The 232,739-nt window shown below is 39.2% G+C and overlaps 4 protein-coding genes across 5 annotated transcripts; 2 read left to right on the top strand and 2 right to left on the bottom strand.

Moving 5' to 3' along the window:
* Nucleotides 1-30,589: 30,589 nt before the first annotated feature.
* On the bottom strand, nt 30,590-56,882 carry OTC (ornithine transcarbamylase). The gene is made up of 10 exons (XM_005144558.3): nt 56,674-56,882; nt 53,983-54,121; nt 53,420-53,501; nt 47,325-47,412; nt 42,100-42,253; nt 35,007-35,129; nt 34,300-34,353; nt 34,048-34,197; nt 32,824-32,961; nt 30,590-30,843 (listed from the first exon to the last, which is right to left on the bottom strand). The coding sequence occupies exons 1-10, from the start codon at nt 56,748-56,750 to the stop codon at nt 30,784-30,786; spliced, it is 1,065 nt and encodes a 354-aa protein (XP_005144615.3). The 5' UTR covers nt 56,751-56,882; the 3' UTR covers nt 30,590-30,783.
* A 2,538-nt stretch (nt 56,883-59,420) lies between these two features.
* On the top strand, nt 59,421-108,638 carry RPGR (retinitis pigmentosa GTPase regulator; the record flags this gene model as incomplete). Its single annotated transcript, XM_034074650.1, has 14 exons — nt 59,421-59,496; nt 62,031-62,156; nt 67,756-67,848; nt 70,796-70,858; nt 71,605-71,763; nt 73,012-73,161; nt 80,777-80,935; nt 85,808-85,963; nt 86,466-86,590; nt 87,717-87,899; nt 88,941-89,106; nt 90,436-90,548; nt 92,317-92,382; nt 108,462-108,638. Coding segments are annotated over exons 1-14 (1,776 nt in total), but the record flags the coding sequence as incomplete, so codon positions are not given.
* Nucleotides 108,639-121,020: 12,382 nt separating this feature from the next.
* SRPX (sushi repeat containing protein X-linked) lies at nt 121,021-162,245 on the top strand. Of its 2 annotated transcripts, XM_034059935.1 has the most exons (10): nt 121,021-121,214; nt 142,276-142,335; nt 148,559-148,750; nt 149,342-149,518; nt 154,647-154,773; nt 156,213-156,334; nt 156,991-157,170; nt 157,614-157,747; nt 158,643-158,764; nt 161,695-162,245. In XM_034059935.1, exons 1-10 carry the CDS (start codon nt 121,091-121,093, stop codon nt 161,873-161,875), a joined length of 1,419 nt encoding a protein of 472 aa, XP_033915826.1. In that variant the 5' UTR covers nt 121,021-121,090; the 3' UTR covers nt 161,876-162,245. The 2 variants fall into 2 exon arrangements, with proteins under 2 accessions (XP_033915826.1, XP_033915827.1); XM_034059936.1 differs by lacking the exon at nt 142,276-142,335.
* A 9,059-nt stretch (nt 162,246-171,304) lies between these two features.
* On the bottom strand, nt 171,305-224,841 carry SYTL5 (synaptotagmin like 5). Its single transcript, XM_034074512.1, has 16 exons — nt 224,699-224,841; nt 213,727-213,942; nt 205,321-205,433; nt 203,396-203,528; nt 202,460-202,585; nt 197,884-198,040; nt 196,186-196,315; nt 194,413-194,519; nt 189,267-189,359; nt 183,949-184,127; nt 183,020-183,122; nt 180,678-180,839; nt 177,376-177,484; nt 175,360-175,495; nt 172,752-172,960; nt 171,305-172,151 (listed from the first exon to the last, which is right to left on the bottom strand). The coding sequence occupies exons 1-16, from the start codon at nt 224,815-224,817 to the stop codon at nt 171,994-171,996; spliced, it is 2,250 nt and encodes a 749-aa protein (XP_033930403.1). The 5' UTR covers nt 224,818-224,841; the 3' UTR covers nt 171,305-171,993.
* Nucleotides 224,842-232,739: the final 7,898 nt, after the last annotated feature.

Genomic DNA, 232,739 nt, shown 5'->3' with positions numbered 1-232,739 from the left:
TATTCTATGATTCTATGCACCAAAAAGATGCCAGTCTGCAGACTTCCTTACCAGCAAGCACATAAAAGCTTGAAAAACATCACTGTTCTCTGCTACAGACTCAGTCAAAAGGAAATGTATTAGGGTTGGATGTGGTTTCAGACACAGAAATCCTGGGGCTATGCTGGCACACAAATGAAATTTCCCACATATTGCCCCTATTTCTTGGGAGGCTTTAGCAGCTGATATATTATTAACATTTGCATTTCTCAATTCAGTTTACACATCACAAAGGCCTTTGCCAGATGGTAAACCTTGCTGTAGTGGTTTAAGATGTTAGTCCCTCCAGCTGCCCACTTTGTCCCTCTGTTCAAAGTTACGACCCAACTGTATCTGCTCCCATTCGCAATCCCGCGCATTAAGGCCTTCAACTAATCTGGTGGACCACAATTTGGAGTGACCAAGGAACAGCTGACATTTCCTTCTTCTCACATTGCTGGGGGGAGGGGGGGGAGGGAGTGGGGGTTGCAATAAACTTTGCAACTGGGAGTGAGTGACAGCTGGAGTTGGTCACATATTAAAGCAATAGCTCGGGTTTCTCAAAGCTTGTGTGTGGCAATTGCAAACTGTGCTGGTCCTATAAGGACTACTTTTTACAGAAATACAGGTACACTGATTAGAACAAAACAGTTCACACCTGGGTGTGTAGTTGTGTTTCTGCTCTTTGCTCTCTTAAAGAAAGCAAAGCTGTGTTTTACGAGCAAGCTAGGCTATCCCAGCAAACACGAACTCTTGCCAGGATAGCTGGATCTGCATTAGAGGCTTCTGCTGACACAGCTAAGACAGTCAAGGATTATTCTTTCTCTCCCTCCTATCATCACACCAGGCTGGAAAATATCTGTTGTTGAGACTGGAATAAAAGCAATCACAATAGTTTGTCTTTTCTGCAGTGCTCCAATTTAAACAGGGTCATACAGGCAGCATCCATGGGTGCAGTTTTACTGCTGAGATCAATTTCAGTGTCCTGCAGATTTTCACTAGGGGTAATGTAGTGCTGCTGCAAAATTAGAAAGCCTGATTACAGCCAGGCTCTGCCTGCACAGCTTTCAGCTTTGGTGTTTGGAGCCACCAGCATGTTCACATGAAAGCAGAAATCTGCCAGAGATGCCCCTCAGCCAGCCTCTGAAGATAAAATATTGAGAGTGCACATGAAAAACGGGAGCTCACAGTCACATCTGGCTGCTGTGCTGTCTTGCCTGTGTCACCATTTTTTACTTACTGAGAAGTGATTCTGGCAGAGTATAAATATTGCCATAACAGCTCTAAGAATGGTGTTTGAAGGGGAAAGGTGGATTAGCAGGGATGGCTAGTGAAGCACTCTTGTCACCTCTTTGCAGGATGGTGGAAACATTCCATTATTACTAACCTGTCCTGGGAAACAGAATTCCTCTATTATTTTCCTTGTCCCTGTTTAATAATGAGAGTGGTGAACTATATGGTGTCCTCTACACTCTTCAGACCAAGAACCCATGAGCAAATTACTGAATTCATTAAAACCTACTAATTGCAGTGGACCATGGATTTCACTTTACGTGCACAAACTTGCCCATTTGTGTAAAGTCGTTTCGTACTGTGCTCTGCTGTTGTGTAATAGTTAAATTATTTCCCAGTTTTAATGTTTAGCACAGATTTCTTCCCAGTTTTAAAGTAGAGTTAATTGATTTCAGTTCTACCCTGAATTTCTGGTAGCTGAACCATACTGCTTTTGCAGAAGGGTAATATATGGGGATGTTATTATCTGAACCTAGGATCAGGAGACAACGAACCTGATGTGGCATTGTTTACCACTCCTGCAGCCATTTAAAGCAGCCAGCAGTATGCGTAGTGCTCCCTTGTTCTCCACCACTGATAGTCTGTACCCACCTTTCAGTTCTGAGAAGAACAACTCATTTTACTGACTACTGGAGGATGAAGTCCACAGACACCCACTTTCTCATCTTCCCTCTCCTAATAACTTCCCAGTAGCCTTCAGTATTTCACTTATTGTCCCTCCCCTTTTTCTCATATTTATAAACCAAGAATAATATTTATACATCCTTTTGGCTCCTATGATAACTATTAATTACTGTTCATGCACTGCTCTGAAAATTAATGTATTGTGCAAGCGCTAAGTGTAATTTAATTATTGAATATTCAGAATTATTAGACTCTACAGGCTATTTTTGTCTCTTATTTCTTAGTCAGTATAGAAAACATACCTATTTCTTTCAATCTGCAGAAGAGTGTGTTAATTGCAAAGATGTATATGCCTTAAAGCTGACTGCCACAGAAATATGAGACTTTCTAGATAGCTAGAAAGCAAAGAAATATTTGCACCATCTTCTATATCCACTAGTGCACCTTATTTCTTTCCTGTCACCTCCCTTCCTTTCTTAGCATTGCATGGTGCAGTTTTCCCACCAGTTGCTATGTTAGAGCCTACCTGGAGGTTCTGCCCATCTGGAAACATTTTGGTTCTAAGATTAAGCTGTACCAAATTTTATTTCCAAGATTCTTTTAATTTCTGATCTCATGCTAATTTGTTCACATCTTTTCAATTTTTAAACTAAGGAAAATTAAGTCTGTTTTCTTAATGATTTATGGCTGAAAATCATTGAGGGTTTGGCTGAACTCTACATGCTAAGCTCAGATAAAGCGTTTCTGTATCATTAGAGATAAGTCAGTCATGGTTCGGCTGAATGGATGTTGCTTGGTCTCTGGCTGTCCTCACTAACTGATGATGTGGACTGTGTATGTGTGCATATGTGCTGGTGGAAACAGGCAGTGAGCTGCACTTCACCCACTTTATACTGACCTGCCCTCTCAGGAACATTGAGGAAAAGCAGCGCCTGTGCTATAGGGACTGTGGGAACCACCACTAAGGAAACTATTTGCTCATTGAGTAGATTCTGGTCATTACTATGCCTCTTCTCTCTGATGTATGCTGGGTTGTTTCCATGGTCTAGAGAAGAGTGACTCTTCATCTATGGACAATTCAGGAGGAAGGGAAAACAGGGTGCTAATATTTGTAGCCAGCTTAGAAAAACAAACAAACACAAAATCATACACCAAAAGCCATTGTGAGGATTTAAGGAAATGGGTGAGATTTGCATGCTCAGCCGCTCACCTTCATGACCAGATAGGATACTTGTTCAGACAACAAAAGGTTATACTAAATTTCTCTACTGGATATTTCTCTTCCACATGCAGTTTTAGTAAGTCTAGCTCTTTTAATCAAGAAATGCCCGTGATTTCTCAAATTGTCAAATCTGTGCACTGCCAGTAACAGTTCAGGGAGTAAATTTAGAAGACTAGTGGTACATCCGCTGCTACATAAATAGAAGAGCTCCTGCAAATGAACCTAGAGAAAAGGAGACCATGTTTATTCTGGAGTGAATAGAGGACCATGAGACTTTTCAGACTGTCTCCTAACCTGACTGTTGCCCTTGAGATCACCCTGCCTCGTGACAAATGACTCAGGATGCTATAAAACCTTCATTGCCTCAGGCAGCATCTTTTTCCAGAGCAGAAGGAAGGAAACACAAATGTAGTAAGTTATGAGGCAATACCAAGCCATCAACTAGTTCTTCTGGCCTAGTCCCTGAAAAGGAGGCCAGAGAGGCAAACCAAGATAAATAGCCATTACTCCGACCTTGTCTTGATTCATGCACAAAGCCAGAAGTCAGTTATTTTTCTTGAAAAATGAATGGGAGCTGTACAATGTCCCAGAAAACCTAAAATACCTGGAAAGAGTTTTCTTCTCTCCATTGAGGGGTGGCTCTGAGCAGGCTGAGAATGTTGAGGCTGGGGAGAGGAAAAGCCTGTAACAGAAGGGTGATACTGGTTTGAAATACTCTGTACACAGCTTCATTCTGGACAAGGTTAGTTGATTCACTGAGACCATCCTGGATATAAAGAGACATTGAAATGGAGTTTCTGCAGAGAGATGTGAGCTTTTTCTTGTGATAAAGGAGATTAAGATTCAATAGACAGTTGACTGAATGGAAGGTAATTTCTCGTGTAGTAACAACAGTGTATGGGTGTGCATGTGCAGGGTCGTGCTGGAGCAGATTGGACTCAGCAGGATGGACAGCACTGAGTGTACTGACAGTGGAGCTGAATGTGGGCTTGTTTGTGCATGTATAAGCATAGTCGTGTGTTCCCTAAAACTTCAGTGACTGTGCTGAGGATGAACATGTCTGAGGAAAATCACTGCATACTAAGGGTGAGAAATGGAGGTCAGCAAGCAAGGCTACTACAAAGGGAGCAGCAAAATGAAAGAGGAGTCAGTTGCAGAAAGGGGCAACCCTACACATGAGGAAAGATGGTGTTTAGAATCTCATTGAGACAGCTGTGAAGGGGACCCCCAAAATGGGAAACCCTGCTGTATAATAATGCCTGTCTGCATATATTGCCATGGGATGGGAGACATGAGACCCTCATATTGAATGAATAGGGACAGCTTAGGAGTAAAAACATGGAGAACTGATGGCAGCATGGCTCTCTGCTTGTAAGGAGAAGTTTAAAGGACAGAAACTAAATACAGAAATAGCTGTATGCTGTACCCAGTAGCTACAGAAAAGAAACAATACTTTGAAAAAGCAAAGCTCATGTCTTGCTGGGAGTATGAAAATTAGTAAAAGGGGTTTCCTCTGGACAAGGAAGAGATAACCTGTTCAGAAAAAGGTGTCTTCAGTGACATCTTGTTTTGTTCTTGGTATGACAGTTAATGCGTTGAGTCTTGGGGGTACGAATTGTGCTACAATAACACTAATAATTAAATATGTCTGAATAAGTAAGCTCATCTGAGCAGAGAGGAAGGAGTACTGGAGACTGAAAAATGGTAAATTGTCATTCCACAGAGGAAAAGGATTGAGTAACAGTCAGAACCATAGAACCGACTCTGTATATCTTTGTATATTCCCAGCATATCCATGCATCAGCTACAGCAGTAATTTAGTAATCAGCTAGAGTCAGGGTGCATTTGAGCTGTTACAAAATATATGGTTTGATTTAGTTCCATACCACAGCTCTTCTGCTATTGCTGTTATGGCTTTCCATTAGTATATAATATTCTGCCTTACTGTATTTTAACAGCACACTATGGGCAGCTTTGTGCTCTGCCCAAAACACTATATTTGAACAAAGAACTGTGGATTTTTAATCCACTCATATTTTATGACTAAGATTATTGAATTTCTTATAGCACTCCAATAATTTTCTTCAGGGGTCACAGTGATCTTTAGCTAATAGGCAGTATAACAAGTTGCTCCATTATAATAAGGCCTTATCTTCCAACGTCTGAAACGTGGCAGCTGAGAAGATGGAGACAACATCAGGGACTTTCCCAGAAACTTTCTGAGGAGTCAGACATGAATTATTTACAACAATGGGCAGGAATGTGTAGTGGCTATTGCTTCAGGATATAAAACAGAAACAGGTCCATCAAGAAAGCTGATATTATCTCAGATGAGACTACGTAAAAATCTGAGCATTTGTATATTGGCTTAGCCTGGAGAAACAACTCACAGGAGTAGTTAATGCAAGCACGGATATTGATCCCCATCCCAGTGCCTGAGTGGGCTCATTCATTATTTGGCCTCATTACTACCTTGAATTCAGCATCATGCAGACAGATTCATGGGTCATTCCAGCCAGGGCATTCCACCTCTCAGACACCTCTGAATTCTTTACCAGCCCTCAGTGTGTAAAGGCTGCACATGCAGAAAAATAAAGCTATTTGTACCTGGTGTGCTGAGGGAGCTTGGAGGATGTGCTCTCTGGCTTGGTCTGCTTTGCCACCACTGCAGCAGAGCCATGAGTCTGTTCCAGATCCCATACTGCCTGCCAACACAAGTGCCCAGCAGCAAGGGTACAAAAAGCTATCATTAGTAGCTCTTAAACACAGTGGTTTGGAAGCAGTGTAGGGAAAAACAAACCCTCTGATTGTAGGAGGCTAGGATAAAGTCCTAGCACCCCAGGAGAAGTCGAAACCTGTGTACTAACCTGAATAAGTCACAGAGGCTTTCAGCCACTGTGGTGACGTGTGGCTGAGTATGTCGTTAATAAAGAGGCCATGACATCTCCCTTAAGTCATATCTCCAGATTGAACATAAGTAGGTGAGGGTGTCACCTACAGTAAAACAGGATACAAGCATCAATGTATATCAGGATACTTTTCTGAACAATACAGTCATCCACAGACACATTGAAAATGGCCACCTGTGAGCTGTGCACATTTCTAGAACACAACTTCATCAGCTGGGAAAACACATGACAGAACATCAAACTATGCAGTGCTATTGACAGCCTGCCTGTGCCATGACTGAGAAGGCCTGTCCATACAAAACACTGGTACACTTCTGACTCAGTATGGGACCAGATTTGTATGAACTCAGGTGGTGCCCTATTTAAATGATTTTTTAAATTATTTTTTAGTTCTTGGTAAACCTGAACTTCTGTTTTATATAAATGTAGTAATATTTTTGCTAGAGAGCATTTGTCCCTTGGACTTTCCATTTTGTACTGATGATCCCAAAGCAAAATCTCATCAGTGTCTTCTGAATATAGCTCACAGAGTTGTGGTTTCTGTCAGAGCAGCTGATTTTGCATTCCAGACTCAGTGAGCATCATACATGCCAACACAGGGGCTGGCACAGCAGTACTCACAAGTTCCAAAATGATTTGCCTCTCAGGCACCCATTAAAATGGCATAGTGTCTGTGATGAGCAACTCTATCCTCATTATCCTCTCTTAAAAGCCTATACCACTTACTGATTACTTCAAGAGGAGCTGATAAGCACCATGTCATTTTACATTGCTTAATGCTCTCCATCACAAAAGACCATTGTGATGTTTCATGAGAAACATGCCTATATTCTCTCTTTTAGGGAGGAGATGAAGGATGGATTTTCAGCAGCAACAAAGTCTTTTTGGATGGAAAAGTGGAATTCTTGTTAGATTTTTCCTGATTTATTGTGAAAAATATATTGTCCCCCAGAAAGTCACTATTACTTTTCATCTTTAGTAAAAGCTTGCTTCCTTGTCAGCATCAGCTTTCTGAGGATGGGCTGTGGCTGTAGCAAAGCTGCTCACCTCAGTCCTCTTGGGATACCCCAGAAGCTCTGCTGACGCAATCAGTGATGAGAAGAGAAACAAGCCTTCCCTCTCCCTGTACAATCATACATTTTTCTGAGCCCTGTAGATAGCAGAAGAGCTCATTCTTTTCTGGAGCACCATGTTAAACACCAGGGTTTCCACTCCTTCCTTCAGTTCCTCATGCCCCATGCATGCCATAGAGACTCCATATCAAGAAAGGAGCAAGCTGAGCAGTCCTGACTATGTCCATTCTCCAGCCTGGAGGGACCCTCAGGGCTGAATTCAGTTGTACAAATATAACTGTCTTGTGCTATTTCAGATTTCCTCTTCTCTTTGCAAATTTTGTAGGGCCAAAGGAAAAGCTGCAGACCCACAACCTTCTGGAGAGGTGTCTGCACCAGATGTCTGCAGTACGGGTGTCTGCAGGTGGAGTACGTGTCTTGGTGAATAAAGGACGTTTTCTAAAATGTCCAAAATGGAAAAGAATTTCATAAAATCATAGAATGGCTTTGTTTGGAATGGACCTTTAAAACTCATCCAGTCCAGCCTCACTGCAGTGAACAGGGATGTCTTCAACTAGTTCAGGTTGCCCAGAGCCCTGTCCAACATGACCTTCATTGTTTCCAGGGATGGAGCATATACCATCTCCTGGGCAACCTGTGCCAGTGTTGCACCACCCGCATTGTAAAAAAATTTATTCCTTATATCTAGTCTGAACCTACCCTTTTTAACTTAGAATCATTCCCTCTTGTCCTATTGCTACAGGCCCTGCTAAAAAGCTGACCCCATCTTTCTTGCAAGCCCCCTTTGAGTACAGAAAGGCCACAAAAAGGTGTCCCTGGAGACTTCTCTTCTCCAGGCTGAACAACCCAAATTCTCTCAGCCTTAAGAATGATCTTGTATATAATGTTCTTCACATTACTGTGAACTCAACTTGTCTTCCTTAGTTCCCCCAAAGATACAGTGTGGGTCTTGACTTTTGAAAGCCCAAGCTCCCTGCAAAGCCCAGGGGATCCCTCCCCATCAGTCACTTGGTTCAAAGGCATAAATGCTGTGCCAATAGATGGTGGACAATTTATCTAAAGCCTGGATGGAGCTCTAGGCATCAACAGCGTCCAACTTCCTGATGCTGGAATCTACAAGTGTGTTGCTAGTAGTGTAGCTATCAGTGATGCATCAGGCACAACAGTACAAGTTCAAGGTATTTATAATTAGGACTGTAATCTTGCCTCCTGCTCTGATTAGGTAATATTTCATGTCAGTGCTGTCTGGTTTGTGTTTTGGAAGACAATTCTCTTTGCTGTTGAATGTTACGTGCTGAAAATCTAAATCTGTTTTAGATGTTATGTTCTGATGTTAATTAAAGAAAATTAGAATTGGCAAATGATCTTCGGGGAGTGCAGAAGCAAGAAAAAGAAACAAAATATATTAATTTTCTAATAAAAACCAAAATATCTTCAAGCTACTAATTATTTGGGTTTGCAATAGGCAATTAAAATAAAATTCCAGCATTGGAATATTTCTTTCAAATATTACCTCTGTGTGTTCAGATGTCTCACATTTTCAGTCTGTCTCTGAACCTCAGAGACTGGTGTCACAGTTTTAAATAGAATTGGAATTTTTCATGAGCTGAAAAAAAGAGCCTGTCTCAGCTCCTATTACTGGCACTGCAGAGCCAGTTGGTGCCATTCAGTAGAACCTGGAATGCTGTGAATGCACCACATGTGCCCGTTTTAGGGAAGCCCTGTAGACCCCATTGACTACAGTGGCAGGGTAGGTAAGTGGCTCGGATGTAGACAGCTATTCTAGCAACACCTAAACTTAAGTGTCTGAGTCTGAATCTGAGTCCCATGCTCTGTGTCTGTGACTGAGGTTCAAGTCGTTCTCACAATGGCAGCAAGTTATTATAGGTACATATAATTTGTTGTTTATAATTTTCTGCTATATGAAAAAAAACCCTGGGGAATTACATTTAAAAAAAGAAAAACTCAATTAAACCAAACCCATGAAATTAAATAAATTATGTTAAGAAACAAGATTCAGATTGTGAAGTCATGCACTTGAAAATTAAAAGTGCTGTACGTAGTTACCCCTGCCACACCTCATTCAGTCATCTTGTGAATATATTGCAATTTTCTAAATTTTGTAGCATTATAATTTTTTCATATCCACCTCTCCATTTTGCATCTCAAATTACTTTCATCCAATGTTTAATGATAAATTATTAATATAAATATAGCAATTCAAATATATTTCAAATTTCACTATACAAAAGCTATACTTATTTAAGTTCCATAGTCAAGCACTTGAAATTTAGGAAATACCAGATGTACATGCTGCAAGCACAGTGAGATATATTCTCTACCCCAGAAAACTTATGAATCAAACTAGCACAAGAGGAACCATCTGCTATGGGGATAGGATAGGAAGACAAAAATAACAGTGACCAGGACAAGTTGCATAAACTAGGTATGAGCACAAATAGAAAATGAGTGATTGCCTTTATTTTCTTCTAAGTGGTTTCAGGAGACCTTTTGGCCCTGGTGCAGTTGACATTCCTGGCATAATATTAGGTACATTGTCCATATCCCTGGATCTTCTGAAATAGCATCATCAGAAACTGTGCCTGTCAGGACTTAAACATGCCTTTCTTAAATATGTGTTTACAGATATATTTCTGGTGTGAGAAATTTGCAGTATTAAATGAGAGTTCTTCTAGCAAAAGTGCCACAAGTTAAAAAAGGACATTTCATGGTACAGCACATGACTCCAGTGTAAGGGTAGCCTGCCCTGAGCCTACTGATCTGAAAAGCCAGTGACTTGCAGCACAGATCCTGCAGTGAGTAGACTCACATCACTGTGAGCTGGCACATGCTTAGGTTATTCTTCTTTGCAATGACTTAATTTTGAGTGTTATTTTCAGAGGCAGATCTCTGAGCATGGGTGTATGCACATGATAATGAATATTGTATGCAGAGCTGTGATCCCAGTCTTTGGGTCTTTGTGTGCAAGTACCTCCTGCTGTCTCTGGTGACAGGGTGACATTGACACTGCTAGAACTATAAAAGGGTTATTTTAGACATTGAGGACAGAGAAAAGAGAATATGAAATAAGATTAGGTTCTCAATTTTTTCTCCTTACTAGTTGTTCCACCAGAACCTCTAATGCAACTCCTCATCCTTTTGTGATGTCTGTATTTCTATGCTCATGCACAAACATCTTGACAATGGGAATGTAAAACCAGATAGTAATGTGATTTCATCTCCCTCTGGCTCCACTGGATGACAGCCACTCTTTTGTCCCAAAAGCATCTTTCTCCAGCAGGCTCAACAGAGTGTCCGAAGATATTTGTGCTACTGGTTTCTGATGAAGCACTGGTGAAAAAGTAGACTACTGTCAGAATTACGGGTTCATCTATCCATCTTAGTTTCAGACTTGTGTTTTTACTGTAGGACCTACGGATATTTCCCAGTTTCCAGATCTGTGTGTACATTCTTCCTGCTTTCCAGACCTCAGTTCAGTGAAGATTTAGACATGCACTAGCCTCCTGCCCCAGCACTCCAAATTCCAAAAGTCTGAATGAGCTGGCCAAAGGGGAGCAGTAACATGCTTTGCTTGCTTTTCTAACTGAAAGGAGAACAGATCTGCAGGGCTCACCAAAGTGCCAGCTTTCATGGCCTGTGCTGTTAGCAGCATGCAGTCATGAGCACTTCATACTCCAGTGAATTTTTTTCTGTTTCTGGTGCATCAGATGATTCATAACACAGGGGAGAAGAATAGCTAGATATAAACAGCCACTCTCACCATGCTTCTATTAATCATCTCAGAGTATTATTGTCCCACCACATTCCTCCCACTAGCTTATACCCCTCCAGAGTGCTCATGTCCCACATGCTAGTGCAGCAAAGGTTGGCTAAACACACACAGAGCCATGCCCCTGCATGTTTGCAGTCCTCCCAATAACCAGTGATTCTCTCTTTGTTCCCCCTGGAATCTCAGCAATCCACTCCCCACCCACATGCCTGCCATCTGCTTCAGGCTTTTTGGTGCTGTCACTTGCCCGCGTGTGAGAACAACTGCACACAGCTCATCCTCAGAAGCAATGTCATACGTTGCTTTCTTTCCAGTCTACAGGCAGGAACCGCGGAAGGATATGGGGATCTCTTCTGGTTTCTGAGTGTTTTCAAAAAATACCTTTTCTGCCATGACAGAACACAGAAATTATCTGTCTTGAAAAACTCTCTTGTTCTTCCTTCCTACGCATGCTTCAAAACACACCCCTTGCCCTGATCTTTATTTGGAGAATGCCATCTATTGTTAGTACTCTTTGCTATTGTTAGTAGGAATTATTATAGTGTTTTCTAAGTTTTCTTATTCCAGTAGGTGGAAAAAAAACAGTGCTTCTCTTTTTGAACTGTTTGCTTTTCTAAGCTATTGGCATAAGTCAAATGTGAAATACATAAAAAAGGTGGAAAACTATACACATGTGTGGTTTATGAAAGTGGAGTCCAGTGGGTGAAAGAAATTATGTAAATAGAGATGTATGGATTTACCTTCTTTAGGCTGTTTCGTGTATGCAAATGCATGTTCCTTGGCCTCCACAAGAGCAGGCAGGTCCATATTGTGCCATTGGCACTAGGAGGTTCTCTGCAAACTCTCAATTATGCTCGTGATTCAACCCAAGATAACAAATGGATAGCTTGCTTCTGTACATGGGTGATTTTTCTCAATCTTAAACCACAATAGCTTTAAAATCATCCCTAATGTAAATCTTGACTGGTCTAGGCAGTACTATTTGTTTTCAAAATGTCATTATTTTAATGAGGGAATTTTCTATGTTTGGCATAAAAGTGGAGAAAGACAAGCTCTCACTGCAGGTGTGTTGGAGCTCACCTGTGGTACTTTCCATTACACCAGTCACTGGGAAACTGCACATAGCAAAAGGCTACATAGTTGTCACTGCTGAAACAAAATGTGGGTGAGGGAAAGGAAGAAATAGCCTCAGGAGGATGGGAATTATTATGAATATTTTTCAAAAGCCATTTTAGCCAGTCAAACTATTATGCATGTTTAATAAGAAAGCTAAGTTAGAGGAATTGCTAAGAAAATTGGTCTGAAAATTCAGAATTGAAATTATAAATTGAATAGGGTATCTCCTGGAGACTTCACAATTAGTGTTAATAATATATTTGCCATTGTTTTCTATCCATGTCAAAGAAAAGGAAAAAATAGAAGGCTAAAGACTTTTGTATGTAGCAGTGTTGTGATTTCTCTCCTAGCTGCCAACAAAAGCTATGTTTTGAATTTTGGCTGATAACTCAACTGGGAGAATACCAAAGCAGCTTATAGATTAGCAGAACAGTAACATGAATAGTAACAGGGACTAAACAAAACAACAGAAGGAGAATATGCAAGATGTCCTTCGGAAAACATGGTGCATCTCACTGGGGATCAGTGAAGTCCCCCAGGTACAACCAGTCCTCCTCTTACCTTTGCTGCCACTACACCAAATAACCACAAGCTTTTGGAAAGTGAAACAAGATGTGAACTGGGCAGATCATTTCTAGTGATGCTTGGAAATGGAGCTTTCCGTGAGCTCTGAACTTACATTACAAAGTAGCAAAGCATTTTGTTATCCTTTTGTGGTGCCTCTTCAGTATACATTTGTGATGCTTTATGCATATTTTGAAATGTATTTATTTCTGTATTTATTAATTTATGCCTGAAATTTTGCTTACCTTATCCTCATCCTTGATCATCTCTACCTCCAGCACCCAAAATAAGTTCACTATTGGATTATATAGATCATGTCCTCATGGATCCCTTGCCAAAAGTCTTCAGCTGCAACTGTTTTTGTGAATTTTCCTTGTGGAGATGCTCTATCCTGCACGGGAGGGGAAGAGGGTGGAAAGATAATGCAATAAATTTCTTCTTTTGCTGCTTTTGAACCCATTGATCATCTTTAAAACAAGTGATATTTTTTTTTCCCTTTAGATAAGTTGGCAATGTCCAGAAAAGATGCATTTATGGTAAACTCGGAGATGCTAGAGACATGAGATACTTACCAGTCCCTGAGACTATCTCTTAAGGCAGCATTCCTAAAAACAAATAAAAACAAACAAACAAATTGGTGATATTTCCTCTCCTTTCTAGAGGTAAAAAGAGTCAACAGGAGACCTGGGCTATTTTCAGCTCATGCCTAATATGGGAAAAAAATCAGAAGGCTCCAGAGGTTTCAGCAGAGCAGTTTTCTCTCAGCTCTAATCAGTAAGAATGAGGAAAGAAGATATGCCTTTACCATAGTCTGCTGGGTCCATCATTTTTCTTTGTTAGCAAACTACAATATCTGTGTTCATAGTAAAAGAATGCAGCCAACAAATCCTAGACATACCATATATTTCATGGGTTTAGCAACCCGTAAAAGTTGAGAGTAGCATCTGATTTATCTTGGCAAAGGGCTCCAGCTGTTCTCAGGAACATATTTTTTTAATCAAAGGAGGTGTTCTCTCAATTAGGTCTTGATTTGAATCACTTTACTCAGGGATATATTTACAGATCTATTTGTAAAATAGTATATACTTTGTAAAAGCATTTTGCATGCTCTGCTAATGCAGTGTGGTGTGACTTCCCTGTAATCACTGCTTCTGTCCCAAGGAAACTAACCTGATGGTAAGTAATTGCTGGATTGTCAAACAGTGCACAAGCTCATTTTCCGACCTAGCAAGTATTAGAGTTTCACAAACGTTCGGCCACATACATTATTCTACCACACTAACCTGTTACTAAAGAAACCACTGAGGAATGGACATGACCCACAGACAGACAGAGGAATATTTACTTTCCTGTATGATCTAGGATTTGACTTGCTTGTTGCCTACAGTGTCGCTACTTTCAGCAGTGAATGCAATGAATGTCTGGCCCCTATCTCCCACAATATTTTGATAAAGGGATGACAAGTGATGATGTTACACAAATACTTGATACTCAGCTCAGGTTAGTTTTAATTAGTGGGGTCAATCTTTATTCATCTGCAATCATCCAGCACAGCTCTTTTATGGCACCTCTTTGTGAATTCTCCTACAACTTTCCTTTCTGTCTCTGAAGCCTAAATCCTGATATGACACAGAGATGAAAAATCTTCAGACTAGTCTCCATTGGAAAAAAAAAACCTATTGGTCTTCGTGGGCCTTCATAAATCCCTAGATGTCCTTCTTTCTTCCAGAAAAGAAATCAAAAGAGGAGCATGACAGATACATATGTTTGATTGGTTAATACCTAATTTTAACTAGTAGGTGAATGTATTGGAAAGACACAACAGTTCTTTAGAGGGATTTTTTTTTTCCCAGTGGTTTGACAAAACTGAGGTTTTTTACTGGTACATATGGCTTTCATTAAAATATTTGTAGAAGATGTTGAAACATTTTGCTCTTACCTTTTTGCAACAGCTTTTATGTCACACTGCTATTTTATATAAATGCAAAATGAAGTAGAATTAAGTCCAAAGGAAACAATTTTCCCTTAGTGTTTGAACATTTCCACAAAAAAAAAAATCTGTGATAGTCACTTTTATTTGTGGTTTAGAATGAAATCAGATTTTGAAGCCCTGCAGCTTTCCTGGGGACGGGATGTCTGGTTTCTGACTGCCCCTACTTTTGGTGGAGCCATGAGACAGACAGCAATGACTATTATGGCACAGAAACGGGACCAAAGGGATGCAGCACATGACATGGCCTGAGGTCTCTGCTCAGTATACAGCATCCAAATGCAACAAAAGCTCCATTCGGAATCTTTCATAGGAAACTCCCTTTTAACCCATTCTAGTTGCTTTTTCTTTTCCAATTTATAGTTTTGTTCCTCTTTTTCTGTTCCAGGGATTTGTTTTCACAATCTTGGCTTGCTTTTTGTTTCCTCTCTCTTAAATGCTCCGGTGAGTGTAATGCTCTCTGTAGGCGGTCCATATGTAGGTTAGAGAACAAGGAGGAATGCTTTGCCCTTGCTTAGAGGTGGGTAAACTGCCTGAAATTTCTTCACAGGAGACATATTCAAATCCCTGCAGGAAGGTGGAAACACACATGGTACAAGACTAGCCTATTTCATGGTTTATGACTTTTATCAGTATGTAAATGAAAGACAGCAAGTGGCTCTTTTGAACATTCACAGTAAACATGTCATTTGGTCACATTATCAAAAACAAGCAGCGAAAGATGGAAACATGGTGGAGAGTCATAGTCAGGGATGTTGCTAGCATATGAACTGACTCATCTTAACCTTTACTCAGGGCTGTGTTGCAGACTTACTTTTTGACCTAAGGGAAGTCATTCACACATGTTTTCAAAGCAGCAATTGATTTCAGCAGCCTGGTTTAAAACACTGTGAGAGGGGCTCTGCCCACTGGAGATGTCCAGATGTGGGGTGGTCATATATACACTATTTACAGCTAGGAGAAAGTAACAGTAGAGGCTACCTGTACATGTTACCTCTGGACTGCATTGGATATCCACCTCAGGATGAAATGTGTCTCTCTCAGAAATGCCTGTTTCTGTCCCCAGCCTACATCTGTCCTGTGGCGTCTTATTTGATGCAGCTGCTGAATGCTTTCAAATCCCTTAACCTCAGATGACACCTGAATAAGAGGTATTTTGGAAGAATAACAATTTTCTTATGATCTAGTGCATGGATCTTGCAAAAAAATTGAATGGGACAGCCTGGCACTTTTTTCCAGAGGAAAAAATATTCTCTTAGGATCGTGTGTTTCTGCTTCATGATTCTTAAGGCTCAGGGCCAAAGTTAAAAAAAAAAAACAAAACCAACAAAAAAAAAACCCAAACCAAAATTATAAAGATGCTATTAGGAAATAGATAATGTTAAGGGCCTGAATTATTTTGCTGTTCATTTCAGAACATGATTGGCTAGGGAAAATTCACCTTGGTTTTAGAACTAGAGCAGAGGTCAGGTAAGACCAGCATCTTGTGCTTCTTACTAATGGAGATGTTCAGCCTGGCAGTTTCAGTGCCTCCCCAGTTGCTATTTCTTGTATTTATGCACAGCTGTAAAACTGGTACAGATCTGAAATAAAGAACCAGAATCCCTAAAAACTGTAAGGTGTCAGAACAGAGAAAGAGAGAATACAAAACCTCAGACAACACTCCCTACCCCTTCTAGCTTTCCTATGAATTACTAGAGAAGGATAAAAATCTTGAAAAGATTGAACAGAAACTTCTTAGCTTTCAAATAGCAACCCAGTGTACTAATGTGCATCCCAGGCCAAATTCAGATGCATGTGAGTGACAGGAACACTCATGAAGTCAGGAAATTCATGGAGTCAGGTTTGTGCCTTAATTTGGCTTCATATATTATATGGGGGAGCTCATATGGTTTCCTTGGAGTGAAAATACAGTTTTCAACCAAGATGTGATACATCTCTTAAAAATAATATATGAGTTCCCTGTGATAGAATCCCAGCTACACCAAATGGAGCTTTACACAGCACTCAAAAGCAAGAGAATAAAGAATTGCTATAGCTCTAACACAAGCTGCCATGAACACGATACGTATATGACTTCTGGTTTGAATTCAGCAGGCTTCTCTATTCTAAAAGAACAAATGGATCTTGCTTCCCCAAGCATATGGCAGCAACACATGCAATTTACATCCCATATGGGGTTTCTTTCAGGCAACTGTCAGACTATAAAATGTCACAAGAAATTGCTTTAGATCCCCATTATATAGTGCAGACACTTAGTGCTCCCCTTTGTAGCACTGTCCATAGCTCCAAGAGAGGTGCTTTTAATATAACTACTGTTTGTACTGCATTAGGACCTGAAAGTTAGGGAGCACTGCAATGCCTCTGCCATCATACTGTGAAAAATTCAGGACTACTTCAGATGTCCACGGTCTAATTTAGCAGCAGATGAAACCAGTTGGCGTGACACATAATGAGGAAGAATAGGACAGGAAAAAAAAACACTGTATGGTTATTACATATCACATTTTATCACTTGGTCTCAAATCACTTGGTAAACAGGGTAAGCAAAATCCTTCCTGTTTCAAAGATGAGGAAACAGAGGCACAAACAGGTGACTTTTCAAAGCATGCCAAAGCTGTGGCATCAAAACTTAAATCACAAACCAGCTATTTATATACTTATTCACAGTGCCTCCTCATCAATTACTTTGATCCTGTTTAAACAAATCACACAATATCTATGAATAGTTCAGTCACACACAGGTAAATGTGTGAGCAAAAAAAATACACAGAATAGGCCTTTTTATTTCTTTGGTTGCCTGCATAATTGTGCTTACTGGCACTGTTGAGTAGGCAGCACAGTAAAAATGCCTAGCAAAATGATCAGATGCAAATTTTAAAGGCTAGTATCAGAAAGGCCTTCCTTCCACAATGAAGAAATCATGCTTTTACTCATTGGGAAACTAAATATCCAGGCAAGTGAGGCTAGAATTTCTGGCATAGAGGAGGATGCAAATCAACAAGGCATTAAAATGAATGAACAGATAGAAACCTGGAAAGAAAACAGAGAATATTTGTGCCCGATGTAATTATACAGAAAACAGAAGCAGTAAAGGATAAATCAGGGAAGGAAATCACTTTATCAGTGCACATGCATTGGGTTGAAGTGGCCTAGAGGAAGGAAGGCCAAGAGAAGGAAGGATTCATAAATTGCCATCACAGTTGATGTGCCAACATCATGTTGGGTGCAACAAGTAACTCAAGCTGTAAGAGTTCACCTTAGAGTGAACCTGAAAGACAGAGAGAGCAGTCAATGGGAGACCACTGAGGTCAAGGAGAATGGTGACAACTAAGGAAAGGGGAGTAAGATGCAAAAGATACTGAAATTTTATCTCAATAATGTGACTTTCAAGTGAATGAGTCACTCTTATAAGCACATAAGAGCATGCAGTTGGGATGACCAATGTACTATGGCTTGCTCTTCTCAAAGGAAGAAAGAAGAACAGAAGAAGTGATGACAAGAAACATTAAAGGAATAAGCAGAGAAAGAGATCTTGAGAAGGGCAGAACTGCCAAAGCTAGAGAAAGAAAATATTTCAGTAATGATGTAATACTGCTTACACCATAGCCAGTTAGGATACTTAAGATACAGACTGGCAGCTGGGAAGGAGGAGATGGCACATAGCATATGTGCCACCTACCAAGAAATGCATGAGCACTGGGCCACTTTGTCCCATTTCACTTAACCTTGCACAGGAGCATATAGGAGAATTTTAGTCATGTGGTAAAACCCTTGTCTTGAGGGATATTACTTCTTTTCACAAGCCAAGCTCATATCTCATCTTTTCACCATCCCAACAGTGCTACCATTGTTAATACAGCTGACTTGACACCATAGTGCCAAAACACCCAAGTAATTGTAATATGGAAATCCAAGTATTTCACTGCACACCACATAGCTGGTCTCCAGTCAGTAATTTGCCTGCAATACTGGCCCCTTTGCAAGAATGTGCAAAATCTGGAGAATTCAGTCAGGATAAGAGCATGCTCAGTTCAACCCTCTGAAGTTCTTTCAGTCATTAATCTGATGGGTTTTTTTTACCTCTTCTAGTTGTTTCGGTCCTTTTGATGAAGACTGTATACTAAGTCAACCTAGGCTTCACCTTTAAGTTTGCATGCAACAAATTTTTGATGTATGTTTTGAACAGATTTTCTTTCGTTCACTCAGGCAATGATTTCCCTGGTGCCAAACACCCTGCTCTCCACAGGAAGCTTCCCATTTACTTGAGTGAGCCAGGTCAAGCCACAGTCAAAGCCTCATTCCTAAGAGTCTCACACTGGGCTATCAACCTGATAATGACATGAGGAAAGCAAGCTTAGTGCTCAGACACAGTAATTGCTCAACAGTCCATGAGAGAAATATTCACAGTGTATAGTAAGCAGCAAGTACAGGGAGACTGGAAAGTCCAGAAAGACAAACACTGTTCTTCGATGGAGACCTCTAAATGACTTATCTCTGCCTTCGTCTAGACTGGAGTTAACCTCATGAATTCAAGTAATTATTCTCTGTCTTGACTCTTGTCTGAGTGGCTTCAGAGAGCCTTCTTCCCACTGTTTTCGGCAACAGTGGTCCACAAGGACGTTTCAGATCTTAATTGAAAGGGAAAAGTTTGCCAAAGGTCAGTTCAAGTGGAAGAAAAGCCTCTTTCATTGCAGCTGGGGGGAGAGCAGAGCAAATTAAATATCTCAAGGGAGGAATGGAAAGCCTTTGTGATTTATTTGTTAGGAGACAGATGGGAAACAACAAATTTTACCCCTCTTATTTATTTTTGCCCAGCCTTTACAAACTCAACACATTTCTAGCAAGGACATACAGAATCACAGAACCACAGAATCACAGAATCCCGAGGGTTGGAAGGGACCTCAAAAGATCATCTAGTCAAACCCTCCTGCAAGAGCAGGGTAACCTAGAGTACATCACACAGGAACTTGTCCAGGCGGGCCTTGAATATCTCCAATGTAGGAGACTCCACAACCCCCCTGGACAACCTGTTCCAGTGCTCTGTCACTCTTACAGTAAAGAAGTTCTTCCTGATGTTAACGTGGAACCTCCTATGCTCCAGTTTACACCCACTGCCCCTTGTCCTATCACTGGATATCACTGAAAAAAACCTAGCTCCATCATCCTTACACCCACCCTTTACATACTTGTAAATGCTGATGAGGTCACCCCTCAGTCTCCTCCAAGCTAAAGAGACCCAGCTCCCTCAGCCTCTCCTCATAAGGGAGGTGTTCCACTCCCTTCATCATCTTTGTGGCTCTGTGCTGGACTCTTTCAAGCAATTCCCTGTCCTTCTTGAACTGAGGAGCCCAGAACTGGACACAATATTCCAGATGCGGCCTCACCAAGGCAGAGTATAGGAGGAGGAGAACCTCTCTTGCCCTACTGACCACACCCTTTCTAATGCACCCTAGGATGCCATTTGCCTTCTTGGCCACAAGGGCACATTGCTGGCTCATGGTCATCCTCCTATCCACCAGGACCCCCAGGTCCCTTTCCCTTTCACTACTTGCTGGCAAGTCAACCCCCAACCTGTACTGGCACACGGGGTTGTTCTTCCCCAGATGCAAGACTCTACACTTGCCCTTGTTGAATTTCATCAAGTTTCTCCCCGCCCAACTCTCCAGCCTGTCCAGGTCTCGCTGAATGGCAACACAGCCTTCTGGTGTGTCAGCCACTCCTCCCAATTTAGTGTCATTAGTGAACTTGCTGAGGGTACACTCAGTTCCCTCATCCAGGTCATTGATGAAAATATTAAACAGCACTGGGCCCCAGCACCGACCCCTGAGGGACTCCACTAGTCACAGACCTCCAGCTAGATTCTGTGCCATTGACCACAACTCTCTGCCTTCTTCCTTTCAACCAGTTCTTGATCCACCTCACTACCTGATCGTCAAGCCCACACTTCCTTAGCTTATCTATGAGGATGCTGTGGGAGACAGTATCAAATGCCTTACTGAAATCAAGAAAAACCACATCTACCGCTCTACTATCATCCCTCCACCTAGTCACTTCCTCATAGAAGGCTGTAAGGTTGGTCAAACATTATTTCCCCTTTATAAAATCATTTTGGCTGTTCTTAATAACCCCCTCATCCTTGATATGCCTAGAGATGGAGTCAAGAATAAGTTGTTCCATCACCTTTCCAGGGACGGAGGTAAGGGTGACCGGTCTATAATTACCCGGGTCCTCCTTCTTGCCTTTCTTATAGACTGGTGTGACATTTGCCATCTTCCAGTCCTCAGGCACCTCTCCCGTTTCCCACGATTTACCAAAGATTATGGAGAGTGGCCTAGCAATGACCTCCGCCAGCTCCCTCAGCACCCGTGGGTGTATTCCATCCAGACCCATTGATTTATAGATGTCCAGACTGCACAGCTGATCCCTAACCCAATCCTCATCTACCAAAGCAAACTCCTCCTTTGTCCTGACTCCTTCTGGGGCTACAGGAATCTGGGGCCCCTGGGGAGAGTCTGCAGGAGTAAAGACAGAGGCAAAGAAAGCATTCAGCACTTCTGCCTTCTTTGTATCCTCTGTCCCCAGGGCACCCACCTCGTTCAACAGCGGGCCTATATTGCCTCTTGTGTTAGTTTTATTTGCTATTTATTTGAAGAAGCCCTTTCTATTGTCCTTAACCCGACTAGCAAGATTAAGTTCCAAGGAGGCCTTAGCTGTCCTAATTGCCTCCCTACATCCTCTAACAACTGTCCTATATTCCTCCCAAGTGGCCAGCCCCTCTTTCCATAATCCATAGATCCTCCTTTTCCACTTGAGCTTGCCCAGCAGCTCCTTATACATTGTCTCAGCACAATTCTCCAGATTGTCCTTTATTTCCTACACTTACAAGCGCACATCATAGATCACGCTGTTTGTAACTTTGTGTGTATTAGCGCACAGAAATATTTAGATAAATGGTTGGAGTGGCTCATGTTCCCTGCTGATGACCACCAACCACTTTGAATGCAAAATGGCATTCAGAGACTGGAAGAGCATCCCTCTTGAATTTCACCTGACATCACAGTGCCAAGACTGATGCAGAGGCTGAGGTTTAAGAAAAAAAAGGATACGAAATACAAAAGACATGCTGAAGGCCTCCCAAAGGTTTGAGGCAAATGCAGGAAATAGATCATGTATGATTTTAGCAAGATCTTCTGCCAGACTGGACATGTTCCTCTTTGCTGTGCAGACATTGCTCTGTAGACCCAGACATCTCTGGCAGTTTTCATTCTGCTCCAAAATTTTCCATTTCAGATAAATGTAGGATCACTTCTTTCTTATTCTGTGGTTACAGACAATATATGACATAAATGGAGCAACACATTGTATTCATTATTTAAGAGTGCTTAATTATGGTGGGGTTTTTTTCCCTTGAAAAATCATTTCAAGCCTTTGTTCTGCACTGTATTAGACTCCTGTGTCCTGGGAAGCTGAGAGATGCGTCGGGATTCTGGGACTGAGATGGGAATCAGCAGAGGAGGAACAGTCAGTCTATTTCGCAGACAATTTTGATAATTCTGGCCATGCTGAGAGTCTCTGAGCAAAAAAAAACAAACTAAAACCAAAAAGAAGATCCTGGCTACAGGACAGTCCTCTGACAAACACCTCAGTGCCCACACTGGAAGTGGCTCCAAGATGGTCAGACCTGGAACCCAGGGTATCACACAGTCACACACTTGGAGGCTTGGGAGGAAGGATCACCAAAGTTCATACGCTCTCAGCAATCTGTCCCCTCACCAAGTGAATACCTGGATTAAAAGACACATGTTCTCTTCAGCAGCCTCCTGAAAATCTTTCTTATAGAAAGACTGAGCTCTATTGCAGGAAACTGACTTGGTAAATGTTTAGATTGTGTCAGAGCTGAGTGTCAGAACTGCAGCTGAAAAAAACAGTTTTTGCAGAGGTTTTGTGGTTAAAGCTGTTCTCCCTCTTAAGCATGTGCTTAAACATGTCCTATGTCTGCTCCTGCAAACAGTCATTGTGTTACAAGTTCATCATGGCGTTAGGCAACCAGGCATCTTTGTGAACAATGGGTCTCTATCAACTGTTGGGAAAAGAGGACTGTTTCAAGGAAAGGCACTCTCTGACTGGGAGACAGTCCAGACATTTAGGATGTAAAAGCTAATCCAGTTAAACGATGCAAAACTAGTATTCAGCATTATTACCTTTTTTAGCTGCCTAGACTTTGATGTAACAACCTACAAGATCCTTCTTTGTTTGTTATGATAGTCTTTGACACCTATTTTACACAGGCAGCAGTAATCTGGAGACAAATAGCATGTGCTAGCTTTCAGAGATACTGAGTGCTCAAGGTCTATGCAATTTATGTGAATTAATCTCTCCTGAAGGTCAGGTCCCAGGTCTTTAAATTAGCCTGGCAACTCAGCAGGGCCCCAATTATTGTCATTTGCAACATACAGTGCACAGAATAAACATGCTTATTCTCCTTCTGTCCACCTCAGCACGGAAGTAAGAAAACCCATCGTGGACCTAAGCATCAGCAGCAGGCACTGGGAAACAGCTCTGTCTATGGCAGAATGGGACAAGTCCTGAAAGTTACACACAAAGCAGCTGCCCTGGCTAACTAGTGACAATTTCAAGGACTGCCTTCATGGGAGGAAAGCTCCCATAGTGTTCTACATTGAAATAGGGGTGTTATGTCTAGCTGCAGAGATGGCAACAAGGAACGTGTGACCTTCAAATGTAGTCAGAGGTAAAACCTTCAGCCTGGTGATAACAGACTGCCACCACAACTGAGAATCTATTCTGTCTTTACAGACCTCTGAGACAGATTGGTCTCATTGCCCTCTCAGAACATCAGAAAAGATGTTCCTTGTCAGAACCAGTTATTATCCTGCTATATGGATACCTAAAAGCAACGTGTGTGTGGAGGCTACAATACAGTCTTTCAGAGGAATTTATTTAAGATGTTTTCCTGTGTCCTTAATTGTAGTGTTGTGAATCCTAGTTACTACCCTGAACAAATCAACAGTATTGCTGGAAGAATAACTATAATCTCCTGGTTTCCTTTTCCCAGGAAGGCAACTAGTAAAATAAATAGTTCTGGTGTACTGCAACTTCCTATAGCTGTTTTTGATTGCATTTTCCTCTCTAGTGCTACAATAAGAATTAAACTCTTGTCTCTGGTGCAGTTTTCAGATGCTCTCCTGCTGTGAAGAGATGCTCTGAAATGCCCAGTGATTCACAGCTCTGATATTTCATGTCTAACAGAATTATTTTGGGGTGTAATTGTTACCTTTTCTGAGAAAGAGACACTCATAAAGCTGGTAGGAGACAAATTATATGTGTCTACCCTTGTCTCTTCCACAGCACTTCTCAAAATCAAATTACTTGGCTACACTTTTAGAAATTCCTCCTATTGCAAGTATGTGTAAACAATTTAAAGTAAAACATGGAGTATCACAATTACAGAAAATACAGGATATTCAGGGTTACAAATGGATTTAAGAAAGACCCAGCTGTGTCACAGCATAGAGGAGTAAGAGAGGGGGATCGGAAAGCTCTTACTTCTTCCTTTTGTAGATCATACTATCTGTGGCTCTGCATTATAGGATTATATGCCTACAAGGCATATGTATAGATCACCACATAAAGTGTGTTTTGTAATTGCTGGATTGGAATTAAGACATGTTATTGCTTGAAGTCAGTCTGAATTTAAACTGCTGTGAATGTCCCCCATGGTTCCTGGCCCCTGCTCCCTTTGGAAGCAGTGTGATGCAGAGGAGCCCGCAGGGCTGCCCAGCACAGAGGAAAGCCCCAGAGAAGTGCATGTGTCATTCAGCCTCTAGTGCCTGGTCCTCAGAAATCCCCCAGAACTGCTCTGGGATGTAAGTCAGAAACCCGAGCTGCAGAGTGGGCCTTAAAGCTTGTGGTGACTCATGCAGTGATTCTGTGGTGCTGGAGACATTTCAATCAGCTAAACTCCCAAAGTGAGCAAATATCCGTCAAATTATATCAGTTATGAAACGTTCTAGCCTGCCCAGGGAAAGTACAACACACCATCTGCAGGGTGCCACCCCTGGGTGCCCCCACTGGGAGGTTTGCAGGATGGGTGCTGAGACTGCAGATCTCAGCCTCACAGCACTGGGCAGGGGGACCCAGGGCAACCCTGCCCAATGCCACAGCAGCAGGGTGCAGGTTATGGATCAGCCCATCAGTGGGATGGGGCCAGCTGTTCTTCCTGCTCTTGAGCAGAGCAGTTTGCAGAAAGAAACAGGGGCTTTGCTGGGGCTGCAGCTCATCTGTTAGAGAGCATGATCCAGGTGTGCAGCAGAGCCTCCCAGGGATCAGGGGGTGCAGATCCCCTTCTTACAGCACTGGAGAGCACGGCAGACTGCTCTGGCAGGGGATAGCATGTGAGGGGAGCACTCTTCCCCTGTATTTCTAACCTGGGTCTTCTACAGCCCTGTAGGAACAGCTAAGCAAAGGCTTTTGTGAAGCTGCCTGTACTTGCATGGTTTTTTGTGTGCACAATAAAGAGTCTCTTGTTCAAGGGTCTCACAGGTTTTCTTTCTTTATTACCTGAATAAAAGCAACAGCTAGCCATGGGCAGTGTCTCTGTCAGAGAACCCAGGGACCAGTGCCTGGCAGTTTGTCAAACACAAAGCTTCATCACAGTAAACACCCAGGCCACATTCAGCTGGGGCACAGCATAGGCAGCAGAATGAGAAAGGCTATGGCCTCCATTTCACACTGCAAACAGAAGCTGGTTTCTGCCTGACGACTTTCTGTACTGTGCAGGCCACCCAAAACCAGGCGTTTTAAAATCACTGATCCGATGTTACCGTGATCAGCCTGGTCTTTACCTTCAGAAATGGGTACTCCATGATGGGACACACAGAGTGGTTGTAGTTCCCATGTGCTGTACGTGGGGACATGGCAGGGTTCCCACCTCCCAGGGCTGGGACAGCAAACTGACTGCACATCCTACTCCATCACTCTGCTTCCCACCTGTAGGGAACTGAGGCACGTGAGCAGCTAGGGAGCTGTAGCCTGCTCCTCTGTGTCCACTAGTTCAAATTGGCCATGAGTGGGACCATGGCATGTCCCAACGAGAACATCCACTTCACGTTGAGACAGTGGGTGAGGATTTCAGATGAGGATGTTAGAAAGGACAAAAATCTCTCAGGCTTGATGTGTTGGACTTACTGGCTATGGACCTAAAGAGGGACCTGTGAATCCCTTAGCTCATATGAGTAGTTTAGCTTCCTCCCCGCAGCAAACATTATTTTGCACTTAAATCACTAAGTGTGACCTGCATCTGCCCTGACCACTCTTTAGTACTTTTCTTCAGCTATCACTGCTGTTCCTTCCCATGGGAATCGTCTTGGCTAAAGCAAGTGACTTTGATCAGCTAAGTTTGCAATTGTGATGCTCGTTCCTCTTTCTAGATACATTATGCTTGTGTTGGAGCCTACTTTGCATGGGTGCCAACCCCCTTAAAACAGGCCCATTAGAGAGCAGCAGAATTCAATAGTCCTCCAATGTATAACGCAGACCACAAAGAGCTTTCCAAGGGATTTGGCAGGACTAAGCGATACTTTGACTGTGGTTGTGAAAGATCTGCTCTCTGAATGGAGTCACCTCAGACTGCTTGCCCCTGGAGAAATATCCTCTACGTGCATACACATGGAAGGGATCATCAGCATTTACAGAGGCCACAAAGGTTTGGGATTTCTTCAAAGAGCTGGTAACAAGATTGTGTAAGAATCAAATAGCCTTGCAAATAGCCGTATCCCATTAGTCATGACAGCAAATGCTGGGCTGAATCAAATGTTTATTGTGGCTTATGAAGTGTCTCTGTACACATAACCTTGGGCAAGACCCAGAAATTCTGGGCTCTGCATTTGAAAGGCAGCTGGATGAATAGCCATGGCAAAATAACCAAAAAACACTGTTTATTTGCTCAATACTTTAACGAAGTGATTAACTGAGTAATGGGAGACCCAGGAGAAAGAAGAAACCTTTCCCTTTGTGTGGAGTCTGTTTTTCAGACTTTCCACCCGTATTACACATTCCTGGAAAACAAAACTAAGCTCAATGTACTTCAAATCGGCCATGAAAGCTCTCCCCAGACTGACTGAGCAGCTCAGTGCATTGCTCAGGCCTTCATGCAGCTCCTCTTTCCCCTCTCACAATGTGAAAGGCAGCAAAATAATTATGGACGACTTACTGGCCTGTCTTCTGAGGGATAAACGTTAGCTCAGGAGTTCTGGAGGACTTCACGCAACTAAAACTTCTTTGCTGTTCTAATCTCGTTTTTCCTGTATTTCTATTTTAGCAGCCCAGCTTCTCACAGGAGGCTGCTTCTGCTACCAGACAATGAGTAAATCTGCTGCAGATTTTTTTCCCAGTGTCATTCCTGATGTAAGCTGGTGCAAACAATGTATTTAATTCTGTTTGAGAATTCTTACTCTCCCTTGCTCCCTCCTGATTCCCCAGGCTCCCCACTCAGTCCTTCCTAAGATACTGTTCCTCATATTCTTAGAGATATTAATTATTTGTAAATTCTTTCTGCACGCCTCTCGCCTGCTGTAGTTACTGTGCTCTTAGCTTTGTAGTGCAGAGGGAAAAAATGTTCTTACTCCCTAAGAAATTTATAGAGAAACATTTAGCCCCTCTTCCTGTACAGAATATCCTGAATATCTAATTGATGTTGGATCCCTTTCAAGAAATTGTATAAGGATAACCAAAGAATCCCACCACTGTTGGTAATGAGCTGCAGAACAGGTGTTCACAGAGTATGGAAATTGCTAACAAACAATATGCATTTTTAACTCTAGGTGTAGGAAAGGAGTAATCCTCTAACAGGGCATGAAAATACTGCAGATAGGGGGACAAAGCACAGACCTAGGGCCACCTGAGGTACTGTACGATGTCCTTGTGAGCCACCAGTTTCTGCTCTAAGTGCACCATCAGTCCTGCATCACATCTGCCAGGTCTGTGCTCTGGGACCCTCAGCTGTCTAAAATGATTACCATTAGAGTACCTCTGGACCCCTGATCCTCCCCCACAGCTGCAGCTGGGATTGGTCTTACCCTGGTCATATCAAAGCCAGATTTAATGCTGTCTCTGGAGCTGTGGCTGGGCTTTGGGCACTGAAGTTGTCATACATATACCCCCTTGGGGCACAGCACGGCCACCATGCCTGTCCATGTGTGAGGTCTGGATGTGATGGTATATGCAGTGGCAGCACACAGCCAGCCCCACAGTGAGGAGGAAGAGGGCAGGAGGATCAATCCTCCTTTTGTGCCTCTGAGCAGGTGATAAACTGGGCTGGCAGTTGCCCCTGCTGGTGCCTGGTCCTGGAGAGGGACCAGAACACAGCAATACAAATGCATGTAGACCAGAAATTGGAACAGATGGCTGTTGTATCAGTCAGATATGGGTAAGACTTGATAGACCCAAACTGGCCCAGGACTGTACTCTAGGTCAGAGGAGTGGGGCTTTTGTGGAAGGAAATCCTGGGCAGGATCCTAGGGATCCAGGCAGGAGCCTCTGTGAAAGACAGAGACAGCAACACCCTATCCTTCAAGTGCACTCAGCAATGAAAACAGCACTTGTACTGATTAAAGCATAATAAATGTAATGAAAAACTCTGTAAGCTATTAGTGACTGCTACCTGTGATGCATTTAAGAAAGACCATTCAATGCTGATAACTATTTTTTTACCCCTAGAAAATCTTTCCACATTATTGCTGTTTCCTTTATTCACCACATTTGCAGTCATCACTTGCGAATTCAAGTAATGAATTCGTGAGGAACCTGGATGGCATAATAATACAATCTTGCACACTATCACAGCTACCACCTGGCAATCCCAGGATGCTAAACCTGCACAAGTGGATTAAGCCTCGCAGTGCTCTTCTGCTGCGTAGGGAGGCAGTGAAAGTCTCTTCAGGCAGAAGAGAAACCCTTCAAGTTACCATATTCTGGGTCCCTGGGTCAGAAATGTACATTGCCTGTTTGATACCAGCCCAACGCCTCCAGGAAGTGTCAGATCTGCTCTGCATGAGCTGTGCAGACAGCCTGCACGTGTCCAGTAGCTCTGCCATGCTGGGATGTGCCTGGCTGCCAGCACACAGCACATGCAGGGTATTTCATGCAGAAATGTGTAGTATGTTCACTGCTTCCACACAGTGGTCAGTCGCTCAGGACATGTGCATTAAATCCACTCAGTACATATAAAAGGCATTAGAACAGCTGATGCTGTGAGCAGTTTGTGCAAGATAGAGCAAGGACTGTCATCCTTTGATGTATATGTTCACAGAGGAATACAACCATATGAAATTACCCCCAGAAATGTTTGACTCCATTGCTCACATGTTATGCAGCAGATATATGCATGTGTTTCAAAAATGTCCAGGGGATTCAGATGTCTGGCATCTTGCTCAGATTCCTAAGTATTAAAAGAGTCTGCAGTAACCTAGATGCATGTTAGCTGTAATCAGAGCACGGAGAAGCAAAAGCATAGCAGAAAATTGTTAATCTGTTCCCATGAAACACTTCATAATACAACTTTGTTATTATAAATCTGCACAACTTCACTGATAGTACATCAATCAACACAATAAAACTACTGCTTTTTTATGGAAGGACTAGCAAAATGCTTTGTCTTACCCTCAGATAGCACTAAACCCACGTTAGTAAGGATTATCTACTATTCTAAGCACTTCAACAGCTCACTACCTCCAAGACAACCAGACATATTTTTAAATACTTTGGTGCACTGGAACGTAGTTCACAAAGCAGAACCTGCTACAACCAGAAATATACTGTATTTCCTCCACATTCTGAACTGGGAGGTAACACACTGATTTCTACCATACCCTCTTCCTCCCTCATTGACACACCTAGATCTCTGCTGAAGTGTAAATGATCACGGAACTGTTGAAAAAGTTACTTGCTGAAAAGTGTTCATTTTAACAGGAGATACACAATTGCCTGCAAAAACAACACATCAATCATAAGTGGGTAGATAAAGAAATGTATTTTTATTTTTGTTTCAGTGATCTGTGTGGCCCAGCAGTGGACTCCAATTTTGAAAGGAATTAAATCGTGTTTTGCACCTGGTCAGAAATGGAAACCTATTTGCAGAATTTTTAAAAAATCACAGACATTGTTCCAGCATTAGAGTGGGGGGGGGGGGGGGGGGGGGGAAATAATCAGATTCTTGAAACTAATCAGAGTTAGTTAGAAAGAAGGTGGGTTTTAATAGTACTCAGTGCTTTACCTGAAATATTAAACATGCACATCCAGCCATCACAAAAATCACAAATGTGATGGATCTGTTTACTTCTGAGAAACCTCTTACAGAGCCAGACAAAATGCACTAAATTCTTTCCACAAAGGAGCTGTGTATGGTTCCATCCTACGGTGCCCTCATGTTTGCTTAGAATAGAAGAAATGGAAAATATGCTTCTTTAGCCAAAATTCTGTTTAGGGAGTGAAGGTTTAGGGGAGATGGACAAAGAATTAACTGTTTCCATCCATCCATCCATCTCTGCTGCTTTGAACTTAGCAGAAGCTGATCTACTCCAGTTCCACAGCAATATCCTCCTGTGTCAGCCCACAGGAATGTCATGGAGGGAGATAATGCTCACAGGGTCTTTATATTTTCAGTGTCAAACAAGAGCAGGAACTGGTGGCTGGCTGGAGGCAGCAACAGGAGCCAGGGTGCCCAGAAGTGTGGGCAACCAAGGGAAACTAAAGCACTGTTTCTCTGCACAGGCTTCTCAAGATCAGCAATTAAACTCACAGGATTAGGGAGAAGTTTATGTCTGTCATATTACACTATATGAGTTCCAACACAGCTACGTGTTAACTATTCAATGTCTCTGATGCTGGTAAAGCCAATTGTTTAAGTACACCCTTGGAACATTTTCTGTGATGCTGACCACTAGAAAGGATAGCTAGCCTGGAACACTGAGATGAAGAGCAGCTTTTGCAATGGTATTTATTGTCTTGAACGTTGTCACAGATGTAATGCAATATTATACAGCTAACTGGACAGTTTTATTAAAGAAGCATTCATTGCTTTGATCCTTTCTGAAGAAGATCAATGTATTTGCAGACCAGAATATTCTGCCAATGAGGAATTCTTTCTCTTGGCATGAATCCAAGCATCAAAATGTAGGCTTTTGTAGCTGTGGTGAGTAATCTGTCAGCAGGGAAACCATGACAGCCTAGAGGAGAAGAAAAGAAAAAATCCAATCACATTGGAAACAGATACTCCATACAAATAAATAATGGGGAAATATTTTCCTTCTCTAAAGTCTTGTGTTGAAAATTATTGTCCTGACAAAAACTGCCCACTTCGATTTATTTGCTAGAATTTCTGATGATGAATCAGAAGAGCTGAAAAACAGTTATGATGTTCTGTATTGCAGCTGATAGGTTTTCTTAGTGTGGACAAAATACATTAATGCACAGCCTAGAACAAATTCAGAAAAAGCATTTAGATCAAACACTGAGGTCTTTTTTAGTGTGCTATATGCCATCCTCTCCTGCTGCTAGAAAATTCTGTAGAAGCCCAAAGAGCATGTGGACTTACCTGTGGATTTCAGCAGAACATCCATTAGCATCCATGAGAGCCATACTAGAACAAGGACTTTGAAAAATATCCCAGTTTTCTGAGTTATAACATGGAAAATCCTCACTGAGGTTAATAGTGTGTCATCTATCCCTCCTGCCCTCCTCTAATACTAAAACAAAAAGGTATGGCTATGAAAAGAGAATATTTGGAATGTCAGCTAAATAACACACGGTGTTACAGCAGCTCTGCTGGCCTTCCCACACCTGTATACACAACAACCTCATGCTTGCTTTTGACAAGGTATTACCAGGTTCACACTGTTGTGATTTCACAGCAATATCTGACTGCAGACTGTTATTTTGGTCCAGAATTGGATTTACAAAGGTTCAGAGGTTGTGGTCTTGCCTTTTCCTTCGGCACTGCTCAATGTGAGAGGTAGTCCCAGGCACACAGTGGGGACTTACTATCCAGCTGTGCAGCCTCTTGCTGCTACCCATGTCCTACCTGTACTCGGCCCTGTTTGGGACTACAGCTGAACAAATAATTTATGTTCCAGTTTGGTACCTGAGCTGAAAGTGATAGAAAATAACAGATACACAAAACCCAGGCATTCATTATTTTTATAGATTGATAAAACACAAATATGACCTTTTTCTCACACTAAAAAAATGTGCACTGGAAAAAATGTGCAGTAAAGGTTTATTTTCTTTTTGAAAAAATAATATTTAGGGAAACTAGACACATTAAAAATTTTAAATAAAAAATGTTACCACTTTTTTGAATTCTAAGACTAACGCTATGAATTTAACACGAATTTCTTAATACATTTGACCATGTAAAATCTGAGGGTTTAGTAAATACCATACTCAACCACTTACTCTCTAAGAGCACACGAGTTTATCTGAGAGTTATGACAGTGCCATTTCTGGTGGGGTCTTTTTTCACGTCTGAAAGTTTTCACTAGCTTTTGTCAACATGATGGTTCTAAAGCCAGCAATAAATAACAGGCTACTGAGATCTGGCAGTAATTTTCTGAAATTCTAGGAATGCTGAGACAGGAGTTATGGCTTATGTTAAATGCCCATGTCCTCTCATGGTTCCCATGGATCACACAGTATTACCCACACCATAACTTTTCAAGGCCCTTTAAAGCTTTGTTCTTGCATCATTTTCTCAGGGAAAGTTCCCATTGGTGTCAGTAGCAGCTTTTCCTGAGACAAAACTGTAGAAGCTTTAAGCGTTTGGGAAACTGGAGTTTCTAACACCAGTCCCTGGGGCCCCAGTGTTTGACGTGTACTAAAATTGAGCAGCTGAGTTAAGCATTAGAGTAAACCCAGTGATTTAAATACAAAAAAAAATGAAAGTTTATACTGTAGATTTCACTTAGTGATAAAAAATTGGTCAAACAGCAGCAGATTAAGATCAAAATACATCACAGTCGTGTCCAGGAGTATTTGTGCTACATATATGTCTTGCCTGTAGTCAAAATCATGATGTGTTGCGGGGTGCATTTGAAGTATATGTATTAATATTCACTATTTATTGAGGAAATAAGCTGAATCAAGCCTGTAGTGTAAGGTAACACAGAAGCTGACCATAACTTCTAACTTCTGCTATTCTCTTTTTTTACCATAATTGTCCATTTTCTGTTTTCAGCCTCCTGGAAAACCAATGACCGTGGAGAATAAAATACTTCATCATCAACTTCTTCAGGTTTTCTGGGTAAACAATGTAAAAAAGTCCAGTTGGAAGCAGCAGATTTTGCAGTCTGTAGATCAAAAAGCATATAAAAATAAAGACATAAATAAAAACATGTGAGGACATAAATAAAACCTTTAACTAGTAAAAAGGTTAAAAATTTCCATGCTAGCTCCCACTTTGGTTACTTGTCTGACAAACTCAGAAGGATTCCACTAACTGGAAAAGAATTCCTCATTTGTGAAAAAGATGGGAATATCCCCATGAAAGTCAGTAAGAGGTCAGTGCTGACTTCACAGAAGTTAGATATTTACTCCTGTTCTTCTGGCTTTAGTAGGGGAGTAAAACTCCAGGGACCTAGTGGATAAGTAAATTGTAACCTTTATTTGAATGCCATACACTAATATAATCTATCAATAATTGTAACAAGAACATAATAAACCATGATTTTAAAGGCTATTTTTTCTTTTTATATTGTCACTCATAATATATTGATCTAATACCAACAAACAATGAATTTAAGCATTTTATGCCAGTTCAGAGACATCAATAACAATCAATAGTATTTTGTGAATTTGTGTTAAAATACAGTCGATAAAACCAGTAATTCTATCAGCAAGGAAGATGTCCTTTTTATCTTATACAATTAATAGTTTATGACTCTGTGTATCCTCTGATTTTGTGCTGATAAGCATTTCAACTGGATGATTTTAAAGACATATATTTGATGCTTTATTCATTGACAGATATACACAAAATTGCCCCAGATGCTGCCCAGGCATTTAAGAATTTATCTGTGAGCTGCTCATTCTAAATAAAGCATGAAGGATCATTTCTGGTATCAAAGAGGAAATGCAAAGGTAGAAATAGCTTTTAGGTCATAAAGAAGTGAAGGTTTAACTCTCCTGCACATGTTCTGAAGTTAGGCCTCATTGGGAAGCTGTGCAAGAGGCCAAGCCATGTGAAGTGTATGAAATAACTCAACCTTTGTTACTTTTGTGAGTTTTTCAAGCTGGATGGAGGCTTGCATGTGGTTGTTCCATAGCCCCAACTCAAAAAGATACCAAACCCATGCTTTGCTGATGTTGATTCTCATAAATGCAAACTGTAAAACCATTCAGAAAACTAAACCACAAAACTAAATCTCAATTTTTACCTGCATTGTGATCTGATAACCTTGAAATGCCTTTAGTCTTTCTTTCTTTTCCTCTTCTTGACCCATACTTATCCATGTGTCTGTAACTAAAACATTGGCACCATCTGCAGCCTCCAAAGGATCTGTTGTGAGAAGTAACTTGGTACCATACTAATGTGAATAAAATATGGAAGACAAGAAACATTAATTTTGTTTATAACAAAAATAAACTCTATTCAAAGTACTCTATTAGCCTATTTCTTAGGTTCTTACCTCACTGGAGAACTGCTCAGTTATTTTAGTTATCTTGAGATCTGGTTCAAAGCCCTGCCAAAAAAGGTGATAGGTTTACATACAGGATTTAATTTATTACTAACACTGGTTAGAAAAATACTGATTGAACCATTTGCCATGGGAAAGAGAATGTCTTTCAAAGTGGTAAAACTTGAGGGAAATATGTTAATTTTGCTGAAATTTTATTTTGGAAATAAATGGGTGGAAGATGTTCTCGTAAGGTAAGAAAAAATAAGTTTGAACAGTTACAGAATGAAAAGACTATATGTAGGAGGTTTTTTTAACCTAAAGTTTTTGCTTTATTTTTATATCATACTATAATGCAGCATCATCACTGTGAACCAACCAAGATGCAACACTTCCACAAATCTGAAACAATTTTTGTAGTGTTTTGGGGGAAGAGTGGGCATTGGATGACTTTATAACACTTTCACAAGTGGAATTATCGTCTTCCATGATTTATACTGCAGTCACAAATTCCCCTCAGCCCTTCTGAAGTTGGACTCAGTAGAATTGCTTCTGCTTTGCATCAAGATAACTGAATCAGGATTCTGAACCTTGGTTCTGAAAGCTGGCATGCAAGATAAATGCAAACAACACTAGCTGAGGCCCTTGGTAACTGTCCAAGTGGCTGAGACAAGAATGGGCAGTTTGCCGCCTTTACTCCATGTGCATGGCTTTCCTACCTTGGGAGTTGCAATACGCAGGTGAATTCCCAGCTTCGCAGCACTTGTCATGATGGAGTGGAGAACGTTGTTTCCATCCCCAATCCAGGTGATTGTGAGCCCGTTCAGCCCCCCATAGTGCTCCTGCCAAATGAATCAGACAGCCCTAGCTAGGGTTATGTTCCAGGAAGCTGATGCCCAAGGTAGGAGGGGTTGATCAGATGGGTCTGCTGCAAAGAAGGCTGGCTACCTTCAAATGCTAGCTGCATGGAACCATACTTTTAATTAAGCTTACTGCAGCTACACGATGGCCAGAGAGGAAAAAACCTCCCATGTCTTACATGAAGGGCCAAGTACTGCAGCTCTCTCCCCTGAAGGACACATTGACATGTATGACATACAGGGAAGCTGAGGCTGAGACACAGTAATGCTGTAAGCTGTACAGCTGAGGGTTGGTGCTCATAAGTATTAGTGAATGGTAGAAATTATTTAGAAGCAATGCTGACACCTAGCATAGCACTCATTCCAACTTTCTCCCAAATTGTGAAAATATCCCTATCGAGGATGGCCTTGGAGTGATTTTAACTGTCACTGCTGTACAGGACAGCAAAGAACAATACTTTGAAAGCAGCTGTGCAGCTCATGGGCTCATGGTTTGCTCTGCCTTGTACAGCCAAAGAGTGATTTTGTAAAGTGTGGATTGTATGAATTTGAAACAGCATTTCAGCACTAACTGTAGTTTGCCTGCTGGCACTTACAGCCTGTACATGTACTGCTACTCTGGCCCTCAGCTCCCAGCAGATAAGGTCTAAGGAGGAACAACAGTAATATGATTTTCATATTTCCAAAACAGGAAACATGACATTTTTAGCCATATTGTTTTGAATATACATGGTTATAGGTACTTAAGTTGATTCCAGAAAGTTTGTAAAGAGATAACCAAATGCTTCTATATGCCTGCTCTGTACAGCTCCAACTCATGACTCAAAAGACTAAAGACATGATGGAGAGCCTTTTATTCTTAGTTCAAAACTGGGCCATGCTACAGTTGTATTGTAGTAGCTGGAAGCCAGACAGTGTTTCAACACTTTGTGTGACATGATTCAATGCTTGTCAGAGAGGATAAGCATCCACACTGTAGAGCTATCCTAACTGGCAACTTTGCAGGCAGCCATAGCAAAGATGCCAAAAAAACTGAATAGGGAAAGGGCTGGGATTACCCCCTTCTCTCTTGGCAGCAGTTTCTTCTAAACAAATAGTTATGAAGTTGCTCCAGAACAAAGTTAATGGCATTTCTGCCAATGACCACAATTTTGAGTCAAAAATAGTAGCACTTGAAATATTGAATGGCATTAAAATGCCATTGAAATCTAAAACTAATGGAGTCTGAGGCTGCCTACAGTTTAAGGGCTAAAACTAGGGTTTCACAAAACTATCGCTTTTTCAGTTGATGTTTGTTAGCAGCAGGCTTATTGGCAGAGGTTTGATGCAAGGGTGTTTACAGGAGAGCAAATCAGAACTTTGCTGACATGGAAGTTATTTCAGTGAAACAGTTCTCCAGGTCTCTTCAGGATCTTTCAAAGTCCTTCCACATCTCCTAGCAGTGGTACTTCTAAGAGAAGGCCAAACTAAAGCATTTATTTAAGGGCTTGTTTCCAGCTAGTGCTTAGTGATAGCTGAGACATGAACAAATGAGCAAATGAGAGAGCCAGGAGCAAATGAGACAGCCCTGAGATCTTTTGATCTTACTGTTTAAAAATAGGCATTGTAGCCTTAATGCTCAAAGCACTCACTAGTGTGACTAGTGAGTCACAAATATACTGCTGTGTTAAATAACTTCCACCTTATTACCAGCTGCTACTCTGCATTAAAAGAAACACAGTGCATACTAAATACTTTTCTCTGTTCCCAAGCTACTAGTTGTTACAGATAAAATATGAAGTACTGGAGATGTCTGTATAATGACCCTCAATGTGCACTGCAAATTACAAAGCCACATCTGCACTGACTACTGTATAGAGTGGACATAGCTGAGCTAATCTTAATGAAGACACTTAGCTAATGGAAAAAGTTGTAGACAAGGCAGAATCAAGTGGTGTGTGTCCTAGTGGAGCCTATTTTGTATCCTGTGCTAAGCTTTATATTGTCACTGATACGCTGCTGTATCTCAGACCCCTTCATCTAAAGCCAGCTTACCATGGCTGTGATTGCACTGCTTACACACATACATCCTGAGCTTCCAAGAAAGATGAGATGATTGTGTTGGTCAGAACCAGAAAGCTTTGAGGCAATACAAAAGCTGCAGTAGATGAGATAATTTTTTTTTTGTTTGTTCATTTTATAATATGTGCTTATACAATTGCACAGAGAAAATCCTGCTAAAGGTGTTTTGCCCCGAATTGACACTCTAGGCTAAACCAGAACCTTTACAATACATGCTGATCACATGAGCTTCTGAAGCTACTTTTCTCCTTACATCCCTCCCCAGTTTTTCCAAACTCTATTATATTGATACAGGCTTTTTACCCGCTTGGGTGTTCTTCAGTTTCTCTTTACACTTCAAAATATTTATTCTCCTAGTAAAGCCATACAAAAAGAACATATTTAGAAAGTCTAGAGCCCTTCTCCCTGATGAATCCTTCTTTGGCAAATGACTGGTTGCTGCTGTAGTGCCACAAAACTTGGCTTTGTTATTGTCATAAAAAATCCCTGCTAAATAATTAATGTCACTTTTACAGTCAACTTTCTCACCCTTATGCTGTTTTTACAATGTTCCATTCTGTTCTTAGCTGTGGTTGCAGTGTATCAGTGTATCAAACCCTGGGAAATAATAAACATGCTCAGTGATTTAGCACAATTGTATGTTCAGAAAAGACTGGTTTAGCTAATTAGGGATATTTGTGTCTGCCTCTGCCTGGACTTGCTTCCATCTAGGTTGAAGCTCTGACACCATTATAGATTACTTCTGAAATGTTTGACCACAGCAGTCATAACAGCCCTCAATTAGAACAAGCTTTTGAATACTGAATCAATAATCTGTCAAAATTTAAAATGGAAAGAGGGGACTAGTCACAGAGCTAGCCCTTTGGGAGTCAGTGCAATCCAGTAAATCAGAAACTGGGCAAACTTGGATCTACTGACTCTCAAACTGAGCTAAAGGCAGTTGCTGGTCCATTTATCTTTCTTACTCCCACACTGGGTTTTTTCTTATTTTACTGAAGCAATATACCCTAAGGGATCAGACCAGATCTTAGTTGGGACTTCTAACTGTTACAGTAATGATGATGATAATGGTGGTAGTGGTGAATCTGAAGACTATAAAAATTTGAGCTCTTCGGGTGACAGACTGAGGAGAAGTTCAGGTATATGGCAGCCCTCTTCAAGCTGGGCAACACTGTAATTAGTTACACTACTTAAAAAGGAATCACTGATGTATTTCTTATGCCAATCACTTCTTTCTGAAAAAGACATTTCCCATCAGATCAGTGACATAAAAAGCTAGTGGCATATGGATCTGCTCTAATTACCAGTCTGGCCATCTTGCAGTCAACTACAAGTTAGCTGATATGGCCAATGACATTACTATCAATTGAATCAATGTCAGTTCCCTGCTTGTCCCTGGAATACAAACTGTGTGATGCTGCCCTCCAGCCAAGCTTCACAGAGCAGAAGCTGTGAGCCACAGCTTCTCCCCAGGAAACTGCGAGGTACCAGGTGGGTTCAGCAAGGGGCTGTTACATGCCTTCAGCACAGAGAAGTGGCTCTGCATGTGCACAGCACCAGCACTCGTGGTCTCTAAAGGCCAAATCCCCAAACCCTCAAAATCAGGTTGCGTAATGTTTACAACCATTTCTAGTGGGTTATAAATCAAGAGCAAACTCAGATCAACACAACTTTTAAGAAAGAGGATAGCACATATGCTACATCCTCTTAGCATAACACAGGGCATTAATCCTGACCACAGTATTCAAGGGCAGAGCCAGCTTAGATGTCAAACATGTGGGGGGCTCCAAGTTGCTTAGGAAGAAAACACTGGGCAAGAGGATGTTGAATCTGAAGAATCTCGCCCCAGTATTCATGACAAAGCATGCTTTCTGATCTGACAAGAACAGCCTGAACACAGAATGAGAACTGACAACCCTGAAAATAAACCAGCCACATTGCTTGTGGAATGCAAGAGACCATAATAAAATAACCACACTAAAAAGCACCTGTGGAAAGGGAATCAGAAGCCACAAGCAAGAATACATTTTAACAAAATAAACCAAAAAATGAGGCAGTTTCAGATCAAAGAGAAGATGCTTGAAGAGGATTCAAGAAGGCATGTGATAAAATGAATAGGATTTAGAAAATGGAAGAATAAAAATGTGCTAAGCATAAAGAGGGTCAGAGTGCATGCAGTCCTCCACTGGCAATGCAGCAGCAGGGAAAAAAAGAAAGAGAAAAGAAAGTACATTTTAGTTATGTACTGGCAGCAGGAAGGAGCAAGTACAGGCAGGAAAATATTTACAGAGATAAGGAAGAGACATTTTTAAAGATAAATAAGCTGTGCATAATCTGTAGTTATATTTTTATATAAGGCTAGCAGCCTGTGCCACTATTGTATTTTGCATGTGTGTATGAGCCAAATATATTGCCTTTGCATAGCAGAAAGACAGAGCAAATGTTAGACATAAACTTTCAATTAATTTAGAGAATCAGAGATACTATTCAACATCCCCATATTAATCTTACTGCAGGCGGTTCTTGGGTAACATCTTTTTACCCTGCTGAAAATCTCATGAGAAGTTTGACTGTGGTAAGTAACAACTAGACCCTGTGGCTCACACTTCTTCAAGTGTTATTCCTACTTCTGTGACCTCATAAAGTTTATTACACGATTAAAATGCCATTTTGTTACATGCTACTGACTTAAGACCAGTCTTCTCCACCTCAGTGTACATACAGTGCATAGAGGAAAAAAGGCAGCAGATGGGCAGGTCAGAACAGGAAAGAACAGGCAGTGCCAACACCCCTAGTGCGCTGAGGGGAGCCGAGAGCTCCCCCCTGTCTGATCCTCTCTCCTGGGTGAGAAAGCAAGAATGGATAGTGCGTCAGAAACTGGTGGTGCAGTGTGCCCTTGGTGAAGTGGCAGACACCCAGCTACCCTCTAAAGACCTCCTGGCAAACTCTGAGCTGAGGAACATGCTGGAAAGACTAGGAGAGAGTTGGACACAGTTGGAGGAAACAGAGCTCTCCTTATTAGGCTGACTGGAAAAGTGCTGTAAATTTTAAAAAGCTTCCATGACTGTCCAAAAGCTGAGCCATTCCTTCAGGTCTCTGTAAGTGCTCACTTGGTAATGATACATCTGCATATCAAACATTTCGTTTGTTTGAGCACAAAGTGATGTGGTTGTGTTTCATCATAATGAAAAGTGGGCAGCGACACTCTTTCCAAAGATATCCTTCCCAGTGCTTGATTCAACCAGGACACCCATCCCCTATTGCTGCTGCCCGAGGCAGTCAAACCAAATAAAAGTCCAGCCTGTGGGCTCATGTTCACTTGGAGATGGCTGCCCTGTACAAGGACACAATGGAGGAGGAGCAGAGGGTGATTAACAGGGCATGCACCGATTCTGCTCATCTCCATAGGTTTCCCCCTGGTATCAATGGAGAAAGAGATGCATCTCTAGAGTGTGGTTTTGATGCTCAGTGGTCTTTCTTCATTGCTTGGAGATGGAGAACAGGGCAACAGCACTCTGAACTTTGGTGCTGTGGTCAGTGACATGGATAAAACTAGGTTTAGGGGCAGAGATATCAATAGTTGCATAGGCTGAGTCACAGATTATTCCTGAAGCTTGTTATTCGGAAGTGATAAAACACTAATAAACTGTTTGCAAGACAGAAGCCTCTATATAACACAACTGTAAGATTCACCTGGTTTACAGTTGCACACAGTGTTTAAATGAACTTATGACACATAAAGATTGATGATGTTCTCATTACAACATACTGTTTTACGTAATTTGAACAGTTCATTAAAGCTGGCACAATGTGATCTCCCAAATTAACCTTATCCTCGGATATGTGAAGCATTTTAATCACAAGTTTGCCAGTTTTTGCTGGTCTCTTCACTTCAAGTATTGAAAATTTTACAAAAAATAATACTAATCCAAGTAAGGAAAAAGCGATTTTCACTAAATGCATGAGTCTTCCAGTATTTAAAGTTTAAGACATGAATAATTTATTGTTACTCTCACTAGATGTTTTCCACATACTGAATGTCCCTTATCAAAGTCTTCAACAGCTGACAAACACAGCTGAATAGATCAGGAAATTGTTCTGCCCTCCCTTTTTCAAGCAGTGTGATTTTTATTCATTCAGAAAGTAAACAGGGCCAGAGGAGTTCATCATAGTTGTCAACCAGCACTGAAGTATAATAATCTTTTTTTTATAAGCCAGTTCCTCAATTGATTGTAAAACAGCATAGTTCTTTTGTTCACAGATAAACATCTGATATTCTATGTGTGAAACATTATCCTACTGTCAAATCAACTATTGCATTAGATTAAACTACGAAATATGATCTCTTTTTTTTTAACTATTACTTGATGTGAGCAAAGTTTAAATAGGCTTAAGTGCCTGAACTTTAGGTGTTTGCACTGGTAGCATTAAGTGGCTTTTAGAAACAAATTTATTTAACCAGTTTCCTAATACAAGATAGTGATTCCTTTTAAACTATTCATAGGTTAGGGAGGAATCAAGAGTGAACCACAGATTTATTTTTTTAAGTCAGTGGAAAATCTTCCACTGGCTTTGGCTGAGCCAACATCTCACTTTTATGTAACATGTAAAGCTCCTTGCCCATTTTCTGAATTGTAGCCTAATTCCAATGAAGTACTTAATTTTAGGTTTAACTTCAGTCCCTCTACAGCTGATAGGACTAGGTAGTTGTTTTAAATAAAAAACTTCCTTAATTATGTTGCTGGATCAATATCTCTTCAAATAACAAATGCCATATAACTACCATTTTAAAAAACCCTGAGAATAAATGCTTTTGAACCTCACTTCCCCAAATACTTACCAAGACTTGGAGAAAAAGAAAATTGTTATTAAAGAGGGATTATATTGTTACCTGAAGAGTTAGGTAATCGGCTAAAATCTGGAGAGGATGGTGTAAATCGGACAATCCATTGATTATTGGGATAGTGGCTTGTTTTGTCATTAGGCGCAGATCGTTATGCTTGTAAACTCGAGCCAAGATTGCATTTGTCATGCTGGAAAGCACCCTGGAGGATGGCAGAAAATACCCAAGTCAAACATAGTATGTACAGCCCTGCTGCACTCTTCAGCGTGCAGCACATCAATATTAATGAGAAGTGGCAATAAATCACATTTTTTTTCAGCTATCTGAATAATTTATCATGTCTGCATAACAAACTTAAATGCAGACATTTAATAAACTTCTAATAAGTAAGCAGGTCTACTTATTAACAAACTATAGTAAGTAAATGAAAACTACCACTGTATTTTATGTTCTCTTTAGTGTTTTATTGTAGCTACATACAGAACATCAATAAATATTAAAGTCTCCAAACTAAGATAAGCGATTGTGTCACACTGTAACATTTGAAGAATTTGGTAGCTTTAGAAAAGACAAAGTATGAGATTTCTTGAGACTTTTAGCAAAGAGCAAATGTAGCATTGACTATTACAGTGTCTGTGTATGGTATCCTGACCTTTGTGAGGATTAGAAACACGGATATGTCTTAGATTACCTCAATTATTTACTGACCTTAACAAACATAGAAACAGGAGGCTAATAACACTGGCCTGTTCTTCTCCTACTTAAAAACCTGTGTGTTGAAACACATGTTATCAGTGTTAAAGTAATGCCCAAATTTGAAATTTGGTATACGGATAGGGGCACGCAGGAGTCACTGTACCACTCTGGCTTTAACCTCATTTTGCCAAAGTGTGAAGGATTGAGAGATTAGCATAGTATACTCGGTGTGCTCTGAATTCTTTAGAGAAATTAAATATGGATTGGAGCTCTGCAGTTCTCTGCATTTCTGCGTTTTAATCGGGCCCTGAAGCCTAACTTTGAAGTAGTATTTTGTGTGTTTTCATATTATTTCTCATAGGACCTTAAAATAAAACAAGGAAGAGACTGAATAGAAGAGTATGCAAAATCCTTGTGGTATCTATCTATCTTCCTGATAGACAGCCATAAAGAATTCTGGCATCTTCCTTTGTGGAAATGTGGCTGTTAATGCTGTTGCCTTTACACAGACAAATCTTCTGATGAAGTCAGTAACAAATATTTTCTACTGACACCAGACATTCCTCACCCAAGCATAACTGTAATAAAATGTCACAAGGTTCCCTGTAGAGCTCTCTTGGAAGAAATGACTGCCGATAGCAGCTATAAGTGAAAAGGAGGAACCGAACAAGGTATTTACTGATTGCAAGGTATTGGAACAGCTGCTGTTTGTGCCATTATTTCTTTTTAGCTCACCAGTTTCTTTTTCTCTGAGTGTTTATTCTAGCAAGAAGCATGCAACTGTGGAAAATCTGTTCTGCACTTGACTAGTCATCAGGAATGGCATGCATGGTTCCTTTTGTTAGTCATCTAACAGGTGCCCACTCTAAGCAGTACGTAGCCAATCCCACAAGCCAAGGAAAAGAGGCAATCATGCTGGGAAACTGCCCATTTTTCTTCTACTCCCTTTTTTTTTTTTTTTTAGGATGGCAGGACAACTGATTCTAACCTGACATGACTGATAATGAATTTAGAGAAGATGGTCCCTTTAGAGGATATGCCATCAGAGGAAATTCAGTCCTAATCAATTACCAACTAGTGAAAACTGATGAATTTTATTTCTTAATCTGCTGAAAGCAGATACTAGACTTATTAGACACTTAGTGGCAAGACACCAAGACAGTCCTTCTGCCAGCATTTCTACATGTCATACCTTACAGTAGGAAACCTAGGTGGAAACCAGGTTTATTCTTTGTGAAATCAAAACCAAATTGAACTCAGGAAAAAAAAAATACAAACCCAGAACAAAGCAAAGCAACCAAACCAAACCAAAACCTTGTCTCAGGAGATGAAGAAGTCTGTAATCAACTCAATTTAAAGGAAACCATATGAGGCTGGGGTTGCATAGGAAAACAGACCTGGCTGGATGAGAGTCTTCAGTAACAGTAAAGACAAAGTTCTGGAAGGTGAGGGGGGGTAAACACAGCCTCATCAGATGACTTTTGATTTAAGGTTCCTGTATTATCACCAACTACAAGGTCCTTGTCTCTTTTCATTCTTTTTGCAAGACTGTGAGCCTATCAATTTCAAAATTCTAAAGCTTGGAAATATATAAATGTATTAGAATGCTGCATGTCTCTCTTTTCAAAATAACTTTTCTTTCTACAGAGGAAAGCTGGAAACTTTTACTGAAGTGTATCCTCTGAGGAATCCAAAATTAAACACAAGTAAATGTATTCTTTTTTGGTGTGGCTGATTTCTGAATTTGAAAATGGGACATTTGCATATAGTTCAAGTAGAATATTGCTATCCAAGGTAGTTTTGGTTTTGTTGTGAAAGTACACAGGTTTTAATTTCTGACAAGACTACTTCATTGTCATTCATAGTCTTACAAGAGCATATGGTGGATGTGTTCTCAGTAAGCAGTGAGAAGTAAACCCATTCCCCATAGATGCAGAGATGCATCCCCTAATAATGCCAGTGGACTAGTAAAATCATCCTAAGAGTTCTTCGCTGCTGTCACAGAACGTTATGGCCCCTGAGCTATAGTGGTGCACAGTGGGACTGCTCTATAGTGGAAAATACAGATACAGTACTTATATTTCATTTCATGTAATATATCAGACATGCTAAACAGCACTGAAAGGCTTAGAGCTCTTTTATGGACGGTAACTTTTGCTACTGTGTCAGCATAAATGTAAATGTCTTGTGAAGCATGGAAGAACTGATTTATAAGCAGGTTATAAATCACTAAAGATATGCTCACAGCAGAAATTCTTTCAACCCTTACCTGCAGCAATTCTAATAAAAACTGTGACTTTTATAGATCTGTGCCCCTTTCACTTTAAGTTTCAGTTTCAAATACTTCTAAGGCCATCAGAGCCCTAAACACATGGCTATAAACATTTGAAATACCCTCTGGGCCTACTACAGGCATTCTTTTTTTTTATTCTTATGTTAACTGAATGAATTAAGCTGGGATATTATCCTTCAATCACAAGAAATGCCAAGGAATTAACACTCAGGTTGTTCTTTTGATTGTGCAAAGTCAATAATAATTCTGCCAATGAGAGCAAGAGTGAAACAGAACACATGGGGCTCTGTAAGGACTTGGGGGAGCCCTCACTTCACAGAGGCAAGTGACTTGGGAGAGCCCTCACTCCACAGAGGCGTGTGATATGACTCAGCAGAGGAGCAAAATCCCCAGGTCAGGATTAAAAAGGGACTTGTCCTGGAAGAACAAGCAGTGACAGAGAAAAAATGGGGGCTGAAGGCTTGCACAGGAAGTGGGAATTATGGGAGTTTACTCCACAGAATGGAGACTCCTCCGGATGGAAGATTTTCTTACTTCTTGCCTTATTTCTCATAGCTTACTGTGTTTCTGATCCAGTGAGAACGGAAGGCAAGACGCTTGGTGGATGATACCTATTTACATCATTGTGGGGGATTTACCTTTGATATGTTTTCCATTTACCTTCACTATGACATAGTAAGCTGTTTGACTTGAAAAATCCTTCATCTGTCATGCCAGTAGAGCTGTAGCTGGAATGCATATGCTCTGAAGCATTTAAATAGCACACTTTGACGAAACTATAGCCGCCCTGCTTAAACTATGGGTATGCCCCAGGATGTATGAAGAATGCTTTTGAGGGGATGTATTTGAATCCCATGGCAGTGTATGAGCAATGCTGAACTGGTCAGAGTGGCCATTGGACACAGTAGCATAATGCACCTCAGACTTGGCTGTTAAGTCTCAGATTAATCTGTTCCCTTTGTAGGTCCATGAGTCTACACATTGTTTGAATCTTTTAAACTTGTAGTTACTAAAGTAAGGCAGTGGGACACACTTTTTTTGAAACATCTGAGCACTATCACTGCAGCTTATATTGACACTGGCAGAGTTATATATCCAGCAGGGAGTGGAAGGTAAGTACTTTCAAGCCTCAAGAGACAGAAATTTTTACTTTCTACTGTCAACACCCATATGTGTTCCACTTCAATAGTTAAAAGCAAGAAAAGAAACTTTAAAATGTTCAAATGTTTGGTCTTTTCTTTATGTTTTCCTTGGATTTCACCACAGGGAGAAAAGCAACAGAGTTCTCAAACAACCTCTTCCACTGACTGTGAAAACTGTAGTATACAGCAGAGGCAATGGAACCTCCTCTGGCTGATTAGATATTTTGAATTGTGTCTGACAAGCTTGACACTGTATGTGTTTCACAAGAATAAAAAGGACCTTTCTGACACTACCAACTTTTCAGCAATGAGCCTGACTCAGGCTGCAAAAAAGCTGCCTAGAAAGCAGCACAATAATGAGGATGGATGAGTCTTTAATACATGGGAGTACTATGTTCTGCCTACTTTCTGCAACACTGGAGAGAATCCATCAGAGAAAAAGCTTGAGCTCAGTTCTTCTCTGTTATGGCAATGAGGATAGTTTGCTAGCTACCCATCCCTACATGCATGTGGGAATGGGCATGAATAAGACCCTGTAGAAGAACAATGCCATAGCCCAGCCTCCAGACCTGACAGTGGGTACAGCTGTGGAAGAGGACACATGAAATCATAAATTGCCTGCAAAGTGTTGATGCTGCTGAGACAGGGGGATGAGAGTGGCCTTCAGTGCAGCCTGTCACAGCTGATAGGGTAAGACCTATCAGCAGCTGCCCTAACTAGGATAAATAAAGTCTTTGCTTTTTGATTTTGCCCTTTTATTTGCCAGTGAGCTGTACTTCTAGTTCCATGAGGAGCAACAGAACTAGAAGGTTCTAGTCTTGTCTGAATATACGTGCTGTCACCAGTGGAACTATACTACTGAGGCACATAAAATGTTTCTGTTTGTGTGACTGTCACTCTCATTAGCACTCTATATGCCAAATTTGATAAAAATATTTCTCATTTTGGAGACATGAAGTGGCTGTAATGGTGCTGTACTGAGCTACACATTCTGTGAACTGATCTGTAAAAGTTTAAGAAATGTGGAGTGCCTTCTGACTTTATCCAGAATGAAAATACTAGCTTCCAAAATTCTGTAAGACAAGTTTCAGCCTGATAAACTACCAAATGCATAGTCATTAATCAAGTGATGTTTTACCAACCTTGCTGTATCTGTGAGACTCTCATTAGTGCCCAGATGTATGTCTTGTGTTGTAAGGAAGGCAGGATGTCCTCCAAGTAGAGCAAATCCTACAGTGAGGACAAATAAAAAAAGAAATTAAGCACCAGAACATCTTATTTACATCCAAGATCCAAAAAAAAACTTTTTCATGTAAAAGATATTTACAGCAATAAAAGTAAAACTCAGCAGGATATCCAGATGTTTCAAACACTTGAAGTCTGACAAGACACAAATAAATGCATTTTGAAATAAAACCACACAAATGTGATGCTTTGCTGAAATCCCAAGGCATGAGTTCTGATCTGTGTTCATAGGAACAGTCATTCAAGCTGAAAGGCTACGTATTGCCAGAAGCATCACTGTGGGTCCCTGTTAAGAGCTAGGTAATCCATTCATCATGCTGAATTTCTACTTCAAGGGGCTTAGCATTCTAGAAGGGCCATCTGAGTCAGTAGGTGTAATCCCACATCCTTGCAAGGAGCTTCAAGTACTGTCACTCAGATAGAAAATCTGAAGTTCCTTTATATACTGTAACAAACTTGGGCTTGGTCACAAGTGACCAAGTGCCTTAAAAATGATAATGTGACAGAGAGAAAAGGAAAGATCTTAGGCACTGCCAGCACTCCTCCACCCTGCAATAGGTAGGAATTTACAAAGTGAGCCAAGTAACTGGATGGATAAGGTCTGAAGAATTAAGTCCTGAACAGGAAACCATGGAAAGACCTGAGCATCATTTAAGAATATAAAACATTTCTGGGGAACTTAAAAGGTGTCTGGACAGTATTTTGGATACAGACAAATTACATGCCAAGGACAACTCTCAGGCTCTGTCCTGCCTGATTTTCATTGCACTACCACTAGAAAGCTACCACAAGCAACCAGCTGACACAGATGGCTTTTCCTTCCCCACCACTTGAGTCTCCCTGCTTTTTCCTGGTTTAAGCCTAGAGCCTCCATCCACTGAATCTCAGTGTAAAGTCCATCATGGCTACTGGGAGATTGATGCATGAGGGGAGCTGTTTTATGAACTGTATCAAATGATTTAGCATAAACCTAGCATTGCACACAGGTCCTACAACTGGGGACATACAAAGTGTAGGATTTGAGCTGGGCTGTAGGCAGTCCTGTGAGGCATTTTCTGCACACTGGGTAAGACGTTCTGCATAAGAACAACTCCCTTCTAGTAGAGAAATTGTCAGGGAGATCTTGCTGTGTCACTAACATCCACGGTGGAGGAAATTTCCGGAGAATCTCAGTATGGATAAACCAACCTTGTTGAGACAATATGATGGGGGAGTGAGTATTTTATTGTGACAAAAATCTAGAAGGAAGCCCATCCTTTTTTTCATTTCCAGGAAGAAAAAGGCTGCATATAGCACAGAAGAGCAAAGACACACACATCCTTCTATGAAAGTATGACCTCTTGGAGGTGGTTGTAGCCATTAGATGGCACTGCAGACATCTCTAGTACTGCAGCTTTAAGATGAGGTTTGTACAGGTCTGTCAAACATCAAAAAGTTGATCCCACAGCTACTCTTCAAATAAGGATTAAACCAGGAGTGAATACTGAAACCTTTCATGAATAAAGCCAAGCAACCAGGTTCAGGTGGCAGGCTGGGGCCCCACAACAGGGCCCCTGACACAGAGCAGCCCTTATTAACTTCCATTCCATGTGGGCAGCAGGGTTGAAGTGGGGTCTTCCACTGGCATCAGTTCACCAAGTCTCCAGACTGCAAAATGCAATAGGTAAAAATAATACTGGCAAATCATTGGCTTTTTTTCTGCCTTCATTTCCTTAAAAGTAAGATTAAAATTGATGATGTTCCAGACCCCACCTGAAGGGCAAATTTCTGCTCTATCCAGCCAGTGTATACCTATCCTATTGAATGGGGATGATTTTACTTTCCCTTTGTCAACATTAAGGATTGCTCCAAAACTTAACAAGATCAGAGTCAGACACAACAAACTTTTAAGAATGAAGCATCATTTATTCTATTTCTTTTTGTTGTTAGAAAAGCACTACATGTTTGCTGGTTGCTTTGCCTTCACTGGTTATTCAGAACCTTTTTTGTAGTAAGGCAGAAAAAATGTTTAGGTTTCCTCAAATAGTTTCACCACCTTTCTGCAGCTCACTGTATTTATGGGAATGCGTATGCAAACTGTTGCTAGACATGAGAGCCTATCTATTCAGTGCAAGTTTTTAAGGAGGAAATCCTTAAAAGGATTTCATCCTCAAGGATAAAATCTTGTTTGTCAGAACTTTTTCAATCCATCTTCTTGTGAGTTTTTTCAAAGTCATATACAATTATGTCAGTGATTTATCTCCCCAAGTTACACACAATACAACAGCTCTGCATTTTAGGCTTCTAAATGCATACATTTGGTAGAAGTTTCACAGTACAGGCAGGCTCCCATGGACATGTTCTGTTTTCTGTAAATGATGGTCAGGTAGAAGAGGAATCTGACCATTTATTCAGAACTGCCAGACATCAGGCAGCCCAGTCAGAGCCACCACCTGGAGCCTGTGTATATAGCACAGTCTTAATGTGTTGGGCTTTTTGCTTTTGAACTGGCCATCTGTGCAGGGCCTGGGATCACATTTCCATCCAAAACTTTCCATCTGGAAATACAGGAGCTCTGTGCTCTAGCTTTGTATATAGTTGCAGAGACAGAATCTTTGCTTCAGATTCTTTCATCTGACTATTGGTAGAAAGAAAAAAAGTGACGACTTTTGAAGATATACAGGCACTAGTTCAGGAAATACACACATGCTGGAGTGCTGGGTTAAAGTGGAAGATCTAATCCTCCCTGTTGTCACAAGCTGGTCATATCCAAAGCCACATGCTAAGTGTTTATATGAATATTGGTAACTTCAACAAACTGTATTAAATGTTAATACTGCAGAGCCAGAATAGGTTATTATCTCATGACCATACATCTCACTACCACTAGTTTTCAAAAAAGGACAGTTTTATGTCTCAGGCTGTGGCACATTATTGAGTTCACTCTTTCACATAGGATACAAGTGCTGGTGGTTGTACAGATATAAGTTAAATCTTCATTCCAAGCCACCCCTGCTACACTGTGGGGCCAAAGTGAATCCTCCAGTGCACACATTGGATACACAGTAGAGGGGCTGACCCACCTGCACCAGAAGACATTCACAGCCGTCTTCTCAAACTCAGGAAGGATCCGTTTTTATATTGCAAGGCATCTGAATTTGTTAGTTTCCTCACTGCCTGCCAGGACTTGCAATTTCTTGTACATCCCAAAGTGCACAACAAAAGAAGGCATACAGAGCTTTTCTGCCTGTACTGCCTCCTCTCCATTTCTACCCTGTGACATATTGTCTGCATTCAGCATCTGTGAAATGGTTCGATTTGCTTATGACTTGTTCACTGAAACATAACTGCAACTGTATATTTTAAGAGTAACAGTGACAATCAAAACACTTTACACCAAAGTTATAACAAAACCAGAGCATTCAACTTTATGCCATGCCTGAGGATGTTTATTTTACAAGTAATATATGACCATGCGCAATACCTTTGTTTTCAAAAAGTACACAAGATTTTATGCAGAATGGGTATGGGATTCTGACTGCAAACAGATGACATTTTCTATTATAATAGCAAAGATGTCACATTTTCCTATATAATAGCCAGTGATAGTAATAAATCTAGTAGGTTCCACAAAACTGGATTTACTTTGCCAAATACTCTATGGAAGTTACTTGTAGTTCTTCATTAAACTTACAACACCTTTACACTTGGAAATAGTAAAACAATATGGTTTTCAGAAACATGTATTAGAACAAGATTTTATCTGTTCAAGAGAGTAAAGGGGCAATGAATTATACTACAAGAAGCTGCACATTATTCGGTACAGTTACAATGTCATCAGGATAAACAGTTTGAAGCATAGTATGTTGGAAAAGCTGCAAACATCAACTATTCTCTTACAATGCATTCCAAATTGATGTTTTTATACTCTTTGACCAATCTTGGCTACTGGGAGAAGTGCTCAAAGATTGGAAAAAAGAAAATGTCACCTCTATCTTCAGGAAGGCAAGAAGGGGGACCCAGAGTATTGCAGGTCAGTCCGCCTCACCTTGATTCCTGGAAAGGCGATGGAGCAGCTAATCCTGAATACCACTTCCAAGCAGATTAAGGACAAGAAAATTGTTGGGAGTAATCAGCATGTCTTCACCAAGGGGGAGTCATGCTTGACCTACCTGCTAAACTTCTATGATGAAATGACTGGCCAGGTAGATTAGGGGAGAGCAGTAGGTATTATCTTCCTGAACTTTGTTATGGCCCTTGACACTGCCTCCCATAACAATCTCTTAGACCCTGCACAGAGTAGATTTTGTAATCAGTGCTTTCCAAGTCCCTGCTCCTTCAAAATGAAACCCACTGATTCTCATTTAGTTGTTCCTGAGAGTTGCAAAGTTTGTTTAGATTAATCTCATCACCAGAACCTTGTCCCATAAGTGACCTCTTTCAAGATGCTGAAGGTGCAACGGATGGGAAATGCCATTTGAGATGACTCAGGTATCTTAAACACTTCAATCCACTTCAATGTCCACTTTCACTGGACACTAGAAAATTGGTATTAAATTAGCTTACTCTGCTAAAAGAGATACATGTGGTCCCATGTTTGTTTCGAATTACAAATTCCAAGGGAGAAGTCATGTATGTTAAAAAGCAGCTGAAATGTATAAAGTTTCTATGAACAGAAAAAACTTGAGTATGCCTTTAAACAAAGTCTTAGGCTTAGGGGACTTATGACCAGTTAACTGAAGGTGTGAAGTTCATGCACAGAATTTAAACTGCTTTAAACTCCCTTGTGGAAGCTCAGAAATAAATTTGGGTTATTTCACTGGAGCTTAATCCCTCTTGAATGAATTTATGTGCATTAACTCCCATCCTTAAGATAATTCATTTGAACCTTCCTGAGCTTCCCCCTTGCATAAGCCTTCAAAAGCCAAGGACTAAACTGTGCTTCCGTCTGAATAAAGAAGCATGAAGGATAAACAGATTCAGAGAATTTGTCATTACTTGCCCATGTACCACTATGGCAGGCAACTAGAAACTGAACTAAACCCTCTGGAATTAAAAGGGGAGTGGTCTTCATAGACAGGGAATGAACAAGAGAAACCCATTCATAAATCCTGCTTATCTGGAGAAAACAGAAAGCAACATAAAGAGCAGGATCAGCAGGTGCCAGGGGATACAAAGTAAAATTCAGAAATGCTTGCAGTTAACAGATCTGCTTCTTCTTTCCATTATTTTTATCTTCTCACTCACACCTTGTAAAGAAATGTGAATAACTCAACCAGTTCCCTGTCCCCTTGCTAGGGAGAAGTCAGCCTAAAGGATGCTGGGTCAATTAAAACGAGAGAAGGGCAAGCTTTTCCTTCCTTCATGTGTCACCAGTTCATAGCTATTCCTTGCTAACATGCAAGCACATGAATGATTTCTTTCAGTGGTCCCATTGATTTTAGAACAACTACCATGTAAACAAAGCTATGTATGTGTTTCAGTGTTTGCAGGACTGTATGTTAAAAGAATAATGTTCCAGTGCCTGGTCCTATTAGGCTAATACAGTGGAGTCTCCATGAAATTATCTTCCCCTGTAGGTAATCATGTTAATTTTTCCCCCCCTAATTTATGTCAAGGCATTACATACACTGAAATGTGACAAAGGTAGAATACATAAGAAAAATATTTATTAGAGTCTGCAAATAATTAAATTTGTGATGCTCACAAAAATAGATGTTAGGAAATGTACATCTTGCCAGTACAATTAGGAGCTTATTCCAGAAATGTTTACTTCTGCCTGTTAAATTATTTCTTATCTGTCATGTTTTGGAATGATTTGAGTTAAGCAATGCACTTGTTACATAAATATGCAAGGTGAAACAAAATTAGCAACTGTTCTTTTCCTATTTTTGTTTTCAAACTTTGGGTTTCTCCTGAGTGGAAACTGCTAAGTACAAGATTATGCAGTATTTTTAGTACATACAGTATACCATTTCATATAGAATCTGACTGTGCCAATGCTCAGATATACCTGTTTCTGCAGATAATCTTGTTCTTGTGCTTCTCTTCTCAAAAATCATGGCCAAAGATTTTCCTTGCATCAAAGGCAAATACTGAAACATGAAAATTGAAGTAATTTCAAATTTATAGTCATATACAATTTACAGTGTGAAATACTTCTTTCATTTTTTATTTCAGCATAGAAAAGTTACACAGAGGGTTTTTTTTTAACCATAGCTATGATTTCTTGCCCTTCAAGAAACTTATTATCAGTGGAAAGGTTAAAGGGAAAGAAGTAATTCTAGGGTTAAAAGCAATTGCATTTTGGCATTCAGTTTGAACCAGTATTAAGGAGAACTCTGATACTAAATTAATCCCCTGCAGGGAAGTGTCTTCCACTTCTTACATTTAGTTCTGCATGTACACCATGTGTCAATGGATGGGGTTAGCCAACAACAGGGAGTTAGTTGTATAAAGCTGTTTAACCTTTTCACTTGCCAAGTCCTCTAAAGTATTTAAAGAATATTACTTAACACTTTACATCAAGGCTTTTTCATATTTTTAATTGATTTACAGTTAATTAAAGCATTTTACCTCTCCTTTGCCCTTTATCCTTTGCTTCAAATCTGCAGCCACCCACAGCAAATACTTCAGCTCATCTGCTGTGTAGTTCTGTAGAGTAAGGAGGTCACGACCTTTCAGATGAACATTCATTTGAGCTGGTGACCCATACCTGTCTCAAAAGAGCAAAAAAATATATACTTTTTGTCATTCAATATTCATGCTAAAGCAAATGAGCAAGAAGTTGAAATGTCTCCCAATCCCTTTATTTGAACACTTCATTTCTGAAGTGGAGGAGGTGGCTGGTCTCTTTTCACAAGTAACAAGTGATAGGACAAGAGGAAATGGCCTCAAGCTGCACCAGGGGAGGTTGAGACTGGATATCAGGAGAAAATTTTTCAACAAAAGGGTGGTCAGGCATTGGAACAGGCTGCCCAGGGAAGTGGTGGGATCACTGTCCCTGGAAATGCCCTTAGTGACATGGTTTAGTGGTGGATTTGGCAGTCCTGGGGTAACAGTTGGGCTTGATGACCTTAAAGGTCTTTTCTGATCTAGTTGATTCTATGATCCAGCTGGATCAGCCTGATGGACTGTGTTAGCTAGTTTAAGTAACTTTTATTGTCAGACAGACACATGATGCCACTATGCACTATACTGATCAGCACCGTAACAGTGTCTGAAATAGTATTATAAACTGTACATTAGATGTAGTTTCTTTTGCCCTCTGATATGCAGATTACTTGGTTGTATGCTACCTGTCAAGTAAACCCAAATGCATAAAGCTGTTCAAGGCATGGTGAAACAGCTTATGTGTAGACTGCAATGTTGCCCTTTGGGGTCACAGGATATGAGACACAGATCTTGGTGCTCTTTATCCCTCCCTCCTTAGTGCTTTGTGGATGAGCAGGCACTTGCTATGTTCCATCTCTATAAATGTGTATGAAATCTCTTGATTACACTGGGGAAGAAAGTAAAAAAAAATCAATAAAATGGCCCTGAGCTCTAGTCCTTACCACACAAGAGAAGTTCTGGCCATGTGCACTGTATTTATTCAGTGTATTCTGGCGGCCAGCCAGATTTAGGTCTTCAGAATCATATGGCATTTGATTTTGATAATTGCCCACAGAAGTTACAAGATCAAATTTCCTCTAGCTTAGACATGATGTGTTAATGAAAGTCACATCCAAGACCTGTCTGTTCATTGGTCTTTGCTCTATTGAGAAGTGGACTGAGAAATATCCACTACTAATTTCTGCACTGGCAGACAGTGAAGCAGTAAAATTGGTTACCCAGAGAAGATTTGGAATTACCATCTGTGGAGATTTTCAAGACATGAGTAAGAAAAGATATATAGCAGAAAGCAGGACTAGAGGTCAGCTCCTGACCATTTTGTTCCCATGATAATTCTGTTTTATTGCTATGACCTTCAAGAAATGCATTCCCTTCTCTGTTGCCCACATCCTCTGAAAGGGGCAGAAATGGACATATAAATTCCAGAGAAGGAGCACGAGACAACATACCAAAGTTAAAATGTAACAGGCAGAATTAAAAAGTCAAGTAGTTGGTTTACTCCTTTCTGAGCAGGGACAGCAATTACTTTGGACTATTAAAACAGGCTGATATATCCTAGGTTATCCTGCAGTATCAGCCACAGCGTGCTGAACTTCTAATACTCATAGAGAGTGGTGATAGCTTATGCCAACATCATGATATAATGCTAAAACCCCCTAAAAATAACAAACAACATTATGTGAGGAGCTTAACAAATTGGATGAGTTTATTGGAAAACCAGATTTACTGCAATTGTTTTACAAACTTGCTTTGCTATCACTTCTGCTTACCAGAGAAAGTTCCCATCGATTGCCAGCAGTGAAAATCCAAAATCCATTAAAAATTATTACCCAGGCTTCAGGACCACTTTAAAACTGTAGCAAATAAATCACAGGACTCAGAAAACATTTGTTTTTCTTCTGATGCAATGTAGAAATGATAAATAAAAATTACTTACTCCATATTAGGATTCCTGTGAATATGAAATTCACATGTATTGTTTTCTAGCACTAATAATTAGTTACATAATGCTGTTAATGTTCTTACTGACACTGACATGAAAGCACAGGGAGATGTGGAATTAAGTTTAACCTGATTCTGGAGATGTGACAAGCATGAGAAGCAGCTCACTGAAACACTATGATACAACTCATTTTCTTCAGGCACAGGGGATAGGCAGCTGAAGAAAGAGCCTGAAGTCAGGTCACAGAGCCAGGTCTACATGGTTAACTGTGACCCTCATATCACATCAGGCTTTTCCTGCATGTCTCCAGTGTATACAGACAAGAAAAAAAAAATAAACCAAAGCAGAGGTTTACCTTGCAGCTCCAAGGAGAGAACTTTCCTCCCAGTACTGACCATCACAATTGTCTAAATGCATAAGAATAGCCTGTGTACTTTATTTAGATAGTTATTTACCAATTACAGTTCTTGCAGAGTAGATAGTATTAGCAGTATTTCACAAACAATAAAAGGGAAAATCCTCCCATCTCCTGAAGATGTAGGAGCTTGTTGCCTTGAGAAGCAAAAGGGCACTAAAAATGCAGAAAAAAAAAAACCCAAAACTTGTCTTTTTCTGAAAATCTCACTCCTTCATAAGATTAATCTGGTTTTGTCTCCAGGTTTCTGATTAAATATCACTGAACACCAGACAAAACTAAAGGATAAGCTTACCAAAACTGTCGCAGCCGCTGCCTGCTGGTCACTGTTAGTTTTGCAGCACTGAATAACTTCTTCACACTAAACAGCATCTTCTGTTCGTGTTAGACTTCTCTCAGTCCTACAGATAAAGTTAAGAGAAGCAAAGGCGTTTGAAGCAGAGAGCGAGCTGCGCTGCTGTGCAGACAAGACAAAACCAAGAACCAGTCTTTGTTTTTCTTGACCCAGCCAGGGCTGGCGGGGGCTGACTCTGAAGCTTTCCCTTGGTCAAACTCTACAGATAAAGATGTCTCACAGGGCCCGTTGCATCACCCACAGTCTGTGCTCTTTCCTGTGGGCCCATCATATCATACCTGTGTCAATACCATTTCAAGGCAGTTTCGTGTTTGCTAAATATTTGTACAGGAGCACGTGCTAGTGCAAAAAGAGCAAAAGATTTGCCAGCAGGCAGCACAAGCAGGGTGGCTCCCTTGGGGATGGGACCATGACCATGGGGGCTCCCTGGCCCTAACATGGCTTGTGCAGGGACTGATGGACCTCCACTGAGCCAAAACTGGGGTCCCTGACCCATGGGTGTGGGGCTGGGGAGGGCCATTAAGGCTTATTCATGTCCACAGGGTCCTCACAAAGTGGGGCAGGGCTAAATTAAAAATGTATGTTTTCCTGGGGTGTTTTTTGGACCAAGTTTTCAATTGTGTTGTAGTAGCATTAAAGAGCCTTCAGTAAGGTCCAGAAACTTAAATATTGCAACCTGCATACCTCTTTACTTTAAATTGCTTGCTATATAATCTGATATTGGTCAAGTACTAAATACCAAAGTGAGGTCATCTAAGTTTCTACCTTCAAATAGAATTGTCAGATAAGATTTTATGCCACCTGCACTGTGGGTAGTTTGAAATATGGCCATTTCTTTCTCATAGTAATGAGAAAGTGTAAGGATCTGTGTGTAAGGAAAGGCATACTTGTGTAAATCAAGGTGATAGCACATCTGTCAGAGAAGGCGATATGTTGAAATTGCAACATGAGGATCATATAATTAAAACACGGAGGCTCTCTTCCCCAGAGAAACTGCCATGAAAAAGTCATGCAGGGTGATAGTTCTTGGTGGGATTTGTTCAGGACCCCTGACGGCTCATGCCAAACCGACTCTGAGACGCTTGGAAAACGCAGCACTTGCCAGCCTTTCTCATTCAAGCTCCCCTGAGTGGTGCCCAATAAGGACTTCCATGAGCTCAGTATCCAGCCACTTGCAGACACTGCTGGTAACTGTCCTTTCCTAGTCATTCCTTGTTCAAGGACCTCCTTACCAGGTCAGCCACCATACCAGCAGAGATCTGTCCCACTTTGTGAGGTGGCTCCCATCTCTCAGACAGATGTTGATCCTCAAAAAGGATTCAACAGTCACAGAAACCCAAATCCTGCTGCAGACACCTCCCCATCAGTCTTCCTAATCGCTTTTGTAACTCATTTATATTCTTGGCAACCACGGTGTTGGTAACTACAATCTCAGTCATCACCTTGTAAAACTGTTTGCTCAGTTTTATTTTGAACAACTTTTGCTGGATATCTCCTCACTCCAGACTTAGGAAAAACAGGGAAGAAAGCTTCAGAGGGGTATTGGGGTTCAAAGGGACTAAAGAGCAGCTTCATGCAGGGATCTGCTTCCTTTTTAAAATGTGTCAACCCTTCTTTGTGTGTACTTATATGGACACCTCATCTTATGCACCAACTGTATTGATTAAACTTTGCATAAACAAGGCTTAAATCGGTTGTCCAGGCTGCCAAGCTGCAGCCTCTGTTGCAGTGCATATCTTGAAAGCAAGACCTTCTTCTGTCAGCATTTCTGAAACACACAGGAATAGCAAGAAATTAAATCTATAAATGACCATGAATTTCTTGGGATGGGGGCAGGGGGGGAGCAGGGGACAACAGAAAAGCTCAGTTGGGTGTTTGGGACTGCACATTACATATAGACTCACAGAATGGTTTGGGTTGAAAGGGGCCTTAAAGCTCAGCCAGTTCCAACCCCTGCCACAGGCAGGGACACCTTCCACTAGACCAGGGAGTTAAAAGGCTACAAAGCCCCTGGGCCTGTGCCGGTGGGGTCTGCAGAGCTGCCATTACTAAAGTGTCCCTGTCTGGGTGCATGGTTGAATGTCTTCTTGTGCACCCGATCAGAAGACTTTACACTGACATCCTGGTGAGATACCATCAAATAAAGGGAACTTGTCTTTTAGGACAGAAGGATCCCTGTGGGGACAGAATGAAGACAGAATGAAGTTTGCAATCTACGTTCTGCTCACCCGGCTGAGGCAGGGCAGCCCCCCGACGCCCCCAGCAGAGCAAGCAGAGGTATGGTGAGCCTGGCGTGGCAGAGCTCCGGTGCGAGAAGGCTGCTCGGGCGTCAGAGGCAGGGACAGGCTACAGAGGAGGGACACAGCGACGATGCCCAGGCAGGTAGGGACGGTGCCCGGGAAGTAAAGGTGGAGATATGACTCCCAAGGGTCCTTCAGGCGGGTGATTCCTCCCTCCTCTCAGCAGCCGTGAGCCCCGTCTGCCGTGCTGCGGCCGGTTAGTGCTCCGCGTTCGTGCGGGGAACAGGGACAAGCCGCAGCCGGCTCTGTAGAACATAAGATGTCGGGAGCAGCCGGCTCTCGGTGACAGCCTCACCGCTGGCCGCCAGGGGGCGATCACCACAGCCCGGTCCGGGCTGCCTGCCCACGGCAGCTCTCTATGGCCGTTGCCCGTGGCAGGGCGGCTGTTTACTTCCGGCAGCCGCCAGAAGTCAAAGAAATGCCATGGCCGAGCTCGTTGAGGAGGATGAGTTGCCGGTGCCCGGTGAGTGCTGCCGGGGCCTCACAGGGACGGAGCTGCGGGCAGGGGTGTGGCGGTCCCCGCCCGCTTACCCCACCGCGGCGTCGGTGAGCGCCATCAGCGGTTCAGCGGCCGCCTCCGTGCCCCGGCTCCTGGTCGCGGTGCTCGGTCCTTCGCAGCCGCCCCCCTCTCCCTCCGGCCTGAGAGCTCCGATCCGGTGTGTTCCGTACGCTGGCGTCCGAGACTGGAAGGGGCAGCCTTGCTGGCGTCAGCGGCAGCGTGTAGCGTCGCGGTGTGAAGCAAAAGGGGCTTTTCCACTTTTGGTCCGTAGTACTGCCAAACCCTCATCTATCATAGAGCCGTAGAATGGTCTGGGTTGGAAAAGACCTTAAGGTCATCCAGTTGCAACCTCACTGCCACGGGCAGGGGCACCTCACACCAGATCAGTCTGCTCAAAGCCCCGTTCTGTGGGATTTAATTTTATGAATTGGTAGGATTCAGTTTCCCAACTGACTGCTTAGGCTTCAGTTGTGAAATGAATAAGCGATGACATATGTTTGTGAATTGTCTGCTCTTTGTATACACTAAACTAATAGTACATAAATATTTTCATGCTACTTCTACTGAAAGAAAAAGTAATTGACCAGAGAGCTCTGCTTTGGCGTGAGTGCTCTGAAGTCTAGTCCATCTAGAGAGGTACTAAACACAATTTTATATATCTGCTGAACCTGATGCATAAAATAACATCTTACTTGCAAATATGGGGAGCTTTTGCATTAAAGAATCATTTCAAAGTAAGCATTAAATTTACAGTTTCCCTTAAGAGAGGGCTTTCTTGGACCTGGGATGCACACTATTGATGAGATTTGTATTGAAAGTAAATATGTGAAAATGTTTCAGTATTACTATGTGATTTCATATAAGCAGCTTAGTGTTACTGTGCATATTTGTGTTAACATAACTTCATGTTAACAAAAAGTCTACCAGGAAAAGGTTTGGGTTTTTTGTTTTATTTTCCTAAAAACTATTCTATGCTTGAAGCACAAGGTTTTGACATTTTAAGTAGGAGGTCTAATTGGGCTTTTCCTCATTTTCTGCATGGTTTGGGGCAAGTTATTTAACTTAAAAATTCATTCATTTCCATCTAGAATTAATATTTTCTGTGTTGAGCCACGATTGACCAAAAGATGAATGAATATTTAACATTCTATGTTTTGAAACAACATTGCTGACACTAAGAAAACTAGGCAGATTGGAAGGGCAAAAGACCTGCGTGGACTTTATTTTGGGGTGGTTTTGTTTGGATGTTTTAGATCATGGTCTTATGATCAAAGGCAGTTGTGCCAACCCATGTTTTGAAGGCAGAGAGTTTTGATTTTAGGGGGCCATTTTTAGAACAAATGTATCTCTTCAGGTGAATGAAGAAGAGTGGTCAGTTCGGAGCCTGTCACATCTTTACAGTGTGTGTGTGTGTGTGTGTGTGTGTCTGTCTGTCTCTCTCCCTCTCTTTCCCCTCCAATTTGGAAAACCTGTGTGAATTCAAGTATAAATGTGAGAACTGTTTGCCTTGACCAGCTTTCAGGATGAGAGTTTTATTTTAGTTTCTGGGGGCAGTTATCTTCTTTCCTCTTTCGTTTTTCTTTCTTTTACCCACCTGTAGTTTTTCTTAGAGGATAGTGATAAAGCGCATGAGTGGATGTTAAATTAGTGTGTCCTCAGAACGGAATATACCAGCAACAATATCTATTCTATTAGGAAATTTATGAAGACTAGGAAGTATCAGAAGGACTAAAAGGAGAGCCTAAAAATTAAGCAGTCTTGGTAAAACGGAATGGAATAAAACACTTCAGCAGTGTTTTTTTTTGTGTCATGGTTTAAGTCCTGACAGTAGCTCAGAACCACGCAGCCACTTGCTCACTTCCCTCACCTTCTTCCTCCCCCAGCTCCTGGAGGGATGGGGGTAAGAATCAAAAGAATGTAGCTCCCACGGGCTGAGATAAGAACAGCCCAGTAACTAAGGTATAACACAAACCACTGCTGCTGCCACCAATAATAATAATGATAGGGGGAATAACAAGGGAAGAGAATACAACCACTCGCCACCCGCCGACCTATACCCATCCCCACCCAAGCAGTGATCTATCCCTTCCGGATAACTGCTCCCAGTTTATATACTGGGCATGACGTGCTGTGGTATGGAATAGCTCTTTAGTTAGTTTCGGTCAGATGTCCTGTCTCTGCTTACTCCCTGCTTCCCCTCCTCCCTGGCAGAGCAGGAGACTCAGAATGTCCTTGGTCAGAGTAAACTTCACTGAGCAGCAGCTAAAAACATTGGTGTTATCAGTGCTGTTCCCAGGCTGAAAGGCAAAATCACAGCACTACACCAGCTACTAAGAAGGAGAAAAAATACTACTACTGCTGAACCTAGGACATTTTGTAAAAATAAAAAAAATAGGAAACTAAAATTAATTAAATTGAATTAATAGGAAATTACTACTTCAAAATGTGGAGGCAAAATTTGTTTTCACTAAAATTGACATTATCTTTTTGTGGTTTAGAATCAGGTGCTGTTTTCACATTTGGAAAAAGCAAATTTGCAGAAGATATTCCCAGCAAGTTCTGGTTCAAAAATGACAAGCCTGTACTTATATCATGTGGAGATGAACATACTGCTATCGTTACAGGTCAGTATTGGAAATGGAGAGTATGATGAAAGGTTATATATTTGTACAGCTTGGAAAGTTATGATTCTTCTTTGAATCATGAAGTAATATATCAAATGAGATTGTTGAGAGGAGAGAGGACTTCTCTGTGAGAACTGTTGAATGCTTTTGAATTTAGATTGAGATCACTGAAGGTTTTCACAAGACATGCCCAAGACCTGTCATGAGGGAAGTTGTAGTAACTTGAGTGTATCTCACAGCATTTAAAGTAAGCATGACTTTGTTCAGTTTGAATGTTTCTTGTGAATCTGACAGTGTTTAGTCGGCAATCATAGATATAAAGGTTTGTATTGTGGTAGTAAACAGTATCTGTTGAACACAGTCAACAAGTTCACTAGGAATCTGCCTGAAACAATAGGTAATGTTGTATTTCTGAAATGAATATTATTAACTGTCAGCTGAAAATAACCCTTGAAAGAGAACTTGAAAAAAAGAAAAAAAATCAGAAAATCCTTACTAAAATTGGAAATAAACTGTAAAAGCCTTCAGAGAAGCCCGGATGCAATACAGGGAGCAGTATTAATGTTTATTTTTATTTCTTTGAAATGGTGAATACTAATTGAAGAATTTGTTAGGTTTATTTTATGTGGAAGAAAATACTCTTTTGTTGATGAAATGTGTGTTGGTTGTACTGACAATCAACTGCTAACTGGTAAGATTTCTTATGAAATGTGTATGCATATTTTCAGGACTATTTTATTGAAACCTATTTATTCCTCATCATTGTCCAGCTCGTCACTGCTCATTAAATAATCTCTTAAGGGTTTCTTGCTAAGTTCCCCAGCAAATTTGAAGATGCTGGATTTTTAGAGTGAACTATTTAAGGCATGATTAAAAAAGAGTACAGATTTCAGGAACTGCAGAACATCTTGAGGTGAAATGATACAATTAATTTTTTCAAGCCTAACTTCATAGAAGATGAATTATTAATGAGTAGTTTATTTTGAACAAAACTACATTTTTCTTGGTTTGAACCAGTACTAGTAAACTGCCTGATGCATAAAATTAATCATAATGTAACCTGGAGCACTGTGAAATTTTCCTTTTGATTTGTTTTTTATATATCCTTTCATATGCCCACACCCAGTTTGAAATAACACTGTTATAATTCTCAGTTTAGACTAGACAATCTAAACTCCCTCTTGAGTTTCCCCAGCATGCGCCTGTGCCAGCACTATTACCCTGATCAGCCACGAGCCCCTGATTCCCATGTCATTGTAACTGTGTCTGCTTACATAAAGCTGAAGAAGTCAACTTGCATAGGTTTGCGTTCAGCACTGTTTCTCTGTCTCCCTTTGTCCCTGTTATTTTAATATATGCAGCTTTTTTCAAAAATGTCTCTAGCTGGCCTTTGCTGAGGTAGTGTACACCTGTGTCACCAGGGAAACTTCTAGATAATCAGATCTTTATTTTCTCAAAGCTTTTGAGGAGAAGGAACTGTAGAAACACGAGTGCAAAATTTCCTTGGTACTGAAAGATTTTCTGGGACATTGCAAAGTAGAGGGAAAGTTGAGGGTAAAATACTGATCAATGACGAGTGAAGGTGGAGAAACTGCAGGAGTCATACAAAAAAGTGAAGAAGGAAAATAGAAAATCTTTATCCCTCATTTGTTTTTCACACCTGTGCATGCCCTTGTGCACCTCACATTTCTGCTGCTAGATGGAGTTGGATGATACAGTGGAATTACAGTCCTTGGTGAATGACATTGGACTGCAGTAATGCCTGGAATAAAAGCTTCAGAAGTGCATGCCAATAATGAGTTTACCCAGAAGGGTGCAGACCTTATGGTGAAACCAGGAGCTTCTTGAAATCCAGCTGAACCTGACATGGAAGAGATAAAAGACAAGCATTACTGAGGAAGTAAAATTATCTGAAGCAGGTGTGTGTTAATGCATGCTTCATTATATTTTCAGTTTTTATTTTCAGGTCACAAAATTCCCTCCTTCCTTTTTTTTTTTTTTTTTCCAGAGATAGTGGGATATACATATGTAGAGAACCATGGAAATACAAGGTAGTTTCAAATCTAATAGAAAAATACCAGATTTACACTAACATGTCTCAATGATCATAAGTAGAACAATCACTCAAACACATACAAAATGTTATTAGAGCTGGTTTTGGGCAGGAGAAACAGATACATCTAGCACTGAATCATGACTGAATTCACATAAAGATAGTGTAAAAGAACTAATATTTAGCATTTAAACAAAATATTCGTAGATTTTCAAACACTTCTTTCATTTTACCCAGCAGCAATATTCCCATATAGCTTTTAGAAGTAAAAGTGTAGAGTAAATATAAAACACTCTGGCTTTCTAGGTCAGGACTCAAGAGTTCAAAATTCTATTTACACACTGTGGCTGTATGTTGGAATAGAAAGGACCACCGAGTTACTTGCCGACTTGGAGTTGGCTTGCTGAGTTAGCTGGAAAACCATTTCCTTCTCCAGTTTTGGTGTTTAGGATTGAAATTTGTGTTAGTTTATTTATCTACTCTCTACCATTGGCACAATCTTCATTGAAATGTTCAAGCAGGATTTTTTTTAAGCAGTTGTCTTCTTTAGTTCTTTAACACAGTCACGAGCAGTATATCTTCCAACATCACTTGGAATTTGTAATAATGTTTCTTCCCCCATTTCTATGGTTTTTGGCCCAAGAATGCTGACAGTCCACTTCCTGCATCTTCTATAACTCAAAGCTTTGGAAAGCAATTTGTTCATTATGTTGAGAGCTGGTGTGAAATAAGTGATGTTGCACATATTTTTGAGAATCTCCTCCCAGTACCTTTCTATTAATTTTCTTTTCTTGATTAGAATATCCTAGGCAGCTTACCCACATTTGATCAAAGAGACTAATCCTACTCAAAAGGGGGAAAATGGCAACAACAGAAGACATTTTCTGGACTCAGAGCTCTGGAGAGAATTGAAGCCCCAGCACAAGAGGGTAGAAGGAAAGAAACAAGTATCAAGTATTAAAGTAGGAATGAAAAGAGGTGCATATGTAACCACAACAAGATAGTATGCTTATAATTTCATATTTTGTAAGGCATTAAATATTCAACAATTTACACCAAAGAGACATTGGAATCTTTCCATGTCTTTGGACAGCAGATCCTTCTATTCTTTCTGCTTACCAACCGGCCAGCAGAACATCTTTTACATCAACTGTCAGGGGAGAATGAGAAAGATGAGTACACATTTGTGTTCATCTTTGATATGTGTAGGAATAAGCAACATACTGCACTGGTTTTGTTTGTGGTTCTAGATGTCCTAGGTGTGACTTTTTATTGCTCAATAAAGCTTTTATTTTGAGAATATCACAACTCGCCTAACAAATCTGATGTCAGTCTTATTTTCATGAGATATATTTGAATTGTATATGAATTTTAAATAAAATGTTAACATAATTTATTGTGAAAGTAGCATAAATAAATTATGGTGCCTGGCATATGATATTCTGTCCAAAATATTACCTCTTACGTTTTCTTTAGATAGAACTTTTCAATAGAATCTTGTACTAAGTGCTCAAAGTCTGTATATTTTCTTTCCTTTTATTTCCCTTCAACTCTAATATAATTTAGAAAGCAGGGTGGAGGAATCTGTAGAATGTACCTTTAAACATAGGTAGTAGGAATACTTGGCTGCCTGCTATTATCGTACCCTACTGTGATACATGGAAACCCCATCTGTCATGCTCCCCTGGTTCATGAAGCACTACTAAAGGCATTCATTCAGTAGCTGGGAAATACCAGCTAAAATCCTCAGCATACACTGCCTGAGAATGTAAAGACTGGTGGAAAAACCAGCAGGTTACAGGATGGAAGGCATGACTTGTTAGAATTTTGAATGAATAAAATAGAATATGCTTGAGTTACAGCAGCTTGGCACCATATTCCTACAGGAGTCCTGCTGTCTTATAAAGGCAGTTAAACAGTATAAACAGGAACCATACACCAGTATAGAATGCCATTTGCTAATAAAAATTCTTTCTGTTAAGGTGTGTTTTGCTGTCAATGACAGGCAGCTCTGCATGTGTTTTGACATGATTGCATTATCAAAATAGTAAAACTCTGTGAGCATAGACTTGACCTCAGACTTTCTTCCCTTCCAACCTTCTTGGTAATAATTTTGACACATAACCCCATGTTCCAAAAATTGTCAAATCTAAAAATTTCATTGGGACTTTAGATATAAGTGATAGTTGATGGTGGTCCATGTGTTTGTTGTGTTTTTTGGTTTTGTTGGATTTGTTTTGTTGTCGTTGTTTTTTAACAGTATTGATATAATTAAGAAAATTAATGGATGTTTTTAAACAGAAGAAATATTTTAGTTATATTTTAAACATTTCAGTATCATGTTTAAAAGTCTCTGTAACTCACATTTACTGGTGATTTTCACTGGGAGCCTACACTACTGAAGTACTAAAAGCCATAATATTTTGACTTTGTTATGTGGAGTTGCTGTTATGCCTTGTGATCATGTGGTAATTATTGATAGCTAGGGTGACAAAGTTTATTTATGTGTCAGCCCTGTAATGGAGTCTAGCTCACAAATCTCTGCAGACCATCAAAAGAAAACAAACTCCTTTTAGCAATGGTAAAAGTATGGGGGGTTTGTTGAGTTTTGTTTGTCTTTTGACAAATCAGTTTCATTTTGCAAAGATTTCTGTTGGAGCAAGGGTTTTATCTTTGGGTGTGAACTTCAGCTTTACAAAAGGTAATGGTTTAAAAAATGAAATTAAATGAAAATAATTTTAAGGTATTGTCAGTAGTCAGTTTTGGCTATCTAACTTGCATGCCTGATGATAGAAGTTTATCTGTTCATATACCATCCTGTTAACCACTGGTTGGAATTATGACAGTTCATTGAAATAGGCTTCTAGCATTGATCCTGCTGAAGAATTGTAATCTAATGTTTGCATTTAGGTTTTCAAAGTTCCCTAACTGCATGATGGTTTTATGTATTCCTTCTTTATATGCAGAGCAACAAATTACTATAATTTGTAAATACAGTTGCAAATTTATCAGAAACTGTGTTCTTTAGAGGTGCAAATTTGTAAATAATTTTGAGAGAAGTCATTTAACAGTAAAAGAAATAGCCCACACTCAACAAAATAAGCTGAATATTACAAATTTGTGTTTGTATTAATAATATAGCTTTATTATTCATTCCTGTCTTTGGGAAAGAAGATATGGGTGCTAAGTTAAATGTACTGTTATTTTATAAGTAGGCCTATAGATACTATGGCTTCTGATCTGCAGGGTATGACCAAACATACAGCATTTTATTTTCTGAAGAGCACTTTATCAGCAGTGCAGTTGAAGAGAATGTTTGTTCTGCTTTTTGTCCCTTTTTCTGGCTGGGGATTTCTTGCTTAAACAATACAATTACTACTTTCATACTGAAAAATCACAAGGTCGTTAACTACTGAATACTAATCTTTAACCTTAATTTTAAAGAAGAAGTAATATATAGCATAGTGTGTGGTTGCCCATCTCATCTTGAGTGAGGCATTCAGATATTAGTATGGATTCTGACTGTGCTTTTTTTCTTTTTTTCAGGGAATGGTAAACTATACATGTTTGGCAGTAACAACTGGGGACAATTAGGACTAGGATCAAAGAACACTGTCAGTAAACCAACATGTGTTAAAGGTTTGTTTAATTTTTGCAATTTTTTAATTTTCTTTTTGTCTTTTTGAAAGAAGACCCTTGTGAAAAGGTACTTTGTAAGATTCAGTGCCAAAATAACTGATTCTGCCTTCTTTATTCATCACGTGTAGCATATTACTGCATAAGCTCATAAAGGTAGCTTTAAGGGACCCTTGACTGATTTTCCATCAGTTCCAGATTCTGGGACCTTTTTCATCTGAAAATTACTTCAGATAGATAGAATCTATCTTTTTTTGAGGGCTCTCATTTTATGTAATACCTGTCTTTTCTAGCAAACCACGTATGTATTGTGACTGCGATGACATTAATCAACACTGTTCTCTTCGCTGTTTTCTATATGTTAGAAATCAGAGTTCCAACAGCATCGTATAACCTTGGTATCACTTTTATCTTATTACCCTTATAAATGAAAAAAAAATCTATGAGGAACTTTCTGGAAGTATTGCTGCATTTTTAGCAAGTATAAGAAATGCCCAAGAGGGCATAAAAGTTAATATATTTGTTTGAAGCAGTAAAATAAGTGCCCATATTCTTTCATGTGGTGTAAAATATGTTCTCATTGTCCTGTTATCTTATTCATATTTCCTAGCTGGTTTTATCAAACAAAACTAAGTCAGTACTTTTTCTCTATCCCCTTACTATCTATCTATCTAAATCATATCTATCCTATTAACACATTTCGTTCACTGCCAGATGTTTATCATCATCTTTTCTGCCAGCAGATTGATCTGTCATCTCATTGTGAAAAACAAATTACCCTTCTTCTTCAAACTCTTTTCTTCCTGATTTAGTTTATGCTACTGTCCTTTATCTGCTTCTCTCTCTATTTTACTTCAGATGTAGAATGAAGTTACTCTCAGGTTCACATCTTCTGTCAGCCATGTGAGAGATTGGCTCTTACTTTGTCTTAAACGGATTGGGTGTCAACTTTTGTTTTTACTGTCAAATTGCAATGGAGAATAAAAGGCAAAGCGAAGATGACAGCAATTCAAACTGGAACTGGCATCCATTGAAAAAAAGTCACAAGGGGGGGTAATGTTTCTTCTTGTGGCACTAGGCAGCAGGAAAAAAACCTGAAGCTTCTCTTGCCAGCTTTCAGTCATCACCTTTGGCTTTGAACACATTTCAGTTTCTGCTTGGGGCCAAATGGTTGTGCCTGCATGTTTTGGAGAAAGTATCTTTTGGAACTTTACTAGATATTAGTGAAATTTGTTATGAAAAACTACAAGCAACATTATAAATACAGTTGATTAACCTAAGTGGGAAGGTTAGGGAACACAGGCTTCTCAAGAGCAGATTAGGATCATCTCTGAAGTTGGAGGCAGAGTTTTGGGATAGAAAGCAGAAAATTAAAATGGAAGTGCTATGGTTCCAGCGTGCTGGTAGTGGTAGGTATTGGATGGGTGTCATGGTTTGAGCATGTTTTGAGGGTGTTTTTGTTCAAGGTTTTTTTTCCAGCCAGGTGGAGGAGGGGAGGCTGGGAGGAAGGAGAGACAGGACACCTGACCCAGGCTAGCCAATGAGGTATTCCATACCATAGCACGTGATGCCCAGGATGCATACTGGGAGAGGGAAAGCTGGAGGGATAGAGCTCTAGAGGAAAATGGAGGAGGGAGCACGCGGTGCTCGGCTGGGCAGGGTGGAGTGAGTTATGGGTCGGTGGCTGGTGGGGTGTTGTATTCTTTTCGCTTGTTATTGGCTGTATCATTACTATTGTGTTATGCCTTAGCTATTAAACCGTTCTTATCTCAATCCGTGGGGGCTACATTCCTTGGATTCTCCTTCCTAACTCTCCGGGAGTTTGGGGACTTGGTTTAAACCACGACAATGGGAGAGACAGGAACCTGCATGTGGGCAATTTTTGTTTGGTCTGTGTGATAGACCAGAGACAGTTCATGCTTAAGTAGATAGATTCATTTGATAGAAGAGACTTATAGTCTAATGATCTAATGTTATGGAGCTGATGAAAGTTGTTTAGGAGGGCTGAAAAAGGGATGGGAAAGGGCTGATGGTTGTTGGCTTTGTCATGGACTCATACATTGGAAAAACATATTATGTAAAAGTAATGCTGTTTTAAAAGCCTTGTATAGGGCATATGGACATAGCTGAGAGAAGATAAACTGTTGGCAACAATCAGTAATTGGGGAGAGAATTGAAAAGTTGGTGAGATTTTTCTCTTCTGTTTCTGAGGAGCTGCTGGAGTATACTTGCCGTGGGGGAAAAGGCACCTTTGTAGTCTTTCTTTCTCACCAAAATAGCTTTTAATTCTCATGTACATTGACAGTCTTTCACAGTGACCAGACTCCAAAGGGGTACATGCGGTGGGTGGGTGGTCACTGAGCTGGAATTGAGACAGTACGGTACATCAAAAAATTTTAGGCACTAATCCAGATAGGACTGTCTTTAGCAGTTGAGTTTAGTGATCAATAGGAGGGCAGCGCAGCACATGAATCTAGCAAGAAAAGGTAGCTGGGCATAATAAAGGGATGGTAAGACAAAAGAATGTTATGATTTTAAAGATTTACGATAGTGGGAAAAGTGTAAGAGGAAGTTAAGTATAGTGCTGTTAACGAAAACTGAAGACAGCTTTGATGATGTATTTTGTCCTGTAACTTGACGAGTTCTTTGAGGCATATCCCACAAATGGTAAATTCCGGGGAATGTGGCACTGGGATGAAGTAGCCATTATCAAGTTTAACCTGAGTGTCCACTATAAGTTTTTAAAGTCTGTGTCTGTTTTCTTGTCTTGGGGGAAGCCTGATGTAATAAGTCATATGCTACATTCAGATGGGCAATGAATCTTGTGATCATTCTGTTGGTAAAAATATGAAAAAAATCAGACCTCCTTCTAGAGCATAGAACATTTTGTGTTGAACCAACTATCAGCTTGTTTACAACTTCTCCCTCCCTTTTTGACTTTAATTCATAGCATTAAAACCAGAAAAAACAAAACTTGCTGTTTGTGGAAGAAACCACACTTTAGTTTACACAGGTATGTAAACTATATTATATACATATTAAAGATAGATTTAATAGATTTCTTCCTTTGCTTTCATGCAAAATTATATTAGGAACTCCATGATTGCTGAGGAAGAAAAAGAAATTAAAATGGGACTGTTAAAACTTGGTGTTTTGGTATCCAGTTCTTTGAATGTTTGATTTAGTCTGAGATTATAAAATGATATTGTATAGGAGTTTGCTAGCAATAGACAGATGAAGAAAATGCCTTGCTGGCATTTGAGGCGTGGTCAGCAATTACCAATATTTAATTTAAGCCCTGTAAAAGTATATTAATACTTTTTATGTGTCTCTACTCAAATTTATCTTTGACAAGTAGTTTATTTTTATTAGTGTGAACATATTTAAGTAAACATAGTAGAACTGAATGTTTTCAACTCTTCGTATTTTGTTGCATTTTGATTAGACAAGGTAGTTTGCTGCTATTTCAATGACATGTTGATTTATTAATCTACAAATAAATAAACTAAATTTAAAGTCTGGAATGGAGAGAGATGCATATATATGGCTTTTAGAAAGTTCAGATCCAAGCATGTTTAGGAAAGCCTCTTTGCTAGCTAGAACAGAAATTGCTAATGTCAACTAGAGGGTGTTTCAGGATAGTAGATCCCAACTTTTCTGTAATATTTTTTTTTAATTACTTACTCTAGTTTCTCTGTCGTTTTACCACTGATGAGAATGTCTTTATTCTGTGTATTACATGTGCTTTTCTGTATGCAGAAAAAGGAAATGTGTATGCTGCTGGAGGTAACAGTGAAGGTCAGTTGGGATTAGGTGACACAGAGGAAAGGACCACGTTTCATTTAATTAGATTTTTTACCAACCAGCACAAGATCAAACAGCTAGCAGCTGGATCGTACACCTCAGCAGCAGTAACTGGTAAGAGCAACCACTAATAACATCTATTTATGTGTGTCCGGCCTGGTGTTCCAGGATAACATTCATTCCAGCATTCTTTCTGCATATGTGGTTGTATTTTCTATGCTTCCCTGACTTCTTTCCCTATTAACAATAGTCATTTTTTGATAGCAAATTGCTTATTTCAACACAGTCAGGTAAGGGATGACAGTCTCATTAACTTCCTACAGTTTTCATGGAAGTACATCTTTTCCAAGAGCAATGTCCTGCAATGGAGGCTCAACCCATGCTACTTGAGTGCTCAAAATGACAAAAAACTTTAGTTAATTTCCAGGGAAGCCAGCTACAATCATGAATCTTATGAAAGCTAAGCATCTCTAATTCCACTTCTTAAAGCAACTATTTTGATCTACTGGTACAGGCTACACAGCTGTGTCTTTACTAATTCCAAGAGGCTTAACCTATGGCCTATTTCACTGGTGGCAAAATTATACAATTGTCACAGTTGAAGTCCACACAGAATACTTTTAACCATTGGATGAGTGGTCCTTTGTTACCCTACAATGTAATTTCTCAAGTTTTAGTATAAAGCAGCTCTTCTGCACATACTTAGGATGAGTTACTGAGGCTGTTATTTCAGAATGTGACAGCATAAGAATGTATGAGAGACACACTAGCCTGCTTGTTTTTGTTCTGTTTTTCTGTGACAATTGCTAACATTCTCCGGAGATTTGTAAGTCAACCTGAATGATTTTTGTTCCCAACAGCATCTCAGTAGCACTGTAGATAGTACACTTTTTTAATTCACAATTTCCCACCAATAATAACTGCTGCCATAAGTCTTTATGTCAAAAGATGATCTTAATAAACCTGGAACAATGAGAAAGTGGTGACTTGCTACTAGAAATAAGATAATCTCTTAAATTCACCACAGTATTTTCATACTGACCTCTGGCAACCTAATTGTTTCATACACTCAATCTTCGTCTTTTTGAAAGGATATTTCTGCGAAGTACTTTTCCTGCTGCTGTTTGTGATCTAACATCCATGATGACTACGTGTTCTGTGTCAGTTTTGAAAAGCTTAAGGGATACCCTCTTACTTCAGACTGTTTTGTTGCATTGTGCTAAATACCATCTATGTCCCTTAGGACATAACATTTAGTATGATCATGCTAATACTGCATTTATGAAATGCTCTTATATGGGTATATTAACTTTTAATTCATTTTGGTTTAAAATCTGTTAACTGTCTGTCCCTTCACTTTAGAGGATGGGCAGCTTTTTGTGTGGGGTGACAATTCAGAAGGTCAGATTGGCTTGGCTGATGAAACCTGTGTCAGCATCCCATGTCAAGTGGATGTTGGAAAACCTGTTTCCTCTGTATCCTGTGGATATTATCACTCTGCCTTGATAACAGGTAAGAGAATGGGAATAGTGGTTAGTGGAGAGAAGTCGGTGGTTCTTAAATTGTTGTCTTTGTAAAGGCATTCTATACTTTTGAAACTATATGTGCCATAGTTGTTTAACACTGCAATATGGCAGAAAGTCATCCATATAGTTTTGTATCACACTGGGAGATTTTACCAGACAGGTTCTCTAAAATGTGGTCCTCATTGATTTATTTAGGAACTTGTATGTAATATACTATATCTTTATTTATTATTTTTTATTCTATATTTGTTTATTATTATAGGGGTTGAAATTAGGTGATATTAAGGTTCTTTCAAACCTGATTTTACGATTCTATAATTATTTTTTAATTAACAGTACTGTGAGAAAGAAAATGCAGTTAATTTTCTGCATTCACACATCCTTGTGTGAAAGTATATGAAAAAGAATAGCTATCTTACCACAATTTATTTTTGTGAAGGTTATGACAAATATGGATTAATGCTGTGGTTTCAATAGTCCGTCTTTTTTTGAGATTATTCTTTCTTCTGACATGATCAACTAATCATTTTCATTTTCTCTAGAAATGTAAATATTGAATACACTTACACTTTGAGGAAAAATTGATCTTCCTTGCTAGCAGTGCAAGATTATTGTCAAAGTTTGATGTTATGTCTTAAATTTTAAGTTTTTAAGTCAGTTAAACTGGCAGTGTACAATCTGAGGAGAGGCATATGTGACAGTAAACTGGTGTGTCCAAACCGACACATCTTTTAGTTGCTTTCCACCTCTCCCCATCTCTCTTGGTTTCCGAAGTGATGGTGCCACTAAATTTTTAATAATGCATTTATGGATGAATTTCTTAGCCACTATTGGTGGTATTACATACAAGCAGACATGAATTCTATAGGTTTATATTATTAAGCTTTACAGTTTAGTCCCCTGAGAGTTATTAAAGATTTTAAAGGATCAGTAGTTTTGATTGTAAAGCTTTTAATGGTTACCCAGGAACTGTTCTATCAGGTACTTTTCTCAGGTTACTTGAGAAATGTTATTTTTCCACATGATATCTATATAGCTCTTCGAGAACATGCTGTTAACAGAATGAGAACTTCCTATGGTGGACAAATATTGTTACGCTACTAGTGTGCAACTTTTATTGCAGATGTTTTATTACAGTAAATGAATGAGGTGCCTTTGTTTGATCAGGAGCTTTTATGAAATCTACAACTTCCTGAACTTGAATTAAATGTGGGGCAAAAGTGGGGGGATATCCTTATTTCTATGATATAGTAAGAAGGTGTGCATTTCTGCTATAAATCCAAAAGCCAAAGCTCTGACGAGACTGCAGTAGGATGTGACAAAGGCTGTCATTAGAAGAAAAATTGAGGACAAGTGTCTAAGACAAAGGAGAGAACGGTGTGTGCCAAGTGCTTTAAGGAAGTAGAAACTTTTAATGGAAAAGGATGAGAAAAAAGGATTAGAGTAGCAGCTGGGAAAGAAAAGTGGAGCCTCTTAAGATACTAATGGGAAGATGAAGTGGTTATCTTCTGTAAAAATGGTGACTTGTTGAACTGTTACTGTTTAAACAGGCCTAGGTGTGGGATGGAAAACCTTAATTTTCAACTTTAGTGTCTGCAAATCCTGCACAAAATTGGCTTCAGTCCATCTTGCTGACACTACTGACACACAGATGGCCTCTTTTGGGGTGAAAGGATATTTTTTTATTTATTATTTCCCTTTGGGCCCTTGCTGACAGTTTTATTTGACTGATACCATAGAAACTACCATAGAAACATACTGTATAGAACTGCCGTAGAAATTTAGTGCTGGACATCCAGGTACCCTTACTGAATTGATCTTCTGTTGCACTAGTGTCAGTGTATATCCAGACAGTGTTTAAAAACAAATCTTGTGTATTTAATATACATGTACTGTAGTTAAACATTATTTTAGCTGTGAAATTAATCATGAAATTATGAATTTTTGAAGTTCTGCAGTATGTTTAAGAACAAATGTAGTTACCTTAATGTTCTTACAACCTAGTTAAGAAGGAAGTCAAGGCACTATGGTGTTAGAAGATCTTGATATAAAAAAGGTGATTCTCTTAGAATTATTAGGATTCCTTTTCCACTTATGGAAAACACTTGCCTGTAGGACTTGCTAGACTAGTTCAGAATAATGTTTCACATCCTTAGTATTCTGTCTCTGCTTGTTGGGGTGGTAGAACATAGGAAGCTAGATAACTATGAAGTATCGGAACATTCGTATTACATGGATAGGGTTTTTTCTTCCGAATTGCCGTAAGTTACTGAATTATTCCCTGAAGTATGTTTAAAAGTTTGCCTGGCACTAGTAGTTTTCCATGTATTTTTATGGTATGGTTTTGTTTTGCTAGATGTAGCAAGATGTAAGATATAGCAAATACTAGATATAGCAAAACACTAGAATTTAGAATGATTAGCATTATTTTTAGTAGAAATTTTGGAGGAAGTATCTGGAAAATAAAGTGATTCTGTATTTCTGTATAGTTTGGTTTGGAAGGGACCTTAGAGACCACCTAGTTCTGACCCCCCTGCCACAGGGAGTAACACCTTCCACCTAGACCAGGTTGCTCCAAGCCCCGGCCAGCCCAGCCTTGAGCACTGTCAGTGATGGGACAGCCACAGCTTCTCTGGGTAATCTATGCCCGTGCCTCACCACCCTCATAGTAGAGAATTTCTTCCTAATAGCTAACCTAAATCTACCCTTTTTCAGTTTAAAGCCATTCCCCTTTGTCCTTGTAAAAAGTCCCTCTTCAGCTTTCTTGGAGGCCCCCTTTAGGTACTGGAAGGCTGCCCTAAGGTCTCACTGGGGTTTTCTCTTCTCTGGGATAAACAAGCTCAACTCTCACTATCTTTGAGAATAAAACGCAGTGGCAGGATATAGGGCTTGATACATGTCAGGCTGGACTGATTATTGTGGCACCATATGGTTCCCTTTCTTAGTATATTTATGTTTGACATAAGCTGTATACTGGCTAAGCAAACTGTTATGATCACAGACATTTCTGGGCTAAAACTGAAAGGTAGCTAATGAGGGTACTAAAATACATTGTGTGGTCACAGAGTGCCCTCTCTAGGTCAGCATGTTCTTTAATAGGAAACTGTTGAGAAAAAAAGTGTTAAAAGTATGGATTACAGCTTTTATTTTTCTTAAACGATTTTTTAATAGGTATGTTTAACTACTATAGGTGTTTAACTACTATAAAGCCAAGTGCAGTGTCTCTTATCTGGTAGTTCCAAAAGGATGACTTGTCACTTTTCTTACTTTTGCTTTTTAGAATGCCTTCTTTGCAGACAGTAATACAACTATCAAACGTTATCAGTCACCTGTACTGTACCATGTACATATGAACCCCACTGATGCCAAAAGCAGTGGTAGAAGATCAGAATATATCCTGAATTATTTTTAATAGAAACCACTTCTGAAATTAGACTAGGCACAAGCAAAGGCAATGGCTTGTCATTTCCATATGCAGAATAGGAAGCTGGTAAGCTTACTTACTTTGTGTTCGAAAGGGGATTGCTCCTTTTCTTCTTGCTTAGCATTCTTCCACTGAATTCTTTTCTTCCACTTAGCATTTCAGTTCCACTGAAAAGTATTTTTTAATTTACTGTTTTCAGCCCTCTTTAGGATTTTTTCCTAGCATCAGCTTGCTTTCCTTCCTTTTTGCAGGCAGCGGATGTTAGGTCTCTATGTCAGAGGTGTGTCTTGGTCCTGGGTTTAGCTGTAACAGTTCTTTTTTTCCTTCGTAGTAGCTAGTGCAGTGCAACAGAGAAAGAAAGAGCTGAAAGAATGTAGCAAGGATTTTGAGTCCCTGTACAGAGCTATACTTGGCTAGTCTTTGGCCACACTCACTCCAGAGGGGGCAGTTTTTCAGAAATCATTAATCTTGGCAACCTATATAGCTCATTTGTCCACTGGAGGAGATGGAGAGCAGGAGAAGCCAATGTACCTAACTGCTACCCTGATGTCTACAGCAGAATTAGATTTGTGGAGCCAGAAAGGAGTTGAATATATTAGACCTATTCTGGTGCTTCCTCTGCCTGAACTGTTAATGTAAGCAAGGACAAAGTCAAGATAGATTCTCGCTAGGAAGATGACTTTTCATAGAGAGCTTTGAATTCCCTTTTTTAATGTATTTTGTCATTATTTTTAAGGACCATTTTTAAAGAACATCCATTCACAAACACTTCCATGCTCAGAATTTCAGTGTTTGAGATGGTGTCAACCAATTTGGTCTTGAACCAACATTTTTTTCTTTTTTTTTTTTTAAATCTCTTCATTTATTCAAGGGATCATAAAATGCTGCCCTTCTCTGCCACTAGTCAGGTCTTATGTCTTGTCTCATCTGCAGTATGTACATTTGCCTTTGAGGGACAAGATAGTTTCCCATTTTCTTGCCCATTTTGTTGATGTGTTTTTGTGTCCTAAAGTTTAGTGATACAGAAAATGTGCCACACTAGGAAACTTCAGCACATGAGACCCGTATGACCCACATGAGATGAGAAAATGAAATAACCAGGTTCCATGGTTAACAGAACATCCTTAAAATGCAGATGTACTACACACAGTACATCAGGTCTTTAAAATACAGATGTGCTGCACACATCCTATACTCAAAACTTACCTGGGTTTGATTGGATTCTTTTTATGCTTGATAGCCATTTTTTGTAGGTTTTAGACTACTGTTTGCTTTAAAGAGAATAATGTATTAAAACATTGCTTTAATAAATACATTTATCTTTGTTAGCTGGATTATTAAGTTGAAAAAATGTGATTAACTTGATTAGTTTGGGAAGTCAGTGGAAGCTTGTCCATTTGAATTTCTAATCCTATTAGTTAGACTGTGATTGGATGAATATTTGCAGTGCAGTATTATTTAAAAACAGGTGCTGGCCACTCCAAAGAGAACTGCACAAGTAGTTAATTCCCAAGTGCTTTGGGGGGGTTATCAGCTTGTTTCTAGAAATATGTGGCAGATCCAAGGTATTAAACCAATATTTGCCTTCCAAAAAAAAACAGGGTTTTTTGTGTTTTTTTTTTCTTTTCTTTCTCTTCACTTAGAATCCCAAATGAAATCTCCTTTTGTCAATAGAGTATTTTGGCGACAGAAAAACTCACACAGACTTGATTTTTTTGTTGTTATTTTTCATTGGGTTACCATTTTAGACTAGAAAATTGCTGCTACTGCAAATAACTGCGTTGTATCAGCCTATTCAGAGTATTTCTGTATGTAGGTATAAGAATAAAGTTCAGAACTGAAACAGAAAATCAAACTGAACAGAGAAACCTCAGCACAGTCCATAGTTTACAATTGAAATGAAATTTTCTGCAGCTGAGGTGATTTGCCATTTCTTAAAAAATATAGACAGGTTGAAATGACTGCAAGCACCTCTTAGAAGAATACATAAATGGTATTTCTGCACAGATGCATGCAGGTAAATGAAGTGTTCTTATTGGGATAGTTTTTGTGTGCAGGAAAGAGAATGTCAAAGTGATAGAAAAGAGTAAAGAGCTGGCAGGATGAGGTTACATCTCTGATGATGATAGTTGGGAGATACAGCTGCTATCCTGTTTCATTGTGTTGCTGAAGAGAAGGTAGTTCTGTGAATAGATTGTGAATGGCTACTTTTAATAGCCTGAGCCCTATGAAACCCTGCAGGAAGCTTGACATTCAGTAAGACTGTATTACTGTCATTCCCTGATAGCCCCTCTGTGCAGTTAGGGTACTCAGTAGAAAAAATAAGTTCATTTGCTAACCTGAGTGGCCAGGAGCATGGTACTTGAAGACTCTGCCATTGTGAGAGGCAGAAGTGAACTTGGAAAATACAGAAACCATGTAAAATTGTCTGGGACAGTGGATAAATGTCTTATGTCTTATAAGCTTGTCAAATAAATATCATGCCATTGAAGTTAGGTTCTCAATCTTTGATTCTCTCAGATACTTGTGCATCATGTCATAGTAATGCCTCTAAATGCTGTAAAAGTAAATATGTGAAAACTCAATATATCCCTCTGAAAGTAAACATACATCTGCATGTTTCCAAAAATAATAATGGAGTGTATGCCTGGGGTTTGTTACTGATTATGTAATAGTAGCTATCTTTCAGGATTTGCTTTAGCAGGCAGCTCTTACACTAGTTTAAACCTTTCTTTATCATGGACTAGCTCCATGTGAGAGTTTTGTTTGTCCTTGTGCTTTCTTATATCCAACTGGAATTAAACCACAATTTTTTTCTTACATAGTAATGTATGATGATTATTTTGGTAATTAATTGCAACTTCAAATTGTGGGCCACAATTTGCTATGAGGACACTACCCCACAGATAATCTTTTTCAGGAGTGGAAAACACTTGGCTATTAACTTGAAGCTTTCCTGGGAATAAGAAAATGTTTTCTATGTAACCCTCATTCTGACCTATTAGAATAGTTGGGGAACCCTTAGGACAGAAAATCATAAATTTAGATAAATGTAAAACATATAGATAAATATAGATAAATTGTAAATATAGCAATGATACGACATGCTGAAACTCCGAGATCAAGAGCAACAACTATAAGAGACAATAAATCAGCATTGTGACGAGTGACTGTTAATCCAAAGCAATAAATGCTTATCACATATACAATTAGACACACTCCAGTCAGATCTGTTGTTATGTTAACCCTTCATGCCCCACATTGGGTGCCAAAAAGAACTGTCATGGTTTAAGCCCAGCCAGCAGCCCAGAACCACACAGCTGCTTGCTCACTCCCCCCAGCCCCTGCTTCCTCCCCCCACTCCCGGAGGGATGGAGAGGAGACTTGAAAGAATGTAACTCCCATGGGTTGAGATAAGAACAGTCCAGTAACCAAGGTATAACACAAGCCATTACTGCTGCCATCAATAATAACAATGAAACAGGGAATAACAAGGGAAAAGAATACAACCACTCGCCACCCGCCGACCTATACCCATCCCCACCCAAGCATTGATCTATCCCTTCCAGATAACTGCTCCCAGTTTATATAGTGGGCATGGCGTGCTGTGGTATGGAATACCTCTTTGGCTAGTTTGGGTCAGGTGCTCTGTCTCTCCTTCCTCCCAGTGTCCCCTCCTCCCTGGCAGAGCATGAGATTCAGAAAGTCCTTGGCCAGAGTAAACATTACTGAGCAGCAACTAAGAACATTGGTGTTATCAGCGTTGTTCTCAGGCTGAGAGTCAAAACCACAGCACTTCACCAGCTACTAAGAAGGAGAAAAATTACTGCTACTACTGAACCCAGGGCAAAAGTATATTTTACATGTTCCATTTTTAACTATGGTAGAAGGATATATAGAATGCTGTCCTGAATAGTAATTCAGACTTACATAGCAGACTAGATTGCTTGCAGGCTAGATATTGTGGTTCTCATCTTGGATGGAGCTAAAATTTAGCCCATTGTCCCATCAATGCAGACTACTTTGCATAGCTGTTTGGAAATTATACAAGTAATGTTCAATTATCCCTTAATGTTCATACACTTTTCTATTGTACTGATGTGTATCTGCAGCAGTCTTTTGCATCCTTGCTTCTGAGTTCATGCTGGAAACCCTGCTCTGTTTTATATTTTCACAGGAGATGGTGAGCTGTATACTTTTGGAGAACCTGAGAATGGGAAACTGGGATTAATGCCTGAACAGCTGAAGAACAATAGAGTCCCACAGCCTGTGATGGGAATTGTGGAAAAGGTTAATAAGGTTGCTTGTGGTGGAGAGCATACTGTGGTGCTGACAGGTATGCAATTTAACTGTCTTTTTTTACAGCACTATAATTTAATCAGGAAACTCAATTCACTTAAAAAAATTTAAATCCCACTGAAATGTAAGGTGTGATCTTAAATGTCAAGTGATCCTAACTGTAAGACCACTGTCCATCAGTGTCCTGGGTTCAGCAGTAGCAGTCATTTTTTCTCCTTCTTGGTGGCTGCTGCAGCACAGTGTTTTGCTTTTCAGGCTGGAAACGGTGCTGATAGCACCTATGTTGTGAGTTACTGCTCAAATGTTTGGTTTGTCCAAGGACTTTCTGAGCCTCATGCTCTGCCAGGGAGGAGGGGAGGCTGGGAGGAAGGAGAGACAGGACATCTGACCCAGGCTAGCCAAAGAGGTATTCCATACCATAGCACGTCATACCCAGGATGTAACCGGGAGAGACCCAGAAGGGCTAGTGCTCTGGGGGGAGATGGAGGAGGTATCGGTCGGTGCTCTGTCGGGCAGGGTGGGGTGAGTTATGGGTTAGCAGCTGGTGAGGAGTTGTATTCTCTTCACTTGTTATTTCCTTTATCATTATCATATGGCTTTAGTAACATGGTATATACAGATGCAGCTTTCATTTTTTCAGGGTCTTTCAATTTTTTCAGGATGTGTCATTTTTATTTTAAAAATTAGAAGTGAGTGTCTGACTACTGTATTATCTATTTAATTTAACACTGGAATAGGCTAGGAGAAAATGTCATATGGAGAAACTGTTGCATGTCTTGGCTCATTTCTTGTCATCAGTTCTACTTAGGGTTTATCGAATTAGAAGAAAGCATAATGCAGTTATCATACTGAGTATGAGGCAAGTTTCTTCTTGACTCTCAAACGTTATTAGTCTATTCCAAAGCACTTCATTTGACTTCTTTTTTATGGCTGTCTGATCTGTTCTATTGGCAATTTTGTATGGTCAGAACCATTGACCATTTGGGTTATTAAATCAAGCTACTGTTTGGAATCTCTCCAGCAAGTATCAGAGTAAATGGTAGAAAGTATGTATTAAAATAATTCTATTTTTTTTCTGGGACTCTAAAATGGGAAACTCAATCGTTTTTCAGAGAGAACAAAAAATTTAACTGTTGATAGTAATGATTTGGAAAAACCCTTTCTAAAGATACAAGGTTTTAAAAATGTTAAATATGGTATTGGAAACCATCTTCTTTACAAGTCTCATTTGTCCTTCTGCCTTTAGTATTTGCAGGTTTTCTTAGAGAATAAGCAGAATTACAGTTAAAAATCCTATTGTGCAAAAGCTTTCTCTCACTGTAGCTGCACAAACATTCATTTAAGGACAGTCTATCAGCCAGTTCAAGAAGATCATATCTTCATCCCGGGTGACTTCTCTCAGAGACTGGAAAGAAAATGCATCCACCTCCCGCAGTGCTTGCATGTGCTTTCTACTAAAAATGGAAGCTGTTGGTATTGTCACTTTCAAAAGAAATATGACAGAGCAACAATCTCAATTTGCAAATTTTTTCAATAAAACTTTTTAGAAGGTAGAATAACTTGTGAATCTAGAAATTTGAGAATAAGCAGCAGATGATTGGGAGTGGGCTTAATATCTTCCAGGTTTTTTCAGATAATGGCAGATCCTCTGGGAATAAGCCTGTCTATAAAAGGATATATTACGTCCTTTTATCCTTTGAAAGGAGGGAAAGCAGAGATATCTCTTCAAACAAAAAAGTGAAGCAGTCCTTCAAGAACAGATCATTTGACATACCAATACAGCACATTTGTGTGTTAGTATGTAAAATGTTGGATTTTTCATCTTCTCAGTGTCTTTTAAAAAGTCAAGATACCCTTTTGAAAGAGGATGAAAAGGATGAAAAAGCTCTACCTTTTCATGACAGAACTGACTGTTCAAACTGCATAGGATTATCCAGATTTTTCATACCGTTCTTAAGTCTGTGTACTATTTATACAGAAATCCCCAAATCCAATTGCTAGCTCTGGTAAAACAGAGTATTGTGTTGACAGCTGATTTTTACAGTAACATTTTTCAGCTGTTTAAAAATAAAACTATTGTAAGAGTGAATAGCCCATTGGCAGAATAAAAAAAGATTCACGGACCTTAAAAAACTGTTAAGTACTTCAGAAGATACTTGCAAAGGTGGAAAACATACAGTTAGAGGGAAATATCCCTGTTCTTCCAAAAAAGAAAATGTAGGAAGTAAAGGAGAAGCAGTCCTAGCACTCAAGTGCTGGAGGTCACTTGGAACTATGAAGCCATTGTCTTCTGTACAAGCTCTGAACCATTTCTCTGTCCCTCAAGGGTCCTTCTCATGCTGTGGAGACAGCAGTTCCTGCCTGGAGGCTAAGACAGGACTTTGCTGTTTCTTCTGGATGCTGTTAATACAGCTGAGCTTTCATTGTGATGCATTGGAGGCAATGCTGCTTCCCTTGTGCTGATGTGTCCAGAAGTCTTTTCTCTCCCTTTGTACCACTGTGGCACTATCTCCTTGACCATTCCAGTTTCCTATGGCAACTCCCCCAAACCTGGCTTGCTGAACTGGCTTACCATAAAGCCAAGTGGACAGCAGAGGCAGGGCAAGGAGAGACTGAAGAGAGTCATTTTATCACCTAGTTTGTAAGATTGCTTTGCCATAGACTTCTCTTCTTAGTAATTTCCAATCCTAACTATTCTATGATTCTATGATTTATAAAGACAAGTTGGAGGAAGTATGTAATTTCTGCTAAATGAGTTGATTATTGAAGTTTGGTCTCACTTCTTCACAGGAGGTGAATCATTTAAGAAATGTGCAAAGTTTTTGTCTTCTTGTGCCTTGATAACTGAGCAATAAGCAAATTCAGGAGGAGCAAAATTTAGGTGCCGCTCTAACCTGGTTTGGGGTTGGCCCATTCTCATTGTCAGTACAAATAAAGGAAAGAAAATAGTTTCCTGTACTTTTCAAGTTAGCATTTGAGAACAGCTCACTCTAAACACAAATTCAGAAGGCATTGTTTCAAAGTAGGACTACAGATAATATAGGAAAAAAAACCCAACTTCACTCAAAATAATTATGTTAATCAGGTAAAGCCATACAGTTTGAAAATGGCCAGTTTCCATAGAAATCTTAAGACAAACACAATACTCTAAACAGAATTTAAGGGATCAGCCATCCTGAGAAAGTAATTTACTAAAATGGATGTGAGACTTTGGTTTGCTTGAAGAAAGCTGCTGCCTTTCAGGTGTAGTTTTTTGATTCTTATGCAGAAGTCTAAATGTTACATAAAATTTCTTCTTGTTTTACTAAGATTCTGAGGTGTTGCTTTCTTGCACTGAAAGCACTGAGATTTCCAGCAGAGGGAGCTTTACTATTACATTTAGTTAAAAAAAAAAACTCATCTGCAATCAGTTTTGTGAGACCATTGGGGTTTTTTTATGGTGTGAATTCATGGCACATTAATATGGAACAAACTTGAAGGGGGCAGAAAAGCCAAACTCTTTCCTAGAAGGAATATTTCCATATCTACTGTTACAATATTTCATCATGGTTCCTTTGAAATCAGAGTTTAGTAATTATATAATGGGATATGGAATCTGGTCTGTTCTCTGCTTTCCCTTTCCCTGACAGTGCTGAAGGATTAGTTTGAGGGAACGGTAACATAATTTGTTTTTCATTTTTCTCCACTCTGTGGCTGCTCTGAGAATTTGGTCACACGGTATAAATTACCACTGTGGCACTGAAAATTACTTTGCTATTCCAGTGGCCTTTTTTCCTTGACATATAGAAGCTCTTAAAAAGCAGATTCTCTGCCAGTTATTCCACACATCTCACTGTGGATGGCTGTTCCTCTCTTGCTTTTGTACATGGTGAGATTTTTGACCTAGTGGCATCTGTGCAGCAGGAGCAGGCATGCTCTGCACTACATTCATAACAATGATGTAATGATACATTGCTCCCAGGTCTCAGTTCTTTTTGCTTGAAGCAGAATATTGTTTGTTCTTCCCAATTTTTTCCCAGGTTTTAATAATCATTTTTCAAGTACCTTAAGTAGTACTTCTCTAGCTTTTCATGTTGCCTACATGGAGAAAAAAAAGGGGTCAGGAAATACAGTTCTAGGAAAAACTTCTTTTCCCGAGAAATCTTAGTGTCTGAATTTCTCTTTTCAAGCATGACCTCATCAAGATTTCCAAGCTTTACAGTCTTCCCTGTTGTGATGCAGTGCCAGGGATGGACACAGCAAGAATCTTTATTGCTTTGGAGAAGTTCTTTTTTTTTCCTGGCACAAACAGTCCATTAAGCAGACAAAATATGGAAAGATGATTATTCTATTACAAGATAACACAATTATAGTGTTCTCTGTTTTTAATGCAGGGCTGATTTGGTAGCTGATCAGAACACTGAAAATTATTGTTATTGTTCCAAAACATATGCACAAATAAATATCAGTTTAAAGAGGTCTAGCCTGTTAAATTTAGGGTCAGACAGTGTAAATGTGTGTAACCAGAAATTAGGATGAGATTACTGTTCTGGAAAGTGCGCATATGTATAAACACTGTGGTCTTGAATTAATTGCATTAGATAGACTCCCGTAAAATTTTTTATTAGCTAGTAGTTTGTGTACATGTGATAAGTGGATTATTTTGCAGGTATGTTAGAAAATATATTGCATATTGAGCGATTCAAGATTGTTTTGTGTATATATTTTAATACTTAATTTCCTGGGTTTTCTTTTGTTGTATTTTATTATTAATTGATGAATATGTTTGATTAGTTGGTACATTTTTTCTAATTAATAAAACATTGCTTTTTTGATGGTGATGTAATTTGACTTCCATTTGGGTAATAGAAAGCAGGTTATAATATACATATCAGCATATTTATTGTTAATTTTTGCTGTATATTTTCAGAGACAAATGTATATACTTTTGGACTTGGACAACATGGGCAGCTGGGACATGGTACTTTTATTTTTGAAACTTCAGTACCGAAGTCTGTGAAACACTTGAGGAGGTATAAAATATGTAACATTACATGTGGGGAAAATCATACTGCTGTAATAGCAGGTATGTAACTAAAAAAATCTGAAATACACTTCCAGTGATTCTCTCTTATACTGTAAAAGTTTTATTTATAAAATGAGCAGTAGAAAAAGACATATACAAACTTACTAGTTCAAAAAGCCAAGTGAACAGGTGAGAAAACCACATCCATAGCCATACCATGCATACAATACCTCCTGGGGAATTATAACTTCATTATCATGCCTTGCCTTTTTTTTTCTATATAATATCTATACACTTTCAGTCTTATTATTTTGTTGTTAGATTTTTTTACAGATTATCTAGACTAACTCTCATCTCAGGCAGTACTTTTCCTGAAAATAAGTATATTTTGTGATCATATTCATCTGTTGAAAATCTAAAAATAATTGTTCAGTGTTTCCTTTAGGAAGAAAAACATTCCTTATTTGCATGGCCTGTTATTTTGTTAGTGATGCTTTCATCCTAATTTTATTTTAAATCTTTGTTATTGATAAGACCCCCTTTTTTTTTTTCTCACATACAGAGAATGGCCTCATGTTTACTTTTGGAGATGGGCGACACGGCAAGTTAGGCCTTGGAGAAGAGAATTTTACAAATCAGTTTGATCCCACTCTGTGTTATAATTTCTTGAGGTTCACGGTCCTTTTGGTAAAACTCCTGTTCATGCTTCTCAGACATCAAAACATTTAGCTTTTTGTGAAACGTTATTAATGATAGTTGAAATCTCATTATAGAAATATTTATAGCCCTAACATTTGATTAGTAGACAACACAAATTTGAATAAAAAGGAAATTATATTTTCTCACCACACTCTTCATTTAGTTTAGAATATATTTGGCTTGGACTACACATCTAGACTGCTTTTCAGGGGTTTATTCAGTAGTGTTCTGGTCTACAGAGCTGTGCCAGCCTATAAAATTAAATATTTATTGCTCTGGGATTGTTGGCAGTAGGGAAAAACTCGTATCTGTTCTGAAAACACCAGGGTGTCAACTTTTCAATTTTAATGATGATTTGTACAGTGGGATATTTTTAGACCTTAGGAAAATTGGAGGAGTTGCTTTTTTGAATCCAAATGGGATGAGAAAGCAGAAATACTCTTTTCTCTTAAAGGCATTATTTTAATCTGTTTCTTGAAGTATTTTAAGAAATAAATGTCACAGAATTGACAGCATCAGAAATCCAAACATGACTCACGATTGAGCAAAATTTGGGGCAAAATTCCGTTGATTGCTTTTGTTTGTTTACTGGAGTTTAAGGACATTTTCTCAGAAGTGGTGAGGGATTTTTAACTTTTTAAAAGTGAAACCTCTGATCTTTATGTAATAATACTTTGCCTGTTGGAGGGTGTAGGACTTGCTTTACTTTTTGTGGATTTTAGGATAAAATACCTAGGTTTGTATTACTGAATCTATCATTGTTGCCCACATTTAAGTTGCATAAAAATAATTACCACAAATCCCTTGAAAAATAGTTGAAATATCTTAGCTTTCTTCTCTGTCAATTTTTGATAGACCTATCTTGAGTTCTGTTCAATACAAATATATTGTATTTTAGTAAGAAGTGAACATAGATCTCTAGTCATTAATAAACATAATTAAGTACTTTTATCTTGCTAACATCATTTGGAGCTAAATTTGAAGATATTTAATGTCTCTTATTTTCACTATGTTTTTCTAATACTCTAAACCCCTAGTGATGATTGTAAGAAAATATGGTCCCTGTACTGATTCTTGCTAATGAAATAATCAGGTAATTCTTTTGGTGCTGTAGGTTGCATGTGGTGGTTGTCACATGCTAGTGTTTGCTGCTCCAAGACCTAAAGGATTTGAAGAAGTGCTCTTAGAAGATTTACATGAAAGCTATTTGACTGCTACAGTCTCTAAAATAAGTGGAGATTTGCTATTAACAAACACCTTACAACTAACATCAGCACGAATGCGACGTCGAGAGAGGGTAAATTCAGAGCTATTTAGAATTGCCATAGATCTGTTAGGAAACAAAGTCACTTTTAAAGTCATAGTGTATACCCAGCAGATAAATGTATGTCCTTAAATTATGTGTATAATTTTAATGTATAAAAAGAAGAATGAATACCTATTCTGGTCTCAAAATTGAATGCAGGTAGAAGATAGGCATTGGTCAGATTTTGCTTGTTTATTTCTATGAAAAAAACTCAGATGGATTTTGTATTTTTTTAAATTCTATCATGTTAGAAATATTTTTTAAAGGAGAAAGAACCTCTTTTTGTTGTTCCCTTTGAGTCCTTGAATGTAATAAACAAGCTCACAGTTTTATAAGATATCAAAGGAGAAAGTTTCCAATCAGCTTAAAATGATCCTAAGACTTCTTCTTTCTCCTTTCTCTCTACTACATATTCCGTGTGATGTCATTAAACAGCATGAGTTGGATCATTTCACTTACCTGTCTGAAAACTACCACAAAGCCTCATTTATTTTATAAAACTATGTTGATGTTGTGGACTAAATACCTCAACATTATTTGAGTTGCTAGTATTTAAGTAAAAATCAAAGTTCTTTTTCTCCTTCATCTGTATTTTAAGGCTGCTTGAGGTTATCGTGTAGAGACCTAAAGTATCTCCCCACTATATACCTATTATGCTTTTTCCTGGCCTATTGTGCCCCTCCCCACTGACAGAGCATGAGAAACTGAGAAGTCCTTGCCCTGATCAGGGTAAGTGCTAGTTAGCAACAACTAAAACATAGGTGTGTTATCAGCATTGTTCTAGGACTAAAGCCAAACCACAGCACTGCACCAGCTACTAGGGAGAAAATTAACTGTATATCAGCCAAAGCCTGGACAATACTTCTCCACTTTTTAGGACTGTAAATAATTTAAATATCAAAGAAATTTGATTTATGTTTCCCATACAAATTTACAACACTGTATCATCAACTAAAAGAAAATACTAAAAGGTTGCTTACATTTTATTCTCCTCTCTTATTCTCAATGTAAGGTTTCTTTAATCTTCTGCAGGAAAAGTCCCCAGAACAGTTTAGTCGAATGGCACAAACTCTGCCTCCACTAGGAGAAAGCTTCTTAAAATCTTCACTACCTGTGACTAGCAAGACTAGTCCATTCTGGTTTTCTGCAACAGATCTTCCTAAAGCTGAACCTAGGAAGCACAGACGCCATAAAAAAGGTGAAGTGTCCCAGTATCTTGCATCTGTTTTCAGATAATTATGTGGTTTGCCTCTCATCATTCATAAACAAATGCTCAGTTTGAACCTGAAAGAAGGTTTAAATTCAGTCTTGCCTCAGTAGGGTCCAGCAGCATACAGACATGAAAGTTGAGAAAAGCATACAAGACATTGCCTCACACTGTTAATGTTTGGAAAATGTGCTCAAAGATTTATAGGAATGCTGAGTGAAGGAGAAGCAACTTCTAAATTGTACCTGTGGTTTCTTCTGTAGAAATAGAACTTCACAAAACCACTGTAAGATTAGTAACCACTTTCTCCATTTTCACAAAAAAAAAAATAATTACAGAAAAAAATTTATTAGGAACGATCTTAAAAACCCAGAAGGGCCTACAAGAGACCTTGGGTAAGAAAAAGGACTACTAATTCTTATGGCATCTTTCTTTATCACTTGGAAGTGAAGAAGTGCAAAAGTGTTCTTCACTCTCTGTTATCTGAGAATAATGATTTGCAGTACCCTGGCTAATGCAAAAGTCTGCATAACAATGATACTGATACAGCACTGAGCTTAACACAGATTCTCTAGAGCAGTTCTGACTTTATCTGGATTCTTGAGTATGTGTGATTTCCCGGGAAGAGAATGCTAGTGTGTAGAATGCAGTGCTTCTGTGTAAACGTTAGCTCAGACTTATTGGACAGTCAAGTCCAATTTGAAAGTAATTAATTCAGTTAGAATTAAGATTATTATTTATAAAGCTGTCCCCATGACCATTAGCATTTCTGGTTCTAAGAAAGCAATGTGGTGAAATTTAAATTGCCCTTAGAGTCTTCTGAGGCCTATGTGCCATGTGAAATTAGTCATATATCTGATGAACTTGAGGTGAACCTGAAAAGGATGTAGGTACTTTTTTATGATGCAGCATTGGATTTAAATTCACTGTCTCTCCATCCATTACACAGATAATGCTTAATGTAGATAATATGACTGCAGCTAATTTAGTCCAGGTGGTACAGTATTATTAAAGAGATTATCCAAAAGAAACTTTGTCCCATGTAATATTTATGCTTTGAAAGCCTGCAAAAATGGTCAGAGATCTACAGTGCACTGAAGCCACATTGCTGAGCTACCTTTGATGTTAATACTGATGAAAAGTGAAAGTGTTTCTGCTATGTCTTAAGCTGGAGGAATCAGGAATCTCAGGACTTCAGTCCTGTGTCAGTAAAACAGAGATCATCTATTTTACTCTATTTTACAAGAATGGGGTGTTCTACTGGTTACATATTGCTTGTTCCTATGGTATTTGTTTACTTCCCCGTATTTTACCTTGAAGTAAAGAAAAAGAATCATCAGAAGGATAAAGCTGGTGAACGCTCTGCAGAAGAAGATTCAGATAATGAAAATAATGACAGAAACCTTGGAGATACAACTGACATCTTAAATATGGTAATATATTCCACTAAAGTATTTGTCATTCAATCATTTTTATGCAGAGAAAGAATGAAGCAGCTAAATTATGTTTCAAATTCTAGTGCAGAACTCATGGCTAGCTCAGAACATCGTATGTGACACCAAGAAGTACTGACACACTGTTAAATGAGCATGCGTTTCATACCATCATTACTCAGTGCTAAAGTTTGGTTTTATTTTCCAAGTAAAGTCATAATAAGGGATGTTGTAATAAGAGATTGAAGCAGTCCCAGGTAGTGCAGCCCCTCCCTCCTCTTTACCTCGGAAAGAAAAGGAGAATGACACTGAATACCACATGGTGATCTCGATCTCTGGCCTTCATTTTCTTGAGGATTTCCAAGACAGAATTGCAGGAAATTAAGCAGAAATCTCTCCTTTCCTCTTTCAAGAAGAGCTTATTTAGTACAGGTGGGTCATATTAAAGGGAAGACCCAAATGCAGACATTTTGGTTAGTTTGTGATTCCCAAGCATGTTCCTACATATTTCTTTTATTTAAAAAATATGTTCACCTTATCAGTTGTGCACCTCTCCAAAACTTTTTGTTCTTTTGGCAGATAGGGCATGTCCTGGTCTCAATGCACTGCACTGAAAAGATGCGTTTGTTGTTTGTTGGTTTTTTTTCAACTTCGATGGAATGGAAACAAATGAGGAGCCCACTGTGGTGCTGGCTCAGAGTATGTTGTCAGTTAAGCTGAAAGGATTGCACATATTACAGGATTTGTTACTTGTTTGTACTTAAGTACTTATTTGTACTTAGTAATTTAACAATCAGTGCATACCATTCAAGTTATAATTTTTTTTTAATTTACAAGAAAAAAATCGGATTTAGGTATAATGCACAACGTGGCCTTTATTAGTTTACCAAGACATTTATTTATAATTTATTGCACACCTTATTTACTAGACTTTTTTTCTCCTTTTTTGGTTTTAAATGCATTGTGAATCAATTTTAAAACATTAATCAGAATGAAAGAATAAATTTTTAAAAAGTCAGGCAAGCTTCTCAAAACACAACATAAAATAACTGCTCTTCTTGAATCTGAATGAAATAATCTGCTACAGTGTAGTTTCATTTTTTCCAAACTGTGCCAACATACATCTTATTGGTGTGACGAGGAGGAAAAACCTTTAATAGCGTATTGTTGACAAATTTTTTGGGAATCAAAACCAAATCTGTCTGTCCTCACTGTGTTGAAAAACAATATTGTTATCAAACCATAAGCAGTTAACAAACAGCAGCAGAGAACATTTCCTTATTTTTTGGAGTATATGGGAAGGGATGACCAAAATCTCTCTCTACTTGCCCACCTAGTAGCATTCTACGTTGCCTTCCCTTTCAGTTTTTTGCCTTATGTAGAAGAGTGAGATTGGATTCCAATGAAAATTTATTCTATGCAATGTTTCTTTAACAATGTTCTGTCAAGGCTGTGGTATCAAACTGGATGTTATGTTGCAGGTTGTGATGGTGAGGGAGTAAAGCATTATATTTTTAGCCGCAATTAACAGTGAATAGACAATGCATCTAAAATGCACTTGTGAGCTATAAGAGAGGCAGATTTTAGCCTCCAGAGACAGTTTAGATGTTGACATCTAAGCTGGTTATGCAGTAAGTGAGGGAGTGGAATGAAATTGTTATGTGATTTTACAGATTTGTCTCAAACTCTGATTAGTAGAACCGGGCTTTGATGCTGCTTTCCCTATTAGTCATATTTATTTTTTTAATATAGATCTTATTTTTTGCAGACACATGCAATGAAATTGAATCCCAGTGACCAGTCCTTGAAATTATCGCCACTCCAAAAACAAAAGGTACTGTAACTATCATGTATATATTTGTATGCTTATACCAATGTATAAAAGATTTGTAATTCTTGTATTATCCTTGTACTTTATTGGTTTGCTTTGAGTTTTAAAAAAGCTGAGCAAATTTTGTAGGCCTCCTCTTGCTAATTTTCTGAATATCCACAAGATAAAATTCTAAGAAGCTGACTGAAGTCAGAGAGCATTTGTGCAGGCACGTGAAAGTATTCAGCATAGTCTAAGATGAGAGTATATAATACTTCATCAGCTAAGGAGCGAAAATCGATCATATACACTTCATAACTTAAGCTGGTTACATATATATCTCTAGTTTTGCTGATATTAAAATATTTTCATTGACTTCTGAGCCACAATGTGAAGATTTTATTTACAGATATTTATCATAGAATATATATAAAGGAACAATAATACTGATTTCAATTATGAAATTAAAATGCTTTTGTATTACCTTTTTATTTCACTCCTAAAGTGATTACAGCATTTTGGCATTTTATATATTTCATTGTAATTTTATATTTTAAAATTATTTTGCAGAATTTGGTAAATAAGTATAAAATTTAAAGTAGAAAGAAAACAGATTTTCTAATTTATTAGAGCACAAATGTGAGCATATCAAAAGATTTCCCAAGGGGAAAGGTGGATGAAGGTATAAGGGAGCTGCAGTTTTTTCTTTTTGTTCACACAAATTCATGAATTGCATGTGCTTTAGCTTATGGGACATGATATTGTCTGAACAGTTCTTATTGCATTCACTTTGAGTACTTGGATAGTGAAAAAGGTGTAGCAGTACATTTGCCATCAAGAGAATGTTACATTCTTCTAGTATGTGCAGTTGTAAATTCATTTCATGTGAAATACTGTACCTTCTATGCTATCTTTTAGTTTGCTCACGCAAATTTTCTTCTCTTGTTCAGATGTTTTTGTAACCATTTTCTTTTGCTGTCATTTGTCCTTAATGCTTTCCTTCTTTCTTTTTAATTTTCTGCTTCTCATGTGGAATAGAAGAACAATAAAAATGTGAAACTGAAAAGAGATGGTAAGGGTGGGCTGAAAAACAAAGATTCTGATTTAGTGAAGGAGGGGTTAGAATTAGACTCTGGCTCTTTACAAAAGCAGTCTTCACTTTCAGAGTTACCAGGACAAGAGTCTGAAAAAAGTAGTGCCTTTGTGGGGAAGCCAGTGGCCAAAAAAAATACAATGGAAGGTAAATCTGGGAATGCACAAACTGTTGGTACTTTGAAAAGTGGTGTTCAACAAATCAGTAGGGACAAACACAGATTGGTGAAAAGGGAAATAGCATATGCGGAAAGTCCTGAATTTGTCAGAGAGGATCTTCCCACTGAAAAGCAAATTCTGACTGAAAGAACGAATTCTTCCTATAGCAAGTCAAAAGCTGTTAAATCTAAGCAGTTTCTACAAATCAGTGTACTTCCTCCTGCACCCAGAGATCAGCCCCAGACTGATTCATTAGGTGCACAAAAATACTGTTCTGTTAAAAAGCAAGGAAGTCAGGAAGCAATAGAAAGTGAAAACAAAATAAAGGATGTTGTTGAAAAATCTGATAAATGTGAAAAAATATGTGTCAGAGGAGAAGGAAACAGTGAAAAGCAGAGAGGGTTTAAGAAGAACGTTCATTTTTTGAAACAAATATCTGTGTCTACATCTTCAACTGAGGAAAACAGTGAAGATCTTGCAAAATTTGTACTTAAAAGGAGGAAAAAAGATGAGGAATACTATGAAGGCAGAAAGGTCCAGAAGGCCATTAAAATAGTAAAAGATGTGAAAGATTTGGACTTAGAAGATAATGAGATTGAGGAGATGCAACCTGCAAACAGTGAGAAAGAATATGTAGAAGAGACTGATATAAAAAGCTTGAATGAGGAAGAAACAAACTCTGAAGTTAAATCTGATGAAGGCAGACACTTAGAAAATAACAATGAGAAGGAATCTGACCAAGACCAGGATAATGAAGGCAGTGAAAAGGGTGAAAGTGAAAAACTAGATGAAACAATTGAGAGTGAAGATGAACGAGAGAAGGAAGAAGAAGAGAGTGAGGTTAAAAGAGATGGAGATGAAGTTTCAGTAGAAGGAGATGGAGAGGAAAAACATAATGATGAAGAAAATGAAAGACAGGAATCACAGGCTGAAAAAGACAGTGAGAATGAGGGTGCAGCAGAAATGGAACAGATTAATCAGGAAGGTGGCAAAGAGCAAGGAGATGAGGAATGGGGGTTGATAGAGGAAGAAATGCTGAGAGAGGGGGAAAAGGAGGATATTGAAGAGGAGTATACTAAAGTGGAAGACATTGAAAAAGAAAAGGAAGAACAGGTTAAAAGTGAGGGAAATGATGAGAGGGAGGAAGGAGATGAAGACAGAGAGTCAGGGGAAGAAAATGAGGTACAGGCAGAAGAGGAAGGAGAAAATGAAAAGGAAAATGAAGATGAAAACAAAGAAAGTGAGAATGAAAAAGACAAAGAGGCTGAAAGGGAGGAATTAGAAGAATCATTGACAGGGAGGGAAGAAGAGGTATCTGAAGAACAGGAAGAGAAAGATGCAAATAAGAGGACTAAGGAAATAGGGGAGGATGAAGTGGAAGACAAAACAGGAGATAAGGAAGAGGAAGGAGCAGAGACAGAAACAGAAGGGAAGGATAGAGAAGATGAAAATGAGGAGTGGGAAAATGAAGAAGAAAAAGGGGAAGAAGAAGATGAGGAAGGAGAAGGGGAGGAAGAAGAAGAGGAATTGGACGGGGAGGAAGAAGAAGAGGGAGAAGGGACAGTTGAAGAAGATGAGGGTGAAGGGGGAGTTGAAGAAGATGAGGTAGAAGGAAGCATGGTAGAAGAGGAAGAAGAGGGGGTGGAAGAAGAAGAGGGAGAAGAGGGGGTGGAAGAAGAAGAGGGAGAAGGGGTGGAAGAAGAAGAGAGAGAAGAGGGAATGGGAGAAGAAGGAGAAGAGGGAGTGGAAGAAGAAGAGAGAATGGAAGAAGAAGAAGAGGGAATGGAAGAAGAAGAGGGGGTGGAAGAGGAAGAGGGAGAAGAGGAAGTAGAAGAGGGGATGGAAGAGGAGGGAGAAGAGGGGGTGGAAGAGGGAGAAGAGGAATTAGAAGAGGGGATGGAAGAGGAGGGAGAAGAGGGGGTGGAAGAGGGAGAAGAGGAAGTAGAAGAAGAGGGAGAAGAGGTGATGGAAGAAGAGGGAGAAGAGGGAATGGAAGAAGAGGAAAAAGAGGAAGAAGAAGAAGAAGGGGAAGGAGAAGGAAAAGGGGAAGAGGGAGAGGATGAACAGGAAGAAGAGGAAGGGAATGTGGGAGAGGAGGATGAGGGAGAAGAGGAAGAAGAAGAGGAAGAGGAGGATGAGGGAGAAGAGGAAGAAGGAGAGGAAGAGGAAAAGGCAAAAGGTAAAAGAATAAATTATAGTAATAAGCTTCCACAAAAGAAAAACAAAACCAGGATGCCAGAGAAGACAGAAAATAGTGCTTTAGCAAACAGCTCTAAACAAAAAATGAAGTCCAAACAGCATGTAGCAAATGGTTTACATAATTCAAAACAATTTTGGAACGATGTACTACCTCATTATTTAACACTAAAGTAGCATAGACCAGTGGAAACGCATTTTAAGCCTATTCAGAAAACTTTGGAACTGTGGCAGATTGATTTTTATTACTTAAAAAAAATAATGTAGTCAAAATATATTATTATACATCTACTTTAAGTGCCAATTTATTGAAAAAAGACTGAAGAAGATGTTTAGATATGGGAAGCTTTTGTGAGAGAAATCATAAATGGCTGATAGAGTTACTTGCACAATATTTAACACGTATGATTTAAAAAAGTAATTGCTGAGGAGGCAAAATGTGTTTGCCTCTTAAATCATAATGTCATGCTGACAACATGAACATTCAGTTGCCTTTGGATCAGATTTCTTAAGGTGATGTATCATTTTTAGTTGCAGAATAGTTTACATGTTAATGTCTTTTATAAAAGGAGTGTCGGTAAATTTTTAAAGATGCGTTTTTTTAATTTTGATATCACTTCATATTCATTCCCCCTACTTTTCTTCTGTTCATATAAATGATAAAATGTTTGAGTACTTAGCATAAATTAAAGAAAGGATGAGTTGGCAAGTTTACATGGGTCAATAGAGAGGTAAATGGAAATGCAGGCCTCCGTAAATGATGACCTGGGTTTTTAAAAAGGCCTTAAGGTTGACTTCTTATTTTGGTATCAGCACACAATTATATGCAAAAAGACAAAACCAAGTCTCAGAATCTGGCCTAGATTATGTTAGAGTCAGAATGCATCTGTTTAGGGATAATTTTTGACTATCACTTTTAGTGATTAGATATAATTAAGAATTTGAAAATACACACCTGTAAACTACTATTTACTTGTTTACACCGTGCAATACACAAAAGATTCTGTATCTGCCGACAGCAGACTACATTACATTAGTCATCTGACTCTAAGTTTCTCAAGGGTGGGACTCTGTTTTGTGGCTGTGTGAAGTGTATATATATGTTTTCAGGATCACAGCCTAAACTTCTCCTCATTGGAGGATATTTTTGGTTTTACTTCCTAAAGATCACATCTGTGATAGCCAAAAAGAGGACAATGTAATAAACTGAGAAGCCAGATGGAACAGAAAAGTGGTGTGATAGTCAGTATTCTTTTTGGAAAAGAGAAAGTGTGTTAATACTTCTAGAGTTTCCTTAAAATACACAAACAAATCTTGAAAATTATTTTTGTAAGGTATAGCATTGCTCTTTCAACTGTTAGTGGGTCAGCGGGCAAAAGAAGGGATAGGGACTCGTCATACACCATTATTACTTAAATACTATGGTAATGGGTGGTCTGAGACATTTTTGTAAACATATCTCAGTATTGACATTTTCTAGAAAAATAGTTATTTAAGTCCTATTTGAAAATGAGGACAGGAGAATAAAAGAATCAAAATGAACAAATGTCATTCAATAAAAATGTTGATGGACTCAGTACCTATGTTGGGATTATTTTTAATGTTGTTTTGTAAGACACTGGCATTAAACTATCTTTGATACAATGTCTCCAGAATTTATTTTCTAAAAAGGCTGTAATAGATTAGTAGCTCACCAGTAGGTTCTAGTCCAGGTTGATCCTTCCTACCTCAGTCACCCCTTCCATAACACTGCATTTGAAGGTAAGATCACTTTCAGACACATGCTGAGCCTAACTAACAGAAAGTTAGTCCAGTGACTGTATCTTGTCCCTGTGGAATTTGTTTCAAGCTTTGGGATTTTCTGGAATACGTTATCTTGACATCAGCATATATAAGTCTTTGGAAAAGAGTAAGTATCCTCATACTCTGATAGAATGGCATATTGTAACAGGTAAATGCAGTGCCCAAGAAAAACAGTGCTCTCTAATGACAGAGTCCTCAGTTATTTTGCAGAAGTGCTGAGTTATCACCAAACTGCTGTGAAAATACTTGCTTTTAAAACTAAGTGGAGCTAAACTGTGTTATTTTATCTTTCTTGGGAAAGATTAAGATGTTACTGGGACAAAGCTTAGAGTAATATTGAAAAGTAATTTTATAGGCCTGAAACTGTGTTTCTTGGATATAACATCTGCTTATTTGTGTTTCTAAAATTCAGCTCTGAAAGAAAACTGTGCTGTGAAAAAAAAAATCCAAACCAACCTGTTATTTCTTGTGAAAAATATTTTCTGGGGGGTAGGGCGAAAAAGTGAGAGCACTTTGAAGCAAGTGATTTCCAAATCCACATTACTGTTTGGCTATAGCTTCTAATCTAAATCCTTAGGCAACTGGGGGCCATTTGTTGTTCTTTTGATATGCACTGATGGCATATAGCCTCCAGAAGAGTAAAGGAAGCCAACGTTACAGGCATCTTCTTTGTTTTGTCTGGATGAAAATTAATTGAATTGAGAACTAATTTTATATCGTTTTGTGGATCATTCCTGTGGTAGGGGACAAGCAGAGCATTACTCCAGCACTTTTAAGGGTTTTCCACAGAACTGTTACATAAAGTGTACCCTGTGCCAATGTTTCTGGTCTTTGGGGGACTTTGGAACTCCATTAGTGTAACGGGTGGAATTTTATTTAGTTTAACTCATGCTGGTTTATAAAACTTGGTACTTGTGGTTTTGTGGAAATTCAGTATGTCCTTGGTATTTATTACGGGATATAAAAAGATTTATGTGCAGTATTAAGCAACATGGCAGAAGTACGCCTGAATTAGTTTTCAGTAGAGAAAAAATATCCTTCAAGAGAGAGACAACTGCTCAGACCAAAGATCTGTCTAGTGCAATGTCTTTTTTGCACGGTGACTACTGGTGAATGCCTGGCAAAAAGAAAAAAAATAGTGAGATCCTTCAGTATACCAAATATATCCAGTATATTCAATCATTTGTGTTTCAGCAGGTGTACCTATTATATTTAATACCCATTTTTCTTCCATAGATTTCATTCAATCAATTTTTAACTCATTTAACATCCAGTACATGTCTTGGCAAACACTTTTTAGGTTGCTTTATGCATTGTTTGAAAAACTACCTTTATTTTTTCTGGAATCTCTTTTGGTTACTCCGTTCAATGTCTACGTATCCTTGTACTAGAAAAAGCATATTTATTACTTCATCATGATTTATTCGCTCATGATTGTCACTGGAAAAACTTTCAGCCATGTGGTTTAAATCAAATTAAGTTCACAGTGGTTTTTTGCCTTATTAGTAACAGTTAACCAGCAATCAACCAACTATACATTTAAGGTCAAGAGTGGTGATACAGCAGGTAACAACACTAGACATCCATACAGTGGACCTGCAGATTTCTAAGCAGTCTTCCACAGTTAATCTTAGAAGTTTTAGTCTGCCTGCACACACTTGCATACATGTTGACAGAATTACATATGCACGTAACTGTCTTTTGTAGCAAGCAGTAACTGCAAGCAGAGATCCCATTTTTGATGAGCAGCGTGCAAGTCTGCTTTTGCCACACAGCTCCTGTTAGAGATGAGAGTGATCAGATTACTTTTGAATGTGCTGTAGTACAACTTTTCTCGTATGCCTGAAAAATTTCAGCAAGTAAATTTCAGCAAGTAAATTTATTAAGATAATAGTTCTCTGCAAAATTGATGCTGAAAAACAAAAATGTCATTCTCCAAACTACAGAAAATGTCTGGGTTTTGTTCACTACTTTTTGCTTTCTCGTCTTATCTGGATAGGTAGGTCCATGGTCATTCTTTAGAATGGGGCCTTTAGGAATCATGCAGAAAAGGACATCTATTTTTTGTTTTCACTACTTTTATTTTGCCTGCTCCTCTTCCCAGCTTTTCTGTCCTTCAAGATACATTTTAGCCTACTTTCTCCGAAGATGACACTACCTTCTGTATCTTACCTCTCAGAATAGCAGTCTTCTATTTTTATCAGTTGAATTTGTGGTGTGAATCCAGTCAAAGTATTAACAACAGTATTGTTAAATACTCTGAAACAAATGAGAGTGATTAAAGGCAGAGCATCTCTTTTTAAATGTGGTCTTTTTTCTTAGTGCATGTAGGCTGGATTTATGAACTGTGGACTCACCTGCACTTCTGTGTATTTTCCTTAATTTTATAGTGAGTATTACAGAATCACAGAATGGTTTGGGTTGGAAAGAACCTTAAGATCATCTAGTTCCAACACCCCTGCCATGGGCAGGGACGCTTCACACTAGACCACATTGCCCGAAACTCTGTCCAGCCTGGCCTTGAACACTGCCATGGAACATTCAAAACCACCCTGGGCAACCCATTCCAGTGCCTCACCACCCTTACAGTAAAAAACTTCTTCCTTATACCTAACCTTCCACTGTATAAGTTTTAACGTATTCCCCCTTGTCCTATCACTACAGTTGCTAATGAAGACTCCTTGTAGGCCCTGTTCAGATGTGGGAAGGCTGCTACGAGGTCTTCATGCAACCTTCTCTTATCCAGGCTGAACAGCCCCAACTTTCTCAGCTTATCTTCATACTGGAGGTGCTCCAGCTCCCTGATCATCCCCTGGACTTGTTCCAACAGTTCCATGTCCTTCTTATGTTGACGACACCAGAACTGCACACAATACTCCAAGTGAGGTCTCAAGAGAGCAGAGAGGCAGGATCACCTCCTTCGATCTGCTGTTCATGCTTCTTTAGATGCAGCCCCATATATATATATATATATATATGCAGCCCCATATGTATATATAGTATGGGAAGCAGAATCAAGCTCAGAAATAACAGAGTCTGAAAACAAAAGAATGTTATCAGATCTGTAAAAACAGAACAAACAAAAAACAGAACAAACCAAACAAAACAAAACCCAAACAAACAGAAAGAAAACAAACACAAAACAAAAACCCCACAAAAAAAAACAAAAAACCCAAACCTCAAAAACCCTAAAGGGCAAATTCTCAGCTCATTTTTGAATGTGCAATTCAAATTAATGACAGTGCTTCATACTGTGGCACTGTATGAGCAAATATTTTGCTTGCACAAATAGCAAATCTGTAGTTTCATCTTCAGTAAAATTCTGTGCATGTTTGTGATCTAAAGTCACTGAGTTGTGATTTTTTATACATTTTTTCATATGTTTTAATGGAGAGAGAAGAGGTTAGCTTTTGCATATTGAAAGGATTTTGAGGAGATAGTTTTGTCATCAGAAAATTGCACTGCTGATACTACAGAGGTTTTGTTTTTCTTTTGCCAAAGAAAAAGCAAGCTCACTTAATCGCTGTCCTTTTTAAGGATTTATGATACTATTGCTTCTTTGCTTGGCATCCTCATGCTATGATAATTTAAACAAACAATAATACCATTATCTGAAAACCCCATACTTATGAAAATATTTATTATCAACAGTAATGACCAATCTAGTATGAGTTTGGGATTGTGAGCCACCCTGGTATAGGCTGGTTTTCTTACAGGGAGTTTAAAATACATTCATTCTACCCAATATCTAGCCAAGGCACAAAATTCTCATAGTTAGAAACACAGCTGCAGAACTGCTGCAAAATTTAATCTCTTGGCACTTCATTGTCATTTCTGAGAAGAACAACGAAGCAAACCTGAATGTGTCCTGTATCAAGAGTATAGAAAGAAGTTAAGCCTTGCTTTAAAACCGGCTTTCTGATAGCTGGGATGGAACATTCACAAGGGCCAGCATGATGTGGAGAACAATTGCATGGGGAGGCTCATGGGACTTGTGTTACTAAGTTGGGTGTGCCATGAGAAAGCTACCTGTACAAGATGAGAACAGGTTTAAAGAGTCTGGAGATTATTGATGGTTGTACAGAAATTGCCACTTTTACATCAGAGTATTTTGAAATTAGGGATCTCCCCCAAGAGACCCCATCTTGCAGGCTGTAGACATTTTAGCAGTGACTTGTGGGGCGTCCCTTTCAGGAATATGTGGAGAACAGAGAATCTGAACAGAGACTCATCAATAGGAAGAACCTTCCTATGTGCTGTGGTATTATTGCTGAAAATTTGCCTTTGCCCATATTTTTGTCTAAGCACTGAATAATAATCAGCATGGTTAAGACAGGATTTCAATGAAAAGCACAGAATTTTGGAGAGACATGCAGTTCTCTAAGCTACATTAGCACAATAAAAGCAAAAAGCAGTGACTGTCCTCATACACTTGAAAATACGTGAGAGCTGCAAGACAAACTCCAGACACTATAACTTTTTTCTATAAGAATTCGGAAAAAATGCACAAACTGCATCCAAGTGTAGGCTAACATTGCCCAGGCAGTTTCTCTTTGTGTCTGTTAGGATTAAGAATACATTTTATGAAGCATAGTATCTTCCAGAGACACATTAAGGTTTTTAGATAACATCAACATATTCTGATTTGGAGTTTCTCATTCTGTTTAATCTCTTTTACTTAAGTACTGCGGAGTTCTTTTGGCACACTAATTCCAAGTGACAGAATATTAAATAATATTTACGTTATTATGTAAAATAGCTTGTAAGAAATTACAATTGACATAAATAGTCTCCAACTTGTTTTATGATTCTTCAAAAAACACCTTAAAAATTCTTTTTAGATTTATAGAGGATTTTTTTTTTGCTTTCATGCTGGAAATTGATACTATTTATTTGTTCTCCAAAGAAAGCAAACTTTTAATAGAAGATAACAGTTTTGTGTATGAAAGCTGTAGTACATCTGAGCTATTTCAGATGTTGATTTATCTTGGGGATTAAATAATAAAAATCTGTTGTGAATTTCTAGAGAAAGAGAGTCCTTTAGACAACTCTATATTGGTTTAGTAGTAAATAGTCAAAACCTAAAACAAATCTGAAAGTACAAATACTGTCTTCCTTAGGATGTGGTTTTACATTAAAATTTTATACATTTTTAAGTTGTTATTTTCACTCAAACCAGAATGCAGACATCTATCTTTCTCCAGGTGCACCTACATCAGCAAGCTGGCGAGCCACAGAATAATTACACCAAAGCCAACTGAGATAATCTTTAATGCCATCAAAACCAGGGCTCTCTGCTACTGTGTAATAAATGTCAGTGTATTATCTCAGAATGACACCTAAAGTTTTGATTAATAGATATAATTAGAATAATTCTCCTGATGTAGAGTATGGGTACTGCCAGCCTGTGCCAGAAGCACACAGATCTGTGGGAACTTGTAGGTGCTTGTGTTTGGCTTTTAGTAAATAAAATAAATTGTGTGGCAAAGTACTGAGAGAAAAAAACAATGAAAAATGAGTCTGCTCAGTCAATTTCCAGTGATGTTATTTAAAGCTATGTATTCACCACTTCATTCCATTTTCATCAGAGTGACACCATCCTGTTGGAGGATGCAACTGAAATACAACAGGTACTGTTGTGGTAATTAGGTATCAGGGTAATTCAGGGTAATCATTATATCACTATGTGGGCATCTACTACTTCAAAACATTTTCTTCTATCATATTTACAAGGAGGCATAAGTATCTTTAAAGTTCAATTGTTATTTGACCTGTAGCAACAGAAACACATGCCCAACATAAAAATCATTTCCAATTGTTTCACTTTCTGCACTGTGTGCCTGAAATTACAAGTTCAGCATTGCATTGGTACTCCAAGATTCTTATATGACAGAAGCACTAAGGGACTGTTTCAAGTATAAGGTAATCCATGTTAAGTGCCTTTGACATGGAATTGTACAATTAGGAAATCAATATAACTTAGTGGAAGTCTAGATGCTAACTTTTAGACAAGTGATGGTAACAGGCTTGATTTCTTACTGAAAATGCTTTTCAGTGTGTTCAGTTGAGCTCTTTTGTTTGTCTCTGTTAAAATATATAAGGAAAGCCTAGTTTGGCTTGTTGACTGTCTTGAATTGAAATAATAAGCTGTTAAATCTCTCATTTGAGTGCTCTCATTTAAGAACTTATGTCTTTGAATTTTGCCAAACATCAAACTGGGCAGCTCTTTCTTTAGTAATCATTAAAGTGGAAGATACTTCTCTAAGGTTCAGAGTACCCAAACTAGTAACTTTTCTTGTATTAATAGCTACAAAATGGAAGCCCAGTTCAAATTCCTTATGACAAATGGCTAGCACTATGTAGATTTTAAGATATTAAGCTTTCACTGTAACTGCTAAGTAAGAAGCTACAAGGTATGTATCTTAGCTTTACTATGAGTTCTGTCAGGCAATATTTCCAGTCACTCCACATCAGGTAACTTGACATGGTGACAAGACCAATATCAACAAAATGTTACTTGCCTACCCATCTGTAGATCTCCCACCCACAAAGGGTAAACAGAGGTTTTTTTGTGTGTTTGTGTTTGTTTTTTCCCTCACCTGCGTGTAAAATCATGATTAATATTGTTACTTTAAATGCTGCTTTAGTGAAATGCTAACACAGTGCATTTTCACAGAAGACACAACTCAGGAGTGACATTGATGTGCACTAGTATTTTGGAGTACCAGATGATAGCTAGTGAAAGATTGATTGCTCTACTCATTCCCCTTCTGCCCTGCATCAAAAAAAAAAATCGATGGTTCTGTAGAAATGTACTTTGTCATTGCCTTTACTAGTGCTCAAAGGGAGAATTGTTCATCCCATATGCAGCATTATGCCCATTGACTAAGCTCCTAAGACCTGAACCCACCTACTGAGAATCTTCTACTTCATAGTGAAACTCCTACTAGGTATGTATTCCATTCAGTTGTTATACAGGTGTGTACAAGAGCCCTGACATTCTTCTGGGGCATCTAAAGGTAATGGGCTGGACAGATCAGGGGAGAAATCTGTTCATTATATGACTAAAACCTCTGCAAAGCAGTTGCGGGTTTATGGCTGCTTGGCAGAAGAAAGAAGCATGTAACAAACTACCTCGTTCTCAGATCTCTTTAATAATCATCTGTGACGATTTTCAACAGTTTCTAGAGCAACTAGAAACAGAAATACCATTTCTGTAAACCAGAGTTTCCCAGAACTCTCCATTTCTGAGAGGTACACATGATAATCACAGATTTCTCTTCATCATTGAATTTTCACCAGATCTTTAAAAGATTTGCAGTGAAATTTGTCTCATCAGTAGTTTTGAAATTTTCTTCCGTAGAAACATAAAATGGTGGTGGCAAACATAAAATATTTTGACTTCTTGAGGAGGCTTGGAAAGATACCATAAGCCTTCTATTCTGAAATGCTAATTATGAGCAGCCTGTTTGCCAGAGCTCAGTTTCCATGAAGTATGTAAGAGGCATCCACATTGAAGCAGTTATGGCAATAGAGAAACCTAGTTCACAGCTGTCATTTGAGCAAGGTCTGCCATGAGACATGAGTCTCCAGTCTTCAGTGAGACTGGCTTTCAGCCAGAGCATGACACCAGGTGAGAGTAAAATTTGTTTCTCTCTCCTGTAGATATAAGAACACGTTTTTATAGAGCATTTGGGAAAGAAATGTCTTTATTCTGTATTAATCTGTCCAAAGAAAAGCTAGCTGTAGAAGACAGACACACTTGAGTTAAACCCACCAAGGCAATGCTGTTGCCAGAATCTTAAGAAAGTAAGTCATTTGTCCCCTAAAGCTTGGCTACAGTGATTTTTTCCATAAGAATGTCTTATTATGAAGGTCTGGGTTTACAGGAAAACCAGTGTAAATGCGTGCAAAAAACTAAGCAAGCAAAACAGTTCTACATAATCTGTATAGTCTGTGAAGTCTGCAAGGTCATCTTTTCAAGACTGGTGTTCTGCTTCACTGATTTATTTTACTAGAGGCATGAAATGTTTAAGGTTGTTTCATACTATTGACAACTTTTTTTGTCCTTGAAGAAACTGGAACCCCAGGCTTAAATGAAAACCGTTTCAAATATTTCACTTGTATGTTCTTTACTATTTTTGACTTTCTGTGTGTGACCTTGGCCAAGTTAGCTTCTCTGTGTCTCAACTTTAGAGGGAAAACTATTGAAGTTATTCTTACAGTGTTATCTTTCTGTGAATAGGAAATTTAAAGTGGAATAAAAAAAAAATAAAACTCCTAGAGCATCATGAATGAGAATAATGCAGAGGTTATACATATATAACTACATATACCATTACATAGTATATAACATATACACATATACATGCACATATACATACACATACTTGCTTTAATTTGTAGTCTCAAATTCTTCAAAGTTTATTTTTAATGGCTAGATCATTCGTCTTTTAAAGAGTATCTCTAGTATGACATTCTCAACTCTCTTTCACTACCATTGGTAAAACCCTCCAGAACATGCTTATAAATGGGCAAGTGGAAATGACAGTAATAATTCTGTGCTATTAGAGTTATTATTCAAAATTTTAGAAATTGAGCAGATAAGGTGACAGCCAGACACATCTATGTCAATTTGCAAGTACAGTAAATGGAAATATGGCCAGTCTGGGAAGCTGTTAGGTTTAACACAGTACGTGTCTTTAGGGTGAAATGAGTGTCTGTCAGCTGTACCAATGTTTTTGAAAAGCATGACTCGGTTGCCTAAACAGACACATCTAATGTGATCTTAGGTGTTGTGCAGTATCCTGCATGGCTGTGAGTTGGCGCCTGGAGTGATGCAGGTCTACACAAGCCCATGTAAGAGTGTCTCTGATTTGTAGAATCTGAGTGGTGCTTATCAAAAGAATTCCACCAAAGATCTCTGATAACTACAATGGCAGCTTAGATTCTATCTCCTTTGTAAACTCCTGCATTTAGATAGCTTCATATAGGGTAATAAGAAACATTGTCTTTATGATAGGATTCAAACCTGATGCCTAAGTTTGTCGTAAGCACAGAATCTTTGGAGCAGTACAGTAGATGTTCAGCTATTATGCAGTTGTAAAGGAGCAATGATTTTTGTAGGCATAGGAGTTGTAAAATAGTCTTATAAGTTCTATAAAGCTACTGCAGGATATTGATTGATGTATAGTTTCTGAATTGCTATAACTATGTTATAAGAAATATTATAAATAGCAAGTTCTGGTCTTCTTGGTTACTTTCAGTAGATAGAGCTGCCAGGTTAATGAGAATTTGAGTACAGTTCCTCATTAGAGACCTTATTAACTGTGCAGGAGGAATGGTTTTGAAAGAAAAGCATTTCTTGAATTATGCTTTGAATATTTAGAAGAGGAGGAAAACAGTTATCAGTGGATAGGAAGCTGGAGATGAAGAGATGAGGCTAGGTATAGGTCATTTCTGAGACTGGATTATGTAGTTGAAATGGTGAGGGTTGGAAGAGGGCTTTTTTCATATCAGTTTGACTTTGGGACTATTTTCATGTGAATATGTCATGATTCTTTACTATATAATTAGGAGAAGTTCCTCCCTCAGAACTCAAATCCTAACTACTTTTATAGCCCACACTATATGGAACATCAGTATTTTTGTTGTTAACTGCTTGACAATTACCTTTGTATAAGCAGAGCTAGAGATACTTACATGTGCTTATAAAGTGGTTAAACACTTTTGGTAGCTCAATGCTGGACTAAACTCTTCTTTTACATTTAGCTGTCTTTACATATTTTGCAGTGTTTTGTAGATGCATGTTACAGAGTGCATACATGACCTACTAATCTTAAATTTCCCCCAGTGTGAAATGGCTAGGTTAAATGCCTTCCATAGGCCATAACTATGCTAAACATCTGCAAAGACCTTCTTAATTTTGAAAGAACCAAAAATAGAAAATTCTGTCTTTCTCACAGATGTCTAAGTAATTCCAGGTCGGTCTGGTACTCCTCTGGAAGACTGTCAGTATTTTAGCCAGTGGCTGGTTTTTACATTTTTTTACAAAGACAAAATCCTGTCTTATCTCTAAGCACTCTGTTTTAAATAGTGCAGTGTACCCATGGTGTTACTATTCAAGTCTACAGATAAACAATGCCAATGATAAATAACACTAGGCCTTTATATTTCTGCAGTGGGGGGGGAGAATATTTCTGTTGAAAAGATTCTATTTCATGCTGTTATAAATACATAAGTGCCATTAGTAATGGTAGTCTGAATGGAGTAGGAATGATATAATCAGTTCTTTTTTCTACACATTTTTACAAAACAACATTTGCACTTTTAAAAATGTGTTTTATAATACCACTGGCTATTTTTTTTTTACTACATTGAAGTCTTATTCTAGCTTAAAACTAACAAAAATCTAAATTACGTGTTACATTGGATCAGACGAATCAGAACATTGTATCTGGTATTTTTTCATTAATTTTCTTGGGAAATAAATTTTAATGATTTTTTTTCAGTGTTGGAATTACTACTGATTGTGTTAATTATGCATATTCCAAACATTTAAAATAATTATTTTGTTTAAAAAAAAAAAGGAGACACATGCCTGCAAAACATAAAATGTCACTGCACTCCTAATGTTCACTGGGGGTCTACTTTTTAAAATTGATTACACTTAACAAAGCTTGAATGAGGTCTCCTGTGTTTGTTCTTACTCTATATGCTTCTTGGAACATTTTCTTTTGAGTTTTCTTGTACTTAGTCAAATTATAATGTGTGATGAACTGGTGTAAGATGAGGAACATGATATCAGTGTGCAGCACAACTTTCAAAACTATGTTTTGAACATTTTGTCAAAGGAACAAAACTTGTCTGGAGAGGAAGTGACAGATGATGATGATGGTGACAATAAAGAGAAGGATAAGGAGGATGACGACGAAAATGAGGAAGAGGAAGAAGAAATAGAAGAGGAAGAAGAAATAGAAGAAGAGGAAGAGGAAATAGAAGAAGACGAAGAAGAAATAGAAGAAGAGGAAGAGGAAATAGAAGAAGATGAAGAAGAAATAGAAGAGGAAGAAGAAATAGAAGAAGAGGAAGAAGAAATAGAAGAAGGAGAAGAAGAAACAGAAGAAGGAGAAGAAAAAGCAAAAGGAGAAGTACAAGGAGGAAAAACAGGAATGGGGAAAGAAGAAGAAATAGAGGGAAAATACGAAAAAGAGAAACATAGTAAAACACCTGAGGGAGAGAAGAGCAATAACAGCACAGTGGGAACCGAAAAGGTAAAAGCATTTAATCTTATTAAGTTACTTGTCTCTGAAAGAATTTCTTTCTATAACTAACATTAGTTTGAATGTATGTGTAGCTATCTTGTAACTGCAAGGTTGTCGTTTGGGGTGGTTTTGGTAGAGGGAGGAATACATAGGAGTTAATAATATTTTTAGCAAGTTTGAAAGTACAGATTTCGTTGTTTTGTCTCTCTATAGACAGAAGAGACTACTCAGAAAGAGACCATCGTTCAGCAGGGTAAGAATGCAGTTCCTAAGAATTGAATCAGTGTGGACATACTAAAAAGATAAAACTTTTCTAAACACCTCTATTATAAAAATGCCAAACAATGCAGTTATTGTCAGTAGTTGCTAAAATAGTTCTTGAAATTTGAAAGGCAAGGACCCATTACTAATTGTTAATGATTTAGGACTTTTAGGACTTTCTCTTAGCAGGACTGTATTTTACTGAGAGCAGCTGTAATTGTGTGGTTGCAAAGTTATGGTAATTGTATTATCTCTCAAGCAACTTCTTTATGTGCCATATTTCTTCATTTCAGCAGAGAAGCTTGTGAAAAGCCTTCCTCATCTCTTGTCTACTGACATTTCCTCATTAAGTTCACAAACAGATTGTTAGATGAAATGTAATTACTGAACACTGTTCAGAGATGAAGATTTAAGTCTACGTGGTGCTTGTAGTTTTGATGATAGTTTGAGTGAACTATATATACCTTCAGAAAAGCTGGGGAGCATGAAGTTGGGTGTCCTATATGCAAACCAAAAATACTTCTTTTATTTTAAAAATGCTGGAATAATCTATAACTGTTCTTTTGATATAAAGTAACAAATGTGGTATAAAATAGACCAATGTCCTAGTAATGATTTGTTTTTAATATTATAGTGGAAATAGCTTGCCCAGAATGGATGCTTAAATATTTTTCCATAACTGAGTGATCTGGAAGTTTTGATATGAAGCTCTAAATTTATGTCATTCATACAGGGACTATAGGAAAATTTAAACATAGGAACATCAACTCAGATGGAAAGTTTTTCCTTTCCCAGAATTGTTTCTATGGAATAAAATTCATGCTGAGCTATAACTCCTGCCCTAAAAGTCAGATTTTCCAAATTGGAATATACTTTCAAAATCAGTGTGCAAGATGCTGTCTTTTGTCAGCAAGGGAAAACCACGAGTTTCAAGTCAAAACATTTTACTATATAAAACACTGCTATAAGTGTTCTGTTCTTGAAAATAAAGCACCTGGGGAATAATATAAAGGTATTATATAAAGAGATTAAAAAAATAAAAATTGACTTGTCAGGCTGGCCATCAAATTGAACTGAATATTCTGATTGCTGCTTTTTTTTTTTAGATCTGTTTTATTTAGTGACTTTTACTTAAAAAATTATTTGAAGAACAGTTTTTTCTGCTCTTCATTTGCAAGAATCAGAATTTAATATAAGCATTTATGTTGTTGTAGAGAAAGAAAGCACTGATAATCACACTGTGAATAATTCTTCAGAGAATGCTGATGACCAAATAACTGGAGGTATTGTTGGGAGAACAAAGGTATGTGGCCTTACTTTTCCTTCTTGCTGCTAGTGACCAAGAAGGCAGTGGGCAGTTACCAAGCTGAAGCAATACCTCAATTTACCTGATCTGCATAAACAAGTTGCTGAGCAGCCCGTTCCTTCTGTTTATGATTTGATTTGATTTTGTGATAACTTAAAAATGTCTTAATAATTGCTCTATTAAAATAAATCATAGTACTTCTGTCAGTAGCAATGGGATAAAGCCCATTATCACCCCTTAATGTATAACATGCCCATAAAAGACAGGTTGTTAATTGCATCAGATTTTCATGAGGCAAAAATTTATGACTTGATTCCTATGGGATGTTATCTAAAAATATTTTCCATCATATTTCTCTCTGGAGGCATCAGCTGAGCTAGTTAACCTTGTATATATTTCCAACATGTACAGATTTAAAGAATGTGGTTATATATATATATATATATGTGTGTGTATGTATATTCATGTTCATACCTTACATAGAATTTCTTACCCATTTAGCATCCAAAGGCTGCAGCAGAGACTGGCTGCTATGTTTCCTGTTAAGCAAAGACCTTAAGCACCAATTAACTTCAAGCATGTGTGTAGTCTCACTGACATAAAAACATTGTCATTAACTTTAATGGGACTACACACATGTTTATAATGAAGCATATTAAACATTTACTGCTCTGGGGCTTTGCAGATCTGAGCCTATAGTTATGGACCTTGCCTCAGACTCTTGTTTGAAAGAAACACAAATAATTGCACCACTTGCAGTATTTTGTACAAAATGTACAGTGTGTAATTTGACAAAATTCATTTTAACTCCTCTGGTTCCTATGTGCTATTTTCACACATTTCAAATACTGCAGCAGAATGTTTTTCATTAACAATTTTTAAGTAGTCATTTTGTTTGGGGGAAAAAAAAAATAAATATTTTACTAAGGATAAATTTGTGACCTCAGCTGACCTTGGTATATACAAAATGCTTTGTGGGTTGTTTTGGTGGTTTTTAACTTTGAATTTCATAGTTGTTTTGGACATATTATTTACCTGCTTCTTGCTTCAGTTTTCCCTGTTTAAGCGAAAGGCACTGACAGGCCAGAAGAATGTAAGTAGCAAAAAGGAAGATGAATCTGGAAAGCCATTACAGAGTGAAGAACAAGAAAAAGACAACATAGGTGGTGAAGACAGTAAAGATGAAAACCAGAATCATGCATTGCAGAATTCCAGGGAAACTGTGACTAACCAGGATGGAAAGATGAAATCTTCTACCTGTATATTACTCTAACACCGTTATAGGATGTAAAAATTTGACAGTCTTAAAGCACATGTGCAGTTTTGACTTGAAAACAATTATGACTCACTAGAGATGTTGCTTTTTTGATTGATTTGATTGCTGTGATTTTAAACAGGAAGGCAATTTTCTTTATATGTATTGAGAATTTCAATTGTTGCAATTGATATGCTTATCAGCACCTTCCTGGAGTACTGTTTCCTTAACTGTTAGTGTTGCAAAGTAAAATATATTTTTTTATGTGAAAAGTTGAATACAGGCATTTCATGGTTTTTGCTAAATAATTTTATTTCTCTTCAGTCTACAGAGTACCACTTTCAATATGATACTCTTGCAAAATTGTAATATCGTATTGAAGATATTACTTGGTTTAACAACCTAGGTGAGAACACTGAAGTTCACATTTTAAAGAGTTATTCAGTTACCTAGACATGTATATGCTTCTTTCTGTTTCAACTTAGAAAAAATAGCAATAAAGCATCCAAGTTAACTGGTAGACCATTATTGAGGAGTTTATTTACATACGTGCCTAATTTCATATATATGGGAGCAGTTCCATTGGAAACGGTACCCAAGAGTAGTGGGAGTATGTAAGTATTCTGCCAAACTGGGCCTTGAAGAAACCTTTCATTTCTGAGAGGTGCTCAACACCTTTCCTCCTGCTGGAATTGGCATAAGCTGATGGGAGTGTCTTCACAGAATCAGGCCACATAAAACCTGGACATCTTCACTATTGTTTCAGTTGGATCCTAATCCCATATTCTTTCAACCTTCATATCTTAATGAGTCCTTAGTGAAGCTTTTCATAAAGGAAAATAATGTAACCAGAGTTACTATGGAATACATTGGTACGACGAACAGATCATCATGTTTTTCTCAGGCAACCTGCTTTTGTTCAGATGGAGACTGAGCAGCAGGAGTAATGAATCCCATTGTTGGTATGGATGAGCAGAATGTTTGAAGGTTTTAATTAGCCAAGAAGCAGAAGTGACAAACCACCTATTCTAATTACTAGCATTCCCTCCAAATGAAATGTGATTACTGAAAACTCATTTCATCTAAGAAATATAACTTTTACCATGATGAATCTGATCCAAGGCCTGTATTTACCTCTTACTAACATATGCTTACTTTTTTAAGAATATACACAAGCTCTAGCATAAATATAAAATAAATAATTATTTCTAAACAGAGTACTTTTCAGAATACCTTACAAGGGACAGATGAGCTTTGCAGAAAACCTAGGAAAATGGTATTTAAGTTCACTGATACATGAACATATTTTAACATGCCTTTGGCCATATTTCACCTTTGGATTATCAGGTTTTTCTAGCTTCAAAGCTGCTTATATTGTACATGATGTAATCAGAACTGTCTAGAGTTGGTTTTGACCTACAACTTGTTTCAGGTGAAAGCTTTGTCCCTACAAGTATGGCAGGTGCCTAGACTCTTTCACAGGCTTCCTCTGTGCTACAGTAAGCATTGTGCTAAAAACCTGGATTCTTGGGTTAGCCAGAGTTAATTAAGATCCTTTGGTTCCTGTTATTTTTATTCAGGCTACTCTTGAGTTCCGCAGTGAACTTACATGAGCTGGTTTTTTAGTGCCAGTGTGCATTATATTTACATATTTTTGTGTTTTCCTGAATACACATGTGGTTTCTGTTCTACTTGGATACTGTTGTGCATAGTAAATAAGTGAAAAAAGAGAGATAAAGTAAATAATGTCCTTATTCATTTAACCAAGCTTTAATTATTCTTAAGGGGAGATCAGTCGCAGAAATTGTTACTGTAAGCACAATTTAATTTTTCTTTTCTTTTTAAATGTGAACTTAATTAGTGAAAAATATGACTTTAAAGTAGGAATTACTGTAAATTCTAATGCTGCAGAGGTTCATGTAGTGGATTCTAAACAGCTGTACATCAAAGCAGTTTCAGGGACTTGTACATTTATCTTGTTGATACACTTAGCACAAGTGATACACTACACTTAAGAAAGAGCAGGAAAAAAATCTTTTTTTATATTTTTTCCTCGATAATAAAAAAAATATTAAACAAATGAAACAAGTTATATGAACCTGTCCATTAATTTAAAGGTTTCTTTTTATTTTAATGAGTTCACAATGCTTATGATAAAAGTGTAAGGAGGTTTTATTATTATAAGGCTTTCTTAAACTGGTGAGTATCAAAATATTGTAGAGAGATTTATAGCGAATTTTTCTCTGGGTTTTTTGGTTTTTTGTTTGTTTGTTTTTTTTTTTACTTACCCAAAGATAACTGTATCAACTTTAATCTTTATGTCCGGATTTCACTGCCCTGTCATATAACTGAGATCCTGCTTTGGAGTTGCTGGCTTTTTTAAAAGTTCACCAACAAACCTACCACAAGGTGGAGTTTGTGTTCTTCGAAAATTCTGGAGCAAGAACATTTCCTCCTCTGGCCCCTGAAAAGCAGTAAAAGATCCTCACTCTGCTTCCAATTTTCTGATTCAAAATTCTCTGAACACTGTATGTTTCCTGGCATATTGCTTTGGGAGCTACTTCACTTTGGTACCTTGACATGTTTATGTAGTGTATTTTTAAAGTTTTAGACTATGTGTATTTGTAAAAAAACAAAGAAAAATACAACTCCTCATTTATCTCTCAGTGTGTACATAGATGGTCACTTTTGACAAATAAATGTAAATCAAGGTATACATATTTGTTCTAAAACGAAGTTGTATTAATGCATCTTGCACACATATATGTATACACATGCACTGACACATATATATGTATATAGGAAGATACATATATATATAGACGTATGTATGGGTGTACCTGATCATGTGTACCTGAATTTCCATTTCATCCATATTTATATATTCATGTTTACTGATTCCTGGAAGCGCGGGGTTCAATTATGCAGCTACTGTTCCTATGCAAGCTTGAGGTGACTAAAGCAGAGAACATGTTGTTTGGACAGTATTTTGTTTATCCAAAGATGATGATGATAACATATCAAATGAACTTTTCAACTTTTTCCTTTTTCTTCCAGGAAATAGTTGTATAATATGCAAACTACATCCAGTCTTTGTCCCTGGGGAATATTTTAAGTCATGCTGTTGACATAAGGGTAGTTGAAGTAAATTGAATTAATGCTATAATGATAAACCACTGTAAGTCCTGATAATCTTGTATGCACAAGCTAATCTTTCATGACTATTGATAAACTAAGTAAGGGTTCACTTAAAATGCATTCATGAATAAGACATGAACTTATTCAGCTTCTGACAACTGACTTCAGACATAAAGCATTTTTGACATTTACTGAGTATATCAGAAATGCTTTCTGGCACATGAGGACCATTTTACACTCAACTCTGTTGAAATTGCTGGCCAGGCTCCTTGTCAACCCAGAAAGAAGTGATTCTTGAAGCAGCATAGTTAGACCACCACTACCAATACTACTGTCATTACTCTCCGTACCTAATACCCCAGGGTGATGAAGTAACACTTCACTCAGATTTATGACAGGTACCCGGCATCATGGATGCTTAACAAAAGAGAAAAATAAATGTTCAAAAAATACCCAAAAATATTCGAATTAGAAGTAGAAAGAAAATCTATGTGAGTTAGATACTAAAATCCAATACTGAGCACATTTTAAAATGCCCAAATATTGTATACAGGAAAATTATAACCATTACTGCATCCTTGGACTATGTTCTCTCTTTAAAATATAAATAAACTATTTCTAAAATCCCTTGGACTGTTTTTAAGAGCTGTATTATTTATACTATTCACTACTCATTTTCACACCCTGCTATGTCTAAATTGTTGTAAGGATGTCAGTAGTGTCCAGGTTAAGTGTGATGAAACTGCCGTTGGTGAGAATTGGAGACATTCATGCTTTGGTAGTAGGTCTGCCTTGCTCATACTGATGAGGTCTCAATCTTAACACCTCTTTGCCTTCCAAGGCTTGTGTTTGGACTTAGTTTTTAACCATGATATATAAATACCAGTCTCTTTTTCAGGACCAGATAGTAATGGCTCAACAAAAGCATTGCAAAATCTAAATCTGGCTAAACTGTTCTATTTGTACATGAAGAAATCTTGAATTTTTAAGACTATTCGCATTTGATTTGGAGACAGTTTAGACGCAGCTGTTTACAATCACTCTTCAAAAGCTGATGAGATAGTAACAATTTTAAGAGATGGTAACAGCTTTAAAATAAAAATACAGAGTTATTGTTCTTCACTTATTGTTCTTCATCTATAAAACATTAAATTGTGTATCTGTGGATATAGCACATACTTATGCATCAGTCTGTATCTAATTAAGAATGCAATATTGTCTTCCCCAAAAAAATTTCTGGTTGTCTGGCTGGCTGCACATAAGACACTCTGTGAGCATGACACATGCACCCATGGCCAAATAGAAGGCAGAAAAGACAACTAGTGCTCTTGAAGACTTGCTACATATGTATGCTATGTATATGCCATGTGTATGTGCCTGACCCACACTTTCATGGTGAAATTTTCCAAAGCAAGGTTTTTGGTTGTGGAAAAATTGAGTGAAAGTCTAGCTATCTCCTTTATTCCATTGCTGGAAGGGAGGGCATGAGCCCATCATTAACTGGAAAAACCCAAGGAAACTTATTCAGACCACTGTGGCAGGGAGCACACAGAGAGTGCTGCCCTGAAGAATATTTCATTTCCCTAAAATACATTATTTCTACAGCCAGGGCAATATATTATTTTATATTTTTGTCAATGAGTGTGCCATTAAGGTTAGCTATGACAAAAAAAGAAAAAGAAATTTCTAAGATATAACTTAAGATTGTTATTTTTCACAAGAAACTAGTTGATCATTATCTCTGCTGTTTAAGCTCATAGAATGAGAATTTCAATTGGTCTACATCCTTCTGGCATTTTTACCCAGTGATACCTTCTTGTAGGTGAGCCTCTAATGTTTCTTTCTTGGCTGTCCACTTAGGAAAACCAGCTTTTTCTATTAGAAAAAAATGAACATATCACTTAAAAATAAAAAGTGAACAGAGTCTTTTTGACAGGCATGCTACCTGCAGTGGGGATGCCTTTTGAAAGTTGTTCTGAGTGAAGTGCCTACTCTCTGTGCACTGAAGCACATGTGGTGGCAGTGGGGTTTCCTAGGCATGTGCTGACAGTGCCAGCATGATAAGGCCGAGGAATTTGGTCTGTCATTCCTCACACAGTGTTCTATGTGGCACACATCCATCTGCCTCTTTCTGACCCTGTTTTCCTCTGACTCTTTTTTTGCCTTCTTTCCTCTCAGCACTCCAGTTCCTCACCATAGCAGTGCTACACCGGAGCTTCTTCTCTTGCCCTCCAGAGGTCAATCCCAGTCTTAGCTTCCATTTCACTCTTCCTCTCCTGGACTCCTTGTCAGAGCTGCAGAAGCACTCCAACGCTGGTGTGCACCCCACCAGCCTGCAAGCACCCAGAAAGCCCCAGAGTGGGATGGTCACAGGGACCAGCATCCTAGCAAAGTTTGTACACAACAGGCTGACATCCAGAGAGAAAACACTGGCCCTAGGAGCTGACAGAGATAAGCAATTGGAAGGAGGGCCTAACAACAGCAAACATTGAGCAACAGTAAGTATTTGTAACTGTTGCTGTCACTAAGCATCATAAGAAAGTAATCCATAAATTTAAAGAATTGTAAGAATTGCACAGGAGAATTACATATTATTATTAAGAATAGTTATTATTAATATTCTTATTTTCTCAATAAGAATATTCACTGAGCTAAAAACACTGTGTAGTTTGGATTGGGCTACCAATTTCTCATCTTCTCATCCTGACTAATTAGATCTTGGTTGGGGCTTCCAAAACTTAATTATACACAGCTGGGTTGTTGGGGTATTTTGTTTCCTTATTATTCTTTTACTATGTTGAGAAAAACTATTAGCTTGATACACCTCATTCAAAATTGTATAATGAATTTCTCCTCTCCAGCAAAAGCTGTGGCTTTATTATCACTGTAAGTGTAATTAAGTTACAGCTATTCTGGTACACAGTAATAAACTTATACTTCTGAACTGCTATCAAAAAAAGCATGGAAGAGAAATTGCATGCTTAAATTGACTTCTTGGCATAATAAGAATATATCTTTAAGTCTCCAAGAGTATTTAACTATGCTTTGGGTCTTACTGTTTATTCAACTGAGACCTTCTCACACACTTTCCTCCTGTACTGTTGCTTCATTTCAGTTTTGAAAGTTACCATTTACCTCCTGTTAGAACAGTTAGAACCCAAATTTTCCTTGAAGAGCACGCTGGTTATTTCTTGTGTAATGCCAGTAGTGCCTGGAACTCCAAATAACCACAAGCTTAAATATTTGGATTTTTTTTCTATGAAAATTGAAAGCTGAACTGTGAGGAAAAAATGACCAGGACTATGCTTTCAAATTCAATAAATGTGACATTTGTTTAATATATTCCTAGTTCCAAATGCTTTCTCCTCTGGAAAGGTCCCTTAACAAAACTACTTTACAAAAATCTAATCTGTATTGCAAATTCAAAAAGGTTTTTTGAAGATACCCTGAGCTTGTCTTTCAAGGCTCAGCCTTCTGGGTGATTTCACACAGCTGTCATTCCAACAAAAACGTAGAATAGGGGTTACATTGCGCAGAAAAACTCCAGGGCTAGCTTGCCTGTGAATGAGTGCACAATTCAGTACTGGCATGTTTGCAAGGCTAATTTCAATCAGCCCATGAAGGACACATTCACACTGCTAGTTGTGCTAGCACTTTTATCGAAATCTGAGCTGTAACTTGTAGATTGTGTTAACTCTTCAATCTCTTACCTTTCCCAGGGCAGCTAGAACACTCCAAGAATTGGATGCTGGAGGACAGCCAGGATCCCAGATGGGCTCCCATACAAGGCACATAGTAAGCTTTGCAGAAACCCATGCAGTCCACAGCCAAGGCACAGTAAAAAAAAAAAAAGCCTGGAAACACCCATGGTTAAGCTCTTTGAATGAATGAAATTGTGCCTGCACAACCAGAGGCAAGAAAAAAGCAGTTAAAAAACTTGAATCAAAGGGGATGTACGCCTGTACTGTTTTGGACACCACAGCAGCAGTTACCTGATTGCAGCTACTACTGACAACTGCTTTTCACACCAAGAGGCTAACCAGATGAGGAAGGTTTGTCACTACCACCAGGTTTCTGTACTGTGGCACTGCAATTTTAAATGGCTAGAAAAGGCTCCCCAGGAGGGAGATTGTGACCCCTTACAGTTTGGATGATATTGGGACAGTGTATGAAGAAGCTGCAGCTGCAGTCAGACTTCTGGCGGCACTGGCTTCTTTTACAGTGCTATCATGCTAGTTACAGACCTTACATTCTTAGGAAGACTATCTAAATGAAGGCCAGTGTTTTGGAAATAGGCAGCTAAAAGGACATACACAAAGAGAAACTAAGAGATACCTGACCCATTGAGGTCTGCTTCAAGTACCTCTATTGTTCCATCACATTTGAGTACTGAACTTTTGCCAAAGTCTTGTGGCACAGATAATTTACAGAGATCATCACTGTTTATTACAGACTTCTAACTTTCTACTTTAATCTTTTCTATGATATCTGTGCCAATAATAATAGCCTAAGGCACTTTTTTATCCTTATTTTCTACTTTCAAACAGAGTGATGTTAGTCATCTCTCCAACCATGGAAATCTAACCTTTCCTTAGGCTGTAAACTGCAACTATCTTTTGTTTGTTATTTGTTGTTGTGGTGGCTAAAAACAAGGTAATCAAAATGAGTATTGAAGCTGCATTTGCACTGAGTAGAATATGATCAACAAGGAGAAGAGCTGGTGCTGAGGACCCAGAACCCACCCATACCCATGAGGTATTTTACCCAAGAGGAGCTCATTGCCTGGCCCTTGGGTGCAGGAGGTGCACTCACCCTCTCCTGTGTGTTTCAGTCTCTGACACAGAACATAGTGGATTTGAGTGGGCAGGTAGACTTCAGGTGCACTTTCCACCAAACAGTAACTGATGAGAAGAAAATGTTTTAGAGACAGCTCCCAAACACAGCATCCACAAGGCTTTTTATTCTAGTTACCGACAAGATCCTGTTTCTTTCTCAGGCCACTTTGGCACAATCAGCCTCAAAGGCTGGCAAAATTGGCACCTCTTTGTTTCCAGACTAGCATTTCCCCATGAGATGGCTATCTTCCCTCTGAAAATTGGTGAAAATGTTTAAAGAAATATTCCTTTACTCACTTAACAGTATCTTCCTATTTGTGCTTTGCTGCGAGCAGCACATCACCCATATGGGACCCTAGGAACTCCCATGAGATTTCTCCCCTGTACTGCCCCAAGTATGTAAACCTTTTACATGAAACACATTTTCCTGCATGTTCATCAATTTATAGTGCCCACTATATGTCACCTCTAATGGTGGAAAGGAAAAAATACAACCAGCCATATTCAAGGGGTAATGGGTTTAAACTTACACAGGGGAAGTTTAGATTGGATATAAGGATGAAGTTCTTCTAAGGGTGGTGAGGCACTGGAATGGGTTGCCCAAGGAAGCTGTGAATGCTCCATCGCTGGCAGTGTTCAAGGCCAGGCTGGACAGAGCCTTGGGTGACATTGTTAAGTGTGAGGTGTCCCTGGCCATGGCAGGGGGTTGGGACTTGATGATTTTAAGGTCCTTTCCAACCCAAACCATTCTGTGATTCTATAACTCTAGCTGCAGTCAAGCTGCAAGGTTGACAGATCTCAAATCAAAAGCATTGGAACATGTGATATGCTGCCTCAAGCCCTTGCTTCCACAGGGTGGGAGTGATTGGGGTATTTGCTTTCATCTGGAAAACAGAAAAAAAGGTCTCTAGTCTTTGTGGTTATGGCAGAAAGCCCGAAAATGTGACCCCACAACACCCTAGCGGCTCAAAGTTAATGGGAAATGTTAATTCGAGGGTTTTTTTTTCTCAGTCGCATGACTTGAGGGTCTCAAATATGATTTCTAAGCATTTAAGGCCGGCCATCTGCAAAACTTTCCGAGGGTCCGGGCTTCCCACAGAACCCGCCAGGCCTGCGCCGGCAGTCACTGCCGCCCGGGGGTCCCATATGCTGTCGGAGGCGGCACCAGGGCGACCACGGCTTTACCCCCCCCCCCATAGCGGCCCTGCTCCTGAGGAGCTTCAGCGTCAGTATGGGCGAGAGGGGGCAGCCGAAACCGGCTCCTTCCCACCAAACCTCAGAGGCTCCCAAACGCCCAAGCCCCTTCCCGGGCCCGGCCGGCCGGGATTAGAGGCGGGGCGAGACGTCAGAAGGAGCAGGGCGCGGCGTTAGAAGGAGCCCGGGAGCTCGCTGGAAGCATGTTTCCATAGCGGTCCCGCTCTGCATGCTCTTTTGCTGCGCAGCCCCGAGCCGGGAAGGGCCTCCGCAGCCGCGCAGCATGGGGAGCTGCTGGCTGCGCCTCGCCGCGCTGCTTGCCCTTGGTGTCCGTCCCAGCCAGGAGTACCAGGGTAGGAAGGGGAAGGAGGGAAAGGGGCTGCGGGATAGCGGCTGGGAGGCGCGGAGAGAGCGGAGCTCTGCCCGCCTGCGGCTCGGCCCGGGGGATGGCGGGCAGCGGCCCAGTGACCCAGCAGCCCGAAGGGGGGGCCGGCAGAGGAACCGCGGGGCTGGGGTGTCCTCGCTGCTCACTCGCTCCCTGCCCGGAGCGCTTTGTGTCTTCCCTCCCCCGCCTTGTGCTTCCCCGGGCTCGTCCCGGGACGGCTGCAGGCTCAGGTGAAGCCTCTTCCTCGGTTTAGAGTCGAGATTAAAGCATGTATTATCTGTTTTGGGTTTAAACATGCGGGGTGCAGGCTGGTGCAGCCCATCGCATTGTCACTCGGGGCATCCCATTGGCATCTCCGTGCCTTCACCCTGGCAAACCTATACAGCCGAGGGAGCAGATGCCCTCTCGAGATTGCTTAAGTAGGACAGAGACTTCGTGGTCCTTATTCATGAAGGGCGAGCAAGCATATGTCTGATCTACTAGCCAGAGCCCTGGCACTTTGCCCTGGGTTCAGCTGTAACAGTTACTTTTCTCCTTCTTAGTAGCTGGTGCAATGCAGGGAAAAATAACTGTTACAGATGAACCCAGGACACACTGAGAGGGTTTTACTCAGTTTTTCCTGCCCGTGGTGACTAATTTCAATTTTCAGAGTGAAAAATGGAAAGTGAACCTGGCTGGGTTCTAATGCTTCTAGTAATTAAAACAAAGAAAAAGTGTATGCTCTTTCACTTCTAATTATTTGCCTTTGCTGAGTGAAATCTTAAATAAGCTCAAATTTAGGCGGATCTCTATGAAAAGGAGATCTATGTGTAGGATCTGCCTGTTGTTTTAGAGTAGCTGTGTCTTGTGAGATCAAGAGCTGCTAGCTTGACAGGCATTGAAGCAAAGCCAGTGTAAACTGGCATGCTGTGCTGGTTTTACAGGTGTAGGCAATGAAAGCCTGTGGTCAGAGCAGAGCCTTCAGGGTGAGTGGGTATTACTTCACACTGAGGTGCATTACTGTGGGTCAACAGTGAAGAGAGGCAACAAACAGGTGAGAAAAGTGGCTAATACAGTTCACAGCTGTGCATGCAGAGCTGCTGTTGATTGGTGATACCTGTTCTTTGTATCCAGGAGCTATCCTTGCTTAATACATAGCTCTGCCCATGAAGGGGCATAAAATGGCATAATGATGGCATTTGTGAGTTGAAGTTAGCTTGCCCATAGTTTTGTTGGCATGACTCAAATGTCTTCTTTCCAACACAGAGGATGCTGGAACACAAATGTATGCTGTTTCTTCAGAGAAAATGAAGGTATTGGACACATCAATTGCTAAATCAACAGAGACAACAGAGGTTTCTGTCCTGGCATTTCTCTGAGGACTATTGCACTGCCAAACTATCTTTATTTTCTTAGGAAGATTACTGAATACTTTACTTTGTGGTTCATGTGAATGTTAGTCTTCAATCACTCTGCAGAGGATGCTAATATCCGGTCCTTCCCTTTGTTCCTAAAAGGCCAAATGTAACTTCTCCAGTCTCAAAAATCTAATTTTTGCATGTAACCTTCAAGTTGGCTGACTCATCTGAAAGTCCAATTTTATGCTTAGTGTCAGAGGCTTCAAAGAGCTTAAATCATTAGCAGCTGTACTGGTAAACCCTAATACAAATTTAAAGTTTTATGTTCAATTTCTTTACTTGTTTTTTAATAAGAGAAAACTGGGTATTTTTTTAAATCCATATTCCCAATCTGAAGTCTCATGAGCCTAAGTGGATATTTGCTTTAATGGTACTGTGTTGGTATGTAACTGTGCACGTGCAGTACAGAATGCCATTAAATAAACTAAAAAAACTTCAAAAAATCTGTATAGGATGCATGTGTATGTGGCCCTCCTGAATACAGGTCTTACATGCACATACATCAGTGAGCTCTTACCAGGAAGTTTCCACTTGACTATTTTGTAGACAGAGCCAGTCTATTCTGGATTCATACAAAATGCTTATTTTCAACAGTAGAATGTTATCTAAATATTAGAAATGGTCTAATCAGCTCTCAAATTAATAATTTGGTAACACTGAAGTTTTTAGCATGGAACATTTGTGTTCCATCACCAAAAGACTATGGTGAACACCATGCTAAATAGAAATAACGTCCATACCATAAACAGAGTTCTGTGATTGATATTGGATGCTATGCAGTAAAAATCAAGACTGTTCTGCCTGTAAAACTGTCGCTGAATTAACTATTTCCTTGGCATAAGGAAGGCAACTGAAAAATATCTGAATGCTTTTAACTGTTTTAAGCATTTTAAGCATTTGAAGCAGCTGTTCTATTGCCAGTAACTGTAGTTTCAAATCTTGAAAGGATGCCCATGGTCTTTTTATGTTGTTCCATTCAAAACCCACAATGCACTGGCAAAAACCCTCTGATGGCATTACTCAGAGGAGAGTCCTTTTGCTCTTTAAATAATGTTTTAGGTATGGACCTTTTGGAAGTTAAAACAAGCATAAAACCTTTTCCCTAAGGATTAAAAAGGGAAATAGGATCTTTGAGCCCTTTAGTGATTCTTTGACTCTTTCCCAGAGCTCCTCCAATTTCTTCTTTTCTAGTTTTCCAAGCTGTGTAAAACCAGTGTAGATCCTTACCTTATTGGGCTTGGTCAGAGTACTGGTGACCATCCAGTACTACTGGGTGAAGGTACAGCTGTACATACATACATGCATATACGTAGAAATCGCTTGTTTGGTGTTTTGAGTACATGCAGATGCAATCAGGTGGCACTGCACACCGCAAGACTGTTGTAGTCATGTCTTTGCACTCTTGGTAGACAGATGAAAGAAAAAGTTAATCTGTGATAAGATTAATGGAAGGTGGTTATACTGCATTAGAACCACACACTGGAATCATATATTGGTGTGAAGGGACCATGAACCTTGAGAACGATGCTATTAAAATCACTTGAAGCCCGTGTAATATTATGGAACTATTTTCAAAAGCCGTATGAGATTTAATTCAATGAAAACCATGTATATGTGTGGCATGTTTTTGACATATGTATGTGGGTTAAATATGAGTAGGTGGAAACCTGGTTGTGGAAAGCGCAGCTCTTCTCAAAGCTGCATTGTAGAGCAAGGGGTGCATCTATAGATGAGACTTCTGAGTGCTGCAGCCATTCAGAGGGAGGCAGTCCTTGCCTAATTGAATTTATATTGTAAATAGGTATAGAATAGGGAGGACAAAACTCAGGAAGTAAACATTGCTTAGAGTCATGTGGCAAGCTTAAAAAAGCAATCTGGCATTGCAGTTGTAACCTGATTGCCACTTGTAGCTCTTACCCATCAGACCAAGCTGCAAAATTGGCAAGAAACAGTCTCCAGTCCCCTAAGCAGCTGATGTTCTGCACTGCCAACAGAGGGGCCTGTTGTATCAGCTGAGGGTTTGTTTTGTTGGGCAGTTAAGTTAGGCAAGCATTGGAGATGGTACAGGAGATGCAACAGAACAGCCAATGGCAGTTATTCTTTATGACTGCAAACTGCTGTATCCCTTTTACTATTGGTGTGCTGCTAACAGACATGGCATGGGCTTCCTGAGCATCTAGGGTGTATAAACATGGTGTCAATCAAAACTTGCAGCTGAGGTTGACATCAGGACAGGTGAGGTTCTGGTCTGTGAAAAGTAGGAATGAGTTTATAACTGGATTATCAAAAACGTTGTTTCTAAAAACAACTTGGAAATGTTGAGGTGTGTTTTACTGCAGACTCATCCATCAGACAGTTGAAACCAGTAGTTATAAAGGAACATACTGAAAACCATATATTTTGGGTTGTTTTTTTTTTCCTCTCAGCTTAGAGATATGAATGGGATGAGTATCAGCTGGGTCAAATTTGTGGCTGATGAAGGTATAGGGAACAAGATCTGGCATGCTTTTGCATGGCATTTGGTAGAATAAGCTTGTGATCAATAAGACTGACTTGAAAATTCAGACTCCACATATTTGGTCTATAACCTTAAGCAAGTTGCTCAGACTTACTTGCTCTTCTTTGCTTTTCTCCATTACAGATACCTGTGTAAAAAGTCTGTTAGATACTGCTGTGAACTGATTTACAGGAGGAATGGGTTTGCAGGTTGGCACGGACTTCAGTCCACAGTGTCATATGTCTTGATGAATTGCCAATAACAGGAATTGACTGAAGGCCAGTGAATACAGGAATGTGCTGTAAAGACACAAATGCTGAATCATGCATGAAAATACACAGATGTGTAAAAAAAAACTTAAATTTTTAGGTAGCGAAGCAGCAGTCTTAACTCTTGAGCCCTGTACTGTGCTGCCATACACAAGACTAGGTAGTATAAGGGTCCTACAAGCATTTCCATTGCGAGAAACTGATTCCAAGGGATGGTTCCCAGCCCACTAGTGTGATTATTTGGAGTGGAGAGCAATGAAGAGACAAACACCAACACTCCCATCCCTCCCTATCTCCACTCCCATCATACTACTAACGTTTTGTCCAGAAAGTGTATCAGTAATCTAACACCTCATGAAACTGTAAGGTATATTGTATTGTAATACTGACTGTAACTTAATATTGTCAGGCTTTGCATATTTCATGGTACTTCTCAAACTTTTGCAAGTACAAATGTGGGGCTTTTTCCTCCTAACTGGAGATAACAAATTACATGTTCCTTGAAATACTTGGCTAATAGGCATTCACTTAAATTTTTATAGTGCAGTAAATGAAGAGCTCAGCATACAGGACATGGGTGGCTGGCCAGCACTTCTCTGCCACTGCTTCTAACTATTGATTATATTTAAAGGCCATTGTTAAGGTTGTTCAAACTGAAAATTTATGCTGCAGTACCTTGAAAGAGGCTCCAAATTATAGGTTTTTCTGTAACTATTCTGATCTTTCCTATAACTCGAAATAGCCACGTAAGAGCTCTGCCAGAGTTTGAAGCCACTTTAACTTGTCATTTGGCATATCTTTAGATGAAGAGAGAAAGGATTTTTATATTTCTTGAGAGACCAGTGGAAGTAAATTAGATTTCCCCAAGTTAATACATGTGAGAAGCTCTGCTTTGCCAGTATTTTCCTTTGGTTTGCCTGAACAATCTTGACAAGATTTTGTTGTGCTTGAGGAAATAAAATGGTGTCTTTCCATGTGCGTAATGCACAGAAATGCAGAAAGAGTAGTTACATGGAGAGTAAAGCTGTCAAGTGCAGCAACAGGATGATAAGAAACCATCATCTCATGACCCACCATTACCTTAACTGGTGTTGCTTTACCAGTTTAAGCCCAGCCAGTAACTCGGAACTAATGCAGCCACTTGCTCATTTTCCCCAATTTTTTTCTTCCCATGCTCCATTGCCCCACCCCCACCCCTCACCCCCAAACCCTCCTCCCCCCCCCCCCCCCCCCCCCCGAAAAATGGGGAGAAGAATTGAAAGAAACACAAGTGATGCACAATAGAATTGCTCACCTACTGATACCCAGTCTGACCCAAGCAATGATCTCTGCCTTCTGGGTATCTCCCCAGTTTATATACTGGTCATGACATGCTGTGGTGTGTAATACCCCTTTGGCTAGTTTGGGTCAGATGTCCTGTCTCTGCTTCCTCATGGCTTCCTGTGCCCTTCCTTGCTGGCAGAACATGAGACTGAAAAGTCCTTGATCAGAGTAAGCAAGGCATAGCAACAACTAAAAACATCAGCACTGTTCTCAGACTAAAGCCAAAACACAGCACTGCACCAGCTACTAAGGAGAAAAATAAGTGTTAGAGCTGAACCCAGGACCGGCAGCTGCAGGGATTTCCTGTGAAAGAGATGTCTGAAGTTAAATCCCCCTCTGTGAAGACGAGGGGAATGTGTTAGCATGGCAGCAGGTTCAGAGCCTGCTACCAGCATGCCGAAGTGATTCTATTCAAACACCTTGGCACTGCACTCCTGTTAAAATGAAACTTTTCTGCTAAAAGGCTTATCTGAGAATAAAGTGTGGCTCCAAGGGTTTTTGCTTGCTTCCCAAACAGAAGTTACTGGACTGGCTGTGCTGCAGGTCCTTGGTGTGGCTGGCTGGCCTTCATCACCAGCTTCTGATTTTCATTTTTAGCATGATTTTTGTGCTTTCTTCTCTAGCACTTAGCAGACACTGCTTCACATTCCTTTATATCCTTCCCAACAGCATCTTTTTGTGTTGCTTTTGGGAGTTGCGCTTTCCCATTAGACAACTGTGGCCTGGTTTTGTCGAGCAGGGTAGACTCTTTGTTCTCTTCCCATCTGTCCTGAGCTTCCTCCTACCCATCCCTGCCGCCTGACTCCTGGTGTGCAAGACCTTTGGCAGGATCCCTCAGGGTCCCTGTTTGTGCAGGTGCTAACAGGCCAAATCAGAATGTGGCTCACATAAACTTATCTAGGATGTCTTCCTTTCTCCTCTTGTGCTGTTTGGTGTGAAAGAAGCACTGAGGATGGGACACATTTTATTGCTGTGGATATTTTGTTGCTGCTGGCCTTCTGTGGGTCTTCACTGCCCTAGTTCTGGCTGTTGAATGTTAGGTTGGTAGCTGGGAGAGCTGCTCTTTCCTTCCAGCAGTGTGCAAGGCAAATTACAGGCTGGGAGAGGGAAACACCCCCAGCCATGCGGGAATGCGGAGCCTCTGCCAGCCTGTGCAGCTCCAGCTGGGCGCAGTTGGGTGTTCTTGGCAAAGGGTTTTGCCATTTGAGCAGATACAGTTTGTGCAACTTCACACTTTTTGCTTACTGAAGGAAAATGTGTCCTCATCTGAGGACAGAGGGCATCAGTGGGGTTTAGGCTAGCTGCTCTGAGAGACCAAGTTTTGTCTGATTCATAGACCTCAGAAACAAAGGAGAGTGCTTGAAATGAAAAGGGTAAGGGGTAATGGGTTCAAACTTAAACAGGGGAGATTTAGATTGGATACAAGGAAGGAATTCCTTGTTGTGAGGGTGGTGAGGCACTGGAACAAGTTTCCCAGAGATGCTGTGGCTGTCTATCCCTGGCAATGTCCAAGACCAGGTTGGACTGGACTTTGAGGAAGCCAGTAGTGGGAGTTTGGAACTGCATTATCTTAAAGTCCTTTCCAACCCCTACCCATTTTATGATTTGTGTTCTGGGTTGTTCTTGTGAGGCACTAGCAGGTCACTGTGAGCTATTTTCAAGGTGGGAGGAACCCACCCAAAACCTGCAGATTCATATCATAAAGAATCTTGATCACATTAATTGATTTGAAACCGATGAACAAATACTTACAGATGTATACACATACCCTTGATTTGTGTAGTTTTTGAATTGTGATGTGCAGCTGTCATTCACTGACTCATAGAAGAAACCTCTGCAGCTTTGCAGAAAGATGTGTACCATCAGATTTTATGTTGCTGCTATAATTTGCTCCAGATCTTGCAGTGGATAAGTATATACATCTGTGAGAATACTCCAAGTATGCAATTTTGATGACTTAGAAGTTTGTGTTTTAAGGAAAGTTTGTTTTGAAGCCTGAGATTACTACACTGGTGTTACAGAACGAACCTCCTTTTTTCCAGTCATGTAAATTTTAAGGTTTGCCACAAGTGAGCAGACAGGTTTTCTTACAGTTTGAGCAGTGTGACTGAAGATATCTGGTTTTATTCCTCCCTACTTCTTGCCCTCTTCTTGTTCATTTCAGGAAAAGCCGTAGCCATTTAGAGTCCCGGATTTAGACATGTTGTACATATATCCACTAAGAATAGCACTGCATTTTGAAAGCAGTCATGTATTCAGGCTTCTCCAGCAGTGCCTTGTCATGCTGCATGGTTTACCCAAAGCCTACACTTAACCACTGTGGGCTGGCAACAGGAGTCACTTTGCAAAGCCTGTCTCTTTTTAGGCTGTACCATGAGAGCTTTAACTTGCTAGGGTCTGTGGTCCATCCTGGTGTCCCTTAGAGGTGTTGCATTAGGTTTGCTGACATTGATTTGCCAGAGAGGGAGAGATGCTGCTTCCAACTCTTGCCTCAGGGTTATAAGCCTATGCCAATTGAGCTTTTCTTTAGATCTGTCAACTTTAGGGCGATGCACTCAATTACTTGATTCAAACCTGCCTGTCTTGAGCCCATCCATTGTGGCTCTCTAGTTATAATGTGTCACTCAGAAGTAAAACAGGCTGAAATTAATATGCCTCTATCCAGCTGTTCTTGAAGAGTAAAACCATGTTGGCTCACTGACATTCACTGTTCCTAAGCTGCCCACAGACAGATACGAGAAACAATATGCCTGGCACTGAGTTGCAGTGGCAGGGAAATGTTTAAATAAAAACCACAACTCAACAAATAATAAAAAGGTCTCTCCCATACTTTACTTGCCTGGAGACCGAAAGCATTCATATAAGGACTGTTATTTCTATTGTATGTGCAATGCATCATATGGAGTAAAATTGCATGGGTGTGTTTAGTCTAGCCACAGCTTGCTCTTGGGTCTCTTTAAATCTGGAAAGGGGTGACCTGTGGTGGTGGTCATGCCTGCTTGCTCTTCTGACTAGTCTTGCCATTGCGTTTATTGCTTCTTCAGTTACAGCTTCTGGCTGTGTTTCCATTTTGGTAGGTATAAGGAACCATATTTTATGTTTCTCATAGGTGCTTGACATTTATTGTAATGAGATAGAAAATACATGTCTGGAAGAAAAAATAGATGACTGTAACTGTAAATTTGCTTTGATTTTGAATTTCAGGAATTTTCCAGTTAAATGCATCAAATCCTGAATGATTCTGTAATAAGGGAAGGCAACAGGTCAGTACAAAGGAATTAAAAAGAAGTCCTCCATCAGAGTTATAAAAGATTTCCCTATTTGTAAACCATTCACAAGGAGAATGGGGTTTGATTTATTTGCAGTGGGTGAATGTTGTCTCTAAAGCACAACTCTCCTCTCTCTTTTACTCTTCTGCCTTTAATAAAGCTATTCTTTGTTGCACAAAGACAATAAGGCAGGAAACAGAAAAAAAATCATTTTGTAGTACTGTAGTACACATGAGAATAAATTAATGTATTATTATCGGTCTTTGTATTGTAGAGTCTGATGGTTTTCAGGGTTCCAGTTCACAGGAAGCCCTGTTCAAAACGTTCTCTTTTTCTTGGATGAGATCACCATGGCAAATGGGACTGCCAAATGGCAGCAGAAGTGCTTGAAGGGAGCACATGACTAAGATTTTACAGAGATTAGTTGTTGTGCAATTTAAGTAAACACCAACTGAAAAGTCCTTGACACCAATATTGTTCACCAGACTATATGCTCTTTTCCTTATCGCCCTGCTCCTAAAGCCCTTGTGAGACCTGATGCAGCAATTAATATTTAGGACTATATTTCCTAAACCAGTTCTTTTAAAACAGTGGAAGGAGCAGTGAGAAATCTCTGCCATTGCAGTGAGATACTATGTGTGTGTGAGCAGGGGAGGAGGAAGGCTTGGTAGGCTGCGTGGTATACAGCAGCTTACAAGTTCATAGACAGTTGCATCTCTCTTGGGGTTTTAGTTGTCAGCCACCTGTGATGAGAGTGCTCAAACCCTATAACAAGTTCCTGAAAGTTTCTGAAGGCTGGAGCAAGCTTTGCCTCCGGCAGATGGCTGATGGACTGGACCTGCTAACAGCTTCTTGCCAAGGCAGCAGGTTGTGGAGGGATGGTTGAAACAACCTGTAATAAAACTGATTTTTCCCAGAAAACCATTTCTGTTCTTGGAGCAAGCTGGGTAAGGGAGCTGGAACTAGGGAGCTTATTGTCAGGTCTTGCTGAAGGTTGCCCTTGGCCTGATTTCTTACTTGCAAATGTTGACTTGTCTTGGGCTGCTGTTGAACTGGTGCCTTTGCAAATAAGAGACGATGAAGAGCCTGTCTGCTGCAGAGGGGCAGAGTTGTATGACTGTGTAGCTGCCATGTACAGCTTCTATAGCCCTCTGCCTTCTACTAGGAGTTTGTGCTCAGTGTAACATCCCATTTTCTTTGATGTAAGAAGGCTGGTACGAGACTACATATAAACAGAGGGGGAGTTACACTGGTTGTCTTTTGCACGCAAGACACACCTGTAGAACTGACTGCACTGTGTGTTTCTAATTTTGCATATCGGTAAAATTTCATAAGAAAGAAGGGAAACATTAAATCATGAAAAAAATAAGCAGAACTCAAGCATGTTTTTAGATAGGCAAGTGTGTGGATCCTTTGCTTACTATTTGGCCTGTCTGCAGTGGGACGAGAGGGGTAGGGAGGAAAAAAAGGGATGCTGCTGGATATTTGGTAATGATTTGGGGCAGGTCGGAGGAGGAGGTGGTAGGAATGTCTGGTCACCATATTTGTTGCCCTGCACTAGCTGGGGTTGTAATTCTAGTTTCTGCTTCCCTGGGTCACTTGCTACTTGGCTGAGCAGTGGGGTGGAGCTGGCAGTGGGCTATCAAAGGAGAATGAGAAGCCCACAGTCTTTACAACAAGGACTAGGAAAATTGTTTCCATACTGTCTCCAACCTTGTAGCTTCTGAAAAACCTACAGGTTGGCCATGGATGTGATCCTCTTATTTGCAAAAAGGTTTCTTTTAAGGTCCTCTTTTATGTGCTCCATTCACCTCTGCAGTTTCTGGTCATGGTAGTGGATTATCAGCACCCTTTTCCCTCTCCGGAAGGAGCAAGGTGAAATTCTACAAATGTGGCTTCAGTGTGTTTGGGTATTACTCTTGCTTAAGTTATTACATTGGTATTGACAGGTTTCTGTTTGCCTTAAACCGGTAGTTAGGATACCAAATACTGAGGGAATTCAGTTTTGTGTTCGTTTCTGTTTACTTCCTTAGTAGTTTGGGGTATTTGAAGTTTCTGAGTATTGTCTTTGGCAATAAGGTGTTAAATGCCTTTTTATTATAAAGGTAATTCTTCTCACAAATCATGTAATTTCAGCAGATATATTTTAAAAGAATCATCAAAAGGTCAAAGTTGGTTGTATCAAAAACCATCAATAAGGTATATTTTTTGTAATACGTTTGTGAACTTTGTGATGCACATGTACCGTTAGTGAAACTGAAGCAGCTAAGTCAATATCCCTACAAATGCCACTCTTTCAGTTTACCCTCTTGCTTGTGATGGAAGTAAGAACTTAGAGAATATCCTTCTGATTGGGAGTTGCCACTGACATGAATATTAATGAAAAATGAGCAAGGGTTTGGAGGTAGTGTCTCAAGTGTTCCTTTAAAATCTAAGTAGCATTGTTTTATGCTGGCTGTATCAAAAGACCCTTTGAATCTACCGTAGGATATGATTAACATGTATTATTCTAAACAAAATGAGCAAGTCGGTTCTCATCAGTTGGTTTATGCAACTTGTGTGCTTTGGGCTGTGAACTCCATATTAAATTCTATTTGTTTTGAGACTGTTCATAATACTAGTTTTCAGAAATAAATTAAATTTCTATCTCCTGAGTCTTGACAGCAGGTGTTTACTTTTTCCTCTAATTGATTAATTTGCTATTAAATTTCAAATTTCTCTGCACCAACTCTTCGTCTTGTCTCACCTGTTCTTCTTTTCTGTTCTGTTCTCAAGTTCCACCTGTTTTCCTGTTATCTTTGCTTAGTTTTTCACCTGCTGACTGCCCTACATGGCCCTGAGGTGCTGCTTCAGCTCTTCCTCCCTAGTGTAATGCCTGCTATTTCCCCTTTATGCTACCCTTGCAGAGCATTGGTAAAGCATGAGTAGTCCTGGGGTCTTTAGAAGTCTCTAGCTGACTTCAAGGAATGGCCTTCAGTATTGATACCAACAGCCCTTAATGCCCTCATCCTTTTGCAGGTGTCATGGATAAAATAACAAATTTTGTAGAGCTGGGACTTTTCAAACTAATGTTTATGCTTCTGGTTTCTCTAAAAGGAAGCTGCTCACATAGAAGTGAGATGTGAAATATGCTGTGACAGGCTTCTGGATGGCACTTGTATTTATTCATAAGAAAATAACTGGTGAGAAAATGCCGGCTGACAAGTTGAAGCTGACCTGGGGAGAAGTCCTGCTGGAGCCACTTGGGGATAATGAGCCACAAAGAATTTGATCTTTTTCAGTGGTGAATTAAGCAGGGAAGTCAAGAAGAGTTGCGCAGGGAGAAGTCCTCATTGGAGCTCACTGCCAGTATAAGGTTTTCAGTAGCTCTGTGTTGCTTCTGACACTGTGTAACTCTGCTTACTAGAAAGCGAGAGGAGATCACAGTCAGTAACTTTATTTTCCCACTCCCCTTCTGTTTTCTAGCAGTTTGTTGGAGAGTTTCCTATAGATTATGGGGAGTTCCTGGTGCTGTTTTCAAGCGTTGGTTGTCTGATACATAAAGCAGAGATTTAAATTTTTTTCTTTCCTGAGGATTCTTTCTTTCAGTCTTGTCATAAAAACTGAGCAATATTTTTGAAGTGGCAGAGCTTCAGAAATAGAACTGTGTGAGTCAAGGATAAAGAGGGGGAAAGCAGCACATCTGGTGCTGTAGTGTTAAAAGTTAGATACTAAAATGTGCCAGGTTCCAGTGTCAGCATCTAAAAAAAAAAAAATAGAAAAATTCTTCCATCTGTCACCAATTCAGCACAGATCAGGATTAGTTTTCAGTCTCTTCCTTTGGAAAGTTATCCCACTGAAACCTGCCATTAAGGAGACTTCCAGCTTAAATGTTCTTTACTTAATTAACCAGTTACAGTAGTTCTGCCTCTTCATAGTTACCAGTGGTAATACCTCTTTTCAGTCCCTTATTGGCCTTGTGTTTTGCTGCCTTTTCAATATGTTCCTAAAATGTAGGCCTATATTAAAGACCCTAAAATATCTTAATATGGGGGGGGAGAGGGGGGGGGGGGAGGGAAGAGCATGTTCACAGGAATTATTTCTCTGGATCTTAAAAGATAACTTTCTTACCTATAAGCAGTGGCATTTGTTTCCTCTTCAGAATCCCAGTTTGCTTTTCCATTTTACAGACTTCTAATGCATCTAATGGTGCTTCTGCCCACAGTGTACCCTGTCCTCTCATCCTTTCCCCATTGAAGAAGCTTCTGAAGCATCTCATTTGTGTAGAGCTTTACATGTGATTCAGGCTTGATTTGTTATAAAAATTTTCATAAATTTCATGAGAAAAGCCTGAAAAATTCCAGTTGTTTCTGCTTAGTGTAGAAAGTAGCAATGGTCTGTGAGAGCCCTTGGTGCTAGAAATTTGTGCCACAAGTGGGGGCTTGTCCTCAGGACCTGCTATCCTGATGGAGGTGTGCCCTGCCATCAGGGATGGAAACCACTATGGCATCAAGAAGTGTTTATCTCAACAGGGTTTCATCCCAGGGCCTGAGGTAGTCTTCCACTCTTTCAGGTAGCCTGGAGGCAGACTGCTTAGTGCGGCTGTTGCGTGAGGGTGGCTGTTAACTTCACTGATGTACAGAGTATCTGTTTTCCTGGAGGGCTCCAGCCATCCCACCTCTTAAGGAACTCTGATGAGACCAGCTATGCACAGCATAATGATGCTGTCAACAGACCTGTGTTGCTTTCTTTTGCTGAGGTGAATGCTGTCAAGTTCCCTGCCAGCCTATCATTTCTTCATGACTCCAAATTCGCATAATAGTCTGATTTTTAGGATGTGTAAGTAAGATCCATCCGCAAAGCAGCTTTGGAAATAGAGTGCCTCTAGGCACTGGTCACACTTCTCTCTAGGGGGTCAGAGAGTCTTCAAAGTCCTGACAGAAAAGGAGGGGTTGCTAGCAGGATGCAGACAGGCAATCCTTAGCTCAGGCTGCTAAACTACTGTGGAGAAAAGGGCCAAACATACGTGAGCAGTAAAAGCGCTGTAAGATACTCGTCCATAAAATGGAGGGTAGGTGGAGATGTGCTGTCAGGTTATAAAATAGCTGGAATTTCTTGAATTGCCTGGATAGGCTGAGAAAGTTGGGGCTGTTCAGACTGGAGAAGAGAAGGGTGCATGGAGACCTCATAGCAGCCTTCCAGTATCTGAAGGGTGCTGTAGGGGTGGTGGGAAGGGACTCTTCATTAGGGACTGTAGTGACAGGACAAGGGGTAATGGGTTCAAACTTAAACAGGGGAGGTTCAGGTTAGATAAATGAAACAAGTTCTTTAGTGTGAGGATGGTGAGGCACTGGAATGGGTTGCCCATGGAAGTTGTGAATACTCCATCTTTGGCAATGTACAAGGCCAGGGTGGACAGAGCCTTGGGTGGTATGGTTTAGTGTGAGGTGTCCCTGCCCACGCAGTAGTGTTGGAACTGGATGATCTTAAGTTCTTTTCCAACCCTAACTATTCTACGATTTTTATGATTAGGTAGATTATGCTACTGTAGTCTGTTTGACTACTGGCAAGGCTGTGACTAATTGAGATGAGCCGGTGTCTGACAGGATGGGAAGCATCCAGGTTTAGTTTAGGCAAGTATTGCTGGTAGATGATACTTTGTGGGAGCAGAGAAGAAACCAGTAGTGCTTCCAGATGTCCAGAACGTGGGCAATGTATGGACAGCCTTGTAGAGCCTCTTGTGGTTTGTCAGGCAGAGAGCACAAATTCTTCTAATATCAAGAGCTGTCAACATTTTCAGTGCACAGCTGCTGTAAATAATGAAGGCTCTGCTTCCCTGATATGCTTAACCTCTGGCTTAGACCATATATATCCTCAGAATAGCAAATATGTTATGCAGTATGCAGCTATAGTAGCTGTGCTTTAGGCAGACATAATGTGGTGTGTTTATCCTCCTTAAATCTACTGGTAACTATGCACATTTTAGTGTTGTTGATGCTCTTCATCCTTCCTTTGATAACAGTCTGTGATACTGTGATTGTTCCTGATCACAGAGATGCTGCCATTAGGGGGTTTTAGTATTATTTATTGAAGAGTTCCTTAAGCACAAACCAAACATTTTGTTGCTCATGGCTTGAACAAAGGAAGCATTTTTCTTCAACCTCCTCCCTGTTTGTCTCCTGCTGGCATAACTAGCTGCATTCCAAATACTCCGGGACTTCCTTTGTTCATCTGTCTTTTGGGGGTTTTAATTTTCTTTTGATGGATTTCAGTTTGCTGCAAGATCCTTACCAGGTGGAGCCCTTTAAAAGGGAGGGCAGATGATCTTGGACCTTTTCCCACCAGCTTAAGAAAAATCACAGAAGCTAACTTCTTCCTCTTTCTCTGCACCTAGTTATTTATATGTTAAATCTGGCAATGACACCCACACCCCCCCCCCCCCCAAAAAAAAAAAAAAAAAGAAAACCAAAACGCTGAAATGTGGGGTCATGCTGAAAAATCAGCATTTCCTGAGAGCACGGTTCAGATTTTCCCTTTGAGACAACCTGTCAGCTTGACCTCGATGGCCCATCTACTTGAGGAATCATTGGAGTACCTTGTGGGTTGTTCAGCAATCAAGGGAATGGGGCCTGTGTGGGAAATGAGGAACAACACAGGCCCTGACTGATACTTCTTTTGGAGATGTACCTATGTCAGCTCCTAAGTGTATCTTCATTAGACTGTTGAGTTTTGGGTTTTTTTTTTCCCCCACAGAAATCAACATGTTATTTCAATAACAGAGGCATTTCGTCCATGTTTCACTTTTTGCTTATCTTTTAAATGAATTTTCTGTTGAAAACCAGCTACATATATATATCTTGCAACTCTGAAATCACATTTTAAGCAAAATTTGATTAAATCCTTGCTTCCCATTGAACCCCTCAACATGTTGCATCACAAGAGCAATCTAGAGCAAACTAGAGAATGTCTCATTTTCATTGAATATAAGGACACAATTTTCACAAAGGATATTATCCTTCACAGCTTCAAGTAGCTTGTATTTAAAAACAATTACCCAAAGCCTTTGGCCATTTTATGAGTGTATGGTGCAAACTGTATTTGAACACACTGATCATCTTTACACTAAATACACAGGTGCAGGAAAAGCATTTGCAATAGAGAGATCTGGGAGCAGCCTACAGCTGCATTGAGGTTCCTGGACTGTACGTGTGTGTTGGCACAGGCGGTTTATAGCCTCTTGTTAAGTCTGCCAGCTTTTCCCTTGACTGCTGCTGTGTTACAGGACTTCTGCCTGGGTTGAGTCAGAGCCACTTGAACAACTTCCACTTTTATTGCCGGGCTGGAGAAGGGAAAAATAAACCAAAATCCATGGCAGAAAGTGTTTTGTGTTGGATTTTCTGTATCTAAGATATTTATATGTGTACATAAAAAGAAGCAGATTTGAATGTACTGTACAGAGATTTCCAGGACTAACAATAACTTATGTGTCTATGCAGTTACCATCCCACCATTGTTTTTTGGCAGCCACACATGCAGTTTCCTCTGACTACTTCTGGATAAGCAATGTCATTGAAGTGAACAGGATGCTTTATTCTAGTAGTGCTTTCTTTGTCATACAGTATTTGCTAGCACATGAAAGGAGTTTTGGTTTATAAGCTGACTTCTGTGTAAAGTAATAGTTTTCCCAACATGGGTAACTAATCTGTTCCTAAACACCTCCGTGGCTTGGTGCCACAGATGGCAAGAGAGAAGGGAAGAGATTATCTTTTGAAAAAAGAGCCCGGGCCCACATTTTCCTAACCAGGTTCTTGATTTTGTGTAATTGGATGTAATTGGAGAGTTTTATTTCACAAAGCATAAGCTACTGCTGGCATGCAAACTTCAGTCATCCCTGACCTCTCTTGAACTTGCTGATTCTGAAGCTTTCTGTTCTGAGTTTCAGTGGTGCTTTGTTTATGACAACTTTGAAAGAATTGTTCTTTGATGGAATTTTGTATGAGGCAGCTCTCTTGAAGCAAGTTAAAACTTGTGCTTTAAAACAAGATGTATGCATCTTAATCAATACTGAGGCACAGGGAAATAATCTGTATATAGCCCTGAGGGGATCTACTTGGTACGGAATTACTTTCTGTGCCTGAAAGAGCTTACACCTGCAAGGATTAGGAGCACAACAGTGGTGTGGAGCTTGTGGATGTGTGTGGAAGATCAGATCTGTGCTGTTCATGTGTGTATTTTTATAAACACTGAATAAATTTCCAGTAATGCATTGGCACAGGTTACCCAGAGAAGCTGTGGCTGCCCCAGCCCTGGCAGTGTTCAAGGCCAGGTTGGATAAGGCATAAAGCAACCTGGTCTTGTGGAAGGTGTCCCTGTCCATGATGGGGAGGTTGGAACTAAATTAACTTTAAGGTCCCTTCCAACCTAACCCTGATTCTATGAAACACACACAAGGAAATTTCTAACCATTTCTGGAAGTTAATGATCTGGCTTACTCAGCTGCACATAGCATTATTAACTTGGTCTGGTGGGGTGAGCTGCGTGTGGATTCAGTGACTGTCATGATACCTCCTACTTCTCAGTTCAGCACAACTCTTGCTGAATACAGGATTGTCAGTTTTCTGTGCTTTAACATGCTTTCTTGTCCATTGCAAAGGCAGTTGGAACTACTGATTGGGTCAGGCAAGGCACTGTAAAGTGGTGTGGCCAGTGTAACATATCCTTTGAGGAAAAAAGAGGGCAGATGGTATCTTCTGAGTTGCTATGCATGTTGAAGACTGCTTAATATAAGCACCTGCCATTATATTTTCTAGGTTTAAATATGTTTGTTAATAACGGTCGCATTTCTATTTCACATTATTTGTAGGAAGGTTCAAAATAAATTGGCAACTCTGGCTATTTATTGACCAAAAAAAAAAAATGTTGCTTTTTGTTGCTTTTTGTTGCTTTTTGTTGCTTTTTGTTGCTTTTGTTGCTTTTTTTTGTTGCAAGCTTTACAGACCAGATGGAATAAAACTGCTCAGCGTGCAGGCAGTTTTTACATAAATACTGAAATCTCACCGAAATCAATGTCATTTAAACATTAACTTTGCAGAACTGATGCATAATGTTCAACCAGTAATGAATGAGATGAAAACCTGGTTTTACATTTTTACTACCATCATAAAATGAGTGCAAGTATTTTTACACACAAAAGAAAACCTTCTAATGAGGTCGTGACCATTTTTGGTGCCTTTTCAGCCTCCTCATGTACGTCTTCCTGACTTCTGAGGTGTTGTATAACCTAGTCCTGCTGCTCTGCGGGAAGCTCCACATCCTGCTGCAAGTAAAGCCAAGTTTTAGAATGCATATATTTGATATGGCTTCAGGTACTGTGGAATGTAAAACTCTGATGCAAAACATTGGAGGAACTAAATCCAGATGTTACAGACTTATCAGTGGAAACTGGTTATCCTCTTCTTACACGTGCTTAAACCAATCAGCTGTTTGAATACTGAAGGAATTCCCAAGTGCTCTCCTCTGTTTTGAAGGGTGGAATGAGCCTTTCCTCCCAGTATCAAACGTAGCCTGTGCAGTCCAGGGAAGATGCCATCTAAGCACATTTAACTCCCATTGTTTCCCTGTGCACAACATACAGTGTTATTACAAGGTGGGTTTGTGTATTTCTTTTTTTGCCCCCCCTTTGTTTTCCTTCCTTTTGATTTATCTATGGTATTTGCCATGCAGCTGAAATCGGAAATTATATCTGTATTCTTAAGGTTGGGGTTTGTTGTTTTCCATTTCCCAAGAATATTCAAAAAGTCAGAAATGCAGTGATTTTTTCTGAAACACACATTCAAGTAAATTAATAGAACTGTAGAGCTGTTTAGGTTAGAAAAGACCCTTGAGATCATCAAGTCAAACCATTAACCTAGCACTGCCAAGTCAGTCACTAAACCGTTTCCCTAAGTGCCCATCTATATCTTTCAAATACCTCGAGGAATGGTGGCTGCACCCCTTCCCTGGGCAGCCTGATCCAGTGCTTGACAACCCTTTCAATTAAGAAACTTTTCTTGACATCCAATCTAAACCTCACCTGTCACAACTTGAGGCCATTTCCCCTAGTGCTATCACTTGTTACTTGGGAATAGACAGCAACACCCACCTCACTTCATCCTTCTTTCAGGTGATAAGATCTCCCCTGAGCCTCCTTGTCTGATTTTTAAATGCTGAAGTCATTGCACACTAAAATGTGGACAATTAAGAGTGATAACACTGAGCTAGCAATATAACTCTCAAATAATTAGCTAAGAGTGTCCCAGTTTCTGACAAAATAATTGATGCTTAGAGAGGTGTTCATTTGCATATCAAGGTCCTCACAAAGCCATTGGGGATTACAGCTTGCTCTTTCTTTTATAATCAGAGTTCATATGCAACACAGTTCAGTGTTCTTATGTTGAGAAGTTTCTCAGATCTCAGTGTCTAGGCATCAAAAATTCAACCACAACAATAAATACAAAAGCCCAGAGAAATGGCTCTTAAGTAGCAGGAAGCCTGTGCTATATGTGAAGCCCTCAGTTTCAGGGGAGAAGCTGTTTTGAAAGTTCACTTCATCAGGTCCCAGCTCGAATCCTTCTGAAAACTGGTGGAAGCATTCCCAGTGACTGAAGAAAGCTTTGAATTGAGCCCAAGGTGGATGGTGGGATTTTGCAACTTTGGTACATGTGAACACAACTCTCTAAATTTCTTTCACATGCTGCAGTATTGGTGCAAGAAGTTGCTATGATGTGGAGCCCATGCATGTGCTGCTTCCCTGCAGTTCCTAGAGGAGCTGCTGAGGGCTGCAGGATGGTCATGGGTCCTAGGCACTGGTGCCCAATGAGCAGCTAAGGCAGCAAGAAGGATCACAGGAGATGCAAGGTGTCTCCAGGTGGTCTGAACCCTCACAACCAGTTCTGCAATGGGTGCTATGGAAGACATTGCTCTTCTATAGACAAACCTTACGCACTAAAGTTACTTGAGTGGAGCAGTCCATGGGCTGGGTTTCTCTCCAGGGTTTTCCTGAGGCTGGTAGAATAACATGTAAAGTTTCACTGGTTTCTGGCCAGTTTATTTTGGGTTTTGTAAGTGGAACTGTTGATGGATGCTGACAGTAATTTTGGGGATACAAACATTGTTTTGGTAGCTCTTTTATCTTTATGCTAAATCATCCAGCCAATAACAGCTCTAAGGTTTAATTTCTGCAGAAAATGTATGTTTTGCACATCAAATTATAATTACAAGCTTATTGAGGACCATGAATTATTTAATTTAGCCTAACTTTAAGCAGCAGCTTGTATAGACCATGCTCTCAGACCTTAACAAATGGTGATGAAATATCCCCGTATTTGTAATTTGAGATGCTGTGAGAAGCTCCTGTAGTGCAGTGCTGAGCCTCCTCAGTACCTGCCTATTGCATGCCAGGCTTTTGGAAAGATTTATCAGAGTGTAAATACATCTTCTATGAGTCTTTCTTCTTGGAGAAGGCATCTAGAAGTTAGAATGGACTTCACACTCTGAAGCTGCTAATTTTAAATAAATGTTACTTAAGGGTATTTTCAAGGCTCTCTTGCCGACTGCTGTGTTTTACTGATGAATGACTTCAGTGATGGTGCTCCAAAGTGTTTCTTACAAAGTAGTTTCTACCTTTATTTGAAGCATTTAACTGTTGCGCAGGCTTTTAAAAGTACAGAACTATGCTGTCTCTTTGTTTTGAACAACCCAGAAAACTGTTTGACACCAAACTGTGGGTTTTTTGAGTGTAACTTGTGTTTGCAGGTAATGTACCTCCGTGTTTTGTTCTTAGTATGAAGATCATACAGGTTATAATAGAGGGTTTTTGACTTACACACATTTTACTTCTGCTGTTTGGCCTGATGGCTGTTGACAGTCACTGACACTATGGAACCACTTTATAGTGAAATCTTTGATGTGCTCCTTCACCTGCATCTGTCTCTCTGCTCAATAGATCAGCTTTATGGTAGGTGGTGTTTCCTAACAGGGGAGCTGTGACTTGACAAGTGCAACAAAGCATTGCACAATATTGCTCCAGGAGCAGTGAGAGAGATTTACTATTTCACTTGGTTATCAAATTAATTTGCCCCTTCCAAATTCACTATAAACTGGTTCTGCTATGAATCCGAGCTTCAGAGAAGCCCATGCTGATGGCATTGCATAGATTATTGCATCCTAATCTTGCATGCATTTTGCAAAGCTTTCTTTTATTCTTAATTTATTTTTCCTTTCTTGCTGCATTTTTTTTCTCTATTTTTTATTTTAGGATCGGGATATTCACCCCTTGAAGATGATGAAGATGTGTATGCACGCAATAGATATAAAGGTGAATGCTTTGCTTATGTGCTAAAGAGGATTAGCTGATTGCTGAGAGAAAGCTTCATTTTTCTTTTCATGGATTATAAAATCCTGATCCAACTCCATGATTTTTTTGCTATCTTTTTTTTTTGTTTTATTTTTTTTTAACAATGGAAATTAGATCAAGTACTGATCACCACTCTCATGTATCTGAGTAAGTAACTTTTGCACTGCCTTTGCTCTTAGGAGATCAGGTTGTTAAATCATGAAAATCTGGGAAGAGTTTCTCCTTCTTCTTCATACATGCTAACAAAACCATCAATGATAAGCTAACTTAAAACCTGGGCTTACTGATGGTAATGTATAGAAGTACAAGAGAACCTGATTTTCATGACCTTTTATTTTTGCCCATAAAACTGTTTGCATTTCAGGTTACTCTGCTACCTGAAATACCAAGTGAAATGTGTTTAATGAATGAAAGTGTACCTTCCAAAACCAAGCTATGTAGCTGGATGAATGAGTGAGTGGACTGGTGTGTTTATAAAGCAAATTCAGGTTTTATTCCCTAATCTGTAAGATTTTGCAGTTCAACAAGATTGAAAAGTTGGTCTTTTGTTGTTTGGTTGGGTTGGTTTTTTTGCCACTACCAGTAAGTCTTCCATCTACTATGTCTGTTTTCTTAAAACATCTGCTTTTGTCTTAATCTTCTCTTTTATTTTCATTATTATGCACTTTTCTCTGCCACAGTCCCTCAGAAGCCTGGACAGTAAAGAAATTTAGCATTTAATTTGTCACTTTAAATGGTAACTGTGTTTCTTTTTAGTAAACTAATCTGTGGACATGCTAAAATTGCAATGTAATCACTTTGAGTAATTTAAAATACTGGGCATTGATGTCTTGTATGTTGTTAACTGAAAAGAATTGATGGGCCTTACAAGAGGTAAGTCATAAAGTAATTCAGACACTTATGAAGAACAAAGAGGAAAGCATAGCTGTTATGGCTATGTTGCTGTTTTCGTGTCTTATTTTCCTCCCAGTAAAATACTTAAGTGTAAAATTTTGCTTTCAAACACATGCAGAAATATTTGTCTAAAGCTTTATTTATGTGAGCTCATTTCTTGTTGCCTTTTAACATGTAACGCTCTGCAGACACATACAAAAAGATTTCCAGAGATCATGAAGGTAAATCAATGCCAATTCATGCCAGTGCAGGCAAGTAGTTAAAATGCAGATTCTGTATAAATTCCCTTTATATGATGATACAAACTAGATTGTACTCATGTCAGCCAAAATGTCACCAGGGTTAAGTGAAACATAATGACTCATTCAAGCAGATATTAAAAACTGCCCTGAGTTTGGAAGTGCTACTGCCAAATGTTGAAGATCAGACAATGTGAATCTATGAGTATAAAGCATTGGAGCAGAAAGGGCTCTCTCTTCATTAGCATACTTATTTAAGTTGGTATTGGGGGGATGGAGGCAGAAAGAGACAAAGCAAGGAAAAAGTAGCTATGTTCAGAGCTTCTCCTTATGTGAGCATTCCAGCATTTTGGATATAGCCCATTGCTTAGCAAATAAAACTTCCCAGTAACAAATTACTAAATGTTTTTAACTGATGCTTATGTATGTAAGCAAGCAGCATTGGTTTTTCTTTGCACACATAGTCACTAAACAGTGCAAGTGAGAACACAAATTCATCCTCTTTGGCATCTGCAAACAAAACATTGCAGTTTATGGGGGTGGAGGAATCGACCTCCTACCAAACCCTTTTGTCTCCATGTGGATGTTTTTCAACTTGCTCTGCTTTCCAGAGAAACATTGCTGAGACTTTCTGTGCCCACAGCACTTTAAGTTGTTTCCTTCCTCCCTGGTGAGCCCTCAGCTCTTTTGGCTGGTGTACAAGCAAGAAACTGTATAGCCAGGCACTTGCCATGCTACATTAAGGAACTGCTCAGTGGAGGCTGGTGTTTAAATACAGCAGATAGGCTGGGGGAGATGATGTTCTAGAAAATGCTTTCATTCCACCTACTTGGCGTAGCTGTATCAGACCACATTTGATCAGGAAGTGCTTCACTTACAACAACCTTCCAGTACCTAAAAGGGGCCTACAATAAATCTGGAGAAGCCCTTTTTGTAAGAGCAAGTAGTGATAGGACAAGCGGGAATGGTTTTAAACCGAAAAAGGGCAGATTTACATTAGATATTAGGAAGAAATTCTTTACTATGAATGTGGTGAGGCACTGAAACAGGCTTCCTAGGGAAGCTGTGGCTGCCCCATCTCGGGAAGCACTGAAGACCAGGCTGAATGTGGCTCTAAGAAACCTGGTCTAGTGTATGGTGTCCCTGGCTGTTGGGAGGTTGGAAATATGTGATCTTTAAGGCCCCTTCCAACCTAAATAATTCTGTGATTCTACAAAACACAGCAGTTCCTGCGTTCATTGCTGTTCTGGTGCCACTGCTGTGATGGTCCTCCTTCCTATTACAGTTTTCTCAAATACTGTAGTGACCAAAGGGTAGCCTTACCTATAGAGACAACATTGTTGCTTCAACCATTTCTGCTTGCTGCCTGTTTTCCAGTGGTTTCAAACACAGGATTGAGTCAGGCTATTGTATCTATAGCTGATGAACAGTGCAAACTTTCAATGAAAACCAACTGCGTGGGTCCTGGTACCTAAAAACTCAAATTTCAGTTAAGTGAGCAGAGCCAAATACAGATGGTGAAGCCCCAGAAGTGGTGCCTGGGAAACCTGTAGCTTTACTTATTCTCAGTGCCCTCAGGAATACAGGTGCTCTTGTCTTGAGGCAGGGAACGGTTTGTGTGACCTCTCAGAGCTCCACCCAATTCTAATATTCCATAAATACTCCATATATCTCCTTAGCCTTTGAAAACCAGTATGTGCCTTCACTTCAAAATAAACAAACTTTGATCTAAACCTTTGTTGTATCGTTTGATGTGCTTTCAGGCACGTAAGCTTTTCAAGTTACTTGGGTTTGGCTTTGGTTTTTGTTTTTTTTTTCAGTGATATCACTCACTGTAAGCCCAGATACTTGCCCCTTTATAAACCCTGCCTCACCCGCTCTTTTAATCACATTCAGTTCTAGAGGAAGCATAATAATGTTTTAGGTCAAACAGATGTTCTTCCTAAGCTCTTTAAGTTATCTGCATCCAAAAGAATGTCTGGTTTTGCTTTTTCTTTCTTACAGTATCACTTGGTCCAGTAAAAGACATTTTATCCCTCTCTAGGAGCCTTGCTTTGTTTCTCACTCTAGACCACCATAGCTGCAACAATACTACAGGAAGGCCCATGTGGCTGTCCTGCATCTGGGGGCAACTAGAAGCCACTTGCACATCATTGTAAAGGATTTTCACCTGTTGGTGAAATACAGTAGGCATACTGCAGTACAGTAAGAGTGCTTCCAAAAGAGATTAGTCTAAAGGAATGTCTAGTCAGAAGCTTGACATTTAGTCTCTGATTTTAGTCTTCAGATGTTATTTGTGTTAATTCAAGATCAGCACAGAAAAAATGAAGGTGCAAAATGTAGTTTTTGTTGAGAAAGTGTAAATATGTCCTAGAGAATATTGTTTACTGAAATAGGCTGTATAGAAATAAAATAGGTTGTATTGATTTTTGTGTATTTATGTGTGGAGCTGATCCAAATTGTGTAGAAAAATGTATAAAACTACAGGAATTAAGAGCTAGAAGTGATCATCTCCCAACAATCCAGAAACTAAGTTTAAGTCTCTCATGACTTTGTAAGATGCAAGATGTTTGTTGGGTTTTTTCCCCCTCATTTTTCTTGCAGACTTGGAAACTTCTGTCATGTACCTGCCGCATGTCACATGTAGTCACACAGGATTGCAGGACCTGTCATCTTGCTCTTTTTGTTCTGCAATCCCTTCCCCTCTCTCTGCCAATATGCCCTTTTCAAATCTTGGAGCTGACAAGGGGCAGGCTTCATTGCTCCGTGTGTGGGAAACTCCTACTTAGAAGCTGCAGAAAAAGGAGAGCTTTCAGGATGCACCCCATGGTCAAAGCTCAAGAGATAGTTTTGAAGCTTTGGCTGGGAAGTCTCAGTTTGATACTGCACCTCTCAGTATCACAGTATGGTGTTAAATCCTCACAAGATGGTACCTGTGTCCTGAGTGTTTTAAAGTGTAGCCCTGACAACCAGTTAAAATTCCAGTTTTATGTATGTGCTTCCCTTTTTCCCCACAAGTTTGGTAGGAATGTTAGCTGTGTAATCCCAGCCAAATTCCAGCTTTCCTCTGACTTGGCAGATTCATCGATGTAACTGTCCTACATCCAGGGGCAACTAGAAGATGGTTCTTATACTTCAGGCTCAATTTCCATGATATTAGGGAAAGCTAGTCCTCCACCCATCTTTTGAGGCAAAAAGTTCAACACATGAAGTCCAGGTCTCATTGAGGACATTAGAGCAGAATTTAAGATTCTGGAACTTGGTAAAGCTCATATTCATGAATATGAGCTTTTCTGAATATATGCAAAGTATATAGTGTGCTTGCAAATGAACATCAACACTTTATGAAGGATTTTGCAGTACGAAGAGGAAGGGTTTGTGCTGTCAAATATATGCATTGTGCCAGCATGCGTGTTGCCCTTGGAGGCTAAAAACTGCTATCAAAGAGAGAGGAATAAGGTCAGAGCTTTCTCGAAGGCTCCTCACTTAGTCTGTTGTACACTTCCCTACAGATTTGGTCATGGCAATGGCATTGTGCCCATTTGGTGGTAGAAGGCTATTTTGTTGGTGTTATAGAGTACCTGAATGTTTCGGTGTGGAACCTCAGGACTGCTGCGAACAGTAAGGGAGCTGCTGTTCCTGCGCAATTCCAAGTCACAGTTCAGGCTTAATCCTGGGTGCTAACTTGGAAAGTAACTTTTCAAAACTGGAGCTGTACTTAAACCCTGAATGGTTGTTCTGACACACAGAGGGCATGTATAGACATGTCATTTGGTAATATATAAGTCACATCTTTTCTATCTGTGGGAGAGCTTGAAATATCATATTTAGCAAAAGCAATATCCTTTACTGCACATAGAAGACTATTTTTTTTAATGAGCAGTAAGAGAGCTAGATGTTGTAAAAATGACAACTACAGCTAGACCAAAGGTGTTCCTAATGAAAACTTTGGTTATCAAGTAGAAATTAGATGTATCCATTTAAAAGCAGAGGGGAAAACGGTGCAGTTGTCATTAAACTGTCCACATGGTGGCACACTTACTCCATAGAATCATCGAATCCCAGCATAGTTAGGGTTAGAAAGGACCTTAAGATCTTCTAGTTCCAACCTCCCTGCAGGGATGCTTCACCCTATACCATGTTGCCCAAGGCTCTGTCCAACCTGGCCTTGAACACTGCCAGGGATGGAGCATTCACAACCTCCCTGGGCAGCCCATTCCAGTGCCTCAGCACACTCACAGTAAAGAACTTCTTCCTTATATCCAATCTAAACTTTTCCTGTTCAAGTTTCAACCCATTACGCCTTGTCCTGTCACTACAGTCCCTAATGAACAGTCCTTCTCCAGCATCCCTGTAGGCCCCCTTCAGATACTGGAAGGCTGCTATGAGGTCTCCATGCAGCCTTCTCTTCTCCAGGCTGAACAGCCCCAACTTCCTCAGCCTGTCTTCATACGGGAGGTGCTCCAGTCCCCTGATCATCCTCGTGGCCCTCCTCTGGACTTGTTCCAACAGTTCCATGTCCTTTTGATGTTGAGGACACCAGAACTGCACACAATACTCCAAGTGAGGTCTCACGAGAGCAGAGTAGAGGGGCAGGATCACCTCCTTTGACCTGCTGGTCACACTCCTTTTGATGCAGCCCAGGATACGGTTGGCTTTCTGGGCTGTAAGCACACACTGAAGCTGGCTCATGTTTGTTTTCTCATTGACCAACACCTCCAAGTCCTCCTCCACAGAGCTGCTCTGAATCTCTTCTCCATGGACGTAAAAAGGTGGATCAACCCACCCCACCAAGATTAATGGCTACAATCTTTAATGTTTGTGATATTTACAGCTGCCAGATGTTGACGGGCTGACCTTCTGATGTGTAAGGCTTAGCACACCTTGCTGCTGTGTTGCTTCTCCATACTGAGGATTGGTGGCTTTTTAAATAAGACTTCCCCCCCCCCCCCCCATTTCTTTCTTCTTGAGTAAAGAAAGTGATTTTGTGTTCATGTCTGGCCTTTCACATTTTGCAAAACACTATGTGTGGTTTTTCTTCTCTGTGCCAGAAACACCATGGTGCTCCCCCATTAAAGTGAAGCACGGTTATGCAAACTGCAGGACACCTCAAGGGGAATATTATAAGAATGTGTTGGGGACAAGATGTGATATTCGCTGTCAGAAAGGCTATGAACTGCATGGCCCTCAGCAGCTAATTTGTCAGTCAAGCAAACGCTGGTCTGGGAAAGTGCTGTGCAAACGTAAGTAGCTATGAAATCTGCATGTGATGCTTGCAGTGCAGGCAAAGGAAAATAAACTCTGTTTGCCTTTGAAATGGTGATCTTCAGATTGTTACTGGTAGTTTAAACACTGACACTATACTTGGTTATGTATATTGGGTTGTTGTTGAGGACCTTACTGTGGTACCTTGCATGGTATCATGAGTGGTACAAATACTCTTGGCAGGTAGGGAATGTTTTATGAGTGTGAGATTTTGATTTGTGTGTTTTATGACAGAGCCATAAAGTTGCTTTAAAATATTGCCCATTTTGGATTTTGTAAATTGACATGATTTGTATTGGCTGTCTAAATGGGCTCTCACAGTAAAACATTTTCAGAGAAGAATAGGTACTTGTCATCTTTTTCTTGTATAAATATTGTATTAGGCCCCTAATGTGTACATAGAGTTAAATTTGAAATGCAGCTAATAAGTCTGAAAAAACTCATGTGGCAAATTACTTTCTCCCACATGACATTTACTAGCCGTGTCTTTATTTCGATGTAATATCCCACATCACATTACTCTAAAGGGGGGATAACAGGTTTCTAGAAGTCCTTGTTTTCTATTCCAGAAAAGCGCTGCCCCACACTGTCCATGCCCACCAATGGGGGCTTCAAGTGCTTAGATGGTGCCTACTTTGACTCAAGGTGTGAGTACTACTGTTCACCAGGATACCAGCTGAAAGGCGACCGTATAGTAACGTGCATGGACAACAAAGTTTGGAGTGGCCGGCCAGCATCCTGTGTTGGTAAGTAGAATGATGGAATTTCATCCCAGAAAGTCAACATCTTGAGGGTTCTGCTGGTGCTGAAGTCCTCCAAATAAATTCCAAAATGCTTTTTTCATCCAGCTCCTGGGGAGAAAAAGCAACTCTTGCTTTTGAGGAAGCAGAGGAAAGTTTTCCAAGGGATACAGCATGTTGTCTGTCACTTGGTACTTTCAGTCCCAAGTGACAGACTGCCTTCCATATACACAAGCTATCAGCTCTAAGCATTATCACTTTAATAAAGATGAGGCTGGTGTAAACGGTCAGTGCCTTACAATGGTTGTAACAGCTTTCACTGATCTCCTGGGTGACTACTGGGTTGGGAATCCGTAATTGCTGTGCTGCTGTTCTAGTATGTTCTCTGTGCTGGTGTCTGTCATGCTGTCTGTAAGTTAATGATAAAACAGGTTTGAAGTTAAACCCTTTGTCTGACGTTTGCTTTTCTTCCTTGGGATCACGGTCCTCAAATATGTCCAGGGAATATGAATGGATTGTAGCTACCAGCATGATTACAGTGAGCTAAACTAAATTTCAGCCTAGTTCACATTATGTTCATTGCATAGTAAGCTGTCTCCCGGGAACCTTGGCTGGAATAATTGTTTTTATATACATAAATGAAAAGCGAGATAAACAAATACTGAGATTTAACTGTTCTTACTACTAATGAGATTTCAACAGATAGATAGTGAAGTCTCAGCTTCTGCTCTTGTTTCTAGGAAGTCTCTGATAAAAGCTTCAGCAGCCACCCACAAAGGAAAGTATTTTTTGGCTATCTGAATTGGCTTCCAGTAATTTAAGCTTGTGGGTGGTTTAGTATTTGTGCTTAGTGTTTTTGGTGTATGATAACTTGGTTTTCCTCACAATGTCTGTGGCTCAGTCTATGTTAGCAAATGGCTTTGGACTCTCTCCACTGTGGCCTGGTGTTTATAGAATTTTTTCAGGTTTCCAGTTACTTGGTGTAGTACAAATGTAGAAATGAGCCCGCTGCTTAAGTCTAGGCTGTTTGTGTGGGCTCTTGTTGCTTATTTACAAAAACAAACCTTGTCTTTCTCAGTGGTGTGGGCAGAGGAAGAAAAACAAACCCTTTTAAATTTAGGAATGATAAAATGTTGTCCTCTGTATTTCCTGGCACTTCCAGAATCTCATCTGTTTGCAGCAACAGGGTGCTTATTACAGAGGATGCTGTCTTGCAGAGTAGAGTAAGCAAGTATGTCTTAAGCAAAAATATTAAAGAGGTTAAGTTAGTGCTACAATATCTTTTTGATTCCAAAAATGTTGGATAGCTGTTGCACGAGGTATGATTGCAAGTCCCAAGTAACCCCGTAAAAGTAATACTATTAACTTCTGGTAATACCACATAGGATGGAGAAGACACCTTATAACCTTGGATGCACACAGTATCTTTATGCAAATAGTGAGTTACACAGTTAGCAAACTGTTTAATAAGGTTATCTTTTGACCTCTTGATAGGAGGATAGAGATTTTCTTGTGACCAGATAGGACCCTAAGTTGTGACCCCAACAGTTTAAGGTAGTTTCCAATTGAATACATGTCCCTTACTGCGTGTAATTTGTAGTTATAGAAAACTCGTCAGTGAACTGCAGCCTACGAAAGCTTACTAGTGGCCAGGGGACAACTGGCTGAACAGCTCACTTCCAGCTGACAAGTAAAAAGGCAAAATACAAAGACAGAATTTATTTCTTACTTTAGTATATAAGCAACTAGTTGCACAGTAGGGATGTTAGGTGTAATCCCAGGCATGGGCTCGTAAAGTTCATGGCATAGGTAGGGAAGTAGCCTGAGAACAGCACAGCTATTGGCATCAAGTATGGAAAAATTGCTGCAGACCCGAATTCATAACCCTCTGATAAACAGGGTGCTTTCCTCTACCATTTTGTACTACAGTTGCACTGCTTAGTATTTGTCACAAAACTGTGGGTTCACAGTGCAGTGCTGAAGGTCCATTTACAAAAGGCATAAGGGAAACATCGCTGCTGAGTGAGGTGTTCATTAAAAGGGGTGAACAGATTTAATTTTTTTTCATTAAAGAAAATTAGGTATGCTTTAGCAGTCACTTTATGGAAGCTCTTACAGACAGTGAGTGTTCTGTCCTGACAAAGCAGACTGTATGTCCCCTGTCCCCTTCCTATAAGAGGAAGGATATCCTTCATGTTGCTGAAATAACTTTGTTGAAAAAAGATCAATGTACAGCTGCTTTTTATCAGTCAGCTAAAAATGCCAATACTCATTTGAATAATATTTCCATTATAACCTTAATGCACTGTAACATAGAAATGGACATTTTTGTCTAGAAGATTGAAAAATGTCATGCTCTTTTCTTCTATGGAGGTTTCATAATCCTGCAGATTGTATGATAGAGATTGTGGTAAATGGTTGTCACCATGCTAAGTCATCCTTTTGTCACATCCTAAGACTGCGTTGATAGGTAGTTAACTAACAGCTTCAAACTAGGATGTCTGAAACAAGCTTTGCATTCTGAGTCATTAATTATACAGGCCCTGGTAATGGATATTTTGAAGCACAGAGCAATGCCTTGTGGAGGGTGGTGGGGAGAGCAGGAAAATGTTTTGCATTCTGCCTTTTATAATTTCCAGTCTCTTCATCTCTTTATGCTTTTGACATAGACTAATGCTTTGAATTAACTCCCAGCTATTGTTTAATGTCATCAGCAATAAGTAATAACAGCATGTTTATGAAGCAGCAAACCATTTACCTATCCCATAGGACTTCTGAATAAGCAAGCAGGGGGCATTCAGTACATCCCTGTTTCTTTCTTCTTGTCTTCCCAAATTCACAAGCAATTAAACTTAAACCTTTAACAAACCATGAGAAAGGCAGTTAACAAGCTCTTTAAATTTTATGGAAATGGTAAATATGGCCAGTCCCAGAGTATGATTTAAAAAAATATCAGTCTAAAACCCATTTGAAAACTTATCATTTTTCTCCAAAAGGTTCAAAAGGCTGTTTTAAAATTTAGTATTCCAGTGCTGGCCTCCTGATGCCATGTCTGCGATGACACTTTCCTATGAGGAGCCAGAGTACCATTTGCTGTTGTTGAGTAGCCAAGGAAAGTGACAGCTTACAAGAATGTGGCTGAACAGCACCACATTTTGTATGAAACTCCATTTCCCTGCCCATGAATTAAACCTTGCAGGCGAGATTTCATCTGTGTAATACATAGCCCTGCTAAACAGCTTAACTAAATCCACCTAGCTTTGCACTGGTCTTTCAGCAGTGACACTGTAGTAAGACTAGCTGTATGGGGTCAGATACCTTGCAGCGTGTCCTGGCTCCAACTTTGTCCAGAAATAGTTATTAAGTGGAAAAGTCTGACAGTCTGTTGTTTACAGGATCATTTGTTCATCCTGATAAAGCCTCCCCAGCAGTCAGCCATCTTGTGGGTTCTTCTGTTAGGTTTTTTGTTCCAGTTTCTAACCTGCAGGTGGGTACTTTGCTCACATCATACTTTTTATTGAAGGGTTTTTTGGGGGGGTTGTTTAAATTTTGTCACTTGTGTATTTGCTTGGATGTTCTGTGGTTGCCTTCGTTGCATTTATATGGGTTGTTTTTTGTTTAGACCTGTCTTTCTTCTGCCAAGCTGCCACAGGGCTTAATGTGCTATACATCAGCTGCAACTCTGTACAAGGCACAAGCAAAAAGACTGGAGTGCTGTTTGGTTTAACACATCTTAGTGGCCACTGCAGATAAAGAGCCTTTTTGGTAGACAGCTGCTTCCTCTTGGTCCGTTTCAAAGCAGAGTTATTCTGGTGGGGTTCATTTAGTGCCTGTTGAATGCGAAGAGGCAGTTGAAATGACCAGAGAGAATAACCTTTCCAGGAATTTTAAAGTCCAGCTCAAAAGGTTGCCTGGGCACTGGGTGCTTGGTGGGTACGTTCCCACAGCAACTGCATTGTTTGTCTTTTTGATGTGAAAGTCCAAGCTGGTTTATGCCAACCAGCCTTTGCTGCACTAAATGTAATGAGCTTTCTGGTTAATTGTTTAAAACACTGGGCCCTTAAATGCTGTTCTGTCTTTTATTCCAGCATTAAGTTTACTTAATGTATACTGTCCATAGCACAGTAGTGAGCCGTTGCCACAGTAAACTAACCAGAGCCAGAAGCAGCCTTTGAGGGACTGGGTTATTCTTACCCTAATTCAGCTACACTGAGGAGGTATTGAGACCAATGTAGTCTTGTAGAGTAGGGCAGAGCACTTGCTGACTCTAGTGTGAGGAGGTTTTCACATGTAATGGGAAAGTACCCTAAATATAAGGGAGTGAATAAGACACATGAGGAAAGGGGATAAAGTGCTACCTACAGCCAGAGTGGATGCTTTAAAATCCCGTCCATTTGCATACTGTAGCAGATAAAGGAAGGAGTGAATAAACTGAGTGATATAGGATACATAAGGAAGAACCAAGTGCCTTATGTATCTTTAGTGAAGGGTGTTGTAAAATACAGGCAGCTTTAAATGCTGCTTAGAGGATTCTGCTATTCATTTTCTTATTGCTCCACTCCCTGCAGTAGTAGCTAGCTTCACCTTCCAGGAGGATCTGCGAAGAAATCAGTGGTTATCCTCCCAGGAGGAGATATGTATTTTTTCATTGCTTATATACCAAAAGAAATCCCACAAAAATTAGCATGTGTGTAAGGGTTTTCTATTGCTTTCTACTTGCAAGTAAAGAGCAGTCCTGTCTCTTTGTTCAGTTTTAAGGCTGGTATGTGACTCCATGGGAGTTATACCTGAAAAGTCTATCACACAGATGAACAAAAAGAGGAAAAGCAGAACATCCAGGCTCCTTGAGTACAAAGCTGGGCATCCCTCCTTAGTTCAAAGCTGGGGTCTGTGTAAAGATATTTACAATAACTACTTAGTTTTCTACATTGCAAGGCATTGTTTATTCTCATTTATTTCTCACATGAAGTGAGAAGTACAGGCACCATATGCCTTGGCTGGGACAGCTCCAGTGTTGAGGAGGCCAGATGAAGGTGGTCCTGGGTTATGCTGACAGCAGGTCAAGAGCTGTGAAGAAAATGCATCGCTGTGACAGATTCACAAGTACGCATTTCTGTGCTGTGTATTTCAACAGATACTGAACCTCCAAGAATCCAGTGCCCAAGTGTGAAGGAAAAAACTGCAGAGCCCAACAAGTTGACAGCCAGAGTGTTCTGGGATACCCCCGAGGGACGGGACACTGCTGATGGGATTCTGACAGAGTAGGTGCAACTCTGCAAATGTTTGTATTTTCTCCTTTTTATCACTGGGGTCCTGGTTAGCAATTCAGTTAATGAGAATGGCCAGGTGTCCTTCCCATTGATTCACCCAAGATGCTTTCTGGCCTGTAATTGCATATTTAACTGAAAAGGAAAAAGTTGACAGCTTGGAGGTGAATCATTCAGGCACTGGCTTCTACATGAAGTGTAGAAGATTATTGTGGTTACTTTAGAGCTGATGAAACAAGCAACAATAGCATTTTGACTCTACCTGTGAAATTTTGCAGAGCTGCTTTGTGGGTCTTACAATCAAAAAGTTTTCTTACAGCAAGTTACCTTTTTATACATAAGGTTGAAAAGAGATAGCAGCAGAAGCCATTTTGACTGTCTTATAAAACAAACCAAGGTGAATTGTGTCACAAAACAGTGCAATAATCTTTAGGCTTCTTCCTGAAGTAGTGCTGGTTACTGCTGTCCCAGCAAACTGCAGTTACCTTTAAAGTAATGCTTCTTGTTTGAAACTCCAGTAGCTTCAAACATTGGATTTAAACTTAACACTTTCTTCAGAATTTCCTTGACAATGTTTATGGTTTCACAATGCCCTTTGCCAGAAGAGCAAAGTGTACTTGTGAAGGTTCACTGTCTAATTTTTCTGTCATTATCATTCAGGATTTATGTCAGTTTATTTAGATTGTTGCAATGGTAAACATACAGAAAGTCTACTTTATTCAGTAAGCAAGTTCCATCTTTTAACAGTACAGTAGTGGAACAATTAAGCTTAGAAGCTCAAAGTTTTAAGCTTAAAGATCCTTACAGTTTTATGTGAGTGTAATAAAGCTGTTGAAAGACACAGTGACATTGCCTTTTTATTGCTATAATTAAATAATATCAGAAAGAAGAATTCATTGCACAGTTAAAAACAAGATTGCTGTTAAGGTCTGATGTTATAATTCTACGGCAATTAAAAGTATTAAATAAAAAGACTGATAAAATAAAAACTTTGAAAAGTGTCAGAATAAAGAAATTCTGAAGTCCTTTTGATGTAATGTCTGGCAGGCAGAAAAAAAAAAAGTGATTATTCCACATAGGTTTTTGTCACATGAGTAACTGTTCCCACCCAAAAGAGGCCAGCTATTGAAACCATGGAAGCTTTTCCGTAAATCATATCCCTATTTTTTATAAAAATGTGGTAAACTGTGATGTTTACAGAGTATGCAGTGCTCCCCTTGAATCACTGGGTCCTGCAGTCCTGTGAGTACATAACCTTTTCCATTACATGAAACACTGCTCAACCTCATGCTTCAATACTGAGGATACATTTAATGTGTTTGAATTCTCCTGCTGTGTTTGCAGGATAGGAACAAGTTCCAGGTAAAAACGCTGCTTGCCCTCCTGCTGTGGCTATTTTATAAACATCTGTCCTGTTTTATCTCCTGTTTTAGTGTTATATTGAAAGGCTTGCCACCAGGGTCCCATTTTCCAGAAGGCGACCACAAAATCCAGTATACTGTGTTTGACAGAGCTGAAAATAAAGGCACCTGCAAATTTCTTGTTAAAGTCAGAGGTAAGAATGATGTTTTACCCTATAAGGACAATAACTGTCTTAGTAGGCAATTTAAGAAATGTCCTTATTTTTCTATTTGTCTGCAAATGTATGTGTACATAAACTATGTTGATGCTGGAAGGGCGAATGCCATCTTGCTCAAGACTCTGGGGGCCAGGCCTGCAGCAGGGTGGACAGCCTGCAATCCAGACATCGGAGAAGAGCTTCATTGATCTGTCCTGCCTCCAGCTCTGCACCCCTTCCTGCTGGCTCCTCCTTGATATTTAGCTTGTGAGCTGCTGAAACAAGTATGCAAAGGAGTTTTTTCAGCTGTGACTCACATTCGTCAAGCAGGGCTGCCCTTCCACAAGTCCAGATCTTCAAACCTGCAGGTGAATATTCAGAGATGAAACCTGTAGGTTTCAGCTTCAGCTCTCTTTGTGCTCCATGACTTTTTGTCATCATGATACCACAATCACCTGTATCATTTTAGTTTACATGTAAGTTAAGATGGGGTTGGTTGGTTGTTTGGAATTTTTAAGTACATGACTAATAACATAGAAAGCAAACACAAAAATATCTCCTATATTGGTATTCCACTGGCCATGCTACCCTAGTAACAAACAGGATGATTCATGCCTTGTCCCCTTGTATTTTCTTTGTCCTCTTGCTTCAAGTCAGGCGCTGTGTGAAATTAAATGCCCCAGACAATGGCTACATCAAGTGTTCAGGGGATGGAAATAACTATGGTGCTACATGTGAGTTCTCCTGCATTGGTGGCTATGAGCTGCAAGGAAGCCCAGCTAGAGTATGCCAGTACAATTTGGGGTGGTCAGGAGTGGAGCCAAGCTGCGCACGTGAGTATTCTACTATTTAACCAGAGCAATGGTTCCTTCTGGCAGTGAGAATTTGTGAAGGGGGTGTGGGGTGCAATGCAGCTGCAAACTTTATTGCCTTGGAGGTAAGAAACATAAAGATCTTTATCTCCTCTGCCAATTTGCACTTACAGCTGAAACCTTTGCTGCCATTGGTTGCTCTTCCCTAGGATGATGATGATACCTCAGAACTGATAGTGTGCTTTAGATCAAAGGTATCTTCAAAACTTCACATTCTGGAGTCAATCCATCTTGCAAACCAGAACAGTTTAAGATAAAATTATTGGCTTTAGCGAGGCCAGTATTTCACTCATATCTTCTTTATTATTATTTCTTGGTTTTGTGCTTCTGCGATATAAATGAGCTTTCAGCAGCAGACCTGCTTTCAGTATGCTGTGTAACTTTTGTTTCAATTTTCATTCTAGCCATGAATCTTAATGTGAATGTGAGGACTGCAGCAGCACTTCTCGATCAATTTTATGAGAAGCGAAGACTGCTAATTATTTCAACTCCTACTGCAGCCAACTTCTTCTACAGGTTGCAGTTGGGAATGCTGCAGGTAAAACAGATTTCAGGGGTGGGATTGAAAGTATTTTTATTTTCAGAGGAAAGACAAGAAGACAAGCTCTGCTGTTTGATATAAACCCACAAAAGTCAGCTATGATATTGTAGCCACTATAGGATCTGGCTGAAGCAGTAAGAATTAACCCCGAACCACGTTTCATGGGTTTGAGTTGAACCATCTCTCCAGCCTCTAATTCAGCTCTCTACTAGCTTGTGCTGCCTCTGACCAGTTGCTGAATCCCAGGTAGTTCTGGCCCTCATCCAGACTCCCCACATTAGTTTAATATTAATTTACGCTCATAATCATACCCTAACTTGGGTCCTAAAGAAGCTGAAAGGAACCCAAACCATCCAGCACTTCAGTGGTTGCAGTTCATGCAAACTAGTCTTACAGACTTTGTAACGACAATGCAAGGAAGTGTGAATAGCTTCAGAAATAAGCACTGTACCAGCAAACAAAGGAGTGGAGACTTAGAACAGAAATAATTCAGAGTGCTGGGTTAACATGGCAAGAAAATCCAATATAATGATCAAAATTAAACAGTTTAAGATACTAAATTTAATGGCTATAGTAGTTTGCCCACTGCTTGACAGTGGGCAAACAAGTCGGCCAGAAAGAAAACTTTCACAGTCAACTTCAATGTCGCATACCTTGCTTTGATTGCCAGATTACTGGCTCAATGCTTAATACCATGGGATCTTGTCATATGATTACAAAGGCAACTTTTTATACTTCTAAGAGTAGTGAAGAATCTGTTATTTAACATCCCCTGGAGTCATGAAGCTCTACTTCTTTACACTGTGAATTAGAAACTTTTCAAAGTCATGCTCAAAAGAACCCCGTTCTCTCACTGGTAACTGACAACTCTTTCTTCTTTTAACCCTTCCAGCCGGCACAGTGTGGGTTAGACCTCCGACATGTTACTGTAGTTGAATTGGTTGGTATCTTCCCAGCACAGATAGGAAGAATAGGTGTAAAGCTGCTGCCCCCATCACTTGCCCTGCAACTCAGGTAAAGTAAGCTCTCACTACCACTGTGTTTGCATCTTAGCATGTGAGATGTATTGCTTTTGATACTCTGAATCTTGCTTTCTGGAAGGTAGATGTTGATGAGTAAGTTTTAGGATTAATTTGCTCTCTATGTAATAGCTACTGCAAACTCATGGGCATTTGGTATTTATGAAATTAAGAGCATAGATGCCAGCTTGTTTCACATTTAAATGGGTCACAGCCATTTAAACATGAAACAAGCTGATGTGTATGCCAGTCTTTCAAAGGCTGTGTCCTTCTTGCCTGTTTGCTCAGAGTGAATTTCTGAATTATGTTAACTCCCTGTGAACCCCTGTGATCATGTTAGAGGTTTATTTTTGGGTGCTGCCACTGAAGACCATTCAGCTGTGTCTGTATTTGTGCTGGAGTTGATCTGATGCAGTCCTGATTGGCTACAATCCCTGTGCAAGGACACCCTTGGCACAGCTGCCAGTGCAGCCCCAAATAGCAGTGACAGCCCATCATCTCTGCAGTGCTGCTGTCGTCTATGGCCAGGCCAGAAGGGAAAGCAGTGGTTGCTCTTTGAAGTCCCACAAGTAGAAATGATATAGGAAATATTTCAAAGGGGAAATTATCTCAGCCTCCTCAGCCTGACTACAACATCAGCAGTTTTACTGAGGTGCCTAAACTGTTTTGACTTGGTTTTAGACTGGCAGGGGTTTGGTTTTCACTTGAAAGGGAAGGATTCAAGTGCCAGCATTTCCTAAGGCCAGGAGAATGACCAGAGCCAAAAGTGAAAGCCTCATTGGCAGGGAAAAAGGTAGGTTTTTAGGAAAAAAAAGATCAGGGGTATTTTAGGCAACATTTGTTGTGATATACATGAAGAAATGTCCGCAATTTTTGCTGTTCCCAATTAAAACCCACTGCAAATCAGGCTATTTCTTGGATTGTAAAAAGTATTTTTTTTTTGCTATAAAAGGAAAAAGAGAGCACAAAGAGCTCTTTCTTTCAAGAAAGTTATCATGGTTTAACTCCAGCCAGCACTTAAGTATCCCACAGCAGTTATTTTTTCACCCCCCCAACCCAAGTGTGATGGGAAGGAGAACCAGAGAAAGGTGTAAAACCCATGGGGTTGAAATAAGAACAGGTTGATAATTGAAATAAGGTAAAATATAATAGTAATAACAGAGGAATTAGGGAAACAGAGGAAACTCAAGTGATTTGCAGTTTGTTTACTAACTGCTGACTGATGCTGAGCCCATCCTCAAACAGTGATTGGTGGCTCTCACCCTGAGTATGCTGTGCTGTGGTATGGAATATCCCTCTGGGTAGTTCAGGTCAGCTGTCCTGGCTGTGCTCCCTTCTCACTGGTAGACCATGAGAGACTGAAAAGTCTTTGATTAAAGTAAGCACTACCTAGCAACAACAAAAAAACCTGGTGTGCTATCAACCCTGTTCTTGCACTAAATCCAAAACCACAGCACTGTACCAGCTCCCAGGAAGAAAGTTAACTCTAACCCATCTGTCATAAAAGCCTTTTCAGCACAGGAAAGGTGGTGTTGGATTGCGTGTCTCTACAGGTGGGGAGTAGTCTATGTTTCTCCACAGCTGAGACAAGGGAGGAAGAGAGACTGTCTTTATATTCCCAGGGTCAGCAAGCTGCTTCATCCACTAACTAAAGTTGAAATGGCTTTCTTGTGCTTCTGTAGAAAATAATAAGCCCTGGTAATGCCTCATTCCTTGCCTCCCACAAACTTTAATGGAGCTACATTTCAGAAATGGGTATAGTATGACCTGCCCTGCACTCAGTGAAAGGTAGTTCTCCATTTGATATTTTCCTCCTCTGTTACTGCAGTGTGTGAATTGCAGCCTTCCAGCTCTGAAAGGCACTTAAATCAAACTGAAAAACATGCTTAAACATCGTGAATAAAGATGCTGTCCGGAATTTGCATTCAGTAAACTAATGAACACAGATACCCTAGTTAAAACTTGGTACCTTGGAACATTACCATAAAGATTTATAAAGGGTAATATTTTTAAGTTGAATGAGGTACAAAAGGAATGTAGTTTCCTATCACCATAGCTTAGCTTCAAATTTCATTCTAGTTTGAATTTCATTTTAGTTTAAATTTAATAGCCGAGTTTCCTAATTGCAAAAAGATGTCACATTGACCTTCCTTTGCCTTCTAACAAGTTTGAGTGCTCTATTTTGATACTTTGCGCCTCATCAACACCCCTCTTTCCCCTGTCCTGATACCATTCTTTCACAGCTGGCTGAATTTACTTTCCCCACACCAGTGCCATTGACTGACCACATGTCTAAGGGTCTCCTAGTTCATTAACCCCTCAAGCAAAACATGGAAGTGCTGCTTTTTCTGTTATTGTCACACTTGAGAGGAGCTCAAATCACCCCTTTTACCCCGTGGAAGTAAAGGGCTCTGCCATGCTTAGCAGTGGCTTTTGTTCTCCTAAATTGGAGTTACCACCAGACAACTGATTTCAATAATTTTGTCTTGCTTTATCTCACTGTGGTTTTACACCATGTGACAACCAAGAACAGGAATAGCCTACTTGTATCTAGCTGCAACACAACAATTTTCTTTGGGCAATGCATATAGCACTTTTTTTTGTCTTATGGTTTGGTTTGGGGTGTTTTTTCCTCTTGCAATAGCAATAGGTAATGGCACATGCTACAGTGACAGTCAGGTCTGAGAAGAAAACAGAGCTGACTGCAGTTACCTTGACCCTTCCCTACTGCAGAGGCTGAACATGAGCAAGAACCCACTCTAGATGACTCCTTCTTCTTACAGCTGAACAAAGCAGAGCCTGCGTAGCCCCTGTTGACCATTCCTGCCACCTTCTGCTGAGTTCCAACAGGCTCGTTCTGCCACTTTCTAGTTTGAAGTGCCCAGGCAGTAGATGATAGGCTTTAACAAGTTCCTTATTTTGCAGGCTGCTGTTAAGGATCCCCCATTACAGTTTCAGCATTGTAGTGATGGACAAGCACGGAATGGACAAGGAACGGTATCCTTTCCCAGCAACCCCAGCTGAGCTATTTGCACTTATTGACAATTTTCCTCTGAGAAAAGAAGAGATGAAGCTGCAAGCAGAAATTGGCCAGTCATGTCCCTAATTCAGGGTTGGAGGGCTTGCAGTTTTCAGTGAATCTTTTTTTTTAAGTCCACGTAATTCTCCTTTTGGTGATACACAAAGCATGGCTTTTTTAATCACTGACGTAATGATTTTTTGTGTGTGTTAAGTTGGTCTGGCTGTGTAGCTACTCTGCACAGAAGTATACATGGTGCTTTCATGGTGCTTTTTTGTACTTTCAGCCATCTTTAGATGTGTACCTAGGATTGCTATGATTAGAATTTCTTGTACAGAGAGTGAAGAACTGAGGCACGGTTCTGGGAGTTTATTTTGGATTTTTCATCCAGTGTAAAATTAGGGTTTCTTTCTTACTGTGTGTAAGTCTTTTTATTAATAAAATATTGTTTTGCAAACACATAGTTTTCTAAAATTCCTCTTGCCCACTAGCACTGATTAATAATTCTGTGATTAAAATACCTCTGTGCAAACCATTACACCAGAGACATTAGCCTCAGACTGAATATGTAAAAGCAACACAGCAGTGTCTCAGTTCCACTAATAATATGGACGATCACAGACACAAAGCATCAGCTGAAGGCAACACCAAGTACCTGTTTTCAGCAGCAGAGAGAAGACAGCTGGTAGCAGCAGTATGGAAGCCATTACCAGGAGGAGTATGATAAAGGAACAGTAAGCAGTGTAGAAGATGGGCAGTAATCAAGAAAGGCCGTGCACTATAATGCTTGATAGAAAAATACCCTCTTACCTGGTATGCTTCTAGCTTTTCACATCCAGTGGACTTTTGGAGTAGCAGATTTCATTCCCTCTTCATCTTGGAGAGACTGGGCTGTTGATTGGATGGCAGGGAAACATTACTGTCACAGAAACTTCATCAAGGATTTATCATTTTCAGATCTGTGAAAATATTTGTTTGTAAGTCATCACTTATGAAAAAGTTCCCTGCTTCATGAAAAGAGTTAGGAGGCAACCAAAAAAGGAAAAAGGTTTTCTGTTGTTTTATAATAGCCAACAGTTTTCCCAATCAAGAGCACAGCCTTGTTTTGTTTGAGCCAAATGCTTGTTTGTCTTTGACTGTAAGGTAAATTTTTTTAGTTTTACACTCTGGTGGGAGCAGAGGATCAGTTTATCAGCATCTTTAAAGCAATCCTCCTTTCTCCACAAGGAAAAGAAAGGGGAGGAAAGGAAGAGAAAGAAGGGAAAGGAAGGGAAAAGAAAGGAAGAGAAGGGAAAGGAAGAGAGAGGACAGGAAGAAACTGAAAGAGAATTAAAAAAGCTCTGATGGCTCTGATTTTTCTACTGTATTGCTGCAATTCCAATCTGCTGCTGCTCCTTTTCGCTTTTGGTAGAGAATCAGTGCATCCAGTCATCTTTCATGGCTGGGTGAACAGGAGCAGGGCTTTGCAATTGCTGCAATCAGGAAAGCCATTACAATCACTAGGCTGTTACAGGAAATAGAATTAAGTGGAGGAGAGTGCATGAATGATTGGATTACTAGTTATAGCTCTACACAGAACAGCCATTAAAATCTTGTGATTAAGAAAAGCTGTTCCTGATTAGTAACAAGAGGTTTCTGCTATTGTCTGTTGTACATTTTTGTGAGCAACAGTGAAAAACATCATGTGCCATCTCTGTTTTGGAGTCAAATCAGCCTGCATGCATGGTATGCAGTGTTGAGGCAGATCGGCCTTTTGGGAAAGGAGTGTTTGAACAAAGGACTTGGTATTTCTGGCTTTAACCCAGCATTTATACATGCAAATAAACCCCAAATACATTCCAATAATTTATCCTGTAGACTTTTGGTCCCAGAAAAATAACACTGCATAAATAAGGTGCAGTATTTACACTAGTGCCCCTTTTTCTTTTTCTAAATGTTTAACAGAAAATTCACCTCCCTCAAAGTCATACAGGTTGGAGTCTTTCTCATACTACCAACACAGCTCTTCTTGCCATAGCTCTAATCCTACTCTGCTCCAAAACGCAAATACTGTCTAAAACATGAATTTTAGCTGGGAGGATTAAAGGCAATTTCCAAGAAGTAAGACCTGCCATGAATGAGTCTTGTCCTTTCCATCCCCACCTCCAGGCTGCTCATGGCACGAGATGTGACAGATCACAGTGTGCAGATACAGCCATGGGCTGGAGGTTCCTGCACCTGGAGATATTTTTCAATTCTGAATATGAAACAAAAGAATTACTTATTTTTTTTCTAAAATGTTTTCATGTTATTGTCATACATCATCTTTTGCAAACAAAACTACTGGGATAAGCTACAGGAAGCAGCAATTTCTCATGAACACAAAACAATTTTGTAAACAGCCAGATCCTACCCAAGAATTAACCTAATTTGATGAGAACAAACCCTGCTGTCACACAGCTCCTAACACAGACAAAGGACAAACCAATTTGAAGTTGCACATCCCTATTCTTGAAATTCAAACCATCCCCTCTGGGACAGAAAGAGTTGTGTTTTAACGAAAACACAGTGACCCTTACAGCTCTGCACGAAATAACTTGCATAAGAGTGTGAGTCAGACTGCATCACAATGAATAAATATGCAGAGGCTAAAATGTAACCTGAAGTACATTTAAATGCTCTTACTATCACAACCTACTTTTTAAATTATCCTGGTGAAATAAATAATAGAGCTTAGGCTGTGCAATTTCTGTGCTAGGTCGCTTCTAGCCACTCACCTCAGTCTCTGTTAGTGCTGTACATCTGCAGAAGGAAAAGAGAGTGAGTGCTTCACACTATCAGGAAATGGCACAGCTCCTCTTGGCTGTGCAGCTGCTGCACATTTCTCTCTCCCCATTTGTGGCTAGAGGGTGATTTTGTGGTGCTTCAGTGAAGAGCGCGGAAGCATTTGCAGACACTGGAAGGCAGGGAGCAGCAAAGCTGCTTGGGCTAATGGAGCCATTGGCAGCTGTGAATAGCACATGCATTTCTCTGCCCTCTTTAAAGTGGTGATCCAGCTGCTGCATGGTCTGTAAAATGCAAGGGAAACAGATGACAAAAAACAGCGTCCATGCAGAATGTGCGAGTGCAGATCTAGTTATCTCCCTATCTATCTCCCACCCATAAAGTAATGAAGACCCAAATTTCAGTAATTAGATTGGCCCATACTTCAGATTTACAAGGAGAACTTGGCACCTATCACCTCAAAAAGAAGGGGAGGATAGACTGCATTTCAACTGTACAGAAGAGCCTCCAAGCCCCTGAGCAAATCCTTAAGTACAGTCCCAAGCAAAAGCACAAGAAGCAAAGAAATGGGAGGAGGGCTCTTTCCCACCTGCAGCTGCCTTCCAGTTTATGGGGTTTTGATATCCCACCCCATAAAAGGCCAAAACCTGCATGGGGACAAGCTAGACAGGCATGGTGTGAAAGCAAGAGCAAAAGCCAGCTGCCTATGCCTAAGTCACACCAATAGACCAGTGGGCCCTGTTGAGGTGGTCTCCCTTTAACCTGGGCACAGGAACTCAATGCATCAAGCCACAGTTTCAGACTACTGCAAAGAGTGCAGAAGCAAGCACAGCTCCAGAAGCCAGAAGCATTTTTTGCCTCCTAGTTTCTCAAGTCAGAAAGGGACAGCAAGACACAAAACCTCAGGAAACTGGAGAACCAAAAGAAGACACAAATGAGCCTTCAGCTCCAAGAGGCAAGTTGAAGGTGACTCAGTAGAAAGTATAAACTGAGTGATCAAATGCTTTTTTGTCTTTTCTTAAATACACACACACACACACATATATATATATATGAGGACCAATAATTACAGAAAAGCTACACTTTGAGCATACCTGTATTTTCAGGTGAGCAGGACCTTGATGTAGGGAAGAGACAAGAGATCCTGAGATGGAGGGGAGGACTCGCTGAACATGCAGGATTAAGGCACATATAGAATAATTTTCTAACAAGGAGGAAGAAAACACCATGTTTCCCTTATTCTTAGAGTTGCATATTAAAACTCAAACAGGTTTAATGCTTATGAAATAAATGCCTTAAAAACAGTTGCAGTGTTGAAATCAACACAAATTAAAAAACCAGAGAGACTGTCAATGGAATCCCACCTCTGAAGACATGTCAGGCCTCTTCTATTGTTCATCAGATATAAATGAAGTAATGTCTTTATCTCAATGAGATAATACAGATATTCCTAGGAAACATGCTTTTATCTTGCTGTCACACATTTTAGGAGAGACAAGAACACAGCAATGTTTCAGTATTTTAATTTAAAAGCTAGAACAGTAATCTTGACAACAGCTGCAAATGCATTACCAACCATCTTTGTCCACAAAACTGAACATACAGCACACAGTACAAAATGTTCTGGGCAGGAACCGTTTGGTTTTGTCTAAAATTGGGAGGAACCTAATGTACCGTAACGCCATTTACTGCTACTACAGTTTGCGTCCAGCAGAATAATTAAACAAATAGCTAGCAACAGATTTCGTACAGAACAAAGGCAGAATGAGGGATAGGTGACATTTTCTAATTGCTGTAACAAATGATTACATTTGGCTTTAGGCACACTTCAACAATTAGAACTATCCTCAAAAGTATACACCGAGCTGTCAGGAGCAGTCACATACATGTTATTGCCACAAAGTGGAATTGTTGAAATAACTAAGGGCCAAGATGCTGCAAGGATGAGTTACTAAAGCTACCTTAAACACACACATAAAAGCAAGATGAGATTCACTTCCCAGTGTCAGTGTCAATATACACAGTATAATTAACCCTGTATTATTACAACTTATCACACAGCATTTGCAAACATGAAATCACCAGGCATGGGTGATGTCCCCATTCATGGGACACAGTGGTAAGGTTCTGCTAGCATGCTTCTCAGCATCTCCTGATGATTTATGGTTAAAGACATAACTGCAAATAGAAGTCTGCATCCTATTCTGGATTTCATCACACATTCCATCACCATTTCCCTAGGATTCTCAGATGCTAATATTTTTGTGTGAAAATAAATAAATAAATAAAAATTGTATATGTATTAAAAGCCAATAAAATTAAAAGAGTTCACAAAAGTGCATGGCCAGCTCTCAGGAGATGGCTATTTTTGTCATTGCTGCAAAGTGCTGAAAATCAATACTCTACATTAGGTAAGTAAAATTTTAGGTTTTACCTTGTATGGATGAAAACAAGTGGATCTATTACTGAACTGCTGCATGCTGCTTCTTTCCAAATACTGGAGCTTATCATTCAGGTAGAACATTCTGATGAGGGTTGCTGAACTGAAGGGAGAGATGCAGGGAAGAGAGACACCCTTGCAAAGATTCAGGTATAGCCCTTCCTTATTTGTATCCACAAACAAGACAGCTGTGGAAATAGGACTCTCAGCTCTTTTCCAGAGGTGAGGAGATCCAAGCAACCTTTCTCTTCATTGACTTTACAGATCAAACTGCAAAATTTACATGCCTGAAGCTGGGCAACATGCATATTCAAGAAGCCAAAATTATCCCAGTCTAAATGCAACCCTCATTTTATCTTTCCATATCAATTAGCACCAATGGATGCTCAATGCCTGTTCTGCTCTAATAGTTTAAGTGATATTTTGCAGAATACAACTTAGAACAATTGCACTTGGCAGGGCCTAACTAGACAGGAAAACTAAAAAATAATACATAGAAATGTTTCTTTGATGCAACCTTAGCATAATCTGCATTGGAAGAAGCACAGAAGAATAAGCTTCTTGTCTAATGTACCATGATCAAAACATACTCATCATCCTAAAGTCTTCGCTTGCTCTTAAAACATCTGCTAAAGCAACCAGCTGGGAAAGAAAGATCAAAATGTGGCATATAAGAGGCATCCAAAGAAGGCAATGGCACTTGGATTAGCACAGGAAGATGGCAAGTGTCCCTCAGTCTTCTTAGCTTTCTTCCCACTCTCACTCAAACATAACATGATGGAGGTGGAAGAGATGGAGAGGACATTTCAAACCTATTTTAGCCTGCTTTTGGCATCTAAGCATGCAAACAAGAGCATCAACATTTAGAAGCCTAATGTGCCCATAAAGCTGATAAAATCAGCAGAGAAACATCTGGAGCACAGGGCTGGACACCAAAGTCTGATGGCAGGTCTTGGAGAGCACTCAGCATCAGCTCTTTTTGATGGATACTGGCCATAACCACACTGTCTAAAGATGTATTAACTGATCCCACTTAACTTGTTACAGCAAAAGTTACCCTTTTATTCCACTCTAATGCCTCAAACCCTCAAAAATCAGATCATGAGGGGAAAAGATAGTGATGAAAACCCTGTAGTTACCTTGCTAAAAAAGCATGTATCAGAGTAAAATGCATTGTGCAACACACTTCCAAAAACCACTGTAGGGAAGATTCCCTCACCACTGACACATCTTCAGTTACTCAAGTCTGTGTGGAAAAATACTTTAGAAACATCAGCTCTGCTCTGTCTATTCACTCAGGGCAGGAGTTTATGAATCAGTGTTAAAATTGTGACTATTTTCTTCTAAAAGTTAGTCTTGAATAAACCATTCATCCACATTCAATACCATAAACATACCTACAAAAGGAAGGCTCTAGCTTAATTCCTGGTTTTGTGTCTCTTTGTTCAGCCTGGTAACACACAGTACGTGATGACTCACAATTATAGGCAATTAATTCAAATATCTGGGAAACAAGAAATCACATCTGCAGTTAATCATCTTGTGCTTTTTCCAAACCATAAATCATTTTTGTAAGGGATGAGAACAAAGATATAAGAGATATAATTAAATGTGACATTTTCCACAAATCAAACGCTTCCTACAAATGTGCCAATAACATCACAGAAAAACGAAGCTTTCCAAATTGCTCTTGTGTTTATATAATGCTCATCATCTCTCCAAAGCTCACTTGAGGCAGAATATGATACATATAATACACTACCATAATGCAAAATTGTCACTACTAACCCAGGAGGCAATTTCACCGCACTACTCTAAATCCCATCTATGGCAACCACCACTGGCTTAGCCAAAATTACTTCCCAGGTGAAATGATTCCTTTTGCATGCTGAACTGCAGTTGACACCTATATAGTCTATTTGTAGCCCAGCCTATAATTTCAGGCATAGGTTCAGAGTGAAATGTTGGCCCTTTGGAAGGAAAAGGCAGAATTTAAAGCCTGCAAATGAGCTGAGTGAGGCTTCCCAAATGAGTCCATTCATCACAAACTCTACCATAGGACCAAAATGGGCAGAATTTGAAGTAGTAAAGCACAGGCTTTTTTTCTTTCAAAACAAGACTTTAGTGAAAACATTCATGGATAGAAGATTAAAAAATACCATTCAAAAATTAGACAAGCTCTTGTACTCCACGTAAAAGTTTTAGTTCATTTCAAAGTTTTAAGGGTTTGAATTTGGCAAAGGATAAAGATGATCATTTTGGGGTCCAACCTGGAGACTATTTTGTGTTCTTATTATTTTTCCCTGTTTCACCATCAAAATGAAACAAAATTAAACAATGCAACTGCCCAGTGTTCCTCTGCAGCCCTACTTGGAATTTTACCCTGAAGAATTATCTGGTTTAGATTTAACAAACTTACATGATTTATCGTTTTGAATCATCTTCCAACAAGTGAGAAAAAAAATCAAGCTTGTGCCTCTATGTCAATATAATGTTATCACTCCCAAAATAAATGCAGGCTTGCACTACAAACAACCAAGACAACTCAGACTGGTTCCGTTAGAGAGGTAGTTTACTTGTCAAAAATTAGGTTTAGTTTCACTTTGGGGGATGCAGATTTAAAAAAAAAAAAATAAAAAAGGGAAACAAAAAAATCCCACCCAAATACTTAGAGACAGACTATTATGATAAGAAAAAGGTCATAAAATGTATCTGCTTGATATCTGTGCTTTAATTTATCAGCTCACAGCACCTGCAGCATAAAATGAAAAGCCAGATAAAACAAGACTAGACTTGCTTCACTGATCAGTTTGACCAGGGCTTCAGAAGAAAATGAAGAATAGATTAAGAATTAAACTGAAGTCAGTTTTCTTGAGCAACTACTGACTTTTGGTTGCCAAACTGAGATACTGGAAGGGAATTCTATTTTCAAAGATGATTTGGTAATTTCTGAAAATCATGGGTCTCAAACTGACTGAGCATATATGACTTTTTGAAGTCATATCAGAATTGTAACAGAAAATATTCATCATGAAACAAATTGGTTTAATAAAACTAAGATACTATTTTTAACAATTTTTTTAATATATGATGATATTAGGATTTTTAAAAGACTGTAAACTCCCTGCAGCTCCAAGCCACTCAAACCAAAACCACTACAAAAAAGTCCAAAGGAAAAAAATCAAAAATCAAAAAGGGATGGACATTAAATGTTAAGGTTTTGGATTCAGCCCTAAATACATGTACATAATTATATGCGAGGACAGCCACAGATGTCAAAATTTCCAGCTGTAGTTACTTAGCTATCAGTTCATATTCTCTTGCTCAATCTAGATTATTTGCAGTTTCTGGATTGTGAAGTGCAACAGAGGTACCTCTCAAACCGGTTAGATCTTATGGTCTTTATACTTCACAGAAATCTTTGGATACTGTTGTTTCAATCTACAGGAAATAATAAATTCTTGGAATTATTATTTTTCCAGTAATTTATGTAAGGATTACATTCCCATATATTTCAGTTTGTTTCATTATTACTTTATTTCTTCCAAAAATAAAAGATTTTTGAAAAAAAAAAATAAAAAGGTAAGAATTGCTATAGTTTAATTTAGCAGTTCAAATAAAAAGCTGTGTTCTAATTTTGGAAAGCTCAGAAGAAATATTGTTCACTCAGTTTACTGATCATCCTTTGTTTTATACCCTGGGAAATCACATGACATGCAATTACATTATTACCAAACCTCGCAATCAGAGATGTACTGTCCTTGGAAAAAACTTATAATCCTATTTCATTATGGTAGGAGTAGTCCACAACAACTATTCAAAACATCAAACTCTTCACATGTGACCTGCATAAGTTGCCAAAGGATGAAGTATCTAACCAGGTGTAAAAGAAACCAAATGGGAAAATTACTGTTGAGCAGTTGTCACAGGTAATAAGATTAATGACCAAGTTGGCCAAAGCCTGCTCTTATCATTAAATCCACTGTTAACTCATAGGGAATGTTCAGGAGAAAAGAAGTCCTACTCTGGTTAGTAATTAGCATGCATAGGCATGCCTGAATGGGATCCCAGACCATTCAGAGAAAATTTTGCATTCCAAATCATTCTGGCATGTGCTTTAATCACAACACTTTACTACACGATCTGTTGAATCAAGGTCTTAGCTATCTATGTCCAAGTCCAGTATGTGTCTCAGCAATGTATCAGATCAGGACAAGCACATGAACATATTCTTTCTGTTCAATGACATCAGAAGATCTTAGCTAGAGCTGTTAACTGAATGAAATGCAGTAATACCATGTAGTTCTGGAAACTAGGGGTTTTATATGATTTATTTGCTTTAGAGATTCTTTCGTTATGTTGAGCCAAGTCTGCCTTTTATACAGTTCATTAAAATAACCCAGACAATAACTAAACACCAGCACTGTACACCAGCTCACCTACCTCCTGTTTCTAGTGTGCAACACAGTGCATTGGCCTGCCTTGGTAGGCTGCTTGGTTCCAAGCCTGCCATCCTGAGCACCGCACAGCCCAGCAAGCAAACGTAAAGAAAAGTTGTTATGCTTCATAACATTATGGCTTCTTATCTTTCAAATACCAAAACATAGACTCACTTTGAATCTGCTTGTACTGTATCACTGCTATGTTCTTGGCCATCTTTGACCTAGAAAGAGTTTGGTAAACCAGGCATTACTTGCTAAATGGCACATAAGAGAATTTGCTTACTCTATGCCCCTCACAGGCAGAGGTATTCATCCACTGCACACCAGTCATCAGAAGGGATAGAGAAAGCCAGTCTGATCTCTGTACAAAGTCAAATTCTCACTGGCTTAATGAGAAACATAATCCATACAAGAAGCCTGGGTTAAAAACATGCACATGAAAGTGCAGAATGCATTAAAATCTTGGAGTCTTAACATCCAAGGCAAAGAGTACAACCCTTCTCCACTTTCAAATGGGCAAAGTGACAAGAGCCTGAACACCACTGAAGCTGTGGTACCCCTCAGTAGTTCAAGTCTTTGAGTCTGCGTTTTCCCATGCTGGATCTTAGCATTAATATTCCCTCCACAGCAGCTCCTGGACTGTCAATCATCTTCTGCCAGAGGCGCTGCTCTTCCCCTTGAGAGTCCATCCAGTCAACCTCCTTGCCATTACTAACACCTGGAAATTATAAAAACAAGGCATTTTGCCATATTAGTAAATATTTAATATATATATTTGCTCCAACAGTATCTGAGAAAGACAAGCACTTTACACTGTATACACGTTACCATCTTACATGGAGTTATACTGGAAACAGGTAGCTCTTGGAGAGCACCAGTTTGTCATTGAACTCCTTTGTGCTGTATGGACAGATGTACATAAACCTCCTCGCTCTGCACCACAAGCAACATCCTCCTATACAGAGGTGGAATGGATTCACAGCACTTCCAGATCACACCACTGTCAGGAAAAAGGCTGCTGCTGGACAAAGCAGTGTCTTTCTCACTGGGATGCTAAGAAACACTTCCAAAGTATTCCTAGTTCTTCTTGACTGCACAGAAGTACAATCAGCACCAAATTTTTGCATCTCTCTCAATGGAGGAAAGAACTAAATCATCTACAGATTACACGTTGCCTTCACTCCCTTTTCAATTTCCCCAAGTTCCCATATCCTTTCCATACATATAGTAACATTTCCATCCTTCATATATGTGAATCACATGGGTGAGAAAGGAGAGCAGAAGAAGAAAAGCAATCATGAGTCAGATGGGACCTTACCACTTCCAGTGTTTAAACGGACACCTCCCAGAAAAATATTGCTGGACAGTGACTCCTTGTCCCACACAGTCAATTCTAAGCAGACATTACGTATATCCCTTGAATTCAAGCCACTGAAAGCAAAGGTATGATTCCACTGGGGGTTCACACTTTTTTTTATTATGGGAGTTTTGTGTTTTGTAGCTTTGCTGTCATCTGGGAGCAGGTATCTGGGAGATACAGAAAAGGAAATTTGAGTATGTTGACAGGCTGTCACATAATATTCACAAGGAATTACAATCATGTAGAGGCTCAAATGGGATCAGAACCCCACCTCCCACTGTTATTACATTAGGCATAAATTAAGCACCTGAAGCACATATTTTGCATTTGTGCTCCATTTGTTCTTATAGTTCCAACATTGGTTATCACCAGCAGAAACTGGAATTAGGTCTCTTTGCCCCATGTCTTGGGTCTTAACTACAATAATTTTATTATTTCAGTGAGGCTAAATATAGACAGAATCATAAAATCGTTGTCTAGAAGGGGCCTCCGGAGTCACCTTGTCCAGTATCCCTCTCAGAACAGGACAAGAGGTACTCCACAAAGAAAGAGAAATGGCTACTAAGGAAGGAACTTCACCAGTCTAGCATCATTATTTTTTGTTGCCTACAGCCCTATTGGGTGCAGAAACACAAATGCTGTAAAGTCTGACAAGCTCTTCACATTTCACTTTCAGTGGACAATTCCTTTAGTGAAACTAAAAGGACTTAATACTCTAGTTGAAAATCAGAGTTCTCTACAGATTTCCATAGTCTGTACCTCTTCCTTCCTTCAGTTCAGTTATTAAACAAATAACTATGTGGTTGCACATAAACACTAAAGGGACAGGTATACAAACAAATTATATCACTAGACCTCAATCAGGATTCCTGTGCAAGCTTTTCCTTGACAATAAAAATAAGCTAGTTAACAGCAGTGGGATAACTATGGGCTAATCTATGTCATATTACCTCAAACTGACAGTGCAGATTAGAACACTGCAGCACCTCAACCGGCTCATGGTAACTTGATTATGCATTTGGCCATGACACATAACAGAACAATAATCTAAGGAAAACAGACTTGTGTTCCACTCTACTGAATAATCCATGTCAGCAACAGCAGACAACACTAACTAAAGCCAGGCCAGAGAATTACTGGACACACATTGCTATTGCTAATATAAAAAGGCTTTGACAACATTTTCCCCTGAAGTTTGTTGCAACCTCCAAGTGGAAATCAGCCATAATGGGATCAGACAGTCTATTTTCAGTAAAAGCCTTCACAAATATCAAGAAAGGAGGGATGGCATGGAAGAACAAACACACAGGAAGAATAGCTCAGATTTTTTCTACATGAAGTGTACGAGCTTAGTGATAATTTGAAGCATGCCACAAGAGCATAAATTCTCTGTTCCACCAAGAAATTCAAGCCAGGATGTTTTCTATATCCCCCATTTAAATAATAACACTCAAACCACTACTAATGAACAAGAACATATCTCAAAATCAGCAATTTGGAAAGCTAGTATTGAGAGCAAAAACTGGCAAAGAAAACCATTTTAAGCCATCCTAAAGGAACATTTGAACAGATAACTATGTATGTTTTTAAATGCATCCACATGCATACAGGCATATAAATGGCACAGACCTTACATTTTTCCAAAATTACTTATCTTTAAAATGAAACCTTAAAGTCAGCAGGGCAGAATTTTTAAACATCTTTTGTCAAGGAACATTAAATGTTAACGAGACACAGGTTTAAAATACTACATTTGAAGTCAGTGATAGCCTTTAAATGTGCTCCTTGACACTGTACTACACACCCAAGAGCTTTCCCAATTAAGCACTATAAAACAAACAAACCCAAAACTATTTATAGTATAAGAGAAAAAACCAACAACTTCTCATTAAGCATATTTACTTGAATCAAAACAGGATTTCTTCACTCATAATGAATTTTCTCTTTCAGTGTTACTTCAGGTGACACCCATTAGAAAGAATTTCAGCTTGATAGAACATGCCAGGTTTTATAGGTGCTATCTGCAGTTTTACAAGAAAGCCAAACAGACTTATATCTTCCTGAAAATAAGTTTCATATTTAGGACATAGTTTGCCCATTCCTCTTAGTATAAAATATGTACTGTTTCAGTTTTCTGAAAATGTAAATGTCACCATCAGATCAGGTATCATCTTAAGCATGAGTGCCCTTATTTATAACTTCTTGCCTCCAGGAGTGATGAACGTTCACCTACTTCTCTCTGCCAGCTCAATGGCAGTGCTTTCTTTTACCATGTTGCACTCTGTAACAGTATGTACATTAGCATACTGGATACTTATGTATGAATTGTTCTGTTTCTTGACTGAGTGGTATTTAAATACCACTGCATTTAACCACTGGGACAATTTGTACCTCTCTGCCCTTACTCCACAGCATCCTTCTCTTCAGGTTACCATTTCAAGGTGCCAGTTGCTCTTCAGAACTGACACTCCATACAGAGATATACAGATACACTGAAAAAAAATAGGTCACACAAAATATAATTCAGCGCAGCCATTAAAAAAAACAGAGAAAAAAACCCACAGACCCTTTCACAAAAGTGTCAGATGTGCCTCCTGATTTCACTGCAGTTAAATTCTTTGCTTCTTTGATGAGGACTTCTAATATACCTCCAGATGGCATGTGAGAGTCTCCCTTTTTTCCTTTTTTAAAGCTCTTCTTTCCTATATATAGAATAGAGTTGAAACATTATAATCAGAAATGATATATACACTGCAAGACTGATTTGGAAGTGTAAACTGACTTTTTATCATTTACTGCAATGGAATTAAGCTATTTCTTATGAAGAGATTCTGATTATCTCTATGGCTAGAGAAACTAAATAAGGCAGAAAAATCACTCCATGTGTGATAAAGAACTTGACCACAAAAGTAGCTAGTTCTTGAACACAACAGGGTGCCCTATGTGTCCAAATGTCAGTCTTTGTGGATCATTATGATGAACACAAAAAACTGCATGTCCTGTAAGTCCCACCCCCTTTTCAGAATCCACTGCCACTACTGATATTAAGACACACCACAGTCAAAGTATGAAACCTCTTTCTCAGAGCTTAAAATGCAGAAACACACCATATGTATGCAATTTGGAAGGATGCACTGCTCCTCAGAGACCACACAAAGAACATGGTGCTCCCTAGCACGCTACTGCTTTTGAACAGCAGCATGAGGACACATGTACTTGCCACTGCTGCAGATTCCAACAGCTTATCAAGACATGGACCTGGATCTCTTAAAGAAGCTCCCGAGAAGGGCTACCAAAATGGTCAGAGGGCTCGAGCATCTCTCCTATGAGAAAAGGCTGAGAGACTTGGGCTTGTTCAGCCTGGAGAAGAAAAGACTTCAGGGAGACCCTATTTAGACCTTTCAGTTCTTAAAAAGGGGCCTATAAGAAAGATCATTTTGGTAGCCCTTCTCTGGACCCTTTCCAACAAGTCCATGTCTTTCCTGTGCTGAGGACTCCAGAGATGGATGCAGTACTCCAGGTGGGGTATCACCAGAGCAGAGGTGGAGAATCAGCTCCCGCAACCTGCTGGCCATGCACTCCTTTGGATGCAGCCCAAGATAGGATTGGCCTCCTGGGCTACAAGCACACATTGCCAGCTCGTGTCCAGCCTTTCATCCACCAATACCCCCAAGTCCTTCTCCTCAGGGATACTCTCAATCCCTTCATCCCCCAACCTATATTGATAGTGAGGGTTGCCTGGACCCAGGTACAGAACTCTGCAAAATGCACTGACTTAAAAAAAATGCAGATAGTGTATAACTGGGTTTTTTTAGACAGCAATCAGCTTTTCTGAGAGAAAAGCCTGGAATTACAGATAGCAGAGGGAATGTCATCTGACAAAAAAAAAAAAAAAAAAGGAAAGAAAAAGAAAGAAATCTAATATATCAGTAAAATCCTAACACTAAGAAGCAGTACTGTCATTAAGACAGTGACATACCCATGTCTGGTATACCCATGTACACTCAGTTACTAGCAATAGTGTTAGTAACTATTTTCCCCTATTCATTGCTGATGAAAATAGCTTACCCCTAAGAATTCAAATAATATTTCATAGGACTGAATTGCAGTAGTGATACAGTAACACCGAGCAGAGGTAAAGCAGTGTGAAAAAAGGGAAGATGGGTATAAAAGAAAGTGAAGACAGGTAAGCTCAAGGACAATTCAACATGAAGTGTGTGAAGTCTATTGCTTTGATCAGTTATATACAGTGTATATCCAACTGAACAAAGAATGCACAGACTATGATGTAAATAACTTATTTCTATGTGGCTGCCTTCGATCATGTTATCTAATGTATTCTTTTCCTTTAATTAGGTCACAGCCATGTACTAACACTTGACTGCACACTCCCCTTCTCTAAGGGCAATGTAAGAGAAGAGGATGAAGCAGGAAAAACATAGGGTTCAGAATTTCCACAGATTAAGACAACTAGCATATTTAAGTATTATTTCAATTGTCACTAGTACCATTACTTCACCCTAGGTGAGGATTTTTAGTACATGGAGGGATGTAATCACGCTGCCACTGATGTGTGTTTTACCTTGAAACTGCCCTAGAGGAAGCATTAGATTTCTGTCTGGGGGAATGTAACGTAGAACAACTGTCAGTTCTCCTTTATATTGGAGCCCAACATCTGTCACAACCTCCATCTGAGAAGAGAAAAAACAAACAAACCAACTAGAAATCCAGCTATGGTCAATCATTCACCTTCTTTTGATTTTAATTTTATTGTACCAATTTAGTGTTTAAATCACTTCTCATACATATCAAGACATGCCTGCCCATTTTCAGATAATTAAGCACTCCAGATTGAATGCAATCATATTTGAGAAAACTTTTTCAGCGAGGGAATGCAAACTCTCAGAAGAACAAAGCCATGTGGCATTACACATTGTTCAGTGAACATACAGAGAAGAGAGGTATCTAGCATGAATAAGTGAAGCAAACAAACAGAAAAAACCCAAAGCTTATGTCTGGACATATAAACTGTAGCTAATTTAAGGTGACATTCAGCTCTTATCTTCCTCAATCAAAACTGTAAACTGTAATTTGTTTCATGTATTTTAGAGGAGTCCCTCCTGAGTCACTGTTGGAATAGAAGTGTGGGGAATGAAGGCAAGGGAAGAAAGCAGAGTGCAGCTCTGAAATAGAACTTTCTGAAAACTGTTATTCTCAGTGTCCTTTTCTACACAACTGCTATCTCTGCATCTTTTTGTTTTGTAAGTATCTGAAACTTGTCCAGAAAGAATGCATTCAGTGCTCTTCGAGGCATATTTGCTATAAAAACATTAGGCCTTCACTGACATGCACTGAATTTTGATTCCCATTGTAAGAAGTGGGAAACTACATATTATAAATAGGTGCAGCACAGAGAGAACATGTTATTCCAGTTCAAACTGACTTCTAGAAAAATCAGCTGCAGAGAAAAATAGGAGTCTTGCATATTTGCATTAGTAATCTGGTCCATGAGGAACTCCAGCATACCCTAACCTTGCTCAGTGACGCCAACTAATGGACATGGGACTACGCTGTGGCTTGCATTTCTGTATGTTGCTTCAGTGCTTAGGGTTGGATACAAATAAACAAATCTTCTTGATACCTTAACAGGGACAAAGCACATGTATAGAGGAAGAGGACCCTTGGGACACATGCCAAGGCACCATACAAGCCTTTAAAGTGTGCTTATAGATAAATGTCTGATCTGTCTCCAAGATGCATTCAGCTTGTTTCCTGACTCCCCAGGAAGGGCTAAATTCTATTATCAAGAGAAAACAGAAATAAAATGCCTGCACCAGAAATACATATGGTACATATATAGAGTCAGCACCGCCTTCATACCATAGATTCCAGGCAAAGGCACTACGTATGTTTAGTGGGGCTAAGCCTGTACACAAACACGGGACAGGGAACAAAGCCATTTTAGCAATAACAACACTGCTCTTTTGTGACTTTGAAGCACTTTTACAGCAATAGGCATTCCTGTGCTGACTGAGAAAAACCGCCCTCTTCCCACCAGTGTCTGATGCCAGTTGCTACAACGGAGGACAAAAGAAAACCTGTAGTAAATGGCTGTGGAATAATTTCCACAACATCTAAATCTTGCAAGTCAGGCAGATCACTTATGGTCTAAACTGAGCAAGTTTAGGATCATATTTCCCATAAAGACCGCAAGGATTACTTTTTTCTGCTCTACTTGTGGACAAGCGATGGTGCAAGCTCTTACATCAGTAACAATTTGTCATCCTCTCCCCCTGCACCCCAAACACACACGGCTCTCTCCCCTCTTTAACCACAGAACTATTTTATCTTCTTTTTCCAATTTAACCACACATCACTTCAAAACAGACATCCAATGTTTACAGAAGAAATAGGTCTTAATGTCTCCAACCTTTTCATTAAACCAGCTAAATGTTTCATGACAGAACAAATAAAGTACTGTAATATAACATGGGAAATGTTTGACTGCCACTCCTGTCTCCATCAGGCAGTTCACATGGGAAAACACCATGTAATGTGCATGTGTATTAACCTGTGGTTTGGGGTTTTTTTAATTCAAAATCACAATAATTGGTATTTTTCAAAAAATATTAGCTGATCAAAAATCTTAGCAGTTATTTTAAGTTTAGGAACATTATTTCTAACTTAGGAGACAGTCAAGACCAATTCTGTGTTTGCTTTCTTCAGTAAAAAAAGAACTAATTTTAAAATCCTTTTTGGAAGTAACCAGACAACACCTTCCAGCTGGAATGGCTGAAATGTTCAGCACCTCATTTGTTTCCTGACCAGGAAACCTTCATGGCTGCTTATTTTTTCCCCTCTGTTAGGATTAAAAGAAACCACCTATACACACAAAAATCCCCAGAGATTGAAATAAAATTATAGAGATTACTACATGATAAGAAGCTCAATTTCAGACCAACATTGCATGTTTACTGCAAGCAAAACAAATACTAGATGTGTATCTTATTGTTGTGGATGAGTGGGTACTAAATAAGAGTAACGTCTGATACCAGCCAGAGCTATGACAGCAATGTAGTAGACATTTTTTCTAGTTCAAGAGCAGACCCAACAAAATGTAACTTACATGAAGAGAGCTTGTGAGGAGCATGGTATCCTGGCCTGGACACCGTGCTGACTGAAACGTATTTGCCGTCATTATTAATTTTCTCTTCCTGGTCTCACCTTTTATGGACCACAAAGGAAGAGCTGGTGGTCACCCTTACTAACAAAGCTGAACTGGGAAACTGGGAATTATCTTTGCCACTTTTAATGTCCAAGGTGTGTAAGTTTCAAAGAAAAGACCACACCTTTGCCAAAGCAGGAAGTGCTCTAGACACAGAAGTCATCCTATTAATTTGCCTGTTGATAAGCTTTATCTTGTACATTTCTAGTTAAGATGAATAAGAGATAAGGAAGTCTTTTTTGTCACATCTGAAAGGTGTAAAGCAGTTTGAACAGAAACAAAAAAAGGTCTGTTTCTTTGATAAACTGTTAAGGGTTGGAAAGGAGGGAGTAGTAGAAAAGTCCTCTGATTTATATACTATTTTAAAAAGTTAATTTCTTTACTGGGTCATTTATCTGCTGTGGTTTGTTACAAGAAGAACTTATAGTTTAGTTATAAAACAAAAAAAAACCAACACCTTTGAAGTAGCCAATTGTGTGAAGATTTTATGCAGACTTTAAAACCAGTACGTTTTGGTTGAATAAAGAACAAAGATAATATTTTTATTGCCATATTAGACACTCATAATGTCCAATTCTATAAACACATTCCAAAGGAAAAATAATGAAGACTTGCTAAATTTGCTTTGCAACACTTTCACTGGCACTGGAAACCCTTACCTTGGGCTGGAGCACAAACCACTCATCACCCTGATTTTCAAAGTTCCAGGAATCAAATGGAATTTCCACCTCCCCAAGGAAGCTGTTGCGTCCAAATCTGTCATAGTGCCAGACAGAAAGCTGCAGGGTCCTGGTTTCTAGCTGTGTGTGACTGATGACATACTACCAAGAGAAAAAGAAACTCAGAATAAGCAGAAATAATAGTTTCCATGGAGCCTTTTACAATGCTAGCTCAATTTCATGAAGCCCACAGCAGCTAACAAATGGAGCATGAAAGAGAGATTTGTTTACTTTGCAAACAAAATCGATGTAGCCAGAAATCTCATAATGCAAATGTTAAATCTTTTTTCTTTGCAGTATGCATCCTATGGTCATTAATATTACTATCATGACTGTGGGTTTTTTCTGTATTATTTAGTGGGTATTCATTATTATAAAGTAAATGATAATGCTCATAACTATGATGCTGTTAATTCCTGATAAGTTTATGTAAAACCAGTAGATCAATATCAAAGTTCAGTTTATAAGAAGCCCACGGATTCTTTCATCTCTACAAAGACAGTTTGCTGTATACAACTTTCTAGAAATGGCATCCTCTCCTTTTCAACTGTATCTTTGCAAGAAGAGAAATTGTTCCAAGACCAACTAAAACTGCATACATTAACCATATCAGTCTTTGTAACCATTGTTGGTTTTGAAAGCTATTAAAAAAACTCCTCTGAAAAAAGTCATATTGTAACAAATACACAGAAAACTATAAACATCTGGAGTTCTAGATCTGCACAATCTGCTTTTAGCAAAAGGCATATTAATTCCCTGAAATCCACCCTTCTCCTGGTGTTAAGTGAAGAGACCCAGATGTCTTCTTTCTGCATTAGGAGCAACGTATGGACACAGACACATTTTCTCCATAAGCTGAAACAGTCAAGTCAGTTGGCGAGCCACATATAGATGTGTCTACAGAATCACAGAATTCCAAGGTTTGGAAGGGACCTCGAAAGATCCAAAGCCTAAACTAAATGCCAATAGTTCCACTGTGAGAGATGTATTCCATTATTGCTGAATATAACAAGTCAAAGAGGGAAGATACAGATGGATTTAATTATTTTAATTCTATTTTATTTTTAACAGTAGTTACAGTTGGGATGTGCAGACATAGCCCTTGCTTACCTACCCACAATGCGAGTAAGCCCACTTTGTTGCAATTCACATTTTTAGCAAGCGGCTCGGTCCTATCCTCACCGAGTTCCTATCAGCAAACATGTTTAGTGCTATGTTTGTTGCTAAATAGAGTCTAACACTTTTTTTACACAGTTCAGGCAAGTGTAAACCTTACTATAAACCGTTTAAAAATGAAGCTGTACAAGACGCTCTCCCTTGGCACACAGTCTGGCCAGACCAAGTGTGTGTGTCTGCAAAATGGTTTGTAGCCAGGTTAAGCCAAGTATACTGGACAGGGAGCATCTAAGAAATGTATTTAAAACACCACTAAAATTGGAGGGGGAAGGGGGGGAATGGAACAGGAATCAGGAGAAACCAAAAAGAGTTTCTGGCCTCATGGCTGCCAGCTGAGAGAACTCTCATCTGTTGACAGGAAAGGGGAATCACCAGGAGCTTTGTGCTTCAGGTGCCAGACAGGCAGTGACCTGAGCAGAAACTGCCATTCCCACTTGCACCACAGAGCCAAGAAGGTGAATGAACAGCTTGTGAAGAGCTCAAAATAGTTCTCCGTCTGTAGAGGACATAAGTAAAAGGCAAGGAAGGAAAGAGCCTGGGGCATTGTGTGCCACCAGTTCTCGAGGAAGTAATCAGTCATTGCCTTCTGCAATGGAAAATGAACTTCACCACAGTTTTTTAGGGAAGCAGGTATTGAAGCCATTGTTGGCATTTTCTTACCAAAATCAATTCTGCTTTAAAAGTAAATTCAAGCCTCCAGAGGAATTCAGATTTTACTGAGTTTGTTGTCTCTTCAAAACCAGCCAGATGGGAAGTTTTAATCTAGTTTTACTTCAGCATCAGTTTCTAATTTAGGGTGCACAAAAACTTTCAAGTGCTTTTAGCAACTCTGCTCTCAGGTTCCATGGGAACATCAGCAGTTTTGAAAAAGATATATGGAAACTAATAGAAGTTTCACCTGTAAAGGGGAGAACCAACAAAAACACTTCCCCAATGCTGAAAGCCAGGAATTACAACTCACACGATTACTTGATGTGTTTGCTTAAATACCTTTCCTTTTGAGGTATCTCTCCCAAACTCCAATCCTCTTACTGGAACACATAGAAAATGCCTGTAAGCACAAGTGGAACATTCATCACAGCCTGAGAGAAAGACACAGTTCTCACCTTTAGTGTTTCATTAAATTCTGGATTGGTGCTGTTACTTTTAATTTTGGTCTTGCGCTTACTTTGGCGGGACTTATCAGGCAAAAGGTATGCTTTGACGTATCTGCAGATCAAGTAGGAAATTATTAGCAAGGAATCAAAATGACCAGTTTGAGCAAAGACCTGACGCTGCTGCGTCAGCAACACATACAAGGAAATTAATTCTTGCAGTCTAAACAATGTACCCATGTAACAGAGAGTGTATGAAACATGGAAAGATATGGTCTTTACCTAAAAACATAGCAATGTTAGTCAGATAGGATCAGAATAACAGAAGACAGAGCTAAATTAATTTACTCATCTTCGGCAATGCAGAAAGCTTTCCTAACACTTTCCATGTTGTAGTATATAATTACTGACTGGTTATATATGACAGCACTGAAAATAAAAGAGAATGACAAATTTGATACCTTGCTTACTACAGGATTAGAGACATTAGTTATTATTTTCTGAGGAGAAAATGTATACATCATACTGAGAACTATAATGAAAAGCTCAGAAAATGGTCCTTGCAAAGTGAATCTATGGGTGCATGAAACCAAAGTTATCTCTATCCCTCCCTCCCTCTAAAACATCATTCCTCTCATATACATTACTTTTTATTCTAGAAGAAGTCAATTCAGCCTCCCTAATCCTTCATATTTTTTCTCCTTTTACTATCAAACAAGTTAATAATTTAAATAACCTTATTGTTTCTTCAGGATAGGCATATGTTGCCTTAAGAAACCGACTAAAAATGCATTTCCCACAGGAAATCCCAAACTCTCCGTCATCAGAATGCTGCTTGTAGCAACTGCATCCTATGAATTCTCAGGCTCATATCACAACACCACACTACAGTGTGAGCAGCAGTCCTAGCAGAGCTTAAGGAAGCTTTTCCCTGTGCTTACGGATCAGTCCTTTGCTTCTTCTCATCTGCAATGGCCAGGTTTCTGCAACTTCTCACCAGGATGTTGAGGGCACCTGTTTTGTAGCTGTAATTGATGCTGAGAAGGATTTCACCACTGACCTTCACGTTGCCATAGTCACCAGTTTCACTATATACACTCAACATGCTGTTAATACTAGTCTGGAAGGGGACAGAAAAAGGACTTAGAGGCTAAAACAAATTTTTCAAGAACCTGATTTTTTCATATAACAACAGCTTTGCAATATTAGCACACTTGCTCGTACTTGCTGTGAAAACAGATATATCATAGAACAGAAATTTCACCATTTGATGTAAAAGGGAATAGGAACTAGAATTGATAAGTGTCTAGACAGTTGATGTTTTTCCATGCAGGACTCAAACCTATTTCTAAACATGACTAAATCTAAAGTACTATCATGTAATTCATGCACAAACTGAAGAGCAGACAAGCTACATAAATTGTAAGTTCACATAAGTTCCAAGCAGAAGAAATATCACCTCTTTGGCTCAGCTGTTCACCTAATTTTTACTGAGCCTCATAAGACATCTGCTGACAGAACCACTAGAAAAAGTTCTAAGGAAGCTTCCCATATATGGAGACAGTATAAAACCACGTTTGTCTAAAGTAACACTTCTCATTAGCAATTCTACAAGAATGAGCAAAATTCAATAGGCAGCATTTCTGCAACTGCCCTAAAGCCAAACCGTTTAGCAATAATCCCACAAATTTTTCCACTGCAAAGTAATTTTTCACTCATACCATGCAGAATATTGTCTATGAGGATGTCCTTTTCTGGAAGATTACAATTAAGAAAGATATAAATATTTTTAAAGAAAACCAGAGCAATACTCACACTGCCAAAAGGCATTTGAGAAATCTGGTGCATGTTTTCTTTTGAGTCATTGAGCAAAATTGCTCAAAAATATATGTAACTACCTAAATCCTGAGACACAGGAACCTCGCAAGACACACAGGTATAGTCTTAAAAAAATAGGAAAAAAAAGGAAAAAAAAAGAGAGAGAAACCTTAAAAGTAAGCTAAGCAGAGGACTCAGGAGAACTCACAGTATCACCATCTGTTTCAGGAACATTTAAATATGTCCATTTTCTGTCAGAGCCTTCTGGGGAGTTCTTTAATGAAGGCAGTACAAAAGAGCAAGAGAAAAAAGCATTAGATAGCTACAATAAGAAAGAATAACTGCAGTAATAAATCTTTACCTATACAGACAGGTAAAAGAAGTTTGTAATGCAAAGCCATAGAGAGAAAGGAGAAAGTATCACCACATCAGAGAGTTACTAAGTGCTTTCACTACACTTCAAGTATCAAAGGACACATGGCTTTAACTAGAAAATTTAAAGCACGTGCTAAATAAATAGAAATTAATTATCTGCTGTATCAAAACAAGTTATATTTTAGAACACCAATCCTACAGATTTTGATTTGTACTGGACTGCATTTGGATTTGTCCTCCTTATGTCTGCATGAAATCAATCCTCTCTTAAGTTAGTCAAAAGCTAAGCATTCATATTTTTGCCGGATTGGTGCCCTTGTGGGACATTGCAGTTTCTCTGTGGAATTTGTAAGAACAAATGAAAAACACACACAAATGCTGAAACAAGTCACACTTTGGGGAAAAAAGCACAGTAAAAGAATAATGGGAGAATAATTTTCCCCCCTCTGCTTGCTGGGGCAGTATCTGGAAATAGCACCAGTGACCTCAAGTGAAACTGCATCTTGATCTACCTCCTTCTTTATCAGCTGCTGAGAGAAAGGGAGACTACAGTCAAGGGTAAGAGCTACACAAAAAGAATTGGTCTGTTGCAAAACTCAGTTCTCCCAGGACTTTGCCTAAGGGCCCTGCATCACAGAGAGCTGGAGGGATAAGCAGGCCTGTGTCAATATGACACAGTCATGAATAACAGAACAAGCAGTCATTACCCATAAAGTTAATTTTACACACCATGTAGGCATAAAAACCAGGAAAAAATGTTGTGGTTTTTGGGTTTTGGTCTTGTTTAGGCTTTGAGGTTTTTTGCTTTTTCTGGTGGGGTGTTCTTTTTTGTTTGTTTGTGGGGTGGGTTTGGTTTTTTTGTTTTGTTTTGGGTTTTTTTTTGTTTTGGGATTTTTTTTTGTATTTCTGCTGGCTTCTTTATCCTTAATTTTAAAAATAAATAAAAAAATAAGAAGAAAAAAGCTTGTCATTTTAATCCTTGGTATAACTGGCTGAAATTCCATGAGCAGGACTGGTTAAAATTACTGAAGACTTAGCAACACACACCAACAAACGTGTCATATTTCCTCCTATTCCTCAAACTTTGAGCTAAATTCCTGCCTTTACCATTTATGCATTTCTGTCTCTAGCATATATGAAAATGGGTATACTTGGAAACGGTTGGTGCACTTAACAGTCCTAGTATGTGCTCTAACATGCCTAAACCATCCCTGTAACAGAAAAGCAAAAATCTGTGTGCCTCCTTCAGAAAAACAAAGTTATGCCAGCACGAGAAGGTGAATGAGTTTTTCCTCTAGCGAATCAAAATACTCTTTTTCTTGATCTTTAGGTAAGCAGGCAATGAGGGGTAAATGATTAGGAAAATCAAACAACCAAAACCCAGAAAGTCCTGAACAAATGGATGACCTCTCACCCTAAAATTTGTGCAAACACAATTTCTGAATTGCTTTCAAACCACAAACAAAGTAACACAAATTTAGTAGAAGTATCTTATACGCTTCACTTTTTCCACCACAGATTCTCGTCTGTGGCATTTACCCTGGACATTATATACACTAAATGTAATGTTCTTATGAAATCTATTAATTTTCCAGTTTCATAAGTAGTAAACAACCACCAAATATGGATGATGTGTAGCCTTATTTTAGTACTTCACTAAGATTTATATTTGTTTTGCATCGTATCTTACTGCTGCAGTAAGGCACTGGAACAATTCAGTATTACTGATAGGATGGGTCTTGACAACAACACATTAATATGTTTAGGAGATGAATCAGTGAAGAATGCAGGGAAAATTAAATACACCATTCATATATTAGCTTTGGGAAACACAAAGTAAAATACCCTAATGCTGAGATACAGTTTCTGTTCAATGTAATTTCCATTTCCATTTTAGCTCCCTCATGTTTAGGCAGATTTCAAATATCTTTACCCTTTGAGATATTTCTTCCTTTACCTCAAATGCTCATGTCAGAGTACTCATACTACAGTCTAAATTCTCATATTCAAAAAAAGGAAAAAAACACAACCCCCCCAAAATCCAAAGAAAACCTCCATGCAGTTAGAATCTACTATTAATTAATAACATTGTTTCAGTGTGACTTAATACTATGCAGTAATTTGACAGATAAGTACGTGAAAGAAATCCATACAGTGCAGAAGGCTCAAAGGCTTACAACAAGCAGGCTAAAAGGAAAAAAAAAGAGAGAGGGGGAACACGAGTAACTAGTAACACACACTAAAGGGGAATAAAAGAACCTGTAAAATTCACTTGATTTTGCAGGGAGAAGCAGCTTTGCCATTCGCAACTTTGCCATTAATGTAGTGTGCAGTGACATTAAAAATCATGTGGTGACCACAGAGAAATGAGTGCACTGAGATGTGAGATTATTTCAAACCTACAAAACTGGAAAAGCTGTGCTCTGCTTAAGAAAAAGGTCAAAGGGAAATCTACAGCAATGGACAAGACCCAATGCACAGACAGAATGTTGCCTACAGCATGCAGAGAGAAGGTTCTCTAAACGCAGTTCCTCAATTAATGGCCTGAATGGAGAAAGCACTTAAGCACCTGCAACCCTCATACCAATATTCAGAGGAAATAAAAATAATTCTGCCTACAAAATCCATGGGACCAGCAAGCATTGGAGACAATGTTATGCGAGAGAGTCATAGTCAACCTCAGGCAAATGGATCTAATTAGACCAGTGCCAACAGGTTATATTTGCTGTTAAGTGCCACACGTGTCTGTTGTGTCTGTTTCTGTGAACTGCATGTTCCAGAAAGGAAAAGGTTCTGGCCAGATCTAAGATACCAAAATGCACTGTGTCAGCTATTTTCTCAGCCCTTTTTCCTCCCCAGGTAAGCCAAGCTTGGGTTCGGCCAAATTTATTTCTTTGGGATCAAGAACTTAAGTAGGCATTCCCTAGGCCCTGCTTGCATGGGGACTAGTGGGGATGCAGTCTAGAAAAGACAGCTCATTGGTTACTGTCATGGACCAACTTTTCCTTTTTAGCATACAGACTCCTCATCTCTCTTCATCCTCTTCAACCCTCTCATGTTCTATCTGGAGTTTTTCTGACACTCTATATGCTGACCAGAGCTATTCTTAGGCAGAAGTCTTGCAGAAGACTGGCCAGAAAAGGCTTCATGTTGTTCCTGAAGTTGCTATCAGTTGCCTACATCCTACATGTCAGATCCCAAAAATGCTGTACACAGTCATAAAGTAGATATGTTAAAGGCTACTTTTATAATCTGATTTCTTTCTCAATGAATAACAGACGATGTAATCAACTGCATAAGGCTTGTTATATCCATTTTGCTGCATCTCAAGCAATCTGAAAATGTACCTATCCTTTGAAAGCTAACATTAAGTTGCAACAGTTAAACAATTGCAAAACTTGAGCATCTGATTTACAGTATATAGCCTGTGGGTATTGACAAGAAACAAAAAGATGTATTAGAAAAGTACTGCAATTATTGCAGAAGGTAGACAATTCATCATCAACCAAAATCCCCAAGTACCTCCTTCCACACTATAAAGAAAAATACTTTTCAGATGTGGGTGGTATAGTAATCATGTAATGAAGAACAGGAGAAGCTGAGTTGAGGGATGGACAATGATGCCACAGAAGTGGTATGTGTGCAAACACACAGACAAGTATTTGTGTCCCAAGAACCCAAAAACTAGAAGGTGGTTTGACATGGAAGATCCCACCACACAATTGTTCTCTTCATTTCAAGTGAATTAAGTGCTCCTCTGCAAAGCTGAGCAGCCACATACTGCAAACACCTATGTTTTTTGCCTTTTCCAGAAATGTCAGCTTGGTAATAACTTAAGCATGTGAGGAAGTTTGCTGATGAGTATGCAAAGTTGTTTCCTCTTTGATGTGCTGCACAGAACAGCATTAAAAATATAATAGAAAAACTATCTACATGCTAAAGGATGTTTCTCAAGTGCAAGATGAAAGATGATCTGCTCCTAAGTAGTATGAAGTTAAACTCCTTTTTGGAGGAACAGTGATCATTTGTGGAAGAAAAAGCTTATGTTGTCTACTTAAGGTCTTACTGTTGATAATCCATTTGTCAAATGTCCATGTTTCCTTGAATTACTAGAAGTCACTATGTCATCAATATCTTCTTGTGTTTCATCCAGATAATCCTAAATGACAAACAGGCATTTTAGTCATCATGTTCTGTTCTGTATTTGGTCAGCCTCTGCCACTTAGTTTTGTTTCATATATTTTCTACTTTTGGAAGGCAGTGCAAAATACATTCAAAATCCTAATCTCTAGAGGGATTTCATATTACAGTTTTCACATCTTTGCACACCCACACAGCATAAGGGGAAAAGTTGCTGTTCTGGTTTTTGGGTTCAATTGCTTGGGAACTGAAAAACTTGAAATACGTATTTCATATTGTATTCTGGAGATGCATACCTTTGCATAGCCAGCAATTCTGCATGTAAACAAAACCCACTTCCATACTTACTAACAATCCCATGTGAAATACCTTACTCTACTTACTACTATTCGCATTCAGAAATTCAGGTTTGGAAATCTTAGAGAGAAACTGTGAGAATTTTTCAAATCTTAACAAAATAAATGAGTGAATTAAGGTTCAATACCAGGGGCCTGGAGATCATTGAAATTGGTTTACCTAAAGACATTTGTAGCCAGATGTCACTAGATGATTAATTTCTTGGTTACAGTCCAGGTTATATGTTTCTGTGGGACACAATTTGCATTATGCTTGCACCCTTTCACACTTTCTTTGGTTTCATGAACACTGTCATTAAGCCAGACCCACTTTCTAACACACAGTACTGAAAGCCCTGGGTTATTGTCAAATGACATGGGAAAACGCTTGCTCTGCCATCATACACACTGAATATATTTAAGTTGTAAACAAAAATCCAGCTGATGTGCATATTTTAAAAATAATTAAATCCCTGTATTACTTGAATAACTAAAAAAAGAGGTGGGGAAATCAATAATTGCACAGCCTCATGTGTATGCTTGAGTTTTAATAAACAAGACAGAACTGTAACATCTTTAGTTCATATACAGAAAAAAAAATATTTAAGCACATCAATAGAGTAAAATCTAAAAAGTAAATTAAAATCTAGTTGATTGTTGACACAGGAGTCCCGGACAACGCGGAGACAATCAATGTGATCAAGCGATTGCCAAAATTTATTAGATACAGTGTGCTCTTCTTATACCCTTACACCCTTATGTAACAGCCTTGGATACCGAGCTCTAATTGGTTAGTCTAGAGGTTACTATCATTTACAGAGCTGATGTTTACAATTTGTTATAATTGTGATTAAATACCTTACTCTAAAAATACGGTGGGAAACTACAACCTTGGCAGGGATCATTCTCTGCACGTCTTCAGTGGAAAATTACAGAGGCCTAACAAGACAATTGACCTTGCTTATGCCTGCCAAAAATCTTCTTACTTTACAGTAACAGGGCTCAGGGTATTGGGATCGCTCACTACGTGGCCTTAGCTCTTTAAGAATTCCCACAGTTGATGGTCCAAATCAGACTGTTCACCTTAAGTAAAAGTTACAGGAAAAAACCCCAACAGACAATTATCATCCTATTAAGCATAGCTTGGAAGCTTCAAGCATTTCCTTAAACATTACGGAATGTATTTTGAAAGAATCTGCTTCCAGTTGTAGCAGAAGTCAAATGCTCAACTGCCTTGTATCTGCTTTAAAACCTTATAAATCTCATGTGGTAAGCTACCTCACTCTCTGTTGCTTTGTGGCTCTCATTCTCTTAAGTGAAACAGCAAAGTGCTGTATTCAAACTCAGGAGAGTTCTATGCTAATCAGGAAAAACAGAGCAGAGAGGAAATGCTGCCGGAGACTGAGCTGCCACAGTTTACGTCAAGATCTGCAGAGCATTTTTCATTAGTAAACATATAACTAGCTGTTGCATCTCTTCTCCTTTGCTCCAGCAGCTGAACTGAAATAAAAGCATCTGAAAGTGATGCAAAATTTTCTATTACTACTTTCCTACTGTAACTGCAGATTTAATACCAAGCAGAAGGAAACCAGGACAAGCCACTATTCTATTTGGGACCAAAATTTACATTCTAAAGCAAATATTCCTCTTCGCTTCATGTTCTTACAATGAGCTTTCTCTGCTGACCTCTTCTGTTTTATTCAGGGCAGTGTTACCACCCCAAAGAAAAAAGAAGTCACATATATTTTTTACTCTACAGAAAAAGTTCATGGAGACCCAGGCACAACAGAGCAAACTATTTCAGGGAGACAGATGAACCCCCAAAAATAACACCCCCAAGTCCCCTAAAGCAAAAACAAAACACCCCAACCCATCCTTCACTTTTTTCCTCGCTAACTTCAGAATTCAAGTGGTGTACTCATGTTTAAACTCTGGCACACAAATACACCACTTTCTTTCTTGCCTGTACCAGGGCAAGTCCTCCTGTTGTAACACATGCAAAACTCCTTTCTTTGCACTGTTGTGTACATTCTTGTGGACTTGCTACATTTTTATTGCTGAATAATTAAATACAAGGCAAAAAATAAACATCTTCAGACTGGGGTGTTTCAGGTCAAGATGCTCAAATATTAAGATTCCAGATGTCAGCTAGCTGACTACCAATTTTTGTCTGCAAGTAGATATCTGAAACTAAAAGAATGGTTAATGTTTAACCAATGTTCCTGATCCATTTTGCACTACAATTATTATGTTTCTTAGGAGGTGTTACAGAACTGCAATTACATAATTGGTTAGCATTATTAGCTTATTAAAGTTAGAGCTAGTAGGACATTAATCTTATGGTCTCCTGTGGGAGTTATATTTTTATACATATTTATTTTTATTTTTTGTCTCTTATGTTTAGCACCAAATAAACTAAACTCCAGCAGGAATGCAACTTTTATCTCAAAACCCTGTATCCATAATGAATATAGGGCAAGACTCTGAAGGACTCCTGTAAGTCAAACTACCCTAACATTAAAGCTGATGAATGCAATCAATTTATTTCCTAAGACACAGCAAGTGAAAATATGATACACTATATACTTATTATTATAAGAGATCTATGAACCCCACAGACCCTGGAGCAACTAAATCAAGGTTATACCACAGGAGAGATCTACGTTAGCAAAGAAGCTACAAAGTTCTGAGATGCAAGCCAAAAATTCATTCAGAGGCAGCAAGAAAGAAAAAGGGAAAAAAGAAATCCCTCAGAATAAGAGGAAGACAAAAATCAAAGAACAAAAAAACCACTCTGGATTTAGTGTCTCTGGTACCTGTCTCAGAAATCCTTAAGTTATAACTACCCCACCATTTACAACTAGAGCAAAAAACTGATGAAAAGTTATTTAAAGTTTTTATTTTCTTTTTTTATACTTTTCTTCTGCAATATTTTCCAGCTTTTTAACCAAGAACACATCCTTTTTCTTTGTTCCAATTATAAAATAAACCACTTATTTATTTTTATTTAGTTCTTCTTCCACAGAAATCTGAGATACAGGAATGGCCTTTTTTATTTTTTGTACAGATTAACCCAATCAAAGTAATGCTGCAAGCAAATTCTCTGAGCACTTACAATCCAAGAAACAGATGGAAATCCCAAATTGTCGGTTTCCACAAGTATCAGAGGCTACAAGAAGGGGAGACATCTCCCATGGCCAATGCTCTTCTAAAAAGAGCAGATGGCAGGGAAGGGCTATGACAATAGACAAAGTGCATAAACCATAATGCAGAGGACTACAGGTTTTCTTAAGTTATAAGTACAATTTCTGGAACTTCAGAAAAGAGTATAATCAGATGAAGCACTTTTCAATAACTTTTCTTCCCCTCCCTGCATATTTAATAAGGCTGGAAATTCTTTCACAGCAATTATGCACATCAGCAACTCTGCTCTCATGAGACCCCACTTGGAGTACTGTGTACAGTTCTGGTGTCCTCAACATAAAAAGGACTTGGAACTGTTGGAACAAGTCCAGAGGAGGCCATGAGGATGATCAGGGGACTGGAGCACCTCCCATATGAAGACAGGCTGAGAAAGTTGGGGCTGTTCAGCCTGGAGAAGAGAAGGCTGCGTGGAGACCTCATAGCAGCTTTCCAGTATCTGAAGGGGGCCTACAGGGACGCTGGGGAGGGACTATTCATTAGGGACTGTAGTGATAGGATAAGGGGTAATGGGTTGAAACTTAAACAGCAGAGGTTTAGGCTGGATATAAGGAAGAAATTCTTTACTGTTAGGGTGGTGAGGTACTGGAATGGGTTGCCCAGGGAGGTTGTGAATGCTCCATCCCTGTCAGTGTTCAAGACCAGGTTGGATGAACCCTTGGGTGGTGTCCCTGCCCATGGCAGGGGGGTTGGAACTAGATGATCTTGAGGTCCTTTCCAATCCTAACTATTCTATGATTCTATGACTGTAGTGACAGGACAAGGGGTAACGGGTTAAAACATAAACAGGAGAAGTTTAGATTAGATATAACGAGGAAGTTCTTTACTGTCAGGGTGGTGAGGCACTGGAATGGGTTGCCCAGGGAAGCTGTGAATGCTTCATCCCTGGTGATGTTCAAGGCCAGGCTGGACAGAGCTTTGGTTCAGTGTGAGGTGTCCCTGTCCATGGCAGGGGGGTTGGAACTTGATGATCTTAAGGTCCTTTCCAACCCTAACTATTCTATGATTCTATGTGCAGAAGAAAAGAAGGAAGTTATTAATCACTTTAAGAAAAGCAGCCCAGAATAGATAGAAAAAGGCATGGAGATGTATGACAGAAAACAGTGAACAAGAAAAAGCATCAAGCAACAGTGATAGAACTAAAAGGGTGGGCTTCATTTGATAAAAATATATGTAAGGGAAAATCAAAACTGAAGATAACAGCCTTTGAAGTATAGTATTTCTCAGCAGCAAAATTAAAATTTAAGAAAGTATGAATTAATAAAACTTTAGAGCATGTGTAATGCATGCCTAAAATTTCTTTTCAGGCTAATTTTCTTTCACTTCTGAACTCAAAAACCAGAAAATCAATAACAATCTGTAACCATGACTTTTCAATGGAATCATTCTATAGCAAACATACTCAGAAAATTAAGCTATTTAAAAACTCACCACATATCCCTGAAATAGATACAGATATATATACACAGTGCCGATTTCATAAGTCTGAACAAACAGGATTTTGACCAGATAAACATTTACATATTTATAACTCACCAGTTCCTGATCTAAGGCACTAGGTACAGATCTGCTTCTTATGCTCAGAGTATCCTCATTTCCTTCAGAGAAAGACTCACTCAAATCTATCTCAGATCGGCTACGATCTGTAAAATAAAAGCAATTAAAATGATTGCTATAATTTGTACAAAAACATTCAGTTTCCTCTTCTACAAACCCAACTGGTTTTTAATTAAAAAGAAAATATAAAAACATTTTAGGTATCTGTCATAAACTACTGCAACTGAACACCACGATAAAGGGAAAAATATGCTTTTCTGATGCTGTTCAGCCTTCTGTCCAATGATTTTTCTCCTGCCCTATATGTCTGCTGTAATTGTCTCCTGTGGATGATACAACAGATCAGGTTGTTTATTTTCTCTGGTAGGCCTATGAGCCTGGATATTTCCAGATTTACAGCCCAAGTGTTCCTGGTGATTATCACATCTCCACCACCACCAAACTCTCCCCAGTGTCTCCTTCAGAATTAAGCAACTAGGGATGGACATAGAAAGTATTTCTGCAATTACAGGTGTTGCCCGTGCAGAAGGGAAGGGGCAGAGAACAAGTCTCAAGACCTGAACAAATTTCTTTAAAGTCCTACAGGTCTCTTAGCCATTCTATAGGCATAAAACATGTAAGATGTCCTGGAGAAAGACCTTAGTCCTCGCTATATAAATCTTCTGTGTGACTGTTTAATATACTGTGAAAGAAAGATCAAACCTGAACGTAGGAATCTGGAAAGTTTTTAATTGTTAATCTTCTATCTGGGCTATAGATCTCCAGGACTTAATTTCCTTTGCGATCCCCCAAAAAGGAGACAAGGAAGAATCCCAGGTTACCTGTAATTTTGCTCAGTGGCCAGTTGCTTTGGTAAAATGGAGCCTGTTCTTTTCTACTAGGAAAGTCTTTATGTTATAAGGTAGCAGAAACAAGAGAATTTTCACTTCCTAAAGAAGTAGTCGTCTGTAACTTCTCTGCCTGGAGTTGCACCGTACAATATTCTCAAATAAACTCTGAATCTTTCAAGTACTAAAATCTAAGGTGAAGAACATCATGTCCTTTGATCAGCTCTATGCGATACACCATTAGGTTTTTGCTCTGGGCTAAATTCAGGTGAAATGAAATAAGCCCTGCTGTGTTTTGGAGAGAAATTTGTATATCTGAACCCACTCTGTGAGCCCTGTAAGAAGCTGATCGAGTGCCTGGGAGGAGCAGAAGAGCTCAGGGCTTTCCTGCCTCCTATTTCAGACAGGAAAAGAAGGATCTCCACCCACTGTTGCAAAGTGGATCTCACAGCACCTTCCTGTGCAAGCCTCATTTACCTAACAGCCTCTAATGAAATGAGGTAAATTACAGAGGAATTGACTGGCTCTGTGCATCACATATAAAAATAAAAGGACATGAAGTCTGTAAGAGATTTTTCTGACAGCTCATTGTTTTCCATATATGCTTCTGGGAAAAGCGGGTGTGAAATGTAATGGCAGATAGGTAGTATCTCCACAGAGTCAACCACAGAGAATGATCTGACCATGTCCAATTACAAATAAATCTTGTAACAATTCTAAGAGTGTATAACTTACCTAATGTTAACTTTGTGCCAAAATTACTGGAATTAAGACTACAGTATTTTCAAATATAAAACTTGTTAAGTGGTATATACTTGCTTTGAAAATTGAAGAATTTTCAGAATGAATATGAAGAAGTTTATGAAATTTAACAATCCCCTAATGATATAGGCTGGCAGAAAGAAGGAAAAGATTTAATACTTGCCTGATGACAAAGACACCCTAGAAACGGCAATGGAAGGTGCTCCAGACGCTTTCCTACCATGCTTCTTTACTAAATCTTCAGGTACGCTTTCACTTGCTGGAATAATCACACCATTGTCTAAGACAATGTCCTGACCAATAAGAAAAATGCACATCCCATAAATACAAAAAGCAAGCTTATTCACTATCAGCATAAAAGCATCATTTCCATCAGTCCACAGAACTCTAAAGCTCCTTTAGCAGTTTATTACTGAATGTATTTAGATTACAATCTAATGTGATTTGCTTAGCACAGATCATGAATAAAATTTGCACAAAGTTATGCTTCATGCCTACATTCTAAGTTTGCAACTGAAGAATCAGAACAATGCATTAGGAGTGAAAAGAGGGGAATGAAACACTCCAACCTATTAAAAGTTTAGTTAGCTTTGAGATTAAAAGAATAAAAAAGGGCAAGAAAATATATATTTTTTTATACCAGCATAATAATTTCATTCAGAGTAAACCCAAATATATTTGAACTAATTAAATTATGCCAGTGTAACCCCCTAAGTAAAACCAATATGCTTGATATCATTATGGCTTTACACCTTCCTGTAAAGGAATAGCTAACAATATCACTCCATCCAAATTAAATGGATTAGCCTTTTTCAACCAAATCTAATGCACTTGAAATCAAGTCAGTCTGTGGACCAGCAAGCACATAAATAAAACAACTATTAATTTATTTACAGGTCCCAAAACTGCCTTTCATATATACTTACTTTTTATCAGGAAAGACAATATATTAGACCACATATTTGGAAGTTAGAAAAAAAAAGTATTTATGCATTCAATAGGGCTCTGATATCAAATGCTTACGTACTTTTTTCCAGACGTTAATGGTAAAAACATTACTCTGACTATAAATTTCACTTTCCTTTTACACTTAAGTCATGGCAGCTAGAATAACTTGCTAGTTTAATCCTGATTTCTTAAGGGGGGATGACTGAAATGAGATGGATGTCTCAGTGCACAGCAAAGCGGAGGAGCTGCTTGACAAAGTGGAAGGCTGTCTGGGAACGAAGAGAGTGTCTGCTTCTGGCTAGATGCTTATCATGAAACAGCCAAGGCAGCTAGCTCAGTTGTGCTCACCTACATCCCAAGAGGCCTAACAACAGGCAAAAGGAATCCCACATTCCATTTTGATAAAGCTTTAAGCACACATTTTGTGTTATGCCATAAACTATGCAGAGCCCAGTGTCCAAAGCCAGAAGAACCTCACGTCAGTATGGTTTCATCTTCTGCAAGTACCGAGCTTGCAAAGTTTTCCTTAGAAGTCAGCAGGAACATGCTGGACTCTGCACGTTTAAAGTCACATCCTTAGCATCCACAGCACTTACTCAAGGCCCTGAAGTGCCAAAATGCTTACTCCCATCCTTCTGCTTCTCAGTTCAGAATCTGTAACTCATTATGTAATGCTGGATATTAACAGCAATTCTCAGACAAAAGAAAAATGGCTGCCAAACCAAAAACCCCACCACTGATATGACACGACACATTTTGTTCTAGTGAAGAACTTCACTTGTCCCAGCAGAATTAAGGAATAAACAAAATCCTCTCTCTAAGGCTTGTTCTTCCCATGCTAAAAATCAAGCTAAAAGGGCTGATACCAGCCAGGTCATCTTGTTTGATGTCAGGTCTGCATCAATGTACTTACCCTGCTATAATCTGCAGTCATGCTGCGCATGCTGAGTGCCGGAGATCTCGGAAGGGAAGGTATGGAAACATTGCCTCTGTTCATGGGACCCACAGCCCCTTTCATATGGCCTGCAGTGGCCTCCGCATCACTGCTGTTTAGTGAAAGAGTACTCCCTCTATGATGGAGAGAAGGTATTAAAGTGCTTTTGTTTTAAGCAAACCAAAGCAACCCATTTAGCATACCACTACAATAAGACAGCCATGCTAAGTTTACTAGAATAACATTGCCCCAGATGAACTGTGTGACTGCAAGGAAATGGCCACCTGGAAAGAAAAACAGGGAAAGTTAATTACCTATCCACACAAGTAATACAAGAGCTTTCAGCACTTCTACCATAACTGAAAAAGCCCAAGTGGGTGGCTCTTGTCCAGGCTGCAGAAGCTGCATTCATCCATGAACATGGCAGCGTTCAGGGTCAGGTTGAACAGGGCCTCAAGCAACCTGGTCCTGTGGGAGGTATCCCTGCCCATGACAGTGGTGTTAGAAATAGATGATCTTCTGCTCCTTTCCAACCCAAACCATTCTGTGTTTCTACATTAATTTTGCACTGTTGGAATGTATTTGCACCCCAACAGTAGGTGTGAGGACTCATGTAACACTTCCTTGGTTTAAAGTAAAACTATGATGACATGACATTTCTGGCCACTTTCTACAGCCAGTGTTAATGCCAGCAGTGTCTCCAGAAAGTCTAAAATACTTGGCTATCTGCTTTCCATCCTCTCTATTAAAAACCAACTTGTTCACTGTCTTATTTATATTGCAATAATGACTCTTGACCCAAGTCAGTTGTTTCAACCAGCCTGGAAAGCTAGGAAAGCTAGACAAGTCTTTTTGCCAGATTTCATGTTAGTGAAAGTGATAAAAAAAGCTTTACATCTGTGATCAGTATACCAGAACCCAGCTCCTGTCCAATACCACAACAAACAAAAATTTTCCATGGCACACTTCCCATTAGAAAATACTGACTCAATGTGAGTATTGAGGAGGTGTAGGAAGGGTAAGCTGCAGCACTTTCTTGACAGTGAAAATTATTTTTAAATGTATTTTGAAATACATTTCTGATTCAAGTTTTCTTTTGAAATTTGTATTAAACATACAAGATCTCAGTCGATCTTTCTCCATAAACATCAGTTTAAACTTTTTTTTTTTCACAATTCAAAGAAATGTCAAAAATTCTTGCAGACTGTAACAGTTCTGCTACAGTTCTACTTACTACTTCAAAATAAACCCAAACTGGTAAATAGGAATTGATGGAGGAATTGTACCCTATTCATATGGAAAACACAGTGTCAGAGGACAATAGCAGTGCAAATTTACTGAAGAAAATTTTTGGAACTGACAGTATATTTTCAGCCAAAAGAGGCTTGCTTAATAATTATTTCAGGTTTGCATGCATCTTCACTGTGCTGGACAACAGCTGAATTTCACCCTCACTTGGTTTAGGCTGTCATCGTGTTTAGAGCAACTGCAGTAAAAATCTTCTCTACCACAATGGAAACTGCCATTAGAACTGCTGTTGGACTGAGAAAAACCACTCTGAGTCACAACAGCTCCTGAATCTCTACATTAAGCAGTAAGCACAGGCTCTGAATCCACATTGGTGGAGTTATTGAAAACAAGGAATATAAGGAAAACCCCAAACACCAGGGCTGTCTACAGATGTTATGCAACCATCATTTTGTATTTCAGTGAGCATGTGGTAACTTTTTAACAATTACTACCCTATTTCAGCAGTATATTGACAACATTAGATAATGCACAATGAACACACTTCTGTATGTGCACTTCGCATATATACATGCCCTGCTACTTTTTAATTTCCTGAAACAGTGATCAGCAAATCCTACTAAATGTGCTGTGACTGAATTTTAGTCCTATCTGTTTACATAAAGATGCAGTTTTGGTGCTACAAAATAAAATCAAGGTTACTTGGCTGTCATCTGTGTTTTAGCAAAGCTGTTGGGCTTAGATGCACACACCTTAATTTCCAAGCCTAACAGCATATGGAAAGTAGCCAGAATGTTGAAAACCTGACTTCTACTGCACGCCACTCCATTTCTGATGGACTGCCATGACTTCCTGTTACAAAAACTGTTGTTATTGATTATTTTTTTCCCTACTGTGTAAACTAATATAAATCAATAGGAGTGTTCAGAAGTAAGAGTAGGCTGGGATAAAAGATTTGAAAACATGTTCCAAAGGGTTCTGCAAGAGTCATTAGTCAGATGGACCCCCTGCAAATCAAACCTTGTACTTATCCCTTATTTCAGTCTCTTTTTAGAGAGAGGTTCAACACATTTGGTATGCATTTTAAGGAGATGAAATAAGAAAAACATTATAAAACTATGCCAAGCATTTCCAGGTAGTATGCAAGACCTCAGTACGATGAGGTAGTGTGCCTGTGTAGCTACGCCTGAAATTCCTATACTGTTTCTTCTAGAAGTATCCTGATGCAGCCTTCCAGTTCATTCAGCTGCAAAATCAGTAAACAGTTTTTCTGGAGTTAAAAATAAACCAGTTAAAGAGATGAATTTATGGCCTGGGACTCTCTGTTCGTAGCTCAGTTTGTCTTCTCTTCAACAGAAATTTCTAGAAAGGATGAAAATTCTCTCTCTGTTTCCTTGCTGCTAGGTGAACTACCAATTCTGGCAATGCAAAAAGATGAAGGAAGTTAAAAAACCCAGAAACATTCAGGAAAATCTAGGACAGCTACAGTGTCATAAGATGTTGTTATATCCTTTTAATTTGAAACTGAAACCAGTTAGGGATGGTGGCTTGGGAAGCTTTGCTGTTATTTTTAATAATTACTACTCAGTTCTGCTGCTTTTAAACCAAGTTTATGCAATATTAAGTAGCTTTCTCTAAGAGTTTACCAGAATTAGGACAAGGATGCTTGTGGGAGATCTGTGCTAGTTGCTTTGATGTGCCAGACTGCAAGAAAATTCTTGTGCACCTAACCATAAATGAAGCAAAGTAATTTTATTTGGAGTAATAGAGTTTAGACAAGCTCTGTGTACACTCTTAGAAGGACAAACAGAATTAAGCTGTCTATAAAAATAGCCTTTATGTTTGATTGCCTAGCTCATCTTTCACATAAGGCATTTATTTCTAGATTTGCCCACAGCCAGGGTGCTGGATTTATTAAATTAGGGGTATTGAGTTGCCTGCTATCTCATCCTCACCTGGCCAAATCAGTGCCCTGTGTCACAGTACGTAGTAAACAAGCTGTGTTGCTAGGGAATACTTCTGATATGGCACTTTCTAAATACTAGTTTGTGGAAGGATTGAGGAGCAGCTTATATTTCTTAGCAGAAGAATGAAAATTCCTGTCTTGTACATGCATTCAGGGCTAAAAAGCAATCTAAAAAGGCTGATGCCAGCCAAGTCATCTTGCTTCATGTCAGCTGTATTTGGTGTTAGCCCTGTAGCAGACACAGGATCTCCAGGTTTTTTTTCTCCTAGAACTTTCACCCATGAAAAGCAAAACAAATCCAGAAAACCAGCAAAAATACTACTGGTTTCATAAAAGTCAGGTATGAATCTGTTTAGATACAGAAAGCCTAATTATCTCAGAGGAAAAAAACCTTAGTGAACTTTGTAGGAATTAAGGAAGAAAACTCATTTTAAAGCTGATTTGGCTACTAAGTGCTTCAGCATCCAGTGAAAACAACAACAAAAAAAAAGAAAATAAATCAAACTATAAAGTTTCAAAAGGATTAGAACCATCAACTTTAGGCATGTTGCAGAACAGCCAGCAATCGGGCTTTTGAATTGAAGGTAACAAAGAGAAGCAAGTTCTTGCTTAAAAAAGAAGGTTCATCTGCATATGAATTAAACTTTGTGATTCTCATTTTACCTGACATTCTGTGTTTCTGTATATGTATGCGAGAGCACTGTTTTAGAGTCAGAAATTTCTACTGGATCTTACAGAAAACAGGATCTTACAGAAAACAGGATCTTACAGACTCTTTTCTTTTAAACAGAAAATTACTTTAAGTCTAGATCGTAAAATTTCTGAGTGTGTGCACCCAAGCAAATAATGTTGGTCTACATCCAGCATAGACTATCCAACTGAACAAGAAAAAATGAGCTGCTTTTTGGCTTTGTTTTGGAGGTAGGACATGAGAGGAATGTTGCATCTGGCCTTTTAAAATGCTATCAGAAGCAATGATAAGAGATCTCTTAAGCCCAGAAGAATGATAAATGGAATTCTATTAGAGATAACTGAGACAATTATCATGAAAAGGGAAGGGCAAAGAGAGCCTTTGAAGAAGAAAATATAAATTATAATCAATTACTATGTCATCCAAAATTTTGGAACAAATGTCCTCAGTTCTGCAACATGTACACAGCTCTTAAACTAAAACCCAGAAAACAAAACCAACAATGTACTGACACAAATCACAGCTGAACACAAGGAAAGAAAAGGAAGATGGTAACATTAATGCCAAGTATTCAGAGACACAACACAGAGGACTGACACACACCACTAAATTAATCTCAGTCTGAGCTGTACCAGATTTCTGTTGCTCACCTCTCAGAGCAAGGCGTTGACTTGCCACTGGGCAGACTGTGGGTTTCAGCTTCTGAGCCTGTGCTCCTTTCACCTTCATCTTTGGCATTTGTAATTTCTCCTTTGGTAACTGCTCTAATTAGCTTCCTGATGAAAACAAGGAATAACACATTTTAGAAGTTGTAAGGTTTTCCCCAGGAAACAACAGCCTGACTGGAATACTGTGGTGTGTGCATTTTGGTTTTTTCATCTATCTGACCTACAGACAGCTCTGTATATGAGAGTCAATACAGCACCAAACCTGGTTATCAAACCAATTTCTATTTCTTCATCCTATTTTTCTTCCCATTCACCCAATAGGCTCAAGTTATGTCCAAACACCACTCTTCTAATCATATAGTCGGTGTATCTGCCCATGTCCCCTGAGAGTAACCAAGTGCTCCTATAAGGACACAGCCAAACTGGGACCACACACATCACAGAGACTGCAAAATTACCAGCAACATATCTGTTTATTTACTGCCACACACACAAGAAAGGGGCACTGCTTGACTAGTAGGTTGCATTTGCACAGCTGGAAACAAAAGAAAAACTTGACTTGTGAGCAGAACCAGCCAATATACATAAAAAACAGCCCCTCTGAATACTACATTTTTGTATTTTGCTTCTTGAGCCAACCTGCCTTTAAAGACACTCTGTTAGCTCAGAGTATAAACAAGAAAAATCCAGAAGTAAAACTGCATTTTTTCTGATACACTTACAGTTGAAGAGTAATTACTGCTGCATTTCCTAGGAAACAGCAGTCTAATTATAGTAAATACGCTTTTCAATGAAAGCTGTTTCTAACCCTGGAAAGTTTGAGGCAGATACAGAATGCTGAAGAAACTCAAAAGAAAATGCATTCAACAATATACAGCTGTTATCTGATTTATCCATTTTCCAAAGAAAAGACTTTACCCTATCTTTCTAGGTCCACTGAAGACTGATTTATGCCCATTTGTGGAGGATACTGATACATCTGGCCTCTTTTCTTCATTCTCTTGGGGTTGATCTTTAAATATTCTTCCCTCATCCTTACTGGAAACTGTATCTTCAGTGGACAGGGAAAGAAGAAAAAAGTGAATGCACAAAAAAGACAACATATGAAACAACACACAAAAATAATTTTTCAATGCTAAATGAAACCGTATGATAAAATTTAATTAAACCCCCCACAAAAAAAACAACTCTGAGGTTTCTTTAGCTTTTCCTTTTACTAAAAGAAAATAAGACTTTAAGTTGCTTGAAATGTTTCTCATTATCAACACTTGTGTTAAACTATGCTTCTGAATTTATCACTGACAACACTTAACAACCAAAGGACCTGAACTATAGTTTTGCAGTGTACAGTAATTTTTTGTGTAAATGAAAGAATGTTTTCCTAATCAAAATGCTTGTTCACTAGGAGCAAGGTGTGAGGAAAATGGCTTAAACGTATTTTTTAATACTTCTATCAAGTAACAAATCACAAAATATCTAGTTTGGCAAGCTTCATAATAGTTCCTGAAGCGTGCTGATATTGGCAAGATCAGCATTTTGCCTAGCAAAAAAAGTATATTTGCACCAGGCATTTTCCAATGGAAGTAGTCTAGTCTCTCTCCCTGCAATCTGCCCATGCTCATCATGTTCCTGGTGAAAGTGATAAATGCTATGTCTTTAAAAAGATTATCTAAATAATGTTTTCTGTGTGTAGAGTGTAGTAGTTAAGTGAAGCATCAGCATTCAGGAAAAACTGTTTTTCTTAAGCCAGTGGTGCTGTGCTACCATGCAAGACACCACAGCAGCTCATAGACATGCTACACTTCCTGTGCTTGGTCAAAAGAGCCAGGTTGTTTGCTGCACCTGAAAGTGCATGTGCAATTTACTGGAGATATCTAGGCAAAAAGAAAGTCAGGTAAGAATTGAGAAGCACCAAATTGTATGTAGCTCATGCTATAGCACACAGCACAGGAGTTAACATCTATCTATCTTGTTCAGAGTTGAAAAAGATAAATGGAATAATTCTTACACATCACTGTCACAAATAAGAGAGTCCATGTAAAAAAAAAAAATAAAAGGCTGGGTTTAGATCTCTGCATATAGCCAAACTTCTTGGCAGGAATGGAGAATGAGCTTTTAGAACCTGTGCTGCTGCCTTTGCAGCTGAATAATATTGTCCAACTGTTACAGCAGTAAAATTTTAAGCAGTTCTCTATCTCCACAAATACTTCTTCATTGAATTATATTTTTCCTATGTATTAATCATTCACAAATCACTGCATAGGAATACCCAGATACGAAATTATGATTTCTTTTACATACACACACATATATATGCATATATGCCTTCAACAATGAATAAAATACAAATTAAACACTCTGGAGCCACAAAGATGATGGAGTGGAACACCTCCCTTATGAGGAGAGGCTGAGGGAGCTGGGTCTTTTTAGCTGGGAGAAGAGGAGACTGAGGGGTGACCTCATCAGTGTTTACAAATATGTAAAGGGTGGGTGTCAGGATGATGGAGCTAGGCTTTTTTCAGTGATATCCAGTGACAAGACAAGGGGCAATGGGTGTAAACTGGAGCATAGGAGGTTCCACGTTAACATCAGGAAGAACTTCTTTACTGTAAGAGTGACAGAGCACTGAACAGGTTGCCCAGGGGGTTGTGGAGTCTCCTACATTGGAGATATTCAAGGCCCGGCTGGACAAGTTCCTGTGTGATGTACTCTAGGTTACCCTGCTCTTGCAGGGGGGTTGGACTAGATGATCTTTTGAGGTCCCTTCCAACCCTTGGAATTCTGTGATTCTGTGATACAAGGTTTGAATTCATTAACAGCACAAACCTCTCTGTGGTCCCTACCTGGGAACTTGCGTAAGATAGACTGTCTGACAATGTCGGTCCCAAGATTTGATTGCTTGAAGCGCTTCGCTCTTTCTTCAAAAAACCATTCTCCTGTCACTATCCGTAGTTGTCTATATGGGGAAAATGAAAAAAAGCCAGAAACATATGCACATTAACAAACTTGCCCAACCAAAGCTATTGCTTAAACCCTTATGTCATCATTCATTCATTCATGCTCTCACACTCTGGACATTTGCACAGATTAAAATAAGGAATAAAAAGTTCATTGCAAAGCTTAGGATAGCTGGACATGTAGCAGAATATCTTGCTTAGTGAATGAAAAGCAATTTTTAGTACATTTAAATTTACTTGGCAAAAAAGTGTTTCAACCACTTTTACCAGATTTTCATAACATAGTCATTTGGAGAGAGAACTACTCAACCTCACAGTTATCAGTATCTCCAAAATAACAGGAGTGTCGAAGCAACTTCCAGTGAATGGAAGAAGATCCCACACCAAAGCTTCTGTCAGCCAAATCCGCAGCTCATGAACCTAGCCTGGTTTTATCCAGGTCACTGCAGAGGTCAGAGGTTCAGAGCAATGAACCTTTGTCTTTGCTACTGTTCTGGACAGCACATTGGTCTCCTGTTTCAAATTCTTGTACTTACACTAGGAACAAAGAAACCCTGTACTTGCATTGCTGTTTTCTGCAGGTGATTTTTATGCTGATTGTTGCCTTTTCCTGAATTAGTTTCATTATGATAAAACATTAATATTTTTAATGCTTCCCTGCATAGGAAAAATGCAAAAAGCTACTAATCATGAATACTCAAATAAAAGGCAAATAAACAAACAAAACCTTAAAAGTTGTTTTAGCTCCAGACATGTTCCTGCTTACTGATTGATAAGAAAACTTATTTTCAAGCCTATAATGGAAATCATCTAGTCTCTTGGGCAGGAAAATTACTACACATAGATTTAGAGCTCTGATCAGTATCTTCGCTATTAAATTACTTCTGAGTCATGCCTGAATGGAGAGTCGTACTTGAGAAAATACTAAAATTACAAAATAGGATCCTACCATTGGTTAAAAGACCCTTCCATAATCAGCTCTTCCTAAGCTGTTAATGAACCTTTGCATGAGTCATTAGAAAAAAAAATAGTAATAAAAATCCAAAACATGTGCCTGTAAGCACAGAAATAGAAGATTACTGCCTTATCTTCTTGTTGCAGACTCCTAGTGACAAAACCCACTATAATTCACCATCACAGACAGTCAGTCATTATGCAAGGCATAAAATAAAACCTACATTTCCACTCACAATTTTTAACTTACTTTGGTTAGAGGTGAGCAGTGGAAAGGATTCATTGCATTAGAAACTATGCACAGCCTGGCTAGTATGAAAACCAGTTTTTCTCTGAATGCATATTTTCACAATTCACTTATAGCACACATTTTTCTATGCAGTTATTTTTATACCAAGATTTACAGCAAGTTTGATGCTTTTTATCAGTCCAGAAACCCTTCAGATGTTTGACTATGCCATCATATCCCACTGCAATATAAATGACACATCACACCACAGTATGAATTGCAGTTTGTTCGTTTTATTCATCAGTTACTCCCAAGTTTGACCATAAAACTCCAGAAGTGCTATTTTCCCCTTGGATAGAGATTTTATTCATCCCTAATATCTTGCCAGCAATGCTTAAATGTTGTCTGTCAAGGTCAGACAGAGGACTCCTCAGGTCCTTATCCAGACAAGAACCTTCATGCTTCTCCATGCTCAGGACAATCTGGTGATGAAGGTGTGACCTATGCCAAGGGTTTCAGCAGCATTGGAGGCTGCCCCACACAATTCTACAGACTTTTACAAGCAAAAAATTGCAATTATTTCCATACCCATCCCTGAATTGTGCCACCAACCTGGGCTGCTGTGGTTCATGGAAGCGCAGCCCTCTGCCACAGGGTCTTCAGAGAGCCAGCTCCTACATTTTCTGGCCAAATGTGAACAGTAATGAGGGAAAGAAAACCTCCCTGGTGCCTCCTGCATCAGAAGAACTATGGGGACCTCCCCCTGGGTGGAGTGGTGGCTGAAACTGGTGTATGTGCTTGTTTGGCAGTAGATAAATTTTATATGTGCATATTCAACCCTGCAGTAGCAAGACCAAGGACTCAAGGAGGGTCATGGGGGCTGGAGAGATCAAAGGAGCTGCAGCCAGGAGAAGAATGGTTGGGTGGCTGTGGGAGGAGACAAGGAAGGACAAGGCTGGAGGGCTGCTGGGGTGCACAAGGAAGGATCAGCAGTGGTGCTGTTGGTGGAAGGAGCAGGTCCTCCCCCAGTATCGATCCCTGGGAGAGGGCCTTCCTCTCCTCCTCCACTCCACTGTGGTATGGCTCACCAGCAACTACATTACTCACCATCCTCACTCTACCCCAAGCAACAAGCTATCTCTATTCTTCCCTCTGGGACCAAAGCAAGCTTGAATGGGCAAGGGAGCAGGACAACCACTACACCGATGGAGTTGAACTGTGTGCTGATTCAGCTAACAATGGTAACCTGAACTGCCCATCTTCTTCATCAGGCTGATCTTATTAAGCAAGCCACATTTTAAACTGAGGTGCCAATTCCTTGGCAGGGCGATTCTCAGGATGCCCACAGCCATTCTGCTCTGACTTCAACAAGAGAGACAGACCTAATGTAAAACATAGACAGCACCCTCAACTGTGGCTCAAAACACAGCAAATAAAGGGAGTATTGCCTTGTTTTTGTCAAGTTCTTCACCCCTCTAGCCAAGCCTGTTATCCACAGAAAAAGGCAAAAACCAGCAGCCATCAACAGCCAGCCTTTGCAAGTGTCATATGAAACAAGTCTAGAGGCCTCAACCTTCATTTCAGACCTTCATTCTTATCATCATTAAGGTCAGTCTTGACATCCTGACTTCACCCAGAAGTCCTCTTTCGCAAAAGTATTCTTACCCAACAGATCACATTCTACAGAAATACCCCATTCTAAAGAAATAAGAGGGAAAACCCTAAGCTTTGAATCTTTGAATTTCTAGGGCACTGATACTGGAGGTATTTTTCACATATACCAAACAATTCACAGGAAGACTAGTGTTCATGTTATCTTCATCATTCATACATGTCAAAAGTACCAATTAAAACCATTTTTGTTCTACGCATAAGTAGAAATTAATTCAGAGTAAATGATTGCTTAGGTCTCTGACTTGCAGTTCGAGTTTCATAATTGCGTTTGACATTCTGAATCCAAAAGTGAAGAGCAAGATCTAAACAGTCATATAATAATGTTATCTTCACATTATGGAAAAGGGAGACTGCCTTTCCTACTGACATAGTTCATCCTTCTATTTCTGACATAGAACTTAAATGAACCATTCCCATCTAAATAATTGTTTCAGTGAGAAAAGAAATAAGGACATTTACTCAACAGTACATCAAATCAGTGCTCACAGGTTTGGGTTTTGTTGGTTTCAAAAAGGGTCAAAGGTCCATGCTGACCATAAATTACAATATGTTCATGTATTTTCCTTACTTTTCTTTGTTAGTATTTAGCATACAAAGTGAAAAAAAATATGTATATGTTCTACCAAAACAGTGTCTAGACTTGGGCATTCCAAGAAGTGTAATGTATCCTGAAAAAAGCTGCAATGGTAACTATGGTTCTGATCATCCTGCCTAACCCACATCCACAGCAGAGGAGAGAAATTTAGTCTAGCTTTATTTCCCCCTCTTATTCCTCAAGCTATTTTGCTTCTTCCTTGGGAGCAAAATTTGGAAGGAAAAATGAAAAATGGCCGGACAAAAAGCTGTATAAAATGCAGCCTATACATGAGCATACCAAAACATAGACACTCATCTTTGTGTATATTCAATTCCACAGTGTATTTTCTATATAATAAATTAATTTCAGAATAATTTTTAATATGCTGTGAGGCTATTAAATAGAATTTTTGACTATAAAAAGTAGATAAACTTGCTTGGAAGCTAAGAGAAAAAGAAATTATGAAAATAAAAGCCTGAAAATAATTTGCTTACTAAAATATTTGAAATGCCTCTATTTTTAGGCTGCTAATGGGAATAAATATTACTAAGATAAAGTGTCATGAAAATTCATCAGTAAGATAACAATTATTTCAAAGATTAAGACAAATTTCCCATTACTGCTTTGTTCTGCTGTAATAACTTGGGCCACTTAGATATTTTATCTTGCTGAAGAACTCAAATTAAAAGAAAAGCATTGTGTATAGATATCTAAGTATTTTGGTAATGAGAAACACAGACAGCATCAAGATGCATTATGAGTTTGTCAGTAGATGCTTAAAGAACTTGATTTCCCTCAACCTATTGATCATTTTAGATGCCAAATTTAAAATGCAAATGATCACATTTTGAGAAGATGTAGGGGAAAAAAAGTGACCTTTATCAAAAGTTTCTCTTTTAGCACCTATGTCTGAAAGCCCCTGATGACATCAGTTCCTTGTATGCACGGAATGGAGCAGAGAGCTTCTTCTCATCAAGTGCATTAGTATATACAGGCTTGATTTACCTCACTAAATACTGCAACCATGTGACCATCAATCACAGAAATAAATACTGCCTTGTTCTCTGCCCTCAGTAACTGTAGAACTAAGAATTTTGCAGAAGACTTATCTCTAACTCTTCTTGACCTTTAAATGCTTGCAACTTTGTATTCTAGCTGGTAAAAAATATGGGGCAAAGGGGAGCTGAATAATACTCTTCTCTTTATGGACATTCAAGGGGAACATCGTTCCTCAGTAACTGTAAATTAAAAAAAATATATATAAATCTCAGGGTTTTATACTAATGAACATATCTCACTATTCACATTTAAATTCATTTCCTCAAATTCACTAAATCTTTTTTTGAAAGTGTTTTTTTTTGGAATGTAATTAATGTGTTTTAATGAGCACTGAGATCATCTCAGGAACTGCCTGGAGCAAACTATAAGGAGCTCAGCCATGTCCCTGCCCGTTTAAAATCATTTCACAAAATCAAACATTTGAACATGTTTCATCATGGGTGCCAAAAGAAAAGGAGAGGTAAAAAAGTCCTATTTTCTTAACACTCTTTGCAATGCCCCTAGCATGGTGAAACAATCCAGTTTGAGAGACACAAACACTGTATGCAGATCAATGCTACAGAGCTAAGAGATTTTTCTTCTCCTCCTGCCTTTTGTTTGCTACTTGTACAGAATAACTGTCTCTCAACACTGGATTCCGATTTGCTTTTTCTTGCTTTATAATCTTGCCAAAGGCCCTATTCACTTCAACTTATAATTAGCTCCTTCTTTAAATACGATTTAAAAGCCTAAAAATATTGATTTTCCTCGCATTTCTCACTTAAGTGAGAGGAAAGGAGAACCAAAAGAGTTAAAACTAGAACTATGCACAATGATTTAAGTGAAAGACATATTTCAAACTTTCATTTCATACTGCCCACACAGAAGATAATCTCTCTTCCTACACCCAGCAGTGTAAAAGGCATTTTACATACCATTAGCTGTCACTATAGTCTTACAAAAACACTGGATACAAAAAAAAAGAAAGAGATTTCTATTTAATAAAGATACCCAATGTAGAGATAACTTTAGCACTTGCAAAGTAAATTACCCTGGTTTGTAATAACTCAAAGGCAGTCTTCAACCAGAATTATTTTTCAAGATGATTGCTAGGACCACTGCTTGGTATACAGAATTGCAGCACAATTACTAGAAGCAGAGGTTGCATATGTTTTGAGAAGTTACCTCATCCATATATTCAGCCCCAAAACATCTTTACTATCATCATTCTCAAGGGAAGCTTATCCAACCTGGTTTTAAAATAAGATTCTGCAACCTCTCCAAGTTTATATCAATATTCATACCATCTAACCTAAATCCTTTCACTGCAATTCCAGTACCATATTATTTTGCTTATCTGAAGCGAGTATGTAAAACAGCCTGTATGTCTCCTCAATGCAGCTGCCTTCTGTGGATTTAAAACTCAGTTATTTTCAGTTTTCTCTTGCCTGGGTCAAACACTTCTGAATCCTTCCATTACTCTGAACATACTGTGTGCTAGGCTCATCATCATTATTTTCTGCTGAACTTTCCCCAGTTGGCCAACAGAAAGCGTGCTACACAAAACAGGTCAGGTAACATACATAAAACAAGATTATATCATGTGTTTTACAAGCCATAACTCTGTTTGTACATCCCTGTGTGAAGCTGGAATTTTCTACAGTGGAAAATATTGTTGATTCACGTTCAGCTTTTCATTCAGTATAATACCCAGATCCTTTCCTAAGGAACAGCTGCATAAGCCATTTTTATTCTCATTCTGCAGCTGCGTTTTTGCCCAAATGTAATACTTCCACATGCCCGTAGGGAGCCTCCACTTGCTTTTCCTTCTAACCACTTCTCTAAATTGCAAGCATCACTATGAATCCTAATCTTGTCCTTCAGCATGCCTGTAGCCCCTTTCAATTTGATGTCACATGCAGGTGTCACTGTCAAACTCATCTGCTGCATCAAAGTCCTTAACTAAAGCATTTAACAGTAAAATGCCAGGACATTTTCTGCTCTGTTCCACTGCCTTTTTATTTATTTTTGTTATGGCAGTGAAATATGCATTACTACTCTGAGAATGAAGCTTTATAATTTTCCAGGCAGTTCTGCAGTCACACTCACAGAATTTATTCCAGGGTATAACTCCCCTTGTTTATCAGCTTATTGACATGGCATGAAGAAAGTATCAAATGGTTAAGTCAAATTATAAGACATCAACAGATCCTCCTCTATTCACAAGGTTTGTCACCCTATCAAAGGAGGAAATTAAAGTGATTTTGACATTATATCTTCTTGAGCCAGCTCTTACTCATCATCCTGTCATCACTTGGCTTTTAAACAGCACAGCAGTCATTTGTTTCAGTATTTAAGGAACTAAGGGCAACTTGACAGGGTCAACAAAATCCTTGTTCTTTCTCTCTTCATTTTTAAAGAGTAGTATTGTGTTTGCTATTCTCCTCTCTGTCATCCCACCTTCACCCCATAATTTCTGAAAGGCACAGTACTAAGATCATCTCAGGAACAGCTGGAAGGAGCTCAGCCAGGCCCCTACCCATTTAAAATCATTTCACAAAATCAAACACTTGAACATGTTTCATCTTAAGAGGTGAGACACCATCCTCTGGATGTGCCCCACTGCCTGCAGAGAAAGTTAGACATCTAGCTAAAAAAAGATGTCAACCTTCTAAAGCTAAAGTTAGAAGGCACAAATCGTAACCGTATCCTGCTGTATTAATTTTTCACTAACTGTCCAGGTAGCCAAAGTGTGATCTAACTAACAATTTAAGTTCATTCTGTAATAAAATTTACAAAAAGCTTTATCTTCCTCACCTCTTTAGTTTGGTAACATATAAAAATAAAAAAACAAACTAAAACAACCAAAACCCCTACAAACAAGGAGGTGCCAACAAAGAAACCCCAACAAAACAAAAACCCATAAAAAAATAAAAGAATTAACCAAACAACCCTCTGAAATTACTCTGATTCTTTCCATCTTTAACATGATTGCTTTATCCTGTCTTTTTCTTACACCATCCAGTTCTTACATCAGGATACATAGCTGAGTTTTGTTGTCTAACACATTTCCCCTTTCCTTCATAGCTACAAAATCCCATATCACTGTATCAATCAAGTAAGTTGTTCTTCCAAGTATACACCAAATAAGTATCTTTGAACATATAACATCTTTTTGCTTATTCACTTGACACCCTGTGTTAGAATACTGATTTCTTTTTCAGCACTGTGATCTGCTACCCTCCTCCTTCATTCCCCATGTTCAATATTCCAATCATGGGACGTGAGATATCCCCTTTTGTTTTACCTCCCACCATAGCGCAATTTACTTTAGAACACTCACTAACAGAGACATAAATACAGCTCTCTCTCTTCATGCAGAGATATTCAGTTACTACAAACACAGGAGGGAAAGAAAAAAAAAAGCAAAGATAGAAACATGAAGTGTTTGGACTCACGATTTTTACATTTCTTTACTTACAAATCCACCTACCATGTCAGTCAGAACATACACACCTCACTTGCTCTTAATTCTGTTAATCTGGAAGTCCTGAATGCTTACATTCATGTTTTCATAATGTGAACAGACTGTCACTGCCTTGTAACTAATTTTCTGCCATTTTCCAGAGCATCCCACCAACAGCTCAACATCTGTGATGTTTGCAGCTTTCTTTAGCAAGCAAGCTGGTTGAAACTGGCTAAGAACTGGGGAAAAAAAAAAAGATACTGCAAAATAAGCCTCCTCCCTTGAGTATTTGCTATGCACATGCTTTTGTGCTAAGGAGATGTAAAACAGTAACACGAGCACAAAATTACTTACGCAATCTTGGCACACACCGAACACTTCCACTGCCCATCAGTTCCCACAACACGACACTTATTGCAAACTCGGAGTTTGCAGGTTTGGCACAGGTCTCCTCTGTTGAAGATTAAGCCCAAGCTTTTCTGACAGCGAACACAGACCCTGCTGTTGTCCTGTTGACAGTGACGGTTTCCACCTTTCCTTCTCACTTCCAGAAGCTCATTTTTTAATTTCCTAGAATTAAGAAAATAAAACATTTTAATTTGGAGACAGGACTCAATGATCTTCAAGGACTTTTTGACAGATTAAGATTTAGCACTAAAAACTACAAGACACAAATAAGTACAATACAAATGTTTTTTTTATATTTGCTGTATTTTTTGACACACATCTGAAACAAGAATAAATCTATCCTCTACCCTTCAGACATGCAGTCAAGAGGAAAATCTTGTGCTAGCTCAGTATTAGTAACTGCAGATAGCTGAGCATTTCTGGACAATTGGTAAACCATCTTTGCTTGTCCCTCATCAATAATTCAAGTCATGTTGAGCCCTGCTTGACAGCATCTCAAAACTGGGACTACCCTGTGCATCCACAGAAGGAAAGGAGAATCTTTCCCGTAATTAGTCTGCATGTAATACTATGCCAGTGTAGAGTTAGCTAGGAATGCATATGCAACTCTGCACTGGCTATTCAAAGCCTAAAAAATACCCAAACCAAAACATTTAAGTAGATAGTGGCATTATGCTGTGATGCTACAATTAAAAAATAAATAAGAAAAAAATAAAAAAGAAAAGGAATGTCAGTTTAAATGATGTGACTTGCAAATTACCAGTTTTGCCACTGACTCTGCAGGATAAAAAGCTTTGCAGTTTAAGGCCTAGCTCTGAAGCCTGAAGTTCCACTGGGGTATGACTTGGGCCCTTAACAACAAAATAACCATGAAATGTAACTACTATATTTCTAACAGGAAAAGACCCAGGGACTAAGCTCTGACAGAATTGGGTTATTTGTGGTTACACTGCCTTGCTAAAAGGTTGGCCAGCATTTTCCTTCCCATGGGATCCCATGAACTACAGCTGCTCTGCAGCAACCTGGCCTGCAGATGCTCAACCTCTGACAGCTTTTGGAAAAAGAGCATGAAGAGCATGTCTGATCTCTCCAGGCAGTGACTAAAAATTCTGTCAAGACTTTTCCTCTGCTGGCCTCTATTGAAAAGTAGAAAAAGTCTTTTCTTCATTCTACTTTGGACCCTTCTCCCCCATTCAACCTGAAGAGTCTTTCATTCCATAGCCTTCAAAAATCTGTCCAAGCTTCGTAAGCTTTCTTGATACTCTGTGAACTGCTCTTGCAGTTTACCAATTGCACCTACTTCCTGCAGAGATACATGTAGTTACAGGTACACATCCTTTCTTCTTCTGTCAGTCAGCCCATTCCAAATGCAGATGGATGTTCTGCACTCTAGCAACTGCCAGCTGTGCTGCAATATTGCCATTGTGCCCAGGAAAGGTAGATGATCACTACTTCTACCACCCCCTCCTTGGATCTACTTCCTAGACAAGCCTGCCTTTGAACAATAAAAGTCAATCTATCTGTTTGTTCTGGACCAAAAACTAAAAGAAAAAACAAAAACAAGCTCCCCCTAATAAACAACACCCCTGTGACCAAATTCTCCCAATCAACACCATTTAAAAAGAGATAACATACCCATCCACTTGAGTAACAAATAGAGCTTTCATTGCTTGTGAAGACATCTAATTATCACCAAGGCTACAGTCACTTGCATTTCACTAAAACACAACATGTCTGATGATGTACTGTCCCCTACAGCACACGGAGAAGCAGCAGGTTGCCTCCCTACGGCCAATGGAGTAGTATGCTATATGGAGTAGACATATACCCTGTAGCCTGTGGAGGGCTGTGTGCTGGAGCAGGTGGACATGCCCTGAAAGAAGCCACAGCCCATGGGAAGTGCCTGCGGGAGCAAGCTCCTGGCAAAAACTGCGTCCCACTGGAGACATGCACAAGGGCAGTCTGCTCCTGAAGGACTATACTCCTTTCAAAAGGACCTGTGCTGGAAAAGGGGAAAAGAGGAGAAAGTATGTGGAGGAAGGAGTGGCAGAGAAAAAGCATTATGAACTGACCCCAACCCTCATTCCTAATCCCCCTGCACCACTCCTGACAGGGGTGAAGGTCAGAGTCAGGAACAAGAAATGAAGCTGAGCCTGGGAGGGATGTGGGATTTCAGGGAACTGTGGTTTCAGTTTTATCCTTGTTTCTCTGTATCCTTTTTTTTTTTTTTATTAAATTAATTTTCCCTAAGTCATGTCTGTTTTGCCTATGGTACACTACCTCCCTGCCATTACCTTAATCCATGAGGTTTTTTCATCCCATTTTCTCTGCCTGTCCTGGTCAAGGAAGGAGTGAGAATGTGGCTTGGTGGGTGTACAGCAGCCAGCCAAGGTCAATTCACCACAGTCTCCTTTCCCCCTTACTGTCTGCTTGTTCGTTCTGAGCCTCCTTCAGCAGGAGAAACAGCTTATTAGTACTGAGGAGACAACTTTGTTTCTCAGGAAGAAGAGGGCAAATCAGAACACTCCGCACAGAAAACATTCTCTTATTGTTCACCCACTGCTTACCAGAGTTTCATCTGGTCACCAATCAACAATAATGGCAATTTAGGAACTGAAAATATTGGAATTTTTGAATGCCTTCAAAATCCTCTCCCCTCAAAGTCACATGATCGATTCCACACTAAAATGATACTCAAAACTTAAAAATCTGTATTTGGTTCCCTGGGTATGTTCAAGCTTCTTTTTGCAACCACAAGGGACAGGCTTTCCTCTTCTTTCCACTCATTCACAAGTACCCCTAGGGTACACTGCTGCTGGCTGCCCTCCAGATTTTGTCACTGATCATAACACTCTCAACCCAGAAGCTCAGCAAACTCAGGCTGACCCACTCTCTATTCATAGTCTGTACTTTAATAATATCCTCCGTGACAAACTCGTGGTGTCAAAAGCCTTGCCAAAGCCAAAATAATCAACATCCACTGCTCTCCCCTCATCTACTAAATCAGTCATTTCACTACAGGTAATCAGGTTGGTCAAGCATGACTTCCCCTTGGTGAATCCATCCTGACTATTCCTGCTGACCTCCTTGTTCTTCAGGTGTCTGGAAGTCATTTCCAGAATTAGTTGCTCCATCCCTTTCCCAGGAATTGAGGTGAGGCCATCATCATAACAGCCTATAATTCCCTGGGTTTTCCTTCTTGTCCTTTTTGAAGATAGGAATGGCATTTGCTTTCCTCCAGCCCTCAGACATCTCTCCCAGTCACCACGATCATTGAAAGATTATTGACAGTAGCCTTGCAATGACATTGGCCAACTCCCTCTCCACTCATACGTACATCGCATCACGGTTTAGTCCAGTCTGTCCAGACTGTTTAAATATTCCCTAGCTTGATTCTCTTCTACTGAAAGCAAATTTACCTTGCCCTGAACTTTCACAGTGATCTCAGGCAGCTGGGATTCCTGAAGACTTGTCTTACCAGTAAAACAGAGGTGAAGAAGGCATTGTCTACCTTTGCCTTTTCCACATGCTTTCTCACTAGGTCCTCTGTTTTGCAGGCCCACATCTTCATTCAGAAGGTGAATATTGTTAATCATCAGATCTGAAAAGGGTCAGAATACTAAGCACTAGCAAAGGCTCATTTTTCATATGATTTATTTACAGTGGCTCATTTTTAATTAAAAAATAAAATCAAAGTGGTCCATTGCATTTCTGGAACTCCACAGGCAGTAGGATGCCATCTTTTCAGTAATTGTCTGTGTCCTATAGACTGCATATAGGTTTCCAATGTTGAAACAAAACCTTCACTGACCTCTTTCCATTCCATCCTTCTACTTCCCCCCTACAACTTTCAGGCCTTATTGCGTGCTTAATTAGAAGCATCATTGGGCACAAAGTCTGTGTTTTAAATAGTTTTAATTTAAAATCACAAAATCTCTATCAGCCCAAGCCAATATGCAGTGCATTTTTAAACAAAAGCTTGCTTAGAGATCAACATACTGAAAAACTTAGCAATATTCTTTTGACATTAAAAAGCCATTATTCCTACTATCCAGTAGTAGTGACTGCAACAGTATTTTCCACTGCTTATGCCATACAAAATCTTTAATTCTTATCAGATGATAGCTGATCTGCTAACAGTATGCATTCCAAGAAGCGTGTGCTCTTGTTTTTTAATACAGAGATGCCTTTGATGACTTGCTGGGAATAGAGATGAATCAGCCCACAGCTTCTCTGCTCACTTAATCAAACAAATAAAAAATGAAAATTAAAAAAACAAGCAAACAATATATGGGCAGATATACTGGATATGAACTTTCTTTTGGAGTTCCCTATACTGTTTGTTGAACTGAACTATTGATTCACTGTAACAAATATGTTCAGATCTTAAGAAAATAAAGAATGAAATGTCTCAAGGGCCAGGAAGAGTAGGAGGAGGTGGGTGAGTCATCTGAAAAAATCCATCACTGTACAGCCTCTAAACAACCACAGTCTAGCTGCACTACCTACACAATATTGAAAAGGGACAGCAAGCGCAGCATGTAGCTGGTTTGACTTACCGCTACTCTCTACCCGCCAAGACAGGAGCCAGCTGTATATAAACACACAAAGCTCTTTTGCCATTCAACATCTGAGCTCTTCTATATTTTAAAGGAACCCAATTAACCATTAAGTTAGATATTTTTAATCTTGAATACTAAACAAGAACTGTTATCAATTCTCTCCTAGAAATATGAAAGAGAAAATAAACTCAGCAGAAGCCAATTTAATAAGCTGCTGATAAAAAAAATCTTATCATACTCTCAAGTTTCTAAACCATCTATCTACTACAACAGCTTTTGATAAAAGATAGCTATTAAAAATAAGTTTGTTACTGCCAAGGATAGCAGAATATTTAGCCATTCCTCTAACTGAATTTATATTAAGACCCCTCTACTGTCTGAGAAAATAGGTTAGTTGTATTGGAGAAGAGTTCTGTTGTAACTACTATTCCAGGCAACACTGAATGACTTAATCTAAGCCTTTCCAAAGTGGGCCTGAGAGGCTCACATAAAATACAAAGCAAGAGACAAAGACTTAGCCAACATCAAACTAGTGAAATCTAGTCAAATGCTAGATTGCGTTCATCCAACAAGTGAATCTGAAAATCTGATGCCTTGAAAAGATGAGGAAAAGAATGCAGGCATCAAGGACCACAGTTTTACAAAAAGACAAATTAAGGAGCAGCAAGCAGTCATAGCTCTCAGCACAGTTGCCCACTGCCTAACAAGATGCCCTGAAAGATTCTGACTCTTTCCTACTATACTAAAACTCACAAGGCAGTCAAAGGTACTAATTCATCCACAAATACAGCCTTCAGAAATGGAATATTCCCAAAGCCTTATAATCCTTCAAAGAGGAAAAAAATTAGAAGCTTTAACAGATGTTTTTTCTTAATAGTATGCTTTACTTTAGAGATCGTTTATTCCTTAGACACAGAAAAGCAGAATAGCTATGTTGCTGGAAGAAGCATGACACTTGCTGCTCAAGCTATTCATTCAAATGAACGTTACCATGTCCTCTAACTCTCTGAGCACAATACACTTGCTTTGAGTCAGGTAACTTTTTCTTTAAAATACCAATCTGATTGATTTTTTTTTTGTTTTTTTTTTTTTTTTTCATTTCAGCAGGGTTTTAGAAACCTTTTTGTTTAGAAAAAAATTTCTACCTCATCTCATCTTCCTTTTGGTAAAAAATAGTGTTGAATACAATGGCATACCTGATTCCTCAATTTGATTTTCAAATTTGTCCCCACCTTCCTTCTTCCCATTTCAAATGCCTTTTTTATCTTAAGATGTAGAGCAGTAGATTCCAAGTACTCCTAACTTCAGGTTGTCATTCTAAATCTCCAGAGTTCAGAGAGTCATGCAAAATTGCAGAAAATAAATAAATAAATCCTGTTGTCAATGAACTCTAATTAAGTATTTCAACAGGAAAAGAAATATTAGGTATATAAAATTGGTCCAGTCTTGCACCTGTTCTTAACACAGTTCTGCTTCCTGCAAAGATGAGTTGACATATCCTCCTTCTGAAGCTGTGCAGCTGTTAACTTAGATACTAGAGATTTTTTCTGTGCACAAACTGGTATCAACATGCTCCTGCAGCTGATGGAGAAAGGAAATTTCCTCCCCAGACTGATTCCCAGTACCTCCTCCAAATTCAACCAAATTTCCTCCGCTATCTGAAAGAATGTGTGGAAAGTAATAGTAAATATTGACAATTCAGCAAAGGATGTGCTATTACCAGTTTCCATTGTGATGTCCTTTGAATTGTAAAATCTAGAGATTTGAGTACCTCAAGTGTTTTTTAGGTTCTTGTTTTATAAGCACAGGTTTTTCACATTTTGCTTATGTAAAAGATATGTATGATAAAAATTATCCTAAGAGTATCAGAGTATAGAGGTATATTGGTGACAGGAAAGGAACCAGGGAGAGGTGAAGAGTGAATTGCAAAGAAAACAGAACTAGAGAATTGGTGTAATGACTGGCAGAACAGAAGGAAAGGAGGCATGGGAACTAAAATACTATTGAATACCATAATGATGACAAACTTCCACAGATGAACATTTCTGAGTAGCTCCCTCATCCTCTCATCTAAAAATTGGTACAAAAATAATAATAAAAAGTATCATGCAAATTTTTTGTTAGCTTTTATTAGTCTTTCATCAAATAAATTATTCCTAAAGCATGAGAATTAGTCTCCATCAGAAATTCTTTCACCAATGGATGATCTTCATTCTTCAAGAACATTGAAAATCAAAACCAGGCATCTCTACCCTTAGAGTAGTGGCAATAGTGATTACTTTTGATGGAAGAGTCTCTGGTTCAAAAAATAACTATGTGTTAAATTCACTTGACAAATGAGATGGCTGCCAGACAATTAACCTCCTAAACTTCCCATACATATATGAATGAGCAATATGCATAAACATAAGGACTCTCTCCTTCAAAGCTTTGCAAAAACACAGACTGTATACCATACTGTGTACTATGCTGCTTATAAACAAGTCAAAACATATACTTCGCAGTTAAATCAATTCTCATTTCCCTTACTCAGACTCACTTTTTTTCCTCTAAAGTACTTGCCTGTAGTTACCACATGGTGGTATCCATGCTAACAGTTTCTCCTACATTGTAATGAAGTTTAATACCCTGATGCTCCTCTTGATATCTTTGGACTGATAAAGAGATGCCATTATAGTTAACTGAAAAGACAGGAATGTCAATTTTCCTTGTCAATACAGATCTGGGGCTGGTGTAATTCTTCCACAACTTCTGGCAACATAAGTGCTAAGGGAATGAGTCAAGTAATAACCTAATAAAGCCTCAACCTTGGAAGAAACTGACATACTCCTCATTTTATCAGTTCAGCAATTATTATGCTGGTATCTTCTCTTCTAAAAGCATGGTATTCACAGCTTTGATTCATAAGGTAAGAACCTTTGTATTTTAAATGCTGCCTAGGAAAATAACCAAGGTAAGAAAGCAATGTACATTAGCAGTAAGTTTGCCATGTATGTTTGCTCTGTAGTAGCATAATAATATTGAGATGAAGAGCTAGTTCCAATTGCAAAATGCTATGACCATCAAACCCTGTTCCCTGTGTAACACCATGGTGGGGGAGGATGCAGTGGGGCTACTGTTGGAACAGAAATAACCCAACAACAGTTAGATCAAACACCCCTAGCACACGGTACGCTCCCTCCCCCTCTTTCAGCAAATACATTATTTTGAGTTAGTTAGAAGAGATACACATTTCAGTCCAAAACATCAGGTTTAGAATGTCCTGACTGACATTATCTGGATGGAAGTTTCTCACAGCAACTCACATGTTAAAAAAAACTACTTTTTCACCTTCAGTATAGTCACATTCACTAATTTTAACTCTATATAATTTAACGATTTCACTCAATCTTAGCATTTGAGAACAATCACAATAGTCATTCAATTGACATTAAAAACATTGTAGAGAAATGCTTAGAACACTGTAGCTACTTGTACAAGTAAATTACTAACAGCTTTGAAACAATATTCAAAGAAAATTTCCACTCACATAAGATGCACTCTTAGAGTTAAGAACATAAACCCTAATATTAAGCAGGCTGCTTATTTGTATTATCAAAACTAGACCACATAAAGAGTACTTGCTGCCTTATGTGTTGCTCTTGCATGCAGGTGAAATATCTGTACAACACAAAAATAAAATATAAGAACAGCCACCTGCACTCAAGTGAACACAAGTATAAGGAGTGATAGTGAAAGTAATGTTTACTGTGGGGGTGGTGAGGCATGGGAAGGCTGCCAAAGGAAGTTGTGAATGTTCCATCCCTGGCACTCTTCAAGGCCAGGTTAGACAGAGACTTGGGCAACATGTTCTACTGGGAGGTGTCCCTGCCCATGACAAGGGGCTTGGAACTAGATGATCTTAAGGTCCTGTCCAATCCTAATCGTTCTATGATTCTATGATAATTCTTAACAATTTAATTATTAGGACATCCTCCTACATTTACTATTGCTCTCATGCTGAATAGAAAGATGCTTTCAAGTTATGGTGGCTTTTGGGGACAACTAGGAACAGAAAAGACAATCATCAAGACAGATTCAGAAAGAATGCAGCAGACTAAAAAAATCTTTAGAACAATATACAAGTAAACATTTTGCCAGAATGACAAATACTTTGAAAATAAATACAAAGGGGCTTGCTCTTCTGTGATGTACTTCAATAAAATATAGAACAGATTGCATCAAATGGAATTTCAAAGACAACAAATGTTTCTCTGAAGTATGCTTATAAGCCATAATTAAAGATATCCTTGCTGAGCTGTATTCAAAAAGAAAAAATATGAAGTCTCCTAGGAAGCCATTACCTACCCAGTTCTTTATTGTTTCTATATCTTGGAAGTCTTATATAGACTACATTGCACCATTACTTGCAGAGTACGGTCTAGTGAAAATTCTCCAAATACACTCTGAATCTAAAACCAATTGGTTCATATATAGGTGGCTAGACGTATGCCGAAGCATCACGTTGCATTGTTATCCTAATTAGCATTATATTTCAGGTTAACTTAATTTTCAGCCTTTGCTTTTCCGTTTGTAGCAAAACACAGGTCAACCAGTACCCCCTGCCACTTTAATAAACTACATCCTCCAGAGGTGCCTTGGCTTCTCAGACTCAATAGATTTCAACAGTGACTTGCAGTAGTGCAAAAAAAAAGAAAGAAATCAGGTGTTTCAAGACATTGTATTAAAAAAAAAAAAATAAAAAGCCCCCCCCACACACAAAAAAAACAACAAACAAACAAAAAACCCCAGGAAATCAACCAAACAAAGCAACCAACACAAAACCACCAAAACAAACAAACAAAAAACCAACAAAAAACACACCACAAAACCTCAAGACTTTTAACTTTCCAGTTTAGATTGGGAAATGACAGTGACAAAGTATGTTTCCAGGGGCCTTGGGAAGCTAGTTATCTGATAACACTGCTGCAATTCTTATCAATGCTTCTGATCGATGACTACTGGCTCATCACATATTTTCAAGGTCATCACTTTAAAAAACTGAAATACTTACTTTGAAATCCTTATCCTTATTACAAATTGGAGCAGAGTGTCTGGAACAAATGTCGTTCCATCTGTTTTCTTGTGTTCTGTCTTCTTCTTCACATGTCAAATCATCAAAAAAAATCTGAAAAATCTTGAAAGCCACTACGTTTCCCCCATTAAATGGGCTGCACAACAACAGGAACACTGCATTTAGACTTAGCTCTCTCTTAGTAGAAAGACTTCCAAAACTAATGGCTAAAAACTACTCTGCATGTATTTCCAAATAATAGTTTTATACAAAAGAAGCCTCAGCAGGTGCTGAACATACATCTTTGCAATGCACAACGTCAAAATTCTTTTTAGCAAATCAAAGGGAAGAGCAGCGCATCCTGGCCCTGGAATACATGGACAGAAACCAACAAAGGCTTGAAATCTTTCCTTTGTCAACCATTACACTCAGCAGCCTCACCAAGTGCTGCATACATCCACGCTAAGCCTATTTCTCACAACCATCACTATATAAAAGTTTAAGAGGGCAATGAGAAGTGAGAGGAAGCAGCAGCAACACGCTGGGCAAACATATGAACCTTTGCAGAGCTGATACTTAGCTGGAATACCTCAATTTGAGTCATCTAAAATAGCTCTCAGCCTACCTCTGCACATTGTTCTCTGAACTTTTTTACTTCTTTTCCTCAGAAAATAACACATGGACTCATTTATACCGAGTCTCTATTTCCCCTTTGAATGAGTTTGAGATCCATATCTGAGATTTTCAGTTTTACTTTTGTATTAGCAAGTAAAACTAAGTAAAAATGAAGTGTCCCTTCTCCTACCTATTCTTTAGGTACTGCAGCAGAAAGAAAAAGGCCACACTCTTGCGTTTGCTCCATACGGTACTGGTTCCTGTAGAGAGGCAGATGCCTACTTTCCCTCCTTGTGACACATTCCAAACTTCCCTTCACCCAGTCAGCTCTGAAGGCACAAAGCATACAACCCCTCTCAGAGGAATAAAGATCAAGAACATCACTAAAGCCTTCCTTTCACAGGGGGGCAAATTCAACCAAAGTGGGCAAAATCTACAGAACCTGAAATTAAAAAACCCTGCAGTGTGTTTCTGCATGTGTGATTTTTCTCAGCAACATCTTTTGTTTACAGACGACCACACTAGCAAGCAGTTTTCTTTTTAGCACACTTTGCTTCCACTTATAATTAACTGTGCCACCTCCCAACATTCATCCTTCTTCTGAAGCATCTAGAAAATTTCCACTGGTTACCACAAAAATATCTATTGTATGGACCATATTTTTAAGAACGATAATAAAAAGGGTTACCTTATCCTTTTATCTTCAACCTTTTTCAGATACTCATCTCTCTTCAAAACTCCCAATATTGTTTCCCGTTCATGTTCCAACAAAAATGACAAATTGATGATCTCCAGCTGCTTTGTCATGATTTTTCAACAGCCACTTTTTCAATGACTGCTTTGCCCAATCAATTTTTCCAATGTTTTGCTTGCACGAGTCCAAAGGCACGTTTGGGTCAGTTACAAGATCCACACAGTCAAGAGGTATTTTGAAAAAATGCTTCTTTAAGTTAACCAGGTGTCAAGATTGTATTGCTTTGCCTTCCAACTATGCAAGAAATCAAGGTTTCTTCTTTTTTAGTTCCTCAAGAAAGCCAGTCATTTTCCTACTTATTGAATGGCCTTCTGCTCACTGGCACACTGCAGGGCTTCAGGTGTTTTCACAAACAGCTGCAGAATCAACTTCCTGGCATAGCTGTAGTTTGGAGCCATGAAACAGCTGGGTATATTTATTTCAAACCACCTGAAAGGCAAAGCAAACAAACAAAATAGGTGTAGGTGATTCTGACATTACCATCACAGTCTGATTTCAGAGAGGCTTAATCTAGTAATGGTTTGAAAGCCACCAAAGAATGGCTTGCAGACTATCAGGTTATTTTAGGAGCTACTTATATGTCATGTTTTCTATGTTGTCATTTATTTACTTGTTCATGCTTAATTATTATGCTCCCACAAGGTCTCTGCAATTATCTTCCTACTGCAATATACTTAAATGACTATATTCACCTTGTAATATTTCCATCCTAACAGTAATAAGCATGGGGCTGGCGGAAGGAATGATTCTATTCATTTCCCTGAGATTAAGGGAGAAGTAAAATTAATGAGTGGAAAGGCTTCAGAGGACAGCACTGAGTGTAAGGCTCACGTCAAAAGAATTATACACTTGAATCCCAGCAAGTCATCCATTACACTTGCTTCACAGTCAAATCAGAGAAAGAGGAACTTTCAATGAGTGATTTATCCACTTACTGCAGACACTGAATTTTGGATGACACATTCTAGAAATGCCCATTCCCTTCCAGTAAATGCAGCAAGAATTTAGAGTGACTTATTAATACATAGCCACCCAGAAGTAAGGTAAATTTCTTTTTTTTTGAGTTTCATGGGGGTTTTGGTTTTGGTTGGTTTGTTTGTTTTGTGGGGGGAGGGTGTGTTTGCTTTGTTTGGCATTAGTGATTTTGTTTGTTTTGGGTATTTTTTTGTTGTTTGCTCATTTCTAAACAGAGAACAACTTTCAAACAAAACCAGAAGAGACACCCTAGTCCATATTGGAGCCAAACTTGCATTTAACTTGTTAGAATATCCAGGTAAACACAAGAGAACAGTCTCTTGTAAAGTCTCTTCTAAATAAATATAACACGCCAAAAAAAACCACATAGCCTCCAAGACACTTTGCCTTAAAAAAAAAAAAGTATGTGTACAGATGCACATTTTACTCTGAAGCATACAAATAATACATACACAATAAACACAAACATGTATACACAAAAAAATTGCTTCCACATCATCATACATAAACAAATACATATGTGTGCATATGTAAGTGCACATATGCTATAAAAGAATGTAGATTTATATTATGCATGCTGGAAGAACTAAAACAGCACTTAAGAATTTATTCTTTTTTAAGAATTAAGAACTAGTTAGGGGATAAGGTCCCAAATTGACCTATTAGATGGACTTGAAATTGAAGAGAGTGCCACACACCTGTGTGCCAAATGTAAATCAGCTGAACAAATATTCCATTAAGTTTCTTACAGCTTTCACCAGTGAATAAATCCTAAACCAAAGAATATGCACCAGTGGCAGCAGAGGCAACACCTGCAGGCAGAAAGCAGGTAGGATCTAAATCCCACATGAATAAAGATTCTTCTGAACCACAGATCAACACACAGTCACATCAACCCATGACTATGCTCACGAATAGGTCAGGAAGAGGCTGGATTTAAAGGCCAGCACCAGAGCTGGTAGCAAGAGGTTTGAAGGCATGAAGGCAAGAAGGATGGCTCTTGGATTCCTAACAAAGGAAAAAATGGAAGAATTATTGCCCACAGGCATAACTTGACACTGAACTGATCTCCGAGCTGCCACTGACCTCTATGCCAGATGCGACTGGCTTAGAAACACCAGAGCAGATTCACTGGACAGTGATCTAGTCAACAAAATTCTCACATCTCATACTGATAGCTGAACTTTTAGGTGAACTATGTGAATTTTAAATAAAAGTGATTATAGTTTTGTTTGTAAAGACAACAGAAACTACATTAGAGTTTGAAATATAGATAATAATGCAGAACATTATTTATGAAATAGACCCAAATTACATTCATCTTACCCACATTAAGATGCCTGTAGTAAAATGTATTTTTACAGAAAGATTATAATCAACTAAAGTTTTGCAGTGTTCACAGTGGGGTTTATTGATTTATTTTTTACTGGACATACCTTGAAATAGATCCTTCAGTCCCATCTAGGACAAAATCTTGTAGTTTTATCACATAACAATGAGATTGGCAACTGTCAGAAAATACATTAATAATTTTACCTACTTATGCGTTCAACCAACTCCATGTAGGCTGAAATATTTTGTGAACTACCAAAAATATTCTCCCATGGAGCTGGGAGGGCAACCTATTAAGTGATCTCATCCTCAGTATTAGAATCATAGAATAGTTAGGGTTGGAAAGGACCTGAAGATCATTTAGTTCCAACCCCCCTGCTATAGGCAGGGACACCTCACACTAAACCATATCACCCAAGGCTTCATCCAACCTGCCCTTGAACACTGTCAGGGATGGAGCATTCACAACCTCACTGGGCAACCCATTCCAGTACCTCATCAGCATCACAGTAAAGAATTTCTTCCTTATATCCAGTCTAAACTTCCCCTGTTTAATTTTTAACCCCTTGTCCTATCACTACAGTCCCTAATGAAGAGTCCCTCCCCAGCATCCCTGTAGGTCCCCTTCAGATACTGGAAGGCTGCTATGAGGTCTCCACGCAGCCTTCTCTTCTCCAGGCTGAACAGCCCCAACTTTCTCAGCCTGTCTTCATACAGGAGGTGCTCCAGTCCCCTGATCATCCTCGTGGCCCTCCTCTAAAACCCATCAGTGACAGTCTTAAAACCCAGCATCCTCAAAATTTCCCTTATTGTTTTGATGGGGGAACACAGTCTCCAGCACAACACCAAGCACCCTGGCATACAATTTTTGTGTTCAGTGATGCAGCAACATAGCTGATGCTGAAATAGCCCAGTTTTTCTGTTCACCAGCTACCCAACTTAGGTGTAGCAGCCAGCTAATTTGTATTAAGATTTGGACCCATCTCACCTTCCCGAATATCTTCTGCACTATGAAATTGCTATGCAAACATTACAGATATCCTAACCAGACACTGACTAGCAGCTGAAGCTTAGCAAATATCTCAAGAGAAGCTTGTATTTGTTCAGATAGGATTCCTTCTAAACACATTACACTTGTGACCTCTGCCTAGGTGATATTCTCTACCCCAAGCCTGCTGAAGCACAAACAGTAATTAATTTTGCATAAGCCATATTTTCTCAGCTCTTAGATAATGTTACCTGTGCAAGGCTATCTTTTAAGACTGAAGACAGTGCAGTTTACCTTTACCCTACCTGAAGAAGATCTAGTCCCTTGTCCCAGCATCTTACCTCACTCCTGCCTGATTAGACAAATTCTGTGTTGAAACTCCAATAACACTGCTTTCATTCTGACACGTGTTGGGACAAGAGGCACCTAAACATCCCTCTACCTCCTACCAGGAGACCATCTGGTTTAGCTCCTGTACCTTTTGTGGTGAGTGGTGGGCATTTCTGTTATACATGAAGCTGTTAAACAAAAAGCAGTTCCTGCTGGTCATAGCAAAATGAGCAGGAACACTTGCTCTACAGAAAAGGAGACTAATAGGTAATGAGACACTGTTTTTAACAAGCTACCACTTAAGACTTCCCTGTTTTAGACAACACGTGTTTAGAGAGGCCTGTATTTCACATTAAGATTTAACAGGAAAATTTGCTCTTTCCCTTTCCTGCCCTGTTTTTTTGCTGTCACTGTAAAAGAGTTCAGAATAAATTAGCTGACAAAAGCTAAATTATGAACCAAACTAGTGTTTAAAAACAAAATCAGCCAGCCATCTTTTAGAAAGTGACAATGCTCCTTTTAACAGACTTTTGATGTTTTATTAAGCAGCCCTGTGGCTCCTTAGGAAATGTAGTTTTCATCCTAAACTGAGTGAAGATTTCACAGAACAGAGCATTTGAGTAGTGCTAAAATGTAAATTAGGACTCATGATTGAAAAGCCCCCTAAAAAAGCCGACTGAGTTCTAATCTACATTCAATATGTAGGTAGAGGATTAATTTCTTAAAACAGAGTAAAGCAATGATTTACTATTGGACTTGCAAAGGAAACAGTAACAAAGGAGGAATGAATGAAGGGACACAATCACAAGACAGCATGGCAATAAGCCACTTTGAGTATGTGGTTGTTTTCCCTTGTCTCATGAAAAGGGGTAGAACAACTGCTAATTGGCACTATCCATGTGTTTTTCTCACTTCTTTCATCCCTGTGGAAAGGGTTTTCTAAAATAGTCTTCCTCTCCAAAAGTACTATTGAGGGAAGATACAGTAGAAATTACAGACTTATACTAATACATAACAGCAGAATTAGACACAAATAATAAATTGCAGTTTATCTTGCAGTATACCTGCATCCACTGTACATAGATACTCTGTCTATCCAGAGAGCATTTGGTCACCCTCCCAAGACAAAAGAATTAATTAAGGCAAAACTACTCACAAACCAATCAACCAAGAAAAATAAATAGTGTTTACAAGAGAAAAAGCATTACATTGGGAAGAATGTGCCGTTTATTTTTGTTAACTGCTAGCACAGCTGGCTGTGACAAATAGAAATACAGCACAACACCCTCAAAATAATCTTTGTGAGGGATGTTAGTTAAGAGCGACAGGAAGCACAGTGAATCCACTGCAATCACAGACATTTGTACTTACCACAGGTGCAGTGACTACTCTCTCTGCCACATGTATCTTCTGAAACTCAGCAAATCAACAGCTTCATCTGCCCCCCAAAATGCTTTCCCCTTATATCTCCCCCAACTCATTAGGAAAGAGAAGCATCCTGCTCCCAAGAGACAGAGCTGAAAAGAAGTGAGATGAAGGGAGAGAAATTATCCTCTTCTCTTCAATGGCACCATTATCAAATTGCTTGATGCAAGAAATGACTCCCACTACCGAGCCATTACATTTACTTAGCCAGAATCCAGAACGTGGAACAATTTAGTGACTCAGCAACAGAGGCAGCATCTTCCACATTCACTGAGACTGCAGTGGTACAGGAAACACCTCATCACTTCACGTTGCTTGAGCCACAGAGCCTTCACCTACTGCTAGTGGTAAATTCTTTGCCAGCAGAGAAATGTGGTCTGCACTACATGTATTTACTAGCAAGGTTGTATCTGGGACAGGTATAAACAGCATTTCCATACTGGTAAAGAAATTGTTACTAATGGTCGCCAAATGCAACATGGTGTGGTAGAGTGTAATTGACTTTTGGTACATGAGAAGCTGGAATAATACCATCTCTTGAAATGGCATCAGCCACTGCCCTAACCAAAGCTGCATGAGGCACAAGGCCAAGCTGGAAACTTAGCAGGAGCAGGATTGGTGGCACTGCTGCCTCTTAAACATGCTTCAGGAGGCCACAGTTCCCACCTGCCAACTCAGTGCTGGCACTACATACCACAGCGTGCTGAATTTGGATATAACACATCCAGCTTTGACACTCAAATGAAAAGAGGCACATTTCATATATATGCTGCTTAACACTCACAAATCCTGTCACCCTGAGTTCATTCACGTGGGGGTCTGAAATAAAATTCAAAACTGAGATGGCATCACGAGGTAGCCACCAAAACACAGTCCATGTTCACAGTTACTATTTTTGAGACCCACAGGTGTAGGCAGACTTATGATGAGGGAAGGAAGGGAAGGACTGCTAACATTGACTAATAAAATGACAGAAAGACATACAAAGGTTATTTTTATATCAAGAACCTTTGATAATGTAAAGCTTAGCATGTTGAGAGTGTAATGGCCAACTTGTTTCTCTTCCGGTTTTAACTTAAGCCTACTGCTTGCAGAATGCCATATACAGGAGCAAGAAAAACCAGCTTCACTTCTTAACAATGTGTTTACAGAGGGCAGACACCCAGATAAGCAAACTAAGTACCAGCAGGTACTGAAGCACCAGGAAATGCTTGTTGCACAAAATCAGTATATTTGCAAAGTAAAGAAGAGTGACTCAAGACACTGAAATTAAGTGGCAAGAAAACCAAACTAAATTTGTTGAATGTGATCTCAGCTAACAGTACATGGATTAGATTGACAGCTCTAGTCAGTATTACAATGCAAACAGTAAGGAGATTATTTGACTAAGAGCCAACTTCAATGATATTTAGATATAAGAGCTGGAAAATTTATGATCTGGCAAGTCACGTATTGCATTAAAGAAAGGGTCATGTATGAGTGGAAGAAACATTGTTTGAAAAGACATTAAAAGCACAGAATAACATCATACAAACTTGATTCAGTGCACTGGAACAAATACAGGCTGAGGAAAAAAGAATGAAACTCTTATTCTTTCAGTATACCTCTGTAAGTCACGTGGTATAAGCATGTTTGACTTCATAGTAATCAGAAAAACTCAGATTCATTAATCAAACAAAACAAATGAATTCAGAAGCAGTTACTTTTTTAGGTCAGGCACAATTCCAGCTTTCTGGTAATATCTTGGCAAAGCTGCCATGTACCTGAAGGACTGCAGATCTTTCTCCAACCACAGTTGTGTCTAGTTTCTATCACTAGTGTAATATTTCAAAACCAAAAGCATGTTTAAAGACTAAAGCAGTACTGTTAAAGCTCATTAAGCCTATATGACATATTCCACCTTACTGAGTAAGAAAGTAGTAAAATAACATGCCTGATTATAAAAATAAGAGAGCTAACACTAAATACAGTACTGCCAGTCCAAGCATTCATTAGACCATGCTCCTACTACAGGTTGATTTCTGCTTGCTTTTAAGCCCTTACAAACACCTTCAATTACCATGAGAAAGTAAATTTTTATAAAAATAAAAATTATGTTTTCTGTTTCCTTGCTGTAGAATTTTAGGCTCACGCAGATGTACAAACGGCTGGGTTACAGACCACGTGCAACAGGGAACAGCACTGCCCAGTGAAAAACTACTTGTCTGCCACTCCAACAGCTTGGCTGGGAGAAAGACAGCATGCATTCATGCAGGCAAGGAAGGGAGCAAGTGCGGAACAGACCAGAGATAGTGAGTACACCAGAAGGCATTCACTTGTGAACACAAGCCCACGCTCCCCAGAGATCCTACAAAACAATTAAATGAGAGAAATTAACCCCTTAGGTGATGTTTTGGAATAAACGAATATCTAATAATCTTCTCTATATTAACTGCTTTACTTAATATACTTACAAGAGGGATGCAAGGAAAGGGAAGAATGATAAAACAGGGTGGCAACCTTTTCCTTTTGTTTTGTTCATCGTTGAGTAAACATGGCTCACTTTCCTGCCTGAATATTTAAAAATGATACCTCCCAAGAACAGAAATAAAATTCAATGCATCACCTTGCAACATTAAACAAACCAATCAGATCCAAACCAAAGAAGGAAGGAAAGAAAATATTTTTGCCATTGTTAAGCAAATAACATCTGTGCAATGTTAAATCATCCACAAAAATATGACTTAGGGCTTGAGTCATCTCAATTTTATTGCTTAGTCACAGTGTGCATGAAGGCAGTATTCATTGAGTGCTGAACTCGCCTTAATGCATTTAAGTTATTCCATGTGTCTCTATACTTTCTGTGATGAAATAGGAAGAAAAGCAGTGAATGGACACCTAGAGTAGAACAGATCCATACACAGTTGTAAGCCAAGTTCTAATGAT

This window comes from Melopsittacus undulatus, chromosome 2, assembly GCF_012275295.1.
Source record: "Melopsittacus undulatus isolate bMelUnd1 chromosome 2, bMelUnd1.mat.Z, whole genome shotgun sequence".
Classification (NCBI taxonomy): domain Eukaryota; kingdom Metazoa; phylum Chordata; class Aves; order Psittaciformes; family Psittaculidae; genus Melopsittacus; species Melopsittacus undulatus.
The sequence above is the reverse complement of the archived record's forward strand: the minus strand, read 5'-3'. Positions and strand labels throughout refer to the sequence as shown.

Bases quoted from the DNA above. Each gene is read 5' to 3' on its own strand.
- OTC (XM_005144558.3), bottom strand. From the start codon at position 56,750: ATGCTGTTTAGTGTGAAGAAGTTATTCAGTGCTGCAAAACTAACAGTG. The intron at 42,254-47,324 runs GTTGGTAAAACA...GCCATCCTCCAG, and splicing joins AGTCTCACAGATACAGCAAG to GGTGCTTTCCAGCATGACAA. The intron at 34,198-34,299 runs GTAAGAACCTAA...TATTCACATTAG, and splicing joins CTGAGCAGTTCTCCAGTGAG to TATGGTACCAAGTTACTTCT.
- SRPX (XM_034059935.1), top strand. From the start codon at position 121,091: ATGCTCTTTTGCTGCGCAGCCCCGAGCCGGGAAGGGCCTCCGCAGCCG. The intron at 154,774-156,212 runs GTAGGTGCAACT...CTCCTGTTTTAG, and splicing joins GCTGATGGGATTCTGACAGA to TGTTATATTGAAAGGCTTGC. The intron at 157,171-157,613 runs GTGAGTATTCTA...TTTTCATTCTAG, and splicing joins AGTGGAGCCAAGCTGCGCAC to CCATGAATCTTAATGTGAAT.
- SYTL5 (XM_034074512.1), bottom strand. From the start codon at position 224,817: ATGACAAAGCAGCTGGAGATCATCAATTTGTCATTTTTGTTGGAACAT. The intron at 213,943-224,698 runs GTAACCCTTTTT...TCTTAATTCTAG, and splicing joins GTTGAAGATAAAAGGATAAG to GAAATTAAAAAATGAGCTTC. The intron at 202,586-203,395 runs GTAAAGTCTTTT...TGTTTTCATCAG, and splicing joins AGTGGACCTAGAAAGATAGG to GAAGCTAATTAGAGCAGTTA.